The following is a 288,358-nucleotide window of genomic DNA, read 5'->3' as shown; positions in this document are numbered from 1 at the left end:
GGAGTCAGGGACAATGCATAGTGTCTAGATTGTAAATACATAAAGAAGTTCCGATCAGAAAGTTGGTATGTAAGTTTTAGTTCTGAATAGGGGAGCAGGAGGCCTCCTGGGTCAAAGATTTGTGAAGTTAAAAATAGACCTTTCTGTTTCCAGTTCAGATATTCAGCATTTGTCAGTGAGGGAGGGAATGAGGGGTTTCCCCATAGTGGGACATAAGGAGATGAGAGGTGATTTCTGAGTAATTTTTTGTTAATGGACTTCCATGCCAAATAAACATCGTGAAACATTATGTTCTGTAAGGTGGTGGGTGGGATGTCTCTTTGTTTAGAGTGAAGTAAGGCACTGGGAGCAAATGGAGAGAAGATGGCGCAATCCAATGCTAGGTCAGTGTAAGTGGAAGAATTCAATAACCAATCATTAATAACCCTGAATTGGACCGAGAGGAAGTATCTATGGAGATTGGGAGCATTCATTCCTCCTTTGGAGCGGGGAGATTGAAGTTTGTCTAGAGCAATTCTAGAGCGTTTTTGCTTCCATAAGAAGCGAGAAGTAAGACTGTCAAATTTAGAGAAGTCTGATTTGGAGAGTCCAATAGGGAGCATTTGCAGGGCATAGAAAATTTTCGGAAAAATAATACTTTTAACAATTGCTAGACGGCCAAGGAGGGAAAGGGGAAGGTTCATCCAGGACTCATATAGGGTCGATATCTTCGTTAGGATTGGGGAAAAGTTCAGTTTATATAAGGAAGAGAGGTCAGAGGGAATGTGGACACCCAGGTATTTAATACTGTCAACTTTAGTAAAATGGGATTGCTTTAAGAAAGAGGGAGGGTTGGTCAGTCGGGGACTAGATAAAGTAAGTAGTTCAGACTTGGCAATGTTAATTCTGAAGCCCGCCACACTCCCAAAAGAATGTATCAGAGACATTACGTTGGGGATTGTGGTTTCAGGTCGGGACAGAAATAGTAACATATCATCGGCGAAAAGAGCCGTCTTTAAAACAACATCACCAATTCGAACGCCTTCAATCAGTGAAGAGTTGCGGATAGAAACCACCAGGGGTTCAATTGCCAGCGCAAACAGCAAGGGAGAGAGTGGACATCCCTGCCTTGTGCCTTTATGTATGGTGAACGGAGTAGAGGAGTAACCATTACATATGAGTTGGGATTTTGGGGAGGTATATAAGGTTTTTAGTAGCAAGATAAATGAGGGAGGGTAACCAAATTTCTCTAGAGTCAAAAATAGATGAGGCCATGTTATAAGGTCAAAGGCCTTTTCTGCATCTAAAGTTAAAACTACATTGTGAGGGGAATCTCAAGTGTCAGTAACCAACAAATGTTGAATTGTAGCCAACACCCGTCTAACATTCCGGACAGAGTGACGTCCACAAATGAAACCTGTTTGATCAGGGTGTATGACATGTGGTAGAGAGAACTTCAATCTGTCGGCCAGGATTTTTGTTAAAATTTTGTAATCTAAATTTAGGAGGGAAATGGGACGGTATGATGCGGGGCTAGAAAGGTCTTTACCTTGTTTTGGGAGTACCTTGATGATGGCCGAATTAAAGTGAAGAGGAATCGTATTAGTGGCTATTATATGATTGTAGAAGGCAGTCAGATATGTGGCTATTCTTGGGGCTAGGTGTTTATAAAATTCTCCTGACAATCCGTCGGGACCAGGGGCCTTGGAGGGTTTTAATTTAGAAATCACCTGTTGAACTTCTTCACAAGTAATCGGGGACATCAAAGATGGAAAATCATCTGTTGAAAATTGTGGGAGATCTGGGAATTCCCAAGCCGAAGATAGGGATTGAGTGGCGAAAGGAGAAGAGGTTAAGGTAGGATGGGGAGAATACAGTTTTTCATAGTATACTTTCATTATATCTGATATTTGTTGAGGATCTGTGGTAAATGTTCCTTCAGCCGTCAATAGCGGGTGTACTGTCATGGGAGTGAAAGTGCCTTTTAAGAGATTCGTGAGCATTTTGCCCGTTTTATTGCCAAATTTGTGGAATTTATAGTCAATTTTAAATTTGTATTTATCGCCCATAGATGTTAATAGTTCATTAAAGTGCAATTTTTGTGTGAGATAGACGTGTTTATTAGCAGGGGATGGAGTCAGAGTATAGGACTGGTATGCATTTGTAAGGGCTTGTTGAGCAGATATATAGGACTGTGCATATTTTCTTTTAAGTGCTGAGGTATAAGAGAGAATTTCCCCACGTAACACCGCCTTAGAGGCCAACCAAAAGAGGGACGGGTCAGATTCTGCATGAGACTCATTATTATGAGAGTAATTATCCCAGGCAGCATCCAACATATCACCAAACCTGGAGGACGTCATCAAGTGAGATGGAAATCTCCATTGGGGGGGAGTTCTGTATGCAGGTCTTATGAGTAATGAGAACCAAATCAGGGCATGGTCAGAAATCGCTATTGATTCAATATCTGAGTCCGTGACATTTGGGAACAATTGGTGGGAAATAAAAGTGTAATCAATACGTGACAGAGTACCGTGTGCAGCGGAAAGGCAGGTATAATTCTTATCCGTCGGGTGCAGGGCTCTCCAAATATCTACTAAAGTTAGAGACGAACATAGGTGCGAGATACCTATTTTGGGGGGGTGAGGGGGGGCTCCAGAGGAGTATGAGCGGTCTAAATGGGGAGAAGTGATCAAGTTGAAATCCCCACACATTACTAGGTTATTATGGGCATGAGGAATGAGTTTAGAAATCAACTGTTGGAAAAATGCTTTGCTGTAAGCGTTGGGTGCGTATACATTGCAAAAGGTGTATGGGATATTATATAAAGTGAGTTCGACAAGGAGAAATCTACCATCAGGGTCTGCATCAACTCGTGTCACCTCAACTGGTATATTGCGTTTAGCAAGTATAACTACTCCACGTGCTTTGGAGGTAAATGGTGCGTCCGCAATCAGGGACCACTGAAGCATTTGAAGTTTAAGCGTTTCTATATGAGTGAGATGTGATTCTTGTAGGAAGATAATATCTATATTTTGTTTGTTCAAATAGTGAAGGATTTTACGTCTCTTCTGCGGAGAATTTATACCCCCAACATTAAGGGAGCCTATTGTGATTTCAGTCATTCAGGATATAAAACTTAGTAATAATGAGTAGTTGAGAGCAATCAGTAATCGAAGAACTAGTACATGCATATCTACATGGAATGGGGAGAGGAGGGGGAGGGACATAGGTAAAACAAAACAAGATGAAGGCAAACCAAAACAGGCAATGAATGATGTCTGTATAATACAGACCGAAATCCGGTAAACAAATTGTTAATAACATTAATCACTAGTACTGTGGAGTGTCGACATAGTGCTCCTGCCGGCAACACCACTATGTATCATTAGTTATATGCATAGAGACCAATAATTAAAGGGCCGTGGCCATAACATCGAAATTATAAAAGAACATTTATGTCAGGCTTGTGTGTATAAACATAAAGCAGCAGCCAACTATAATAGGGGCAAAATGCAGGTATGTTATATTATCATTAAGGCAGACAGATTCCTTCTAGATATAGTCCTGCAATACAAAAAAGAAAAAAAGGAAAAATGTGACAATAGAACTGCGTCGTGGGCAACTAGCGCTTGCCACATCGCAGTGGAAAATCTGTCCTGCAGTGAGTCGTGCAAGTGGGAAATCTCAAATCGACCATCTATCATGAACTTCGTCAGGGAAAGTAGATTTATGTAGAAGAAGTTAGGGGAGGAGTGTCTGAGATGTCCTCTTGAATTCCTGAGGCTTCATCATGAAGATAGGCCATGGCATCATCAGGAGAGGTAAAATCCATTGGTTTATCTCCCCCATAAATTCTGAGCTTTGCAGGGTACATCAAAGAAAATTTACGTTTGTCCTGAACTAATTTAGAGCACACTGGATTAAAGGCTTTTCTAGCCCTGGTCAGCTCAGCAGAGAAATCCTGGAATATAAACAAACGAGAGTTTTCCCACATCACCGACCTCTGCTTACGGGAGGCTGTCCAGAAAGCAGTCTTGTGCAGATAATTAAGACAGCGAAATAGCGTGACCCGCGGACGGCTGTCAGGGGTGCGTGGGGGGGGGCCCACTCTGTGTACCCTCTCAATTACGAGATCCTTGCAGGTGTCAGAGATATCTAAAAGGGACGGCAGGGTGGTCTGTACAAATGTAGCTAGATCAGCACCTTTAATAGACTCAGGCAGGCCCACTAATCTAATATTGTTCCGCCGCGAGCGATTTTCTGCGTCCTCTAGACGGTTCCATAATTGGTGGTTCTCTTTCTGTAAGCGAAGAATGGAGCACTGAGCTGATGCCATATCATGGCTTAAAACTCCAATCTGATTATCGTGTACAGACACCTTGTGAGTGAGGTGCTGCAGCTGCTGTGTGATGTCAGCAACAGCTTTAGACAGCAAGGGGCCTATCGCGTTTGTAATTGCTGTGACCAGATCAGAATGTGTGATAGGGGCGTCTGGTGGGCGACTGACCTGATGAGGGTCCTTCTGAAATAATTCAGTGGCCGTCTTCTTAGCCGCGGGAGATGCCGGCGGGGTGCTGTTACTCGGCGCCATATTGGGATTGGCGCGCTTCTTCTCCTGTCTGGGCGGCTGCGGGAGGCCAGAGGACTTCGGCGCGGCTCCGGGAGCTAAGTATTTCTCCATATTATAGTGCCCGCTGGTGACACAGTGTGGGGGTCTCTGTTTGGAAGCCGTAAAAACGGCTTTTAAAAGCTATGTAGTGTCCCGCTGCACGGAGCGATGCTGAGAGCGCTCCTCACAGCATCAAGCCGGAACCGGAAGCCTTTTTTTCTTTTTTTGAATTTTTTCATACTTAACGATCCACGTGGACCACGATTGGAACGGTACATGCCCGAAGCATGGCGAGCGAAGCGAGCCATGCGAGGGGACGCGGTGCACTAATTTGGGATCCCGGTCACTCTACGAAGAAAACGACACAAAAAATAAATAAAAATCCTCATGTCGACCTTTAGACCTGTCGACCTAGCACATGTCGACCTAGAAACCCTGTCGACCTTCCATCCATGTCGACCTAGTGACTGTCGACCTATAGTGGTCGACCTAAACATTGTCGACCTAGACACTGTCGATTTGATGAACCACACCCGTTCTCACAGCCCTCTTCTCTTGCACTACAATTACCATAACTCCCAACTGTCCCGATTTTGGCGGGACAGTCCCGTTTTTTACGGTCTGTCCCGCTGTCCCACCCGCGGGTTGCAGTGTCCCGCGGTGGTTGGGGCAGTTGGGAGATCCCCCTGTCACTATCTGAGCAGAGCAGTGGCGAATAGATGCTGTGGGAGGTATGCAATTACAGCTCTCTCCTATTCAATGACCATTTATACCCGCATAACCATTCATTTCTTCCAACAGATGGCCACCCCTAGTAGTATTGTGTACTGAGAACCATGGTGCTAATTGTTACCTGTGCTCTGTTTTAGTTTTTTAGTTACTATAATGTTAAGCTCTGTGTACTCTGTATTGTTCTAATATCTGCCGTATGTACGGGGCTGCAACCCACTTGTGGCGCCATATAAATAAAATGTAATAATAATAATAATAATAATAATAATAAAGTCAATGGGACTGGGGGTCAAAAGGTGAAGGGCAAACTGGCAGAGGACGGGGGAGGGGGCGATCGGAGGCGCATGCATGGCCGGCCGGTGTGAGAGTACACACAGCGCTTAAGACCATGGTTAAAAAGCCTATCGCCGTAAATTCAAAATTGCTCCTGTGCAAATCCAGGGCGGGTCGCTAGTCCTTTATAAGTACACTGCATATAACACATGCCTTGTTCTGCCATTTTTCAGTCATATGTAGTCCTGACCCCTGTCCCCTTTCCACATCCTGGCCTATGTCAGTGGTTGAACTGAGCATTGTAACAAGCTATTTGTGGGGTTGTGACAAAATGGTGTAGCCACTGCCAGGCATATAGAGAAGGATGGGTATGCCTGGTTTCTACCTGTCAAAGAGCTTCAGGAGGAGGTGCACTCTGCTGGAGTGTATCTAACAAATGGTTAAACCTAGGATGGCGCTATATTTGCCGAATAGAATATCTTGATCTGTGTTACCTATTTAACTGCGACATATAAAAAATTCACCAAGATGAATTTATCTATTAAAGGTTTAATGAGGATAAAACCTATTTTATGTGGGACACCAATAGCTCCCATTTATCAGGACTAGATTTCCTGGGCAAACTTGGAACTCTCAATCTAACATTCCAGAGAGACAAATGATGCAATTTATGTTGTGTGGGAATAATTTGCCCACTCAGTAAAGTGTGGATGTGATTAGAGGCTGGATAAACAGCTAAGCTTAGAACACCATGCAGCTTATGTATCATCGGCTCCTAGAGCTGATAATCTAATGTTTTATTGTGGCAATAAGAAATTAAGGGCCTAATTCAAGGTTGATATCAAAATCTTCCTCTAATGGGCAAAACCATGTGCACTGCAGGGGAGGCAGATATAACATTTGCAGAAAGAGTTAGATTTGGGTGGGTTATTTTGTTTCTGTGCAGGGTAAATACTGGCTGCTTTATTTTTCCACTGCAATTTAGATTTCAGTTTTAACATACCCCACCCAAATCTAACTCTCTCTGCACATGTTACATCTGCCCCCCCCCCCTGCAGTGCAACATGGTTTTGCCCATTAGAGGAACATTTTGCTTTTGTGATCACCTTGAATTAGGCCCTATGTATCTATTACTTGAGAAATAGGCACCCATGTTAGATGCTCTGTGTCACCACATCTCTTCTGGTTGAACCTGTGCAAAAAAAATTCAGTATTTTCCAAAGGACTTGTGATAAAGGAGAGACAGGGTTACATTAACTGAAAGGAATGTTTAAAAGTCAGCAAGTTTATCTTATGGTATATTTAAAGTTATGCAAATGTAGGAACATCTTCATGTATATTTATGGAAGGATTTCATAGCATTGAATGTTACAAAAAACCTACTGACAGAAATTGGCAAACCTACAGAATGTATATAGCACATACTCAACTGACTGATACTGTACATTAAAGTAGTTTCAATTTGGAGATTCACCTTTGGAAATATATATATATTATATATACTGTATCATAAACCTCAGAATAAACACATAAAACTCAACAAAGAGCACCTGACAAAGCAGAGAAAGCCCTTCATCTTCCAGAAAATGCAGCTATTAAATAGTATTAAGAATAGTGTGATGGTTGGGTGTTTACATTCTCTTGTTGCAGATTCCACCTACAAGACACAGTAATTCCCTTTTGAAGTCCATAACAAAGGGATATCTGGCATAGACAGTGTACTTGACAGTGTTTGTACAATTATATACATAGCTAAACATGCAGAGATTACTATAATTGCATAAACAACGCTTCCATCTATGTATTATGTAATTGACTATACTGTATATGTATAATAATAAGTGCTTTACTCCATACTGAGTAGTGAAAGCAGCTGACTGTAAGACTCATTGGGGGTTATTCCGACCCGTTCGCACGCAGCTGTTCTTTGCTGCGGCGCGAACGGGTCGGAACAGCGTATGCGCGGCGGGCGCAATGCGCACGTGGGCCGCCGCTGGGCAACGACCAGAAGAAAGTGATCGCTAGCGCGATCGCAAGAAGATTGGCAGCAGAGAGGCGTTCTGTGGCGTCTACTCACCGTTTTCTGGGTGTGGAGATCCGAACGCAGGCGTGTCCAGGCGTTTGGAGGGCGGATGTCTGACGTCAATCCCGGGACCTTCGTCGCTGGATCCGTTGCACAGGGTAAGTCTCACCCTAGTCTTGTTTTGCAGGAAACTTTTTTTTAGCAAAGTAGGGCTGCACAAGCGATCGCAGCCCTGCTATGCTAAAATACACTCCCCCATAGGCTGCGTCAGGTTGCTACGTGCAATCAACTTGGAATGACCACCCTTGATGGATTCTTTGGAACATCCTCTTTACCTATTTTCAAGTTTTCAGTTTTACTAATAAAATTACTGGTCGAGCCTCTTTCATGTCTTGGCTGGGTACACATTATTTGACCGGGGGATTGTGGCTGACATCACAACTGGCAGGATGAGATGTCGGTCGGCCGCACACAGTGATATACGATTGTGCACTACATCGTTCATGGCCGAAGTCAGCAGCATGAAGTCAGACACCAGGTTGACATAAACAAAAAAGGTTCTGTATGCCTGTTTGCAGAGCGCAATTTGCATATTTTCGCACTACGCATGTGCCGGATGTGATCAGACGCAAGTGCGGGAAATTCAAGTCCTAAGCATCTACGTTTATAGGGGGTAATTCTGAGTTGATCGCAGCCTCAAGTTTGTTAGCAATTGGGCAAAACCATGTGCACTGCAGGGGAGGCAGATATAACGTGCAGAGAGAGTTAGATTTGTGTGGGTTATTTTGTTTCTGTGCAGGGTAAATACTGGCTGCTTTATTTTTACACTGCAATTTAGATTTCAGTTTGAATACACCCCACCCAAATCTAACTCTCTCTGCACATGTTATATCTGCCCCACCTGCAGTGCACATGGTTTTGCTCAACTGATAACAAATTTGCTGCTGCGATCAACTCAGAATTAGGCCCATAGAGGCTAACTGGCCTGTAACATGGTGGTCTCATGTAGGCTTAAGTCATTACCAAGCAGATCGGGGATGTGCACACCGCTAAATGTGTACAGCTCTGAGTGTGGGCAAATATACACGTTTATTTCAATGCATTCCATACGAGACCACATACAGTATGCTCGATTTCCGCCCAGCTCTGCATCATTCCCAAGGCTTATAATCTTATATATTTGTGTTCAAGACATTTATTGAAAAGCAATTACAGATATCCACCTGAGTTAATGGATCTCGTCACCTGTGTAGCTACAGTATTTCCTTCAGGAACTGTTGCAATGACATGAAGGGGGAGGGAAAATCCAGTGGAAAAAATACTGTTACCCCCAAAGGAGCTCCAATTTCTGCCCCAGACTGCATCCTATCTGAAATAATGTATGTATAGAAAACTGATGCTCATTTTGCCCTGATGCACAGGGTCTCAATAGGGGAAATATATTTGTATCTAATCCAGCTGTTGACCCCTTAGCTGCTGGGCCTGATTTGCCACTTTTTTGGCTGGTCACATTTTAACATCAATATCAGTAATAATGTATGCAACACCCACACACATTTTGAATTGGTTTTTAGTTATTTCTTTTTCAGAAGGTATATTTCTCCTCATACAGCAAAACAAATCTACCAGAAATGGCCAAGAAGAACAAAAAGCAAATGTGCATATTGTTTTATTCTACCCACCGCCATGCAAATATTTGTGGTTGCATTAATCCCCCCTTCCAAGACAGCAATAAAATCAATAAAATATTAATAATGCATTGTTAATGCATAAAGGGTTCTTTCATGTGAGTTTCTACCTCCATGTGAACTCCTGCAGTGCTAAGGATGAGTCTCACTTGTCCTTAGGAGCCCAAGTGGTTAAAAGATAGGCTTGTTACTGGCTGAGCACCGAATGTACACCATATAAAATGGGACTTTGGCTCGTGCCGTAGAGTACACAAATCCAAAACAAACGCACATGGTCATTACAACGGAAGAACATCTTTATTGTCTTGAATCCGAAACCTTGTAATCCAGAAATTTCCAAAACCCAGAATGGAAAATGGTAAATATTTGCTGCTGTTCATTATAATTTCGTACACACACAATTATCTGACTGTGTGGCCCTACAGTTGCTATAAGGAGCTGGTTTATTGCTGGGCAGTATATGATGATGATTATTGGGAATAACTTGATCAGTATTGCTGTGGAATATTATGCTGGTCATTACTGCGGGAATAGATGATTGCTATAGCTGGAAAACCTTATGCTGGTTACTGCTGAGGATACTATGCCAGTCAATGCTGTATATGATATGCTAGTTATTGCTTGGCATACTATAATGCTTAATAAAGGGGAATGATATGCTGGTCATTATTCATATAATGTTGTAAAATTGGTATCCTGGACATTATTTGATCTTAATCTACTGATCCTTGCTGAACTTACTGGTCCTTGTAAGTGGTAAAATGATGGGCATGAGTTAATGCAATACTGTCACATTCATAAACAACTTTCAAAAGGAGATCATTTAACATGTATTATCCATTAACCTACGTTTGAGAGATTATTTGTTCAACCGCTGTCACTTTATGGCAAGCAAGTACTCTGAAATTTTTATTGTTGGTTGTAATGTTTCATTTAACGGCAAATAGCTTCATTTGTAAATAGGGGATCAGTACGAAATCCCGCAGGACGGGATCCCGGCGGTCGGAATACCGATACCGGGATCCCGACTGGCACAATCCCGACATGGGGGCGAGTGCAACGCAGCCCCTTGTGGGCTCGCCACGCTGCGGGCACGGTGCCTCGCTGCGCTCGGCACACTAATTTATTCTCCCTCTATGGGTGTCGTGGACACCCACAGCGGGAGAATATGTCGGGATTGTGCCGGTCGGAATCCCGGTGTCAGCTGCATCTGACAACTGCACGGTGCATGCACAAGTTCGGAAGGGAGAGCATGGTGATACACATACAGAGGAGGCGGCATGGTGATGCGATCATACAGAATATACGTTTTGTTTCTGCGTTTTCTTTAATAAACTAAAGTGCCGGCTGTATGGCTGCCTGCACAGGCAGCTGCGAGGGAGGAGCAGGCGGCAGCAGACCACCCAAAGAGCTGCACTGTTATCTGCACATGGTGTGGAGCAGGAGCAGTGAGCGCTGACTCAGGTAGACAGGATGGGTTCTGGCAGTGATGGCTTGCCGTAGCCCTCGCTCATCTTTCCCCCAACACATCAGGATGCTGAACAACGGAGAAAGAAGGGGAGGTGAGTTTATGGTGCAAAAGGATGCGCCTCCCACTCAGGGATCCACAGAGCTGACCGCATTCTGGACTATGGTGAGCCTGATAATGGTATCTGTTGCCCTCCCGACCCCAGTGTGTGTGTGTGTGTGTGTGTGTGTGTGTGTGTGTGTGTGTGTGTGTGTGTGTGTGTGTGTGTGTGTCACTATGTCCCCCCCTCCCCAGAACTCACTGTGTGTGTGTGTGCGTGTGTGTGTGTGTGTGTGTGTGTGTGTGTGTGTGTGTGTGTGTCACTATGTCCCCCCCTCCCCAGAACTCACTGTGTGTGTGTGTGTGCGTGTGTGTGTGTGTGTGTGTGTCACCATGCCCCCCCCCCCCCCCATCTGTATGTATATCACCATGCCCTCCCTCCCCCCCAGGACCCAGAGTGTGTGTGTGTGTGTGTGTGTGTCACCATGCCCCCCCCCCCCCCCCCCATCTGTATGTATATCACCATGCCCTCCCTCCCCCCCAGGACCCAGAGTGTGTGTGTGTGTGTGTGTGTGTGTGTGTGTGTGTGTGTGTGTGTGTGTGTGTGTGTGTCACAAAGTATATTTTTGCACCTGACCTGGGCCAACCACTTGCTAGTTCACTGTGTGACATCATGTAACTCCACAAAGTTCTAGCTACGCCCCAGGTAGTAACCTATAACATTCCTAGGTAGTGTTTCTGGCAAAGAACACAACTTGCTGCATAGTGACTGCGTATGACTGACCCTGATTCAGATTTGTAAGTAAAGCAAAAAAGCAAGTAACTTTGTGTCTGGAACAGACGATGTTGCCATGCAAGGGGAGCAAAGATACATTCTGTGCAGGGTAAATACTGGCTGTTTTTACATGTAGCCCACAAATGTCAGATCGCTTTATATTTACACTGCAGTTTAGATTTCAGATTGAACACGCCCCACCCAAATCTAAATCTCTCTGCACATGTTACAGTTGCAGTGCAGCATGGTTTTGCCCAGTTGCTTACTTTTTTGCTTTCTGATTTTGCAAATTAGAGTCTGGCCCTTTGCCATGCATCACACCGCAGAGTACCTGCTGTGCATTCACTATTTGCCAAGTAAATAATGTCAGAAACATCAAGTCAAGAAGATTCTTTATTTACATCTTACATATTTACACCATGAGCGTGATAGCAGCCTACGCCTACCTGCCCTGACTCATAGATAAAGTAATGCAATCACATGAATGTTACGTAGGTATCCCTAGGACAAGTATAGCACAGGTGTAACAATGAAAATGACATAAAATGTTTAAAAGATTGACATAATGGGGGTAATTCAAAGTTGATTGCAGCAGGATTTTTGTTAGCAATTGGGCAAAAGCATGTGCACTGCAGGTGGGGAAAATATTACATGTGCAGAGAGAGTTAGATTTGGGTGGGGTGTGTTCAATCTGCAATCTAATTTACAGTGTAAAAATAAAGCAGCCAGTATTTACCCTGCACAGAAATAAAATAACCCACCCAAATCTAACCCTTTCTGCACATGTTATATCTGCCTCCCCTGCAGTGCACATGGTTTTGCCCAATTGCTATCAAAAATCCTGCTGCGATCAACTTGGAATTACCCCCTATATAAGCAAATTTGCTTATTAAACTATCATGAGACCTACAAAGTCAATATGAGGTTTGAAAATGTGTCTCCGGTTTGCTGGCACAGTTTACCCGGGGTTATTTATTTATTTATTTATTTATTAACAGTTTCTTATATAGCGCAGCATCAGAATCAGCTTTATTGGCCAGGTATACTTGCGTATACTAGGAATTTGTCTTCGGTTTGCTATACAACAGCCAAGTAGGTAACAGGTAAGCAGGTGTGTGTGTGTGTGTGGGGGGGAGGCAAGTAAAGTTACACAGATAGGTATACCGTAGGGACACAAGTTAGTTACATGTACGTCTAGTCAGTCAATGTTCAGGAGTTCAGCAGGCGGACAGCTTGGGGAAAGAAACTTTTTAGGCTTCTGGTGGATCTGGCGGGGACAGCCCTGTAACGCCTGCCTGAAGGAAGCAAGTTAAACATGCTGTGGCCGGGGTGTAGCTGGTCTTTTACTATCTTCATTGCCCGCTTTTTAGCTCTGGACAAGTACAGGTCCTGGACTGAGGGAAGGTCGGCCCCGATGATCTTCTCTGCGGTTCTGACCACCTTTTGGAGCCTGCATCTGTCCCTCGTGCTGGCGGAGCTGTACCATACGAGTATCGAGGAGCACAGTACCGACTCCACAATCGCGGAGTAGAAGAGGAGCAGAAGCTTCTGTGGGATGTTGAACTTCCTTAGTTGCCTGAGGAAGAACAACCTCTGCTGCGCTTTCCCAACAGTGGCGTCAGCGTTGGACCCCCATTTAAGGTCCCTGGAGATTGTGGTCCCTAGAAACTTGAAGGAGTCCACTAGCGATACCACACTGTCAGCAATCGTTAGCGGAGGTGCACTAGATGACTTCTTCCTGAAGTCCACTATCATCTCGACAGTTTTGAGGGGGTTGAGCTCAAGGTTGTTGTGGATGCACCACTGGGCCAGCCGGTCTACTTCCCGTCTATAGGCCGATTCGTCCCCATCCTTGATGAGGCCGATGACGGTGGTGTCATCGGCGAATTTGATGATCCTTACTGATTGCGCCTCTGAGATACAGTCATTTGTGTACAGGGAGAAGAGCAGGGGTGAGAGGACACAGCCCTGAGGGGCCCCTGTACTAATGGACCGCGCTTGAGAGGTGAATATTCCGTTGCGCTTTACAATTAGAACAACAGTAATAGAACAAAACTGGGTAAAAACAAACATATAGAGGTAGGAAGGCCCTGCTCGCAAGCTTACAATCTATAGGGAAATAGGCATAGATACACAAGGATTGATGCTACCTATTGCATAATGGTCCACCAGATTGCTAGGTTCTTAATGGGTTGTATGATGATACCCCACAAAGTTGGCCAAGTGTCAGGAGGGTGTGAGACTAAAGAAAGACAAGATATGTGATGTTATGAATACTCTACAGAGGATGTAATTAGATAGGGAAGCACTGAAGGTTATGTGGGTGGGTCTGGAATTTGATAGGCTTGTCTGAAGAGGTGAGTTTTCAGGGAACATTTAAAGGTTTGGAGACTAGAGGCGAGTCTTACTGTGGGTGAAGCCCGGATAAAGTCCTGTAATTTTGAGTGTGAACAAGTAATGCGTGTGGATGAGAGACGTAGATCTTGTGCAGAGCGGAGAGGTCGGGTAGGGAGATATTTTGAGATGAGTGAAGAGATGTATGTTGGTGCAGTTTGGTTAATAGCCTTGTATGTGAGTAAAAGTATTTTATATTTAATACGGTAGAATACCGGTAACCAATGGAGGGACTGACAGAGCGGATCTGCAGACGATGAACGTCTGGCAAGGAAGATTAGCCTCGCAGCTGCATTCAAAATGGATTGTAGTGGTGAGAGCCGGTTCATTCCTAAAAAGAACTTTACTATGGGTTTTGCCAGGTATAACTTTGTAAATGATTTTCTTTCGGTCATTTTTCTTGGCTCTCCACAAAATTAATAAGTAAGCTTCGTTTTTGCTTTTAACAGACTTCATAAAGAATAGAGAACTTGAAGTAACATAGATTCCACAAGAATTTTAAATCTTCACTGGTTTACAATAGGAAAAAAAAAACATTTTTTAGAAGTTTTACCATTTCAATATGGGTCTGATTCTGAGTCGGATTCAGCCGCGTCTTTTGCCGGAGTCGCAATTGCTAATGCCACTACAAAGTTGTTCCCTACTGGGTAGCCGGGCTTCCGAATGTGTAATGGCCGCTGGCAGAGTCTGTAGACACTGAAATACCGCTTGGCAAACTTGATAATCATCGGAATATAGCATTATATGTGAACAATTCTGCGTCTCTGCATGCAACCATTATCAGCGCACGGCCCAAAACGATTCCAAAACCCTCTCATAAAATGGTCCCTAAACATGCGTCTGCTTGCCCGGGATTGCCCACTGCATTTTCCAGACATTTCTGAGACTGAGGGCTAGATGCATCATCACTTGGAGAATGATAAAATGGGGACAGAAAGAGTACCAGCCAATCAGCTCCTAACTGCCATGTCACAGGCCCTGTTTGAAAAATGACAGTTAGGAGCTGGTTGACTGGTAATTTATCACTTTCTATTTTATCACTCTACAAATGATGATGCATCTAGCCTTGAGTCTTGTTCAGATCTGGACGCACGTGTGCAGACTGTCATGCAATCGCATCCCGGAATATGCGATTGCATCATGATTGACAGCGGAGGATGTCGAGGGGGCGGCATTTGGCGGAAGGTGTGTCCAGACCGTTTTCAGGGTGAATGCATGACATCATACACAGCCGCTCCAAGAAAAAATATGGTGCCGGACCACCTGACAGTGCAGCCAGGATGCGCAGGCAGGGGTCGCTCTCTAATCGATGCATTCGCAATTACAGTAAATTGCAAATGCATCGAGGGTGGCGCAACACACATGCTGGGTGGTCTTGTCCTGTGCTGGGCGGCCCCCAGCATGTGAGTAGATGGACGCAGATCTTGCTGCGGAGGCAAGATCTGCATTCATCTCTGAATAGCCCCCACTGTGCGTCTCCCATTCACCTCCATCGCAACTGCGACTCTGTACACACAGACTCTAGACGCAGAAGGGGAAAAAAAACGCCCCACTGCGTCCCGACATTGGCAGTGGGTCAAACTCAGAATTAGCCCCTCTGTGTCTTGTGCTTATTCCTTCATAAATGAGCGATTTGGTAGACATGCATCAGGACACATCCATAAGTACCATGTGTGTTGCCTGAGGACCAGCCTCGACCATCTGCCAGCTCGCAGGTTCTTTAAAACCACCTCTGATAAGAGATACCAGTGTCCTTAGTATCTACAGAAAAGGACAGATTGGTGTAATATGCATAACAAAGCCTGATCCTTCTTTAGGAGAATTGCTCTTCTTAAAAGAAATCCTAATTTATCGCTTTACACAAACACAATATTTTAACAATAAAAAAAAAAGTCAATACCTTAAAATGACTTGAATGAAATCAGGTCACAAATGTATAAAAAAAAAAAAATTATCAAGCGGCAAAGTGAACTACAGCAAGCAATCAGGCACTTCTTTTCACATGTCTAATTTGCACTAAACAGATAAAAGGTGATTAAAAATCGTAACAGATATGTCTTAAAATGTATCAAGGACTAATGCAATGTGACCAGTATCACAAAAAGTCACAAACCACCACATCATTGTTCACAGTATCACAAAACCTCACACACTGGGGTAAATTTACTACGGTGGGAGTTTTTTAGAACTGGTGATGTTGCTCATAGCAACCAATGAGATTCTACTTAACATTTATCTAGCTGCTTCTAGAAGACAATAGAATCTGATTGGTTGATATGGGTAACATTACCAGTTCTAAAAAATGCCCACCTTAGTAATGTCAAAGTCAGAAAAATGTTTCTATGCACGTTGCCATATTTGCACCGCACACTGGTCCGCGCTGCGCATGCGTACGCTCTCCCGTGAAGGCGCATACCCGCGATAGCGTGCACTCGCAGGCGCGGTATGCGTATTTACGGTAGAGTTTATGTAGTCGTAGCGTGCGACTCATTCGTTACATATTTTCACAATTAATGTAGTTTATAGATCATGATCCCTTTAATGATTTCTGAAAGTTTGGTTAATATAGAATGTCCCTGAGCTGAGGAATCCCTCTTTGTATTGTACGAAGGGTCTGACAGGAATCATACAGCAGTGTTTGGTACCCATCGGAAGAGTATTTAATTAGCAATATTCCGGTGTTGGTTTGGAGCGTATTAATCGCTCGTGCGAATAGTTATGGACATAAGAAGTTTATGTCCATTTCTATTATTTACTCATACTCAGGTATGCGGCGGGAAACCTAGTTCCCCACCCACCTGAGCTGTTTGAAATCGTCACAGCCCACCTGTATGAATCAACCTATGACCTTTTGTTATGATGCAGGGCCGAATTCCGACGTCCAATGGACAATGGGATTGTAGGGACTGTAGGATTGCATTGTGTGTGGGGCATAAATAGGCAGGCCGACCACATCCAGCTCTCACTCTCTCATCAACGGTTATCTGCTGATAGCCGGGAGCTGGATATCGAGGCGCAGGCGATCATACCCTTTGTGCGTAAGTTTCTCTCCGTAATCATTGTCTTTCTGTGAGCCAATTTCTCTCATCTCTCTCTCTCTCTCTCTCTCTCTGTTCTATTCTCTCATATCTCCCCTAGACTAGGCTAGTATTGTATTGTATTAGATAGTATTGTATTGTATTGCATTTAGGTCAGTGTAGTATTGTCTTTTTGTATTTATTGTTTAGTTCTGTGGTTAGGAAGTCTCTGTTATATTGTAGTGTATCATTTGTACTGTTATCCCCTTTTACAAATATTAGATATAATACAGTTAATAGGCTTTGGAACCTAAACCAGTATCTGTGTATTTTCTATAGTATTAAGTGTTCACTTGAGCGTCGGTGACGCTCAAGCAGCCTTGTAGTTAGTCAGGTTACACAAGGTTGCACTTACACCCTGTATTCACATTAAGGTATTCTGTGTATTTCATTGGTATAAGGTTTATACATAAAGGTATAGCGTTGTGAGCGTCAGCGCCGCTGGTGACCTCCTCGTGGTCTCGAGCGTATGCTACGCCATAGCGAATCATTACTCTAGTCATAACCAATAACGTGTCCTGTGATCACTGGGCCGTGAGCAAACGTGACGCTTGAGCGTCTCGCCTACGGCGGAGCGATTGTTACGCAAATAGCGTACCCTTACGGTACTTCTTAAGCAAACAGCGTACAGTGTTCTTAGACTTCATAAAGGGTTGTTTATACGACAAAGGAATTTAGAATTGTCAATTGGGGACTCGTCCTATCCTTCTCATATCTGCACTAGGTAGATCAGCAGACATTATCCCCCAGCAAAGGGTGGGAGGTTGTCTCCCAGTGCTGACGGGATAAGCGTCTGCTTCGCTTAGATAAAGAGTGCTGAAGGAATCCGGGAACCGGAAGTAAGAACAAAACGCTTGTGTCTTTTAAAAAACTGTTTTATTTCTCTTCTGTCTTGCGTATACACGCACGCATACATTTATCTGCATTTCTTTTTCAATTTCGTATATCACTATTCCTGTTTGCCAATTTTTATAGTTGATAGAAAGTGCTAAAAAGAGATTTGCTGTTATTTCATAGTAAAGGTAATAGTTAAAGTATAGAACAACACACGATTTGTCTAGGAGACAAGGCAGTCAGTGTGGATTGCGGTAGATGATCAGGGATCATTTACATTGATAAAAGTATATATTGTGTTACGGTGGATCTTTGCATTGCGTACACGTGTCGCTAACAAAGACTAGCGTACGCAATCCAAAAGGCAGACGCACGCAGCGTACATTACGCAACGTAGCGTCCGGTTACGCTCACGTAGCTCGTCACGAAAAGTTGAATTAGCGCAAAGGCGATAAGTAACGCACAGCGGTAGATAACGCGAAGCGGTAAATAACGCAAATCTATTTTTGGAAAAAAAAAAATCTGAAATTTAGTTTAACAGATCCTGCTCCTAATTGGTAACACTGTTGGACTGAAGACAATTTCTGCGCAGAAATAGATATAGAAACAAAGTGTACATGTGTTGAGTGAGTGTGGTTTTGTATACATAAGTTTATACAACTTTAAGGTGGAACCAAAAGGAAAGCCGGGTACTCGTCAAGGGACATACGTGTAAGTGACATATACGGTGGCTAGGGAGGCATCCCTGGTTAAATAATATTTGAGCATTAGAGTATAGCGGACCATAAGGTAACAAGACCAGGAGGTCATAAGGTAACAAGACCAGGAGGTCGTAAGGTAAAAGGTCCGCTATAAAAGTCCAGTGGCACAACGCCTGGGGTGTTGGTGCAGAACCCATATAGGCCATACAAGCTCTTGCTGAAGGAATCGCGGCCGGAAACATCGATTCCATTGATCTTTCAGTACATAACAAGTAGTGCTTGTGTACTGAACGATTGGACCGCACATAATTGTGTGCAGTAGTTAGTAATCTGACCTAATACCATTAGAGTAAAGTGGTCACAAACGCTATTTGTACATTCTGACGTGATTTGTGTAATTTTTTATTTTTGGAAGGGAAGTTCGCTGGTCACTCAGGAACTATCTAACAACCCCAACTTTACTGGAAAGAGTAAGTGTCCTGCGGGTAACCCTCATATGTTCCAGTAAACTGAAGGTTCCATAGGGGCCCTGTATCGAGTACGCCAGCACCACGTCGGTGTGATCAGGTCGTATTGGTCGAGGTGGGCGAGTGAGTGGGGTACTCGGTAAACCGCCACCGCCGGCCTACTGTGGAGTAATTTGGTTGTCTGTAAAGGCTTGCTGAAAACCTTGATACAGAGATCCAAGGAGGACTAAGCAACACCTGCAGACTATGGGGGCCAGTTGCTCAGGTAGGGGGCGATCAACCCTGGTTCAGGTTGATTCTGTGAACCGACCAGTTGGGTCGGCACGATATGTAATGTGTGAAAAATATGGAAGTCACACCGAATCTTTATGTGATGAATGGGAGAGAATGACTGTACAAGACAGGGACAAATTCCCAAGAATAGGTAGCTTTAGTCCAGAAGTGTTACAAAATTTAAGGAGGAGGATATGTCTCGTAAAATCAGCAAAGAGACGAATTCAGCATCATGATTATTTACAGTTATGGCACCAGGAAGGTGAGATACAGAGAGGTTTGGCTCTGGCGGCAGGATCTGGGGCAGTCAGGAAGCTGATAGCCACAGCTCCTCCTCCACCATACATTGCAGGAGAGAAGTTGATTGCGGAGAGAAACGCACTGGGTTATAAAACAAAAACTCTTAGTAACCTTGTAAATGTTAATGATGTTAACCAAATAACTCATGCAAGTATTAACCCGTGCAAGATGTACCCTGTTTTGAACCTTCCTCAGGAGTGTGATCAAGAAGACGATTCAGCAACAATTTCAGCTCTCTCTCTTGCAGCCACCATAGCAGAGACCACAGTAGGCACAGCGACACCCACGAGATTAGTGAAAGCCCCTAGCGGAGGGATAGGTGAGGTCGTGTCAACGGGTAAGTACGGCACCATGCACTACACTGAAACAATTGTACCACAACAAGCAGTAGAATCTACACAGGAAGAGGCTGTTAGAATTGCTCCTGTAAGGGTAATAGCAGTTCCCAATGGAAAAACAGATGTGTCTGGAGCCACTCCCATAAGGAACATTGCCATGTACACTCCATTTTCCAGAATGGAATTAAGAACAATAGTGTCCGAATTTCCTGACCCCAGGAAGGATTTAGTTGCTAGCCAAAAATACATCAGGGATCTAGGTAACACTGTAGAACCCAACAACAAGGATTGGCAGATACTGCTAAGAGCTTGTTTACCTTCCAATGTTGACGCAACTCAATTTTTAGCTGACTGTGCATTGGATAAAGATGTACCGCTTACAGACGTGTACAACAAGGATAATGTAAAAAGGATACATTTACAGCTAAAGGAGTATTTCCCTGCCGTTGTTAAATGGAATAAAATATTTTCCATTAAGCAAAAGGAGTCCGAAACGGCAACAGAATATTTTCACCGGGCACTATTAGAAATGGCAAAGTACACTGGTATAGAAGACATTAAGACCAACCCAAACCATCGAGAAGTAGCAGTATCTGTACTGATGGATGGTTTGAAAGAAACATTAAAAGCTAGGGTACAGACCACGCAGCCATGTTGGCGAGGTCTGTCAGTGTCCACATTGAGAGAGGCTGCTATTGATCACGACAGAAACATCACTAGGCACAGGGAATCGCAAAGTGATAAGTTGATGTCCGTAAGTATACAGGCGCTGACCACAAGGCAGCCTGCGTATGTACCACCGAATCCTGTGGGTAAGGCAAGTGTAATAACATGTTTTTCTTGTAACAGACCGGGACACTTTGCACGAGAATGTAGAACAAAGAATGTACAAAGATCCTATCAACCCCCTAGACAACAACACAACACACGACATTGGGAGCAGGGTCCACAGAGGCGGAGTTTTGAGCCACATACAGGGGAAACAAAAAGATATCCCCCGAACAGAGATTGGCATGCCTCTGGTAGTTCCCAGCTAACCCCCTCACAAGTAGTTGCTGCCAACGGGATTCAGGGAGGTCAGCATACCCAATAGGGGTGTGGCCATACCTGTAATCTGCACCCAGTTAAGTTGATTGCTAGTCTTGGAAGCGAACCAGAAATTGCAATCAATGTAGCTGGTAAAACTTTAAACTTTCTTGTAGACACAGGGGCGGCCAAGTCAGTGATAAATTCGACAGTGGGCATGAGAACCACTGGTAGGACAATTCCAGCCATGGGAGTAACAGGAGTAGTCCAGCACTACCCTGTTAGCAAACCAGCCGAGATTACAATAGGGCCTTTGCATACCAAGCATTCCTTTTTGCTGGCTGCATCGGCACCAACTAATCTCCTGGGAAGAGACTTACTATGTAAAATGGGTTGCGTCATTTATTGTACTCCTGAAGGTGTATTCTTGGACATCCCTGAGAATCACGCTCAGGAAGTACGAGACATGTTAGACTCCCCATCAAAATTAATGTCACATTCCATTATGACAAATAGGAATCCATCCCAAGTAGAAGAGATGACATCTCAGATACCAGAGTCACTTTGGACAAAAGATGGACAGGACACTGGATTAATGGCAAATGTAGCTCCAGTAGTTGTACAAGTAAAAGATGGTAGGATAGCTCCAAAAATCCCACAGTATCCTCTGAAGCCAGAGGTGGAGTTAGGAGTTTTTCCCGTAATAGAGCGCTTGCTACAACAGGGCATTCTAGTAAGAACGTCCAGCACAGCAAATAGTCCCATCTTCCCTGTTAAAAAGAGTGGGGGGAGGGGTTACAGGCTAGTGCAAGATCTAAGGGGGATTAACAAAATAGTTGAGAGTCAGTTCCCCGTAGTGCCTAATCCAGCTGTCATCCTAATGCAAATTCCTCCCACTGCCAAATTTTTCACTGTTATTGACCTCTGCTCCGCATTCTTTTCGGTACCTCTGCACCCTGACAGCCAATATTTGTTTGCATTCACATACAGAGGAGTCCAATACACGTGGACTCGGTTACCCCAAGGTTTCATAGATAGTCCAAGTATATTTTCTCAGGCTTTGCATGATTGTTTACAGTCTTTCCAACCGGAAAGTGGATCAGTGTTGATACAGTACGTGGATGATCTACTACTGTGTTCTGATTCATTGGAAGCTTCCCTGAAGGATACGAAACAGCTCCTGTTTCATCTTTCAGACACAGGTCACAAGGTTTCCAAAGACAAGTTGCAATTATGCCAAGCTAAGGTAAAATATTTGGGACACTGTCTAACACAAGGACTGAGACACCTGACCGCTGATAGAATCCAAGCCATTAGAGACATGACACTGCCACAAACCCAACAACAGATCAGGACGTTTCTAGGAATGTGTGGGTATTGCCGTAATTGGATCCCAGGGTTTTCCATATTGGCGCTACCTTTGCAGGAAATGGTCTCCTCAAACAAACCTGATCGGATTTCGCATACAGACGAATCCGAAACAGCATTTGAGAGACTCAAACAGTGTCTAACGCAGGCACCAGCACTAGGTATGCCAGACTATGGGAAACCCTTTGAACTATACGGAACAGAAAGTGCTGGGTGCGCAGCAGGTGTACTAACACAAAAACACGGTGATGCCAGCAGGCCAGTTGCATATTACAGCGCTCAGCTAGATACGGTAGCGCGATCCCTCCCCACATGCTTGCGTAGCGTTGCGGCGATAGCATTGCTAGTGACAAAAAGCGAAGATGTCGTGCTAGGCCACAACCTCACAATCCATACACCGCATGCGGTATCTGCCTTATTGAATTCTGCCCAAACCAGACACGTCTCATCAGCAAGGTTTACGAGATGGGAATTGGCGTTAATGGCCCCAGTAAACATCACCATAAGGAGATGCAGTGCATTAAACCCTGCAACATTTCTCCCAGGTGTGCCTGGTCAGACACAAAGGGTGGAAGGTGAGAGTGATGGGGAAGGAGGATTTAATGCAAAGGAAGATACACATGATTGTATGGAATATTTGACCCAAAATTTTACCGCAAGGCCTGACATCAGTGACAATCCACTGGAAGATGCAGAACTCACGTTCTACACGGACGGTAGTTGTCACAGACAGTCAGACTCGGGAGACTTGTGTACTGGATACGCAGTCGTAGATGACCAAGACACCATAGAAGCGGAACCGCTAGGCCCACCTCACTCAGCCCAGGTTGCTGAACTGGTCGCCCTAACCAGAGCATGTGAATTGGCTAAGGGTAAGTCTGCCAATATCTACACCGATTCCAGATACGCCTTCGGGGTAGTACATGATTTCGGAGCGCTATGGCGGCTCAGAAATTTCATGACGGCGGCTGGTACACCGATAGCGCATGCAGCTTATATAAAAAGGCTTCTAACAGCGATACAGGAACCCGACAGAGTGGCTGTTATCAAATGTAAAGCACATACATATAGTCAAGACCCAGTGTCACTTGGTAACAGCCGAGCAGACGAAGCCGCAAAGCTTGCAGCTGCTACCCCCATACAGACAGACACCACACAACTGATGGTATTTAATACCATCAACACACAAAAGTTGTGTGAGATGCAGAATTTGTGTTCCACACAGGAGAGAGCAGTCTGGAAGGCAAAGGGATATGGCCAGGAGTCCTCAGGGCTCTGGACGGATGGACATGGTAAACCGGTGGCCCCCAGGGCATACCTTCAATGTCTGGCTGAAGCAGCTCACGGGCTGACTCATCTAGGCAAGGAGGGGATGTGCAAATTGGTAAGAGCATACTGGTGCGCCCCAGGATTCTCCTCTCATGCGAGTAAAAGAGCAATGTCATGCCTTACCTGTCTGAGAAAGAATATTGGAAAAGCAATACCTACAGAACCATCCCATATCCCACCTGCCGGCGGCCCTTTCCAGGTAATACAAATTGACTTCATTCAATTACCCCCATGTCGAAATTTGAAATATGTACTTGTTTGTATAGATGTTTTCTCAAATTGGGTCGAAGCTTTTCCAGCAGCTACAAATACCGCTATGTTTACAGCTAAGAAAATTGTGCAGGAATTTGTATGTAGATATGGTATCCCTAGAATCATTGAAAGTGATAGGGGTACCCATTTTACAGGTGATGTCTTTCAAGGAATGTGTAAGTTGATGGGAATTGATAGTAAGCTGCACACTCCGTACCGTCCACAGGCGAGTGCGAAGGTCGAAAGAGTGAACAGCACTATTAAAAATAAATTGAGTAAAGTAATGACAGAGACAGGATTGACGTGGCCAGAAGCTTTACCCATTGTTTTGTATAGCATCAGAACCACTCCCAGGCCCCCCCTTAATCTGTCTCCTTTTGAAATCTTGTTTGGTCGACAACCGCATGTCATGATTAACCCTCAGGATGATTTGAAATGTAACAATGAAGTAACTGTAAAATACTTAATTAACATGAGTAAACAGTTGAGGAATCAAAATGATAATCTGAAGTTGGTGATTCCTGATTTACCAGATAGTAATTGTCATGACATTGAACCTGGGAATTATGTAATGATACGAAATTTTCTACGCTCAGGTTGTCTTATTGATAGATGGGAAGGACCATACCAGGTCTTATTGACTAGCACCACAGCATTGAAGGTTGCTGAGAGAGAGACTTGGGTCCATTCATCCCACTGCAAAAAGGTTGCTGATCCAGAGAAGTCCCGTGATAAGGAACAGACGGTAGAGGTTGTATCACTAGAGTGTCTGTTCCAGGAGAACTGAGGCGGCACCTGAGCCTTGAAGACCGGAAGCAGTTGTCGACTCCCCTCTCCCTTTTATTGTTTTTCTCCACTTCCCAGCCCCTCTCCCTTAAAAATTTCTTTTTCCCCCTTCTCATTCTTCTCTATTTCCTCCTCAAAGATGGACTTGCCCCAAGAGACTGTGATCCGGATTTTGATGTTAACCATGATGTTGACCAGAGCAGTCTGTTCCGGCGAGAGTACCATAGAGGTCGAGAGAGGTTCTGGAATGGGTTCCGATTATGATGATGGAGGCGTAGTTTTCCAAGATCAACCAAACCAACAAGCAAAGGCGAGTATCAGAAAACGATCCGATAGAAGAAATTGTGATGGATTGTTAGCTGAAGAAAATTGTATCTGTAGGCTCTGTGATAATCTGGTTGAAGATGGGTGCATAAAGAAATGCCAATCCAGTTTTAATATCCATATGGACCGGCATCCATTGAGTGACTATCACTCCTTAGTGGGTAACGTGTTAAACCAAACAGATTGTTGGGTATGCTCTCAAGTACCTCAGGGTCACAGCAAATCAGGGCTAGTACCATTTCCTTTAACGTTAGGGGAGGTACTTGAGCTAAGTGGTGGGAGACCGGTGGATCGGAGGTTTAACATCTCCAGCCCTCCTAGTTTGAAGCTCCACCAATACCATGTGGATAGGTCCCTCATATGTTTTAACATCTCCAATCCCAGAAAACCGGGAAATTGGGAAGTGTCATGGAGCAACTTTACCATGACCTTTTCACACAGAGCAGATAGAATGCCTACAGATACAGAGCTCGTACGCCATATAGCCAGTAGAGGAAAATCTTTTCGGTATCGATATACCTTAGGAAATAGGATTACTAGAGTTGGAGAGGTATCACCAGGATACTGTGCACATATCGTACAAACTGATACGTGCATTAAGCAGATGGAAGAATTAGGGTCAGGAGATTTCACCTGGAAGGTTTGTAACATGGTCATGTCCTTCTCCGTCCCTTATGTTCTCCCCGATGACGCATATTTCATATGCGGGAGAAAGGCGTACAAGTGGCTTGCCCCAAACTCTGAAGGATTGTGTTATATTGGAAAAGTATTGCCTGAAGTGATGACTGTTACACATGACAAAATGAAGGACATACACCGTGGTGCCCAAGCTCCTTATACTCACACTCATTACGAGCACCGAGTTAAAAGACAACTGTCAGAAAGGTTAGAGCATCCGGCCTCTGATCTTATCCATGAATCCACCGGGATTCAGGTTCTGGTAGCGTTAGATTTCACTCGCACCGCTCGAGGTGTGATGAATTATAGATACATTTCCGCACTCGCCAATTTGTTAGATAATATCACTGAAATGTATGATGACACGTTTAGATACACTGGAAGAGAACTTCAAGCTTACAAAACAGAACTAGTTCAGCATAGGATGGTTCTTAATTATCTTACAGCAGTAACAGGCGGATATTGTGTTACATTGGCAACACAGTACGGCATAAAGTGTTGCACGTATATCACAAATAGCACCGAGGACCCGGTAGAGGTCATAGACCAAAAGATGGACGATATTCTCCAATTGAAGTGGGAATTTCGTCGAAAACACAATCTCACCCTTGCTGCTGTAGGTAATGAGCTGACTGGTTGGGTGTCATGGTTGAACCCGCGAAATTGGTTCTCCGGTTTAGGAGACTGGGCTCAAGGAGTCATAATGGATGTTGGAAAGTTTCTACTATGTATCTTGGGTGTCGTTATATCGATTGGATTGATATTTAGATGCGGGCAGGCTTTAATGAGGTGCAAACAAAGTACAAAAGTGATGAGCTTGAGGAGTGAGGAAACCGTAATTAACCTGGATTTGATTTATGACCCAATGATAGAAACCAGAATGTGATGAAAATGCGATTATACGGTCCGTTTCTTTCACCTGTTTTTCTGCTTTTCTCCAAGATACAAAGACCCCCTTGGACGAGGAAGTTGACGAGACGCTATACAGACAACAGACAAGCACCAAAGAAGAAGATTTGACAACTTTAAATATGGACACTTGATGAACTTTGCCATGGATCCCCAGTTTCCCTAGTATTTTTAAACTCACGCTAGCCCAACATTTTTGTAAATCTGATGGCACTGACAAAGCTTGTTGCTCATGCCTAAGGAGCAAAACAGCGCAAAGAAGACGACTCTCAACAGATACCGAACACAACTTCAACAACAGATGTACATTTCCCTGACATAGAATATCATTGCATTTTTCGTAAGTGTTCTTTATCTTCATCTCTACAACCCTCAGGTAACGACACACATAGACGATAGGGAATACAGGCACAGATATCAGCAACCACATACCTCCCCCATTCATGTATCATCAACTAAAATGTGCATCCCCATTTTGTTACAACCACAGCCGAAATGAGCTCGGTAGAGTTTGACAGCCCATCCACAGACCTGTACCACAGGATAAGAAGGAATTCAAATGTATACTTCGCAATACCTCGAAGCTTGATTTACCACACGTACGGCACGATGATACATGACCCTCCAAACATGGACTCATACACACATGCTTCTGCTTTCTCACTAGGTCATACCCTCTTCACACCTACTCCACTCTTCTCCCCTACCCAACCATGGAAATCAATTAACCCCTGACTTACATTTTTCTCCTTAAATATTTTAGAAGGTGGCAGTTATTATTGACTGCCAAAGGGTGGACTGTCAAAGTCAGAAAAATGTCTCTATGCACGTTGCCATATTTGCACCGCACACTGGTCCGCGCTGCGCATGCGTACGCTCTCCCGTGAAGGCGCATACCCGCGATAGCGTGCACTCGCAGGCGCGGTATGCGTATTTATGGTAGAGTTTATGTAGTCGTAGCGTGCGACTCATTCGTTACATATTTTCACAATTAATGTAGTTTATAGATCATGATCCCTTTAATGATTTCTGAAAGTTTGGTTAATATAGAATGTCCCTGAGCTGAGGAATCCCTCTTTGTATTGTACGAAGGGTCTGACAGGAATCATACAGCAGTGTTTGGTACCCATCGGAAGAGTATTTAATTAGCAATATTCCGGTGTTGGTTTGGAGCGTATTAATCGCTTGTGCGAATAGTTATGGACATAAGAAGTTTATGTCCATTTCTATTATTTACTCATACTCAGGTATGCGGCGGGAAACCTAGTTCCCCACCCACCTGAGCTGTTTGAAATCGTCACAGCCCACCTGTATGAATCAACCTATGACCTTTTGTTATGATGCAGGGCCGAATTCCGACGTCCAATGGACAATGGGATTGTAGGGACTGTAGGATTGCATTGTGTGTGGGGCATAAATAGGCAGGCCGACCACATCCAGCTCTCACTCTCTCATCAACGGTTATCTGCTGATAGCCGGGAGCTGGATATCGAGGCGCAGGCGATCATACCCTTTGTGCGTAAGTTTCTCTCCGTAATCATTGTCTTTCTGTGAGCCAATTTCTCATCTCTCTCTCTCTCTCTCTCTGTTCTATTCTCTCATATCTCCCCTAGACTAGGCTAGTATTGTATTGTATTAGATAGTATTGTATTGTATTGCATTTAGGTCAGTGTAGTATTGTCTTTTTGTATTTATTGTTTAGTTCTGTGGTTAGGAAGTCTCTGTTATATTGTAGTGTATCATTTGTACTGTTATCCCTTTTTACAAATATTAGATATAATACAGTTAATAGGCTTTGGAACCTAAACCAGTATCTGTGTATTTTCTATAGTATTAAGTGTTCACTTGAGCGTCGGTGACGCTCAAGCAGCCTTGTAGTTAGTCAGGTTACACAAGGTTGCACTTACACCCTGTATTCACATTAAGGTATTCTGTGTATTTCATTGGTATAAGGTTTATATATAAAGGTATAGCGTTGTGAGCGTCAGCGCCGCTGGTGACCTCCTCGTGGTCTCGAGCGTATGCTACGCCATAGCGAATCATTACTCTAGTCATAACCAATAACGTGTCCTGTGATCACTGGGCCGTGAGCAAACGTGACGCTTGAGCGTCTCGCCTACGGCGGAGCGATTGTTACGCAAATAGCGTACCCTTACGGTACTTCTTAAGCAAACAGCGTACAGTGTTCTTAGACTTCATAAAGGGTTGTTTATACGACAAAGGAATTTAGAATTGTCAGTAAATTTACCCTGCTGTTTCTTCCAAAACAAACATTTATCTAAAAAATTAATAAAGTTAATTAATAAAATGTATGCTCATTTTATAAATATCTTTATTGCACTACAGTGTCTGTAGTAAATGAGCAATACCAATTCAATACCAGCTACACCGCGGCCACAGCATGTTTAACTTGCTTCCTTCAGGCAGGCGTTACGGATGTGGTATTGAAGGTCGACAGTAACTAGGTCGACAATGTCTAGGTCGACCACTATTGATCGACAGTAACTAGGTCGACAGGGTGTCTAGGTCGACAGGGTCTTTAGGTCGACATGTTCTAGGTCGACAGGTCAAAAGGTCGACATGAGTTTTTTAGGTTTTTTTGGTGTAGTTTTCTTCGTAGCGTGACCGGGAACCCCAATTAGTGCACCGTGTCACCTCGCATGGCTTGCTTCGCTCGCCATGCTTCGGGCAAGGTGCCTCGCTCTGCTACCGCTGTGCTCGGCACAGATTACCGTTCCAATTGTAGTCCATGTGGATCGTTAAGTATGAAAAGGTTAAAAAAAAGAAAAAAAATGTGAAAAACTCATGTCGACCTTTTGACCTGTCGACTTAGAGACCGAATCCCGGCGTTACAGAGCCGCCCCCGCCAGGTCCACCAGAAGCCTCAAAAGTTTCTTTCCCCAAGCGGTCTACCTGCTGAACTCCTGAACATTGACTGACTAGACGTACATGTAACTCACTTGTGTCCCTACGGTATACCTATCTGTATGACTTCACTCCTCCACCCCAACCTACTGCTTATCTGTTACCTAATTGGCTGTTGTATAGCAAACCAAAGACAAATTACTAGTATACGCAAATATACCTGGCCAATAAAGCTGATTCTGATTCAAGATAACACACTTGAATGTACTGGACCCACCCCTTAACAGAGTGTTATGAACCATTACTCAGGCTAAAAATACACTAGGAGCTAGTGACATTACTCAGGAACGTGTCACTGACTAGTTTGTAACATACTAGTTGGAGTGTGTCATGCCTCAGAGATGTCTCCAGTCCCTGGTGAATACACAGCCTTAATGGCCTCACCCAAAATGGCTGCCTAAATGATGGATACTTGCCAACAGACCCTAAAGGGGGGTATTCACGGAGCGATATTCTAAGCAATCTGACCAGATTGCTTAGAATTTGAGCATTATCGCTCCGTGTGTACCCCCTACAGCGATAGCGATGCGCAACCCCGCACATCGCTATCGCTGGTGCTAGATTGGTCTGCATGCAGGCCAATCTAGCGGGTCGCTCACTTCACCCGCTGGGGGAAATGAGCGCCCCCCGTCCCCCGTCTCCCCCCGCACGCTCAGCACAGATCGCGCTGTGCTGACGGCGGGAGAGATGTGTGCTGAGCGAACATCTCTCCCGCATCGGCCCGTCTATATGGGCCTTAAGACACACAGAAATTTGGAACTGGTTGTCATGGTCACTTTTATATAACAGAGACATTTCAAGGGCCACAAATTTACAAAGTGCACTGTACAGTTTCTAAATTGGTTTTCACTTTTTTTTTCCATGAGCCTAATGAGTTCATATTTATGGAGCGCTATGTATATATATTTCTCTTCTAATACATGTTGGAGGAGGATTGTGGTAAAAAAAGAAGGAACCAGGTCAGCACTAGTAATTTAAAGACATTACATTTGATTGGTTACACATAGCGGCACTTTCTTTTAATCTGGTCATGCACAAGGGAATTCCCTAGCAAACTGGAGACCATTAGCTCATCCTGTTCATCACATGGCACTCACTATGATTATGTGAGTATATTCACTTGTCACACATTATTAAAAACTGTTATGAAATCTACACTATAGTATAAATGACTTTGATGCAGCTTAGAGATAAAGTACCAACCAATCAGCTCCTACCTGTCATGTTACATCTGTTTTTGAAAAGTGACAGGAGCTGATTGATTGGTATTTTATCTCTCTCCACTTTATCTCTCTCCAATTTTTGATAAATCTGCCCCTTTGTTTTGTTTATTATGCCATATGCTCCACTGTTTTGTTTTTTATCCTATTGGCTATATCTGTGACATAATTATATTGTATTTTGTATTCCGCCTCCAGTTTTGTAATGGCTCTAACAATCCTTCCGACCATTTATTGGGCTAGATGCATCATCGCTTGGAGAGTGATAAAATGGAGAGAGAAAAAGTACCAGCCAATGGAGAAGTTGCCCATGACAACCAATAAGCTGCTCTGTATGCTTTTATAGTATGCAACTTATAAATGTTACGTCAGTGCTGATTGGTTGTCATGGGCAACTTCTCCACTGGCTCACTTCTCCAGTTTCATCACTGCTTAGTACATGTCATCCCCAGGCTTGCCACATCTCTGTACCAATGAGTAAGGCTCTGGAGATTGTGAATAACAGAAGTTCAGTAAATGAGGCTCTGGAATAAATGAATAACACAATACTCCAGTTACTGAGGGTTTTGAAGCTTGTAAATAATACAATACTCCAGTTACTGAGCGTTTGAGGCTTGTGAATAACACAGTACTGCAGTTATTGTGGGTTTGAGGGTTGTGAATAACACAGTACTGCAGTTATTGTGAGTTTGAGGGTTGTGAATAACACAGTACTGCAGTTATTGTGAGTTTGGAGGTTTTGAATAGCACAGTACTGCTGTTATTGTGAGTTTAAAGCTGATGAGAATAACTAGAGATGAGCGGGTTCGGTTCCTCGGAATCCGAACCCCCCCGAACTTCAGCCTTTTTACACGGGTCTGAGGCAGACTCGGATCTTCCCGCCTTGCTCGGTTAACCCGAGCGCGCCCGAACGTCATCATCCCGCTGTCGGATTCTCGCGAGGCTCGTATTCTATCGCGAGACCGGATTCTATATAAGGAGCCGCGCGTCGCCGCCATTTTCACACGTGCATTGAGATTGATAGGGAGAGGACGTGGCTGGCGTCCTCTCCGTTAGAATAGATAGAGACACTTGAGTTGATTTACTACTAACTTAGTAATTTTGGGGAGCATTAGGAGTACTCAGAGTGCAGAGTTTTGCTGATAGCTACTAGTGACCACCACCAGTTTTATTTATTATTTAATATAATCCGTTCTCTGCCTGAAAAAAAACGATACACAGTCACATACCATATCTGTGCTCAGCCTCAGTGTGCTGCATGATAATATCATCTACCGTATTTGCCGGCGTATAAGACGACTGGGCGTATAAGACGACCCCCCAACATTTCCACTCAAAATATAGAGTTTGTTATGTACTCGCCATATAAGACTACCCCCTCTTCCGCACACCTTCCACACACCAAATAAAACGTAAAAGAACATTTGATTTGATTTCTCAGGAACACAGGCAGGCAGCCCACAACCCAGAGGAACTCTGGCAACACACTGTAGAAGACTATAAGAAAAACAGCGGGCGCCACCTCCTCGTGTATAACCTTTTAATAGATCCGTAAAACAGAGAAATCTCTTATACTGTAAGAGACATGTCAGTGCTGCCGCTGTCCGCTGTCCTCCCTGCCTAACCGCCTGTCACTGCTGAATGTCGGCTCCTGCTCAGTGACATGAGCCGGGTGCTGCACTGTAACAATACTGTCCCTGTGTAGGAGCCGGACTTCACACAGCTTCACCCACCGGCAGCGCCGTACACTCACCGTACAGATAGAGGCACTTCACGGGGGAAGTGGGGTGGGCAGCCAACATCATCTTCTTAACCCCCTGGATTGCTGAAAACGGCGGTCCGACCGCGAGGCCACGCCCCCTTATGCTAGGCCACGCCCCTGTTTCGCGACTTCCCACAGCGCGACTTCCCGCCCGGCGTATAAGACGACCCCCGGCGTATAAGACGACCCCCCGCTTGGAGGCATGTTTTTCAGGGGGAAAAAGTCGTCTTATACGCCGGCAAATACGGTATGTATATCTGACTGTGCTGAGTGCTCACTGCTCACACAGCTGAATTGTGGGGGAGACTGGGGTGCAGTTATAGCAGGAGTACAGTGCACACTTTTGCTGCCAGTGTGACTGACCAGTGACCACCAGTATATTGTCTGCCTGAAAAAGTTAAACACTCCTGTGGTGTTTTTTTTTTTTATTCTATAAACGCATTCTGCTGACAGTGTCCAGCAGGTCCGTCATTCATTATATTATATAAATATTTACCTGCAGTAGTGTTATATTTTTTTTGTTCATCTCTATCATCTTTATCATCTCTATATTAGCAGACGCAGTACGGTAGTCCACGGCTGTGGCTACCTCTGTGTCGTCAGTGCTCGTCCATAATTGTATACCTACCTGTGGTGGGGTTTTTTTTTCTATCTTCTTCATACTAGTAGTTTAGGAGTCTGCTGACAGTGTCCAGCAGGTCCGTCATTATATTATATATACCTGCAGTAGTGATATATATATATATTTTATATCATTATCATCTCTATACTAGCAGACGCAGTACGGTAGTCCACGGCTGTAGCTACCTCTGTGTCGTCAGTGCTCGTCCATAATTGTATACCTACCTGTGGTGGGGTTTTTTTTTCTATCTTCTTCATACTAGTAGTTTAGGAGTCTGCTGACAGTGTCCAGCAGGTCCGTCATTATATTATATATACCTGCAGTAGTGATATATATATATTTTTTATATCATTATCATCTCTATACTAGCAGACGCAGTACGGTAGTCCACGGCTGTAGCTACCTTTGTGTCGTCAGTGCTCGTCCATAATTGTATACCTACCTGTGGTGGGTTTTTTTTTTCTATCTTCTTCATACTAGTAGTTTAGGAGTCTGCTGACAGTGTCCAGCAGGTCCGTCATTATATTATATATACCTGCAGTAGTGATATATTTATATTTTTTATATCATTATCATCTCTATACTAGCAGACGCAGTACGGTAGTCCACGGCTGTAGCTACCTCTGTGTCATCAGTGCTCGTCCATAATTGTATACCTACCTGTGGTGGGGTTTTTTTTTTCTATCTTCTTCATACTAGTAGTTTAGGAGTCTGCTGACAGTGTCCAGCAGGTCCGTCATTATATTATATATACCTGCAGTAGTGATATATATATATTTTTTATATCATTATCATCTCTATACTAGCAGACGCAGTACGGTAGTCCACGGCTGTAGCTACCTCTGTGTCGTCAGTGCTCGTCCATAATTGTATACCTACCTGTGGTGGGTTTTTTTTTTCTATCTTCTTCATACTAGTAGTTTAGGAGTCTGCTGACAGTGTCCAGCAGGTCCGTCATTATATTATATATACCTGCAGTAGTGATATATATATATTTTTTATATCATTGTCATCTCTATACTAGCAGACGCAGTACGGTAGTCCACGGCTGTAGCTACCTCTGTGTCGTCAGTCACTCGTCATCCATAAGTATACTAGTATCCATCCATCTCCATTGTTTACCTGAGGTGCCTTTTAGTTGTGCCTATTAAAATATGGAGAACAAAAATGTTGAGGTTCCAAAAATAGGGAAAGATCAAGATCCACTTCCACCTCGTGCTGAAGCTGCTGCCACTAGTCATGGCCGAGACGATGAAATTCCATCAACGTCGTCTGCTAAGGCCGATGCCCAATGTCATAGTACAGAGCATGTAAAATCCAAAACACAAAATATCAGTAAAAAAAGGACTCAAAAATCTAAAATAAAATCGTCGGAGGAGAAGCGTAAACTTGCCAATATGCCATTTACCACACGGAGTGGCAAGGAACGGCTGAGGCCCTGGCCTATGTTCAAGGCTAGTGGTTCAGCTTCACATGAGGATGGAAGCACTCAGCCTCTCGCTAGAAAAATGAAAAGACTTAAGCTGGCAAAAGCACAGCAAAGAACTGTGCGTTCTTCGAAATCACAAATCCACAAGGAGAGTCCAATTGTGTCGGTTGCGATGCCTGACCTTCCCAACACTGGACGTGAAGAGCATGCGCCTTCCACCATTTGCACGCCCCCTGCAAGTGCTGGAAGGAGCACCCGCAGTCCAGTTCCTGATAGTCAGATTGAAGATGTCAGTGTTGAAGTACACCAGGATGAGGAGGATATGGGTGTTGCTGGCGCTGGGGAGGAAATTGACAAGGAGGATTCTGATGGTGAGGTGGTTTGTTTAAGTCAGGCACCCGGGGAGACACCTGTTGTCCGTGGGAGGAATATGGCCATTGACATGCCTGGTGAAAATACCAAAAAAATCAGCTCTTCGGTGTGGAAGTATTTCAACAGAAATGCGGACAACAGGTGTCAAGCCGTGTGTTGCCTTTGTCAAGCTGTAATAAGTAGGGGTAAGGACATTAACCACCTCGGAACATCCTTCCTTATACGTCACCTGCAGCGCATTCATCATAAGTCAGTGACAAGTTCAAAAACTTTGGGCGACAGCGGAAGCAGTCCACTTACCAGTAAATCCCTTCCTCTTGTAACCAAGCTCACGCAAACCACCCCACCAACTCCCTCAGTGTCAATTTCCTCCTTCCCCAGGAATGCCAATAGTCCTGCAGGCCATGTCACTGGCAATTCTGACGAGTCCTCTCCTGCCTGGGATTCCTCCGATGCATCCTTGAGTGTAACGCCTACTGCTGCTGGCGCTGCTGTTGTTGCTGCTGGGAGTCGATGGTCATCCCAGAGGGGAAGTCGTAAGACCACTTTTACTACTTCCACCAAGCAATTGACTGTCCAACAGACCTTTGCAAGGAAGATGAAATATCACAGCAGTCATCCTGCTGCAAAGCGGATAACTGAGGCCTTGGCATCCTGGGCGGTGAGAAACGTGGTTCCGGTATCCATCATTACTGCAGAGCCAACTATAGACTTGTTTGAGGTACTGTGTCCCCGGTATCAAATACCATCTAGGTTCCATTTCTCTAGGCAGGCGATACCGAAAATGTACACAGACCTCAGAAAAAGACTCACCAGTGTCCTAAAAAATGCAGTTGTACCCAATGTCCACTTAACCACGGACATGTGGACAAGTGGAGCAGGGCAGACTCAGGACTATATGACTGTGACAGCCCACTGGGTAGATGTATTGACTCCCGCCGCAAGAACAGCAGCGGCGGCACCAGTAGCAGCATCTCGCAAACGCCAACTCTTTCCTAGGCAGGCTACGCTTTGTATCACCGCTTTCCAGAATACGCACACAGCTGAAAACCTCTTACGGCAACTGAGGAAGATCATCGCAGAATGGCTTACCCCAATTGGACTCTCCTGTGGATTTGTGGCATCGGACAACGCCAGCAATATTGTGTGTGCATTAAATCTGGGCAAATTCCAGCACGTCCCATGTTTTGCACATACCTTGAATTTGGTGGTGCAGAATTATTTAAAAAACGACAGGGGCGTGCAAGAGATGCTGTCGGTGGCCAGAAGAATTGCGGGACACTTTCGGCGTACAGGCACCACGTACAGAAGACTGGAGCAACACCAAAAACGCCTGAACCTGCCCTGCCATCATCTGAAGCAAGAAGTGGTAACGAGGTGGAATTCAACCCTCTATATGCTTCAGAGGTTGGAGGAGCAGCAAAAGGCCATTTAAGCCTATACAACTGACCACGATATAGGAGGTGGAATGCACCTGTCTCAAGCGCAGTGGAGAATGATTTCAACGTTGTGCAAGGTTCTGCAACCTTTTGAACTTGCCACACGTGAAGTCAGTTCAGACACTGCCAGCCTGAGTCAGGTCATTCCCCTCATCAGGCTTTTGCAGAAGAAGCTGGAGACATTGAAGGAGGAGCTAACACTGAGCGATTCCGCTAGGCATGTGGGACTTGTGGATGGAGCCCTTAATTCGCTTAACAAGGATTCACGGGTGGTCAATCTGTTGAAATCAGAGCACTACATTTTGGCCACCGTGCTCGATCCTAGATTTAAAACCTACGTTGTATCTCTCTTTCCGGCAGACACAAGTCTGCAGGGGTTCAAAGAACTGCTGGTGAGAAAATTGTCAAGTCAAGCGGAACGCGACCTGTCAACATCTCCTCCTTCACATTCTCCCGCAACTGGGGGTGCGAGGAAAAGGCTCAGAATTCCGAGCCCACCCGCTGGCGGTGATGCAGGGCAGTCTGGAGCGACTGCTGATGCTGACATCTGGTCCGGACTGAAGGACCTGCCAACGATTACGGACATGTCGTCTACTGTCACTGCATATGATTCTCTCACCATTGAAAGAATGGTGGAGGATTATATGAGTGACCGCATCCAAGTAGGCACGTCAGACAGTCCGTACGTATACTGGCAGGAAAAAGAGGCAATTTGGAGGCCCGTGCACAAACTGGCTTTATTCTACCTAAGTTGCCCTCCCACAAGTGTGTACTCCGAAAGAGTGTTTAGTGCCGCCGCTCACCTTGTCAGCAATCGGCGTACGAGGTTACTTCCAGAAAATGTGGAGAAGATGATGTTCATTAAAATGAATTATAATCAATTCCTCCATGGAGACATTCACCAGCAGCAATTGCCTCCACAAAGTACACAGGGAGCTGTGATGGTGGATTCCAGTGGGGACGAATTGATAATCTGTGAGGAGGGGGATGTACACGGTGATGAATCGGAGGATGATGATGAGGTGGACATCTTGCCTCTGTAGAGCCAGTTTGTGCAAGGAGAGATTAATTGCTTCTTTTTTGGTGGGGGTCCAAACCAACCCGTCATTTCAGTCACAGTCGTGTGGCAGACCCTGTCACTGAAATGATGGGTTGGTTAAAGTGTGCATGTCCTGTTTATACAACATAAGGGTGGGTGGGAGGGCCCAAGGACAATTCCATCTTGCACCTCTTTTTTCTTTCATTTTTCTTTGCGTCATGTGCTGTTTGGGGAGTGTTTTTTGGAAGGGCCATCCTGCGTGACACTGCAGTGCCACTCCTAGATGGGCCAGGTGTTTGTGTCGGCCACTAGGGTCGCTTATCTTAGTCACACAGCTACCTCATTGCGCCTCTTTTTTTTCTTCTTTGCGTCATGTGCTGTTTGGGGAGTATTTTTTGGAAGGGCCATCCTGCGTGACACTGCAGTGCCACTCCTAGATGGGCCAGGTGTTTGTGTCGGCCACTAGGGTCACTTATCTTAGTCACACAGCTACCTCATTGCGCCTCTTTTTTTTCTTCTTTGCGTCATGTGCTGTTTGGGAAGTATTTTTTGGAAGGGCCATCCGGCCTGACACTGCAGTGCCACTCCTAGATGGGCCAGGTGTTTGTGTCGGCCACTAGGGTCGCTTAGTTTACTCACACAGCTACCTCATTGCGCCTCTTTTTTTCTTTGCGTCATGTGCTGTTTGGGGAGTGTTTTTTGGAAGGGCCATCCTGCGTGACACTGCAGTGCCACTCCTAGATGGGCCAGGTGTTTGTGTCGGCCACTTGGGTCGCTGAGCTTAGTCACACAGCTACCTCATTGCGCCTCTTTTTTTCTTTGCGTCATGTGCTGTTTGGGGAGTGTTTTTTGGAAGGGCCATCCTGCGTGACACTGCAGTGCCACTCCTAGATGGGCCAGGTGTTTGTGTCGGCCACTTGGGTCGCTGAGCTTAGTCATCCAGCGACCTCGGTGCAAATTTTAGGACTAAAAATAATATTGTGAGGTGTGAGGTGTTCAGAATAGACTGAAAATGAGTGGAAATTATGGTTATTGAGGTTAATAATACTTTGAGATCAAAATGACACCCAAATTCTATGATTTAAGCTGTTTTTTAGGGTTTTTTGAAAAAAACACCTGAATCCAAAACACACCCGAATCCGACAAAAAAAATTCGGTGAGGTTTTGCCAAAACGCGTTCGAACCCAAAACACGGCCACGGAACCGAACCCAAAACCAAAACACAAAACCCGAAAAATTTCCGGTGCACATCTCTATGAATAACACATTATTCCAGTTACTATGCGTCTGAAGCTTGTGAATAACACAGTGCCCCAGATAGTAAGGCTCTGGAGCTCTAAAATAACACAGTAGTCAAATTTGTGAGACGCTGGAGCGTCTGAATAACACAATAGTCCCAAAAGTGAGGCAAAATAGCTTTTGAATACCACACTACTTCAGTTAGGAAGGAACTGGAGCTTACAAATTACAGTATATAGAAGTCAACTATCATGGTTCTTTAGCTTAAGAGTAACACAGATTTCTGGAGCTTGTGACTAATGAGTAGTCCAATTATGAAGTCTCTGGAGCTTGTGAATAACATTACTCCAGTTATCAAAGGTGTAGAAGAGAGTACTCTGTTTGTGAGTCTCTGTATCTCCTGAATAACACTCAGTTAGCGAGGTTCTGGAATATGTGAATAACACAGATCACCAGTTACTGGGCTATGGAGTTACTAAATAACACGATAGTCCAGATAAGAAAGCTCTGGAGCATGTGAATAACATTACCTCAGTTACTGAGAAATTGGAGCTTGTATTTAACAACGTAATCCAGGTAGCAAGACTCTGGAGCTTATAAATAATAGTTTGGTTAGAGAGGCTCAAAAGGGGAGTATTCCAGTTAGGGAGACTTTCTTTTGAAATATACAGTACTCCTGTTACAGAGGCTCTTTAGCTGACTGTATAATATAGTATAACACAGTGAACGGCTCTGCAGTCCAAATAGTCTCTGGAGCTTGTGAATAACACAAACTTATGAAAAACACTGTACGTGGGGTGTGCAATAAGTTTCTGGATGTGCAGTGAATAGGTAGAGAGACACAATCTGACTACAAAAAGACAAATTTATCTCTGGTTCATAAGTGCGCCCAAACAAAAAAACAGATAAGACACAAGTGATAAATAGATGTACTCCCCTGGTTTCATGTGTTTTCTAATAGCTCCACTTGTCAGTCTTCTAGAGACGATGTTTTGACATAAAAAAGAGAACAAAACACAGGGATCCTCGTGTAATACTGTTAGGTATAATTGCAGGTATCAAATGAAATTAAACCACTTTATTGATATTGGTTCAATGGCTTAAATCGGGGTTTTAACCCCTAAATCCAACCACTCACATCGAGAGATGGAGGAAAATGCTTAATAATTATCTTTCATCAATAAAAGCACAGAAGCCAAAAAATATTTTCAGGGGATGCCCCCTACTGCAGTGAACTCACAAATAAAAGCTTGCATGTAGGCATATAGAATAATTCTATCTTATAATTCCATCAAATCAAAGGATAAATCAGGGGATGCCCCCTTCAATGGTAAACTCACAAGATATTACTTGCATATAGGCATGAATAATTCTATCTCATTACTCCAAAGAGAAAGAAATCAGGGGATACCCCCTTCAACGAGACACTCACACACTGGATCTTGTATAAAATGCAGGGTAGGTGGGTCTTTTACTCTTCTTTAGAAATCCACATTCACCTCTTAGAATGAATCCTCGAAGCAAAGTGAAATAATACCGGTTTTGGATAGTATAAAACACTTTATTTTTAAAAATCACAATTTCTTTAAAATTTTAGGGAGCATACCCAGGTTGGAGATTGTCCAGGGAATTGTTGATAAATGCACAAACCGGGGCCTCGTTTGAGCAATCCCAGAGTCCTCTCCTCTCCAGATGATGTCCCTTTCGTGGCACAGGTTCCCCCACCTACGCGATTCAATCCTCTGGGGATCTTTGTCAAGGTGTATGGGCAGGACCGTCTTAACAGCAGTGTGGGCCCCTGGGCACAGCAATGCACTGGGGCCCCTACCCATCCTCCAGGGGGGTGCTATCAGCAGCAGCTTAGATGTCCCGCGGGCGGTAGGGGGCATACTAACTTCCGCTCAGCATATAGGACCTGGAGCAGTAATTTCTGCTAATTACTCCTTTACTGCACAGATGGGGTGGGAGGGAGAACACTAAACTGTAGAAGGTAGCATTGGGCTGACTGAAGGGGCCCCGGTACATGACTTCCAGGGTGGTATGGGGTGTTTAATATGTAAGGGAGGGGTCGATAGTGGAGTGGGCTTAATATTCATCATTTTCTGGTGAGAGAGCAGCTTGCTTGACTGCAGATATCTCCAGTTCCTGGAAAAAGATTTCTTAGCTTTGAATGAGATAAAAAATTAGAGTGTCTCACCTGTCAGGAGGTACAGGGGACTTGGGATTCAGAGTTCAAGAGCCAGAGCAATCCACCAACGAATATATAAAACTGCATATTAGGTGTGGGGAGCTTGAGCAGGGACCAGCTGCTTGAAGGCTGATATCTCTGGTTCTGGGCATAGTATAGACAAGCTGCCAGTGTCCACAGAAAGTGGAGAGTCACAGATTTTGATATGTACCCTCAGAAAAACTCTAAGTCATACAGAGCCCGAGATATCTGGCTGGGAAGAGCAATTAACAGGCTTGGATGGGGACTACTGCTTTGAAGTCGGATATCTCTAGTTCCCTAGGGCCGATTTTCAAAAATCTGGTACCTCTGGAAAGAGGGGACCCTCAGCTATCAGACTAGGGCCCTTATACTCCTGGGGCCCTTGGGCAAGAGCCCATTGAGCCCATACGAAAAGACGGCCCTGTGTATGGGGTGACCTGTGGTTCGTGCAATTTATACCCAGTATAATAGGTAATGTAATACAGGTGTGTATAATTAACAATCCTACCTTATCCTCTGTATATCTAAAACATTCCTTCCTTTGACTGCCGAAGTTTATAACTAAAACATGGTCCTGGTTAAAAATCCATCAGATTCCCCTCCCAATATGGCCGCCGACTCACTTCCATCCGTTTCTGAGTATTGCACCTGCCCCACTTCCGGCGGGGATTTTGTGCGAGATCTCTTTCCTGTGAACTGCTCCATTATCAAGTCTTTCTCCTCCCGATATGGCCGACTGCTCACTTCCGTCCAATTCCAACATGGCGCCCGCCCCACTTCCGCCGGGGATGTATCGCACGGAGCTCCAATTTAGATCTTAAGATGACATCCTTCCTACTTCCGCCGGAAGTGTGTCCCTTGATCTGCCCTCTCCTTTAACTTGGTCCTTCAACAAGGGTTCCAGTCGATAAGAGATGTTCCTATATCCATTTCTTCTCACGGGGACTGCCTGTTTGTGTGTCGCCATAGTAACCTCCATATCGGATATATGGATAATATCTTAAATAAATTCTTAAAAAGAAAAAGGTGCAGTTAAGTGCCTTTATTTACTAATAGATTATATTACAAGCACCACATAATAGATGACCTTTTTAGAAAAGTAAAAATAAAAGAAATAACTATCTCATATTGAATAACATGGACAAAAATAATAATGAAAAATATGAAGATGATTTTTAATAAAATAAATCACACCTTTCTACAAGAACCATTGCAACTCGAAGTCGCTGTTGAGACCCGAAGGTAGCAAAGTTTTAAATTTATAAATATAGGTCATTTCCATTTTAGCCAAAATGCTCAAAACATCTTTTGATCTCTCTGTTGTTTTCACCAACTTCAAGCCATAAAAATTCTTCACCTCACGTAGAGAACATTTATGTTTATCTTTAAAGTGACTCGATAACGCATGGGTATCGAGACCTTTTTTGATGTTTCTGCAAGGTTCAGCTATTCGTACTTTTAGTGGTCTCGTTGTACGGCCAATGTAAAAATTTTCACATGTGCATTCTACTGCATAAATCACATTGGCCGTATTACAAGTGATAAATTCTTCCACTTTGTGTTCGAATCCATTGATATTGATTTTATCTACTTTAGAAGTGGTTAATCCATTGATGTTCCGGCACCCAATACAAGAGCTGCACCTATAGAATCCCTTAGACCTATTGTAGCTAACTCGTTCTTCTTTTTTTGGGTGCATACTCCTTACTAACTGGTTTTTTATTTTCTTTGCTTTTCTATATATGTGTACCGGTCTATCTGGAAGTAACTTTCCTATTACCGGATCCCTTTGTAGGATAAACCAGTTTTTTCTAAAGGCTTTCTCTATATCCTTATGTTGTGAATTGAAGTTGGTGATGAATGCCCATTGATATTTATCATCTTTATTTTTGGTCCCTACATTCTGTAATAAATCCTTTCTATCCATCTTTTGTGCTCTCATAAGGTTATCCTCTACTTTCTCCTGATTATATCGACAGGCTAAGAAGGACTCTTTCATGATCTGCGCTTGTTCTTCAAAAACTGGGTCATTTGTACAATTCCGTCTCAGGCGTTTAAATTGCCCTCCCGGGATAGAATCGAGCCAGTTTTTATGATGACAGCTATCCATATGGATATATGTAGCTGAATCAGTGGGTTTGTGATATGTTTTTGTTTCTAATTTACCTTCCTTGATGTATATAGTAATATCCAAAAAATGTAAACAAGAATCACTAATTTCAAAGGTAAGTTTGATATTTTGAGTATTACTGTTTAAGTAAGAACAGAAAGTCTCCAGACTTTCCCTATTTCCCCTCCAGATAAACAAAATGTCGTCTATGTATCGTGACCATGATACCAGGTTCGCCCCCAGACTCTCATTCTGCCAAACAAAGTTCTCTTCCCAGAGTCCCATAAAAATGTTTGCATAACTGGGGGCGAACCTGGTACCCATGGCCGTGCCTGTACTTTGGATATAAAAATCCCCCTTAAATAGGAAATAATTATGTTCTAAAATGAACATTATCGCTTCAATAAGGAATTCCTGCAAGGTTTGATCCATTCCGGATCTGGATAAAAAAGTCTAAATTGCCTCAATCCCATGAATGTGTGAGATGATAGTATATAGTGAGCTAACATCTGCACTCACCATGAAATAGCCTTCTTCCCATGTAGTGGAACTTAATAAATTTAGAATGTCTCTTGTGTCCTTCAGATGGGACTTATTAGTGAGCACTAGGGGTTGAAGATGATAATCTATTAATTGAGACAAGTTCGCAGTGATGGAATTCACTCCGGACACTATTGGTCTTCCGGGGGGACATATAGGGTCCTTGTGGATTTTTGGTAAAACATATATTACCGGAATCTGTGGTTTTTCTATCATAATAAATTTGGCCTCCTTTTCACTAATAGTTCCATTTGAACAATACATATCTATAATTGTTCTAAGTTGTAATTGGAAGGTATCTGTGGGATCCTTTTTTAATTTTCTATATACTAGAGTGTCATTTAACTGCCTCATTACTTCTTGCTCATATTTCTCCACATCCATGAGTACCACGCCCCCTCCCTTGTCCGTTGGTTTTATGATAATAGTATCATTCTTTTTTAATTCTTTTAGTGCTGTTCTCTCCTTAGAGGTTAAATTGAATTTTATTTTTTGCTTACTGATTTCTTTGATATCTTCTAAGATCTGAGCTGAAAAGGTTTCTAAAAAACTTCCTTTAACATGTGCGGGGGGAAAAAGTGACTTTGGTTTGAATGGGGTGGTAGGCACCTCCTCCACTGTAACACAATCTGACTGTCTGGTTGAAGGGCCGTTTCTAGACAATATGGCTTCCAGTAAAAATTACCCCTTACACATTATTCCACACACCATAATGCCACACATCATAATGCCCATTATACATTATACCCAGGGCCGGCGCCACCATTAGGCAGCTTTAGGCAGCTGCCTATGGGCGTCGACACTTGGAGGGCGGTGCTGTGTTAAGCAAAAAATAATAATAATTATGTGACAGGATGTGCACTGGTGGGATGTGAGGCGCCTGTTCATCCGGTGTAGTTTTTTTTTTTTTTGTATGTGAACTCTGGAGGAGCTCAGGCTGCAGTGTACAACAGCTGTGTAATATTGCAGCTACAGGCAATGAGGATGTAGGTGTACCGATGTAGCGGGGAAGGGTGGGGAGGACCAAGCCTGGCCCGGCCTGTTCTAACCAGCTCCCACCCAAAGGACTGTGCAGTGCCGTGATTCGCAGTGATTTAGGGGGCGGAGCCTAATACCGTGAAGTGCCCGCCCCCATCAGATGATCAGAGCAGAGACCTGTGCTGCTGTAGGAGGATGTAGGTGTACCGATGTAGCGGGGGAGGGTGAGGAGGACCAAGCCTGGCCCGGCCTATTCTAACTAGCTCCCACCCAAAGGACTGTGCAGTGCCGTGATTCGCAGTGATTTAGGGGGAGGAGCCTAATACCGTGAAGTGCCCGCCCCATCAGATGATCAGAGCAGAGACCTGTGCTGCTCTAGGATGATGTAGGTGTACCGATGTAGCGGGGGAGGGTGGGGAGGACCAAGCCTGGCCCGGCCTGTCCTAACCAGCTCCCACCCAAAGGACAGTGCAGTGCCGTGATTTGCTGTGATTTAGGGGGCGGAGCCTAATGCCGTGAAGTGCCCGCCCCCATCAGATGTTGAGAGCAGAGACATGTGCTGCTGTAGTAATCGGGTAGTGTAATTCTCTCAGTCTCTCTCTCTTTCTCTCACACTCTATCTCTCCCTGACACTCTCTCTCCCTCACTCTCTCTCTCTGACACTCTCTCTCTCCCTGACATTCTCCCTCACTCTCTTCCTGACACTCTCTCTCCCTCACTCTCTGCCTGGAACTCTCTCTCCCTCACTCTTTTCCTGACACTCTCCCTCACGCTCTTCCTGACACTCTCTCCCTCACTCTCTTTGACACACACACATTCTCTCTCTCTCTCTCCCTGACACTCTCTCTCCCTCACTCTCTTCCTGACTCTCTCTCCCTCGCTCTCGCTTCCTGGCTCTTTCTCTCCCTCACTCTCTCTTCCTGGCATTCTCTCTCTTCCTGACACTCTCTCCCTGACATTCTCTCTCCCTCACTCTTTTCCTGGCACTGTCTCTCCCTCACTCTTTTCCTGACACTGTCTCTCCCTCACTCTCTTCCTGGCACTGTCTTTCCCTCACTCCCTTCCTGGCACTGTCCCTCATTCTCTTCCGGGCACTCTCTCTCCCTCACTCTCTTCCTGGCACTCTCTCCCTCACTCTGGGTGGGATGTACTAAAGGGAAAATGCGGTAAAACCCCCGTTTTTGGGGGTTTTACCGCATTTTCATATGTACTAAGGCCCCACCGCTTGGTTTACGCTGCCGGGGGTATCGCCATCTTTTGATAGCAATACCCCATAGAAGCCTATGGGCTTCTTACCGCCGCCGCATTCCGCCACCGACCTGTGCAGCTCACGACGATCTCTCGACCCCTGGACCCCCTCCTCCTCCCCCGCAGCACAGCCTTGTCTCCTTCGGGCTGCAGTGGGGAGAAGGAGGATCACGGGGACTCCCTGCACGTCACCTCTCGGGGCTGGGAGGTGACGGAAGCCGCCACAAACCTTGTCCTGTGGAACATCACTGATCGCAGGACACCCCTGGCATCGCTCTGTGATACTAATCGCATATGTTAGTACATATGCGATTAGCATCATTGCGTAGACCAGCGATGACCCGCGATCAGTGACAGTACATCCCGCCCTCTCTTCCTGGCACTCTCTCTTCATGGCACTCTCTCTCTCTCTGACTCACTATGTCTGGGGCCTTCCCCTGCATCCCCCTCATGCATCGTTCGCTTCCCTGCCCTGATGACCAAGATTTGTTTCCTCCGCCGGCTCTTGGGCATAGCTGGATGCCATAATTTACCCAGTGCTGCAAGTATGGCGGTACGGTATACCTGTAAGAAAATCCCAGCAGGTATGCCGTACTGCTGGGCTACCACTTTGCAGACACCGGGTCTTGGAGAGAGGAGAGCGCAGCATGCGCCTCTCCTCTCCTGCCTGCGAGTCCCGAGTCCGGCGGCGGCGTGCACTGAGCCGGTTCGTGAGCCAACCAGAGCTCGCGGACTGGCAGCCAATCAGGAGCCGCTGCTGCCGGACCGTGAGCCGGACCGGCGCCAGTTCAGCAGACCGGACTGAGGGTAGGAGAGGGACAGGAGGATCGCGTGCTGCGCTCTCCTCTCCCCAGCAGAAGATAGTGCCAGCCCCAGGCAGCAGCAACAACGGTAAGTTGCACTGCTGGGGCATATCTGGCACTATGGGGACATATCTGGCACTGTGAGGGCATATCTGGCACTGTGTGGGCATGTATATCTGGCACTGTGGGGGCATATGTGTATCTGGCACTATGGGGGCATATCTGGCACTGTGGGGGCATGTATATCTGGCACTGTGGGGGCATATGTGTATCTGGCACAGTAAGGGCATAATACCCTAACCCTAATATCCTACCCTATCCCTAATATCCTAACCCAGACTGGATGGCCCTATTCGGTTCTTATCTGCCGTCAGATTCTATGTGTAGAAAATTTATTTTGGTTTAGCACACACATTTATCAAGTGAGTTGGGGAAGGGGGGTGCTGAAGATTTGCCTAGGGTGCTGAGAAACCTTGCACCGGCCCTGATTATACCACACACCGTAATGCCCCTTGCACATTATGTCACACACCGTAATGCCCATTACACATTATGCATCACATCCTAATACCCATTACACATTATAACACACACCATAATGCTCATTACACATTATACCACTCACCATAATGCCCATTACAAATTATTCCACACACCATAATGCCCATTACTAATTATACAACACTGTAATGTCCCTTACCCAATATGCACCACACAGTAATGCCCCTTACACATTATGCATCACACCGTAATGTAATGTGATGCATATTATGCCACACATTATAATGCCCCTTACACATTATGCCACACACGCCAGGGACGTGCAGAGAGGTAAATGGCTGGGGAGGCACTGGCTAGTACCAGAGCCAGATTAACACAGAGGGACATCTGATGACAGCACTATTTACTGTGGTTATCACCTAATAGCGACTGCACGACGCCGGACGCCAGCGATACTCCATCAGCGGCTTGATTTGGGACTGCAGCGGCATCATACACGCGGGGGGCCGGAGACGTCCGAAGCCTCCCAGCCGCACCTGACCGGCAGCGCAGTACTTCTCCAGCTGGATCCGTCTATGAACTAAGATGGAGGGTGAGACTTTTTACCACATAGTTAGCATGATTAGGCAATCAGGAAGTGTTAATATTATCTACACAAAGGAATCGCTTGAGACTTTGTAACAACGAGCGGTTAGTCTAATGATACAAGGAGTTGTTTGAGACTTTGTAACAACAAGCGGTGATCACTATATTTGAGTATTTGGTCTCTCTACAAACAGTGAGGGGACAATCTGAGGATACTTTTAGTATACCAAATAACAACTATATCCCCTGTTTCACATATTGTGGACATTGTCTATACATGAGAGCTGATCCATATTTTCATATGATTTTATGTGCATACAGAAAGCCGGCTACTGAAAATAGGAGGTAATTAGATTTATTAATCTGTATATTCGTATGATAGTTTTTTTTATAAAATTTTATGTGGTGAGAATATATAATTCTATCTATGTGATTAATTTAATCTGGAATAAAAGTGTGTTTTTTATGTATACATGTGAATTCACTTTACTTGGAGTCTTGAAAGATTTTTAATAGCGCAGAGTGTTCTTCTTTTTTCTCCACAATATATGAGCCAAAGGACATTATACAGAGGTGCAGCAGTACATACTGGTTCATTTTGATCACAGATGTGTAGAAAAGATAGGCACTGCCTCACCTGCCATAGACTTTTTACTCCAGAGTTTTGACTATAAAAATGATTAGAATAATACAAAGAAGATATTTCTAATATATTTTTGTATTTTTCATATACTTTATAGTCAAAACTCTGGTGTATACGTTAGTATGACAGGAGAGGCTTTGCCTCACCTCACCGCATGTCTCTGCAAACACCATAATGCTCCTTAAATATTATGGCAGACAATGTAATGCCCCTTTATCATGGAATGAGGATGTTTGTGATCCATCTTGGGGTTCTTGGGCTCAGCTGAAGTGGACTTATGAGTGAAGCTGGAAGGTCTTATAATAGGTCTGCTCATGGAGAGAAAAGATGGAGTGTAATAGGTACTTGAAAGTCAGAGGCAATCCTAGCAATACTGAACAACAACCAAGCAAAGAATCAATACTAGGATACCAAACTGGAATCTTAGCAGATTATACCCTAACTTGGAAGGTGTTGTGTAGGCTGCTTGAAAAACTCAGAATGGCATAGTATCGAATCTGGACTCTGTCTCCTAGTACTACTACTGAGTAAGGAATAGGATTTGCAGAACGAGTAGCTAAGGATTAAATCCTGGGATCTAAACCTACCATGCCAGCAGCGGACAGAAATGGAGTTAGAGACTCAAGGTAGCTAGAGGCACACAGCTCATGGATACCCAGCCCCGCAGCTAGGGGGAACCTAAGAATTGGAGACCCCTGCAACCCTGGAATCAATATCAGAGATGCATGAACAGCCCTTAGCAAGTATCCTCAGCAGGGGAGTCACCCGAAGCACTGGTCTGTGGGAAAAACAGAGACAGCACAGCAGAGTAATAACAGTGCCATATACATTATCTCAGTAGCAGGAATCCTTAATAGATGGTATGCAGGTTCAGCACGGGACTGTCAGGTGGGATATGCTGAGAGCAGGGTGATAATAGTATACAGCAGTATAGACAATGTAGTAACTCGTCTAGTAACTGGTGAACCGATGCCATTTTATGATTGGCTGGCACTTTATCTCTCTCCAAGGTTTGATACATACATACCCCTCATTATAGTGTCAGATTTGGTGATCTGTGGCAATATTTGATAACACCTTTGCCAACATAATCTCTCAGGCTACACGATGTATAAATAATTTTCACAGAACAACAAAGCTCTATGCTCCAAGTCACACAAATTCAGTAAGTGTGAGGAAAAGCTGTCAGTTCAGACTGTTCAACTATTTGTTACAAGTGGTCTGTGTTTTGAGAGAATGTGATATAAAGAAGGGCACAGGAACTGTAGCACGCTCTGTGCTTTATAACAGATGTGGGAAATGTAGCATTGTTTTGCTTCTATTACATGATGTTCCTAATAAAATCAATGGACCTCAGATGCTTGCTTCAGTCTTGACACGGCACAATGTCACCTGACCTCTGCACCAGCTTTCACACCTTGCCATCGTCATTTCTGCATTACTCAGAATCCAACTGGAAGCCAGCCAAACCCAACTTTAATGCTCCTTTCAACAACCAAGTTTCAATTGCAAGAATACTACTTGGATGTTATACTACTAAGAAATTTCCCATATGAAAAATGATGGTAAAATACACAGTTCAGTGTTACTGTGACATTCTGCTACAGCACTGTTGACAAATAAAGTATCACTTCCACAACCCAATTAAAGACAGCTAAAATGCCAACATCTTTATGTCAGTGCATCAAGGGCGTAGCTACCATACATGCAGGGAGTGAGGCTGCTATAGGGCCCAGAGCTGAGAGGGGCCCCCCTTCCCTGTCAAAGATACATGTGTTATATACATTTTTCACCATTGTGAGGCACATAAAGGCCTTTACAAATATATCTTGTTATGCCCGTGTACCTGCTCATTGTAATGTGGTATATAAATGAACAGAAGGGCATCATAATGTTACATATTGTAAAATGAACTGGGGCACTGTAATGTTGTATATAAATGAACAGAAGGGCATTATAATGTTACATACTTTAATATGAACTGGGGCACTGTAATGTGGCACAATATGAAATGGAGGCACTTTAGTATTACATAATATGAACTGGGGCACTGTAATGTGGCACAATATGAAATGGAGGCACTTTAGTATTACATAATATGAACTGGGGCACTGTAATGTGGCACAATATGAAATGGAGGCACTTTAGTATTACATAATATGAACTGGGTGCACTGTAATATGACATCATATAAACTGGGGACACTGTCATAATGTAAATTGGGGTACTCTGTTGCATAATGTGTTCTAGCAGCCCTACAATGTGACATAACGTGAACTAGGGCACTGTTATGATTCATAAAATAAACTAGGGCACTATTATGGGGCCTAACATTAACAACTGATGCAGAGTGGTGTCTCTCTAGAAGCACTGGGACAGGGGTCCTTCAAATGTTGCTATGGGGCCCACAAAGTTCTGGCTATGCCCCTGCAGTGCATCATAGGATCTGATACAGGCTAAAATGCACAGAAAGGAATTTAATTTACTGTGATTTCATAATACTTGCAGGGGGATGTGGCCACTCCACCCAAGTTGTTCAAAGCTGCAATTCACAGTAGTGTACAGTGGGAGACGGGGCCTAATCTAACCCCGACCTCTTCACTTGAAAAGTGGGTGACATGCGGAGTCTGACCCACTCTCTTAGGCATACCCTCCAACCATCCCGCATTGGCGGGAAAGTCTTGATTTTCGGCGGTCGCAGAGAGGATTTATTCACAAAGTGATTGACAGTCAGGGTGGTTACAGGGGGTCGCGGCAATAACGCAGAAGTGTTACAACTGTTTTTGAGGTATGTCTCTGCCTGCTATTCCTTGCGCAGTAACAGTGCTTCTGGTGTCTCACTTCCTGCGGCCATGCTGCACGGCTATACAGCTACTCTGAGCTTCAATAATCAACTGATCTGCAAGCGACACTGCTTCTTTGTATGCATATGCGGGGACTTGCAAAAGCCGTCGGTTGGCATCTCACTGCAAATCCAGGAGGCTGCAACATTTGCAGATTTTTGCACAGTGGGGGTCATTCTGACCTGATCGCACGCTGCAGTTTATCGCAGCAATTCGATCGGGTCAGAACTGCGCATGCGCCGTCGGGCCGGTACGATCGCAAAGGCGGTCACTGGGCCGGGGGGGGGGCAGAATGGCGACATTTGGCCGCCTTTTCGTGGGCGCTGTCCGGCCAAAGCAGGCGTGGCTGGACCGAACGGGGGGCAGGCCACAGTGCAGCCGCTGCAGGTCGGGGAGTGATGAGTAGCTCCCGGCCAGCACGCTAAAGCTGCGCTGGTTGGGAGCTACTCTTGAAGTGCAAAGGCATCGCTGCTGTGCGATGCCTTTGCACTTCTGCAGGGGGGCGGCACTGACATGCGGGGCGGGATAGCCCTGTGCTAGGCGTCCCCCCGCATGTCAGTGTGAAGGATCGTAGCTGTGCTAAATTTAGCACAGCTGCGATCATCTCGGAATGACCCCCAGTATCTGTGTACACATTTGCATACCCTATAGTCACGAATCAACTAAAACAAATTCAGTTGTTTTATCTCTACGCGTTTTTATGTTCTCCCTATTTTTAATAAGGCGTCGTTCAGATGAGTGACTGTCTATACAGTTTAAGAAGGTGATAACGCACCAGCCAATCATCTCCTAACTGTCATTTTTAAAATCCGTAATGATTGGCTGGTGCGTTATCACCTTGCGCTTATCACTGCTTTATCCCTTCTCCAGGCTTAATACTTCTGCCCCATTGATCCAAGTGTTTGTTTGCACCTTGTTCCCTGGGTACATCTTTATTGTGCATGCGCAAATCGCTGGGAAAATGGCCACTGCGCCATTTTCCTGGTGTTTTCTGTCTGCAGCGCCGATTGCAGTGGGACTCCAGAGGGGTAAGTACAAATTTATGGGTGCAGGGTGTGCAGTGTAGGCCCCCCTGAATCCCTGTGAACTAAGAAGTGGGCAGGATGTGGGAGCAGTGGCCACTCTTCCGGGGATGCGGGGGACTACATGAAAAATCAGGAGTTTCCCACAGGATCCAGGAGAGTAGATAAGTATGAAGTAACGTGTCCCCCGGCCGGATCATACCGTGTTGCAATGCAAGGGGTGCAAACACATTTATTTATTTATTTTTGCAAGTAGGGTAAATACTGGCCATACTTGCAGACAATCTGGCTGCTCCCTCTGTGAGGGAGCAACCAGGTCAGCTCACCAGGAGGTGGGGCTGGAAAAAAGGGGGCAGTCAGGGGGCGTGGAGATGCAAATGTATCATTTCAGCCCCGCCCCCTACTATGGAACATCCATATCACTGCCACTGCAAAGTGGGGGACGGGTTACAATGACACAATTTGCAGCTAATCGCATCATAGCCCCACCCATTTATCCTCTCGCTGAGGGCGGGGTAGCTGGGGGTTTCCATCAAGTTGCGGGAGACTTGCCCCCTTTTCCTGGTGGCCGGGAGTGCCATCCGATTTTTGGGAGCCTCCCGGCCATTCCAGGAGAGTAGGCAAGTATGATCCTGGCTAATTCTGCAAACAGTCCACCAATGCTGGACAGCTTTATCTGTACACTGCAATTTAGATGTGAGTTTGAACACCCCCCTCTCACATCTACTGTAAATCTCCCTGCATATTTTACATTTGCCCCACCTGCAGTGCAGCATGGTTTTACCAACATGCCAAGTTACTTGCTCTTTTTGGCTGTGCTCCCAGCACAGAATTAGCCCCATCATCTTTAAAGCATAAAAATGTCGAGGGTGATTTAAATTTGTTTTGCATCTTTTATATAAATAAAATATTAATTTCCTCACAGTAAAGGCCTATATGCCAAAGATGATTATATAAAATGAATAATATTGAACTGCTATGGGTATCTACGTCTCTCAGATGTCTGATTCCTCAACACTTTTCAGGAAACGCCGTATCTGTCAGAACAGTCACCCCTCTTATCTGTCAGGTGCACACTCTGCGGTCTTCTAGTTCACATAGAACAGAAGTCATCCTCTCTTGCTTTCACTTCCTAGGAGGTGCTGACAGCATTCTGAGAGATAATGCTGGTTGTCCAACGTGGCTATCCCAGAATTCCCTATTGTATTTCTCGCCTGACATTGGGAAAGCTCTTTCATGAGAGGTGTTTGCATGGAAACAAAGCACATTTACAACCTAAACAGGCTAGACTCGTCGAATCCCTTTAGATGCATTCTTAATTAGTAGCAATGGAATAGTTTCCTTACTTATACAGAACAAGTTGTGACATGTCCAAGGTAACTCCTGTGTTGTTACACAGGTTTAACAAACGTATAACTATTGTGTGTGCAAATCTGCTCCGATCCAAATGTTTGTTTCTGTTTGTAACTTTGAAACGCCTGCATATTTTCTGAATTTTGTGCAAATTTTTGTTATTTGCGCATTAAAAATTACAATATCATATCTCCTATCTGTCCTTCAAACTCCCAGTGTCATCTGCTCTAATGAAATAATTTATGGACTGTATTTTACCAGATATTTATAAATAAATGTTTATGTGAACTTCTCAAAATGTAGTTTTGTTTTTTCCCAATTTCATCCCAATGCATAAATCTTGATGCTGCTGCAACTATATTTTTGTTCCATGCAGTGAAATAATAGGTTTTAACGAGAGTAAGATTCAGGAAAGGGTGGTAACGTTTAATATTTCACTTTAAAAAAATGTGTTATTGCTTTGAAGAAGCTGGTCTATTAAGTACAAGGTTCAAAAGTTATTGACTAACTAACAATGAAGTAAATAATTAATAGATGGGACATGACAAGAAAAAAAAATTCAAAATGTATTTATGTTAAAAATATGGTCATTATCTACATTGCTCTAAAGAATGATTAAGAAATTAGTATTGTGTAGATAAAAAAAAGTCACAGGAAGATTGACTAAATATCAGTATTACAGTAATATGGTACTAGTGTGATGCTGTTAGGTTCTCCTGCCCTGTGCTGCCACGTCGTCATGGCAACCGGGAGACAAGTGCTAGCGGAGTAACCCGAGCGCAGCTGATACTCCGGTTCGGGTCTTTTGCTGTGCAGTGGTTACAGGCTTTGTGCACGGCAGGGGATCCGGTGCTGGTTTTTGTGCTCACAGTCTGTGAGGTCTGAGTGGGGCGTGGACAGCACCTGCTATATAAACCCTCTTCTCAGGTTAAGCAGATGCTGCTGAATCTTTGTTGGTTAGTCAGTTCCTGAAAGTTAGCCAGTACTGTGTAGCTTTGTATTTGTTTGTTGCTTACTGCAAATAGGCCTTGGGATTTGGTACTACACTCTGCCAATCCAGACCTAGCAGTAAGACTGGAGTCAGTCGTTTAACTTGCTGGGGTTCTTTTGCTACTCTGTGAACTTAGCAAGTTTGCGGCTGTATTCTCAGACTTGCCTGCCAAAATCCTTTCTCACTGTGCAAGGTGTTCAGGTGTCAGTTTAGTGGCAGTAAGCTGAACCAGTGCACTGCAAGTGAGGACTAGGATTGTGGAGACTCTCCTTGTGTCTATTATTCCATCTCTGACCAAGGAGTTTACTGCCACACCCGTTGGTAACCCTTTAGGGTTTTGCTGTTGCCCTTAGCAACGGCATTTCGGGTTCTCTACGTATTAAAACACAACATCTCGCTTCTTTCCATCTGAGCATTCCTAATACTAGGGAGACACCCAGTTTCTTAGCCTCTGGGCTTCTCTGTTTACTTTGTGTTGATTTTGTTACCCTATCACCTTCTGTGTACGTAATGTCATATTCCCCAGTCTGTCTGTGAGTTCATTTGTTTTGCATCCCTCTCCGTTCAGACACCAGTACATTCCTGCAGGCACTGGTGTGCATAACATATTCAGCAGCCCAATACTCCTGTTGAAATTTTGTGGGAATATGGAGCATACCCCTCAAAATACTTTGCAACAGGTGGTCGATCTGGTGCAGGTCTTGACTCGACAATTTAATGATTTGTCCATTAAAATGCACACCTCCCAGGCCGCTGGCGGAGCTCCCGCAGCAGCAGCACCTTCAGGGGTTAAGGAGCCGAAAGTAAATCTCCCGGATCGTTTTTCTGGAGATCGCTCGCAGTTCTTTTGTTTCAAGGAGAGCTGCAAGCTATATTTCCAGCTTAGGCCTCAGTCTTCTGGGTCGGAGATTCAGCGGGTGGGCATAGTGATTTCCTTGCTACAAGGAGACCCACAGGTCTGGGCATATGGGTTGCAGCCTGACTGTCCGTCGCTTAAAAGTGTTGATGCTTTTTTTACGGCACTGGGCATGTTGTATGATGACCCTGACAAGACGGCCTCAGCCGAGGCTCAGATTTCGATCCTTAAGCAAGGGCGAAGGCCAGTTGAGGTTTACTGTACAGAGTTTCGGAGGTTGGCCCATGATACCCAGTGGAATGACCCAGCCCTGAGACACCAGTACCGAAGAGGTCTTTCTAACCAGATAAAAGACCAACTGGTACAATATCCCTTGCCTGATAGCTTGGATCAGCTCATGCAGTTATCCATCCGGGTGGATAGATGGCTGAGAGAGCGTAGGCTTGAAAGGGAGACCGAGGTTTCCTTCTTTCCCAAGGGAACCTCAGACTCTAAGGAATTTTCCGAGGAGCCTATGCAGATTGGGGCTACCCGCCTCTCCTCGCGTGAGAAGACGCGGAGGAGACAGCAGGGGTTGTGTTTGTACTGTGGGAACAAAGGTCATGTGGTAGTATCATGCCCAGAAAAGCCGGAAAACTTCAGGGCCTGAGGGTGATGGGAAATATCCTGTCAGGCCAGAAGTCAGAATTTCCCAAGAAGACTTTTATCATTCCGGTGACCTTGAATATCCTCGGTCAAACTGTCAAGACTGAGGCCTTTGTGGACAGTGGGGCCGACGGGGTTTTTATGGACCGCCAATTCGCCCTGAAACACTCTGTTCCCTTAGTACCCTTGGCATCGGAAATTGAGATCTGTGGGTTAAACGGGGAACCATTATCCCAGGGTAAAATTACCTCTTGCACTAGCCAGATTTCTTTGTTTATTGGAGCCACACACTCTGAAAAATTGTCCTTTTATGTGACTGTCTGTACTTTTGCCCCATTGGTGTTGGGGTTACCCTGGTTAAAGGCCCACAATCCTCAATTTGACTGGGTCTCTGGGGAGATTCTTAGTTGGGGTACTGATTGTTTCAGGAGTTGCTTAAGCCTTCCAGTCAGGCTTTCGCAGCTAAGTTTGCCAGGATTGCCAGGATGTTATGCAGATTTTGCGGACGTGTTCTCCAAAAAAGTTGCAGAGGTACTACCTCCCCAGCGCCCCTATGACTGTGCCATTGATTTGTTGCCGAATGCTAAGCTTCCCAAGAGCAGGTTGTACTCCCTGTCACGTCCTGAGACTCAGGCTATGGCAGAGTACATTCAGGAGAACTTGGCTAAGGGATTTATCAGACCTTCACAGTCTCCAGTTGGGTCGGGGTTCTTCTTCGTGGGTAAAAAGGACGGTTCGTTGCGACCCTGCATCGACTTCAGGGAATTGAACCGTATCACGATTAAAAACTCATACCCACTGCCTCTCATTTCGGTCTTGTTTGACCAGCTTCGTACTGCCACCATTTTTTCTAAGATTGACCTACGCGGTGCGTACAATCTAATCCGAATAAGAGAGGGGGATGAATGGAAGACTGCCTTTAATACCCACTCAGGGCATTATGAATATTTGGTGATGCCTTTTGGGCTCTGTAATGCCCCGGCAGTCTTCCAGGATTTCATGAACGATGTGCTCAGGGAATATTTGGATAGATTCTTAGTTGTATACTTAGATGACATCCTAATCTTCTCCCATTCCCTGGAGGAACATCGAAAGCATGTACGCTTAGTCCTCCAGAAACTCAGAGACCACCGGCTTGGGGCGAAGCTGGAGAAGTGCGAATTTGAAGTTCAGCAAATCGCATTTCTAGGATATATTATCTCCCCAGAAGGTTTCCAAATGGAGGGTTCCAAGGTACAGGCAGTCCTGGATTGGGTGCAGCCCACTAGTTTGAAGGCGCTTCAGCGTTTCCTGGGCTTTGCGAATTTTTATAGACGATTTATCGCTGGATTTTCGTCTATAGTGGCGCCCTTGGTGGCACTCACTAAGAAAGGGGCGGATGTTGCTCACTGGTCTTGTGAGGCCAAAGCGGCTTTTGCCCGTCTCAAAAGGGCATTTGTCTCGGCCAAGGTGCTGCGACACCCAGATCCAGAGCGTCCTTTTGTGGTGGAGGTGGATGCCTCTGAGATGGGTATTGGGGCAGTGCTCTCTCAGATGGGAGTGTCTGATAATCGCCTTCATCCCTGTGCTTACTTTTCCCGTAAATTTTCGCCTGCCGAGATGAATTATGACGTGGGTAACCGGGAATTGTTGGCTATTAAGGATGCACTCAAGGAGTGGAGACACTGGCTTGAGGGGGCTAAGTTTGTGGTCTCAATTCTCACCGACCATAAGAATTTGGCATATTTAGAGTCAGCGAAGCGTCTCAATGCCAGGCAGGCACGATGGGCTTTGTTTTTTGCTCGCTTTAATTTTTTGATAACATATCGCCCTGGGTCAAAAAATATCAAGGCTGAGTTTTGCTCCAATCCAGGAGACCACCGAGGAGCCATTGCCCATTGTGTCCCCATCATGTATTAAAGTGGGCATTACCCAGGACCTCTTGTCATTAGTCCTTAGAGCACAGGAGCAGGCTCCTCCAGACCTTCCGGTAGGTCTTTTGTTTGTGCCTCCTAGGTTAAGACAGCGAGTGTTCCTGGAATTCCATGCCAAGAAGTCGGCAGGTCACCCGGGTATTGCCAGAACTCGGGAGTTGCTATCTAGGGCGGTGTGGTGGCCCTCGGTGGCTAAGGATGTGGATCAGTGGGTTCGGGCATGTGACATCTGTGCCCGAAATAAGACTCCTAGAGGGGTTCCTGTTGGCCCATTACATCCACTCTCTATTCCATCTAAGCCATGGACCCACATTTCAATGGATTTTGTGGTGGACTTGCCCAAATCCTCGGGGATGACAGCCATCTGGGTTGTCGTTGACAGGTTTTCGAAGATGGCGCACTTCGTTCCACTGGTTGGGCTGCCATCGGCCAGATGCCTGTCTGAATTATTTATGCTGCATGTTGTGCACCTCCACGGGTTGCCACTTGATGTGGTCTCTGACCGCGGATCCCAGTTTGTGGCCAAATTCTGGAGGGCATTTTGTTCCGATCTCCAGATTTCTGTCAGCTTGTCGTCAGGCTACCATCCGCAGTCTAATGGGCAGACTGAAAGGGTGAACCAGTTCTTGGAGCAGTTCCTCAAGTGTTATGTCTCCAAGTGTCAGACTGACTGGGTTGCTCATCTGTCCATGGCGGAGTTTGCCTAGAACAACGCGGCTCACTCTGCTACAGGGATCTCTCCCTTCCTTTGTGTGTATGGGCATCATCCTAAGGCCAATTCTTTTGACCCCCTGGACTCCACGCCTGGTGGTTCCTCTGTGGTTTCGGTCCTTAGGGGTATTTGGAGGAAAGTGAAGAAAGCCCTTGTGTCTGTGTCATTAGTGACCAAAAGGGTTTTTGATAAGCAGAAAAGACCCTGCAGCTTCAAATTAGGAGACTTCGTCTGGTTGTCTACCAAGAATTTGAAGTTGAGACAGCCATCTCATAAGTTAGGCCCCCGGTTCATCGGCCCTTATAAGATCACTAGGGTTATCAATCCGGTGGCATTTCAGTTAGATCTGCCCCGTTCTTTGGGTATCAATAAAACATTTCATTGTTCCCTTTTAAAACGGGCGATTAGTAATCCTTCTTCCAGTGGAAGACCTTCTCCTCTTCTGATACGTGGCCAGAGGGAGTTTGTTGTTGAAAGGATTCTTGACTCCAAGATGGTTCGGGGTCGGCTGTCATTTTTGGTGCACTGGAAGGGGTATGGCCCGGAGGAGCGGTCGTGGGTGCGCAGTTGTGATCTTCATGCCCCCAGACTGATACGCTCTTTCTTCTCGCAGTTCCCCGATAAACCCGGTGGTAGGGGTTCTTTGACCCTTCATCAGAGGGGGGGTACTGTTAGGGTCTCCTGCCCTGTGCTGCCACGTCGTCATGGCAACCGGGAGACAAGTGCTAGCGGAGTAACCTGAGCTCAGCTGATACTCCGGTTCGGGTCTTTTGCTGTGCAGTGGTTACAGGCTTTGTGCACGGCAGGGGATCCGGTGCTGGTTTTTGTGCTCACAGTCTGTGAGGTCTGAGTGGGGCGTGGACAGCACCTGCTATATAAACCCTCTTCTCAGGTTAAGCAGATGAATCTTTGTTGGTTAGTCAGTTCCTGAAAGTTAGCCAGTACTGTGTAGCTTTGTATTTGTTTGTTGCTTACTGCAAATAGGCCTTGGGATTTGGTACTACACTCTGCCAATCCAGACCTAGCAGTAAGACTGGAGTCAGTCGTTTAACTTGCTGGGGTTCTTTTGCTACTCTGTGAACTTAGCAAGTTTGCGGCTGTATTCTCAGACTTGCCTGCCAAAATCCTTTCTCACTGTGCAAGGTGTTCAGGTGTCAGTTTAGTGGCAGTAAGCTGAACCAGTGCACTGCAAGTGAGGACTAGGATTGTGGAGACTCTCCTTGTGTCTATTATTCCATCTCTGACCAAGGAGTTTACTGCCACACCCGTTGGTAACCCTTTAGGGTTTTGCTGTTGCCCTTAGCAACGGCATTTCGGGTTCTCTACGTATTAAAACACAACATCTCGCTTCTTTCCATCTGAGCATTCCTAATACTAGGGAGACACCCAGTTTCTTAGCCTCTGGGCTTCTCTGTTTACTTTGTGTTGATTTTGTTACCCTATCACCTTCTGTGTACGTAATGTCATATTCCCCAGTCTGTCTGTGAGTTCATTTGTTTTGCATCCCTCTCTGTTCAGACACCAGTACATTCCTGCAGGCACTGGTGTGCATAACAGATGCCTTGGTCCAGGTGGGTTTTGCTGGCCCAGGGGGTCCAACGCTCTGGACTTTAACCTGATGAGGTCACCTGGTCATGGTAGGTGGGCCCATATTTTTGGCCAAAATCATGCTAAGTACCTCCATGTTAAATTGCAGAGTTTATTTAACTGCAGTGTTAGCAGTGTTCTTAGTATTTACTGTGTGCACCTGCATTTTCTCATTTTTTCTGTGTAGCACTACAAGTCTCAGTATGGTAGTATCTCTTGTTATGTTTGGAATTAGGGTGTGTAATCCAGTCCCCCTCCCCATATTTACTGTAATATGGCCCTGATTCAGAAATTGATGCTAATGCATTTGCAGCAGTTAATAAAGAGCTTCCCTTAATACAGTGCACCTGGTTAGCACAAACGCGTTTCACTGAAAGGACAATGACTGATTTCCATCATCTCCAGGGAGAAAAATATATTTATAAATATATATTTTATACAACTTAAGTCTCATTTAAGTATACAAAAATCTTATTTTGCTTGTTGGCACATAGCTACGCATTTCATGTGTCTTGGCCATTCCAAGAATTGAATACCCTGATTTGAATGGCTGAAAGTTGTACCCCTAACAAGACACTGGTATATTGAAAATCTAAGCATGTTGCATGTAAATCCAGTGCAGTTGCACAAAAACAAGTGTAACTGGTCTTTGGCTAGTAAGATGGCACAATTTAGCAATTTCGTTATTGATTCTTAATTAATTAATTAATTAATTAATTAATCAACTTCAAATCTCATAGCCCACATACATTACTCATTTGATACAAGTTACAGTTATCAAATTGCTGGTGAAACATAATACAGGTTGTGTATCCCTTATCCAAAATGCTTGGGACCAGAGGTATTTTGGATATCGGATTTTTCCGTATTTTGGAATAATTGCATACCATAATGAGATATCATGGTGATGGGACCTAAATATAAGCACAGAATGCATTTATGTTACATATACACCTTATACACACAGCCTGAAGGTCATTTTAGACAATATTTTTTATAACTTTGTGCATTAAACAAAGCGTGTGTACATTCATACAATTCATTTATGTTTCATATACACCTTATACACACAGCCTGGGGGTCATTTAATACAATATTTATAATAACTTTGTGTATTAAACAAAGTTTGTGTACATTGAGCCATCAAAAAACAAAGGTTTCACTATCTCACTCTCACTCAAAAAAGTCCGTATTTCGGAATATTCCGAATTTCGGAATATTTGGATATGGGATACTCAACCTGTATTCTAATGCCCAAATAATTATGACAAATTGTTGACTACTTGGCATGACATAGCAAAAAATATCACCATTAGCTAAAATTTGTATGTAGGGTGTAGAGCATAACTAGAATAAATATTAGGGTTGCAATGCATACCTCCCTTCTGTGATCAGGACTCTAGAAAGAGGCGTGGCCTCATGGAGTGGCACTTGGTCTCGCAGCACACCCTTACTTCATCACTCCCGGGGATTTTGGGCTGGCCCAGAGGCTCTCCTCCAATGTGTACCGTGTGTGCTCCACCCAAACCCCCCCCCCCCCTCCAGCCACCACCACCACCACCGGACACTGGAGCCCATGGGTAGGATGGTGGGACAGTCCCAGAGAAGCGGGACAGCTGGTAGGTATGGGGTTGTGACAAGTAAAGGCCTAACCTGACATTTCTGGAGAAAAGCAAAAATGTAAAATCGCTCTGAAATGTGCACATTTTACCAGCAGACGTGTTCTCAGTAATGCCAAACTGCTCCACATAGCAAACTCTGTTGACCCAGAGCATTAACTAGGGGAGGTCCACAGGGTGCAAGATATGACGGCCCCATCCCTATCCAGTGGCACCTGTATTTGGCATGCAGGGTGTCTGGAATGGGAAGAGCGCTACATACAATTCCCAATCACCCATAGATGCATATCCCTGGTTACAGAGTAGGCTGCTCAGATGTAAAAATCGCAAGATCAGTCCGCACACGCAAACAGTATAACAAACAGGCAGGGCATCTTGTATCCAGTAAAAACAATCAGACAAAAGCAGCGCACTGTTTTAAAAATATCTGTACGGCCCCTTTAAAGGTGTTGTGTGGATATGCGATTCTTATCTTAGCCTTCCTGACACACAACCACAACATTACCTAATGTCTAATCTGTGTCACATTACACCCCTTCTCTACCAGAAGGCCGGAGAAGCTGCATATAGATTAGATATTTGCTCAGGTCTGTGCAGTCATGAGGAAAAAATCCCATGTCTCAGCAAGTCTTTCCAAGTAGCACTTTCTCCCATTACTGTGGACTATACCCTCCCATAGCTGTAGGCATCTTGCAAAACAGAAAGCATGCACACGCCATAAATAGCAAGCGGAACCACAACAGAGAATCCTGGAAAATAATAGGAAGAACACTGTTTTGCAAACGGCTTGCCTGTGTTTTAAGTTTTAACCATTTCCTTACTGTAATGCCTCCAAGAAGGTTGCGCCACTTCAAGTCAGCCCATGGGTATGCCAGGCATGTACACAGATAGCTTATGAAGCGTTGTGTCTACCACATATCTATCCCTCAAAATACTCTCCGGAAGCACACCTGCCTTGCAAAGGGTTGAATGAGGAGAAACAATAATTCTACCAAATACAAAAGTTTTAGGTGGTCATTCCGAGTTGATCGCTCGCTAGCTAGTTTCAGCAGCCGTGCAAACGCTATGCCGCCGCCCACTGGGAGTGTATTTTAGCTTAGCAGAAGTGCGAACGCATGTGCAGCCGAGCTCTACAAAAACAGTTTGTGCAGTTTCTGAGTAGCTCTGAACCTACTCAGCACTTGCGATCACTTCAGCCTATTCGAATGCCCAGCCACGCCTGCGTTTTTTCAGACATGCTTGCATTTTTACAAACACTCCCTGAAAAGGGTTCACTACGATATGCCGGCGGTCGGGCTCCCGGCAACCAGCATACCGGCGCCGTGAGCCCGACCGCCGGCTTACCGACAGTGTGGCGAGCGCAAATGAGCCCCTTGCGGGCTCGCTGCGCTCTCCACGCTACGGGCACGGTGGCGTGCCACACTATTTTATTCTCCCTCCAGGGGGGTCGTGGACCCCCACGAGGGAAAATAAGTGTCGGTATGCCGGCTGTCGGGATCCCGGCGCCGGTATACTGTGCGCCGGGATCCCGTCAGACGGCATACAGAAGACCACCCCCTGAAAATGGTCAGTTGACACCCTGTCAATCTTCTTGCGGCTGCCAGTGCGAAGGAAAACTTTGCTAGAACCTGAGCACAACCACGAAGAGTTTTGTACCCGTGCATCGCGCGTGCGCATTACGGGGCATATGCATGCGCAGAAATGCCGATTTTTCACCTGATCGCTGCGATGTGGTCAGAATCCCGGCAGTCAAAATCCCGCCACCGGAATTCTGATGCTGAGAATTATTATTATTATTAATAAGTTTCTTTTATAGCGAGGCATATTCTGTTGTACTTTACAATTGGAAACAACCGTGTTAGAGCAAAACTGGTTAATAACAGACAGAGATGTAGGAAAGTCCTGCTTCCAAGCTTACAATCTATAGGGAAGTAGGCATTGATACACAAGGATAGGTGCTATCTGGGATTCGGTCTTTTGGTCGGCAGTAAGTAGGTCGACACTGTCTAGATCGACCACTATTGATCGACAGTAAGTAGGTTGACATGGTTTCTAGGTTGACAGGGACTCTAGATCGACATGTTCTAGGTCGAAATGACAAGAGGTCGACATGAGTTTTTCACATTTTATTTTTTAAATTTATCATACTTTACGATCCACATGGACTACAATTGGGAACGATAACCTGTGCTGAGCGCAGCAGTAGCAGAGCGAGGCACCTTGCCCGAAGCATGGCGAGCGAAGTGAGGGGACACGGTGCACTAATTGGGGTTCCCGTCACTGTACGGAGAAAACAACACCAAAAAAAGTTAAAAAGTCATGTCGTCCTAGAGTCCCTGTTGACTTAGAAACCATGTCGACCTACTTACTGTCGACCAATAGTTGCCGACCTAGACACTGACGACCTAAGTCTAATCTACCTAACATACCCCGCCCGTGCTATCTATTGTGTAATCGTCCTGACAGATTGCAAAGGGCTGTATGATATGGTCACACAGCAATGTTGGTCAGGGGTCAGGAGGATGTGAAGTGAATACAGACAAAATATGTGATGCCATGTGTGGACTGTATAGAGAGGATGTAATTGGATACGAAAGATTATGAAGGTTACGTGAGCGGTTCCAGAATTTGATACGCTTCCCTGAAGAAGTGAACGCTTGAAGGTTTGGAGACTAGAGGAGAGTCTAATTATGAGTGGGAGGGCATTCCACAGAGTGGGTGCAACCCGAAGAAAGTTCTGCAATTGTGAATGGGAGAGTGCTGACAGATCCCCATGGTGAGTATCAGGGTTAGGCACTAGGGGGAGGTTAGGCTGCGGTAGTGGGGAAGGTTAGGCAGAAGGGAGTATTAGGGTGAGGCTGCAAGAGGGGACATTTAGGGCAGGGCTGTGGCAGGGGACGATTATGGTTAGGGGTAAAATACTTACCCGGAAGCTGTTGGCAATTTCAGTATTTCAGTTGGGATTCCGACCATCTGGATCCAAACCGCAGAGATTTCATATCCAACCATCTAATTTCAGCTTCCTATTACTCAAGAAAGAGGGTCTCCAACATTGGAACTATTATACCTTTAGGGACATCAAGGACTTGCCAGACAGGAGGATTGTGTGTTAGTGTGTTCCTCCTGGCTGCCACTGCTGATCTATAATTCTACAGTATTATGTGATTACAATGTCAAACTGTCACATAGCAGCAGATGATGCACTGAGTAGGGAGGCTTTGGAATATCCCTTCTAACCCCTTTGCTACCACTGTACCACATAACATGCTGAGACCCCAGGAGTAGATTTACTAACGCTTCTAATAGAGGATAGTGGTGATGTTGCCCATAGCAGCCAATTAGAGTATATCTATCATTTTCTGGGATGCAATAGGGAAATATCTAGAATCTGATTGGTTGCTATGGGTAACACCATCATTTTTAATTTTTAGGGGCTTTAGTAAATCTACCCCTGATTCACTGTGTGTGTTATTGGCACCCACGGCTGTCTGCCTTTCAGAAAGATTTTGAAAAGGAGAGAATTCTTTGCAGGAGGAGTGCCAAAAAAAACAAATGCATGTGAAAAAAAGTGTTTTTACTTGTTATTTATAAGAAATAAAATCTGATATCTAAGATTCCTGCTTTAATTTAAATTTCTATTCAGTTCTCTGCAAAGTAGTCATCACAACAACTGCTTATACAGGTTGAATCTCCCATATCTGACAATCCAATCAATATCTGATATATTCTGAAACCTAAAAGTTTTTGAGCGCAATTGAGATAGTGATTTTGCTTCATGCACAAAATGATTTAAAATATTGTGTAAAATTACCTTCAGGCTGTGTGTATAAGGTGTATATCAGTGATTTTCAACCTTTTTTTACTCGCGGCACACCAAACAATATTTTAAAATTGCCAAGGCGCACCATCAGTTCCCCACAGAAAAAAACAAAAAACACACGTTGGTCCTCACAGTAAAAAAAACAGCACACATACATTGGCCAACACAGAAAAAACAATCACATGATTGCACCCCACATAAATCATGTTGCTGCCTTCATAAATCCTGTTGCTCCCCACATAAATAAATCACATTGCTCCCCACATAAATCATGTTCCTCACACATAAATCAATCAAATTTCTCCCCACATAAATCCTATTGTTCCCCACAGGAGAAATAAATAACAAATATTAGCCCCTACCGATCAGCTGTCCTCCTCCCTGTCTATCAGTGGCGGGGGTTGTTCATAGTGGAGTGCTGCGAATACTGAGCAGCGGGCAGTCGGGCAGGTGTAAATGTGGGTGGGCAAGGAAAGCTGTGTATGCAGGCAGGAACTGAAAGATATGTATGCAGGTGGGTGGGCTGGCTGGGTGGTGAGACGCAGCGTCCGTGACCTATGATATCACACCGGAGCGTCTTCAAGGCATAGGTCACGGTCGGAGCACGACTGATCCTCTAAGAGGAGCCCGGGCCAACAGTTCACTCTGAAGGTGGAGGAAGCTGCTCTGGCTCCGTGGCACACCTTGCAACTGGTCGCGGCACACTAGTCTGCCATGGCACACTGGTTGAAAAAGCCTGGTGTATATGAAACATAAATGCATTCTGTGTTTAGATTTGGGTCGCATCCGCAAAATATCTTCTGATTTTGGATACGGGACTTGTACAACATTTTAAAACTTTTTGTTATGCATTGAATCTATTACTGTGATAAAGCATTAAAGGGAAAGTATGCCTCTTTGCAGATGATACAAATGTATGCAACAGGGTAGACACACCAGGAGGGGTAAAACAAATGATTGAGGATCTAGGTAGACTAGAGGAATGGTCAAGAGTGTGGCAATTACAGTTTAATGACCAAAAATGCAAAATCATGCACTTGGGTCTCAAAAATCCAAAGGCTAAATATAGTATTAATGGCACTATACTGGAAACTACTGAGGAGGAAAGGGATCTAGGAGTCACTATTTCATATGACTTAAAGGCAGGTGAGCAATGTAACAAAGCAATGAGGAAGGCTAGTCCGATGCTTGGCTGCATTGGGAGAGGAATCAGCAGCAGAAAGAAGTAATAATGCCACTGTATAGGTCAGAGGTTCCCAAACTGTGTGCCGTGGCTCCCTGGGGTGCCTCGGGACACTTACAGGGGTGCCCTGGGTTGGTGGTCCAGGACCAATTCAAATTATTCATGGTCAATATAATAGGCAAAACCAGAGCTGGTGGCTGCCAGTCATAAAATATGTGGCCAAACAGAAGCAAATCTTGTCCCTCACCACACAACTGATCCTAAGGATGACATAAAAAGTTTACGCTATCTACTTAATGTAATATTTCTTTCTAAATTTCTCAATAAGAAATGTTTGGCCTAGGGGTGCCGTGAAAAAAAATCTGATATTCTAGGGTGCCGTGATTCAAAAAAGTTTGGAAATCACTGGTATAGGTCATTGGTACGGCCTCATCTAGAATACTGTGTTCAGTTCTGGAGGCCATATCTTTAAAAGGATATTAATACATTAGAGACTGTACAAAGAAGGGCAACTAAAATGGTGCATGGCCTACATCAAAGAGGGGACATGATAGAAACTTTCAAATATATCAACGGTTTTAACAAGGTCCAGGAGGGAAACATTCTCCAAATGAAGAGAAGCAATAGAACGAGGACATGCACTGAGACTGGAGGGGGGGAGGTTCAGGGGAAATTTGAGGAAAAATTACTTCACAGAAAGGGTAGTGGACAAGTGGAACAGCCTTCCATCAGAGGTGGTAGAGGCTAAGACTGTAGAGCAATTTAAACATGCATGGGATAGGCATAAGGATATCCTCACAAAGAAATAAGGATCAAATAAGGTTTGAGATAAAAAAAAATATGGTAAAAAAAAGGGGCAGACTAGATGGGCCAAGTGGTTCTTATCTGCCGTCAAAATCTAAAGCTGCCTGTATGGAACATGGGGACTTATTTATCAAATAGAATAACTACTAGTATGCGCAGTATATGTGGACCTGCAGCAGATATCTATGATACGTGCTATGGCGCTTGCTTTCATTTGCAAAAGCAGCCGCCATGGGTTTCTATAGGGGCTGTTAAATGGTCAAATTTATCAAGCTCTGAAATGCACTTTGCCTGGTCCAAACTAAAGTGATATCAGTAGCCGTCACTGTGATTCTAGCCTTTCGCCAGGATAGGGCTTCCTTAGTAAGTTTGTCCTATCAAATAAAGGATTATAATTGTAAGCGCCAATTTACATTACCGCATTGCAATTATGGGCGATATTTTCACATCTCAGCGGGATGTGATAAATATACCCCATAGGGTCACAATGGAGTTTAAAAAATAAATGTTTTGACTGGAGTATTTACAATGTTTAACCAGATAACGATGGATTAGCGTTATAAAATCAAGATGACAAAAGAACAAGGTCACTTGGACTGACATGCTGTAATGTGATATTTTAGTGCAAGGACCAAAACATATTGTTTAATCTGGATTTAACCCACTAAACGCCAGAAGTTTAACCAATGTCATCACTGAATTTGCTTACAGACTACAAAATGAGCTTATGTATATGTTAGATAGAAAATAAATGGCAAGGCATGCATAGGTGAAAGCATATTACCCAGCACAGTATTATACCAGTATGAGCTTACTATAGTATAGTAGCAAATTAAATGTGAACATGAAATCATTACTTTCTGGAAATGTATACATTTTTATTAAAAGGAAGTCTGTATAGGATACTGTGCATTATGGCAATAGTGTCATTGCAGCTAGAGACACAAAGCCAGGGCATGTCCTTCTGCAGGGAGGTAAAGGGTTACTGGTGACAGCTCTGCCTGCGTTTTCCCACGGCTGATCCTCCGGCCCCGCCTACCCCTGCATTGTGACGTCACACAGCTCCAGCAATACAGCAACCCACAGCCTGGCCGGTCTGGCCGCGGAGAGCTATCTGCTATTAGAGCGCCTGCGCAGAGCTATCTCCTCTGCAGCAACTGCGTGCTGAGCCCACGTCACTTGGTCAGACGATGTAGTCCTGCAGAGACTGTGAGCTGCTGCTGCTGAACACGTGAGCCTTCTGCTCTGCAGCAGTGTGCCCATGCAGCCATGTAATGTCACATACTATTGCTGTATCCCATGGGACTAGGCTGCTGCTACAGAGCTGTCATGTATGCTCTACAGCAGGGATGGGGAACCTTTGGCCCTCCAGCTGTTGCTGAACTACACATACCAGCATGCTCTGATACAGTTTTGCTACTTGGCCATGCTAAAACTGCTGCAAGGCATGCTGGGATGTGTAGTTCAACAACAGCTGGAGGGCCAAAGGTTCCCCATCCCTGCTCTACAGCAATGCAGCCATGTAATGCCATGGGATGTAGTTATGTGATCGACAGTCTGGAGACCGACCGTCACATATCCTCCCCCTGCATCCTGAACACACACAATACAGTCGGCATGCCGACTAGTAGGGACTACTCCCGTCCGGGAGTGTCGCTCGCCACCGAGCCTGCAGCGAGGTGAGCGCAGTGAGTCTGCAAGGGGCTGTGTTGCGCTCGCACCACGCTGGCATTCTGCGGCCGGGATCCTTGCGTCGTGATGCTGACTCCCGGGATCCTTGCAGCCGGTAACACGGCCCCAACCCAATGCCACATACTATTGCTGTATCCCATGGGAATAGGCTGCTGCTACAGAGCTGTCTTATGTTCTCTGAAGCAGTACGCCCATGCAGCCATGTAATATCACATACTATTGTTGTATCCCATGGGAATAGGCTGCTGCTACAGAGCTGTCATAGGTTCTCTGAAGCAGTATGCCCATGCAGCCATGTAATATCACATACTATTGTTGTATCCCATGGGAATAGGCTGCTGCTACAGAGCTGTCATAGGTTCTCTGAAGCAGTACGCCCATGCAGCCATGTAATATCACATACTATTGTTGTATCCCATGGGAATAGGCTGCTGCTACAGAGCTGTCTTATGTTCTCTGAAGCAGTACGCCCATGCAGCCATGTAATATCACATACTATTGTTGTATCCCATGGGAATAGGCTGCTGCTACAGAGCTGTCTTATGTTCTCTGAAGCAGTACGCCTATGCAGCCATGTAATATCACATACTATTGTTGTATCCCGTGGAATAGGTGGTGCTGTCCTGTTGTATAGGCAGAGACCCCAGTCAGGTTTGCAATGAGATATTTAGTACTATATGCCTCAGTCAGACAATACTAGCGTCAGGCTATGCTTGTATAATGTTATGTACTAGTCGTGTGGGTTTATGGGTCACTCTGTGTTCTATGATATTGGCATCCATCAATTGCAGGGTTACTATAATTGGGTTCCGGTCAGCATACCGGCGTTCGTAATGTACCAGTCGCAATACCGACACTGGCTGGAATGCCGATGTCAAGATCCTGGCATGGATCAAATGTCGGTTCTGGAATCCCGAATGTAAGTATGCCGGAGCTCCTTAGGGTCAGACCACTGGGGGAGATGTTAGGTTTAGGCTGCGGGATGAGGTGGGGGAGGAGGTTAGGTTTATGCTGTGAGGACGGGAGTTAGGGATAGGCACAAAGAGGGGGGGGGGGTTTAGGCTGTGGGTAGGGGATGTTAGTGTTAGGCACCACCAGGGAGGGTTAGGGTCAGGATGCGGGTAAGGAGGGTTAGGGGGTAGAAGAGGGGGGTTAGCATATTTACCTTCCAGGTGTCGGGATCCTGAAGGTAGGGATGCCGCTGTCGGGATTCTGACCGCCAGCATCCCAATCGTCGGGATCCCGATACCATCCCATTTAAATGGGTAGCCAGTGTCTGTATTGTGAAATTATCCTGGCACCCCAGTAATGACAGTGTTACATTATGCAGTGTTTCTAGTGCGGCATTCACTTGGTATTGTAACATTGTAGCACTATTGGTGAACTGCACATATCCAGTGCCTGCAGTGTGACATTACCTAGACAATATCTGGGAATGAGGTGATAATATAAGTTGATCATGTCAGTATTATATTATCAAGGCAACCAGTGCCTGCAGGGCAGTACGGATGGTCTAATGGTTAGCATTACTGCCTCACAGCACTGAGGTCATGGGTTTGATTCTCACCATGGCCCAACTGTGTGGAGTTTGTATATTCTCCCCGTACTTACGTGGGTTTCCTCCGGGTACTCCGGTTTCCTCCCACAATCCAAAAATATACTGGTAGGTTAATTTGATCCCAACAAAAATTACCTTAGCGTGAATGTGTGTGCATGTACATGTCGTAGGGAATATAGATTGTAAGCTCCACTGGGGCAGGGACTGATGTGAATGGCCAAATATTTTCTGGAAAGCGCTGCGGAATATGTGTGCGCTATATAAATAACTGGTAATAAATAATAATAAATAAATAAATTACCCTGGAACCCAGGAATATCAGTGTTATATTACCAATACACCCAGTGTTTGTACTACCCTCGCACCCAGTAATGTCAGTACTATAATGTCCATGCACCTAGTGTTTGCAGTGTGGAATACATATAGCACTGTAATACTGGAGCAGTGTGATATTACTATGGCACCCAGTGATGTCAGTGTTACGTTATCCAGTCACCCAGTGTTTGCAGTGTGGAATACATATAGCACTGTGATATTGGGGCAGTGTGATATTACTATGGCACCCAGTGATGTCAGTGTTATGTTATCCAGTCACCCAGTGTTTGCAGTGTGGAATACATATAGCACTGTGATATTGGGGCAGTGTGATATTACTATGGCACCCAGTAATGCCAATGTTATGTTATCCAGGCACCCAGTGTCTGCAGTGTGGAAAACATATAGCGCTGTAATATTGGAGCAGTGTGATATTATCCTAGCACGCAGTAAAGGCAGAATACTATTATCCATTCCTGGCACCCATGCTTCCAGTGTGGAATACATGTGGCACTGTAACATTGTGCAGTGTGATATTGTCCTGGCACCCAGTAATGCCAGTATTATATCATCCAGTGCTTGCAGTGTGTATCATGCAGTGTGTATCATCCAGTGCTTGCACTCTGTCACTGTAATACTGTAGCTGTATTATGTGAAATGTGGCATGTACACAGCACTTGTGGAAAACATGTCATTGTGTAACACTGCAGCCATGTGACGTGCACACATACAGTGAGGTCAGACGCATGGCACACGACTGTGATTGCAATTAGAGTACATTTCTTCCCTTGTGGGTTATGCAAAATACAACATGGAGGAATATAGGTCACAGGCAGCTCCTGTGCTGCAAGCCGGGGAAGGTGCCACCTGTCTCTGCCTGTGCATCCTACAGATCATTTTGCAGGCTGTCGGGGTCTTTTGCATAAGGAAAGCGTAAAAAATGCAAATGAATGTCCTGTGCCAGGCAGCCTGGGAGAGATAAGCCCACCATTGTCTGTGGTGATGACTCATCACCATCCTTACATGTCATAGGCACTAAGCTGGGCACACACATTGCTGTGCATGCACACCCCACCAGCTCTTTGTGTCCACACCACAGCCCCCACTGCAGGTGCCCCCTCGCTGTGGCACTGGCAACACCCTTCATCCTCCATCTGCATTTGCCTAAAATAAAAATATACTGTAACCTAATACACTGCCACCCCCCCCTCCCAGCGCCTCTAACCCTATCTCTGCTGCACAGCTCTCCAGGCAGCACCCATAAAGGGTTAAGTGACACCACCACCACCTCTACTTTACATGTCCAGGATGTCCCTGCTGCCAGGGGTGAAGAGGATGGTCAGGTGGTGGATGGGGCATGAATATTAATCAGCAGGCACCGTGACGTCGCAGTGACGTGGCTTCCGGGGTATTTAATGTGTTGCTGCAGTCACTGAGCCGGCATAAGGAGGAGAGGAGGGGGGTGAGAGAGGACATAGGGCAACAAGGGACCCAACAAGGACTGAGGCACCCTCAGAGCAGCTGCACAAGTCCCTCCACTCACCCCACACAGAGGACAGTAACACCACAAGTGCCACAGACCCTCCTCACAGCACACTGGCCAAGGAAGGTGCTCTATGTGGTGACTTTGTAACACTTTGTACAGAGAGAAGAGAAGAGAGACTATAGAACCCTCCTCATTGTAACCATATAGCAGGGAGCCGGCAGCAGCCTCCAGCCTGTACATAGTATATACCTGTATATATAGATCCATATAACATAGCCTCTATTGCATAGTAATATATTATCGCCCAGCAGCAGCATCAGAGTTCTGATCCCTGAGGGTGTCAATGGGGGATTACGGGTTCGGGCTGCTGCAGACGGCCGGGAGCGGTGCCGGCAGCGGGGGAGGCAGCGGCTTGTTCGGCGGGGGGGCAGCGTTCAGGGCCAGCAGCAACCAGTTCACCTCGTCCGCGGGCAGCGCCCTCTTCCTGCCCGGCTACCAGCAGGTGGTGCAGGACGAGCTGCTGCTGGGCATGAGCTGCGCCCCGGGGAAGCTCGGCAAGAACGGAGGAGGAGGAGGGGGGCACCACCACCACCACCACCAGGTCTCCCCGCTGCTGCTGCTGCCGCCCGGGCACAAGAGGAAGGACTTCTGCAGCAGCAGCTGCCCCCAGGAGAGCGCGGCGTTCAGGGAGGAGCTGAAGAAGCCGCCGGGGGAGGCTAGTCACGGCAGCAGTCAGGGATCGCCCAGAGCGGAGGATCTGGGTGTGGAGGGTCCGGACAAGCTGCTGCCAGCCTCCCCGTCCTCCTCCTCCTCGTCCTCCTCCTCCTGCTGCAGTGCTGGCTCGGCCGTGGTGGAGGTGGCTACAGCTAGGGAGGCTCATGCCACGGGCTCCCCTCCTCCTTCTCTGGGTCACCAGCTGCCAGTCAGGACCAAGATGCAGATGGAGGCACAGGGTGGGCACCTGCTGAGCGGGGGCAGCCCCTTCCCCGGATCCCCGGAGCTGCCCAGCAGCAGCAGCCAGAGCCCCGGGGCGCCCGGCTCCTCTCCCTCGCTGCCAGGCTTCGGCACCCCCTGGTCCGTGCAGACTTCTTCCCCTCCGCCGCCTCCCCCCCAGCAGCAGCCGGCTGCGCCCCACCCTGCCGGCCCCAACCTCAACTCCCTGCAGAGCCAGGAGCCTGACAGCTACTACCCCGGCATCCCCTCCTCCATCAACCCGGCCTTCTTCCACAGCTACTCCCAGGTCTCTGCCAACCCGTGCCCTGGGATGAACGTCCCCGGATTCAGCAGCCCTTTCTCGGCTCAGATCAGCATCACCCAGCAGCAACAGCAGCAGCAGAGCCGGAGGTCCCCGGTCAGCCCCCAGCTGAACCCCCAGCACCACCAGGCTGCAGCCTTCCTCCAGCAGAGGAACAACTACAACCACCATCAGGTAATGCAGAGCTCACACTGCCCTATGCCCAGCTGGCACATGCCATTAACCCTGTGGTGCCTACTGCCAAGTATAACAGCCCATTGTGTGTCTGGTCCACTGCATAGTAATGGGTCTGCCAGGCTCTGCATCCTGCTGGTGACACCTACATAGGCTGACATTGCCAAATGTGCTGCTTGTTTCTCATCTGAAAATAAGATATTGATAAATGCACCTACTGCAATGTGTATATGCATTTTGACCTGTATATATCTGTGTATGTAAATTATAGATATGTGTATGTAATATATATAGCAGAAACTCATTGTCACTTTCTACTGTCACATCCCCTGTGAGCCTATCAATTACCACAGTGTCTTATCTGGACAATGGACTCCAGTTTGTTCCAGCAACAGCAATTTCCAAGGATCTTATCACACCATTGGAAATTATGGTGTTGGGATGGCTGTTCTGTGAAATGTATGGTTCTTATCTTAAAAAAAAAAAAAAAAAAAAAGTGTTATGTTTCAGACAGGGGCATTTGAGGGCACATGATCCCATGCTCTTGTATTTCTCTATTCAGCCTATTCATTTTGGCCACGCTTAAGCAAAATGGGGTTTAGAACTGTCATGTACTGTAAGGTGGATCTCTCCAGCAGCTGCTTTGATGTGGAGCGATGCTAGGCCTTAATTACAATGCAGTGGGCTGCAATGGATGAAAATGACTGTTATTCAGTGTAGGAGAATTCCGCCCTGTCATACATTTATGGTAATAAATTCCATCTTTGACAGGCTTTCTTTGTAAGAAGCAAAGCTATTTAAGCACAAGATGGCGTAACAATGGTTCTGTACGAAATTGGATTTCCTGCAGTGCATTTGTACGCTCTTGTGTTCCATTTGTTTCATTAAAAATACATTCTCCAGTTTGTGGGTTTTTAATGGTGCAGGAAGCTTTCATTATAATGCATGAAACACATTTTTATCTGCCCACCTCGGGCATTGCTGATTTTCGGCCTTTGGCACTGCCATTTTGTGTATGCTCGGCGTATGCAACCTTTGTCGCAGGATTACAGGAGCAAAATGTAGCCTGTATTTTGCCTATAGAAGTGCAGCCTCTACTAAATTGCTTGTTCGGCTTCTACAGAATGCGGTGTTGGCTTAATAAATGCAAAATAGAGTATGTGTTTGAATTATGGTTTTTGCGTCATAATTATTTCATGTAAACATGTTGCTAGATATAGCACAACAGCATGCATAATGAGCATGTGACTCTGAATAAGTTAATTAACATGTGTACTGGAGGCTTGCTGCAGTGGAATAATTGACTTTCGGTATAATAAGTAGTGTGTGGTGTTTTTTTTTTCTTCCTGTTACTGAATGCTCAAAATGTTTAGGTCTTTGTAATTACTAATGGGTAGGTTCTGTAAGCTGCTGTCTTCATGCTGCACATAGTATCTCTGCTAAAGCAGCTAGCTTCACCACCAGATCTTTGTTCATGTCCAATAATGGACTGTCATATCGTATAACTATATGATTTCTGTGCAGCCTCTTGGTGGCCATGAGTGTGAACCCTCTTCCATGTGTTGTGACAAATGACACTAACCTAATGAAGTAAAAAGCATAACAAAACAAATTTGCGTGTTTGCCTCCTCTCCCATCTCGGAACCTTGTTTTGTGACCTTTATAATGACACAGTTTTAGTACATACCATACCAAATTAAGTTGAACCTAGCCCTTTGTCTGATGTCTTCTTTAATTTTATTATATATGCACTGAACATGTTACTGGAAATTAAAATATATATATATTTTTTAGTTCTTTATGAATAGATCTGTTCAGCTTGAGCATGCTATTGATATGAGGGGCTTTTTCCGTACGTTGCATTGCAGAGTTTGAAGTCCTCTCCGTCAGCAGAGGGATTAAATGGCATCGAGAGTCCGAAATGGAACAAGGGAGCATAAAGCCCTTAATACCCCAATTGTTTTCTTTTTGCTATGTTTTGCTGAGGTATATTTTACATGGTGGAAATTGACGTCATGATCTGGTGTACTCTCTGAATAGTAATTATTGCTTGTGTGTGATATTGTGTCTTTTCCAGCATGTTGGGAAATATTAAATTACCATACTGTCATAGGATTGAAACATTTTTAAAGGCACAGTAACGCCCCCTTTTTTTTTTTTTTTTTTTTACTCGTTCACCCTATGATGTATAAAATGGGCTTATCAAGATATTGTATAAAATTATGAATATTCAGTGACCGTCCTTACGATAAATAGTATGAGTTCTTGTTGCATTTCAAAATAAGACCTTCCCTTATGTGTGCGCTAAATATTACCATCTCCCCTTGGCTCTATATGCACCACTACCCTTCCATACTGCAGGTAAACGTGCTTTACTTTCTTATCAGGCATTTGTTTAGCAGGGAGGGTGATGGGGAAGAAAGAGGTTGGGGGAGCAGTAGGGGACTTTGAGGACCACTCATGGATGCCTGCTGTATGCCCACAAACTTGGAATCTGACCTTTTTTTTTTTTTTTTTTAACGTTCGCTTTCTTGTGTGCCCCCTAATAAATAAATAGCGTCTAAGAAACAAGTGTACCTTTTTGTGTCTAAAGCACATTTCATCATCATGCAATCACTTATGGTTTGGGAACTATGTATTTGTGATGCACAGGCCCAAAATGGACTCCGTTGGTTACATTATTATCAGCCCACTGTCCTTACACATTATGGTCTTTGTCTTCTTATTGTTACCCTCCGTCTACAAACAAAATGAAAGGGCCTTCTTGTGAAAACTGGGTGATGAGATATATACTGGGTGATGTCTCTGCTTACAGTAGCCATTGAATGACTGGGTACCGCTGGCAACACTCTGTACTAACCAGCCGGTGGTAGTTTTTTTATAAATAGGGGAGAACCCTATATATCTGGTCGTCTTTTTTTTTTTTTTTCCTCTCTCTATAGGAAGGTCTTTTCTTATCTTTAAAAAAATGTAAATCCAAAAACAAATTATATTGCATTTTAAACTTTCAGATTGTGTCCTCTGAACTTTGTTGGATTGCTTACAGTCAATACTTGTTAAATGGTCAACAAAAAAATAAGTATCGATCGGTTTCTTTTTGTCAGAATAAAAGAGCATTTGTGTCATTCTGCTGTCTGTTCTGTTATCTTAAATCTAGATGTTAGTCACTTTGCTTTTAGTGGTTCTCCTTTTTAATGTCTTATCTATAATTCAGGTATATGTTGCACGTCTGAATAATTTTGGATCTATACCAAAAACGGGAGGCGAGACTAGAGTCATTCATGGATTGTAATCCCTTTTGAGTTTAACGCTTATCATAGGTCAAGAATAGAAATACATAAAGGTACATGACCGCTGTGGTCTTAGAAGGGTTTTAAAAAATATGCCTTGCTGTATATGGTGAGTTGGCCCTAAAGAGAGATTCTGCATGTAGTTTCTTTCCCAGTTGATCAATTATGCATATGACAACGCAGCCTGTACCATGGTCCTACAAATACATCATACAACACATGTCATTTTCCCCATCATGCTAAAGGGGTGTTTGTGAACGCTGGCTATGAATGCACTAAGGATCACAGTGCCGTCTTTGGATGTTTGTCTGTGTGAAGATCTTCCTGCATTATGCATGCTGCTGACAGTGTCTGTCATATGATGTGCTGAGAGTTATGTTTTTATCCTCTAGCTCTTGAGTCATCCATATAAAGATCACTACAGTGCAAAGAACAATCTTCTGTCTTTGGTTTTTGTCGGTACAGCAATTAACTTTCAGTGCAGCAGAGTTTCAGCATTGCTTTTCCACCCTGCATGAGTAAACCCTGCTACAGTACCTCTAGGTTTCTTTCAATCAATAGAAACCTACAATTATCTGCCATCTTTATATGTAGCAAAGTGCATTGTGGAATTTATCGATTCATCATAGTTACCATTAGGTATGCATGTCAAGAGAATGTGTCCAGTTTGAACAGATTAACTGTACATACACACAGCCGTTGTTGGTGTTTTATACTGTGTATATACATTGACAACATACATCATTTATAGTACAAGAGCCAACCATCCCATACATGAATCTGATCTCTCTCTGGAGAGAAAACAAGTATGGCTGCATGTCATGTGATGGTGGATAGCAGTGAGAGGATGTCACAGTGCAGTTAGAGCTCAGAGGGGTGTTCCAAAGCATCGCTTCTAATATTATGTACCGTGAGACTGTTCTTGTCATGGTAGTTCATGGCACCCTGTGTGGTTATGTCGTCAATAGCAGCCTGAAATAACAAACCAAGGAGAAATGGTAATCGCAAAATCTTATTATAGCCTGCCAGTCTATACCAGTCTATACCAGTTTAAAATTATAAATTAATTTTGAGGTTTTATTCACTTGTAACTTCCTTTGCAAAATCTATACTGTCATCCCAATTATGTATCATGTACTTTATGTTTTTGGTAGGGGGGGGAATAGGCTGTCCTCCAGATTGGAAGGTGTCTGTCCCTTTGGTGAACCTTTTTAATTGTGTAGCACTGTGTATAACTATGAAGATATGTCAGGAGTATATTTGCTTTGGAAGTAAATCAAATTAGTAAACCATAAACCATAATTGCTTTCAGATTAACCCACAACTAATAAAGTTACTTGTGTTACTTGTGTTAACTTTTAATGGCCTTATTTATTATACTTAATATACAAAGCTTCCCTTGCTGTAGTAGATTGTAAGCTTGCAAGCAGGGCCTTCCTACCTCTGTGACGGTTTGTTATTACCCAGTTTTGTTCCATCATTGTTTCCAATTGTAAAGCGCAACGGAATTTGCTGCGCTATATAAGAAACTGTTAATATGAAAAAAGTATAATTTATTAAGTCCTTTTACGTGTTTCTTTATCGTCTGACTACGGACCTTTAATGTATACCTGCATTAGTAAAGTAGCAGCAGCCATTTTGTGGAGGATACCAATATTCACATACCTACTTTGAATGCCTCGGTGTGTTACCAATACTGGATCATCTCACACCTATGCTTTGCTACAGGAGCCGCACAATTGAGGGGCACATTTTTTTTTCCTGAGAGTCTGTGTCGTATATGTTAGAGATTACCCTGTGAGTGGCTGCTGTCAATAGACCTTCTAGCTTCAAGTTTTTAATATATCCATTTGGCCGTGCTACAGCTCCACAGCCAGCTAAAAAAAAAAAAAAAAATCCCTGATGATCCTTTAATCCTCCACATTAATTTTAGTTACTGTTGCAAACTAATTGCCCCTCCCCGTCCATGTCAGACATTTGTACACAGAATTCGCTTGGGCTAGGTTTCAAATATTTCTTATGCCGAGCCAGAGAGGGTTTTAGTTTTCGTTAAGTCTTTATTCTTTGGCAGCCCACACAAGCTTGATAATGGTCTGTTATCAATGGGTGACGTTTAGCAGTACAGCCGCAGCATTTTATTTTAGGATAAGGAACCATTTTTTAGTCTCTGGGGTGTGACGTGCTGACATGAATTCAGTCCTTCTTCACTGCAGAATGAGAGATACCTTATATGTCTGTATGATGTTGCTGTGGATTTAATAGAGACTTTCTCGGGTCTGTAACATCGGAGTATAATGTTTCACTTAAGCTTGAGCAGAAAAGTATGTATGCCAGTGCAGGGATTGAAGTGCTTGAAAGCTGTGCCTTGTTTTGTCTGCAGGTTAAATGGAGCTCCCCGGCGTCCAGTTTCCCTTGAGCAGGGGTGAAACAACATTTAGTTTGTTCCAAGTGCTCTTTTGGGAGGTCATACTCCTTTGGGGGAAGATGTGTTAAAGGAGAATTGCGGGAAGTCTTGGGTAAACCTGCATTTTTCTGAGGATTTCAGCATTTGTATATTAGCCCTCGTTTGCATATACAGGGATTAGCAGCAGGTATTGGTGGTATCTGCTGCGGTTCCTCTAGTTTCTGTCAGCAGAGCAGTCCTTACAGGTTTCTGTGGGGACTGCGATCTGGTTAACTCTGCTAATGCCGTCATTTCATGGTGTTTACCATTGTTGCCTAATGGCTACCATTGCAAGTGTTTCTGCAAAGTGGTCATTTCGATCTCTTTAAGATAATGGCCTCGTGCATACATGCAGCCCGATGGCTACAGCATGTGCATTACATAGATCTGCTCTGAAACCTGGAAGTATAATATCTTTGCTGTCTTCTATATCTTATTAATACAAGGGTAGTTCAATAAGTAACAAGACCTCTCACGTGTGTAATGTTTTCTATTTCATTCTTATTTCCTGCCAGGCCAGAGCAGGTAGACCACTGCTTCCCCTCATGCCATTAGACTGCGTATCATGTCAGTCATACTGTTCTAACCTCAGCTGTAAGATGGCGGAGCTGGTGGAAACATGGTCAGACATTGAGGTGTGTAGTGTGATCAGATTTCTGCGTCTAAAGGGCGACTCAGCGGCTGAAGCTCATCGCCAACTTGTTGAGTTGTACAGTGATAACGTCCTGTCACGGGAACAGGTTTAGGTTTGTGCACTGCCTTTGATATTGGCAGGACAGACGTTCAAGGTGAGCAGGGATCCGGCTGGCCACAGGCAGTGCATCAAACCAAACCCTGTTTCCATGGCGATGTTATTACCATAAACCTCTGCAGCATACAAAAGGAGAGATGTAGTAAGAAGTGGAGAAGTTGCCCATAGCAACCAATCCACTTTAAGGTAGCATATGCCAAGTACATTCTATAAAATGATAAGTAGAATCTGATTGGCTGTTAAGAGCAAATTCTCTATTTGTCTGCTTTTTCACTGTTTACACTGCTTGATATTTTCCCCGCATAGTTTGTCACAGTACTTATGTAGTGGTAAAAATTACCATACATTCACATTGTGCTGTACAAGGGTCAGGTTTAAGTTTTATAAGCGTGTCACTTTTTGCCCATTCTGTATTTTTCCAGAGTGACCTTTTCTCTGTTACAGAGGTCTCCCAATGTGCTTTCTAAATGTTCTCTGTACCTGAAGGAATCTTGGTGTAAATTATGTATGGATTTTGGATAAAATGTAAATTTGGCATAACTTTATGGAGCTAGAGCTGTGTAATGTAAGCTCATTAGGCATGGATGTCCATGCTCGCTCTCATTTATGGATTATGGGAGTAAAATGTTCACCTACCAGAAACCTCAGATCATTGTATGCCTCAGCAATCATTCTAGATCTTTCCTAGTACATTGATGGCATACACTGTAATGAATATTGTATAATCTCCCAAAATGGCTGTCTATATGCAGGTCCACTTTAACGACCAAAAGTGATCACACCATAATAAACTAGGGAGATACCAACTCTAGAAAGTACAGCTGTGGATTGTGGTTCCAGCAGCCATACTGCATGCTGTTCACAATACGTATAATCGTTGTGCATTTGAGCTCAGTGGGTTTATGTGTTTAGTATCAATTTAATCTCTGATGCCTACTTTGGGGGCTGTTTAATGGGTGCCCGCTGGCAGCAATTCAGTTGTGTCGCTGTGTGAGCAGAAATGTGCGAAAAGTGGGTGCCCAAGCGGGACTTTTGGCGTAGCGGGCAGCACTTTATTCTGTTTTGCATGGCTAAACTCAGCACTTCTGGGCGCCATTAAACAATGGAGACCAAACAATTTATATACCACCCCGTCTAAGGTGATGGGGAAATGGGTAAATGAAATTATGGGAGTCCATTAAACAAGAGAATCACCCCAAATGTGTCTTATGTATGTCTTAATTCTAGGCTTTCATGATTTCTTGCCATACCCTCTGGCTTCTTAGAAAGATCTTCCCATGTATAAAAGAACATGTTTATGTAGGTGTGTATGTTTGTGCATATGTACATACATGTCTTGGACATGTAATTTGCTGGGAAGCTTGCTGTTCCTTTCTTCCCCACCTTCCCATTTCTCTACCTCTATCCCTCCCGTCTCCCCCTATTCTTCTAACTACTGTCTCTACACTTTTCTTACCTCATTATTGGTTTTCTTGTCTCCTAAGTCTTTTCTGTTCCCCGTCTCTCCTTTTTTCTCAGTGGGCAGTGAACCTGTGCCATGGCATTGCTGGCTATTGTGGCTGCAGGATGAATGATAGGTCGAAGCTGGTTGTGATAGACAACTTCTCTACTTTATCTCTATTGAAGGTTTGATACATCTCCCCGGCTGTCTGTATAGGGGGAATTAAGTTGGTGGCATAGGGTACAAATTGCCGTTGCCACAGTGTTTAAATGCCAGCAACGGCAACCTGTCCTTCGCCTGGCCGATTCGCTCCTCTGGGGTAGCGAACAGTTATGTGCGACATCCCACTGCTGCACATATTCTGCCAGGTGAACAATTCACCAGCAATTGAATTCCCTCTATGTGCGGGCTGTATCAAGTATCGCACCCTGTCCTATTCACATCCGTAACAAGATTTTGTAACTCTTGTTCCAACAATACTTATCTTCCTATATAGAGCTGTACAGGCAAATAATTGAGTTTTGGGTTTATGGCCCAGGAGTCTCAATGCACATGTTGTGGGGAACAAAGATGGTATAAGCTCTAGAAATGTACACTTTCTGGAGCTTGCTGCCTATACCCACATTGCAATCCCAGAAATCCAATGGGGCTTGCTGTGCTACAGGTTCTCAGCAGATATCACCAGTTATCTGCTAGGTACCGTTATAATACATATGGGAATCCATATATATTTATTTATTAACCGTTTCCTGTATAGCTTAGCATATTCTGTTGCGCTTTACAATTGATATTGCAGTAAACCTCAAAGTGTGCATTATTCTGAGGTTTTACAGCATTATACATTTTGATACAACCCTGCCTTCTCTATGGATGTACCAAAGAAGATTCTGTAGTAAATCCTTTAAAAACTGCACTCTCCGTGGTTTTACCGCAGTACATACAGATCCTCATATTGATTTAAAAGTCCCACGGCAGAGCAAGCCACCTAGGATTTTATGGAGCTGCAATGTGTCCGAATGCATCAAGCTCCCAATATAATGTGTAATATTGTATATCTTATTATTTTTATATATAATGTAAACCCTATGTAGCCATTTTATTTGTTCTCTCAAAAAGAGGTGGGGCCATATCTCAAAGCAGCTACATTGCAGATAAGGAGCATATCATCTTGCTTATACAGAAGCCATGAAAAGAATATAGTGCTTTTTAAACCTAATGACTTCTGTATTAAGTCCCATCCCGTCTGAAGTCTATTAAATACTTTGCGCATTGGCTGTGTATATTCTCTTACGCTGTATAACATGGCAGAGGCAAAGCTTTTCATTTGCAAGGTCTTACAGATGCAATCATCCATGTTATTTTGGACAGGTCCGTTTCATAGGGTCACATTCTGCTGACCCTAACATTGGTATTTGTTCCCGCAGATACTTTCCCAGTATGTAAAGGCCCCCTGCAGCAGAATTGGATTTCCTATTAGTATTCATAGAGAGTGTGAAGGTGACCATTGAGGAGCAAGGTTATATGGATGTAAATACGTTGTGTGTAACAATGGAATCTGCGCTCAGCCAGCTGTGACCTTTTGCCCTATGAACTGCAGTATGTTTCATGTAATAAGATAAATGTGATTAGACTGACAAATCACCGCACGCCGACCCATATTATGTAATATATCTATATGTGATGTAGAATTGTCAGGAGGCATATGTGGCTTCTGTCTATTAATGAATGTGCTAATGTACATTGAAGGCCATTTTCACCAATCTGTAGTCTTTTAGTAAATCACCTGTCCAGTCTGATTGTAATTTTCTTTTACACACAGCAGCCCTGTTCTTACTGTAGTCTTACGCCTGCCCTACTAATACCCCTTTCACACCGCACAAATAACCCGGTATCGACCCGGCATATTGCTGGGTCGACGCAGGTCGGCGTGCGGTGTGAAAGGGGCATATCCGAAATCCCGGGTCGCCTGACCCGGCAATTCAACCCGGGTATAAAGCAGTGTTATACCCGGGTTGAATACCGGGTCAGTGGCTGCGTAAACGGGCTCCCGGGTCGATGCAACCCGGGACCCGTTTACTAGATAGGGAGAGGTGGCGCGGAGATGATCTCATCTCCCAGAGCCACCTCCGCCCCCGGCACCGGCTCCGCCCCCGCTGCTATGGCAACCCACCCGGCATATTGCCGGGTCGGGAAAGCCTGCAGCAGCTGCCAATGTCGGATCCCACCCGGGAAGGACCCGCTTCCAATTCCCGGTTGGGATCCGGCATTGGCAGTGTGAAAGGGGTATAATAGAAGCATACATTCCTAGGGATCAATCCAAATAGGTGCGAGTTGGGTCCTGCGAACCGCTCTCATGGTGAACTCGCTCTGTGAATTACATTTGCAATCCAATTCCAAACTTGCGTTGATTTTTCTAGATCTAATTCACGTGTTTTAGTTTTTAATTTTGTACACATCCCCCTGAGTAAGGGAAAAGGAAGGGAAAATCATTATTTTAAAATAAAAATATCTGGGCACAGTGCAGTACCTGTGGTTACGTCCATCTTAATGAACAATCACGTGTTTGGAGAGAATTAATTAGCATAATTTGGCCAATAAAGACTTGTCTGTTTCCAGATGAATTTCTCTCAGAAGCTCAATAATGGGTTAAATGATGTGGCCACATGGAAGTGCTGTACTGATAGGAGAGGGGTATTTGAACTTGGCAGATGAGGTAAGTGTGTATTCTAACGATCTACAAAAAAAGAAAAAAAAATACTATACATATACTTTTCTGTACCCCAACGTGCTGTCTATACTTTAATTTCATGACAAACGCTTGCTTTCATTTTTCAACCATTAATAAAAGTACAGAAATCAGCCATTTGACACTTTTTGAAAACCTCCAGTACAGTACTACCTTGTGGCCACTAACAGCCACCTATGGGTGTGAATCATAGGGTCGTCATGGTCATTAGGTCTGCATGGAAAAAAGTCGACCTGAGTTGTTGTTTTTTTTTTCTTAATTTTTTTTGGGTGTCGTTTTCTTCGTAAAGTGACCGTGAACCCCAATTAGTGCACTGTCCCCTCACATGGCTCGCTTCGTTTGCCATGCTATCGGCAGGTTGCTATTCCCAATCGTAGTCCACGTGGATCGTAAAGTATGAAAAAGTTCAAAAAATTAGATTTTTTTTTTGTTGAAAAACTAATGTCGACCTTTTTTTCATGTGGACCTTGTACACATCGACCTATAGACCATGTCAACCAATAGTGGGTGACCTAATGAGTGTCGACCTAAAGACCAGATCCCCCCATCTATATGGTCCTGCTAACTCAGTTGTCACTTTTTTTGGTCGCGAAAACCCTGCTGCAACTACAGCAAATTGACATTTATTATTGAACTCTCATTTCTCGGGGGTGCACATTCGTGTGTTGTGAGTTTCACAAAACAAACTCACTCCTAATTGGATTAACCCCCATAGTGTGCTAGCCATTTAAAGGCCTCATTTCCTATAGGTTCGTGTCTTTCTTATGAGTCTTATAGAGTCTTGGAGCAATGATGTATGCCTTAGCCAGCCTACTCAGGCTTTAATAGGAAAAGATCTAAAATGGAAGTAAGGCATTGTGTTGCTCAGACCTCCTACATCCTATGGGCTTACTTTCCTATAATGCAATAAAAATAGATATGTATGAGTTCTGGCGCAATGAAGTTAGCAGCCCAATCCTAACCTTCCTATGATCCGCCCAAATCCAGATCACACAAGAAACAAGTGAAAAACAATAAATGGAAGGAAGATCAAAGGCGCTACTTTACAAAGAACTAATATGTCAAAAAGAAAAATATAATATACATCACATGCAATCTTCGTAGTCCTTCATTAATTTATTTCTATTGTTCCAATGATTACCGGATGTTTACATACAAAAAAACAAAATTGAACAACAAAATGTGTAGTAATGTTTGTAATAAGGTCAATTTCTGTGAGTTCTCCAGCGAAACAGAACCCTATGTTGTGAAGATTTCTTGATAGTAGGTAAGGATAGTTTCTCACCACCACTTCATGAACATAGGTAAACGTACCAAGACTCACTTAGAATTATATATCACCATACACGTAAAGGTTTCTTTTACACTTCTGATCATAGCATATGAAGCAAGCTCTGTTCAATAAAACGTACCACACTCACTTTTCAGCAGATGGAATTCCACACGTAGCGGTTTCTTTAAACAGACGAATCACTCTTCTCTCCAAAAAATGATTTATTTGTACATATTAAAATTGTAATGAACAATCGAATAAAATCTCCTTATTCAATTCCCAAAAATTATTTCCAGGATAAAACAAATGTGTGTCAAGATGGAATTAAGACAATCACAAGTAAATTCCGGACTTATACTTGTGAACACAAATGCTAAATTACCTTGGAATGGTATGAATGGAGAAGAATTGAAAAAAACACTGTCTGGTATCACCAACGCCGTTTCAACACCAACGCCGTTTCGACACACACCTTGATAAAGACCTTTGTGTCGAAACGGCGTTGGTGATACCAGACAGTGTTTTTTTAAATTCTTCTCCATTCATACCATTCCAAGGTAATTTAGCATTTGTGTTCACAAGTATAAGTCCGGAATTTACTTGTGATTGTCTTAATTCCATCTTGACACACATTTGTTTTATCCTGGAAATAATTTTTGGTAATTGAATAAGGAGATTTTATTCGATTGTTCATTACAATTTTAATATGTACAAATAAATCATTTTTTTGGAGAGAAGAGTGATTCGTCTGTTTAAAGAAACCGCTACGTGTGGAATTCCATCTGCTGAAAAGTGAGTGTGGTACGTTTTATTGAACAGAGCTTGCTTCATATGCTATGATCAGAAGTGTAAAAGAAACCTTTACGTGTATGGTGATATATAATTCCAAGTGAGTCTTGGTACGTTTACCTATGTTCATGAAGTGGTGGTGAGAAACTATCCTTACCTACTATCAAGAAATCTTCACAACATAGGGTTCTGTTTCGCTGGAGAACTCACAGAAATTGACCTTATTACAAACATTACTACACATTTTGTTGTTCAATTTTGTTTTTTTGCATGTAAACATCCGGTAATCATTGGAACAATAGAAAGAAATTAATGAAGGACTACGAAGATTGCATGTGATGTATATTATATTTTTCTTTTTGACATATTAGTTCTTTGTAAAGTAGCGCCTTTGATCTTCCTTCCATTTATTGTTTTTTACTTTCCTATAATGTCCAGGAGATTCATACATTTCTGTGACTTTCCCATATTCCTGGGAGAGTAGGCCACCTTCTGTTTCCAAGGTCTTCTAGAGGGTAGCAGCAAATAGGAAGGACGTGTGTTCTACAAATAGGGCCTCATTTAGAGTTAGGCGCAAGCGCCATTTACATAGCATTTGGACATTCAGTGGTGTGATGGATACTGGCGGCTTTGCATCTAGCACCGAGATACTGAGAAGCTTTAGATTTACACTGCGATTTAGAGTTGACTTTGAAGCTCCCCATTCTCCACTTTAAATTTGCCCATCACTGCCTCTTCTTGTTTTGCTCCTAATAAGTGGGAGCCATAGAGGGCGATTCAATTGGTTTTGCGCACCCAATCTCCCGTCTAAAGTGACGGGAGATTGGAGAGTCGCAATACATTTTTTTGTTGTTGTGCTGATCGCACTCATATAGACGGGCTTAGTCGCGAATAGTGGTTAAACCCATTTAAGGTTCTGGTTAGGGGGCCCAAACTCCTGTTTGGGTGCCTAAACCAAGGACTTTGCACACATTTCTTCTCGCACCTCAGGAGGCTACAAGAAGATATGTTGCTCCCACGGCTACCCGGCATCTAAATGGAGCAACAATTGAATTGCTCAGTTTTGCACCCCCCTAGTTGTAGCCGCAGGGCGAAACAATTGAATTGCCCACACAGTATTTCCCTATGTAGCATTGAGGTGGCAATTGCTTCTCCACCATTTGGTTAAGATCAAGTTACTGACATATCGCTAATAACGGCGCATATCGGGCAGTGTGTATGCCCGATCGATGTGTGTGCCCGCAGTCGCTAGCGATGTCAGGTTTTACGATTATCGCTAGTGTCCTGCAGTATTGTAATGAAGGACGGAACATGATCATTCCATCCTTCATTAACATCGTTCAGTGTGTACCCAGGTTACAATATTTCAGCTCATCAGGGTACACATCGCGTGTGTTTTATGTGATGAGAGCTATTGTGTATGTACAGTCGCCGTTGAGAGAAAATGTAAAGTACATTGTTGGCTGCAAGGCAAACACAACTCTGTACACTGACAGGACACCTAGATACCGAGTAAGGATCAGAATCCTGTTCTGTACAATGTGACACACAGTGTATGTAATTCCTGCTATTCTGGACTTGTGTGTTCCACCCAGCCATCTAAAACAAAACATTTTATTGACAGCCCTATTATTGCTAATGAGTGTTTATAGCTTGTTGCCTCTGTGACTGAAATAGTTCTGCCTGTCTTCATTATGACTATACATTGTCGTTAGCCCGTCCCATTTGGTTTAGCTGGTTCAGTAACATTGTTGTCGTTTTCTGTTTTCGCCCTCTTCTGCTTTAGTCAAAGGGCGTTTTAGTCCGTAGCCGGTTGTTTGGTGCTACGTCCCTGCAATGAGGAATTCTAAGCTGCTGACTAATGATAAACATTACAGGTACTTCCTAGTTTGCACAACAGATGGTTGCACCCCAGCTATATTTGTGTTATATGCTGTAGTGTAGCCATGAAATATTGTGAGGAAAGGTAAAGCTGTTGAGGTGGTGATAGGCCTACATAGATGTGCAGTAACCCATAACAACATCCTCGAGCCATGCGTGTTTGGCACTTGCAGCCCCTTATGGCTGGGAAGGGAAGGAGTCTGCATACGTAGGCCTGGTATAGTAAAAGCGCGTTCACGCCACTGTTTCTTGTGCCGCCCGGCATTAATGCACATGTACGTCTATTAGGAGAGGGGCATCTTGTGGACCTGCAGCAGGGTAGGTGTAAGTAAGCGCTGAGGATGATTTGATGTAAATCGGGTACATAAGCTGCCTATACTCTATAATTGCCTGCGCTTTTAATTTTTTTTTAAATTTGTGCCCGTTTTGCAAACAACGCTACGTCATCTCCTTCATCTCTATTGTCTTCTATTAATTAGTTTGGCTGACACAAGTATTTGGATCGTGGACCAGTATAATAAAATGTTATTATAACTAAGATCCTTTTAGACATTGACGCCTTTGTTTGTCTTCTAGTTAGTGCATGTACACTTTGGTATTGGTTAGATGGCGTATTATACAGCCCCATTGATTATGGTCAGTAGCAATTACAGGGAGAAAATGTCAGCCGGCGTTTTAGTACATAGATGCTTTACAAAGTATAGGGTGTAAAAATAACTATTACGTTTGAATATTTATGACTGTTGGTGTACCCCTGTTCTGACCCCATTTCTCGTTGTTTATTTTTTCATATTAAGTTCCCCTTTACCCCTATGGCATTAATGCAATTACAGGTTGAGTCTCCCTTATCCAAAATGCTTGGGACCAGAGGTATTTTGGATATGGGATTTTTCCGTATTTTGGAATAACTGCATACCATAATGAGATATTATGGCGATGGGACCTAAATCTAAGCACAGAATGCATTTATGTTACATATACACCTTATACACACAGCCTGAAGGTCATTTCAACCAATATTTTTTATAACTTTGTACATTAAACAAAGTGTGTCTACATTCACACAATTCATTTATGTTTCATATACACCTTATACACACAGCCTGAAGGTCATTTAATACAATATGTTTAATAATTCTGTGTATTAAACAAAGTTTGTGTACATTGAGCCGTCAAAAAACAAAGGTTTCACTATCTCACTCTCACTCAAAAAAGTCCGTATTTCGGAATATTCCGTATTTCGGAATATTTGGATATGGGATACTCAACCTGTACATGGGATATTGTTTACATTGGGTTAAGAAGAGGGGGGTTCTTGCCATTAAGCCTGCATGGTTTGGTGGTAGCCTATGGCAGTGACTAGCATAGGGTGGGTTTTTTTCATCTTGGGATAAAATTCAACATTTCCTACATCCTAGGAATCCTTGTGTATCATTAAACCAATGGTTTTTGGTAATTCCTGGAACCTGTATGTTGGCTCGCCATTCTTGGTGTACGTCTGTAGATGACCACACAGGACGTACAGTTACAACTGCATCTCTGTCACTGGTAGCCCATATTTAAATGTCCTTGTTTCACTTCCTCCTCTAATCATAAGTCATGTCAATGGAGTCCTGTCTCTCCTGTGTTTTTTTTTTTTTTTTTTTTTTTCTTCTTCCTTTTCCCCCCCCTCCCACTAAACATCTTGCAAATATGCATACATATGTGAGCAGTGCTGGTTCCTGTAAATTATGTGCTCATGAATAGTGAATGAGCCCACAGAATAGACTTCTACATTGTGCATAGGGAACAGGTGCACTTTCAATTGGTGGAGAATTGTAAAGTTTCCCCCCAGGTTACAGTGCAGTTATAAAGGCAAATTCTGCAGGTTTTCACCTATCAAGCGCATTCAGATTAGTAAGGAATTGGATTCTAGAAAGACTACTAAAACCGAAGCCCTGACATTTATAGAAGATTAGTTATGCTGCAGTGTATCTTGTAAACGTAATTGTTACTATGTAACACATGTAACCTCCCTGAGACTTTCCTGCGCTTATCAGTAAATGTCATCTTCATTTGTCTTGCAGCCTCTGGTCAAGCAGTCTCCATGGACCAGCCACCAAGGAAGCGGCTGGAGCACAGGCAGCATGTCCTGGGCCGGGATGCATGGCCGAGATCGCCGCACTGCAAACATGGGGATACCTGGTACCATGAACCAAATTTCCCCCCTAAAGAAGCCCTTTTCTGGGAATGTCATCGCCCCGCCCAAGTTCACACGCTCCACGCCATCACTCACTCCCAAATCCTGGATTGATGACAACGTTTTCAGAACAGACAACAACAGCAATTCTCTCTTACCCTTACAGGTAAGAATGGTATGTAATGGCGCTCTTACCTTCGTGCATATTTTACACTGAGTTTATATATCTTATTACATACAGATAGTCACATCCTACCTGCATGGTTTTTCTAGTATGCAAACATATACCTTACATAACTCCTCTTTTTTTTTTTTTTTTTATGCTAAGAATGTGTACAGTTTTGGTTTTGCCCTGCCATCCGCTCTGTACTACCTAACCACCACCTCCTGCCTGTATGCTGTGCAAACGTAGTTTCATTGTCCTTTTTCTCTGCATTAAAGCTTATTGAAGTAGGTATGTATGTATCTGTATATGTATATGTACATGACTTCCACCTACATAAGTTTATTTAATGGGCTTCACTGTTTCCACCCATTGTTTGTTTACACCATAAAGATAAATCTATGATCCGTAAGAAACCCTGATAGCATATATGACTGGAGGTTTCAGATCAGGGCTTATCGGTGATTGCACACAACATAGAGGTACAGGATCCGGCAGCTGGAAGGCTGACATCCAGATGTGTCCTCATACAGTATTGCCATGTCCTGATGCCAAGCGTCTTTTTTGAGTCTGGCTGCTAATGAGTTTTAGTTGCAATGTGATTCATCAAAAAACGCTTTACATTTTGTGGGTTTAAGGGGACCCCTCCTTTTATTTTTATTTTTTCCAAAACAATTTTTATTGAAGAAGGGTAAAGATAGGTGTACATAAATCATTGTCTGGGTTCAGAGTGGAAAAGTACAGAAAAAATAGAAACATGAGGTAGTTCGGGGTCATACAATAATAGCCCGGCATGTGAAGGAAAGGTAACAAATGATAACCATAGGTTATATTTCACCTCTACCAACCAGGAATAGCATTTAGCATAGTGATATGCCAGATCTGGTATTAAAGGAACATGAAAGTATCTAATAATAGTAAAGATTCGTTATAAACCTCTATATCTGACCACATGTCCACCTAGTATCTGAGAGTCCACTACAGACAAAGAAAAAGAAACAAAAAATGTAGAAATAAAAACCCTTCTTCAAATCAATTTTCTAGTTTATAAAGAAGAATGGTTGGGTGAAAATTTGGAATCGTATAAATCGTAGAGGAAAGAGAAATGGGAGGAGAAAGAAAGAAAGGGGGAAAGAGGGTAATAGGGAAGAGGGGGGGGGGGGGGTGAACAAGACATAACCAGGACAACATACATCATCATTCTCTATAGGAGGAATTATTCTATAAGGTTGGCAGGTTGCATATATGTCCTGTCGACGGCGTTAAGTAGGCAGCACCTACAGCGCTAACATAATTCCAGCAAAGCAAATTTAATAGCATCAAACAATCTGTCTATACATATACCAAGTAGTGGGTTCGAAGATTTTTTGGATTCTGAGCTGAGTGGCGTCATCAAAGCTTTGTATAACAGTTTCCCATTTCCTATAGAATCTAGGGGCCCCCGACTCTGTCAGGCACTAGAGCCTGCTGCTCGTAAAATATGTTGTTCAGCAGAGAGGATCTCAATTCAGCAATAGATGGAGAATGTCTATGTAACCAATGAGTAAGGATTAGTTTTTTGGCAATAGTAAGGATAACTGTCAGAGCAGGTATAATCCTCTGTTTATGCAATCCCAGGTCCCAATCTGAAAAGCAGTAAAATAGGCATGCGGTAGGGAGCTTGCTAATGCAAATTGAAAAGATATCATTAACATGGTTTATCAGTTTGTCCCAGAAAGTTCTTATTTCTCTGACGTCCTAAGTGGATGCTGGGACTCCGTAAGGACCATGGGGAATAGCGGCTCCGCAGGAGACTGGGCACAACTAAAAGAAAGCTTTTGGTCTAACTGGTGTGCACTGGCTCCTCCCACTATGACCCTCCTCCAGACTTCAGTTAGAATCTTGTGCCCGGCTGAGCTGGATGCACACTAGGGGCTCTCCTGAGCTCCTAGAAAAGAAAGTATATGTTAGGTTTTTTATTTTCTCTATCGTCCTAGTGGATGCTGGGGTTCCTGAAAGGACCATGGGGAATAGCGGCTCCGCAGGAGACAGGGCACAAAAGTTAAGCTTTAGGATCAGGTGGTGTGCACTGGCTCCTCCCCCTATGACCCTCCTCCAAGCCTCAGTTAGGTTTTTGTGCCCGGCCGAGAAGGGTGCAATCTAGGTGGCTCTCCTAAAGAGCTGCTTAGAAAAGTTTAGTTTTAGGTTTTTTATTTTACAGTGAGTCCTGCTGGCAACAGGATCACTGCATCGAGGGACTTAGGGGAGAAGAAGTGAACTCACCTGCGTGCAGGATGGATTGGCTTCTTAGGCTACTGGACATTAGCTCCAGAGGGACGATCACAGGTACAGCCTGGATGGGTCACCGGAGCCGCGCCGCCGGCCCCCTTGCAGATGCCGAAAAGAGAAGAGGTCCAGAAATCGGCGGCAGAAGACTCTTCAGTCTTCTTAAGGTAGCGCACAGCACTGCAGCTGTGCGCCATTGCTCTCAGCACACTTCACACGGCAGTCACTGAGGGTGCAGGGCGCTGGGGGGGGGCGCCCTGGGCAGCAATGGAAACCTGTTATTTGGCAAAAAATACCTCACATATAGCCTCCGGGGGCTATATGGAGATATTCAACCCCTGCCAGAATCCGTTGAAGAGCGGGAGACGAGCCCGCCGAAAAGGGGGCGGGGCCTATCTCCTCAGCACACAGCGCCATTTTCCCTCACAGAAAGGCTGGAGGGAAGGCTCCCAGGCTCTCCCCTGTACTGCACTACAGAAACAGGGTTAAAACAGAGAGGGGGGGCACTAATTTGGCGTTAGACATATATATAAAGATGCTATAAGGGAAAACACTTATATAAGGTTGTCCCTATATAATTATAGCGTTTTTGGTGTGTGCTGGCAAACTCTCCCTCTGTCTCTCCAAAGGGCTAGTGGGTCCTGTCCTCTATCAGAGCATTCCCTGTGTGTGTGCTGTGTGTCGGTACGTGTGTGTCGACATGTATGAGGACGATGTTGGTGAGGAGGCGGAGCAATTGCCTGTAATGGTGATGTCACTCTCTAGGGAGTCGACACCGGAATGGATGGCTTATTTAGGGAATTACGTGATAATGTCAACACGCTGCAAGGTCGGTTGGCGACATGAGACGGCCGACAAACAATTAGTACCGGTCCAGACGTCTCAAAAACACCGTCAGGGGTTTTAAAACGCCCGTTTACCTTAGTCGGTCGACACAGACACGGACACTGAATCCAGTGTCGACGGTGAATAAACAAACGTATTCCTCATTAGGGCCACACGTTAAGGGCAATGAAGGAGGTGTTACATATTTCTGATACTACAAGTACCACAAAGATGGGTATTATGTGGCAGTGAAAAAACTACCGTAGTTTTTCCTGAATCAGATAAAATAAAATGAAGTGTGTGATGAGGCGTGGGTTTACCCCGATAGCAAATATTGGCGTTATACCTTTTCCCGCCAGAAGTTAGGGCGCGTTGGGAAACACCCCTTAGGGTGGATAAGGCGCTCACACGCTTATCATGTGGCGTTACCGTCTCCAGATACGGCCGCCCTCAAGGAGCCAGCTGATATGAAGCTGGAGTAATATCCTAAAAAGAAGTATATACACACATACGGTGGTTATACTGCGACCAGCGATCGCCTCAGCCTGGAAATGCAGTGCTGGGTTGGCTTGGTCGGATTCCCTGACTGAAAATATTTTAGTGATATAGAGCATTTAATAGGATGCAGTCTATATATATATATATATATATATATATATATATATATATATATATATATATATATATATATATATATATATACGAGATGCACAGAGGGATATTTGCACTCTGGCATCAAGATAAGTGCGTTGTCCATATCTGCCAGAAGATGTTATGGACACGACAGTGGTCAGGTGATGCAGATCCCATACGGCACATGAAAGTATGGTCGTATAAAGGAGAGTAGGTACTTGGGGTCGGTCCATCGGACCTGGGGGCCACGGCAACAGCTGGGAAATCCAACCTTTTTACCCCAAGTCACATCTCAGCAGAAAAAGACACTGTCTTTTCAGCCTCAATCCTTCCGTTCCCATAAGGGCATGCGGGCAAAAGGCCAGTCATATCTGCCCAGACATAGAGGAAAGGGAAGTAGACTGCAGAAGGCAGCCCCTTTCCAGGAACAGAAGCCCTCCACCGAGTCTGCCAAGTCCTCAGCAGGACGCTGGGGCCGTGCAAGCTGACTCAGGTGAGGTGGGGGGTCGTCTCAAGAGTCTCAGCGTGCAGTGGGATCACTCGCAAGTTGACCCCTAGATCGTACAAAGTATTATCCCAGGGGTACAGTTTGGAGATTCGAGACATCTTTTCCTCGCAGGTTCCTGAAGTCTGCTTTACCAAAGGCTCCCTCCGACAGGGAGGCAGTATTGAAAAAAATAAAATAAAAATTCACAAGCTGTATTTCCAGCAGGTGATAATCAAAGTACCCCTCCTACAATCAAGGAAAAGGGTATTAGTCTTCCACACTATATTGTGGTACTGAAGCCAGACGGCTTGGTGAGACATATTCTAAATCTGAAATTTTTGAACACTTACATACAAAGGTTCAAATCAAGATGGAGTCACTCAGACAGTGATAGCGAACCGGAAAAAAGGGGACTATATGGTGTCCCTGGACATCAAGGATTACCTCCATGTCCAAATTTGCCCTTCTCAACAAGGGTACCTATGGTTCGTGGTACAGAACTGTCAATATCCGTTTCTGACGCTGCCGTTGAATTATCCACGGCACCCCGGGCCTTTACCAAGGTAATGGCCGAAAAGATGATTCTCTTCAAAGAAAAGGGCATCTTAATTATCCCTTACTTGGACGATATCCTGAAAAGGGAAAGGTCCAGAGAACAGTTGGAGGTCGGAATAGCACTATCTAAAGTAGTTCTATGACAGCACGAGTGGATTCTAAATATTCCAAAAATCGCAGCGTTTTTCCGACGATACGTCTGCTGTTCCTAGGAATGATTCTGGGCATAGTCCAGAAAAAGGTGTTTCTCCTGGAGGAGAAAGCCAGGGAGCTATCCGAACTAGTCAGAAACCTCCTAAAACCAGGCCAAGTATCAGTGCATCAATGCACAGGAGTCCTGGGAAAAATGGTGGCTTCTTACGAAGCAATTCCATTCGGCAGATCTCACGCAAAAAATTTTCAGGGGGATTTGCTGGACGAATGGTCCGGATCGCATCTTCAGATGCATCAGCAGATAATCCTGTCTCCAAGGACAAGGGTGTCTCTTCTGTGGGGGCTGCAGAGTGCTCATCTTCTAGAGGACAGCACATTCAGCATTCAGGACTGTGTTCTGGTGACCACGGACGCCAGCCTGAGAGGCTGGGAAGCAGTCACACAGGGAAGAAATTTCCAAGGAATGTGGTCAAGTCTGGAGACTTTTCTCCACATGAATATACTGGAGCTAAGAGCAATTTCCAATGCTCTGAGCCTAGGAAGACCTCTGCTTCAAAGTCAGTCGGTGCTGATCTGGTCGGACATCATCATGGCAGTCGCCCACGTAAACAGACGGGGCGGCACAAGAAGCAGGAGGGCAATGACAGCAAGAACTTTTCGCTGAGCAAAAAATCAAAGACCAAAGGTGGTCATAAGATGGCGTCCCACCTGAAGCGCCAGGTCAAGAGACCCTCAGGCAATAGCTGGGTCGCTCTGGTAACACCGTGGGTGTACCAGTCGGGTATGTGTTCCCTCCTCTGCCTCTCATACCCAGGGTATTGAGAATTATAGGAAGGAGAGGAGTAAGAATTATACTCGTGGCTCCGGTTTGGCCAAGAAGTACTTGGTAACCGGAACTTCAAGAGATAAGAAGGGTCTTGATTCAGCAAGAATCATGTCTGTTCCAAGACTTACCGCAGCTGCGTTGACGCAGGGGCGGGTGAACGCCGGATCCTAAGGGAAAAAGGCATTCCGGAAGAGGTCATCCCTACCCTGGTCAGAGCCAGGAAGGAGGTGACCGCACAACATTATCACAGTTTAGGTGAAAATATGTTCCATGGTGTGAGGCCAGGAAGGCTCCACGGAAGAATTTCAACTAGGTTAATTCCTATATTTCCTGCAAACAGGAGTGTCTATGGACCTCAAATTGGGGTCCATTAAGGTTCAAATTTCGGCCTGTCGATTTTCTTCCAGAAAGAATTGGCTTCAGTTCCTGAAGTCCAGAAGTTTGTCAAGGGAGTACTGCATATACAACCCCTTTTGATGTCTCCAGTGGCACTGGGGGATCTCAACGTAGTTTTGGGGATTCCAAAAATCACATTGGTTTAAACCACTCAAATCTGTGGATTTGATATATCTCACATGGAAAGTGAACATGCGGTTGGTCCTGGCCTCGGCCAGGCGAGTGTCAAAATTGGCGGCTTTGTCTCACAAAGCCATATCTGATTGTCCATTCGGACAGAGCAAAGCTGCGGACTCGTCCCCAGTTTATCCCTAAGGTGGTGTCAGCGTTTTACCTGAACCAGCTTATTGTGGTACCTGCGGCTACTAGGGACTTGGAGGACTCCAAGTTGCTGGATGTTGTCAGGGCCCTGAAAATATAGTTTTCCAGGTCGGCTGGAGTCAGGAAATCTGACTTGCTGTTTTATCCTGTATGCACCCAACAAGCTGGGTGCCCCTGCTTCTAAGCAGACTATTGCTCGTTGGATTTGTAGTACAATTCAGCTTGCACATTCTGTGGCAGGCTTGCCACAGCCAAAAATAGGTAAATGCCCATTCCACAAGGAAGGTGGGCTCATCTTGGGCGGTTGCCCGAGGGGTCTCGGCTTTACAACTTTGCCGAGCGGCTACGTGGTCGGGGGAGAACACGTTTGTAAAATCCTACAAATTTGATACCCTGGCTAAGGAGGACCTGGAGTTCTCTCATTCGGTGCTGCAGAGTCATCCGCACTCTCCCGCCCGTTTGGGAGCTTTGGTATAATCCCCATGGTCCTTTCAGGAACCCCAGCATCCACTAGGACGATAGAGAAAATAAGAATTTACTTACCGATAATTCTATTTCTCGGAGTCCGTAGTGGATGCTGGGCGCCCATCCCAAGTGCGGATTATCTGCAATACTTGTACATAGTTATTGTTAACTAAATCGGGTTATTGTTGTAGTGAGCCATCTTTCAGAGGCTCCTCTGTTCTCATACTGTTAACTGGGTTCAGATCACAGGTTGTACAGTGTGATTGGTGTGGCTGGTATGAGTCTTACCCGGGATTCAAAATCCTTCCTTATTATGTACGCTCGTCCGGGCACAGTATCCTAACTGAGGCTTGGAGGAGGGTCATAGGGGGAGGAGCCAGTGCACACCACCTGATCCTAAAGCTTAACTTTTGTGCCCTGTCTCCTGCGGAGCCGCTATTCCCCATGGTCCTTTCAGGAACCCCAGCATCCACTACGGACTCCGAGAAATAGAATTATCGGTAAGTAAATTCTTATTTTCAGTGAGATCTGCTGGCAACGGACTCACTGCTACGAGGGACTAAGGGGAGAAGAAGCGAACCTACCTGACTGGAGATAGTTTGGGCTTCTTAGGCTACTGGACACCATTAGCTCCAGAGGGATCGAACACAGGACCCGACCTCGATCGTTCGGTCCCGGAGCCGCGCCGCCGTCCCCCTTACAGAGCCAGAAGCATGAAGATGGTACTGGAAATCGGCGGCAGAAGACTTCGGTCTTCAACAAGGTAGCGCACAGCACTGCAGCTGTGCGCCATTGCTCCTCATGCACACCTCACACTCCGGTCACTGATGGGTGCAGGGCGCTGGGGGGGGGGGCGCCCTGAGCAGCAATATTAACACCTTGGCTGGCAAAACATCACAATATATAGTCCCAGAGGCTATATATGTGATAAATACCCATGTCAGAATCCATGAAAAAAGCGGGAGAAAAGTCAGCCGAAAAAGGGGCGGGGCTATCTCCCTCAGCACACTGGCGCCATTTTCCCTCACAGCTCCGCTGGAAGGATCGCTCCCTGGCTCTCCCCTGCAGTTTCAACAAAAGGGTAAAAAAGAGAGGGGGGGCACTAAATTTAGGCGCAGCAAATATATAATATAAGCAGCTATAAGGGAAAACACTCAATATAGTGTAAATCCCTGTGTTATATAGCGCTCTGGTGTGTGCTGGCATACTCTCTCTCTGTCTCCCCAAAGGGCTTTGTGGGGCCTTGTCCTCTGTCAGAGCATTCCCTGTGTGTGTGCGGTGTGTCGGTACGGCTGTCGACATGTTTGATGAGGAGGCTTATGTGGAGGCGGAGCAGATGCCGATAAATGTGATGTCACCCCCTGCGGGGTCGACACCTGAGTGGATGGTTTTGTGGAAGGAATTACGCGACAGTGTCGACTCCTTGCATAAAAGGTTTGACGACATACCAAATATGGGACAGCCGGCTTCTCAGCCTGTACCTGCCCAGGCGTCTCAAAAGCCATCAGGGGCTCTAAAACGCCCGCTACCTCAGATGGCAGACACAGATGTCGGCACGGATACTGACTCCAGTGTCGACGACGATGAGACTAATGTAACTTCCAATAGGGCCACACGTTATATGATTGAGGCAATGAAAAATGTGTTGCATATTTCTGATGTTACCCCAGGTACCACAAAAAAGGGTATTATGTTTGGAGAGAAAAAACTACCAGTAGTTTTTCCTCCATCTGAGGAATTAAATGAAGTGTGTGAAGAAGCGTGGGCTTCCCCCGATAAGAAACTGGTAATTTCTAAAAGGTTACTAATGGCGTACCCTTTCCCGCCAGAGGATAGGTCACGTTGGGAAACATCCCCTAGGGTGGATAAAGCGCTCACACGCTTGTCAAAGAAGGTGGCACTACCGTCTCCGGATACGGCCGCCCTAAAGGAACCTGCTGATAGAAAGCAGGAGGCTATCCTGAAGTCTGTATATACACACACAGGTATTATACTGAGACCAGCTATTGCTTCAGCATGGATGTGCAGTGCTGCAGCTGCGTGGTCAGATTCCCTGTCGGAAAATATTGATACCCTAGACAGGGACACTATATTGCTAACCGTAGAGCTTTTTAAAGACGCAGTCTTATACATGAGAGATGCACAGAGGGATATTTGCCGGCTGGCATCTAAAATAAGTGCAATGTCCATTTCTGCCAGGAGAGGGTTATGGACTCGGCAGTGGACAGGTGATGCAGATTCTAAAAGGCACATGGAAGTTTTGCCTTATAAGGGTGAGGAGTTGTTCGGGGATGGTCTCTCGGACCTCGTTTCCACAGCAACAGCTGGGAAGTCTACATTTTTACCCCATGTTCCCTCACAGCCAAAGAAAGCACCGTATTATCAGGTACAGTCCTTTCGGCCCAATAAGGGCAAGCGGGTTAAAGGCGCGTCCTTTCTGCCCAGAGGCAGAGGTAGAGGGAAAAAGCTGCAGCATACAGCCAGTTCCCAGGAGCAAAAGTCCTCCCCCGCTTCCTCTAAGTCCACCGCATGACGCTGGGGCTCCACAGGCGGAGCCAGGTACGGTGGGGGCACGTCTCAAAAACTTCAGCAATCAGTGGGCTCGCTCACGGGTGGATCCCTGGATTCTTCAATAGTATCTCAGGGGTACAAGCTGGAATTCGAGACGTCTCCCCCCCGCCGTTTCCTCAAATCTGCCTTACCAACAACTCCCTCCGGCAGGGAGGCAGTGTTAGAGGCTATTCACAAGCTGTATTCCCAGCAGGTGATAGTCAAAGTGCCCCTACTTCAACAAGGACGGGGTTACTATTCCACAATGTTTGTGGTACCGAAACCGGACGGTTCGGTGAGACCCATTTTAAATTTGAAATCCTTGAACACATATATAAAAAAATTCAAGTTCAAGATGGAATCGCTCAGGGCGGTTATTGCAAGCCTGGACGAGGGGGATTACATGGTATCACTGGACATCAAGGATGCTTACCTGCATGTCCCCATTTACCATCCTCACCAGGAGTACCTCAGATTTGTGGTACAGGATTGTCATTACCAATTCCAGACGCTGCCGTTTGGTCTATCCACGGCTCCGAGGGTATTTACCAAGGTAATGGCCGAAATGATGATACTCCTTCGAAAGAAGGGAGTTTTAATTATCCCGTACTTGGACGATCTCCTGATAAAGGCGAGGTCCAGGGAGCAGTTGTTGGTCAGGGTAGCACTATCTCGGGAGGTGCTACAACAGCACGGCTGGATTCTCAATATTCCAAAGTCACAGCTGGTCCCTACGACACGTCTACTGTTCCTGGGGATGGTTCTGGACACAGAACAGAAAAAAGTGTTTCTCCCGGAGGAGAAGGCCAAGGAGCTGTCATCTCTAGTTAGAGGCCTCCTAAAACCAAAACAGGTGTCGGTGCATCACTGCACGCGGATCCTGGGAAAGATGGTAGCTTCCTACGAAGCAATTCCATTCGGCAGGTTCCATGCAAGAACCTTTCAGTGGGACCTGTTGGACAAGTGGTCCGGATCGCATCTTCAGATGCATCGGCTGATAACCCTGTCTCCGAGGACCAGGGTGTCTCTGCTGTGGTGGCTGCAAAGTGCTCATCTTCAAGAGGGCCGCAGATTCGGCATACAGGACTGGGTCCTGGTGACCACGGATGCCAGCCTTCGGGGCTGGGGGGCAGTCACACAGGGAAGAAACTTCCAAGGACTATGGTCAAGTCAGGAGACTTCCCTACACATAAATATTCTGGAACTGAGGGCCATTTACAATGCCCTAAGTCAGGCAAAACCCCTGCTTCAAAAACAGCCGGTACTGATCCAGTCAGACAACATCACGGCAGTCGCCCATGTAAACCGACAGGGCGGCACAAGAAGCAGGACGGCGATGGCAGAAGCCACAAGGATTCTCCGATGGGCGGAAAATCACGTGTTAGCACTGTCAGCAGTGTTCATTCCGGGAGTGGACAACTGGGAAGCAGACTTCCTCAGCAGACACGACCTCCACCCGGGAGAGTGGGGACTTCATCCGGAAGTCTTCCAACTGATTGTAAACCGTTGGGAAAAGCCACAGGTGGACATGATGGCGTCCCGCCTAAACAAAAAGCTAGAAAGATATTGCGCCAGGTCGAGAGACCCTCAGGCGATAGCTGTGGACGCTCTAGTGACACCGTGGGTGTACCGGTCGGTTTATGTGTTCCCTCCTCTTCCTCTCATACCAAAGGTACTGAGGATAATAAGGAGAAGAGGAGTAAGAGCTATACTCATTGTTCCGGAATGGCCAAGAAGAGCTTGGTACCCGGAACTTCAAGAAATGATCTCAGAGGACCCATGGCCTCTGCCGTTCAGACAGGACCTGCTGCAGCAGGGGCCCTGTCTGTTCCAAGACTTACCGCGGCTGCGTTTGACGGCATGGCGGTTGAACACCGGATCCTGAAGGAAAAGGGCATTCCGGAGGAAGTCATTCCTACGCTGATTAAAGCTAGGAAAGAAGTTACCGCAAACCATTATCACCGCATTTGGCGAAAATATGTTGCGTGGTGTGAGGCCAGGAAGGCCCCAACGGAGGAATTTCAGCTGGGCCGTTTTCTGCACTTCCTACAGTCAGGGGTGAATATGGGCCTAAAATTGGGTTCCATTAAGGTCCAGATTTCAGCTCTATCGATTTTCTTCCAGAAAGAATTAGCTTCACTACCTGAAGTTTAGACTTTTGTTAAGGGAGTGCTGCATATTCAGCCCCCTTTTGTGCCTCCAGTGGCACCTTGGGATCTCAACGTGGTGTTGGATTTCCTAAAGTCACATTGGTTTGAGCCACTTAAAACCGTGGAATTTAAATATCTCACGTGGAAAGTGGTCATGTTGTTGGCCTTGGCTTCGGCCAGGCGTGTATCAGAATTGGCGGCTTTGTCATGTAAAAGCCCTTATCTGATTTTCCATATGGATAGGGCAGAATTGAGGACTCGTCCCCAATTTCTCCCTAAGGTGGTATCAGCTTTTCATCTGAACCAACCTATCGTGGTGCCTGCGGCTACTAAAGACTTGGAGGCTTCCAAGTTGTTGGATGTAGTCAGGGCCCTGAAAATCTATGTTTCCAGGACAGCTGGAGTCAGAAAGACTGACTCGCTATTTATCCTGTATGCGCAACAAGTTGGGTGCACCTGCTTCAAAGCAGACTATTGCTCGCTGGATCTGTAGTACGATTCAGCTTGCACATTCTGCGGCTGGACTTGCCGCATCCTAAATCAGTGAAAGCCCATTCCACGAGGAAAGTGGGCTCTTCTTGGGCGGCTGCCCGAGGGGTCTCGGCTCTACAACTTTGCCGAGCAGCTACTTGGTCAGGGTCAAACACATTTGCTAAATTCTACAAGTTTGACACCCTGGCTGAGGAGGACCTAGAGTTTGCCCATTCGGTGCTGCAGAGTCATCCGCACTCTCCCGCCCGTTTGGGAGCTTTGGTATAATCCCCATGGTCCTTACGGAGTCCCAGCATCCACTTAGGACGTCAGAGAAAATAAGAATTTACTCACCGGTAATTCTATTTCTCGTAGTCCGTAGTGGATGCTGGGCGCCCATCCCAAGTGCGGATTGTCTGCAATACTTGTATATAGTTATTGTTTAACTAAAGGGTTATTGTTGAGCCATCTGTTGAGAGGCTCAGTTGTTGTCATACTGTTAACTGGGTATTGTATCACGAGTTATACGGTGTGGCTGGTATGAGTCTTACCCGCGATTCAAAATCCTTCCTTATTGTGTCAGCTCTTCCGGGCACAGTATCCGGGCACAGTATCCTAACTGAAGTCTGGAGGAGGGTCATAGTGGGAGGAGCCAGTGCACACCAGTTAGACCAAAAGCTTTCTTTTAGTTGTGCCCAGTCTCCTGCGGAGCCGCTATTCCCCATGGTCCTTACGGAGTCCCAGCATCCACTACGGACTACGAGAAATAGAATTACCGGTGAGTAAATTCTTATTTTTCCTGCAGTCCCAGAAGTTATGATAGTATGTGGCCTCAGCCATCCCACATTTAAAACATCGACCCGTAGAGGCCAGGGTGAAATAGGAATGCTGTTTCGGGGAGATGTAGGCTCTATTTAAGAATTTGAGGTGCGTTTCCTGCAATGCTGCAGATTTTAAATGTTTAAATGTGGGGGGTAGTGTGGACATAAGTACCGACATGGCCGGGAAATCAGGTATGTCCCGCAGCCAGCGCGAGTGGAGAGTATGTTGCAAAGGTGTTTTCCCTGAGTCTATAAGAATAGAATATAAATTACGCAGCCTATAACCTATAATCAGATTGAAACGCAAGAGAGGGGTAAGAGGGTCAATGGTTGTGTCAAGGGTCATCCCAGGTGGTAGCGACTGTGCAAAATGACGGGATTGTGGGTACTTAAAAAATTGGGAGTTGGGTAGACCATACATATCCGACAATGCAGAGAAAGAGTAGATCACACCCCCAGGGTCAAAGATATCTCGAATGGACGAGATGCCTTTCTCTCTCCACGTCAAGTAAGCACGGCCGTCCAAACCAGGAGGAAATTGCGGATTGCCCCAAAAGGTGGTGTAAGGGGAGTTAGAGAAATTCCTGTGTAGTCGTTTATTGATAGATTTCCAGGCTTTATAAGTGTCACGAAAGAGTATGTTGGATTTTAAATGGGAAGGAATCAGTGAGGTAGGTGTATGAAGGAGAGCAGCTGGGGAAAAAGGATGAAAAAGGTGTTCCTCTATGTTAGGGAGAGTATATACAGAGCCACCAGAAAACCAATCTACCATGTACCAAAACAAAGCTGCGTTCGAAAAAGCAGAAATATCCGGCATCCCAAAACCACCTTCCGTCCTTGGCAGTCGCAAAATATAGCGAGATACCCTAGATTTCTTTTTCGCCCAAATAAATCTTGTGAACAGGGAATCAAATCGTTGGATATCTGACTTAGAGAGTTGAAGGGGAAGCATTTGAAGGACATAGGATAATTTGGGAAAAACAAAGCTCTTAACAACAACCACCACCCTACCAGATAATGATAGAGGTAAGTCTATCCAACCGTTCAATATTTTCTCCGCCGAGGAGTAAATCTGGTGGAAGTTAGCAGAGTAAAGGGCGTCTAGATTAGGGGGAATCATAATGCCTAAGTATTTAAGTGGGGAGCGGCAAATTGTAAATTGTGTCAGTGTGGGAGATAGGAGGTTTGAGGAGTGGCCAGATCCCAAAGGGAGGAGGCGCGATTTGTCATTATTCACGCGAAATCCCGACAAGGATCCAAAATGGTCTATAATATGTTTTACAGCAGGGTGGAAGATTGGGGATTAGAGATAAATAAAAGCATGTCATCGGCAAAAAGACTGAGTTTCACTTCAGTCGATCCAACGACGATACCGGTATATTCTAGAGACATGTGCAGTGCAGTGGCCAGGGGCTCTATAGCTATAGCGAATAAAAAGGGTGAAATGGGGCAGCCTTGTCTGGTCCCTCTATGAAGAGAAATGGGAGAAGAAAGATAATTGTTAGAGAGAATTTGGGAGGAAGAGTCATGATATAGAAGGCGTACTGCATGGGTGAAAGCATCCGGGAACCCAAACCTGTGCATGGTGTCAAAAAGGTGATCCCATGTGACCAGGTCAAACGCCTTCTCGGCATCAAGGGATAGAAGGGCATAGGGCTCCTGGCTTCCCGAAGTCTCCAGCCACTGCATGACAGCTATCTTACGCACATTCACCGTAGAATGACGACCCCAGATAAACCCCGTCTGGTCCTCCTGGATCAGAGAGGGCAAGATGAGTTTTACCCAGTCTGCCAAGATCTTGGTATATATCTTGTAATCCGTATTCAATAAGGATATAGGTCTATATGAACTGGGAAGCAGGGGCTTTCTCCCCGGCTTATGGAGAATTTTTAGAATCGCAGCATTGAAGTAAAGTGGAGGGGGGGTCCCGGTCAACAGTAAGTTGAAAAGCGTACAAAGGGGTTTGACCAGTTGAGGGGCCAGTATTTTATAGTATTCGTTGGTCAGACCGTCAGGCCCAGGGGTTTTGCTCGGTTTCAAACAGTGAATTGCGCGGACACCTCCTCCTCAGTAATGGGGTTTAGTAGAAGTTGGGAGGAGGCAGAAGACAGGGAGGGAAGAGTAAGGGAAGACCAGAAAGAGTGTTGTTGTTGGTGATCAATGGAGGGTTCGGAGTATAATGAGGAATAAAAAGACTGCAGAACCTCTGACACCTGGCCGCAATCATGTACCACAGTGCCATCAGCCCCAGTCAAAGCACGGATAAGCGTCGGGGGTGTTGACCTTTCAGGAGATTCGAAAGCAATCGACTGGATCGATTGCCAAATTTATGGAATCTACTTTGAGACATAAATGTTAATTTAGATTCAGTTTGAGTTAAGAGTTTGTCAAAAAGGGATTTTTGTTCATAGTAGAGTTTTTTGGTAATCGGGGTGGGGGAGCGTGTAAATGCCTGGTAGGCGTCAGTAAGTTTAGATTGCGCATCAAGGTAAAGAGCTTGCGTGTCTTTCCTATGTTTGGAAGTGAAGGAGATAATAGAGCCTCTTAGTACGGACTTAGATGCTTGCCAGAACAGGAGCGGTGACTCCATCTCTGCAGCAGCATTACAATGTTTAAAATCCGCCCATGAGGCCTCCAGCATATTTCTAAATTGAATGGAGTTGGTCAGGTAGGATGGGAAGCGCCATTGTCTGACAGGTCCTCTATTGGGGAAGGTGGCGAGAGTCATCCAGCAGACCGCGTGATCAGATAAGGACACAGGTTCAATTTCAGAAGCCTGCACCTTGGTAAACATAGAAGCCGAGATGAGCAAATAATCAATTCTCGACAATGTGCCATGAGCAGCCGATAAACATGTATATTCACGGCCGACTGGATGACAAGCTCGCCAGACATCCACAAGATGCAGCTGTGACATTAAATATGGCAAACCATATTTGGGGGTATAACGGCTAGATCTGGGTTTAGTATTCCTATCAAGAGCATTGGATACAGTAGAATTAAAATCACCTGCGAGGATCAACTGTTTATGAGAGTGCAGATGCAGTTTAGTGGCAATAGACAGAAAAAAGGGTTGGGGGTCAATATTGGGGGCATAGACATTACACAAGAGAAAACGAGAATCATCTAGAGTGGCGTCCACAATGAGAAACCTGCCTTCAGTATCTGACTGGCAGGAGTGAAGGTCTACTTGAACAGAGCGTCTAACCAAAATGAGTACCCCACGGGCCTTAGCGGTAAATGGGGCAGATGCCAACACCTTCCAGCCCAGGCAGTTAAGCTTGTCAATCTCAGGGGGGAGAAGATGAGATTCTTGGAGGAATGCCACATCCGCATGCAGTTTAGACAAATAAAGTAAGATTTTCTTCCTCTTTATGGGGGAGTGGAAGCCACCAACATTATATGTGCAGAACTTTAAACTGGCCATCTAACAGCTAAAGAAAGGTATGACTCATGGCAACATATAAAACCGATAATGTCATATCTACAGAATATATTGCTATAATGGACATATAAAACAGACAGGACAAGACACAGAGAGGAGAGAACAATGGGTAGAGAAAGTGGGGGAAAGTAGAGCAGAGGATCCAGAAAAGAATGGATCAAAAGATTAGCATCAAAAATATACTTCAGGTACAAAGAAAACATAGATTGACCTATAGTTCGCCGAATGGAGAACCAGGTAAGAACTCCAGGCTTGCCCCAGCCCTGGAACTGAAAAACAATAAGCATAGCTTATACATAGAACAAACAAAATACTAACTCAGAAAATATGTGGAGAACATTAGGGAGAAGGCGCCTTAAAGGAAAAAAGGAAAATCACCTTAAGAATGAGATTATTGGCAATATAGTACCCGACATGGCACCCATGTCAGTAAGGAAGGCGCCACCTCCCAGCAATAAATTCAAAAACTCCCAGCGATTATCAGCTATAACAAAAACAAATATAACAGAGCAGTAAAGTAATCGCCAGTGAAGGAGGAGATAACCACGCTAAGAGGTTTCATAGCCGTGGTCGGCAGTCAGGAGCCAAGTCCGTTGAGGATAGGTGCAGTGAAGAATGGCCATTCTCCTCTTCCAACAGATAGGCTTCCGCATCAGCCACGGTGGAGAAGTCCGTAAATGAGGATCCTTTGAACAGGCGCAGCCGAGCCGGGTATATGAGAGCGAATTTTCTGTTTGTTTTGGCCAGGCGGGAACAAAGTGGGGTGAATTCATGTCTTGCTCTAGCCACCTCTGCAGAATAGTCCTGGAAAATAAAAATCTGCACGTCGTTCCATTGTAAATTCCACTTGCGACGGGACGCAGACCAAATAGTGTCTTTGTGGATATAATTAAGACAGCGGAAAATAACAGCCCGGGGTCGGGTATCTTGTGTAGGCCTTGCAGGACCAATGCGGTGGGCCCTCTCTACTATCATACCCGCGCAGGAATCTTGAATATCAAGCAGATCAGGCAGCGTGTCTTGTATGAAGGAAAAGAGTGCTGGCCCTTTAAGGGCCTCGGGCAGCCCAACAACCCTCAGATTATTTCGACGTGATCTATTCTCGAGATCGTCGACCTTATTAAGAAGCTGGTAATGGGATTTCTGAAGAAAGGCGCACTGTTCCTTTAAATCAGCAACGTCATGAAATGTCTCCCCAAGGCGTTGTTCATTAGCCTGCACCCGTTTGGAAAGCTGTTTAAACTGTGATTTGATGTCATGCACTGCCTGCGTGACTTTGGCAGCATGGGATTCCATGATAGGGTTAATGGAGTCTTGAATTGCCTTTACCATATCAGAATATGTAATGGGGCCCTCAGCCTGCTGTGTAGTCTTATTATGAGACTTCTGTGTAGAGGGAACAGTATGCACAGGGAGAGCTGTGGCAGCAGAGGAGTCAGAGGATGAATGTAACTCACGGTCTGTGTGCACTTGCTGCTGCTGAGACTGTGACTGCTGCCCGGCGGCCATCTTGGAGTCCCCCTTCGTTTTTGCAGGACGCTGTTTAAGGGGCTTTGCCGCTTCTGGGGGGGGCCAGGAATCGCTCCATCAGGGGCCAGCGGTGTTCCCACAGGCAGGTGAGCGGTCCGGGAGCGGGGTGTTGCGCTATGCACAACGTGCGGGCTAGCGAGGGCTGGGGCGGCACACGGAGCTCACACTGCTGCTGCTGCACGAATCGGCGCCGTACCCGGAAGTGGGGACCCCTCCTTTTATAATATGGGGATCCTACTCCACCGTTTCTGGGTCCCCTCAGAAATTCTGCTTTTGAGCTACCCATATGCCTCCCCATATAGCATCTGGCCACCCCACATGCTCTACGCATACACTATGGAAAGTCGCACACATTTTTTCAGTTTGGATAATGCTTATAAATATATTACCTTGATCTCACATAGTCAGCAGGTGCGGTGGTAAGGGAGGGGGTGAGGGCAGGTAGTTGCTGTGACAGTGTTAGGTGTGGGGTCATGTGGCAGCTTGGCCACTGCTGGGGACAGGTAGCAGTTGGGGTAGAGGGGGACGGTGCTGACGGGCCAGGAGTGAGGGATACACTGCAGGTGGCATGGGGATTACTTGAGGAGACACTGCAGTCTGCATTTGGCTGCGGCGCTGACGCACACAGCCGGATCATAGCGCGTACTGTGTGCCACGCTCATTTTCATGTATATAAATATAAATTGGTATTTAATAAATTTAAATAAAGACCAGTGCAATGAATAGGAAGTAATTTTGTGGATTGACAGAGGTGAGATCTGGGTATCCCCTGTGAGGTATGCCTCCTCAATGGTTTGAGATGGGGGCTCCTTTTTTAGGGACAAGTGGTTTTCTTTATCTAGCAGGTGATCAGTCTTGTGGGTTTGCATGTAATATGTAATAATAAACATATACTATGTACTACTGCTTAGTTACGTTTCCAAAATGTAAACTTGACTTTTCCCATTGAGCGGAAGGTTTTGAGGTTTGTGTTGTTTAGCACTATATAAGCTCCTCCCCTCCAACGGTTCCTCAGCTTTCATTAAGTGATGAAAGGAGTAGGTCAGCACTGAAGAGCTTCCTTTCCCTGGACTGGATAGTGATTACTACAGTCTTCAGGGATGGGGGGTGGTCACGGGGAACCACCATTTTCAGGGACTATGGTCCAGAAAGGAAACAAGGCTTCCTATAAATGTGTTTGAGCGAAGAGTTGTTCTGAACACATTACAGTTGGTGGAAGATCTTCCAGGGCAACCAATAACAATTCAGTCAGAATCCTACAACAGTAACGTACTGTATATGCTACTTTTGGGAGGGAAATAAATGTCCCTTGGTTAGGAAGGTAACTCTTTAGGTTCTGTCTTGGGCAGAGAGCAGGGTCCTAGCTAGATAGGCAATTTTTGTTACAGGAGATAGAGAATTGGGAGACAGACTTTTTTTTAAGTCACCAGACTATTCTTACAAGAGAATAGTCTCTACACCCAGATGTTTTCCAGAGTTTGGTAGGGAAGTGGGGACAAACAGAGTTTTTATGGCATCTCTGTTCAACAACAAAATTGGGTGATTTTGTTGCAGAACCAGGGATCCGTTGGCCTTTTTAAATAGACTTTTTTTTTTTGCAGGGAGTTTTACATATACAGCCACCATATAGGCATCCTATAGAGCAGCGGTTCTTAAACGTGGTCCTCAGGGCACCCCAAAGGTCCAGGGTTTAGGTACTTCCATGGCTCAGCACAGATGGTTAAATCAATCTGCTTGAGGTGCTAATTAAGTTACCTGTGGTCAGGCATGAATATATTTAAAATCTGGACCATTTGGATGCCTTGAGGACCGCGTTTGAGAACCTCTGCTATAGAGCCACGTGACTTAAATCTTCTATTGACAGCTATTCAGGTACCTCCTTTTGAGCCAGTAAAGGAGGTACATCTCAAATGGATATCTTGGAAGTTGACTTTTCTTCTAGCCATTACATCAGCAAGGAGTGTGTCCGAATTGGGGGCATTATCTTGCAAATCTCTCTTTTTAGACATCCATAAGGATAGGGCAGAATTTTGTACACGACCCTCCTTTCAACTAGGTGTCGGATTTCCAATTATCAGGAAATGTTACAAAGTGTCCCACAGATGTAGTCAGAGAGAGATTTAACTGGTGAGAACCAAAAAAATTCATGGTAGGTATAAAACGGGTAGAGGAGCACTGATTAGATCATTTGCTAATGAAATGGCTTGACGGATGGAGCTAACAGAGTTTGAAAAGATCATCATAGGTTGCACAATGTCATGTTTCTAGGGCGATGCTGGACTGGTATACAGAAAATTAGGTAACCTGGATGGAATGGCCAGCTCAGAGTCCAAAGGACTAAATGGAGCGATGGGTGCGTTCTAGACCAACTCGACCTTCTTCAGTGTCGCAGTTGGTCACTGTATGTTAGGCGAAATGGCAAAACATAATACCTTCTGTTGTCAAGCACCTGGACGGTTTGCAAAGAAGGGCGTCTGCAGTAATCACTGCACGGGGTGGACCTACAAAGTTCTTGTTGGTCTATTTGCTGCCAGTGTCAAGTCACTTCGGTCTACATAATGTAGTAAAGAGACATATGCCATATGTCAGGTCTGCCAACGCTCATTTCGGTGTTGTCCACTCCTTTCAGTGCTCCACCCCCTGCTCTGCTGCTGCTCGTCTCCACCCGTACTCCACTCAGTCCCATCTAGTCCCTCTCTCCAACCTTAGTTACACGGTTTCCTGGTGGCCGGCCTGTTCCAGCTCTTCTATGTCGCTGTGTGAGCTGTTGGAGGTTTTGGGCTGACTCTCACTGCACACGCATGTTGGAGATGTCAGACTTTACAGTATTATATAGATGCCATTTTTGCCCCCCACACTTCCAATGTGTGGAAGGAGGTGTAGAATGACGGTCTTGGCCTTTTTTATTCTCTTTAATATAAAGGTGGTGATGTTGTGACATTTTTGTTAATTGCAGGGCATTCTGGGAGCTGTCATTTAGCCACCGTTTACACTCCTTTTGATCTGTCTGTGGTGTAAACAATGAGTCCGGCTGAGGTAGCCTGCACGACCAGGCTCGCAAACACATCTAGCTTGTATACCGTGTAGCAGGTGTGTTGTGTGACAACATGAGGAGCCCCGTCCTGTCTCTTTCCTGGCAGGCAGCCATACAAATGGTGCACTCCAATACCTTACAAGGCTGTTCTGCTGTGAAGGACGAGAGGGATTGTCAGCTTTGTTTTCATGTGGGCTAGAGGGATGGTTTTTCGGATAATTGCAGAGCCCTTAAACTGGGTGAAACCTGCTTGTTTTGGTTACTAGTAGATAATGCTCTTCGGGAACTTGTCATTTATTTTTTTAATGATAAAAAAAACAAAAACAAAATGAAAATAAAGATCTGTTTTTCTGATATGCAGAAACTATTCTTATTCGCCACGCAGGTTCTTTTCTTAAGTTAGAAGTAAAAATACTAATTTGCGGTTTCTTTATTTGTAGCCTCTAATGTTCTTTTTGTAGAGCAATTTACAACATGAAAGGACTTTTATGTGGGTTGCTATAGAGAACACCACCACTTTTTTTGTCTAGTCTCAGGCTAGTCTTTTCATACATGAGAGTTGATGGTGCATTTAGTGCGTAGTAGAAATCTCGAGCTACTGGAATTGGTTGCTTAAGGTGAAATTATCTGAGACGTTTTTACACACAGCGATTTAGAACTTAAGTGGGAAATACTGACCTCTACAAGATGCCAATTTACATCCGCACTCTGTTCCCCAGCTAATAGCCTAATTTTTTTTTTTTTTTATAAAGGGCTGATAATTTTATGCAGCGCTTTACAGCGAATATGAAATAATTTGATCAGTCCCTACAGCCTTAGGGGGAGATCAAACATTCTAAAGGAAGGACAAGTGGAAAGTTGCCCATAGCAACCAATTAGCTTATACCTATCGTTTTATGGAATGTACTTGATACATTCTAGTTAGAAACTGATTGGCTGCTCTTGTCAACTTCTCGACTCTTGAGAAGGTTTGATATGTTTGCACCTAATTTCTCTGACGTCCTAGTGGATGCTGGGGACTCCGTAAGGACCATGGGGAATAGCGGCTCCGCAGGAGACTGGGCACAGCTAAGAAAGATTTAGGACTACCTGGTGTGCACTGGCTCCTCCCACTATGACCCTCCTCCAGACTTCAGTTAGAATCCTGTGCCCGGCTGAGCTGGATGCACACTAGGGGCTCTCCTGAGCTCCTAGAGAGAAAGTATATTTTAGGTTTTTTATTTTACAGTGAGATCTGCTGGCAACAGACTCACTGCAGCGAGGGACTAAGGGGAGAAGAAGCGAACCTACCTAACTGGTGGTAGCTTGGGCTTCTTAGGCTACTGGACACCATTAGCTCCAGAGGGATCAACCGCATGGAACCGGCCATTGGTGTTCGGTCCCGGAGCCGCGCCGCCGGCCCCCTTACAGAGCCAGAAGCAGAAGAATCCGGAAAATCGGCGGCAGAAGACATCAGTCTTCACCAAGGTAGCGCACAGCACTGCAGCTGTGCGCCATTGCTCCTCATACACACTTCACACTCCGGTCACTGAGGGTGCAGGGCGCTGGGGGGGGGCGCCCTGAGAAGCAATAAATACACCTTGGCTGGCAAACATATCACAATATATAGCCCCAGAGGCTATATATGTGATAAATACCCCTGCCAGAATCCATAAAAAAGCGGGAGAAAAAGTCAGCCGAAAAAGGGGCGGAGCTATCTCCCTCAGCACACTGGCGCCATTTCTCCCTCACCGCTCCGCTGGAAGGAAGCTCCCTGGCTCTCCCCTGCAGTCTACACTACAGAAAAGGGTAAAAAAAAGAGGGGGGGGGGGGGGGGGCACTAAATTTAGGCGCAATATACATATAGCAGCTATAAGGGGATATAATTTAGTTAATCCCTGATTTATATAGCGCTCTGGTGTGTGCTGGCATACTCTCTCTCTCTGTCTCCCCAAAGGGCTTTGTGGGGTCCTGTCTTCTGTCGGAGCATTCCCTGTGTGTGTGCGGTGTGTCTGTACGGCTGTGTCGACATGTTTGATGAGGAGACTTATGTGGAGGAGGAGCAGGTGCCTATAAATGTGTTGTCACCCCCTGCGGACCAGACACCGGAGTGGATGGACTTGTGGAAGGAATTACGCGAAAGTGTCGACTCCTTACATAAAAAATTTGACGACATGCCAAATGCGGGGCAGCCGGCTTCTCAGCCCGTGCCTGCCCAGACGTCTCAAAAGTCATCAGGGGCTCTAAAACGCCCGCTACCTCAGATGGCAGACACAGATGTCGACACGGATACTGATACCAGTGTCGACGACGAAGAGACTAATGTAATGTCCAATAGGGCCACTCGTTATATGATTGAGGCAATGAAAAATGTTTTACACATTTCTGAGGTGACCCCAGGTACCACAAAAAAGGGTATTATGTTTGGGGAGAAAAAACTACCAGTAGTTTTTCCCCCTTCTGAAGAATTGAATGAAGTGTGTGAACTAGCGTGGGCTTCCCCCGATAAAAAATTGGTAATTTCAAAAAAATTATTAATGGCGTACCCTTTCCCGCCAGAGGATAGGTCACGTTGGGAAACACCCCCTAGGGTGGATAAATCACTTACGCGCTTATCAAAAAAGGTGGCACTGCCGTCCCAGGATACGGCCGCCCTAAAGGAACCTGCTGACAGAAAGCAGGAGGCTCTCCAGAAAGCTATATATACACACACTGGTATTATACTGAGACCAGCTATTGCCTCAGCATGGATGTGCAGTTCTGCAGCTGCATGGTCAGACTCCCTGTCAGAAAACATTGACACCCTAGACAGGGACACTATATTGCTAAACGTAGAGCATATTAAAGACGCTGTCTTTTACATAAGAGATGCACAGAGGGATATTTGCCGGCTGGCATCAAAAATAAGTGCACTGTCCATTTGTGCCAGGAGAGGGTTATGGACCCGGCAGTGGACAGGTGATGCAGATTCTAAAAGGCACATGGAAGTTTTGCCTTATAAGGGTGAGGAGTTGTTCGGGGATGGTCTTTCAGACTTAGTGTCCACAGCAACAGCTGGGAAGTCAGCATTTTTGCCACATGTCCCCTCACAACCAAAGAGAGCACCGTATTATCAGGTGCAGTCCTTTCGCCCCCAAAAGAGCAGACGGGGTAGAGGCGCGTCCTTTCTGCCCAGAGGCAGAGGTAGGGGAAAAAAGCTGCAGCATACAGCCACTTCCCAGGAACAAAAGTCCTCCCCCACTTCTTCTGCTAAGTCCGCCGCATGACGCTGGGGCTCAGCAGGCGGAGCCAGGTACGGTGGGGGGCCGTCTCAAAAACTTCAGCAATCAGTGGGCTCGCTCACAGGTAGATCCCTGGATCCTTCAAGTGGTATCTCAGGGGTACAGGCTGGAATTCGAGACATCCCCCCCCCCCCCCCCCCCCCCGCCGTTTCCTCAAATCTGCCTTACCACCGACTCCTTCAGAAAGGGAGGCTGTGTTAGAGGCAATTCACAAGCTGTATTCCCAGCAGGTGATAGTCAAGGTGCCCCTACTTCAACAAGGACGGGGTTACTATTCCACAATGTTTGTGGTACCGAAACCGGACGGTTCGGTGAGACCCATTTTAAATTTGAAATCCTTGAACACATATTTAAGAAAATTCAAGTTCAAGATGGAATCGCTCAGGGCGGTTATTGCAAGCCTGGAAGAGGGAGATTACATGGTATCTCTGGACATCAAGGATGCTTACCTGCATGTCCCCATTTACCATCCTCACCAGGAGTACCTCAGATTTGTGGTACAGGATTGTCATTACCAATTCCAGACGCTGCCGTTCGGCCTGTCCACGGCACCGAGGGTATTTACCAAGGTAATGGCCGAAATGATGATACTCCTTCGGAAAAAGGGAGTTTTAATTATCCCATACTTGGATGATCTCCTGATAAGGGCGAGGTCCAGAGAGCAGTTGTTGGTCGGCGTAGCATTATCTCAGGAGGTGCTACGCCAGCACGGTTGGATTCTGAATATTCCAAAGTCTCAGCTGGTTCCGGCGACACGTCTACTGTTCCTGGGGATGATTCTGGACACAGTCCAGAAAAAAGTGTTTCTCCCATAGGAGAAAGCCAAGGAGCTGTCGTCTCTAGTGAGAGGCCTCCTGAAACCAAAACAGGTGTCTGTGCATCATTGCACGCGAGTCCTGGGAAAGATGGTAGCTTCCTACGAAGCGATTCCATTCGGCAGGTTCCATGCCAGAACCTTTCAGTGGGACCTGTTGGACCAATGGTCCGGATCGCATCTTCAAATGCATCGGTTGATAACCCTGTCTCCAAGGACCAGGGTGTCTCTGCTGTGGTGGCTGCAGAGTGCTCATCTCAGAGAGGGCCGCAGATTCGGCATACAGGACTGGGTCCTGGTGACCACGGATGCCAGCCTTCGGGGCTGGGGTGCAGTCACACGGGGAAGAAACTTCCAAGGGCTTTGGTCAAGTCAGGAGACTTCCCTACACATAAATGTTCTGGAACTGAGGGCCATTTACAATGCCCTAAGTCAAGCAAAGCCCCTGCTTCAAAACCAGCCGGTTCTGATCCAGTCAGACAACATCACGGCAGTCGCCCATGTAAATCGACAGGGCGGCACAAGAAGCAGGACGGCGATGGCAGAAGCCACAAGGATTCTCCGATGGGCGGAAAATCACGTGTTAGCACTGTCAGCAGTGTTCATTCCGGGAGTGGACAACTGGGAAGCAGACTTCCTCAGCAGGCACGACCTCCACCCGGGAGAGTGGGGACTTCATCCAGAAGTCTTCCAACTTATTGTAAACCGTTGGGAAAAGCCACAGGTGGACATGATGGCGTCCCGCTTGAACAAAAAGCTAGAAAAATATTGCGCCAGGTCAAGAGGCCCTCAGGCGATAGCTGTGGACGCTCTAGTGACACCGTGGGTGTACCGGTCGGTTTATGTGTTCCCTCCTCTTCCTCTCATACCCAAGGTACTGAGGATAATAAAGAAAAGAGGAGTAAGAACTATTCTCATTGTTCCAGATTGGCCAAGAAGGTCTTGGTACCCGGAACTTCAAGAATTAATCTCAGAGGACCCATGGCCTCTGCCGCTCAGACAGGACCTGCTGCTGTTCCAAGACTTACCGCGGCTGTGTTTGACGGCATGGCGGTTGAACACCGGATCCTAAAAGAAAAGGGTATTCCGGAGGAAGTCATTCCTACGCTTATTAAAGCTAGAAAAGATGTAACCGTACAACATTATCACCGCATATGGCGAAAATATGTTGCGTGGTGTGAGGCCAGGAAGGCCCCAACGGAGGAATTCCAGCTAGGTCGATTTCTGCACTTCCTACAGTCAGGGGTGACTATGGGCCTAAAACTGGGTTCTATTAAGGTCCAGATTTCGGCTCTGTCGATTTTCTTCCAAAAAGAACTGGCTTCACTGCCTGAAGTTCAGACATTTGTCAAGGGAGTGCTGCATATTCAGCCTCCTTTTGTGCCTCCAGTGGCACCGTGGGACCTCAACGTGGTGTTGGGTTTCCTAAAGTCACATTGGTTTGAGCCACTCAAAACCGTGGATTTAAAATATCTCACGTGGAAAGTGGTCATGCTTTTGGCCTTGGCTTCGGCAAGGCGGGTGTCAGAATTGGCTGCTTTGTCATGTAAAAGCCCCTATTTGATTTTCCATATGGATAGGGCAGAATTGAGGACTCGTCCCCAGTTTCTTCCTAAGGTGGTATCAGCTTTTCACTTGAACCAACCTATCGTGGTGCCTGCGGCTACTAGGGACTTGGAGGACTCCAAGTTACTGGACGTAGTCAGGGCCTTGAAAATTTATGTTTCCAGGACGGCTGGAGTCAGGAAGACTGACTCGCTATTTATCCTGTATGCACTTAACAAGATGGGTGCTCCTGCAGACTATTGCAGACTATTGCTCGCTGGATTTGTAGCACAATTCAGCTTGCGCATTCTGTGGCTGGCCTGCCGCAGCCTAAATCTGTAAAAGCCCATTCCACGAGGAAAGTGGGCTCTTCTTGGGCGGCTGCCCGAGGGGTCTCGGCTTTACAACTTTGCCGAGCTGCTACTTGGTCAGGGGCAAACACGTTTGCAAAATTCTACAAATTTGATACCCTGGCTGAGGAGGACCTTGAGTTCTCTCATTCGGTGCTGCAGAGTCATCCGCACTCTCCCGCCCGTTTGGGAGCTTTGGTATAATCCCCATGGTCCTTACGGAGTCCCCAGCATCCACTAGGACGTCAGAGAAAATAAGATTTTACTCACCGGTAAATCTATTTCTCGTAGTCCGTAGTGGATGCTGGGCGCCCGTCCCAAGTGCGGACTGTCTGCAATACTTGTATATAGTTATTGTTAACTACAAGGGTTATTGTTGAGCCATCTTTTGAGAGGCTCTGTTGTGTTCATACTGTTAACTGGGTATATTATCACGAGTTATACGGTGTGATTGGTGTGGCTGGTATGAGTCTTACCCGGGATTCAAAAACCTTCCTTATTGTGTCAGCTCTTCCGGGCACAGTATCCTAACTGAGGTCTGGAGGAGGGTCATAGTGGGAGGAGCCAGTGCACACCAGGTAGTCCTAAATCTTTCTTAGCTGTGCCCAGTCTCCTGCGGAGCCGCTATTCCCCATGGTCCTTACGGAGTCCCCAGCATCCACTACGGACTACGAGAAATAGATTTACCGGTGAGTAAAATCTTATTTTTCCGAATGCATGCGCACAACTGACAGTTTCATCACGCGGTAGCAGTCAACGTATCAGTAAGTTTTTTTTGACTATGGCAGGAAACTGGAGCACCTATAGGAATCCCAAACTAGCACAGGCAAAACATACAAGCACCACAAAGATAGTGCCCTATTATGAATCAAACTCGTGACCCCAGAGCTACGAACCACCGATAAATTCTCATAATTCCACCTGGTAATTAGATAATTCATTTACATCTGTAGTCCAATACATTGTTCTCTAATTTTTGTCCATGAAGTGGTTGAAGGCTATCCTAGCTTCTGTCTGTGTATATTGTGGGAGATTACAGCATTAGCAGAGGAAATTCTGGTTGTTCACCAGTTATCCATATTGATGCACATGTGCAGAAAAATAGATGTTTCAGCTTGGGAAAGAACAGCAATATCATGTCTTACTAAGCGTACAATTTTTGATGCAATTGGCCTTTAATAACGTTCATTCTAGTACCCTGCACCTGTCAAAACTCATGCAGTTCCTCTTACCTGCCTGGGGTGTCGCTCTGCTCTGGTGCTTCTAGCACACTCAGAGCCAAGATACAGATCAGAGATTGACCATAGTATGCTAGAAGCACCAGAGCAGAGAGCATCACCCCAGTCAAAGTTGAACTGCATGGGTTGTGACAGGTACAGGGTGCTAGAATGAACACTAATTAAATCACATTGTGCATTATGTACAGTTATTCCCTTATCCTGCTAAAATGGGCGTACTTGCTAGTCACCATAACAAAATGGCAGCCCTTTGCGCACCTCTGTTCTACCAGGCATATTATTACTGATGAGCAATATTTTGCACAATTTTTAAAATTAGAATTTTTACAATCCTCGTGATGTATTTAAAAAAAAATATATATATTATTTTGAAAATCTTAAATTTAGTGATGGACATTCTTGAGGTTATAGCATCTGGCCAGCAAATCCCCTAAATTCAGTCCACACATGAGTTTAATACATATGGGGGTCATTCCGAGTTGTTCGCTCGCAAGCGGATTTTAGTAGATTTGCTCATGCTAAGCCGCCGCCTACTGGGAGTGAATCTTAGCATCTTAAAATTGCGAACAATGTATTCGCAATATTGCGATTACACACCTCGTAGCAGTTTCTGAGTAGCTCCAGACTTACTCGGCATCTGCGAACATTTCAGTGCTTGTCGTTCCTGGTTTGACGTCACAAACACACCCAGCGTTCGCCCAGACACTCCCCCGTTTCTCCGGCCACTCCTGCGTTTTTTCCGGAAACGGTAGCGTTTTTTCCCACACGCCCATAAAACGGCCTGTTTCCGCCCAGTAACACCCATTTCCTGTCAATCACATTACGATCGCCAGAACGATGAAAAAGCCGTGAGTAAAATTCCTAACTGCATAGCAAATTTACTTGGCGCAGTCGCAGTGCGGACATTGCGCATGCGCATTAAGCGGAAAATCGCTGCGATGCGAAGATTTTTACCGAGCGAACAACTCGGAATGACCCCCATGGGATGAAGGTAATAGTAATATCCAGGACCCAGGGTTATTAGTAGTGTGATGTGGCTGGGGACGCAGGCAGCATTTGGCTGATAAACATGTCCTCTGTTCTTTGTTCCATTTCCCTTACAAGGTCGGGTATTCAGAGAGAACGTTCCTTAAGAAACGGCTGCATTTTTATCTCATCCGAGACATGAAAGTACAACCTTGCTTTTCCTTATAGCTATTATATTTTTAGCTTCAGTTCTGTGTTTGCATCTCGGTCCTCCAAATATAATAGTCAAGATGAGAATGTAATAATTTTCCTCCTTCCATTTACCCCGCACTTTCTGTTTGAATAAATATTACAAATACTCTGCTTTCTGCAAATGTGAAATGGAATTTTTTTTTATATTTTTTTTAAATCCCATAAGATACTCTCTCATATCACTATTAGATCGTAAGCTCTTGAGTGCAGGCTATTTAATAAGGTCTCTTTAAATTGATTATCAGTTTACGTACAGTGCTGTGGAATGCTTATTCATCAATACCATAACAGTGCAGAAAACTGGGTGTCATGGTAAGAAATGAAATCCTGTTATTCAGCGAGCCCCCTTCCAGATTTCCAAATATGATACACCAGGGATTTTATGCAAATTTGTACAGTCAGATTCATAACTAAAAAAAATTGAAAGAGAAAAAAAATTATTACATTTGCACTAATGAACACAAATGTATTTGGATATTTTTTTTTATTATTTAAAGGCTTAGGGCTTATCATGGTTGTCTATCTTGTCCCTGTGCGTGGGAAAGGGGATGGTTATGTATTGACATGCACCATAATGATTTAATGACATGGTGATTTTGACCTCTGCGCTATTTCAGCTTAAGTGGCCGAATGAATAACCCGTTTCACTGCCTCCTGGAGCTAAAATGGGAATATCCCCAAATCTAAACTGCAGCCAGGCAGTTTCAGTTCCCCTGCTGTGAGATAAGCAGGTGCTGTGAGATTGTTGTGTACGTGTATAGTGTTGTGCCCTGTTTTGTCACTGGTGATTGACACTGCAAACAGGATAAGATAATATAAAGACCTTATTGTATCGTGTCTCTGTTTGTAAGTCTTAAGTGAGCCTGTGTTGTATTCATACAGTATGAAAATGTATGTAACCGAGTTTTCTTTTCTTTCTTTTGTCCTAAGGCTACCCGTGTTTCCACGCAAGTCGCTAATACAATATGTATTGGTGCATAGAGGCCTTACTGCAAATTTATTGCTAGTTTGCAATTTAGTATTTATGAATACTATGAAACGAAAATGTGCACAGTGCTAAAAATTGTGCTTGGCTTTGCAGTCTCTTCTGTCTCACCCTTTTACATCTACTCTTCTCTCTCTCTCTCTCTCTTTCTTTCTTTCTTTCTTTCTTTCTTTCTTTCTTTCTTTCTTTCTTTCTTTCTTTCTTTCTTTCTTTCTTTCTTTCTTTCTTTCTTTCTTTCTTTCTTTCTTACTTTCTTTCTCCTTTTTTTTTTTTACTTTCCCCTTTTTTGAGCTCCGTGTGAGGTCCCAACACGGGGAGAAGACACGGCACAACACTTCAGGACTTAGAAATATGTAGTTTTAATGTTGCAACTTTTCGGGGTTCTATACCCTGTCTTAAAGAGTAAATAATAAAGTAATAGTTTGTATATGTTTGTGTCGTTGGGGAAAAAAATGTCTGAAGAGACTGAGATGTCAGATTAAAACTGGATTAAATTTCAGTTTGATGTCTGGAGCGTTTTGGTTCTCTTTGTTCTATGCTAGAGGTTAATTCCCATTTCTCTAACGTCCTAGTGGATGCTGGGGACTCCGTAAGGACCATGGGGAATAGCGGCTCCGCAGGAGACTGGGCACAGCTAAGAAAGAATTAGGACTACCTGGTGTGCACTGGCTCCTCCCACTATGACCCTCCTCCAGACTTCAGTTAGAATCCTGTGCCCGGCCGAGCTGGATGCACTCTAGGGGCTCTCCTGAGCTCCTAGAAAGAAAGTATATGTTAGGTTTTTTATTTTACAGTGAGATCTGCTGGCAACAGACTCACTGCAGCGAGGGACTAAGGGGAGAAGAAGCGAACCTACCTAACTGGTGGTAGCTTGGGCTTCTTAGGCTACTGGACACAATTAGCTCCAGAGGGATCGACCGCATGGAACCGGCCATTGGTGTTCGGTCCCGGAGCCGCGCCGCCGGCCCCCTTACAGAGCCAGAAGCAAGAAGAAATCCGGAAAATCGGCGGCAGAAGACATCAGTCTTCACCAAGGTAGCGCACAGCACTGCAGCTGTGCGCCATTGCTCCTCATACACACTTCACACTCCGGTCACTGAGGGTGCAGGGCGCTGGGGGGGGGGGGGGGGCGCCCTGAGAAGCAATAAATACACCTTGGCTGGCAAATATATCACAATATATAGCCCCAGAGGCTATATATGTGATAAATACCCCTGCCAGAATCCATAAAAAAGCGGGAGAAAAGTCTGCGAAAAAGGGGCGGAGCTATCTCCCTCAGCACAATGGCGCCATTTTCTCTTCACAGTGCAGCTGGAAGACAGCTCCCCAGGCTCTCCCCTGTAGTTTTCAGGCTCAAAGGGTTAAAAAGAGGGGGGGCACTAAATTTAGGTGCAATATTGTTTATACAAGCAGCTATTGGGGGAAAAATCACTCAGTTATAGTGTTAATCCCTGCATTATATAGCGCTCTGGTGTGTGCTGGCATACTCTCTCTCTGTCTCCCCAAAGGACTTTGTGGGGTCCTGTCCTCAGTCAGAGCATTCCCTGTGTGTGTGCTGTGTGTCGGTACGGCTGTGTCGACATGTGGGATGAGGAAGGTTACGTGGAGGTGGAGCAGAGGCCGATAAATGGGATGTCGTCCCCTGTGGGGCCGACACCAGAGTGGATGGATAGGTGGAAGGTATTAAACGACAATATCAACTCCTTACAAGGCTGGATGACGTAAAACAGCTGTGGGACAGCCGGCTTCTCAGCCCGTGCCTGCCCAGGCGTCTCAAAGGCCATCAGGGGCTCAAAAAAGCGCCCGTTACCTCAGATGGCAGACACAGATGTCGACACGGAGTCTGACTCCAGTGTCGACGAGATTGAGACATATACACAATCCACTAGGAACATCCGTTACATGATCTCGGCAATAAAAAATGTGTTACGCATTTCTGACATGAACCCAAGTACCACATAAAAGGGGTTTTATTTTTGGGGAGAAAAAGCAACCAGTGTTTTGTTCCCCCATCAGATGAATGAATGAAGTGTGTAAAGTAGCGTGGGTTCCCCCAATAAGAAACTGGTAATTTCTAAAACGTTACTGATGGCGTACCCTTTCCCGCCAGAGGATAGGTCACGTTGGGAGATATCCCTTAGGGTGGATAAGGCGCTCACACGTTTGTCAAAAAAGGTGGCACTGCCGTCTTAGGGTACGGCCACCTTGAAGGAGCCTGCTGATAAAAAGCAGGAGACTATCCTGAAGTCTGTATATACACACTCAGGTTATATACTGAGACCTGCAATCGCCTCCGCATAAATAGTGCTGCTGCAGCGTGGTCTGATACCCTGTCAGATAATATTAATACTCTAAGACAGGGAAAATAGTTTGCTAACATAGAGCATATTAAAGACGTTGTCTTATATATAAAGGATGCACAGAGGGATATTTGCCGGCTGGCATCCAGAATTAATGCAATGTCCATTCTGCCAGGAGGGTATTAGAAACCCGGCAGTGGACAGGTGATGCTGCCTATAAAAGGCACATGGAGACAGGTGCGGTAGGGGCGCGTCTTGGGAACTTCAGGGACCAGTGGGTTTGCCCACAGGTGGATCCCTAGGTTCTGCAAATAGTATCACAGGGATACAGGCTGGAGTTCGAGGCGACTCCCCCTCGCCGTTACCTCACCTCAGCCTTGCCTGCTGCCCTCGGAGAAAGGTAGTACTGGCGGCAATTCACAAGCTGCACTTCCAGCAGGTGAAATCTAGGTACCCCTCCTTCAACAAGGCCGGGGTTACTATTCCAAAATGTTGTGGTACCGAAACCAGACGGTTCGGTGAGACCCATTCTAAAAATGAAAGCCTTGAACACTTATATACGAAGGTTCAAGTTCGAAATGGAATCGCTCACGGCGATTATTGCAAGCCTGGAGGGTATCACTGGACATCAAGGATGCTTACCTGCATGTCCCTATTTACCCTTTTCACCAGGAGTACCTCAAAATTGTGGTACAGGATTGTCATTACCAATTCCAGACGTTGCCGTTGGTCTGTCCCCGGCACCGAGGTATTTACCAAGGTAATGGCCGAAATAATTATCCCGTACTTGGACGATCTCCTTATAAAGGCGAGGTCCAGGGAGCAGTTGTTCGGCGGAGTAGCACTATCTCGGGAAGTGCTACAACAGCACGGCTGAATTCTGAATATTCCAAAGTCGCAGCTGGTTCCTACGACGCGTCTACTGTTCCTGAGTATGGTTCTGGACACAGAACAGGATAAAAAGGGTTTCTCCCGGAGGAGAAGTCCAAGGAGTTGTCGTCTCTAGACAGAGACCTCCTAATACGTATGCAGGTGTCGGTGCATCAATGCACGCGAGCCCTGGGAAGGATGGTAGCTTCTTACGAAGAAATTCCATTCGCCAGGTCCCATTCAAGGATTTTCCAGTGGGATCTGTTGGACATGTGGTCCGGGTCGCATCTTCAGATGCATTGGCGGATAACCCTGTCTCCAAGGGCCAGGGTGTCGTTGTTGTGGTGGCTGCAGAGTGCTCATCTTCTAGGGGGCCGCAGATTCGGCATACAGGACTGGGTCCTGGTGACCACGGATGCCAGCCTTCGAGGCTGGGGGGCAGTCACACAGGGAAGAAACTTCCAAGGCTATGGAAAAGTCAGGAGACTTCCCTACACATAAATATTCTGGAACTAAGGGCCATTTACAATGCCCTAAGTCAGGCTAGATCCCCTGCTTCAACACCGGCCGGTGCTGATCCAGTCAGACAACATCACGGCGGTCGCTCATGTACACGACAGGGCGGCACAAGAAGCAGGATGGCGATGGCAGAAGCCACAAGGATTCTCCGATGGGCGGAAAATCATGTGTTAGCACTGTCAGCAGTGTTCATTCCCGGAGTGGTCAACTGAGAAGCAGACTTTCTCAGAAGACACAACCTCCACCCGGGAGAGTGGGGACTTCATCCAGAAGTCTTCCAAATGATTGTACACCGTTGGGAAAGGCCACAGGTGGACATGATGGCGTCCCGCCTCAACTAAAAGTTACAAAGATATTGCGCCAGGTCAAGGACCCTCAGGCGATAGCTGTGGACGATCTGGTAACCCCGTGGGTGTACCAGTCGGTGTATGTGTTCCCTTCTCTGCCTCTCTTACCCAGGGTAATGAGAATAATAAGAAGGAGAGGAGTAAGAACTATACTCATTGTTCCGGGTTGGCCAAGAAGAGCTTGGTAACCAGAACTCCAAGAAATGATCTCAGAGGACCTATGGCCTCTGCCGCTCAGACAGGACCTGCTGCAGCAGGGGGCCTGTCTGTTTCAAGACGTACCGCGGCTGCGTTGGCGGCATGGCGGTTGAACGCCGGATCCTGAAGAAAAAGGGAATTCCGGAGGAAGTTATCCCTACGCTATTTAAAGCTAGGAAAGAAGTGAACGCTAACCATTATCACCGCATATGGCGGAAATATGTTGCGTACTGTGAGGCCAGGAAGGCCCCAACGGAGAAATTTCAGCTAGGTCGATTTCTGCACTTCCTACAGTCAGAGGTGACTATGGGCCTACAATTGGGTTCCATTAAGGTCCAGATTTCGTCTCTATTGATTTTCTTCCAAAATGGAACTGGCTTCACTGCCTGAAGTTCAGACATTGTCAAGGGAGTGCTGCATATTCAGCCTCCTTTTGTGCCTCCAGTGGCACCGTGGGACCTCAACGTGGTGTTGGGTTTCCTAAAGTCACATTGGTTTGAGCCACTCAAAAACCGTGGATTTAAAATATCTCACGTGGAAAGTGGTCATGCTTTTGGCCTTGGCTTCGGCAAGGCGGGTGGCAAAATTGGCGGCTTTGTCATGCAAAAGCCCCTATTGGATTTTCCATATGGATAGGGCAGAATTGAGGACTAGTCCCCAGTTTCTTCCTAAGGTGGTATCAGCTTTTCACTTGAACCAACCTATCGTGGTGCCTGCGGCTACTAGGGACTTGGAGGACTCCAAGTTACTGGACGTAGTCAGGGCCTTGAAAATTTATGTTTCCAGGACGGCTGGAGTCAGGAAGACTGACTTGCTGTTTATCCTGTATGCACCAAACAAGATGGGTGCTCCTGCTTCAAAGCAGACTATTGCTCGCTGGATTTGTAGCACAATTCAGCTTGCGCATTCTGTGGCTGGCCTGCCGCAGCCTAAATCTGTAAAAGCCCATTCCACAAGGAAAGTGGGCTCTTCTTGGGCGGCTGCCCGAGGGGTCTCGGCTTTACAACTTTGCCGAGCTGCTACTTGGTCAGGGGCAAACACGTTTGCAAAATTCTACAAATTTGATACCCTGGCTGAGGAGGACCTTGAGTTCTCTCATTCGGTGCTGCAGAGTCATCCGCACTCTCCCGCCCGTTTGGGAGCTTTGGTATAATCACCATGGTCCTTACGGAGTTCCCAGCATCCACTAGGACGTTAGAGAAAATAAGATTTTACTCACCGGTAAATCTATTTCTCGTAGTCCGTAGTGGATGCTGGGCGCCCGTCCCAAGTGCGGACTGTCTGCAATACTTGTATATAGTTATTGTTAACTAAAAGGGTTATGGTTGAGCCATCTGTTGAGAGGCTCTGTTATGTTCATACTGTTAACTGGGTATAATATCACGAGTTATACGGTGTGATTGGTGTGGCTGGTATGAGTCTTACCCAGGATTCAAAATCCTTTCCTTATTGTGTCAGCTCTTCCGGGCACAGTATCCTTACTGAAGTCTGGAGGAGGGTCATAGTGGGAGGAGCCAGTGCACACCAGGTAGTCCTAATTCTTTCTTAGCTGTGCCCAGTCTCCTGCGGAGCCGCTATTCCCCATGGTCCTTACGGAGTCCCCAGCATCCACTACGGACTACGAGAAATAGATTTACCGGTGAGTAAAATCTTATTTTCCATGCACTTCATCTTTGCTTAGAAGTGGCGAGCAGCACCCTTTATACAGGGATTGTGTAAAAAGTCCTTCTGCAGTGAGGACGGTGTCTGGCAGTGAGTACTGTCTATGGCTGTGGGAGACCAGAGAGGTACAAGACTCATCAGTTAATGTAGACAAGTATGTAAGAAATTCTCTTTTATTCCATGTAAGTAAAGTGAGAATGTACTTAACACACATTCTGTGTAGGGAGACTTGCTTAGCATACAGTCACTGTGGAGGGACTTTCTGAACTTCCTGTGTATGTATAGAATATATTTTGTGACAATATGGGAAGAACCACGTCCAGCATTACAGTAAAACATTGTGTTTTTTATTACCTGCAGCTTGGCAGGCCACTGCACAGCAAGTGTCAGGTTTTATATCACAGCAGGTTGCAGTACAATATGAAGCAGCCACAGCAGCAGGTGTACAACTCCGGCCCACAGCCGACATATATGGGATCATTGGACCTTCCTGACACCAGTAACTTGACGCCAACCACCACCCACAGTCTATCGCCTGGCCGACTTGTTCAGTAACCCTGATCTCTATTCCCAGCATGGGGTTAAGCCAAGCTGTTAGGTGCTGCTGATTACTTGACTGTTGTTCTAAGCACGCTGCAAAACCTGGACCAGACCTACCCTACACAATACACCCAGGTTGTCAGACGGTGTATATGTTTCAACTCCTGTGACTGAGGACAACCCTGGGCCCACTTTATATGCTTAGTTCATGTTGTGCCTCTGGGGGAATGAGCGTGGTAGTATCAAGATGAAATAAATTAAGGTATTTCAAAAATGTTTTTTAAATATGATTGAATTTTCTTTACTTAAGGATCTCTGTAAACCGCATTGGTGGTTCTCCCCAAGGTGCTAGGATCACCAGGCTACTACTGGGTGAGCTCACTTTGGAGCAGACCATGTAGAACTGCCCATGTGAGAAACAGTCCTCTCTCAAGTCAATCCCTGCTACCTTCAGCGACTCCCCCTGGCACTTGTTGGTGGTCATTGTAAAGCAGACATTTAGGGGGAACTGCAGCCTTTTGAACTCAAAGGGCAACTCTAATGGTATGAGTGGTATGTGGGTTTTGAACACAGACTTACCCCGTTCACAGCTGGTAAACACTGACCTCTGACGTTCCTGTGGAGGGACTTCACTCGCAACCTGGTGCGATTTGCCATTGGGTGGGTTTAGTTTCCGCAGCAACATCGCTGGAACCCTCACTTTGAGGAAAAGCTTGTGTGTTGGGGGCCAGGAGGGTTGAGGAACTCCACGGCGTCATCCATTTGCACCGTCAAGTCCGCAGACCTGTTCTCCATTTCTGCCCCTTCACATGATTAATCATTGTAGCCTTGTCGTTCTTGGGGGGCAGAATGGCATCCCCGAGTCTATATTTGCTCCCTTTGGGATTGATTAGGACAAAATCCTGATAAAGGTTTTTTGGTATTTGTTTGGGAAACCTTTGTGGGCCAAAACCAAGTCGATAGCTCATCAGTCCTAAGAGATATTAAGGAATCCGTAAAAATACATTTTACCCCTTTTCACCCCCTTAGGAATCAAATTTCGAAAATCCTTGCTTAGTGGGTGCTTAAGTCATGGAAGGCATATACTCCCCAAATTTCATGTTTCTAGGTCCAGGGGTTTAGGCTGGGCATTGATAAATTAGTCCGGGTATTTGTATATTGTATTGTAATAGACTACTGTCAACTATGCAGTGTGTAGCTTATCGGCTATTTTAAGGTTCACTACCTGTGTGCTTAGTAATTTGATGGACAGCTTAAATGGAAAAGGGAAGACTCACCTAGCAGCAGTCCTAAAATGAAATACCACCTTGTGAATATTAAACAGGATGGGAGAAATGGGTGTCTGGTACCAAAATAGAAACCTGTGATTGCTGCACAGCTGAAACGTTCACAGCACGGTCTAAACAACAGATTAGAATAGGAATTCTATGAAAAAACAAGTCTTGTAATTCTTCAGGCAACAAGAGCGGCCACAGACAGTCATGGGAGATGGGGTGATTGGATAAGGGAGCTGTGGAGGACAACCCCAAACATTTACTTGCACTTGAATAGTGGTTATGATACATTGGGTTCCTTTCCCATGCTGGTTTATGCGATGCTATAAGCATTATAAAGCTACTTGAGGTATGCTTTTAGCTAAGTGAGCAAGGTCCATAGAGCTGCAAGGATAGTATAAGAATAGTCGTCAACATCATCATCAAGTGCAAACTAAAGTCTGTGGTCCTGAATCACATTCATTGGAAAGCGGCCACACCTGCATGCTAGCGTCACTATCGGCACCCACATGCAGCAGCCCTATCCTAGGTGCAAGAGATCCATCTGTAATAGCAGGATGTTTGTGTGTGCTCGCCACTGAGCAGGCCACATTTCTGTCTATGCGCCCATGGCAAGCTTATGCTACGTACAAGTGTCGCATTGCCACCCATGTACGTGCATTGTGCAGCACTGAATATACCCGCATAGATGAGTGAGTACACTGCGTTCAGCCTTGTGAGCATGCACAGTGGGTAAAGTCGTAGATGCATCAGCTTTGTATTTTAGCTTACCACTTTCACTCTAAAGTGACCCTTATTCTCTGCTGTGGCATGGAAACATTGGCAATGGTACCTGATCTTGCATCCCTTGCAACCCCTTTTAGTGCCTGACATGCAGATTTGGAGCTGCAAAGAGAAATCTGCAAGTCTCCAGTACAGTAAGTGAGGCCTAGCGCAGACCTGCAATGTCTTTGTGGGGAGTAGGATTGACCCAAATCCTTACTGTGTGGATTTTCCACTCCTGCCTGTTACCGGTCTCTTTCTTGAACACAGTACTGTTTGTGGGCAATCTTGGCCTCCAATTGATCATCTTATCATGTTCAAGGACCATTTCTCAGCCCGTCAACATCTTACGGATGGTATGTAGTTAAGTTGCCAGCAGTCACGATACCGGCGGTCACGATACCGACGCCAGAATCCTGACCGCTGATAATGCCGCCAGCTGGAGTACCGGCTAGCAGGGGCTATGCCCACTCATGGGTGTCCACGGCGCACACAGTGGGAATAGAACCTGAGGTGATCCCGTAAGGGGACTCTTTGCGCTTGCCTCGCTGGCGGCCGGTTTATCCTACTGATCCCAAACGGATAGATTTTCTATAGAGGAAAATTGAAGGTGTTGCCCTTGGCAGATAGAAGATAATATCCAGACAGTTGTTGCTAGTAACGTAATTTCTACTTTTGTTAGTAAATTTACCAGTTAGTGAATTTTAAGATGTCCATAACAGCTTAGACCTACTCAGACGGGCCATGACAGCGGTTGTCCAAGGCTGCGTCTGGCATCATTTTATCACCTTTAAAATATTCTGGTAAAGTATAAGTAAATTGTGTTTAGTGATATTTGTTAGTGTTTTTAACCTGTAAACTCACAACACTTTATGAGATTCACAGAACTTTAAAAAAGAAATAATGCATAATGCATGTCTGATGTGACGTTTGTAACATACATGTGGCGCTATGTGCTAAGCATTGCGCTTGTGATGCGGTACATCACACCATTTAATGCGGACATACTTATCGCATATGCAGTTAGTATCACATAGGACAGCTACGATTGGATCTCTCAGGGGAAATCATTAAAAGAAGCCCATAGGTTTCTATTGGGTAATGCCACTCAAAGATGGTGTTATCCATCGGGTCGAAGCTCCGGAATGCATCACATTGCATCATCTTATTGAATAACCGTGCTATAGAACAAGTACGTGGGGAAGAGAGGATTGATTACTGCAGAAAATTGTTGTCCATTTGGCTCTGTTATTATAATGCTAGCTGTGCAGTGTATGTGCTTTGCTTGTGCTCCGTTTATTTAAACTGGCTGTAAACCTTTTGTTTCCAGGGGGACAGGTTTTTTTAGTTGTTTTTTATTCACGGCAGGATGAGCAGAGCTCTGTGCTGCGTCTCTTATTTGAGATTACAGCATGTCATATGTGCCGCCATCACTAGTTGCTCGTTTCTGTAGGCCGGGTTTTGTTAGGCACCAGGAGCCTCTGGAGCTTCAGTAACTAATGTGATTCTAGTGTGTGGAAATAATCTCTGAAGTGGATGGAAAAGTTTTATTCCAGCAAGAAAGGGGAAGCTGGGAGTTTCTGCCCCATTAACCTTGTGGCTGCCAGTCAGGACAGCTGGCTTTTCTGGCAAAAGTCAGGAAGGGAGCAGGTGTGCAATTAGCAGTGTGGAAACAGTTTTGGGTAAACACTGTTAAAACCTATTTACACATGATCAGCTTACAAAGGGACATCATATTGCTATAAAAGTGGGAATATCGGTGGTTGAAATAAAATAAAATCTGCACAGGACGCATCATTGTGCGTGGCTAGCTCTACAGGTTTCGACGACTTGCCCAAAAGACTACTTGCCATACAATAGAATGTACTCTTAGCAAATAGTATAAAGGGGGGTACACACGGAGAGATCCGTGCTTAAAATCTAAGCAATCTTGCTAGATTGCTTAGATTTTAAGCACGGATCTGCCGTGTGTATGCCCTCCAGCGATAGCGATGCGCGGGCTATCGCCGGTGCTAGATTGAGCCTGCATGCAGGCTCAATCTAGCGGGTCGCTCACTTCACCGTTGTGTGAAGTGAGCGGCTCCCCGTCTGCTTTCCCCCTCGCTCAGTACATCGCGCTGTGCTGAGCGGGGAGAGAGATGTGTGCTGAGCGGTCTGTGTTAAGATCGCTCAGCACACATCTCTCCCGTGAGTAGCCCCCTTAACAGTGGAAGGCAACCTATGGAACGGTCACCGTTTTAGCATGATCTAACATCAATACTGTGGCATGCTGGAGTAGAAGAATCTACCCCTGTAGTAGAATAATGGACCCTCCACTGTAAAATGTTAAGAGACTACCCAGATTTATCAAGCCTTGGAGAGTTATAAATAGCACGGTGATAAAGTACCAACCAATCAGCTCCTAACTGCCTTGTTACAGACTGTGTTTGAAAAATGACAGTCAGGAGCTGTTTGTTTTGGACCTTATCACCATGCAATTTATCACTCTCCGAAGCTTGATAAATCTGCTCCTACAGAAGTCAGAGGAGGTCTGTGGCCGAAGAAAAGCAGGAAGCCACAGACGTAGCCACCACACCTTCGAGTTGCCTTTTTTTGTTATTTGTCAGGGGTTAGAAAATCCCCAATAAAGAACAAGTTTCAGTTTGAAATAAACCAAAGTGCTTTGTGTGGTCCTCGCTTCTAGATGTGATGCTTTCACTGACCGTAACGCGTTTCCTCACAGAACTGTAACACCGGGACATTGGTAGTCACCAATTATAATGTTATATTCTACAACAGTGACATCGCCACTCGCCAAATATAAGCACGTTTTGCATGATATTTTACATATGCAGTATTTATTACTATTAAACGAGAAACCTAAAGCAGTCTATCACAAACAAAACTGGAATCATCATCGAGTAGCAACATACACCTATATGTGGAGGGGTTAATTATTTGTGCATTTGCTGGTGGCCCACACACAAATCAGAGGAAACCACACATGTAAATGGACAGAGATAGTCCGAAAGCCTCTTAAGACCTACATTTGTGCCTTGAAAGCGCTCCCATATGTTGCAGTGTTCATGCTATTTTGGGCCCTGTAAGTAAATATGGAAGGTTGTGTTACTAACGGTGACGTTCACCTTGAGCTGTCCTTCTCTGTGGTTCATTCAGCCCTTGTGGGCTCCTCCCCACTGATGTCAGACTGCAGCTTGCTATGCTCAGTCACTGCTGCTGGACAATTTATTATGTAAATGTTCTCCCTGTGACATGGAAATTAGTGCACGTGTCTGCCCAGCATTAACATAGGTAATGTTACACAGTGCAGCATTCCTATTATAGCTCTTCTGTCACCTTTACTGAAACAAAGATGTTCAGTTCTGCAAGCTAATATAAAGGGATGAAAATCATTCACATGCAGACGTCTGATTTTAAATCAGGATGCTCTTCCATGCAACCAAATAGCAGGATGAAATCTACCAGAGCCTTCCAGTACAGGTCTCGCCCCTCTCAAACGACTGGCTGTGCTTTTTAGGATTTATAAACTATGGATGCACCAAATCAAAGATTTTGTTTGAGGACTCTGGCTTTTTCATAATTCCGTTATGGTTCTGACCTGCCGTATGTGCAGGACAGAGCTGATGCTTCCTGCAGTTGAAACTATAAACTCCGAATAGATTATAAGATCATTTAGGTTGCTTCTTGAAGGACCACTGAACTCCCAAATTGGAATACTTAAATGTGAGCAAGAGAGGTAAATAAATTATTACTCCTGTATTTGGCTGACATTTCACTGTAGCGGTGCTAAAAACCAATACAATACAGAACAATACACAAATTAAGCTCCTCCCACATTGTTAGTGTCCTCAGGGCCAGTCTAATAAAAGCCTGAAAAGCTGAGACTGCAGTTATTTAAGCCACTGTGACATCGTTGTCCCCACCCCCGTGTATCAATCAACAACCCACACTCTGCATTTCTGTAACTCAAGTCTGCCTAACCGTCCATCATGGTCTGCTTGCATTTGGTAGAGAACATAATTAACGACTACAGTGGACATGGGGCATGATTCAGATATGGACGAAAATGTAAAGCCGCTTGAAAGCAGCTTTGCATTTCTGTCCTATTAGAAGGAGGGGTCATATAGGAGACCTCTCGGTAGAAGAGACACCTCCTGCATGTAGGTGCGAGACAAAATTGGGGGTCATTCCGAGTTGATCGCTCGCTGCCGTTCGCTGCGCAGCGGTCATTTAAAAAAACTGCGCATGCATATGCACCGCAATGCGCACGCGCGTCGTACGGGTACAAACAGCATCGTTGCTGTGCAATGCTTCTAGCGACGAATCCATTCGCACAGAAGATCGCAAGGAGATTGACAGGAAGAGGGCGTATATGGGTGTCAACTGACCGTTTTCTGGGAGTGGTAGGAAAAACGCAGGCGTGACCAGGCGTTTGCAGGGCGGGTATCTGGCGTCCATTCCGGGACCTCCATCCCTAGGATCATCGCACAGGATAAGTAACTTCAGGGCTGGTCTTGTTTTGCACAAAATATTTTTGTACCGCTCTGCTGCACATGCGATCTCACACCTGCAAAGCGAAAATACACTCCCCCGTGGGCGGCGACTGTGTTTGCACGGCTGCAAAAAGTAGCTAGCGAGCGATCAACTCTGATTGAGGGCCATTGCCACTCAGCTGACTGACGGAAGTGTGTGCTGCGAGGCCGGAAAGTTGCAGACCCTGGACACCCTCCTCCCCATTTCTTTGAACACAGCCTCCCCACTTTCTCAACACGCAGTGGCAGAGGGGAACTGCGGGCGACATTGAAAGGCCCGTTCTGCACATGTGCAGAACAGACCTTGCGGAGCTGCAGATTCCCAATAATTTTGTATCTGCGTGCTGCAGTGGACCTGAGCTGAACGCTGAATCAGGCCCATAATATAAATATTCATGTATATTTAGCGCAATATATATTATTGAGAAGTACTATGCATATTAAAACCAGAAGGTTAGCATTGTCTGAGCATAAAAAAAATCTTTATTTTAATATTCTAGGCATTCTTGAGGCAATTTGGACTATTCTCATTTGTTTTTTTCCAGATTCGTGCCCAGCTCATGCTCAGTGTACTTGTATTTTGAGTCTTTGAGCACATGGGCTCAACATTAGGGATCCATTGAATAGTTTACTATAGATGGTAGGAAAAAAACTGAAATCCATTGATGGCTTGAATTATTGATGTTCATCACTACTGTGGAACATGTGAATGTGGCCGTGCAATGAAATTAACATTGCTGTGGCTCCATTGGATCCCTGCCATCGGTGGTAAGCCAGTGATGGTTGCTAAAGGGGGGTACTCACGGAGCGATTTTCTAAGCAATCTGACTAGATTGCTTAGAATATCGGCAGGATCGCTCTGTGTGTAGCCCCCTCGGCGATAGCGATGCGCGGCCCCGCACATCGCTATCGCCGCTGCTAGATTGGCCTGCATGCAGGCCAATCTAGCGGGTCGCTCACTTCACCCGCTGGGTGAAGTGAGCGGCTCCCCCGTCTCCCCCCGCACGCTCAGCACAGATCGCGCTGTGCTGAGCGGCAGGAGAGATGTGTGCTGAGCGGTTCGCTCAGCACGCATCTCTCCTTGATCGGCCCGTGAGTACTGGGCTTAACTATCGATGTTCATGTTAGAGCAACCTCTGGCCAGTTCCAGCAGTGCAAGTTCCTAGAACTCTAAATAGTAAGTTGAATTGTGTAGCCTCCAGATATGGGAAGATGACTTGACTATTTTGTGAGCACGGTAGGCAAATAAAGGCTTCAAATAACCTAAAAAGATTGAAATTCTATTACAGATTCTGAATTGTAAAGAGTTCTCTTTAGTTAGTAATATGCAAATCTAGGCCCAATTTGGTAACGTGTAGAATCCATTTTCAGGATTTGGTGCACCCATGGTAATAGCAGTATAAAGTGCCCATAAAATGGTAATCCAGAAAGCTGATTTGCCTACAAATAATTCCAGGTGTGGGCTCAAAAGCAGCTGGTCATGATGAATATCTAATTGGTATTCTCCAGATGGCGGTTAGACTATTATGAGGTCATGGTGTCTCCTTGTTCCTCGTAGGATCTAGCCATTAAGCCTGATTGGACCATTGCCAGGTATGGCGGCCATTTCAGAGTCACAGACTTTAGTATCAGCCATTTGGTGCTTGCCTGTATTAGGCTGACATTGTTAATGTATTGATAGGATTGGAGCAAGTCCAAAAAGTGACATTTACAGTAGACACAAGATAGATGTTTAATTTCCAATAACCATACTGTCTAATTTCTTGACTTAACAATTCATATCAGTTCCCAAGTTGCTATTGAATGTGAATTGAGTGTAATATGCCTGTGTCTTGCAAGTACAAATAAGGTGTGTTCTCTATGTAACTTCCATGAAAATACAAACCTATTACAGTAGTAATTTTGGTTAATGTCATGGAGCCCAGTTAGTTGTTAAATGGTTTCTAATTGGATTGCTCTGTTTGGTGATTTTATGGCTCTAAGTGCACATGACACAGAACCCTAAGGATGGAGTTCTCTCAGTTTCTAATCTTCCACTACAATGCCCCTCTGTATTAATAACAGGCGCGCGGTACACAGAGCAGACTTAAAAAGGATAATCTGATTATATTTTCTTGAAATACGATTCCAGCTCAGAAATTGTGGCCTTCAAGTTTGATTTGACTTTTCCACTCAACAGCAGTTTTTAAAGTGTTTTCGGTTTCCAGTAGTGTAATAAATTGTTTTATTTCTGTTTTATATGAGTTCACCATATGTATACATAGTGCTCCGGTATGCACTTATTGCTGGGACTTGTAGTTCAAATTAGGGTGCAGTATATAATATACTGTATATACACATATATTACGGTTGTGCTTTATTTTAAGAATCTTGCATAATATGCAATCATTGGGTTCGATTCAGTTCAGCACAAATTGAACAGTGCTAGGAAGGAGCTCCCAGAGCTATTCAATTCTGTGTACTGTTATTTCAGTGGGGTGTGAGCAAAAACCTCAACTCCGGCATAACATTGCGCTGAATTAAATAACATCGGGAGCTTCTTCCCAGCATTGTTCAATTTGCGCTGAATTGAATCTACCCCCATTGCATTTACTATGTGTAATTACATTGTAAAGTGAACTCCTTATGTCAAACACATTTGACGTGCAATTTACTAAGCGTTAAAAAGCACTAAGGCAACTACAATGGAAGTCTGGCCTTAATAAACAAAATGTATTTCTTTAGATTTTATGTTCAGGTGCACAATTCATGTACAGTACCACTATAATTACATAGTATATAGCTCAGTGATTATCAACCTTTTTCAATACTTGCGCACCGAACAAGACTTTAAAATTTCCAAGGCACTCCATCAGTCTCCCATGGGAAAAAACACACACATTGGCCCCCACAGCAACTAAAGGCACTGGTCTCCCACAGAAAAAGAAAATAAAGCACACTGTCTCCTACCTGTCCGTAGGTGAGAAATGAGCTGAGTTGTCACTGTCTCTCAGCGGAGGGAGCTTCTGCAGCCTCAAATGCAGGTGTGGCTGGAGCCTGTTACTAACAGAGTGGAGCAGCACTAAGCAGGTGGGCAAGTGGGGGCAGCAGGACGGTGACGCGGCGTGCGTGCATGACCTATAATGTCCATAGGTCACGGGCCGGGCCTGGTCTAAGGCAACAGGGCCTCAAATTAGAAGTTAATTAACGGCGGCACACTTGATAACGCGTGTGCTGCAGCACAGCGGATGGAAAACGCAGTGTTAGTTTATATAAATAATTTAGTACCTCTGAATCTGCAGCCTTTTTCCACTTTGGATGTTTTTCCCCACCTTGTAATACGTGTGTAATCGTAGCTTCACATTGGTGTTTCTTTACCGTAAATAGAGCTTTCCTAACTAACTCCTAATGTATTATTCAGTTTTCTATTTGATTGGAGTTTTCCAAGCTTAGAGTGTGCAACCTGCTGGCTTTTTATCTTGCCTGTGTTCAGAGGTCTTGCGTGCATAACTACTAAGATAGGAAAATAATTTCCATGGACACTGAATTGGTCAATAGGTTCATATGTGCAGGTATGGGTTAGTGCATCTGCATAGACATGGCCTGAACATCGAGCAGAATTCTATTTGAGTAGTTATGCCCCCAGTAGATTTTCCCCTCTGTAGTTATGCCCTTAGTAGATTTTCCCCTCTGTAGATATGCCCCCTAGTAGCGCTGCCACACACACACACCTATCCACCCAAAAAAAAACACAATACTCACTAACCTCGCTCCTGCTTCCGGACAGCTGCCCTCCGCCTGGACGCCCGCTCCTCGGAACTATGGGAGAGACCTCAGTAGTGAGCTCTTGCCTCCGGCTGCCGCTGAGGGAAATGAGGCAGGCACCCGCTGGTAACACAATCTCAGCGGGCGCCCGCCATGTCCCTGGGTTAGTTGAGCCACTGGGCCGGATGAAGTGGCTGTGCGCCCCACCCTGACCTAAAGGTTTTCACTAATTGGCGTCCCTATGTGCAGTATACCACAAGTTCATAACAGTACATCACACTTAATAACTTATTTGATTGTGCATCATTGCTACATATACACCTTGTGCTTGCATGCAGACACGTACTCTCGCACATTCCCATGCGTTTTTCTCAACCCAAAAAGCCACGTAGTAACAGTTAATGCAAATTATTGCTGATTGCTTGTAAGGACTCTGTAGCAATCCCTATTACAGGTCTCTCCTTGTTCTCTTGCAGGATCGGAGCAGAATGTATGACAGTTTGAATATGCACTCATTGGAAAATTCCCTCATTGAAATAATGAGAGCTGAACACGATCCCTTAAAGGGTGAGTAAACTTTGTCATGTGTTGTTGTTTGTTGACCAAGATAGTTCCAGAAAACACTTTTCTTCTCATCTGTGCCTATAATTGGCATGCATAAGGTTGCAATGTTTTATTAATCTGTAGCTATGACAAACCCTTTGTGGATTGAGCACATGGGAAATCCTTCAGCAGTTTCTATATCTGACGGTGAGGCAGAAATCCCACATCGCGTTTATTTTTGCGTCCTCGCTAATTGCTGAGTTTAACGTTTACCTGAATATGTTTTTGCAGGGAATGTTGTAAGCTGCCAATCTGAGGTTACTTGGATACTTTCGTGTCCTGACCCAGTAAGCATGCTTTGTAATCCGTTATGCCAGGAGTTGGTAATTACCAAAACAAATACCCTGTATGTTTCTGCCCCAGGCTGTTACAGATAAATTCAGGAACGCGTTTCTGCCCTTCTGGGAGTGCGCGGCTGCATGGAGATATACATGGAGGCATATGAAATAGCCCACTCATTTGCCAGAGCTGACGCTATAGTCGCTAGAATTAAATCGACAACTGGTTGACTTTTCCTAACTGACATTTCAAATTAAAAATACCTTAGAAAAGTCCTGCAAGACAGAGGAATGTGAGCTGTATGTGTAACATACCCCACTAAATTCTAATTTCATAAAGTTGCAGATGTATTCGAGACCGACCACTAAATACTTTGGGGTATATGCAATTCCGGGAAAATTGCGGCTTTTTTTCGCCCGTTTTAAAATTCGACACAATTCGACCGTCGAATTCCGTCCGACGGGTGCCGGAATTCGACATATTCAATAAAAAACGGATTCGACAGTCCCGCTGTCGAAAAACGGACGAATTGACGGATAGTGTGCGTCCTGGATTCAACTTTTCCGACGGCGCAAAAATGGTTAAAAAACACAGAAAAAAATTGCGTGGGGTCCACCCTCCAAAGCATAACCAGCCTCGGGCTCTTTGAGCCGGTCCTGGTTGTAAAATACGGGGGGGAAATGGACAGGGGATCCCCCGTATTTTTAGAACCAGCACCGGGCTCTGCGTCCGGTCCTGGTGCAAAAAATATGGAGGACAAAAAGCGTAGGGGTCCCCCGTATTTTTTGTACCGGCACCGGGCTCCACTAGCTGGGGAGATAATGCCACAGCCGGGGGACACTGTCCACCCCCATCCAAGGGCTGCGGATGGGGGGCTGATAGCCTTGAGTAAAATGAAAGACTATTGTTTTTGCAGAAGTACTACAAGTCCCAGCAAGCCTCCCCCGCAAGCTGGTACTTGGAGAACCACAAGTACCAGCATGCGGGGGGGAAACGGGCCCGCTGGTACCTGTAGTTCTTCTGCAAAAAAAATACCCAAATAAAAACAGGACACGCACACCTTGACAAGTACAACTTTATTACACACATGCCGACACACACATACCTACCTATGTTCACACGCCGACCTCTGTCCACTTCTCCAAGTAGAATCCGGGGTACCTGAAAATAAAAGTATACTCACCTAAATCCAGTGTCCTGTTATTTGTAATCCTCGTACTTGGCAAAAAAAAAAAAAAAACCGCATACCCGAGTAACCTCACCGCTGACCGCAAAGTTCCCACCATTGAATATAATGGAGGGGCTGTGCGATGCGCTGTCTGACAGCTCAGACGCGCATAGCCAATCAGGAGAGTGCCACGACGTGGCGCTCCCTGATTGCCTGAAGGGACCCTCTGTGACAGGAGTCACGGGGGGGGGGTCACAGCATTCGGGGAAAGGGGTCCCATGTGTAAACACGGGACCCCTTTCAGTCCGTGTGGATCGGGTATGCGTTTTTTTTTTTTTTTTGCCAAGTACGAGGATTACAAATAACAGGACACTGGATTTAGGTGAGTATAATTTTATTTTCGCGGTACCCTGGATTCTACTTGGAGAAGTGGACAGAGGTCGGCGTGTGAACATAGGTAAGTATGTGTGTGTCGGCATGTGTGTAATAAAGTTGTACTTGTCAAGGTGTGCGTGTCCTGTTTTTATTTGGGTATTTTTTTTGCAGGAGAACTACAGGTACCAGCGGGCCCGTTTCCCCCCGCATGCTGGTACTTGTGGTTCTCCAAGTACCAGCTTGCGGGGGAGGCTTGCTGGGAATTGTAGTTCTGCAAAAAACAATATTCTTTCATTTTACTCAAGGCTATCAGCCCCCATCCGCAGCCCTTGGATGGGGGGGGGGGGGACAGCCTCGGGCTTCACCCCTGGCCCTTGGGTGGCTGGAGGGGGGAACCCCTTGATTTAAGGGGTCCCCACTCCTCCAGGGTACCCCGGCCTGGGGTGACTAGTTGGGGTTTTAATGCCACGGCCGCAGGGACCGGTATAAAAGTGTCCCCCGGCTGTGGCATTATCTCCCCAGCTAGTGGAGCCCGGTGCTGGTACAAAAAATACGGGGGACCCCTACGCTTTTTGTCCCCCGTATTTTTTGCACCAGGACCGGACGCAGAGCCCGGTCCTGGTTGTAAAAATACGGGGGATCCCCTGTCCGTCCCCCCCCCCCCCCCGTATTTTTACAACCAGGACCGGCTCGAAGAGCCCGAGGCTGGTTATGCTTAGGAGGGGGGACCCCACGCATTTTTTTTTCTTAATTTTAACCCATTCCCACCCCTTCCCACTAAAATACCATGCTCTCTCTATTTTAGTCATTTAAAAAATCTTTTAAAAAATATATAAATAATACTTGTGTCCCTCTAATAGACAAACCAAGTACATAATCCCTTCTAATATAAATAGATATGCTATTAGCAATAAAAAAAACACACAAAAAAACATGTTTTAAATTTTTTTTTATAGATTCCGCCAGCAAAGTGAGGCGGAAGGAAATTGACGATATTACTGTCGAAAAGCACTAAAGTCGAATCGACATTCTTCAATTGAATATACTTTTGTCGAATTGCCGCATTTTTACCACTGCAGACATGTCGAATTTTCAAAATGTCGAATCTGAAAAGTCAGGTTTTTTTTGTCGAAAAGTACTGTATTGCATTGTCGATTTTTTTTTTTTTGTGTCGAAAATGCCCCGTTTTTCGACATTTTCGGGAATTCGACCGCAATTGCATATACCCCTTTGTGTGCTTTGCGCACATCTCCCTTTGTGTACCCCCCTTTACTGTGTAATAGTGAAGGTCCGACGTGGAGAGACACGTGGCCTCACAGTGATCATTGGTCTCCATGAAGACTCACCAGTGCGGTACATGGGACTTTGCGTAAAGGAAGATAAATTTATGTTGTCTCTTTAAGGTTACCCTTCTTTACGCGAAAGTACACATTACATTGAGTTGTAGGGGTAAAAATGCAATTGTTTTCCAGAATTGTCTTTTTAAATGTGTGGAAGCAGAGATAAGTATAAATTGCCTTCGGGAAGAATATATATTGTGTATCTCTCTTAAAGGGGAACTAATATCAGTCCTGTGTGCTGCTCATTTGTTGTACCTACTAATATTTATACTAGATAGAATAATGCCACCCCTCTGTACAGGAATGATATAAAACAATCGCAGGGTGTCTCCCGCCTGTCTGCGTTCGTCTTTTCAGTGCATTCTGGAACTGGCCATGCCCCCATGGCATCATACCCTGCCTTTAATATGTTCCCCCATATCCCTTTCCACTGTGCCACACCCGTAGGCTTTTGTATTGTAAAGGGATTTTGGACCTCAGCTGATTGACAGGTAAGCTCTGGGAGAAAATGAAAAGGGTCCTGGGGAAAAGAAATTAGACAATGGTATTATACTGGCGAGTTATGCAAAGTCCCTTCTTCATGCAATAGCATCATCATAGAAACTAGAAGTCCTAGTTAAAAAAAAAAAAAAAAAAAAATTCTTTGGTCCTTACATGCTAAGGGAATAAAATGTTGGGTTGGTGTTTTTGCTACCTTTCAAAGTATGGTTATATGTTCTGTAACCAGTTTGTCTGAGACAAATGCAAGTCCGCTTAAAATCTACATAGATCACACATGGAATCTGCGTACTTTCCCGTCAGGAATGCCAGGAGATGCGGTAAAGCAGGATGTCTAGAACTACTGTAGGATTCCATGTAAATGGGAAGTATCAGGACTTACTACAGGGATGCACTGTATCACGGTGTTACTTCCACCTTCTGGAGTTTCTCTTATTTTTAGTTAAGTTAAAGGTTTTTTGTTTGTTTTTACATGTTGTAGAAAAGGAGCCGGAAAAACGGTTATTTCTTTACTTAAATGTCACAGCAAATATGCTTAAAAAAAAAAAAAAGACTCTTGTTTATCACTACCTATTGCCATATGTCTATGAAAGTCTGACCCGTAGCCCAAAGGTCAGCAACATCTGGTTTTTGTTTGAAATCCATATGCATGCAAAACATTTGGTCACAATAGTCTGTCTTAGCAGAACATTTCCATCATCGCATGCTGTACTTTGGTACAGTTAAATAAATGCTCCAACCGCTCACTGTTAGCAAGATCATTGAGACTGAGAGCGCATATATCTGATTAAAGGGTCTATTTACTAAACCTTGGATGGAGATAAAGTACCAACCAATCACTGTTTAACTGCCATGTCACAGGCAGGGTTTGAAAAATGACAGTTAGGAGCGGATTGGCTGGTACTTTATCTCCATCCACTTTATCTCCAGCCAGGGCTTCGTTAATAGACCCCTTAGGCCTTTATGTCCATGCCAGTCTCCTGCACTGTTATGAATAGTTATTTTGCACTTGATCCTGATCATCAAATGAATGCCATTTTAATGTTGGTTTATTTTCGGTTTAATGTCATTTCTAATGTCCCCATCCCTGTTCTTATGAATGACCACCTACCTCCAGCACATGCCTGCCCCTACGTTGAGGGCCGCTGCTGCCCTCCTGCCCCCGGCGCCTGACTCTGAAAGTCTTGGCTTGTTCTCAGCGGGTGAACTAATTGCCCCGGTCATTGAGTAGCCCTTCTGTCTTGGAGAGCCTTTAAGAGTGGTGGATTCATAAAGGATAACATTTGCAATGCCGTTGGCCAGCTCTGTTTAGCTGGGAATGTATGTATGTGTGTATACTCCTAAGCACATTCTTTTGGTAGAAGAAAGCCAGTCTTTGTGTTTAATAATAACTCCCCTCTAAACTGGAATAATCAAAACAAGCTAGGACAGTGCGTCTTGTGTGTGGCGTGGCGGACTGAAGAGAAAGTTATTGGAATGTGGAGCACGTGTGAGAGAGCGAGCTGCTTCCCCTCTCAACTATGACTAAGCATCTTGTGCCTCGCTTTTGCTCGGTGTATGTTTTGGCACACAGAACAAACTTTTTTTTTTTGTGTGTACGCCCTGGGCCGACTCCCCCTTCCCCTGCAGGATGTCATTGGATGTATACAGTACCCTAGACTAATTTTGCTCTGCCCAGCCTGAATTTCTTGTCAATGGATAATGCTTGTAGTAAATACTCTTCTGAAGAATGTCTTTGGTTTCCTCCATGTTTTTATAGGTGGCCTGTGGATTCTCAGTTTCTACGGTTCATATTTAGAGGGGCAGATATTGAATTGGACACAAACGGATTTGCAGACATGTCTTATGAAAAACTGGGCCTGCGCTATAGAAAGAAGTCTCCCACTGCGCATGCGCCGCCAGGCATACGCACATGCGCCGCCAGGCATACGCACATGCGCCGCCAGGCATACGCACATGCGCCGCCAGGCATACGCACATGCGCCGCCAGGCATACGCACATGCGCCGGGATTGATCCTGTAAAATAGGCGTGTCTGGGTGCCGTCCGTGCAATTTCACAAAACTTATTACATCTAGTGCTAATGTGAGCTAACTTCCATGCTGGTTTGTTTTGTGGGAGTGGAGGTGCAGCACCTGTTTCAGTCAGGAAAAACAGTGGGCGGGGCTGACCTTTCACATGCAGACCACAGATGCTCTGCATGCATTGATGAATTCTCACATAAACTAGTAAGCAGGCTGCATGAAAAAGTGAAGAGTGTATAGGGCAGGCATGTCCAAACTGTGGCCCTCAAGCTGTTGTGAAACTACATATCCCAGCATGCCCTGACACAGTTTTTCTGTCAGAATGCTAAAGTTGTGTCAGGGCATGCTGGGATGTGTAGTTTCTCAACAGCTGGAGGGCCTCAGTTTGGACATGCCTGGTATAGGGGAACCGCATGCCTTCTGTGTAAATGCTTGGACTTGGTGCCAGAATTCCGCATATTACTCCATTTTCACTTTTGGCAAAGTATTTAGGCTGCCTTGTTCAGATTTCCGGCTTCAAGATGGAATCACAGTCTGTGATTTTCGATACTGGTTTATAAGGAATAACTGACATGCTGTGCCAAACTTTTTGCTCTATAGCCGTGTGCTTCACTACCATTATAAGCATAGGCGTGCGCAGAACATTTTATTTGGGGGTGCACCGTCAGAGGGGTGTTTAGCACCACCTACTGGGCGTGTCTAGCACTGCCTATTGGCACTCAATGCAATAAAAATCACATATAACAAGAGGCGTGACCACTGCAAATGGTAGGGGGGGGGGGTGACTGGGGAGACAGGGGTGACGGGGAGACAGTAGGTGACTGGGGAGACATGGGTGACAGGGAGACAGTAGGTGACTGGGGAGGCAGGGGTAACAGGGAGACAGTAGGTGACTGGGGAGGCAGGGGTAACAGGGAGACAGTAGGTGACTGGGGAGGCAGTGGTGACAGGTAGACAGTAGGTGACTGGGAAGGCAGGGGTGACAGGGAGATAGTAGGTGACTGGGAGGCAGGGTGACAGTAGGTGACTGGGAGGCAGGGTGACAGTAGGTGACTGGGAGGCAGGGTGACAGTAGGTGACTGGGAGGCAGGGTGACAGTAGGTCACTGGGGAGGCAGGGTGACAGTAGGTGACTGGGGAGGCAGGGGTAACAGGGAGATGGTGGGTGACTGGGGAGGCAGTGGTGACAGGGAGACAGTAGGTGACTGGAGAGACAGGGGTGACAGGGAGAGAGTATGTGACTGGGGAGGCAGGGGTAATAGGGAGATAGTGGGTGACTGGGGAGGCAGTGGTAATAGGGAGATAGTGGGTGACTGGGGAGGCAGTGGTCACAGGGAGACAGTAGGTGACTGGGGAGGCAGGGGTGACAGGGAGACAGTATGTGACTGGGGAGGCAGGGGTGACAGGGAGACAGTATGTGACTGGGGAGGCAGGGGTGACAGGGAGACAGTAGGTGACTGGGGAGGCATGGGTGACAGGGAGACAGTAGGTGACTGGGGAGGCAGGGGTAACAGGTAGACAGTAGGTGACTGGGGAGGCAGTGGTGACAGGTAGACAGTAGGTGACTGGGGAGGCAGGGGTGACAGGGAGATAGTAGGCGACTGGGAGGCAGGGTGACAGTAGGTGACTGGGAGGCAGGGTGACAGTAGGTGACTGGGGAGGCAGGGTGACAGTAGGTGACTGGGGAGGCAGGGTGACAGTAGGTGACTGGGGAGGCAGGGGTAACAGGGAGATGGTGGGTGACTGGGGAGGCAGTGGTGACAGGGAGACAGTAGGTGACTGGGGAGGCAGGGGTGACAGGGAGACAGTAGGTGACTGGGGAGGCAGGGGTGACAGACAGTAGGTGACTGGGGAGACAGGGGTGACAGGGAGAGAGTATGTGACTGGGGAGGCAGTGGTGACAGGGAGACAGTAGGTGACTGGGGAGGCAGGGGTGACAGGGAGACAGTAGGTGACTGGGGAGGCAGGGGTGACAGACAGTAGGTGACTGGGGAGACAGGGGTGACAGGGAGAGAGTATGTGACTGGGGAGGCAGGGGTAACAGGGATATAGTGGGTGACTGGGGAGGCAGTGGTCACAGGGAGACAGTAGGTGACTGGGGAGGCAGGGGTGACAGGGAGACAGTAGGTGACTGGGGAGGCAGGGGTGACAGAGACAGTAGGTGACTGGGGAGACAGGGAGACAGTAGGTGACCCCCCCTAGCAGTCCCTGCTGTTCACATTCAAACTCATCTTCCTAGGAAGAGGCAGCGCTACATGATTACAGTGATGCTGACCTCAGTACAGTAGATTGCAGCCACAGGCTTAGGAGCAGGGTCCTGGAGGAGTTCACTCTGCAGCTCTGTTGGGTCCACACACCAGCAGTTGAGGGCCATGCTCTGGATGTGATAGACTCAGTCTCTCTGCATAGCTCCACACAACAGGAGTCTTCTTAGCACAGAGGGTGTAAGAATGGGGTTTGGTCTTCAGGGAGGGCGTAGTGCCAGCACAAGGACCCTGGTGTCTGTCTCTGTGGAGAGCAGAAGCACAGCTCCGTCAGTTCAGGGCCCCCAGGAATCTTCTTCCTCTGTCACTGACTCCTCTGAATCCAAAGTACGTCTGACAGCAAGGAGCACTGGTTGGTGTCAGTGCAGGGCTGCAGACAGTCACAGGCAGGTGTCAGTGCAGTGGGCAGCACTCACCTGCTTTCCTGCAGCACATCGCATGCCCCCCATCCTGGCTGCGGAACATGCTGAAGTTGTGTCCGGCATGCTCACCCTGGTGGAAGCACTCCGAGTCCGCACACAGGTGCATTAAGGGGGAAATGCCGCACATTTAGCAGCGGTAAACCATGCACAGGGTGGCGTTGTTATTGGAGCGCACACCATGGCAAAAGTCCTCAAAGCTGTTCCCCCTTGGCCACTAGTTCAGGGCCTCCCCCGCCGGCCACTGCGCGCTCAGCACCAACCTGCACTGCTGGGTTTTACTGGTCTCCACACACGGGGCTGGGTTCTCACACGAGATGGGGGGGCAGCGGGTTAGCGTTTAAATCCCCTTCTTCTAGAGGACCCCTCCGGGAGTACAGGAATCGGCAGGAGGAGAGGAGGACAGGTATCGGCAGGGAGGGGTGGGGAGGACAGGTATCGGCACGGATCACTGCAGCTGCAGGCGTGATGCGTGTGTGAGGTGGTGCCGGACATTAGGGGGTGCCTGTGCGCACCAGGCACCCCCCGTGCGCACGCCTATGATTATAAGGCTGCGTAATGTGGGATTTTTGGTTTGGGAAATATTTCATAGCACATTAAATGTTACTACATTAGCACTGGGAAATCAAGATAAGGCTGAAAATCAAAGCTTTAGACTTTGGGATTTAGGTGTACTTTTTGTGTGCAATAGAAAAAGAGTGGCTCTCGCTACTAATCCATATTGAACACACATACTTATGGTAAAACTGATATGAAGCATGACTTTCTGAAGCTTGGCCCGGTAGCCCAATGTTAATCTTTAACCGTGATGTTTCCAGAGTTCTGACTCCCGGTTGCACATCAGTTAACAGAAATGTGATCCCATAGCGGTTACGCTGCATTTGGCATGTAGTTGACAACCCTTGTCTTCTGTTTTCAAAAACGTTAGTGTCATGAACTGGCTGTTATTGGATAAACTCTATGCATTGGCTTATTGTAAATCTGGCTATTTCAGTTGGTGGCACTTCATTGTAATAATTACAATAGCAGAATGTAAAAATAAAGCCTGCCACCTCCCAATTGGGCAGATGTACTAAGACTTCAAGAGAGATAAAATCCCAGCCAATCAGCTCCTTTCATTTTTCATACACTGCGCAGGATGCGTCAATTATCACATTTTGCTTGCGATGCATCGTGACACTCTTTTGCAAGCATAATGGTGTTTATTAAGGCCGTATGCTTGAAGAAAATCTCTGAGGACGATTCTTGCGGTAAGAGCTGTCCTTTGCGTTGAAGGACTTTGAGGTTATTGACCGGGCGTCCTATCTGCGCATATGTGGGCAGGTGCTCGGCGCGCTGTGTGCTTGGAAGGATTTGATTGGATTCCTTTCAATGGGGTAATGTGATAGAAGCCCATAGGCTACTATAGGGCAATGCCATGTAAAGATGGTGGTGCCCACCGCATCCAAGACCCGGACTCTATCGCATTCCAGTGCTTGGTGTAAATGCGGTAAGTGGCCAAACCTGGATTTTATATCCACCCTCTATCCTAGACAGAATCCCGATCGGATACTGGATGTGCTTATATCAGGAAACACATCTAGTACTTGCTGCTATAGTTGGCATCACACGTGTATGAGTTTGTCACGGGTCCTATTCACCCAAGTGGGCGTTTCCTCACAGAAAGGCCTAGTAGTCTGTCCGGCCTATGAAATAGGTGCAGAACTGCGCTATGCTATAACCCATAGCCATACCTCCCAACATCAGCACGTAACTTGGTCCACCTAGTGCATGGTAGGCAAGTGAAAGGAAATTGGTTTCCAATGGTTTGCTGTAGGTTACTACTGTGTGTTGGATGGATGTGGTTAATTGGCACTATATTCCAAGGGAACTTGATTATTTACTGTGGTGCCTTTTTTGCAAGGGGCCTGAGAGGTTAAAATGGTGTAGAACCATTAGATAAGCAAATGTCTGACCATGTCTCTGTTGTTAGACTGAGGGGAAGGTTTATCAAAGCCTGGAAAGAGATAAAAGGGGAGATTTACTAAGCCTTGGAGAGTGATAAAGTGGACAAAGAAAGTACCAGCCAATCAGCTCCTAATAGCCATTTTTCAGTCACAGCCTGTAACATGGCAATTAGGAGCTGATTGTCTAGTACGTTATCTCTTTTCACTTTATCTCTCTCCAGGCTCTGATAAATCTCCCCCTTGGTGAGATCAGTTATTCATAGTGAGTTTTGGTTCAGCCCACAGAATGGCTGCCTCCATTGTAAGTAAGAGACTGGTATATACACCAAAGTCTATTTATAACTTGACCGGTTTGCATCTGCCCCCCCTCTTGCATCACCTCCATCCCCGCTGCGCTGACACAAGACTCCCTTTTGTGCCATGTGCCGCTGTTCCCACTACACTAGGATTCAGGAGACTGGACAAACCTAATAAAATGATAGCGTGTTAGGTCCCTTGTATGTATGCCATCCTCCGATTAATATGACAAGCCTGAAAGATGTGCTAATATTGGGTATTTATTTATGGTGCACAACTAGACCTACTTCCCAGTGCAATATAAAATCATTGCATGCAAGACGTCACCAACATGTTCAGGGCGGTAATACACAGAACAGTGTTCAGGGGAAATGTTTTCTCAGTAAAACTTGTGTGGATTATGTTTCTGCCTGCTGGTTTCTTGGCAGCATCAGAAAGGTTCCTGCTGTTCGGAGTATATAGAGGGTATAGAGTCTCTGGAAGTCTCAGGGAGATCCCAGAGGTCAGCACATTTCTGGAGAGTATGTGGCCAGAAACAAAGCACTTATCCTATTGGGCTAGCAGGGGACGTAACAAGCTGCGTGAGAGGGGCAACTGCCAGAAGGTGCTGCACGGATCTTTCCTTAACTCTTCAACCTAAATACTCTAGATGCTAGAAACCTGCAGTGTATTCATCTGGGGTCTTCACAGCACACATTATTAACCTAAAATGTCTTATTTATATATTTTAGGTCGTTTGAACTACCCACATCCAGGAAGTGACAGTCTTCTGATGTTAAATGGTAAGTCCGTATTTTTTTTTAATACTTACATATACTAACATGACATCACACCCTGCTTATATCCACAATGATGGTGCTGGTCACACGTTGCCTGTAACAGTATATGGGTACTGCAGCCCCTGTGATAATAAGTCATGAGGATATTAATACGTCAAGTTGCACAACACTATAAAGCCACCAAGTCAGTCTTAAGTATATGTGTATGTGTGTGTGTATATATGCAAGTGTGTGTGTATATATATTTATGTATATACATATATATATACATACATATATATATATATATATATATAATATATATATATATATAATATATGTGAAAATAAATAAATATATAAATATATTTTTCAGTGAGATATAATCCTTTGTTAGACGACAGCAAAAATTTAGATAAAGAGCATTTGTGGTCTACCTCAAGCAGCAGCAGCCATTTTGGGGGCAGATCCGATATTTATAAGCCAGCAGCTTATATATTCACTGAAAGCCAGTGAAGTCGCTGAGGGGCTTCACAATTAAAAATGGCTGCCTCCACAACACTTTATAACTTAGACCCACATTGGAGGCCTGCAGAGATGTTTCTATGGAATGCCTTGGGGTGCAGAGGTGTGGGAGAACAGGTTGCATTCTGGTAAAATAAAAGGAAATAAAGTAACTTGTTATGTTTACATATGTAATGGCAGAATTGTTTCACATGCCGGGCTCGCTGTCTGTCGTCAGCAGTTGGCTTTTACTTTAAGCACCAAATCATCCTGGTTGTTAAGGTTGACCTTTGGCACTAGGGGTTAATGAACAAAGTCAAAGGAAGCGGTGACCTTTTGTCTCGGTGCATAATTGTTGATCCAGTGACTGATTTCATAGTGCACTAGAATTAATCTTTCTGCTCCAAATTCCCCTCAGCAGCAATTTCTTTGGTGATTAAACCAAATCACAAGGGCTGTTCAAATGATTTTGTCATTTGGAGCGGCCATAAAAAATGGTTTATGGTGACAGTCTAATCAGGTGTCATGTGCCCTGAGAAATATGGTGCTTTATGATTGCGAAATGAATAATTGATACTAACACAAGTAATGCATATGTCCATGCATTCTCCAGTTTTACACTTACATAGGGTGGAGCAAAATAATACAGAATGTGTGAGCCGTCCGTCCAGTGTAGAAATAACCGGTCTTTTCTAAGAGAGCCAAGGAAAAAGGTGCCTCCACAGCAGTAGTTTTACAATTGGTTTTCCTCTAAAGATGCAGTAGCTACCTTGGGGCTTACAGTCTGTGCAGCCCTGCAAAATTGTAGGCGTTTCCCTAGCTATAGGATGTGAAGGCATTTCATGTTTTTATTCCAACACTTAGGGGGAGATGTACTAAGCAGTGATAAAAGTGGAGAAGTTGCCCATGGCAACCAATCAGCATTGACGTAACATTTATAATTTACATTCTATAAAAATATACAGAGCAGCTGATTGGTTGCCATGGGCAACTTCTCTACTAGCTCACTTTTCCACTTTTATCACTGCTTAGTACATGTCCCCCTTAGTTCTTTGGTATCCATGGTCCCTTAAACTTCTTTTCAACTGCTGCAATAGCCTGAGTCGCGGCTCAATGGAAAAGGGTCGCAGAAAAAATAGCCATTGTCCAGTGCCTCTAGACTCCAACCTACAGTATGTACCAATCAAGGTTGGATCAGGGAAGGACTCGGATAATGCTGCATTGTAACCGGGTGACCCGGGTCCTATTACGAACATAAGGAAATCTGCATTACTGGCATTTGAAGATGTCATGTCTTAGCGCCAGCAGAGGGAAGAAGACTGCACACGGGTGCAGTATAAGTGGCACCGACCTGAGAATAACCCGGGTAAAAGGATTTAGTGTAAACAGGGCCTGACCTGAGTCAGAAAACCTGGGGCAGACCTGGGATTTAGGTGTAATTGGGGTATTACTGTAAGGGCAGTGTTGCAGGTGTGCTCTTTGCATTGACCATGCTAATAAAGAGCCTATGTGGATGCTAAATAAACTCCTGTGTGTCTTTATTTTAACACACAACAGGACTTATGTAGTGTTGAACATACACCTTTATGAGGAGCATAACTTGCGTGAAATGGGAATATGCAAGTAAAGTCTTCTGCATTTCGATTTCATCTGCATTTATGACCAAAGAGGCGCTAGTGGATTGTAACGGGCCGTACTCATATAGGCAAGGTTCAGCAAGGCTCTACTGAGCTGATGTAGGAGAAATACACCTGATTGGACGTGTATAGGGTAGGTGTAAATCCAAACTGATGATGACTACTATTAGCATATTATATGTACACGCTGATCTGGTTGCATCTCTCCATGGCAACAGCTTTGCTTTTGGGAAGAAATGCACTTTTTTCCTATGCACTGTACTTATAAACAAAGTATGCCCTATTTATTTCTAATCCACTGTGTCCAAACATGAAAATACTGTCTTCCTGTTTTTTTGACACTCTGGGGAACTGTAAAAAGAAGGGAAAAAAATCAAATAAAAAGCTCCTGTACTTTAATGAAGGCATAACGAAACTGCTGCCAGCAAAACGGAAAAAAACATCCGTGTAGACGAACCAACGGCAACTGTGACTCTTGTGACACTGGCGCTTTCAGTGTAAACCCTGCATGAGCGCTTGTAACAATGTATATATTTACACTTTCTGATATTTTGTTAACAGAATGATTGCGTTTTAGAGAGTCACATTCTCCTGTCCCTACGCTGAATTAATCACATCAGTAGGGGCTCCAGCACAGGATGAATTGACAGAAAAGGGATGTTGGTTTATTTCTGTTCTCTAAAAGACTTTCTCAGATCCAGCATGAAATCTCCAATTAGACTCCAGTTGCTTAACAGACTCTGTGAGCTAACAGGCCTCCGGGGTGAAGTGGGATTAAAAAACCCTTCCTCACTTCTCTATGTACCAATCCTGACAGAATTTTTCACCTAACGGGGGATGTGGCTACTGTTTTGAAAGGGAACAGAGTTATGTAATAGAGGGCAGAATTGGAGTCCAGGCAATTTTCATGCAAATCGACGGACTGCTGTTCTGCCTACAGCGGTGCTAGAGCTTAATGGGGATAGTTCAACATTGTGGGTCAATACAGCGATTTCTTTCCAGCAGTCTATCGACAGCAGTGTTTGTAGATAAAGACCCCTCTGATTTAAGCTGCATTTATGTGGACGTAAAATAAATAAATAGGCAAAGACATTTACATTTGAATGATTAATTGTTTCACACGCACGGTGTACAGAGACGTGAGCTGTATGAGGTTTTAGTGACTCGGTCGTTTTCTTCTTTGTAGAGAATGGGTGCTGGAAATCTGTCCATTTAAGAATTCCATAGAACTCTACCATCCCCTCTTTCTTCCTATGTTACATTTATTTTTATTAGACTTTTATCCCCAAGCAGATATAGAAGTGTTCAGGGCAGGTAGTTGTGCAGCTGTACAGGTATCACACACTAGCGCTAGGATTGTGTACACTGATAGTCTGTTTACAGTATACTTGCTGCATAGATGTTAGCTTTGTTGCAATGGTTTTTTTTGAGTGGGGTAACGTGGCATATTGTCACAGGGCTTCTTGTGTCATCGCACATTTGGAGTCACTATTCCAGGCTGGATGAAAACAGAAACTTTGAGTAAAATGATTTGAAGGTTTTAAATCTAATGACATGTGGACTATATTTTGATTTCAAATTGTGACCTTGGATCAAGTGTACTTTTTGTGAATATCCAATTGTGTTGAAAATGTTTCATCCATAGTAGTAATATATACTAGAGAATTTGGATGCGCTTATGTGGGCACTAAGCCATTACCTTTCCAGGGATTAATGGCTTATAGCTTTTTATTTGATTCTTTTTAAACACTGTCTGCATTCGCCAGGGATGCCTACTCAGTCCCCGGCACCCCCTCTTCCCATAGAAGTATTCTCGGTGAGGTGTTTCTGCTTAAAGCAAGCCTACATATTGGTCACATCACTGGTACCTGGGGTTTTTATTTACACCCTACATCAGCAGAATATTGTAAAACATGCAGATTTAGAGCAAATTCCACCACTCCCGGATGTTCCTGTTTGGCTACAGGTGTGAACCGGTGGGGTTATCTTGACTTGTGAACAGCTACTATTTGTTTGGCTGCAATGTTAAAACAAGACAAAGAATTCTACGTTTTCTTTAGTTGGGCTTAAGGCCCGTACACACTGGTCGATATATCGGCCGTTCTCTTGAACGGCCGATATATCGCGGGACCGTCGGCCAGTGTGTATGGCTGATACGTCTGTGAACTCCGTCGTTCACAGACGTATCGCGTCGGCCGCGCAGCACAGCCGACGGCCAATATATCTACCGATATATTGGCGCGTCGCTGTGTGTGTACGGCGGTCGGCTGACCGCCCGTACACATGCTGCGGCGACCGGTGGTGATTGACAGCTGAACTGGGCGGGCATGTGTACACGCCCGCCCAGTTCATGACGTCAGTCCCCGACGGATCGGGCAGTGTGTATGCTCAACACACTGCCCAATCCATCCATAGATATATCTGCAGATCAATTGATATGCAGATATATCTATTAGTGTGTACCCATCTTTAGAGATATATTTACTGTGTGGTGAAGAGTTCTAAATCTGGCCAAAAACAAAATTCCAGAGTCCCAGGCCTGTGATGCAGATATAATTGGGGATAGTTTTTGCTGGCTCCCTCTGGCAAGTAGCTTATTTAACAAGGAGAGTGACAATAGCGGGGAGGCAGAAAAGAAAGCATGATGTTGGGCTGTGCCGTTTTCTTGTAGAATTGCAGCGGGATGCTGTAATTAGCGGTGATAGAAAATCTTCATGGCCTGCGCCATATGCCCAGAATTCTTTGTGCACTTGTACTCTAGGCTTGCATTAAAACACATTACATACATAATTCCTATTTATACACTGCCATACTAGATCACCCTCAGTGAAAGGAATAACCAGGGCTGTTATACCCCCCCATGGGTCCACGCTCACATGACTGTATTACCATTGGGACCTTTTGTAATCACTGAAGTTCCTGTGCAACAATCCTCCATCGCTATACAATAATCACTTTACACACAGTCCCTAAAGATGGAGGAGAAATCCTATTAGTCAGAGGGGGTAATGAAAATGCTATTTACAGGAATCGTTTTTGAATTGTGGCGTGTGAACCATTTTAGTTAGAAGCTGTAGTCCGGTCTGCTACTGCTAGTCATGAAATGTTTGTGAAATAATGTCGTTGAAAGTACAGTAGCTGACTGGACAGGTAACCCTGGCCAGCCAACAGGCCTTATCCCAGTATGAAGCTCTTTGCAGGCTTGCCAAATTATAAATACAGGGGTTTAGCAGGATTAAGGTTTGTGGGGGCTCCAGGGCAATTTGTGGGGGCACCTACAAATAAAATTGTCTTTAATATATGCTGGTGATGTTATTAAAAAGTTTGTGCAAATACTCCCAGCAGTCTTAAATGCTGTAGTGCCCTCCATTTACATTATATTACACAGGAACCCTAGTACACAAAACTGCACCGTACCTCACACACTAGGAGCACAGGGGCGACCACACTGACCGCCCTGTTAATCCGGCTCTGGACGTTAGCCCTGTCCAAGAATATGGTCTGGGGAATTATTTGATTATATACCAAGAGCAAAGTCTGAATGTTTTGGCTTTACCTGGTGTCCCACTATAAACTGGCATTTCAGTTATTTTGCCTTGTACCTGCAGATATGTAAACTAGCTAGTCTGCATTTTCTCTAACGTCCTAGTGGATGCTGGGAACTCCGTAAGGACCATGGGGAATAGCGGGCTCCGAAGGAGGCTGGGCACTCTAGAAAGATTTATGACTACCTGGTGTGCACTGGCTCCTCCCACTATGACCCTCCTCCAAGCCTCAGTTAGATTTCGTGCCCGGCCGAGGTTGGATGCACACTAGGGGCTCTCCTGAGCCCTTAGAAAGAAAGTATAGTTTTAGGTTTTTTATTTTCAGTGAGACCTGCTGGCAACAGGCTCACTGCAGCGAGGGACTAAGGGGAGAAGAAGCGAACTCGCCTGCTTGCAGCCGGATTGGGCTTCTTAGGCTACTGGACACCATTAGCTCCAGAGGGATCGACCGCAGGCCCAGTCCTTGGTGTTCGGTCCCGGAGCCGCGCCGCCGTCCCCCTTACAGAGCCAGAAGCAAGAAGAGGTCCGGAAAAACGGCGGCAGAAGACATCAGTCTTCACCAAGGTAGCGCACAGCACTGCAGCTGTGCGCCATTGCTCCTCATGCACACTTCACACTCCGGTCACTGAGGGTGCAGGGCGCTTGGGGGGGGGGGGCGCCCTGAGCAGCAATAAAAACACCTTGGCTGGCAAAAATACCACATTATATAGCCCCAGAGGCTATATATGTGGTAAATACCCCTGCCAGAATCCAGAAAAAAGCGGGAGAATAGGCCGCGGAAAAGGGGCGGAGCTATCTCCCTCAGACACACTGGCGCCATTTCTCCTTCACAGATCCGCTGGAAGGAAGCTCCCTGGCTCTCCCCTGCAGTCTACACTACAGAACAGGGTAAAAAGGGTCCTGTCCTCATTCGGAGCATTCCTTGTGTGTGTGCGGTGTGTCGGTACGGCTGTGTCGACATGTTTGATGAGGATAATGAGGAGGCGGAGCAGATGCCTTTAGAAGGGATGTCACCCCCTGCGGGGCAGACACCTGAGTGGATGGGCTTATGGAAAGTAATGAGTGCACGTATAGACTCCTTATATAAGAACGACATGCCAAATGTGGGACAGCCGACTTCTCAGCTCGTGCCTGCCCAGGCGTCGCATGGGTCGTCAGGGGCTCTAAAACGCCCGCTACCTCAAGCAGACCCAGATGTCGACACTGATACTGACACCAGTGTCGACGACGATGAGTCAAACCTGATGCCCACTAAGGCCATTCACTGTATGATTGAGGCAATGAAAGAGGTGTTAAACATTTCTGATATAACTACTGGTACCACTAAAAAGGGTATTATGTTTGGAGAGAAAAAACTACCCGTAGTTTTTCCCCCATCAGATGAATTAAATGAAGTGTGTGAAGAAGTGTGGGCTTTCCCTGATAAAAAATTGGTAATTCCTAAGAAGGTACTAATGGCGTTCCCTTTCCCGCCAGAGGATAGGTCACGTTGGGAAACACCCCCTAGAGTGGATAAAGCGCTCACACGTTTGTCTAAAAAGGTGGCACTACCGTCTCCGGATACGGCCGCCCTCAAGGAACCTGCTGATAGAAAGCAGGAGGCGATCCTGAAGTCTGTATATACACACACAGGCATTATACTTAGGCCAGCTATTGCGTCAGCTTGGATGTGCAGTGCTGCCGCTGCATGGTCAGATAAACTGTCAGAAAATATTGACACATTAGACAGAGACACGATCCTGTTAACCATAGACCATATAAAAGACTCAGTCTTATATATGAGAGATGCACAGAGGGAAATCTGCCGACTGGCATCTAAAGTAAGTGCATTGTCCATTTCTGCTAGGAGAGGCTTATGGACTCGCCAGTGGACAGGAGATGCAGATTCAAAAAAGCACATGGAAGTGTTACCATATAAGGGTGAGGAATTATTTGGGGATGGTCTCTCGGACCTAGTTTCCACAGCAACGTCTGGGAAGTCAGCATTTTTACCCCATGTCCCCTCACAGCCTAAGAAGGCGCCGTTTTATCAGGTTCAGTCCTTTCGGACCCAGAAAAACAGGCGTGGAAAAGGCGGGTCCTTTCTGTCCAGAGGCAGAGGTAGGGAAAAAAGGCTGCAACAAACAGCAGGTTCCCAGGAGCAAAAGTCCTCCCCCGCTTCTTCTTCCAAGTCCGCCGCATGACGGTGGGGCTCCACAGGCGGAGCCAGGTACGGTGGGGGGTCGCCTCAAAAATTTCAGCGATCAGTGGGTTCGCTCACAGGTGGATCCCTGGATCCTGCAAATAGTATCTCAGGGGTACAAGCTGGAATCCGAGGCGTCCCCACCCCACCGGTTCCTAAAATCTGCCTTGCCGATTGCTCCCTCAGACGGGGAGGCGGTGCTAACGGCAATTCACAAGCTGTATTCCCAGCAGGTGATAATCAAAGTACCCCTACTTCAACAAGGCCGGGGTTATTATTCCACACTATTTGTGGTACCGAAACCGGACGGTTCGGTGAGACCCATTCTAAATTTGAAATCCTTGAACACATACATAAAGAAATTCAAGTTCAAGATGGAATCGCTCAGGGCGGTTATTGCAAGCCTGGACGAGGGGGATTACATGGTATCCCTGGACATCAAGGATGCTTACTTGCATGTCCCCATTTACCATCCTCACCAGGAGTACCTCAGATTTGTGGTACAGGATTGCCATTACCAATTCCAGACGCTGCCGTTTGGACTGTCCACGGCACCGAGGGTATTTACCAAGGTTATGGCGGAAATGATGATACTCCTTCGAAGAAAGGGAGTTTTAATTATCCCGTACTTGGACGATCTCCTAATAAAAGCGAGGTCCAAGGAACAGTTGTTGGTGGGAGTAGCACTATCCCAGGAAGTGCTGCACCAGCACGGCTGGATTCTGAATATCCCAAAGTCACAGCTGGTTCCGACGACACGGCTACTGTTCCTGGGTATGATTCTGGATACAGTCCAGAGAAAAGTGTTTCTCCCGGAGGAGAAAGCCAGGGAGTTGTCATCTCTAGTCAGAGACCTCCTGAAACCAAAACAGGTATCAGTGCATCGCTGCACGCGGGTCCTGGGAAAGATGGTGGCTTCTTACGAAGCAATTCCCTTCGGCAGGTTCCATGCCAGAATCTTTCAGTGGGACCTGTTGGACCAGTGGTCCGGATCGCATCTTCAGATGCATTGCTTAATAACCCTGTCTCCAAGAACCAGGGTGTCTCTACTGTGGTGGCTGCAGAGTGCCCATCTTCTGGAGGGCCGCAGGTTCGGCATACAGGACTGGGTCCTGGTGACCACGGATGCCAGCCTTCGAGGCTGGGGGGCAGTCACACAGGGAAGAAACTTCCAAGGACTATGGTCGAGTCAGGAGACTTCCCTTCACATAAATATTCTGGAACTAAGGGCCATCTACAATGCCCTAAGTCAAGCAAAATCCCTGCTCCTACACCAGCCGGTGCTGATCCAGTCAGACAACATCACGGCAGTCGCCCATGTAAATCGACAGGGCGGCACAAGAAGCAGGATGGCGATGGCAGAAGCCACAAAAATTCTCCGATGGGCGGAGAATCATGTACTAGCACTGTCAGCAGTGTTCATTCCGGGAGTGGACAACTGGGAAGCAGACTTCCTCAGCAGACACGACCTCCACCCGGGGGAGTGGGGACTTCACCCAGAAGTCTTCCAGATGCTGGTAAACCGTTGGGAAAAACAACAGGTGGACATGATGGCGTCCCGTCTCAACAAAAAGTTTAAAAAATATTGCGCCAGGTCAAGGGACCCTCAGGCGATAGCTGTGGACGCTCTAGTGACACCGTGGGTGTACCAGTCGGTTTATGTGTTCCCTCCTCTGCCTCTCATTCCAAAGGTATTGAGAATAATAAGAAAGCGAGGAGTAAACACAATTCTCGTGGTTCCGGATTGGCCAAGACGAGCGTGGTACCCGGAACTTCAAGAGATGCTCTGAGGACCCGTGGCCTCTACCGCTCAGACAGGACCTGATACAGCAGGGGCCCTGTCTGTTCCAAGACTTACCGCGGCTGCGTTTGACGTCATGGCGGTTGAACACCGGATCCTAAAGGAAAAGGGTATTCCGGAAGAAGTCGTTCCTACGCTTATTAAGGCCAGGAAAGATGTTACGGCAACGCATTATCACCGCATATGGCGAAAATATGTTGCATGGTGCGAGGCCAATAAGGATCCAACAGAGGAATTTCAACTAGGTCGATTTCTGCATTTCCTGCAAGCAGGAGTGGATATGGGCCTAAAACTAGGCTCCATTAAAGTACAGATCTCGGCTCTGTCGATTTTCTTTCAAAAAGAACTAGCTTCAGTACCTGAAGTTCAGACTTTTGTAAAAGGAGTGCTGCATATTCAGCCCCCGTTTGTGCCTCCAGTGGCACCTTGGGATCTCAACGTGATGTTGAGTTTCTTAAAATCACATTGGTTTGAGCCACTAAAAACCGTGGATCTGAAATATCTCACGTGGAAAGTGGTCATGTTATTAGCCTTGGCTTCAGCCAGGCGAGTGTCAGAATTGGCGGCTTTATCATGTAAAAGCCCTTATCTGATTTTCCATATGGATAGGGCAGAGTTGAGGACTCGTCCCCAATTTCTCCCTAAGGTGGTGTCAGCGTTTCACCTGAACCAGCCTATTGTGGTGCCGGCGGCTACTAGTGAATTGGAGGACTCCAAGTTGCTAGACGTTGTCAGGGCCCTGAAAATATATGTTTCCAGGACGGCTGGAGTCAGAAAATCTGACTCGCTATTTATCCTGTATGCACCCAACAAGCTGGGTGCTCCTGCTTCTAAGCAGTCTATTGCTCGCTGGATTTGTAGTACAATTCAGCTTGCACATTCTGTGGCAGGCATACCACAGCCAAAATCTGTAAAGGCCCATTCCACAAGGAAGGTGGGCTCATCTTGGGCGGCTGCCCGAGGGGTCTCGGCTTTACAACTTTGCCGAGCAGCTACTTGGTCAGGGGCAAATACGTTTGCAAAATTCTACAAATTTGATACCCTGGCTGAGGAGGACCTGGAGTTCTCTCATTCGGTGCTACAGAGTCATCCGCACTCTCCCGCCCGTTTGGGAGCTTTGGTATAATCCCCATGGTCCTTACGGAGTTCCCAGCATCCACTAGGACGTTAGAGAAAATAAGAATTTACTCACCGGTAATTCTATTTCTCGTAGTCCGTAGTGGATGCTGGGCGCCCATCCCAAGTGCGGATTGTCTGCAATACTTGTAAATAGTTATTGTTAACTAAAGGGTTATTGTTGAGCCATCTGTTGAGAGGCTCAGTTGTTTTCATACTGTCAAACTGGATATAGTATCACGAGTTGTACGGTGTGATTGGTGTGGCTGGTAAGAGTCTTACCCGGGATTCTAAATCCTTCCTTATTATGTCTGCTCGTCCGGGCACCGTGTCCTAACTGAGGCTTGGAGGAGGGTCATAGTGGGAGGAGCCAGTGCACACCAGGTAGTCATAAATCTTTCTAGAGTGCCCAGCCTCCTTCGGAGCCCGCTATTCCCCATGGTCCTTACGGAGTTCCCAGCATCCACTACGGACTACGAGAAATAGAATTACCGGTGAGTAAATTCTTATTTTTTGTTGCCCCACGCACATTGCAATCTGATTTGACCGATTCCTTGTACAGATCTGAACAGTTTACAGTTATGAATACTGAATACAATTTAAATAGGGTTGCTTATGAACCACAGATAGTTTAGAGTTGACCAAAAACCTTACCCACGGATAGATCTTATCCACCAGCACAGGTTTCCATTATATCAGAGTTTGGTAATGCAGAATGGGGTTACTGAAAGATAATACTGTCCTGACAATGCCATCCAAGCCGCGCCTCTTTCTGATGCTGAAAGATGATACTGTCCTGGGAGTAATGTGTGGATGTTTTGCTGGTTTGAAATTTTATATGTCCTGTCCAGGATAAGTGACCTGTTGCATCCTTCAGAATATACAAATGGTAGAAGCATGCAAATGCTTAGGGGTAGATTTATTAAAGTTTCTAAAAATTAAAAGTCCGGTGTTGGTCATAGCAGTCCGATTCTCTATTGTGTTCTAGAAAATGATAGACAGAATCTGGTTATTTGCAACACTTCCATTTGTCTGTTATAGATGTTTAAGTAAATATTTCCCCATAGATAGGTCTTGAAGTGTTTTCAGAAATAAATATCAGTCTATCAACAGTTTACACTTCAGATAGGGCTTAATCCATCTAATCTTCTATTCCCACATATCTTGCCCAGAACTGTATCTCACCATTATCAGAATTATCCCATTTATAAAATAACTTTTTATAACCTTTTCTTTTAGACCATAGCTATTTCTGAAAGCTTATTTCTAAGCTCCATAACTCTACCCCACCTCTGTGTATAGATGTATATTTTGGCAAATTTTGCCATTCATCTTCAATAATAGAACTAAAAATTCTATTTAGCCTCCGAAAGAGAGCCCGGTCTGTCCAGACTGTGTAGGCATGGCCCATGTTGTGGTACCCACTTTCTCGGAATTTGTTTAGATGAGGGAGAGACATTTCAGTCAGATGAAAGGCCAAGCGCTTTTAGGGTGGGCTGCTTTGGCGTGCGTTAGTCCTGCTTTGCAATGATGCGTTTCCATCCTGCCCGGACCACCTGACCTAGGTAGACTGCAGACTGATTTAAATTGTCTTTTGGAGCAATGTATCTGTGGTTGAGGCACACGCTGAGACTATATATGCATTCTTCTAATCTAGCGTCTTGTGATTTCCTCCTGCTTCACTGCCTGTGCAGGAAATAGTATTGCAGATATTTTTAGAATGTGATGGTAAAAGAAGCTTCACGTGAGTTGATGTGTGCTGTAGATGACTAGCATGTGATCGCAAGTGTGCCATATCCCAGTTGGTTCTAAGAATGGAACGCAGCGGAGGCTGAAATAGCTGCCGTCCCCGCAGCATTGCAGGAATGAGCTAATCCATGTTATGTACAGTGCAACGGGCGATTCTTTCCGATACACTTGTGCATAGGTCCCCCTAGAACAAGCCTCATGTTGGATTGGTTGCATAAACAAGGCTTATTCTCCCTTTTATTCTCTTCAGCACAATGGAAATTCTTCTGTTTTAGATGAAGATTTGTTTATTACCACAATGAGGGCTTTTGTTGAGTCGACAAAGGGGGAAACAAGTCTTTATGCAGTTTTCCTGGCAGACAGCAGATGAGGGTCAAACATCACAACCCTCATATTGTATGTTGCAAATGTACAAAATGTTCCTCGAGGCATGTGATTTTTGTTTGTGTAACTGGACTTTAATTTCTTTAGCTTTCTTTTTCTGAAGGATGAGGGTCACGTGTGCTTTTGTGCGCGGTTTACCAAAAGTTTATATAATGAAAGAGAGTTAATCAGTGTTGAATTGTAACGTGTACACTTAGTGGCCGGCTAGTTGTTATGGTAAATGCTACAGTCACTTGTCAATAGATTCACTTCCTTTGGTGGCCTCTCCTACACACAGTCTATCCCACCTTACCTCTCTGAAATTGTACTTTTAGGCTGTTCTTTACAAGTAGATCACTTTCTCTAGAACCTAGAACATGAAGGGAGCGATTCCGTTCCATGTGATATTACTTTGCATCTACGATGTTCACATTGCAATATTCAGTGTTTTTGACAGATTCACATCCATATAAAATCCATACAGAGCAGTGACTAAATAAAACTGACATGAGAAATATCAGAGTGCATAAATTATTATGTAGAATGTAACCCATTTACAAACCGTTTGATATTCTTTATTAAGCCTTGTGAGCATAGGCTATTATGTTGGTTTATATATTAGTTTATCTTAAAATAGACATAAGGTTTGAAGTTCTGTATAAATTAACAGCAATGAAACACTCCACCTAGAGCAGGTCTGGCCAACCTATGATAGACCAGCTGTCATTCTGCACTTCCCAGCATGCCCTGACACTGCATAGCGTTCCCCACGTAGTTTCACAACAGCTGGAGAGCCGAAGTTTGTCAAGGTCTGCCCTATAGGGTAATTTATTATATCATCTCAGAAATAGCAACCCCGTTTTAGTGGGTATACGGTCTCTAGGTCGACAGTAACTAGGTCGGCCACTATTTGTCGACAGTAACTAGTTCGACAGGGTTTCTAGGTCAACAGGGGTTCTAGGTCTACATTTTTTATTTCTTTTTTGAACTTTTTCATACTTAACGATCCACGCGGACTACGATTGGGAATAGTAACCTGTGCCGAGCAGTAGCGGAGCAAGGCACCTTGCCCGAAGCATGGCGAGCGAAGCAAGGGGACACGGTGCACTAATTGGGGTTCCCGGTCACTGTACGGAGAGAACGGCACCAAAAAACCCCATAAACAGAACTCATGTCAACCTTTTGACCTGTCTACCTACAGACCCTGTTGACCTAGTTACTGTCGACCAATAGTGGTCGACCTAGACACTGTCGACCCTCCATACCTCACTCGTTTTAATGGGTAGGTAAAGGTGCTGTAAGAACTGTCTCTTTATTTTGTAGTGTGGTTCAAGTTAATTGTTGTCTTCCCATGGGTTTTGGAATTGTTGGGAGTTGTGTGTGTATAATATATATATATATATATATATATATATATATATGTGTGTGTGTAATATACAAAAAAACTTTTTTTGGTGAAGTAGTGTGAGTGGATGCAGTTATTTATTTTTTATTAACAGTTTCTTATATAGCGCAGCATAAAGTTGGCCAAGTGTCAGTAGGGTGTGAGACTAAAGAAAGACAAGATATGTGATGTCAGTTATCTGTTCACCAGTTTTCATAAATATCCCTTCATTTGTAAGCACATTTCTAGTGTTCTCACAATAGCTGTAAATAAATAGCAGGTCTTTCTAAACCGTGCGATACTGTATATGTGCAGTGTTAAGTCGTTTATCGCGTGTTTCCAGTGACGCATCATGTGCTGGAAGTTGGGATGTTTGGTGCCAGTTTATAGTAACGAAAGTGATTCTGTGCTAAATTCTTAATCTTGTCCTTTGTTTACATGCAGCAAGGAGTTATGGGAGAAGACGAGGTAATTTTATTTATCTATTTATTACTAAAGTTGAATTAACAATTGTTCTGCCTGATCTATTCTGATTTGCCATTCATCTTTTCTCAATCAGAATTTCTAGAAACTATTTGTTTATATAAGCTATACTATTATTAATATGCATACTATTAACTAATAAGAACGATTTAAAGATCCAGTGCCTTTGTATTTATGATTACGGTTACCATGACACTTAGTGATGCTGCCAGGTGACGCAGTCCGGTTATTGCAGGGAATTTAAAATTCATATATTCCCCACCACCACCTGAAAATGCAGTGTGTGGCCTGTTTATGGGACCAAGAACCCAGAAAGATTGCACATTATCCACTACTACTTTACCATTGTTTAAATATGCAATATTTAATGGATTTCTCCATTGCTATGCCACTAATAGACTGGCACATCATTTATTCTGCTGTAACCTTGTAAAACTGGTGGTGTGAACGACTACTTCAGTTTAATGAGATTTATTTCCTAAGACTGAAGATGGCCACATAGCCCAGTCTCCTCCCTTTCAGACTTCCCCTGTCATATGTTCTGTACTCTGCTGGATGTAATCGTGTTACCGGCGGTCGGTATACTGATGCCGGAATCCCGACTACTAGAAATTCCGACAGTCGGCATGCCGACTGTCCACAACACCCATAGAGTGGGAACAGAACCTGTGGCCAGCGCAGCACTGCAACCGTGGAAGTCAGTTGCGCATCTGTGTGTGGAATGCATTCACCGGTCTCTCAACTGGCACTGTAGCAGTTACAGACTTTTCCTGTTCTGTCTCCCATGAGGTTCTACTATCTGACTTCCATATCTGGGTTTGGCCATTTGGGGCCAAATTCTATTGTCTGCGAATTTGTGGTAAATTACAGCTATTGCTGTTTTTGTAGCTTTCGTATACACGCTCCTGCGATTCGCTTTTCTGAACCAAATCCTGACACTCAACATAAAATAGGGATTTTTCCCAACTTTTCATCTGCTCAGCAGTGGTGACCGCTCCCTCTCTGTAATTGTTAGGCGGTTGTCGGAAGCAGCTTCTGTCCAGTGTCTCCGTGGCGGTCAATCACTTCTGATGAAACAGCCCCGGGATTGAGGCTGAGAAATGCGTCAAGCACCCCGCCTGGCAATTTCCCGTCATCCTGCTGACCACTTGCATATACACGGCTCACATCCAGCAGTACGGCCCGGACGGTTTTTAACTGCAAATTCACCACCCAGCACTCTGCACGGCACATTGCTGACCGCCACGGAGACACTAGACACAAGCTGCTTCCGACAACCGCCTAACAATTACAGAGAGGGAGCGGTCGGTTTTATCCACACTATGGAGTAAAGTCTTTTCAGTCATCCACAGCTCCGGTTAGATCGTTCTCGGCTTCAGTGCCATCAAGTGGGTAGCCGGCGCCCACAAATTACTACACAATCAATTACACCGTCTGAGGCTGGGGTAAGCATAATTAACAGACTGCCAAATAGCGTTCTTGCTTAAAACTGTTATTGTGCCACATACAACAAATATACAAAATAAATTACCCCCTGCTAAGCATCTTAAGTTGTGTTAAACATTACCGGAGCATTGGAGGAGTGGAATTATTAACCGTGAACTTTGCAAATTTCCTCATTATTGATGGACTTTCACGTACACTTTTAGAAGCATCTCATGAACCCTTCTGTCCAGTGAATACACGTGTGGAGTTTTATACAAAATAAATTGGTCTATTGCAGAGTGTCACATTATGTCATTCTAAACATTAATGGACACATTGTTATTAGGAGCATTTTGCTAGTGAGTTACAGTAAATTGTTACAGTGTTTTGTGCATGTTACTAAGAAGGTTTACATGTTTTTAGTCACAGGATGTTTAATAATACGTTTTTGAATTTTTAAATAAATAATTATATCGATAATGATAGCGCTTCATTTTGTTTGAAAACCAGCCACTATGTCAGTCTGCATATGAGTACTAAATCTGCCTTGAATAGATGCAGTCCAATCAGCTCTTAGATTCGACCTGATGGATTTTTCCATCCTGCGCTTTGAGCTCCAGTGGCTGTGTTGAAATACATTGTGAGGTCTGATTCCTAGCCTCGGTTATAGAGGGGTCCATAGTGTTGTAGACCAGCAGTGGACAACCCCTTCCGTGTATTGTGTTACATTGCCTAGATGAGGTGCGATGGGTTACGCGCTGCTGAGACTGTAGGTCTTTTTTGATAGGTTATTTTACGATATGTGATATTAAGCGTATTATAGCAATTTAGAGGTAGATGTACCAAGCCTTGGAGAGAGATCTATGCCCTTATTTATCAATGAGTGATAAATTTCACTGTGAGTGATAACTTGCACCAGCCAATCAGCTCCTAACGTCCATGTCACAGGCTGTGTTTGAAAAATGAGTTTAGTATTATTATTATTCCATTTTATTTATAAGGCGCCACGTGTTTCTCAGCGCCGTACAAAGGACAGTACAGTGAGACAAAACATAGCATTACAGTAAATAAATAACAGAAATAGAGTACAGGTAATATAGAGCACCACACATTCTCAAGACATAATACAGCTAAGATGTAAGTATTGAGGGAGTGATCATCGTACTACTAGAGGCTGGTGGCCATAGATGGAGATGAGCCTTTACTAGCAGGGTAAAGATGGTCGTTGAGTAGGGGAGAGCTGTGAGTGAAATGTGTTGAGACGAGGGCTTAGATAACAAAAGGAAAGAGGGCCCTGCTCTGAAGAGCTAACAATCTAGTGGGGAGGGACGACAGACAGATGACAAGAGGTGCAGGCAAGCGGGAGGTAACCTGATGGCAGTATGCAAGCAAAGCTGAGATGTTCACGGCATGAGGCAGAGGGGGGGGGGGGGGGGGAGACGCGGCCTCAGGGCTGGGGTTATGCCATCGTGAAGGTATACTTTTATGAATAGATGGGTTTTTAGTGGCCGTTTGAAGCTTTGCAAGGTCGTGGAGAGTCTAATGGAGCGGGGGAGAGCGTTCCACTGAAGGGGTGCAGCACGGGCATAGTCTTGAACACGAGCATGGGAAGCAGTGACCAGGGCCGTGGAGAGGCAACGGTCATTGGTCGACCGTAGGGGGCAGGTGGGAGTATGAAGGGAGAGGAGATTGAAGATGTAGGGAGCAGTGGAATTATAGATGGCCTTGTATGTGAGGGTGAGGAGTTTGGAGAGGATTCTGTAGGGGAATGGGAGCCAGTGTAGATTTTGTCGAAGGGGAGTGGCAGTTGTGGTGCTGCGGGAGAGTTAGGTGCTGATTGGCTGGTGCAATTTATCACTCACAGTGAAATTTATCACTCATTGATAAATAAGGGCACTAGTACCAACCAATCAGCTCGTGCCATTTTTCAAACACAGCTTGTAAAATGACACTTAGAAGCTGATTGGTAGGTACTTTATCTACTGCCACTTTATTTTTCTCCGGCTCTTGATACATATTCCCCCTTAATATTTTAACGCCATGCCTTGAAAAACTCCCAAAGACCACTTCAAAGTTTGATGTAATCTTACTGATCTAGCATTAATACGGGTCCACATTATCCCATTCCTGACATTAATCACTATACATACACATGCGGATTGAAAATGTAAAGTGACATAGCAGCGTTTGATTAAATGCATTAAACCACAGCATGGAATTGTGCAGTTATCCAGGGAATGCAAACAGTGAGTTCTGTGTTGAAATACTTTTGACACTAATAAGTGCAGTGACCTTTGGAAAGGAGCTTGCACAATAAGCATTCAGTGATAATTACAGTCTTTGCTGTAGGCCCATGGTCAGGATGCACACTTAAGGCTGTGTGATGTTGTGGAGAGGTCACATGATTAATATGAACTATTTAAATTCTATTGTGAATCTGAGCATATATTGCTTGTGGCATCCGCGTCATAACCTTGCAGGGTGAGGCACAAGCCTTCGCTAAATCATTCACTGGCAGGGACATTATGTTTTCCAAGAAGTCTTAACTAAAAAGTAACTTTTGCTAATAAAGTAAAGACTAGTTTAGTCTATATTTCATTATTGAATGCTGCTCTGATTCAATCACAAAAAAAGTTGAAGTGACCATTGTAAATATTAGCATATAGGTATATAATTATGCATGAGGTCTACAGAGACATCCATTCTGAAATACCTTTTTATAGTGCCATTTCCAGGAAGTAGTAGGGTCATTCCATGTGACTTGCGTTACAGTTCATGTTACATGCACCACACACACAAATTAAGCTGAAATTCATCATTTTAAAAATGACTAATATATGGGGTCTGTAGTAACTTAATGCTTAAAAGCAAAAAAAAAAAAAAAAAAATGTACACTCTTAGTTACATTTTATTATTTATATACGTGACTCCTGTTACATCAAAATGGACATAGGAACTAAGGGGACATATATATTTAATTTGCTCTCCCAATTTTTACAATAGGATAGTTGTACGACCCTAAACTTATGATTGAGACACAACCAAAAAAACTGACTTAACTACAGTATACTTAAAAACAATTCTGACATGTGACTCATGTTACATATGAATGTGACTGATGTTACATGTCTGTCCCCAGTCAACGTGCTCTGATACAAATTATTCAGACCTGTAGAATCCACGTAAAGTAATCCGTGTTGGCCTGTTTTATCTTCCTTACTAACTGTGAAGCTGTATAAAATATTCACAAAGCTTAAGATTGGTCAAGAAAATTCTGTGATGCGAGTCACGTGTAACGCAAGTGACATGTCTCTCATTACAGTATATTGTTTAGGTTTTTCCTAAATTATGCCTTTATACTTTCATCAATCAATCAATTTCAGCAGTATAATAGTACTTGTAACACAATATACTACAATCTTTTAGCAGCATAAAAATACTCAAATGTTAACGGTTATGTGAAATACAGGTTGAGTATCCCATATCCATATATTCCGAAATACGGAATATTCCGAAATACGGACTTTTTTGAGTGAGAGTGAGATAGTGAAACCTTTGTTTTTTTGATGTCTCAATGTACACAAACTTTGTTTAATACACAAAGTAATTAAAAATATTGTATTAAATGACCTTCAGGCTGTGTTTATAAGGTGTATATGAAACATAATTGAATTGTGTGAATGTAGACACACTTTGCTTAATGCACAAAGTTATAAAAAATATTGGCTAAAATGACCTTCAGGCTGTGTGTATAAGGTGTATATGTAACATAAATGCATTCTGTGCTTAGATTTAGGTCCCATCACCATGATATCTCACTATGGTATGCAATTATTCCAAAATACGGAAAAATCCCATATCCAAAGTACCTCTGGTCCCAAGCATTTTGGATAAGGGAGACTCAACCTGTATAGTTTTCATGTATTGTCTAATATTTCCTGGAAAGACCCAGTATCACCCCTTTAGTATACAGGAAAACCGCACATCAGTATACGGACGTCCGGCATCCCGACCGCCGGTATTTCATACTTAAGCCGAAAAGGCTTATATTGTCCTGTCCTTGGATCCTACACCCACGTGGTCCTTCATGATAAAAGATGACTTGCAGGAACAAATTATGCTCTAGTGGCTTCAGGCTTGTGTGTTAAAGCCTCTGAAACCGTATAAATGAAATCCTAGCTCTGTCAGAGTGCTAATAAATTGCTAACACTCCTATCAGCAGGCATTCAGCATAAATGCACATGCAGATCTTTTACAATTTATGTGGAACCAGCATTAAAGACCTTCCTGACCTCCACCCTGGTCATGCTCCCTTAGTAAGTGGGAGGCCCTGAATGAGCCTGTCCCATCCCTGACCCTCCGCTTTAAACAGGAGTTTTCTGATTGATCAGGTGAGTTCAGTTACCTGAGAATTTGTGCTAAGTCAGCATTAAGGAAATCCTGAACCGGATTGTTTGCTGGAGTTTGTGGGAAGGAGTATATTGGCACAGCGTTCACTCTGAATCCTCCACTCCATTGTCCCTATCACTGTGTAGCACAATGCATACTTACCAAACCTATGTCAAATGCCTGGGGCTTTTCATCTCACACCAGTTACTGTAGGTGTAAAGGCTGCACAGTGTGCTTGGACCAAAATATCTGCAGTAACTTAAACTTGTCACAGTGCACTTAAGACATTAATTTTAATGTGTGTAAATGGAAGTCTGTATAAGATATTCTGATTACAGAATTGTACCTAGTTTCTGTGATGGCTCTAGTGAGTTGGAATGCAGAGCTCATCACTCCTACTGCCCCATTCTCCCATAATCCTCTAGCTGTCTTCTGTCTCCTGACACAATAGGACGGGGTCATGGCCTAGTAGCAAAAGGCTGTGACATCACTGAGGGCATGTCTGGGCTCAAAGGACAAAAAGTACAACATAAGGCAGGCAAAGAGGTCTTGTCCTTATCTCCAGTACAGAGCAGAGTGGCATAACATGATTCCTAGTATATACAGTCACTAGTCTCAGGCTTAATTAACAACTGCACTGACCGTTTTTCCACCACAAAACTGCTCAGAAATTGTTTTCTCTAACGTCCTAAGTGGATGCTGGGACTCCGTAAGGACCATGGGGAATAGCGGCTCCGCAGGAGACTGGGCACAACTAAGAAAGCTTTAGGACTAACTGGTGTGCACTGGCTCCTCCCACTATGACCCTCCTCCAGACCTCAGTTAGATTTCTGTGCCCGGCCGAGCTGGATGCACACTAGGGGCTCTCCTGAGCTCCTAGAGAGAAAGTATATTTTAGGTTTTTTATTTTACAGTGAGATCTGCTGGCAACAGACTCACTGCAGCGAGGGACTAAGGGGAGAAGAAGCGAACCTACCTAACTGGTGGTAGCTTGGGCTTCTTAGGCTACTGGACACCATTAGCTCCAGAGGGATCGACCGCATGGAACCGGCCATTGATGTTCGGTCCCGGAGCCGCGCCGCCGGCCCCCTTACAGAGCCAGAAGCAAGAAGAGTCCGGAAAATCGGCGGCAGAAGACATCAGTCTTCACCAAGGTAGCGCACAGCACTGCAGCTGTGCGCCATTGCTCCTCATACACACTTCACACTCCGGTCACTGAGGGTGCAGGGTGCTGGGAGGGGGGGGGGGGGCGCCCTGAGCAGCAATAAAAACACCTTGGCTGGCAAATATATCACAATATATAGCCCCAGAGGCTATATATGTGATAAATACCCCTGCCAGAATTCATTAAAAAGCGGGAGAAAAGTCAGCCGAAAAAGGGGCGGAGCTATCTCCCTCAGCACACTGGCGCCATTTCTCCCTCACAGCTCCGCTTGAAAGAAGCTCCCTGGCTCTCCCCTGCAGTCTACACTACAGAAAGGGTAAAAAAGAGAGGGGGGGCACTAAATTTAGGCGCAATATACATATAGCAGCTATAAGGGGATATAATTTAGTTAATCCCTGTATTATATATCGCTCTGGTGTGTGCTGGCATACTCTCTCTCTCTCTCTCTGTCTCCCCAAAGGGCTTTGTGGGGTCCTGTCTCCTGTCAGAGCATTCCCTGTGTGTGTGCGGTGTGTCGGTACGGCTGTGTCGACATGTTTGATGAGGAGACTTATGTGGAGGCGGAGCAAATGCCTGTAAATGTGTTGTCACCCCCTGCGGGGCAGACACCTGAGTGGATGGACTTGTGGAAGGAATTACGTGAAAGTGTCGACTCCTTACATAAAAAATTTGATGACATGCCAAATGTGGGACAGCCGGCTTCTCAGCTCGTGCCTGCCCAGACGTCTCAAAGGCCATCAGGGGCTCTAAAACGCCCGCTACCTCAGATGGCAGACACAGATGTCGACACGGATACTGATACCAGTGTCGACGACGAAGAGACTAATGTTATGTCCAGTAGGGCCACTCGTTACATGATTGAGGCAATGAAAAATGTTTTACACATTTCTGATGTGACCCCAGGTACCACAAAAAAGGGTATTATGTTTGGAGATAAAAAACTCCCAGTAGTTTTTCCCCCTTCTGAAGAATTAAATGAAGTGTGTGAAGTAGCGTGGGCTTGCCCAGATAAAAAATTGGTAATTTCTAAAAAGTTACTAATGGCGTACCCTTTCCCGCCAGAGGATAGGTCACGTTGGGAAACACCCCCTAAGGTGGATAAAGCGCTTACACGCTTATCAAAAAAGGTGGCACTACCGTCTCCGGATACGGCCGCCCTGAAGGAGCCTGCTGATAGAAAGCAGGAGACACTCTCCTGAAGGCTATATATATACACACTGGTATTATACTGAGACCAGCTATTGCTTCAGCATGGATGTGCAGTGCTGCTGCTGCATGGTCAGATTCCCTGTCAGAAAACATTGACACCCTAGACAGGGACACTATATTGCTGAACGTAGAGCATATTAAAGACGCTGTCTTATACATGAGAGATGCACAGAGGGATATTTGCCGTCTGGCATCTAAAATAAGTGCACTGTCCATTTCTGCCAGGAGAGGGTTATGGACTCGCCAGTGGACAGGTGATGCAGATTCTAAAAGGCACATGGAAGTTTTGCCTTATAAGGGTGAGGAGTTGTTCGGGGATGGTCTTTCAGACCTAGTGTCCACAGCAACGGCTGGGAAGTCAGCATTTTTACCACATGTCCCCTCACAACCAAAGAAAGTACCGTATTATCAGGTACAGTCCTTTCGTCCCCAAAAGAGCAGGCGGGGTAGAGGCGCGTCCTTTCTGCCCAGAGGTAGGGGGAAAAAGCTGCAGCACACAGCCAGTTCCCAGGAACAAAAGTCCTCCCCCGCTTCTTCTAAGTCCGCCGCATGACGCTGGGGCTCAACAGGCGGAGCCAGGTACGGTGGGGGCCCGTCTCAAAAACTTCAGCAATCAGTGGGCTCGCTCACAAGTAGATCCCTGGATCCTTCAAGTGGTATCTCAGGGGTACAGGCTGGAATTTGAGACATTTCCCCCCCGCCGTTTCCTCAAATCTGCCTTGCCAACAACTCCCTCAGGCAGGGAGGCTGTGATAGAGGCAATTCACAAGCTGTATTCCCAGCAGGTGATAGTCATGGTGCCCCTACTTCAACAAGGACGGGGTTACTATTCCACAATGTTTGTGGTACCGAAACCGGACGGTTCGGTGAGACCCATTTTAAATTTGAAATCCTTGAACACATATATAAAAAAATTCAAGTTCAAGATGGAATCGCTCAGGGCGGTTATTGCAAGCCTGGAAGAGGGGGATTACATGGTATCACTGGACATCAAGGATGCTTACCTGCATGTCCCCATTTACCATCCTCACCAGGAGTACCTCAGATTTGTGGTACAGGATTGTCATTACCAATTCCAGACGCTGCCGTACGGCCTGTCGACTGCACCGAGGGTATTTACCAAGGTAATGGCCGAAATGATGATACTCCTTCGAAAAAAGGGAGTTTTAATTATCCCATACTTGGACGATCTCCTGATAAAGGCGAGGTCCAGAGAGCAGTTGTTGGTCGGGGTAGCACTATCTCGGGAAGTGCTACAACAGCACGGCTGGATTCTAAACATTCCAAAGTCACAGCTGGTTCCTGCGACACGTATACTGTTCCTGGGGATGATTCTGGACACAGTCCAGAAAAAAGTGTTTCTCCCAGAGGAAAAAGCCAAGGAGCTGTCATCTCTAGTCAGAGGCCTCCTGACTGCACGCGAGTCCTGGGAAAGATGGTAGCTTCCTACGAAGCAATTCCATTCGGCAGGTTCCATGCCAGAACTTTTCAGTGGGACCTGTTGGACCAATGGTCCGGATCGCATCTTCAAATGCATCGGCTGATAACCCTGTCTCCAAGGACCAGGGTGTCTCTGCTGTGGTGGCTGCAGAGTGCTCATCTCAGAGAGGGCCGCAGATTCGGCATACAGGACTGGGTCCTGGTGACCACGGATGCCAGCCTTCGAGGCTGGGGAGCAGTCACACAGGGAAGAAACTTCCAAGGACTATGGTCGAGTCAGGAGACTTCCCTACACATAAATGTTCTGGAACTAAGGGCCATTTACAATGCCCTAAGTCAGGCAAAACCCCTGCTTCAAAACCAGCCGGTACTGATCCAGTCAGACAACATCACGGCGGTCGCCCATGTAAACCGACAGGGCGGCACGAGAAGCAGGACTGCGATGGCAGAAGCCACAAGGATTCTCCGATGGGCGGAAAATCACGTGTTAGCACTGTCAGCAGTGTTCATTCCGGGAGTGGACAACTGGGAAGCAGACTTCCTCAGCAGGCACGACCTCCACCCGGGAGAGTGGGGACGTCATCCAGAAGTCTTCCAAATGATTGTAAACCGTTGGGAAAGGCCACAGGTGGACATGATGGCGTCCCGCCTAAACAAAAAGCTAGAAAAGTATTGCGCCAGGTCAAGAGACCCGCAGGCGATAGCTGTGGACGCTCTAGTGACACCGTGGGTGTACCGGTCGGTTTGTGTTCCCTCCTCTTCCTCTCATACCAAAGGTACTGAGGATAATAAGGAGAAGAGGAGTAAGAACCATACTCATTGTTCCGGATTGGCCAATAAGGACTTGGTACCCGGAACTTCAACAAATGATCTCAGAGGACCCATGGCCTCTGCCGCTCAGACAGGACCTGCTACAGCAGGGGCACTGTCTGTTCCAAGACTTACTGCGGCTGCGTTTGACGGCATGGCGGTTGAACACCGGATCCTGAAGGAAAAGGGCATTCCGGAGGAAGTCATTCCTACGCTGATTAAAGCTAGGAAAGAAGTAACTGCAAACCATTATCACCGCATATGGCGGAAATATGTTGCGTGGTGTGAGGCCAGGAAGGCCCCAACGGAAGAATTTCAGCTGGGTCGTTTCCTGCACTTTCTACAGTCAGGGGTGACTATGGGCCTAAAATTGGGTTCCATTAAGGTCCAGATTTCGGCTCTGTCGATTTTCTTCCAGAGAGAACTGGCTTCCCTACCTGAAGTTCAAACGTTTGTTAAGGGAGTGCTGCATATCCAGCCCCCTTTTGTGCCTCCAGTGGCACCTTGGGATCTCAACGTGGTGTTGAATTTCCTAAAGTCACATTGGTTTGAGCCACTTAAGACCGTGGATTTGAAATATCTCACGTGGAAAGTGGTCATGTTGTTGGCCTTGGCTTCGGCCAGGCGTGTATCAGAATTGGCGGCTTTGTCATGTAAAAGCCCTTATCTGATTTTCCATATGGATAGGGCAGAATTGAGGACTCGCGCCCAGTTTCTCCCTAAGGTGGTATCAGCTTTTCACTTGAACCAACCTATTGTTGTGCCTGCGGCTACTAGGGACTTGGAGGACTCCAAGTTACTGGACGTAGTCAGGGCCTTGAAAATTTATGTTTCCAGGACGGCTGGAGTCAGGAAAACTGACTCGCTATTTATCCTGTATGCACCCAACAAACTGGGTGCTCCTGCTTCGAAGCAGACTATTGCTCGCTGGATTTGTAGCTCAATTCAGCTTGCGCATTCTGCGGCTGGAATGCCGCAGCCTAAATCTGTAAAAGCCCATTCCACGAGGACGGTGGGCTCTTCTTGGGCGGCTGCCCGAGGGGTCTCGGCTTTACAACTTTGCCGAGCAGCTACTTGGTCAGGGGCAAACACGTTTGCAAAATTCTACAAATTTGATACCCTGGCTGAGGAGGACTTTGAGTTCTCTCATTCGGTGCTGCAGAGTCATCCGCACTCTCCCGCCCGTTTGGGAGCTTTGGTATAATCCCCATGGTCCTTACGGAGTCCCAGCATCCACTTAGGACGTTAGAGAAAATAAGATTTTACTCACCGGTAAATCTATTTCTCGTAGTCCGTAGTGGAAGCTGGGCGCCCGTCCCAAGTGCGGACTGTCTGCAATGCTTGTATATAGTTATTGTTAACTAAAGGGTTATTGTTGAGCCATCTGTTGAGAGGCTCTGTTATGTTCATACTGTTAACTGGGTATAATATCACGAGTTATACGGTGTGATTGGTGTGGCTGGTATGAGTCTTACCCGGGATTCAAAATCCTTCCTTATTGTGGCAGCTCTTCCGGGCACAGTATCCTAACTGAGGTCTGGAGGAGGGTCATAGTGGGAGGAGCCAGTGCTCACCAGTTAGTCCTAAAGCTTTCTAAGTTGTGCCCAGTCTCCTGCGGAGCCGCTATTCCCCATGGTCCTTACGGAGTCCCAGCATCCACTACGGACTACGAGAAATAGATTTACCAGTGAGTAAAATCTTATTTTTCTTTTTATAACTTATTAAAGTTTCAAATGTATTTTTACCATTTTGTACTAGGTGTGAATATTATAACCGTACGATTGTGCATGTACTGGAAAGGTCTGTTCTGTCAGATCATGATTGTAATGCGTGCCTCTAAATACAAACCATTGACTTGGAATGTGTGCCTCACTTGTATATTGATGTGGAAAATATCAATATACAATTATGTGTATAATCAGTGTTGCATGCGTTGCCACCTTTTAATCATTGCCCTTAGCTCTGGTTTACAAGTCCAGTTTGGTATACATGCAGACTAATCAACCATTAACATTTTTTATTTTATTTTTAGGCCAAGGACTTTATAATAATAATAATAATAATAATTATTATTATTATTACTATTATCACTATTACTATTACAGGTTGAGTGTCCCATATCCAAATATTCTGAAATACGGAATATTCCGAAATACGGACTTTTTTGAGTGAGAGGGAGATAGTGAAACCTTTGTTTTCTGATGGCTTAATGTACACAAACTTTGTTTAATACACAAAGTTATTAAAAATATTGTATTAAATGTCCTTCAGGCTGTGTGTATAAGGTGTATATGAAACATAAATGAATTGTGTGAATGTACACACACTTTGTTTAATGCATAAAGTTATAAAAAATATTGGCTAAAATGACCTTCAGGCTGTGTGTATATGGTGTATATGAAACATAAATGCATTCTGTGCTTAGATTTATGTCCCATCACCATGATATCTCATTATGTTATGCAATTATTCCAAAATACGGAAAAATCCCATATCCAAAATACCCCTGGTCCCAAGCATTTTGGATAAGGGAGACTCAACCTGTATTATCATTACTATTATTACTATTTTAACTTCACAACTACCATTTATAATTGGGGTGGGGGGAGAGCTAGACTGCACAACCTACTTAAATGTAATGAGAGGTACTAACCTGCTGAGACTTTTAGTGCCACGCACTACTCTCCAAACAGTATTCATCAGAATTGTAATACATTTTTGAATTAAACACGAGGTACTTTGCATAATTTTGCCCAACAGTATGGGCTTACCCCCCACGTCCAGGTAACCTCATCATTGAATAAGTCCCTAACATTCAAGGTTCAAGTCTAGGGCGTGGGACATCCCCAAGCCAGCTCAACCCAACCACCCCGAGCCATCACACTAATGAGGGAAAGCAAGTATATTACAAGGGTGAGAGATAATAAGTGTGAAATGTGTTACATTGTTAAAATAAAACAGATGCTATAAAGTGCTGAAATAAGTGTTACATTGTGATGACCTGAGGCAGCCTAGCCAAACCAATCCCCACGCCCCAAAACTCTCCCCATAATGGACATACTATATAAACGTATTCATTGTACGCTTGCGAGCAGGGCCTTCCTACCTCTGACTGTTTATCACCCGGTTTTATTTTATCATTGTTTCTAATTGTAACGTGCAACGGAATTTGTTGCGCTATATATGAAACCGATAAATAAATAAATAATAGTGCCTTGTCCAATGTATAGTCGGCAAATACAAGGGTCCTACTTAAAAACAATCAGGAGCAGGTGGGAGGGGCGCCAATCCAGGCTGAAGGAGTCTCCATCGTCACATGTACATACATACGCACAATATAGACTATAAAGGGGGGAGGGGGGGGGGGGGCTTCACTGCACATATTTGCTAAATGTTATGAGAGGTGCTACCATGCTGAGACTTTTAGTGTCACACACAGAGAGAGAAAGTGTACAGGTGTACTCTCCAAACATTTTTTAATCAGAATTGTAATACATTTTTCAATTAAACAAGTTTAATCTACTAATTTATAAGTCATTTGTAGAAAAGGGATGTTGAGTTTTTTTGTGTGGTTTTTTGTTTTTTTGTGCTGCTTTCTAGTGCATTAACAAATTTTTATTAAAGACTATTTTTTAACCTATCTACAGATGAACTTGACATTTCAGACAGTGCAGATGTATCAATCCTTGGAGTGAGATAAAGTAACAACAAATCCACTTCTACTGTAACTACCATCAGAACGAATGCCCGTCAACCCAGATTGCCAGTACACACTGCAGCGATGTTAATAAAGGTCAGAACGATCATGTTCCGTCCTTCATTAGCACAAACGAGGATGTTAGCGATATTGTTAGGTTTGATGTGCAATGCGTCTTACCTCGCAATCGTCGCTAGCGACAGCAGAGTTACGATAAGGCAAATCTGCCCAACGTCGCTCCAGTGTGTACCCAGCTTAACTAGTTAAAAACATCCCAACATACAGATAGCTTATACTTATTCTCATTTACATGGGAACATGGATAAATGTGTTATGTCTATTGATCTGTGTATTTTACAATGTCCTTCTATTGGTTTTGAGGGGTCTGTGATCCCAGTCACTAGCTTTCAGGCCACGGGCATTAATTACATCTAGACTTGGTACAGCAAATGTGTTGCCACTATTTGTGTTCAGTGTTTGCAGCAGCTGTCGAGTGTTACTGCCAACTTCATACATTAAGTACTTGGCAAATTAAACATAATTGCTGTGGAGCAGCTAATGTAAATGACAATTTGTCTTTTTACATAGATTGGAGAACTGAATATTTGATCCTGATGCATGTTTAATTTATTTTTTTTCTTTTAAAATGTCTTGAGGTTTCTTCACATAGTAAACAATTGGATCAAGTGGGTTATTGTAACAAAACCATACAAAAAGAAACTAAACATTTTGTGTAATCCTACCCAGTAGCATGCAATTTATGTGGTTTTTCGTTGAATGGTGTCCAGGATTTCAAGCCCGCTGGGATAAATACTAAAAGGAATGTTTGAGCACCACCTGTACATCTCATTGGCCCCTAGTAAGCTGCCAGGCACAATCCTTAATACTGGGCAAGTGGGCTGTTTGGGTCGAAGGAGCATATCCAATTAGCACCTGCGTTTACTCCGTGGCTAATGGTCAGCCCAGACCTATTCAATTAGGTCTTGCATTTTTGCTTGCAGCCTCTATGGTTGTGATGCAGGGCAGATGGGAGAGATGTATCAAACCACCTGAAGAGGACAGGTGGAGAAGTTGCCCATAGCAACCAGTGTCTAGCTATCATTTAATAGAAAGTTATAGATAAATGATAGGTAGACGTTGGTTGCTATGATATTTGTACATATGTATCATTGGAATTTTCCGTGTGCTATGCTATGGATGCTTCATAGCCATGTAACTAAAAAGAATAATGATTATACTAGAAACTGGCAGTCTCTCAAGCAATGTGTTATTATTAATCCATTGAGAATTGCATTATAAAAGCATTTCTCTCGGAACACGACCATGAACATATCACTTGGTTGCTACATGCGCTCCCTGCATAGTATGATCTGGATATCCTTGCTATGTGTTATCACAGTCCCTACAGTACCAGTTCATGGGAGGGGCCACTGCATAATTCCCCAGACCACGGAATGCCTTACATTCTGGGGTGGCCATTCCAGTCTTAGTTTTTTCAAACCTCCTTTGTTATACATTTAGCAGAACATGCTTTTCTGGAATTGCACATTTGCTAAGGAAGGCATTCTTATCCTGCAGCATCCATTGCAGCTGGTAACTCGCTCACCATCAGAATGTGCATGTTTAGGGTCAGAGCTCTGAAACCTAAGCCCCATCTGCTTCTGTTAAAGCCTCCAGACAAATGGCTGTATATAAACTTCTTTTAGGCTAAGAGGTGTGCAGTGCTTCAGATTCCTCTGTGAACTCATGTGACTGATAAGTCCGCTTGAAAACCGCTCAGATGTTTTGGGAAACACTCCCTGCGCCTGTTGCTTACATCACAGGTTAAAATGTTTCTGACACTTTGTGGAGGTGAAAGATGTGTCCTGACCATAGTGACTAGTCACATTGTAACATAGTATCTAAGGTTGAAAAAAAGACAATTTGTCCATCGAGATCAGCGTATTGGTGGTCTCCTATGTAGTTTTCTGTTAGGACTAATTTTGCCTCATGGTGATGTCAGCTGTTTTGTTTTAATGACAGCCATTGTGTTTTAGTAACTATAGTGCGTGACCAGGCACCATAACCCTGAATATCCTTATCCATTAGGAATTTATCTAACCCATTCTTAAAGGTGTTGACTGAGTCTGCCGTTACTACTTCCTCAGACAGGGAATTCCAAACATGTATTGTCCTCACTGTGTGTATTGTCCCCTTATATATTTGTAGATGTTGATCATGTCCCCTCTTAGTCTCCTCTTTTTCCAGTGTAAACATGCCTAACCCTACATGCCTTTCCTTGTATTCCAGTGTCTCCATTCCCTTAATTATTTTGGTCCCCCGCCTCTGAACCTTTTCAAGCTCCAAGATATCCTTTTTGTAGTATGGTGCCCAAAATTGTACACAGTATTCTAGATGTGGCCTCATTAGTGATTTATATAATGGTAGTATAACACTCTTGTCCCTTGCATCAATTCCCCATTTTATGCATGCTAATATCTTATTAGCCTTCTTTGCTGCAATCCTACTTTGGGTACTGCTATCTATATGAACACCCAAGTCTTTTTCCAGTACAGAATCCCCTAATATTATCCCATTTAGTATGTAGGTGATGATCTTGTTGTTTCTACCATAATACATTACCTTACACTTGTCGGTATTGAATCTCATTCTCCATTTAGCTGCCCATGCGTCTAGTTTCACTAAGTCGTTCTGAAGAGACACTGCATCCCCCTCCGTATTTATAACCTTACACAATTTTGTATAGTCTGCAAAGATTGACACCATGCTCTCTAGACCTACTGTTAGGTCGTTATTGAAAATGTTAAACAATAGTGGTCCAAGTACAGACCCTTGTGGCACACCACTTAGCACTTCAGCCCAATTTGAAAATGATCCATTAACCACAACACGCTGGTCCCTATTATCTAACCAATTTCTGACCCAAGTGTATATTGTGCTTCCTAGCCCTATTTCTTGTAGCTTATAGATAAATCGCATGTGCGGTACTGTGTTGAAAGCTTTGGCAAAGTCCTAAAAAGATTATATCCACCTTCTTACCCTGATCAAGGGTTCGCACTTACTGTTTCATAAAAGCCAATTAAGATTTTGACATGATCTATCCTTAACAAATCCATGTTGGTTCCTTTTAATGACCTTATTGACATCAAGGAACTTCTGAATACTATCCCTTAGAATACCTTCCAATACTTTCCCCACTATAGATGTAAGACTAACTGGTCTATAATTACCCGGTTCGGCTTTACTTCCCTTTTTCAATATTGGCACCACCTCTGCTATACGCCAGTCCTTGAGAACCATACCTGATATAACTGAATCTTTGAAAATCAAAAAAAGTGGTCTTGCTAGTTCAGAATGAAGCTCCATAAGAACCCTTGGGTGAATTCCATCGGAACCAGGTGACTTATTAATCTTTAAAAAATTTTAATCTGTCACAGACTACCTCCTCACTTAAATAAGCATTTAGCAGTGGGACATTATTTTTGTTGAGATTGTGTGTTAGACCCTGCATTTGGTCTTCTCCTTTGAAAAAAACTCATTTAGTTTGTTCGCTATGTCATTATCATTTTTGATTAAGACTCCCAACTTGTCTTTTGTACTGCAACTATTATTTTCCTCAAAGTTTTCTGTGTCTCTAGTACACAATACTGTCTCTTTATTGAGCGTTTCCAATACTACTTATATGGTGATCTACATTGCATTGCAGTTATCAGTATTAATATCCAAGTGAAATCCAGCATAGAGGAAGGGTCTTCATCGTTGTCATGATGCCTGTGTTGCATTGGGTGTGTTCCTCTGTGTACCGTTTTGCCCGGTATCATTCTAAACATCTATTTACCTTCCACCCCTGATCTTCTCACCCACTTAGTATTACGCTTTCTGTCATACCCTCTTAATATGATAGGAGCATAGCCCTCCTCTCAAGAAACTGCTATCACCAGCATGCATGCAGTATGTCCTCCAACTTCTCCCTGGGCTTTTAGCCTTTGGCCTCCATACCTCCCCTGACTCCTAACCTCCATCGCGCTCTTCCGGTTTGCTCCTCCCAAGCTCCTGGGCACATGCTGATTTGCGGTATCCGTTCACATGGTCGACCATGTTATGGTCGACAGTCATTAGGTCGACCACTATTGGTCGACACTGACATGGTCGACATGGACACATGGTCGACACGTGAAAATGGTCGACACATGAAAAGGTCGACGTGAGTTTTTTTACTTTTCTCTGACGTCCTAAGTGGATGCTGGGGACTCCGTCAGGACCATGGGGAATAGCGGCTCCGCAGGAGACAGGGCACAAAACTAAAGCTTTAGGATCAGGTGGTGTGTACTGGCTCCTCCCCCTATGACCCTCCTCCAAGCCTCAGTTAGGTTTTTGTGCCCGTCCGAGCAGGGTGCAATCTAGGTGGCTCTCTTAAGGAGCTGCTTAGAAAAAGTTTTTAGGTTTTTTATTTTCAGTGAGTCCTGCTGGCAACAGGCTCACTGCATCGAGGGACTTAGGGGAGAGAAGTTCAACTCACCTGCGTGCAGGATGGATTGGCTTCTTAGGCTACTGGACACCATTAGCTCCAGAGGGAGTCGGAACACAGGTCTCACCCTGGGGTTCGTCCCGGAGCCGCGCCGCCGACCCCCCTTGCAGATGCTGAAGATTGAAGGTCCAGAAACCGGCGGCAGAAGGCTCTTCAGTCTTCTTGAAGGTAGCGCACAGCACTGCAGCTGTGCGCCATTGTTTGTCACACACTTCTCACCAACGGTCACGGAGGGTGCAGGGCGCTGCTGGGGGCGCCCTGGGCAGCAATGTAAATACCTTTTATGGCTAAAAAATACATCACATATAGCCTTGAGGCTATATGGATGTATTTAACCCCTGCCAGATATTACAAACTACGAGAGAAAAGCCCGCCGGAATAGGGGGCGGGGCTTATTCTCCTCAGCACACAGCGCCATTTTCCTGCTCAGCTCCGCTGTGAGGAAGGCTCCCAGGACTCTCCCCTGCACTGCACTACAGAAACAGGGTAAAACAGAGAGGGGGGGCACTTTTTTTGGCGATATTTTATATATTTAAGCTGCTATAAGGATACAACACTTATATAAGGTTGTTCCCATATATATTATAGCGCTTGGGTGTGTGCTGGCAAACTCTCCCTCTGTCTCCCCAAAGGGCTAGTGGGGTCCTGTCTTCGATAAGAGCATTCCCTGTGTGTCTGCTGTGTGTCGGTACGTGTGTGTCGACATGTATGAGGACGATGTTGGTGTGGAGGCAGAGCAATTGCCGGTAATGGTGATGTCACCCCCCAGGGAGTCGACACCGGAATGGATGGCTTTGTTTATGGAATTACGTGATAATGTCAGCACATTACAAAAATCAGTTGACGACATGAGACGGCCGGAAAACCAGTTGGTACCTGCCCAGGCGTCTCAGACACCGTCAGGGGCTGTAAAACGCCCTTTACCTCAGTCGGTCGACACAGACCCAGACACGGACACTGAATCTAGTGTCGACGGTGAAGAAACAAACGTATTTTCAAGTAGAGCCACACGTTATATGATCACGGCAATGAAGGAGGCTTTGCATATCTCTGATACTGCAAGTACCACAAAAAGGGGTATTATGTGGGGGGTGAAAAAACTACCTGTAGTTTTTCCTGAATCAGAGGAATTGAATGATGTATGTGATGAAGCGTGGGTTAACCCAGATAGAAAAGTGCTAATTTCAAAAAAGTTATTGGCATTATACCCTTTCCCGCCAGAGGTTAGGGCGCGCTGGGAAACACCCCCTAGGGTGGATAAGGCGCTCACACGCTTATCAAAACAAGTGGCGTTACCGTCTCCTGATACGGCCGCCCTCAAGGATCCAGCTGATAGGAGGCTGGAAACTACCCTAAAGAGTATATACACACATACTGGTGTTATACTGCGACCAGCCATCGCCTCAGCCTGGATGTGCAGTGCTGGGGTGGTCTGGTCGGATTCCCTGACTGAAAATATTGATACCCTGGATAGGGACAGTATTTTATTGACTATAGAGCAATTAAAGGATGCTTTTCTTTATATGCGAGATGCTCAGAGGGATATTTGCACTCTGGCATCGAGAGTAAGTGCGATGTCCATATCTGCCAGAAGAAGTTTATGGACGCGACAGTGGTCAGGTGATGCGGATTCCAAACGACATATGGAAGTATTGCCGTATAAAGGGGAGGAATTATTTGGCGTAGGTCTATCGGATCTGGTGGCCACGGCAACTGCCGGAAAATCCACCTTTTTACCTCAGACCCCCTCCCAACAGAAAAAGACACCGTCTTTTCAGCCGCAGTCCTTTCGGTCCTATAAGAACAAGAGGGCAAAAGGACAGTCATATCTGCCCCGGGGCAGAGGAAGGGGTAAGAGAGGGCAGCAAGCAGCCCCTGCCCAGGAACAGAAGCCCTCCCAGGGTTCTGCAAAGCCCTCAGCATGACGCTGGGGCTGTACAAGCGGACTCAGGAGCGGTGGGGGGTCGACTCAGGAATTTCAGCGCACAGTGGGCTTGCTCACAGGTGGACCCTTGGATCCTGCAGGTAGTATCTCAGGGTTACAGGTTGGAATTCGAGAAGTCTCCCCCTCGCCGGTTCCTAAAGTCTGCTTTGCCAACGTCTCCCTCAGACAGGGCGACGGTATTGGAAGCCATTCACAAGCTGTTTTCTCAGCAGGTGATAGTCAAGGTACCCCTCCTACAACAGGGAAAGGGGTATTACTCCACGCTATTTGTGGTACCGAAGCCGGACGGCTCGGTAAGACCTATTCTAAATCTGAAATCTTTGAACCTGTACATACAAAAATTCAAGTTCAAGATGGAATCACTCAGAGCAGTGATAGCGAATCTGGAAGAAGGGGACTTTATGGTGTCCCTGGACATAAAGGATGCTTACCTGCATGTCCCAATTTGCCCTTCACATCAAGGGTACCTCAGGTTCGTGGTGCAAAACTGTCATTATTAGTTTCAGACGCTGCCGTTTGGATTGTCCACGGCACCTCGGGTCTTTACCAAGGTAATGGCCGAAATGATGATTCTTCTGCGAAGAAGAGGCGTATTAATTATCCCTTACTTGGACGATCTCCTGATAAGGGCAAGGTCCAGAGAACAGCTGGAGGACGGAGTAGCACTAACCCAAGTAGTGCTGCAACAACACGGGTGGATTCTGAATTTTACAAAATCTCAGTTGACCCCGACAACACGTCTGCTGTTCCTGGGAATGATTCTGGACACGGTTCAGAAAAAGGTGTTTCTTCCGGAGGAGAAAGCCAAGGAGTTATCCGAACTTGTCAGGAACCTCCTAAAACCAGGAAAAGTGTCTGTGCATCAATGCACAAGAGTCCTGGGAAAGATGGTGGCTTCTTACGAAGCAATTCCATTCGGCAGATTCCACGCACGAACTTTTCAGTGGGATCTGTTGGACAAATGGTCCGGATCGCATCTGCAGATGCATCAGCGGATAACCTTATCGCCACGGACAAGGGTGTCTCTTCTGTGGTGGTTGCAGAGTGCTCATCTGTTAAGAGGGCCGCAGATTCGGCATACAGGACTGGGTCCTGGTGACCACGGATGCCAGTCTGAGAGGCTGGGGAGCGGTCACACAGGGAAGAAACTTCCAGGGAGTATGGTCAAGCCTGGAGATGTCTCTTCATATAAATATACTGGAGCTAAGAGAAATTTACAATGCTCTAAGCCTGGCAAAACCCCTGCTTCAGGGTCAGCCGGTGTTGATCCAGTCGGACAACATCACGGCAGTCGCCCACGTAAACAGACAGGGCGGCACAAGAAGCAGGAGAGCAATGGCAGAAGCTGCAAGGATTCTTCGCTGGGCGGAAGATCATGTGATGGCACTGTCAGCAGTGTTCATTCCGGGAGTAGACAACTGGGAAGCAGACTTCCTCAGCAGACACGATCTACACCCGGGAGAGTGGGGACTTCATCCAGAAGTCTTCCACATGATTGTGAACCGTTGGGAAAAACCAAAGGTGGATATGATGGCGTCTCGCCTCAACAAAAAACTGGACAGGTATTGCGCCAGGTCAAGAGACCCTCAGGCAATAGCTGTGGACGCTCTGGTAACACCGTGGGTGTACCAGTCAGTGTATGTATTTCCTCCTCTGCCTCTCATACCCAAAGTACTGAGAATTATACGGCAAAGGGGAGTAAGAACGATACTCGTGGCTCCGGATTGGCCAAGAAGAACTTGGTACCCGGAACTTCAGGAGATGCTCACGGAAAATCCGTGGCCTCTACCTCTAAGACGGGACCTGATTCAGCAGGGACCGTGTCTATTCCAAGACTTACCGCGGCTGCGTTTGACGGCGTGGCGGTTGAACGCCGAATTCTAAAGGAAAAAGGCATTCCAGAAGAGGTCATTCCTACACTGGTTAAAGCCAGGAAGGAGGTGACTGCACAACATTATCACCGCATTTGGAGAAAATATGTTGCGTGGTGTGAGGCCAGGAAGGCCCCGACGGAGGAATTTCAACTGGGTCGATTCCTACATTTCCTGCAAACAGGATTGTCTATGGGCCTCAAATTGGGGTCCATTAAGGTTCAAATTTCGGCCCTGTCGATTTTCTTCCAGAAAGAATTGGCTTCAGTTCCTGAAGTCCAGACTTTTGTAAAAGGAGTACTACACAGCCCCCGGTTGTGCCCCCAGTGGCTCCGTGGGACCTGAATGTAGTTTTGGATTTTCTCAAATCCCATTGGTTTGAGCCACTCAAATCGGTGGATTTGAAATATCTTACATGGAAAGTAACCATGCTACTGGCCCTGGCTTCAGCCAGGAGAGTATCAGAATTGGCGGCTTTATCGTATAAGAGCCCATATCTGATTTTCCATTCGGACAGGGCAGAACTGCGGACGCGTCCTCAGTTTCTGCCTAAGGTGGTGTCAGCGTTTCACCTGAACCAGCCTATTGTGGTGCCTGCGGCTACTAGCGATTTGGAAGATTCCAAGTTGCTGGACGTTGTCAGGGCATTGAAAATATACATTTCAAGGACGGCTGGAGTCAGAAAATCTGACTCGCTGTTTATACTGTATGCACCCAACAAGCTGGGTGCTCCTGCTTCTAAGCAGACGATTGCTCGTTGGATTTGTAGCACAATTCAACTTGCACATTCTGTGGCAGGCCTGCCACAGCCTAAATCTGTCAAGGCCCATTCCACAAGGAAGGTGGGCTCATCCTGGGCGGCTGCCCGAGGGGTCTCGGCATTACAACTCTGCCGAGCAGCTACGTGGTCGGGGGAGAACACGTTTGTAAAATTCTACAAATTTGATACCCTGGCTAAAGAGGACCTGGAGTTCTCTCATTCGGTGCTGCAGAGTCATCCGCACTCTCCCGCCCGTTTGGGAGCTTTGGTATAATCCCCATGGTCCTGACGGAGTCCCCAGCATCCACTTAGGACGTCAGAGAAAATAAGATTTTACTTACCGATAAATCTATTTCTCGTAGTCCGTAGTGGATGCTGGGCGCCCATCCCAAGTGCGGATTGTCTGCAATACTTGTACATAGTTATTGTTACAAAAAAATCGGGTTGTTATTTGTTGTGAGCCGTCTGTTCAGAGGCTCCTACGTTTGTCATACTGTTAACTGGGTTTAGATCACAAGTTATACGGTGTGATTGGTGTGGCTGGTATGAGTCTTACCCGGGATTCAATATCCTTCCTTATTGTGTACGCTCGTCCGGGCACAGTATCCTAACTGAGGCTTGGAGGAGGGTCATAGGGGGAGGAGCCAGTACACACCACCTGATCCTAAAGCTTTAGTTTTGTGCCCTGTCTCCTGCGGAGCCGCTATTCCCCATGGTCCTGACGGAGTCCCCAGCATCCACTACGGACTACGAGAAATAGATTTATCGGTAAGTAAAATCTTATTTTTTTTCTTTTGGGGAACTTTTCCATACTTTACGATCCACATGGACTACGATTGGAACGGTAATCTGTGCCGAGCGAAGCGGTAGCGGAGCAAAGGCACCATGCCCGAATCATGGCGAGCGAAGCGAGCCATGCGAGGGGACGCGGTGCACTAATTGGGGTTCCCAGTCACTTTACGCAAAAAACGACACCCAAAAAAGTAAAAAAACTCATGTCGACCTTTTCATGTGTCGACCATTTTCACGTGTCGACCATGTGTCCATGTCGACCATGTCAATGTCGACCAATAGTGGTCGACCTAATGACTGTCGACCATAACATGGTCGACGATTCGTACCGGAACCCTGATTTGCTGCCTGTTCCTGTCCTCACTACTCTTGCTGTTCTCTTTATAATTACAATGAGATGGTCCAGTACACCTTGTACTGCGTTACTGATTATACGGCAGGAAGTACATGTATATTATTGTGCAACCTCTTATTCAATTGGTGTCGAAAAGACTGCAGTTTTCGATTTTTTAAGGTCAAAATGTGATTTGACCTATTCAATGCTTTTCGACAAGTCGAGGCATTCGACTTGTCGAAAAGCACGTGGATTGGCGGAATAGCTGCCGATCCACATGCTTGTGTCGGTTTTGGCCCCCATTTCGACCATCGCCCCCTTTTCAACCATCTCAGTCCGACATCAAAAGATGTTGAACTGAGATGCGGACCCAGAGGGGGAGAGCCGCAGGGAGACAGCCTGCGGGCATATAGGGGAGATCACCGCTACAGTAGCGCTGCAGCAGGACCTCACGGCAGCTTCCACCCGGCTCAAGGAGCGCTGATCTCCCTTGTATGCCCGCCGGCTGTCCCCCGCTGGTCTCCCCTGCGTCCCTTATCTTAATTCGACTTGAAAAAGTCGAATTAAGATGAGATTGAATAGGGTTTGTCGGATCCATTCCGACAAATACATGTCGGAATGGATCCAACTTTAATTGAATATACCCCTTAGTGTCCTTCAGTGAACTGTTTAGCTGTATTCTCTTTTTCACAGCATTGCAGAACCTTAGTGGTGCCCTAGTAATAGTAATCATTTCAGGGTAAAGGGCCCTATACACTACAACGATATGTCTGAGGCTGAAGTCGGAGGCGATTTCCCTTGAACTCTCCCGGGAGCGGTTCCATACGATTCCATATGATTTGGTACATTTTGCATGTGATATATCTTACTCGATCCCAGCCATGCCTGCGGGAACCAACATATCACGAGTGCAGCACTAACGATATAGGGGAGCCGATCCGACCCTCACGGGAACACGCATCGGATCGGAAACGCATCCAAAATGCCCAATTTCACCCGATATATCGGCCCGAAATTGGATGAAATCAGGCATTATCGTTCTAGTGTATGGGGCCCTTAACAGATCAAGACACACCCCAATCAGAAATACCTGACAATCTTCAGCAGCAGTGCCAGGGGTTGAGCATGATCTGCATTTGTGAACCCATACAGGCATATTGTATGGAGTCAATGCATACTCACCCCAGCTCTTGCCCCATGTTGTCTACAATTGTCCAATTCTACATCATCGTGATGGTGTGTCATATTCCATAACGTGGCTGGAATGCATAATACAATCCCTGGTTTAAAGGGCATGATGGAATTTGTTCCATTTTAAAGTCTACTTTCACATACATACAGTGAGCCATTTCTCCACCTATTAATGGACTAGTACCTTGTGAGATCACTAGATGCTACTGGCAGCCTCCTTGTATTGGTTGAGTACACAAAATGGCTGCCTTTTTCTCTGTGCAGTCATTGGGTACTCACTGTAAATGACCTGTCTCTGCAAGGCTTTCTTTGTGAGTAGGTTATGTGATATGTCCATTATGATATTTATCAAAATGTAATTTCTCTCTGTCAGGGAATTCAAATCGGCATTCAAGCATCTCATTGTGTTTAATGTCTTGTTAAAATGAAATCTTTGCGTTTATTGTAATGCTGACTGCTTCAGCTCTGCATCATTTTGAAGCTTTGATTTACGACCTCCATTTCTATTAAAAGTGTCCCTCCTGATGTAGTATAATGGAGCTTTCAGGTGAAATGTAATTGAAAGCTGTAAAACTGGGTTCTGCAGTTGCGTTTTCATCAGTGCTTCGTTAACCTTTTCATGGAGCAGCCTGTGGCATATTGCTAATCCCAGCATGAACTGAACCCTTTCCTTACTGGTTTTATCATCTACCACTCTACAGATGTGCTGTGAAATAGAGTATTTTTTTTAACCCCTAAATATATTAAATTCTGTAGGTTTTTTTTTTCCAATTTTGTATCACAAATCTCTTTAAAGTAGAGGTGAATGAACCATTAGCTGTTAGTGGAGATTAGCTTTTGTAAAGTACATTTGTTCTGGGATCTGGGTGCCATGCTGTTAGTCAGCTCCTGCTCTTTGTGTACCCCCTGCTTTGTGGTGGGTGGGAATAATGCCTTCGCCTACCAATCTGATCATCCTAGCGACAGTAGCAGTAAGGGCGAGGTAATAATGTGAGGAAGGGAACAGAGGGTCAAGGTCAGACAAAGATTGAGCATTATAATGGAAGGAGCAGTGTTCCCCCCCAACGCATACTTCCCAACATGACCCCCTCCAGGAGGGACACAATGCTCTGCTCCTGGCCTTCCCTCTAAATTTGCCAGCACCTGTGCTGAAACACCTTTCTCATCCGTTAACCTGTTCAACACAGGTGTCGGCAATCATAGATTAAGAGGAAAGTCCAGGAGCAGAGCATTCTGTCCCTCCTGGAGAGGGTATTGTTGGGAGGTATGCCAACGGCATCAAATAGGAATGTGAGACTTCTATTCGACTTTAAAAATAAAATTTCCTTAAATACTTCATGTTTAATTTGCTTTTATGTTCCATGTATATAAGCATGTTCCGGCCGGGTTTTCTCGTTAAAATAGTAAGATATCTCCTTGTTCATTGCAGGTCGCTCCTCTCTGTTCCCAATAGATGATGGATTGCTGGACGATGGACATAATGACCAAGTTGGCATCTTGAATTCTCCCAATTGCTATTCTGGACATCAGAATGGCGAGAGAATTGAGCGCTTTTCAAGGAAGGTGTTTGTTGGGGGTCTACCACCTGATATAGATGAAGGTGAGACAACGCAACGCAACCACATGCTATTGATTAGCTCTACATGGTTGGGGAGGTTTACCAGTAGAACAATTACCATTAATTATGAGGTGAATATTGGATAGGAAGGTAAAGAACTACAGGTCCCAAGATATACCACTGGAGAACAGTGACTGGCCAAAAGGAAGAGTAAAGTGTTGCAAATAGATTGTCACAATATATATTTTAATATAGGTCTAGTTAAGTTCGGAGCACACAGTATGTTTTTTTTTGTTTTTTTTTTCAGGAGCAATTTACAAAGACATCAGCAGAAAATAAAGCTTGCCTGTAATAATACCCCTTTCACACCGCCAATGCCGGATCCCGCCCGGAAATTGGAAACGGGTCCTTCCCGGATGGGATCCGGCATTGGACGCTGCTGCTGGCTTCCCTGACCCGGCAATATGCCGGGCGAGTTGCCATAGCGGCAGAGACGGCGCTGGGAGATGAGCTCATCTCTATGCCGCCTCTCCCTATTGCAGTGAACAGGTCCCAGGTCGCATAAACCTGGGAGCCAGTTTACGCTGCCATTGACCCGCTATTCAACCCGGTTATAACACTGCTTTATTCCCGAGTTGAATTGCCGGGTCAGGCGACCCGGGATTTCTGCTATGGCGCTTTCACACCGCACGCTGACCTGTGTCGACCCGGCAATATGCCAGGTCGATACCAGGTTATTTGTGCAGGGTGAAAGGGGTATTATAGTGGCATCCACCCACCGGCAGCTTTCCTTTAATGTATGCATGCTCTGCTGAAGCTCTCATTACATAACTTGGTACATTGCTGTCTTTGCAACTTATTTTTGTGGCTCCTTTTTAACAGGTAGAATTGGTTACACTGCATTGTAAACCACTTTATGGGAATGCCTTTAGTGATAGTGGAAGGATGGCATGCACAAGACACATGGGGAGATTTCACAAACCTAAAGTGACAGCCATGTTTGCCCATAGCAACCAATCGAATCTAGTCCTCCTTTCTTCTAGTACATTCTATAAAATGGTAGGCAGGATTTGGTTGGTTGCTATGGACACCTCTGTGTCCTATTTAAAAGGTTTGATAAATCTCCCCCCTATACAGTTACTAATGATAATACTTGTTGAAAGATTTTTGTCCATATTAGCTGCAACTGTTTCTATATTGAAACCTTTGTTACATTCTGTGTTAAATGTCAGCCTTAAATATCTTAAGCTATATCGTTCCTGTTCATTCAGATGAGATCACTGCCAGTTTCCGTCGGTTTGGCCCCCTGGTGGTAGATTGGCCGCACAAGGCAGAAAGCAAATCCTACTTTCCTCCAAAAGGTGAGTCACGTTTTCCGGTTTCTTCTAAGCCCCCCCCCCCACACCACCACCACCACCACCACCAATTTTAAATGCCTGGAACTGGTCCTAAACACTGAAATGTATAGCTGCAAGGAGGTGGGTGCTGTAACCATGACAGCCAGTTGGATGCTTGCTTTCATTGTGTTGCTCTAAGAAACCATTGTGTGCTTAATATGCATTTGTAAACGGGAGTTCCTTTGACCAGAACACCTCACTGTGTTGCTTCTAGTACTCAGAAGTATGTGAAACTGTCACCACTAAGGGGTATATGTACTAAGCCTTGGAGAGAGATAAAGTGCAGCCAATCGGCTCCTAACTGCCATGTTACAGGCTGTGCTTGAAAAATTACAGGAACTGGTTGGCTGGCGCTTTATCTTTCTCCAAGGCTTGGTACATAGGCCTCTGAGTGTATAGACTTTGATAGGTTTGTATTATAAAAAGACACCCATCTACACACAGTGGAGCACCCGGAGGAATCCCACACAGGGACAGGGAGACTATACAAACTCCACACAGTTAGGGCCAAGGTGGGAATTGAACCCATGATCTCAGTGCTGTAAGGCAGTAATGCTAGCCAGTACACCACCCAAACTGCAGTATTACTGCCGCACGTTAATGCTCCTTTCAGGATCCCCTGTGTCCAGTACATGTCCTATGTAATTATCAGACATGGTTCCAACCATTCCCTCCCTCTGTTTTTGCATTATTTGGAAAATTAACTACAGTACATGTCAGGGAAAAGTCGCACTTGCAATAAATGTTCCACAGTATATCCAATAAACAAATGGTGTGATTTGTTCTTCATGTATCTTGACTGGGGGAAAATTCCAGTTGAATTATTCTCCCATTCATTCTGGTGTGTTACTTCTATTATCAAATAGCTACGGTTACAAAATGTGTCTTTGATATTTTAAGTTCAACTCTCAAAAAGTTTTGAATGTTTGGACAGCTTCTCGGTGAAGCCCGTCTGCTACCGGTCCTCTGAGCCGAATCATGGCTGCACATCCACGGTCTCCGGTTTCACTCTGGGAAGCAGACTTGTGCTTTGCATCCAGGGAATACCTAGTGGTGTGATTGTGTGACCGTATTTGAATAATCCCTGCAAAACTGTAGTTCACGGGCGTACTGCTTATTTTAAACTTTTACGTTTATAAATAACTGACTCTTGTGTCCCTGTAGTGGACAGCTGCATGCGCTGTAGTGGTGAAAATTTTCTTCACTGCCTACACACCAGGAAACGTTTTCATTTGCTTCACTGAGATTACAAAATACTTATTAAAGTAAACACAAATTAACAGGAGAATTGTTTCTCTGATTTCTTAGTTATTACTGTCTAAATTGATCACAATCCGTATTGATTTACTAGTTTATTCCAGAGCACTGTTGCTCTTACACCAGTATCGGCCAATTGGAACCAGAACAGACAACTTTTAAATTTTTTTTTTAACAATGGGTTGATTCAATTAGCAGCTATGTGTGGGTGCTGCTTTTGGTGTGCCGTTGTTGCAACAACCTACTTCACCCTGAATTTGCCACTAAATCATGTTTTTTAGTTCGTAACACTATAGGGATGCCTATAAAAATGTGCAAATTGAGGTAACTGTATGTACTAATTTTGTGCGCACTTTACATTGCGCCGCAATGAGAAGTATTGCATTGCTTTTAGTGGAGGTGCCGCCAATGTATTTATTTTATGTATTCAACAGAACTGACAAATAAGTAGCATACATTGACTTAAACAGAAGATAAAGATGGCTATCTTCAAATGGGGTGGCACTCGATATATCGGCTGTTGGGATCCCTCCGCTCAGCATACCGGCTCCGGGATACCGACAACTATTCTCCCTCTTGGGGTATCCACGACACCCCTGGAGGGAGAATACCCGTGCCCTCAAGGGGCTCTTTAGCGCTAGCCCCGCTGCCGGGATCCTGCCGCCGGACACTTGTAGTACACCCCTTCAAATGAGCTTACAATATAAGAGGTGTGGGGAGAATTTGATATTTCTCTGACGTCCTAGTGGATGCTGGGACTTCCGTAAGGACCATGGGGAATAGCGGCTCCGCAGGAGACTGGGCACAAAAGTAAAAGCTTTAGACTAGCTGGTGTGCACTGGCTCCTCCCCCTATGACCCTCCTCCAAGCCTCAGTTAGATTTTTGTGCCCGAACGAGAAGGGTGCATGCTAGGTGGCTCTCCTGAGCTGCTTAGAAGTAAAAGTTTAAATAGGTTTTTTATTTTCAGTGAGTACTGCTGGCAACAGGCTCACTGCATCGTGGGACTAAGGGGAGAAGAAGCGAACTCACCTGCGTGCAGAGTGGATTGGGCTTCTTGGCTACTGGACATTAGCTCCAGAGGGACGATCACAGGTTCAGCCTGGATGGGTCCCGGAGCCGCGCCGCCGGCCCCCTTACAGAGCCAGAAGAGCGAAGAGGTCCGGAGAAAGCGGCGGCAGAAGACGTTCCTGTCTTCAAATAAGGTAGCGCACAGCACTGCAGCTGTGCGCCATTGCTCTCAGCACACTTCACACTCCGGTCACTGAGGGTGCAGGGCGCTGGGGGGGAGCGCCCTGAGACGCAATAAAACACTATAAAAACCTTATATGGCTAAAGAAATGCATCACATATAGCTCCTAGGCTATATGGATGCATTTAACCCCTGCCAGTTTTCCTGAAAAAAGCGTGAGAAAAGGCCGCCGAGAAGGGGGCGGAGCCTATCTCCTCAGCACACAAGCGCCATTTTCCCTCACAGCTCCGCTGGAAGGACGGCTCCCTGACTCTCCCCTGCAGTCCTGCTACAAGAATCAGGGTAAAACAAGAGGGGGGGGGCACTATTGGCAGCTAATATATAATACAGCAGCTATAACAGGGAGTAACACTTATATAAGGTTATCCCTGCATATATATAGCGCTCTGGTGTGTGCTGGCAAACTCTCCCTCTGTCTCCCCAAAGGGCTAGTGGGGTCCTGTCCTCTATCAGAGCATTCCCTGTGTGTGTGCTGGGTGTCGGTACGATTGTGTCGACATGTATGAGGAGGAAAATGATGTGGAAGCAGAGCAATTGCCTGTGTTAGTGACTTCACCCCCCAGGGAGTCGACACCTGACTGGATGGTCGTATTTAAAGAATTACGTGACAATGTCAGCACTTTGCAAAAAACTGTTGACGACAGGAGACAGCCGGCAAATCAGTTAGTGCCTGTTCAGGCGTCTCAGACACCGTCAGGGGCGCTAAAACGCCCGTTACCTCAGATGGTCGACACACACCCAGACACTGATACTGAATCCAGTGTCGACGGTGAGGAGACAACGTAATGTCCAGTAGGGCCACACGTTACATGATCACGGCAATGAAGAGGCATTGAACATTTCTGACACTACAAGTACCACAAAAAAGGGTATTATGTGGGGTGTGAAAAAACTACCAGTAGTTTTTCCTGAATCAGAGGAATTAAATGAGGTGTGTGATAAAGCGTGGGTTTCCCCCGATAAAAAACTGCTGATTTCTAACAAATTATTGGCACTATACCCTTTCCCGCCAGAGGTTAGGGCACGTTGGGAAACACCCCCTAGGGTAGATAAGGCGCTCACACGCTTATCAAAACAAGTGGCGTTACCGTCTCCTGATACGGCCGCCCTCAAGGAACCAGCTGATAGAAGGCTGGAAAATATCCTAAAAGGTATATACACACATACTGGTGTTATACTGCGACCAGCAATCGCCTCAGCCTGGATGTGCAGCGCTGGAGTGGCTTGGTCGGATACCCTGGATAGGGACAGTATTTTATTAACTATAGAGCATTTAAAGGATGCATTACTATATATGCGTGATGCACAGAGGGATATTTGCACCCTTGCATCAAGAGTGAGTGCGATGTCCATTTCTGCCAGAAGGGCGTTATGGACGCGACAGTGGTCAGGTGATGCAGATTCCAAACGACATATGGAAGTATTGCCGTATAAAGGGGAGGAGTTATTTGGGGTCGGTCTATCAGACCTGGTGGCCACGGCAACGGCTGGAAAGTCCACCTTTTTACCCCAGGTCACCTCTCAGCAAAAGACACCGTCTTTTCAAACTCAGTCCTTTCGTTCCTATAAGAACAAGCGAGCAAAAGGCCACTCATTTCTGCCCCGGGGCAGAGGAAGAGGAAAAAGACTGCACCAGGCAGCCTCTTCCCAGGAGCAGAAGCCCTCCCCCGCTTCTGCCAAGTCTTCAGCATGACGCTGGGGCTTTACAAGCGGACTCAGGCACGGTGGGGGCCCGTCTCAAAAATTTCAACGCGCAGTGGGCTCACTCGCAAGTGGACCCCTGGATCCTGCAGGTAGTATCACAGGGGTACAAATTGGAATTCGAGACGTCTCCCCCTCGCCGATTCCTGAAGTCTGCTCTTCCAACGTCTCCCTCCGACAGGGAGGCAGTATTGGAAGCTATTCACAAGCTGTATTCCCAGCAGGTGATAATCAAGGTACCCCTCCTACAACAGGGAAAGGGGTATTATTCCACGCTGTTTGTGGTACCGAAGCCGGATGGCTCGGTGAGACCAATTTTAAATCTGAAATCCTTGAACACTTACATAAAAAGGTTCAAATTCAAGATGGAATCACTCAGAGCAGTGATAGCGAACCTGGAAGAAGGGGACTATATGGTATCTCTGGACATCAAAGATGCTTATCTCCATGTCCCAATCTTCCCTTCTCACCAGGGGTACCTCAGGTTTGTGGTTCAAAACTGTCATTATCAGTTTCAGACGCTGCCGTTTGGATTGTCCACGGCACCCCGGGTCTTTACCAAGGTAATGGCCGAAATGATGATTCTTCTTCGAAGAGAAGGCGTCTTAATTATCCCTTACTTGGACGATCTCCTGATAAGGGCAAGATCCAGGGAACAGTTAGAGTTCGGAGTAGCACTGTCTCAGGTAGTGCTACGTCAGCACGGGTGGATTCTAAATATCCCAAAATCACAGCTGATTCCAACAACACGTCTACTGTTCCTGGGGATGATTCTGGACACAGTCCAGAAAAAGGTGTTTCTCCCGGAGGAGGCGGCCAGGGAGTTATCCGAGCTAGTCAGGAACCTCCTAAAACCAGGCCAAGTGTCAGTGCATCAATGCACGAGAGTCCTGGGAAAAATGGTGGCTTCTTACGAAGCAATTCCATTCGGAAGATTCCATGCAAGAACTTTTCAGTGGGATCTGCTGGACAAATGGCCCGGATCGCATCTTCAGATGCATCAGCGGATAACCCTATCTCCAAGGACAAGGGTGTCTCTCCTGTGGTGGTTACAGAGTGCTCATCTTCTAGAGGGCCGCAGATTCGGCATTCAGGATTGGATGCTGGTGACCACGGATGCCAGTCTGAGAGGCTGGGGAGCAGTCACACAGGGAAGAAATTTCCAGGGCTTGTGGTCAAGCATGGAAACGTCTCTTCACATAAATATCCTGGAACTAAGGGCCATTTACAACTGGGAAGCAGACTTCCTCAGCAGACACGACCTCCACCCGGGGGAGTGGGGACTTTACCCAGAAGTCTTCCAAGTGATTGTAAACCGTTGGGAAAAACCAAAGGTGGACATGATGGCGTCCCGTCTCAACAAAAAACTGGACAGATATTGCGCCAGGTCAAGGGACCCTCAGGCAATAGCGGTGGACGCTCTGGTAACACCGTGGGTGTACCAGTCGGTGTATGTGTTCCCTCCTCTGCCTCTCATACCCAAAGTACTGAGAATCATAAGAAGGAGAGGAGTAAGAACTATACTCGTGGCTCCGGATTGGCCAAGAAGAACTTGGTACCCGGAACTGCAAGAGATGCTCACGGAGGACCCGTGGCCTCTACCTCTCAGAAAGGACCTGCTCCAGCAGGGACCTTGTCTGTTTCAAGACTTACCGCGGCTGCGTTTGACGGCATGGAGGTTGAACGCCGGATCCTGAAGGAAAAAGGCATTCCAGATGAAGTCATCCCTACCCTGGTCAAGGCCAGAAAGGATGTAACCGCAAAACATTATCACCGCATTTGGCGGAAATATGTTGCGTGGTGTGAGGCCAAGAAGGCCCCTACAGAGGAATTTCAACTGGGTCGTTTCCTGCATTTCCTGCAAACAGGACCATCTATGGGCCTAAAATTAGGGTCCATTAAGGTTCAAATTTCGGCCCTGTCAATCTTCTTCCAAAAAGAACTGGCTTCAGTGCCTGAAGTTCAGACGTTTGTCAAAGGGGTACTGCATATACAGCCTCCTTTTGTGCCTCCAGTGGCACCTTGGGATCTCAATGTAGTGTTGAGTCTCCTAAAATCACATTGGTTTGAACCACTCACCACTGTGGAATTGAAATATCTCACATGGAAAGTGGTCATGCTGTTAGCCCTGGCTTCAGCCAGGCGTGTCTCTAAATTGGTGGCTTTATCATATAAAAGCCCTTACCTAATTTTTCATTCAGACAGGGCAGAACTGAGGACTCGCCCTCAATTTCTCCCTAAGGTGGTTTCAGCGTTTCACATGAACCAGCCTATTGTGGTACCTGCGGCGACTAGGGACTTGGAGGACTCCAAGTTGCTGGACGTAGTCAGGGCCCTGAAAATATATGTTTCCAGGACGGCTGGAGTCAGAAAATCTGACTCGCTGTTTATCCTGTATGCACTGGGTGCTCCTGCTTCTAAGCAGACGATTGCTCGTTGGATTTGTAGTACAATTCAGCTTGCACATTCTGTGGCAGGCCCGCCACAGCCAAAATCTGTAAAAGCCCATTCCACAAGGAAAGTGGGCTCATCTTGGGCGGCTGCCCGAGGGGTCTCGGCTTTACAACTTTGCCGAGCAGCTACTTGGTCAGGGGCAAACACGTTTGCTAAATTTTACAAATTCGATACCCTGGCTGAGGAGGACCTGGAGTTCTCTCATTCGGTGCTGCAGAGTCATCCGCACTCTCCCGCCCGTTTGGGAGCTTTGGTATAATCCCCATGGTCCTTACGGAAGTCCCAGCATCCACTAGGACGTCAGAGAAAATAAGAATTTACTTACCGATAATTCTATTTCTCGTAGTCTGTAGTGGATGCTGGGCGCCCATCCCAAGTGCGGATTGTCTGCAATACTTGTATATAGTTATTGTTACAAAAAAAATCGGGTTGTTTATTGTTGTGAGCCATCTTTTCAGAGGCTCCTACGTTTATCATACTGTTAACTGGGTTCAGATCACAGGTTGTACGGTGTGATTGGTGTGGCTGGTATGAGTCTTACCCGGGATTTCAAATCCTTCCTTATTATGTACGCTCGTCCGGGCACAGTATCCTAACTGAGGCTTGGAGGAGAGTCATAGGGGGAGGAGCCAGTGCACACCAGCTAGTCTAAAGCTTTTACTTTTGTGCCCAGTCTCCTGCGGAGCCGCTATTCCCCATGGTCCTTACGGAAGTCCCAGCATCCACTACGGACTACGAGAAATAGAATTATCGGTAAGTAAATTCTTATTATAAATTAGGGCAATAACAATATTAGCTGGCAGCGGAGAGTGTGTGTCTGTAATGAAGCAGCTTTTATTATTAATTAGATGTAGGAGTAATGGGGGATCTAGTCCACACACCAACATTTGTCAGACACAAGAAAAAGTAGTGAATTGTGCTCCCCAATTAGGGTGTATATCTCAAATTGCAATGTCCGTCCAGTTGGTAAAAGATTAAATACACTGTGTCACTCTTAGGCGTCTTCTTTTATATACTTTTTCTTCAGATACCTCAAACAAAATTAGAAAGATGCGCCTTTCATAGCGTAAAACCGTTTTTTACATTTATTATAAAAACATAAAGTTCATAAAATATCATAAACTCATTTTTCCACCACCATAAGGAGTGACTGCGTACCAGAGTGGGCCCATTATTTGCACTGGGTTTGGGATGGAGGAGTTGTCTTTGTATATATAGACCCTGGGAAACCAATGTAAGTGCCTGGTCTGCAGTTAGACAGACTGATTGTGGAAACAGGCAGAGACTGACACAGCTTGGAACCTTAAAGGGCTTTACTTCTGGACCATGGAGGAGTTATACCCGGGACTAACCCTTTCATGCGAGACACAAGCCTTGTATAGGCCCACTCTGGTACGCAGTCACTCCTTATGGTGGTGGGAAAAAAATTATTTTGTGATATTTTATGAACTTTATGTTTTTATAATAAATGTAAAAAACGGTTTTACGCTATGAAAGGCGCATCTTTCTAATTTTGTTTGAGGTATCTGAAGAAAAAGGATACAAAAGAAGACACCTAAGAGTGACACAGTGTATCTAATCTTTTACCAATTGGACGGACATTGCAATTTGAGATATACACCCTAATTGGGGTGCGCAATTCACTACTTTCTCTTACGTCCTAGAGGATGCTGGGGACTCCGTAAGGACCATGGGGAATAGACGGGCTCCGCAGGAGACATGGGCACTAAAAAAGAACTTTAGGTATGGGTGTGCACTGGCTCCTCCCTCTATGCCCCTCCTCCAGACCTCAGTTTGATACTGTGCCCAGAGAAGACTGGGTGCATTACAGGGAGCTCTCCTGAGTTTCCTGAAAGAAAGAATTTTGTTAGGTTTTTTATTTTCAGGGAGCACTGCTGGCAACAGGCTCCCTGCATCGTGGGACTGAGGAGAGAGAAGCAGACCTACTTAACTGCTAGGCTCTGCTTCTTAGGCTACCGGACACCATTAGCTCCAGAGGGAGTCAGAACGCAGGTCTCCCCTTGCGGTTCGTTCCGGAGCCGCACCGCCGTCCTCCTCGCAGAGGTGGAAGATAGAAGCCGGGTGAGTATAGGAAGACAGAAGACTTCAGAGGCGGCAGAAGACTTCAGAGCTTCACCGAGGTAACGCTGCGCGCCATTGCTCCCACACAACACACACAGCGCACACTGTTGGGTGTAGGGCGCAGGGGGGCGCCCTGGGCAGCAATGTTATACCTCTAGGACTGGCTATATATGTATACACTATATTTTGTGTTATTTAAGAGAATCCCCGCCAGTTTGTTTGAAAGAGCGGGACCGAAGCCTGCCACTGAGGGGGCGGAGCTTGTCCCTCAGCACTCGCCAGCGCCATTTTCTCCACAGCACACGCTGAGAAGCTGGCTCTCCGGACTCTCCCCTGCTGATCACCGGTGACAGAGGGTTTTAAAGAAGGGGGGCACATATTTGGCGCAGTACATATATAATATAAAGAGCGCTATATCTGGGTTATTTTTTCCAGTGTTATTGGCGCGGGGTGTGTGCTGGCATACTCTCTCTCTGTCTCTCCAAAGGGCCTTGTGGGGGATCTATCTCCAGATTAGAGATTTCCCTGAGTGTGTGCAGTGTCGGTACGTGCGTGTCGGCATGTCTGAAGCGGAAGGCTCTCCTAGAGATGAGGTGGAGCGCATGAGTGTGGTGTCTCCGTCGGCAACGCCGACACATGACTGGTTGGATATGTGGAATGTTTTAAATGCAAATGTAAATTTATTGCACAAACGTTTGGACAAAGCAGAGTCCAGGGAATGTACAGGGGGTCATGCCCTGCCTTTCCATATGTCACAGGGGCTTTCTGGGTCTCAAAAACGCCCACTTTCTCCAGTAGTAGACACTGATACCGACACGGATTCTGAATCCAGTGTCGACTATGATGATGCGAGTTTGCAGCCAAAATTGGCAAAGAGTATTCATTATATGATTGCTATAAAGGATGTGCTGCATATTTCAGATGACCCCGCTGTATCTAATCCAAGGGTCCACATGTTTAAAGAAAAGAAGCCTGAGGTTACTTTTCCCCCTTCTTATGAATTAAATGAGTTATTTGAAAGTGCTTGGGAAACTCCAGACAAGAAACTGCAGATTCCCAAAAGGATTCTTATGGCGTATCCTTTCCCGATCAAGGACAGGTTACGGTGGGAATCCTCCCCAAGAGTGGACAAAGCGTTGACGCGCCTTTCCAAAAAGGTTGCGCTGCCGTCTCAGAATACCGCAACCCTCAGGGATCCTGCTGATCGCAAGCAGGAGACTACCTTGAAGTCAATTTACACACATACTGGTACATTACTCAGGCCGGCAATAGCGTCGGCTTGGGTTTGTAGCGCTGTAATAGCGTGGACCGATACCTTATCTGCTGATATTGATACGAGGGATAAGGAAACTATGTTATTGACCCTGGGCCATATTAAGGATGCGGTCCTTTATATGAGAGAGGCCCAGAGGGATGTGGGCATGCTGGGTTCCAGAGCGAACGCTATGGCGATTTCTGCCAGGCGAGCACTGTGGACCCGACAGCGGACGGGTGATGCCGACTCGAAACGGCATATGGAGGTTTTGCCTTACAAGGGTGAGGAATTGTTTGGGGAAGGTCTCGCGGACCTAGTTTCCACGGCTACTGCGGGTAAATCAACTTTTTTACCTTATGTTTCCTCAAAGGCTAAGAAAGCGCCACATTATCAGATGCAGTCCTTTCGGTCGCATAAATCCAAAAAAGAGCTCGGGGATCTTCCTTTCTTGCCAGAGGTAAGGGCAAGGGGAAAAAGCTGCCAGCTACAGCCAGTTCCCAGGAACAGATGTCCTCCCTGGCTTCTACTAAATCCACCGCATGACGCTGGGGCTCCGCTGAGGGAGTCCGCTCCGGTGGGGGCACGTCTTCGACTTTTCAGCCAAATCTGGGCTCACACTCAGGTGGATCCCTGGGCTATAGACATTGTTTCCCAGGGATACAAGCTGGAATTCGAAGAGGTGCCTCCTCGCCGGTTTTTCAAATCGGCACTGCCGGCTTCTTCCCCAGAGAGGGAGGTAGTTTTGGCAGCGATTCAAAAGTTGTGCCTTCAACAAGTGGTGGTCAAAGTTCCCCTGCTTCAACAGGGGATGGGCTATTACTCAATCCTGTTTGTGGTCCCGAAACCGGACGGTTCAGTCAGACCCATTCTGAATTTAAAATCCTTAAACCTATACTTAAACAGGTTCAGGCTCAAGATGGAATCGCTCAGAGCGGTCATCGCAAGCCTGGAAGGGAGAGATTATATGGTGTCCCTAGATATAAAGGATGCATACCTTCATGTCCCCATATATCAACCTCATCAGGCGTTCCTGAGATTTGTTGTGCAGGATTGTCATTACCAATTTCAGACGTTGCCGTTTGGGCTTTCCACGGCCCCGAGGATTTTTACCAAATTAATGGCAGAAATGATGGTGCTCCTGCGCAAGCAGGGTGTCACAATTATCCCATACTTGGACGATCTCCTGATAAAAGCGAGATCGAGAGAACAGTTGCTGGACAGCGTTTCACTCTCCCTGAGGGTGTTGCAACAGCACGGTTGGATTCTCAATCTACCAAAGTCACAGTTAGTTCCAACGACCCGATTGCCTTTCTTAGGCATGATTCTGGACACGGAACAAAAGAGGGTTTTTCTCCCGATGGAAAAGGCCCAGGAACTTCAGAGCTTGGTCAGGGACCTGTTGAAGCCAGACAGGGTGTCGGTACATCACTGCACTTGAGTTCTGGGAAAAATGGTGGCGTCTTACGAGGCCATTCCTTTCGGCAGGTTCCATGCAAGGACTTTTCAGTGGGACCTTCTGGCCAAGTGGTCCGGGTCACATCTACAGATTCATCAAATGATCCGCCTGTCCCCCAGGGCCAGGGTATCTCTCCTGTGGTGGCTGCAGAGTGCTCACCTTCTAGAGGGTCGCAGGTTCGGCATTCAGGACTGGGTTCTGGTAACCACGGACGCGAGCCTCCGAGGTTGGGGAGCAGTCACGCAGGGAAGAAACTTCCAGGGTCTGTGGTCAAGCCAGGAAGCTTGTCTGCACATCAATGTGCTGGAATTAAGGGCCATATACAACGGCCTTCGTCAAGCGGAGACCTTACTTCGAGGTCTACCGGTTCTGATTCAGGCAGACAACATTACAGCAGTGGCTCATGTAAACCGCCAAGGCGGCACAAGGAGCAGAGTGGCAATGGCAGAAGCCTCAAAGATTCTTCGATGGGCGGAGAGTCATGTAAGCGCTCTGACAGCTGTCTTCATTCCGGGAGTGGACAACTGGGAAGCAGACTTCCTAAGCAGACACGATCTGCATCCAGGCGAGTGGGGACTTCATCAGGAAGTCTTTGCAGAGATTGCAAGTCAGTGGGGACTGCCTCAAATTGACATGATGGCTTCACGCCTCAACAAGAAACTTCCGAAATATTGCGCCAGGTCAAGGGACCCTCAGGCGGTTGCAGTGGACGCACTGGTGACACCGTGGGTGTTTCAGTCGGTCTGTGTTCCCTCCTCTTCCTCTCATCTCAAAGATACTGAGAATCATAAGACGAAGAGGGGTTCAGACAATTCTCATTGTTCCAGATTGGCCTCGAAGGGCCTGGTATCTGGATCTGCAGGAAATGCTCACAGCAGATCCGTGGCCTCTTCCTCTCAGGGAAGACCTGTTACAACAAGGGCCCTGTCTGTTCCAGGACTTACCGCGACTACGTTTGACGGCATGGCAGTTGAACGCAGAATCCTAGCGGAGAAGGGCATTCCGGATGAGGTCATTCCTACTCTGATAAAGGCTAGGAAGGAGGTGACAGCGAAACATTATCACCATATCTGGAGGAATGTGTCTTGGTGCGAAGCCAGGACTGCTCCTCCGGAAGAATTCCATCTGGGCCGTTTTCTCCACTTCCTGCAAACTGGAGTGAATTTGGGTCTAAAATTAGGCTCCATTAAGGTTCAGATTTCGGCCCTATCCATTTTCTTTCAAAAGGAATTGGCTTATCTTCCAGAAGTCCAGACTTTTGTGAAAGGGGTGCTGCATATCCAGCCTCCTTTTGTGCCTCCGGTGGCACCATGGGACCTTAACGTGGTGTTACGGTTTCTTAAGTCTCACTGGTTTGAACCTCTTCAAACAGTTGAATTGAAGTATCTCACTTGGAAAGTGGTCATGTTATTGGCCTTGGCTTCGGCGCGGCGAGTGTCGGAGTTGGCGGCTTTGTCTCACAAAAGCCCTTATCTGATTTTCCATGTGGATAGAGCTGAGTTGCGGACTCGTCCTCAATGTTTGCCTAAGGTGGTTTCTTCTTTTCATATGAACCAACCTATTGTTGTGCCTGTGGCTACGAGGGACGTGGAGGATTCCGAGTCCCTGAATGTGGTCAGGGCATTGAAAATTTATGTGGCCAGAACGGCTCGGGTTAGGAAAACAGAGGCACTGTTTGTCCTGTATGCAGCCAACAAGGTTGGCACTCCTGCTTCTAAGCAGACTATTGCTCGCTGGATCTGTAACACGATTCAGCAGGAAGGTGGGCTCTTCTTGGGCGGCTGCCCGAGGTGTCTCGGCATTACAGCTTTGCCGAGCGGCGACTTGGTCGGGTTCAAACACTTTTGCAAAATTCTACAAGTTTGATACCCTGGCTGAGGAGGACCTCATGTTTGCTCATTCGGTGCTGCAGAGTCATCCGCACTCTCCCGCCCGTTTTGGAGCTTTGGTATAATCCCCATGGTCCTTACGGAGTCCCCAGCATCCTCTAGGACGTAAGAGAAAATAAGATTTTAAACCTACCGGTAAATCTTTTTCTCCTAGTCCGTAGAGGATGCTGGGCGCCGTCCCAGTGCGGACAACATCCTGCAAGACTTGTATATAGTTGTTGCTTACATAAGGGTTTTGTTTCAGTTTGGGTCAGTCTCGGACTGTTACTGTTTTGTTTCATACTGTTGACTGGTTCGTATTTTCCATGTTATACGGTGTGGCTGGTATGAATCTTGCCCTTGGATTTCCAAAATCCTTTCCTCGTACTGTACGTCTCCTCTGGGCACAGTTTCTCTAACTGAGGTCTGGAGGAGGGGCATAGAGGGAGGAGCCAGTGCACACCCATACCTAAAGTTCTTTTTTAGTGCCCATGTCTCCTGCGGAGCCCGTCTATTCCCCATGGTCCTTACGGAGTCCCCAGCATCCTCTACGGACTAGGAGAAAAAGATTTACCGGTAGGTTTAAAATCTTATTTTTCTTCTATATATGCATGTTTAAGGTTTGTGGTGACCTGGTGAATTAGCTGCACCCTTCTAGTCATAGCGCAGATAATATACTTTTTGTTTGACATGAAGAGGTGCACCAACACTGTGACTGACTGTACATAGGACAGGACAAGCGTGGCTGAATGCCATCTATACTGTTGTTTTTATGGTTATCAAAAGTATTGACATTTTATTTTATGCTGTAGGTTATGCATTTCTTCTCTTCCAAGAAGAAAGCTCTGTTCAAGCACTTATTGAAGCCTGTATTGAAGAAGACTCAAAACTTTATCTGTGTGTCTCTAGTCCTACCATCAAGGACAAGCCCGTAAGTAGCCAACATTTTCTCCAGGTACCGGATGGACTATATTAAAAAGTTTACAATAAAACCAGAAAGTGGAGGAAAGTATCAGAGTGCGCTCAGGAACAGCAGCAAGTGTGAAAGATTCTGTCTAGGAGGGTACTCTCTCCCTCCCCACACATAGATTAATACAACAAAAAGTGACAGAAAGTGAATCACAATGCGCTACACACGGTGTAAAATAAATAAAACTAGATACGTTCACCAATATCTTTCCTCCTCCACGTTAACGTAGATGGATTTGTTCCTCATGTGCATGTAAGGAAATTAAAAAAGATTTGCCATATGGTGAAGTACAGTTTAATATATTTAAAAACTTAATTTCTAGCATCAATCATTCACAGAAAGTGCAAGTGCAATGGTACAATGACAGCAATAATGGGGAATCCTCTGGAGGCTGCAAAAATGAACAATTACCGGCAGGATGCAAGGTTATTCGCATAGAATAATCCTGACAGCATAGGAGTCTATTGGATAGCCCGGGTTCCTTAGACCATATGTGCAGATGGTTCTCCCGTCGGGTCTTAGTCCAGTCAGCTGCCTCCGTCACCCCACGTCCACCAACGCGTTTCTACCCGCTCAATCGGGTCTTTTTCAAGGTGTGTGTCCAGAAAAGGATAAGTCCGTCTGTCCTGGAGCCTAATTTTAAACTAAATCTGTCCAATCGCCGGCCGGCGGGCGCAGCTGATTCCTATACATCAATCAAACTACAAGTCCCATGAATCATTGCGGCGCCCGTCCGGCCGGTTTCCTGTTTCTTCCATATGCCGATACGTCATTTCCTGTTTGGTAACTATGGTGACCTCCGTACGGCTTCTTCAGTTCGTTATATATACAAGGAGTTCCTTAACGTATATCAGTCCAAACATTTAATACCTCCGGAAGGAAGAGGATATAATGTTAGTGTTGATTCCACTTAGTTTCACTGTAATTTTAGACGGACATTTAAAATAGTCTTAAATACCAATTTTTACATAAAGTGCACATTGCATATATGAAAGTGACTGGTGCAGACATATAAAACACCCGCAATTTAAAGTGCAAAACCTAAAGTTAGAGGGTGACGACAATTACAATCATTCCAAGTGCAATCAAAGAAACCATTTTAACTCGAAATCAATATTCAGGCCTCCAGGTTGTAGAGTTTTTAGGTCAAAAATAGCTCTCATCTCAGCCTGTGCTAATTGAGTTGCTAAATCCTTCCTTCTCCAATGACCTTTTACTGCCCGGAGTCCTAAAAATCTTTTGATCTGTGTTGTACACTTATTATGGATTTTTTTAAAATGATCTGATAGTGCATGGGTGTCCAGACCCCCCCGAATGTTTCTAAGATGTTCTCCTATTCGGATTTTTAGGGGTCTGGACGTTCGGCCGATATAAAACAGTCCACACCCACACTCTATGGCGTAAATAACATTCTTCGTATTGCATGTCACGAAGTCCCTAATCTCAAATTTATGATTATTAATTGTTACCTCTGTGGTTTTATTTCTCCCATCCCCCTGAATGTTACGGCACCCTATGCAGGTCCCACACCGAAAAAAGCCTTTCGACTTAATCGTTGAAACTGATTTGGTGGGTGGCAAGGCACTTCTCACCAGTCTGTTCTTTATGTTAGGGGCCTTTCTGTATGTACATTTTGGCCTTGCTGGTAATAATTTCCCCACAATAGGATCATTAAGTAAAATCTTCCAATGCCTTTGTAAAATTCTCTCTACCTCTTTATAGTTGGAATTAAAATCTGTGATAAAAGACCATTCAAAATTGTTACTTCTCTCTTTCCTATTTTTTCTTAAAAGGGTATCTCGGGGAATATCTTTCACTTTTTTCAAATCTTTATCAATTGCGTCCTTTTGATAACCAGATGCAACAAAGTTATCCCTCATTTCTATTGCTTGTTTCTCATATATTCCCTCATCTGTGCAATTTCTTCTCAGACGTCTCAGTTGTCCCCCAGGAATATTCCTGAGCCAATCAGGATGATGACAACTTTCATTCCTTAGATAAGCATGAGAGTCAGTGGTTTTAGAGTAACCCTTTGTTAAAATCTTATTCTCCTCTATATAGATGGTCACATCCAAAAAGTTGATGGTTTGAGTATTGCTCTCAAATGAAAAATTAATGTTGACACTATTCAAATTTAAATAGACAAAAAATTCTTCTAAAAGCTCCTGACCTCCCCTCCAAATAAAAAATACGTCGTCTATATATCTCGACCAGGACACCAGGTTCGCTCCGAAAGGGTTGTTTTCCCATATATACTCATTTTCCCATGCCCCCATAAAAAGGTTGGCATAGCTAGGAGCGAACCTGGTGCCCATGGCCGTGCCGACGTTTTGGATATAAAAACTGTCTTTAAAAGCAAAATAGTTGTTAAAAAGTATAAACTCTACACCCTCCAATATTAATGTTTGTGTAGTCTCCTTTATGTCACTATGCTGTAAAGATCCTTCAATAGCCTTTATGCCAATTTCGTGTTTAATCACTGTGTACAGCGATTTTACATCTGCTGTCACCATAATCCAAGTATTTTCCCACTGTACTTCATTAATTTTATTCAAAAAATCAAGCGTATCTTTCAAGTGGGAACGGTTTTTGAGTACAAGAGGCTGCAAAAAATAATCAATGTACTCAGAAAGGTTTGCAGTCACTGAGTTCACTCCTGATACAATTGGTCTTCCCGGTGGCCTCAATGGATCTTTGTGGATTTTTGGTAATACATAGACCACCGGGACGACTGGTTCTTCATTCATCAGAAATTTATATTCTCTCTCATCTATAGTGTTTACCTCTTTATGTGGTTCCAACATAACTTTTAATTTTTCTACAATTTTGTTCGTTGGGTCTGTTTTAAGTTTGGTGTAAGTTACTTCATCCTCCAACTGTCTATAAATCTCGGCTTCATAGGATGTTTTATCCATCAGGACGATACCTCCGCCTTTATCCGCCGGTTTTACAATCAAATCGGCGTTCTCCTGCAATGTCTTTAAGGCTTTCCTCTCCTTGAACGTCAGATTATTTTTGGTATTTTTTGATGGTAATTTCTTAATATCCTCATAAACCATTTCATAAAAGGTATCTAAATAATTTTCACCATAGTTACCAAACAGGAAATGACGTATCGGCATATGGAAGAAACAGGAAACCGGCCGGACGGGCGCCGCAATGATTCATGGGACTTGTAGTTTGATTGATGTATAGGAATCAGCTGCGCCCGCCGGCCGGCGATTGGACAGATTTAGTTTAAAATTAGGCTCCAGGACAGACGGACTTATCCTTTTCTGGACACACACCTTGAAAAAGACCCGATTGAGCGGGTAGAAACGCGTTGGTGGACGTGGGGTGACGGAGGCAGCTGACTGGACTAAGACCCGACGGGAGAACCATCTGCACATATGGTCTAAGGAACCCGGGCTATCCAATAGACTCCTATGCTGTCAGGATTATTCTATGCGAATAACCTTGCATCCTGCCGGTAATTGTTCATTTTTGCAGCCTCCAGAGGATTCCCCATTATTGCTGTCATTGTACCATTGCACTTGCACTTTCTGTGAATGATTGATGCTAGAAATTAAGTTTTTAAATATATTAAACTGTACTTCACCATATGGCAAATCTTTTTTAATTTCCTTACATGCACATGAGGAACAAATCCATCTACGTTAACGTGGAGGAGGAAAGATACTGGTGAACGTATCTAGTTTTATTTATTTTACACCGTGTGTAGCGCATTGTGATTCACTTTCTGTCACTTTTTGTTATATTAAAAAGTTGCAGAAAAAACCCCATAAAACTATATTCACCCAGGGAGAGGGAGATGATTTAAATCCCCCAGAAGGCCTAGCGTTCAGTATTGATTGTATTTATTTTTGCCATCTGCTGCCTTGCATTATTGATTGCAGCCTTTTTTTGTTTGTCTGTTTGAGTAACACAAGTGGTTGTCAGGGGGAAGGGGAATTTAGCAGCTTCAACCAGAAGTACAAGTTGGGCGGATAATGATGCAGGAATTTCAATGTGCTAAAAAAGTGTTCACTATGTACCCTCTGAATAAATCTGTTTGGATATGCGTCTTTTTCTGAGTCCAGCTTTCACCATGCCTGAGGTCCATCCTAATCTATATCCTGGAAGCACTACAGCTGGTGACAATGTAGGACTGGAAAGAAATGTTATAGGCTGTGTGTCAAAATGCCAGGAGCTGGGGTTTTTTGGTACTTTATCGGTCTCCATTTTATCTCTCTCGTTGGAGTGCAAAAAAAAAGTGGATGGAGGTAAAGTACCAGCCAACCAGCTCCTGTTTTTCAAAGACGGCCTGTAACATGACAGTTAGAAGCTGATTGGCTGGTACTTTATCTCTGTCCACTTTATCTCTCTCCAAGGCTTAGTACATAGGGGGTCATTCAGACCTGATCGCTCGCTAGTGTTTTTTGCAGCGCTGCGACCAGGTCAGAACTGCGCATGCACTGCAATGCGCAGGCGTGTCTCACGGGTACATAGCGGATCGTTGCTGTGCGATGGGTTTTACGAAGAATCCATTCGCACAGCCGATCGCAAAGAGATTGACAGGAAGAAGGCGTTTGTGGGTGGCAACTGACCGTTTTCAGGGAGTGGTTGGAAAAACACAGGCGTGTCCAAGCGTTTGCAGGGCGGGTGTCTGACGTCAATTCCGGCCCCGGACAGGCTGAAGCGATCGCAGCGGCTGAGTAAGTTCTGGGCAACTAAGAAATAGCACAAAGTTGTTTTTCTCTAACGTCCTAGTGGATGCTGGGAACTCCGTAAGGACCATGGGGAATAGCGGGCTCCGAAGGAGGCTGGGCACTCTAGAAAGATCTTAGACTACCTGGTGTGCACTGGCTCCTCCCACTATGACCCTCCTCCAAGCCCCAGTTAGATTTCGTGCCCGGCCGAGGTTGGATGCACACTAGGGGCTCTCCTGAGCTCTTAGAAAGTTATAGTCTTTGAATTTGTTCTTTTCAGTGAGACCTGCTGGCAACAGGCTCACTGCAGCGAGGGACTAAGGGGAGAAGAAGCGAACTCGCCTGCTTGCAGCCGGATTGGGCTTCTTAGGCTACTGGACACCATTAGCTCCAGAGGGATCGACCGCAGGCCCAGCCTTGATGTTCGGTCCCGGAGCCGCGCCGCCGTCCCCCTTACAGAGCCAGAAGCAAGAAGATGGTCCGGAAAATCGGCGGCATGAAGACTCAGTCTTCACCAAGGTAGCGCACAGCACTGCAGCTGTGCGCCATTGCTCCTCTCACACACTTCATACTCCGGTCACTGAGGGTGCAGGGCGCTGGGGGGGGGGCGCCCTGAGGCAGCAATAAAAACACCTTGGCTGGCAAAAATACCTCAATATATAGCCCCAGGGGCTATATATGAGGTAAATACCCCTGCCAGAAGTCCATAAAAAACGGGAGAATAGGCCGCGAAAAAGGGGCGGAGCCTATCTCCTCAGCACACTGGCGCCATTTTCCCTCACAGCTCCGTTGGAGGGAAGCTCCCTGGCTCTCCCCTGCAGTCTACAAGGGTTAAAAAAAGAGAGAGGGGGCACTAAATTTAGGCGCAGTATACATTATATATATATATAGATATAAAGCTATAGGGGACATAACTCAGTTAGTCCCTGCAGTATATAGCGCTCTGGTGTGTGCTGGCATACTCTCACTCTGTCCCCCCAAAGGGCTTTTGTGGGTCCTGTCCTCGTTTAGAGCATTCCCTGTGTGTCTGCGGTGTGTCGGTACGGCTGTGTCGACATGTTGAATGAGGAGGCTTATATGGTGACGGAACAGAGGCCGATATATGTGATGTCGCCCCCTGTGGGGCTGACACCAGAGTGGATAGAGAGGTAAAAGGTATTAACCGACAGTGTCAACTCCTTACATAAAAGGGTGGATGACGTAACAGCTGTGGGACAGCCGGCTTCGCAGCCCGCGCCTGCCCAGGCGTCTCAAAGGCCATCAGGGGCTCAAAAACGCCCGCTCTCTCAGATGGCAGACACAGATGTCGACACGGAGTCTGACTCCAGTGTCGACAAGGTGGAGACATATACACAATCCAATCCGTGACTTGATCCCGGCAATAAAAAATGTGTTATACATTTCTGACTTTAACCTCTATAAATGGGTTTTAGGTTTGGGGAGAAAAAACAGGCAGTGTTTTGTTCCCCCATCAGATGAATAAATGAAGTGTGTGAAAAGCGTGGGTTCCCCCGTTAAGAAACTGGTAATTTATAAAAAGTTACTGATGGCGTACCCTTTCCCGCCAGGAGGATAAGTTACGCTGGGAGATATCCCCTAGGGTGGATAAGGCGCTCACACGTTTGTCAAAAAAGGTGGCACTGCCGTCTTAGGATACGGCCACTTTAATAGGTACCTGTTGATAAAAAAAACAGGAGGCTATCCTGAAGTCTGTATTTACACACTCAGGTACTAGACTGAGACCTGCAGCGTGGTTGGTGACCCTGTCAAACAGGGATAATAGTTGGCAAACATAAAAACATATTAAAGACGTTGTCTTATATATGGGGGATGCACAGAGGGATATTTTGCCGGCTGGCATCCAAATAAAATGTAATGTCCATTCTGTCAGGAGGGTATTAGAGACCTGTCACTGGACAGGTGATGCTGACTTAAAAAGCGCAAAGAGAGCCTTATAAGGGTGAGGAATTATTTGGGGATGGTCTCTGGGACCTCGTATCCACAGCAACTGCTGGGAAGAAATAATTTTACCTCTGGTTTCCTCACAGAAAAAGGTACAGTCCTTTCGGCTTCAGAAAAGCAAGCGGGTCAAATGGCGCTTCCTTTCTGTACAGAGACAAGGGTAGAGGGAAAAAGCTGCACCAGTCAGCCTGTTCCCAGAATCAAGATTCTTCCCCCGCCTCCTGTGAGTACACACCATGACGCGGGTGCTCCACAGGTGTAGCCAGGTACGGTGGGGGGCCGCCTCAAAAATTTCAGCAATTAGTGGGCTCGCTCACAGGTGGATCCCTGTTTCTTCCAAGTAGTATTTCAGGGGTACAAGCTGGAATTAGAGATGTCTCCCCCCAGCCATTTCCTAAAATATGCCTTGCTGACAACTCCCTCAAGCAGGGAGGCTGTGCTAGAGGCAATTAATAAGCGGTATTCCCAGCAGGTAATACTCAAGGTGCCCCTACTTCAACAAGGACGGGGTTACTATTCCACACGGGTTGGGGTACCGAAACCGCATGGTTCGGTGTGACCCATTTTATATTTAAAATCCTTGAACATAAAAAAATTCAAGTTCAAGATGGAATCGCTCAGGGCGGTTATTGCAAGCCTGGACGAGGGGGATTACATGGTATCCCGGGACATCAAGGATGCTTTCCTGCATGTCCCCATTTACCATCCTCGCCAGGAGTACCTCAGATTTGTGGTACAGGATTACCATTACCAAGTCCAGACACTGCCGTTTGGACTGTACATGGCACCGAGGGTGTTTTATCAAGGTAATGGCTGAAATGATGATACTCCTTCAAAAAAAAAAAAAAAAAAAGGGAGTTGTAATTATCCCGTAATTGGACAATCTCGTTATAAGGGCGAGGTCCAAGGAGCAGTTGGTAGTCGGGGTAGCACTATTTTGGAAAGTGCTACAACAGCATAGGTGGATTCTAAACAGTCCAAAGTCACAGCTGGTTCCTATGACACGTCTACTGTTCCTGGGGATGGTTCTGGACATAAACCAGAAATAGTGTTTCTCCCGGAGGAGAAAGCCAAGGAGTTGTCATCTCTAGTCAGAGACCTCCTGAAACCAAAATAGGTAGCGGTGCATCATTGCACGCGAGTCCTGGGAAAAATGGTAGCTTCTTACGAAGCAATCCCATTAGGCAGGTTCCATACAAGAACTTTTCAGAGGGACCTGTTGGACAAGTGGTCCGGATCGCATCTTCCGATGCATAGGCTGATAACCCTGTCTCCAAGGACCAGGGTATCTCTACTGTGGTGGCTGCAGAGTGCCCATCTTCAAGAGGGACGCAGGTTCGGCATACAGGACTAGGTCCTAGTGACCATGGATTCCAGCCTTTGAGGCTGGGGGGCAGTCACATAGGGAAGAAACTTCCAGGGACTTTGGTCAAGTCAGGTTATTTCCCTACACATAAATATTCTGGATCTGAGGGCCATTTACAATGCCCTGAGGCCAGCAAGGCCTCTGCTTCAAAACCAGCCGGTACTGATCCAATCAGACAACATCACGGCAGTCGCCCATGTAATCAACAGGGCGGCACAAAAAGCAGGATGGCGATGGCAGAAGCCACAAGGATTCTCCGATAGGCGGAAAATCATGTGTTAGCACTGTCAGCAGTGTTCATTCCCGGAGTGGACAACTGGGAAGCAGATCTTCTCAACAGACACGACCTCCACCCGGGAGAATGGGGACTTCCTCCAGAAGTCTTCCAATAGGATTGTACACCATTGGGAAAGGCCACAGGTGGACATGATGGCGTCCCGCCTTAACAAAAAGCTATAAAAGATATTGCTCCAGGTCAAGGGACCCTCAGGCGATAGCTATGGACGCTCTGGTAACACCGTGGGTGTACCAGTCGGTTTAGGTGTTCTCCCCTCTGCCTCTCATACCAAAGGTACTGAGAATAATAAGAAGGCGAGGAGTAAGAACGATACTCGTGGATGGCCAAGAAGAGCTTGGTACCCAGAACTTTAAGAATTTATATCAGAGGACCCATGGCCTCTGCCACTCAGTCAGGACCTGCGGCAGCAGGGGCCCTGTCTGTTCCAAGACTTACCGCGGCTGCGTTTGACGGCATGGCGGTTGAACGCCGGATCCTGAAGGAAAAGGGTATTCCGGAGGAAGTAATTCCTACGCTTACTAAAGCCAGGAAAGAGGTTACAGCAACTCATTATCACCGCATATGGCGAAAATATGGTGCATGGTGTGAGGCCGAAAGGGCCCCAACAGAGGAATTTCAACTAGGTCGATTTCTGCATTTCCTGCAAGCAGGAGTGACTATGGGCCTTAAATTGGGTTCCATTAAGGTACAGATCTCGGCTCTGTCGATTTTCTTTCAAAAAAAGAACTAGCTTCAGTACCTGAAGTTCAGACATTTATAAAAGGAGTGCTGCATAGTCAGCCCCCGTTTGTGCCTCCTGTGGCACCTTGGGATCTCAACGTGGTGTTGAGTTTTCTTAAAATCACTTTGGTTTGAACCACTAAAAACCGTGGATCTGAAATATCTCACATGGAAGGTGGTTATGTTATTGGCCTTGGCTTCTGCCAGGCGAGTATCAGAATTGGCGGCTTTGTCTTGTAAAAGCCCTTATTTGATTTTCCATATGGATAGGGCAGAATTGAGGACTCGTCCCCAGTTTCTCCCTAAGGTGGTGTCAGCGTTTCACCTGAACCAGCCTATTGTGCCTGCGGCTACTAAGGATTTGGAGGACTCCAAGTTGCTAGACGTTGTCAGGGCCCTGAAAATATATGTTTCCAGGACGGCTGGAGTCAGAAAATCTGACTCGCTGTTTATCCTATATGCACCCAACAAGCTGGGTGCTCCTGCTTCTAAGCAGACTATTGCTCGTTGGATTTGTAGTACAATTCAGCTTGCACATACTGTGGCAGGCCTGCCACAGCCAAAATCTGTCAATGCCCATTCCACAAGGAAGGTGGGCTCATCTTGGGCGGCTGCCCGAGGGGTCTCGGCTTTACAACTTTGCCGAGCAGCTACTTGGTCAGGGGCAAACACGTTTGCAAAATTCTACAAATTTGATACCCTGGCTGAGGAGGACCTGGAGTTCTCTCATTCGGTGCTGCAGAGTCATCCGCACTCTCCCGCCCGTTTGGGAGCTTTGGTATAATCCCCATGGTCCTTACGGAGTTCCCAGCATCCACTAGGACGTTAGAGAAAATAAGAATTTACTCACCGGTAATTCTATTTCTCGTAGTCCGTAGTGGATGCTGGGCGCCCATCCCAAGTGCGGTTTATCTGCATTACTTGTACATAGTTATTGTTAACTAAATCGGGTTATTGTTGAGCCATCTGTTGAGAGGCTCTATTGTTTCATACTGTTAACTGTGTTTCATATCACGAGTTGTACGGTGTGATTGGTGTGGCTGGTATGAGTCTTACCCGGGATTCAAAATCCTTCCTTATTGTGTACGCTCGTCCGGGCACAGTACCTAACTGAGGCTTGGAGGAGGGTCATAGTGGGAGGAGCCAGTGCACACCAGGTAGTCTAAGATCTTTCTAGAGTGCCCAGCCTCCTTCGGAGCCCGCTATTCCCCATGGTCCTTACGGAGTTCCCAGCATCCACTACGGACTACGAGAAATAGAATTACCGGTGAGTAAATTCTTATTTTTTTTTTGTTTTTTACCGCTCGGCTGCACATGCGATCGCACACTTGCACAGCTAAAATACACTCCCCGGTGGGTGGCGACTTTGCGAACGCAGGTCTGCAAAAACCAGCGAGCGATCAGATCTGAATCACCCCCATAGACCCCTGCTTTTATTAGCAAGGATCATTTTGTATTCGAGTGCGTTCTTCCCAACTGTCCCGATTTTAATAGCAGGATAGCCACAGTTCTGGGGCTCTGTCGTGTCCCAGTTGGGACAGCTATGTTTATCATGAGAAAGTTGGGCGGTTTCTTTTGTTCAGAGTTGATCTGCATAGCAAGGTAACAGTGAGCTGCAATGAATGAGTATTTTGCTAAGAGTACAGTGCAGCTATGTGCCCGATCACGACATGGCTAATCCTCACCGTAATACGGCAGCAACTCCCTTTCCCAATTTGTGCAGATGACACGCTGGGGGGTATGTTCAAAATCTGTGCTGCTTAACTTTACCATACAATCCTCCAAGCATGCCAGAGATGCAGTTTTGCTGGCTCGCTGCTCATAATCCAGCCTGTGTGGAGGGTTGTACATGGGCAGATGGGTCCAGATCTGTGGGTTGTACATGGGCACCTGGGTCCAGATCTGTGGGCTTCTGTGTCTCCTGTGCGGTGCTGCATGTATGGTCAAATGTGAGCGTGTTCCAGCTGTCACCTTCCTATTTATGGCAGCTGCTCCGTGCATGTTGTTTTTTTCTTTTTCTTAAATCTACTATAGGAAGCACATTTGTACTAATTACTGGTTCACCTAAAGCCGGGTACACACTGAGCGATAGGTCGTCTGATCCGTCAGGTCGTACCGACATACCGCTCACATCAACGTATAGTGGGCAGTGTGTAGGTCCGATATGTGCGTGCCCGTGGTCGATAGCGACTTCGTCGGGTTTTATCGGCTCCAGTGTGTACCCATTGTAAGGCATCCATACAGGTGACTCACATTATTAATTTATTTCTTACTTTGTAGCGTGGACAAAAATTGTACATCACAAGTTTATTATGTAACAAAGAAAAGGCGATTGGTCAGAATTGCTAAGTCACCTAGAATGATGACACGGTGGTAAACTTCCGTCATTTATCTCTGGAACAGGTTCAGATACGTCCTTGGAATTTGAGTGACAGCGACTTTGTCATGGATGGGTCACAGCCGCTTGATCCCCGAAAAACTATATTCGTGGGAGGTGTCCCCAGACCCCTGAGAGCTGGTAAGAGGTTTAGAATTATTATTTATTTATTTTTAAGAAGTTACCAGATAAAATGGCTTTCTATGTGTCTGCAAAAACGACACTATCCTTTGGCTGACTTTCGCCTTAATGTATGATATAGAAGTTCATAAGTTAAGGCCTCTGCTGTATTATTGTGAGCAGTCTGTGATTTCCATAAAATCTGTAGGGTAAATGCTGAATAATGTACAGTTCAGTCTCTTATTTTCATTATACTTCTTTAATGTGTGTGTGAGTGAAAACCCTTTTTGTCTACCATGACCAGACCTGAGTAAAGCACCCATATCTGTCATTGCTGTGCACGGCCAGTCGGTAGAATGTATTAGTGATCTGTCGGCTTCCGCCCATTCATTCTCTAAACATAGACATTATGCAGTGTCTGACTAAGAGCTGCTGTATTGATGTATTAAATATTTGTTTATACAACTCTGATAATGAATGCTCTGACATTGGGTGAAAACACCGCCAAGGAAGCAGAATGTTTGTAAGTGAGATTACCATACATCAGGTATTATTTCTGTCATACCCTTTTCAGACAGAAAAGTCTGAAAGTCCCGGCATTTCAGTGCCGGGTCGTTTTGCCGGGACCTGCCAGACCCCCCTTTCACACAGACATGCAAATGACCGGCTCGAAAATTTCGACCCGGTAATTTGCAGATCAACACGGGTATTTTGTCTGTGTGAAAGGGTCAACCCGTGTCATAATTCCTGTGTCTCCGACCCTGGTAAATTCCTGGGTCGAAGTCCCGGGAATTACAACACGGGTTGACCCTTTCACACAGAAAAAGGACCAGCGTGTTTCATGAAATTACCGGGTGGAACTGCTTCACCTGGTAATTTCACTTTCTGTCTGAAAGGGGTATCACTATTGTTATTTGACTTCTAAAGAAACATTTTTAGAACGGCAGGGCCCTATGGGGATGTTCACATCAAGGTGGACCCACAGAACCTAAACCGTTTGCAAGTTTGAACCCCGTCAAAAGTGGAGCACCTTCCATTGTATGATATTAATAAGGTTCTTGTCCTTCCTCTAGTGGAACTGGCCATGATTATGGATCGTCTCTATGGAGGGGTGTGCTATGCGGGAATTGATACCGATCCAGAATTGAAGTACCCCAAAGGTGCTGGGCGAGTTGCATTTTCTAATCAGCAGAGTTACATTGCGGCCATCAGTGCTCGGTTTGTGCAGCTCCAGCATGGTGATATTGATAAAAGAGTAAGTATCCTTTTAGCTTTGTCATTTAGTGTATAGTAGAGTACAGGTAGCCAGTGCTGGGTATGTGTGACCTACACAGTGTGTACAATATTTCATAGCTCTCTATACATTTGTGGTTGACCACACTCTTGCTCAGAATCTGTCCTTGTGGGCTCTTTGCAATTATATTGTTGCGCTCAGCGGCTAATTCATTATTGAGAGGTGTTCCATTGGAACGCTCATTGTGACCATAACATCTTTCATTTTACCTCATGTTGCCCTTGGGGTTCTCAGGAACCTGAGCAATAATCCCTCAAAGAGCCATTAATCTCCTGCAACAACCCAGTAATGTCCATTAGTAATACTATAGCATGTACAGTATGTATTACACTACATCTGTCTAACTTCATATTTGTCTAATGTCCTTTTTGGAAAGGAAATCAAGATTGACACCTGCTTGATATCTGGTGCTGAGTAGGTCTCTAAGTGGTGTATTGAACCATCTAAAAAGTGGAGAAGTTGCATATAGCAACCAGGCAGCTTGACAAATACCTTGAAGGGATTTGTTTCGTTGGGAAAATTATCCAGTTATCCAGTCCCTGACAGGCATGATGCATCCCCACATTGGTTAACTTCAATAAGTTAATCACCTATGCAAGGCATGGCCAACCTGTGGCTCTCCAGCTGGTGTCCCAGCATACCCTCTCAGCGATCAGCTGCATTCTGGGAATTTTCTCAACAGCAGGAAAGCCACAGGTTGGCCTAGCCCGACCTACACTCATCGGCCATGAGATGTAGAATATTTCATTAAAGTAGCATTTTGGGACATATTTGTTTCAACTGTCTGTTTTATATTTTAAAATGCCTCTGTAATAAACACCCTTCATCATGTCATTCATGAAAACTAACTATAATGTATAGCTGGCCTGTTATAATACAATGCGTCATGCGAGGAAAAATGATAGAAGATTCCTATTGCCAATATTCTCTGAATCCCTTTTTGGACCAGCACTCGCTACTCTTTTCTGTCCCGTTTTTTAGTTCTGTTTTTATAAGAGTATGAACTGGCAGTTTTTTTTCATAGTTGACTTTTGTAAATAAAACGCATCGTACGAGGGGTGTGCAGCAAGTTTCCGGATGCACAAAAAGTATTGTATTTACAAACAAAGTGAAGATTACATTTTTTCAAAGTATTCGCCAGAGGAGTCTATGCAAATTTGCTTGCGCTCAAACCACTTTGTGAAGCAATCTGAAGCAGGGATGTCTTCTACATGCTATATGAAGGTCTCCACTGCAGCTTTCAGTTACTCAAAACAAGTCCCACACATCTTTCGCTTGATTTGTGGGAACAGGAAGAAGTTGCAGGGGGCCAAGTACAGTGGATGACAAAGCTCCTTGATGTATTTATGCGCCAGAAAGTCCACCACTTTCCTGGACTTGTGGGCAGGTGCATTCTTCTGATGGAGAAGGTCATCACGAATGAGTGTTCTTGGACGGCACCTGGAAATGTGTTGCAGCAGTCATTGGTTGGCATACCAGTCTCCAGTGACTGCTCTTCTGCACGAGTAGTACAGTAGCTACACGACCAGTCTTGGCCACAAAAACAGCCACCATCTGCTTGGCCATGCTGCGCTCATGTCTGAACTTCTGTGGTGGTGCACCTCCAACCGGGTTTCACTAGGCCGACTGTTTGGCCTCAGCGTTTAAACTAGATCTAGGTTTCATCGCCACTGATAATCTTCCAGACAGAGGTTGAGTGACCACCATCAAACCTGGCCCACCTCCTTCTCTAAATGGGCCACGGTTACCCTAGAATCCACCTCAACTACGTCCCATATCATCAGTGTTGTCTTTTGTGATGACAGACACAGGTTGGTCACAGCGCTCCTAGTCTACCAGGAATTTCTACCCCATGCAGAAATTCTGCAAGCCACTTGAACACAGTGGTTCGGAGAGGTGCTTCCTCACCAAAAGCAGCTTGCCGTCAGTGAAAACCCTCCTGCTGTAGCAGGCCACTCTTGTAATCGTAGAAGATCATGGCTCTCCAGTGGCCTCTGTTGAGCTCCATAATGAGTCTGTGAAGGAAGTGAACAAGATGACTTCTTTGGTGTGCAGTGCTGCTCATATATGGTTCTGTGCCCTGAAATTTCACAAGAACTTTAGTCATAGATTCCAAATAACAACCAGACAGTCAGATTGTGTCTACTCTACCCATGCACTGCACATCCATAAACTTATTGCACTCCCCTCGTGTTTGAGTTTTCTTTTAATAGTTTTCGCTAGCAATCAATTAAAACTTACAAATGCCATCACTCCTCCGGTTAAGATGCAGGAACGATTACAGGCTGTCACATTTCTTCCTCTGGCTAGGGAACATGCAGCATCAGGCCCAGCTGATGGCTAGATAGGCCCCCCTACACCACAGTGCCACCAAGTGGCCATAATATTATAAAGCCAGAATACGTTTTATTAAAAGTAGCAGTATCTGCAAAACATGTTTTCAAAATAAACTTTAAAGCAAAATTATCATAGACCATTGATGTAGGTTTGTTTTCCAATATTTCCTAAAATCATTTATATGAACATGCAGAATACATTAAAGGGAGTGATTTCAGCTCAGCCAGTTAGACAGGGTGTGCTGTTCCATAACTGAATATTGCAGCCTTTGCAAACCAAAGAGGTGTGTTAGAAAACTGCACTGCAACTGGTTCTTATTTGCCTGCTCTCCTGGAAGTTGCAGAAGAGACTCACGATTTTTCGGGTTGTCTCCCACATCCCCCAGAAGTATTGCCAGATTTCCTAGTGAAGGGGGCAAGATGGCAAGATAATACCTGGAATTGTGGGGCCGGGATGTAGTTACATTGCCAGCAGTCGGGATCCCGGCAGTCAGGAAACAGACCATGCCACTAGCCGGAATCCCGGCTCACAGGGGCTATTCACACTAGTGGGTGTCCACGACACCCATAGACTTTCTAGTGATCGCCCCACTGCCGGCATACTGACAGCCGGGATGCCATTGTCTGTACACTGACAGCCGGCATCACGACAGTCTGTAATACATACTGATCCCATTGGGCCATATGGAGACGGTGAGGTGAAATTTAAATGAGAGCCCGGCCCTTCCTGTCCCCAAAATGGCAAGCAACGTCTTCTCTCCGAGCTTCCCCCAGAGAGGAGTACCAAAAAGTAGGCAAGTGTGAACTGGCTACGCGTGCAGCCGAACATTGCATCACATCATATTGCCAGTAACTGAATTCCTCCTGTATAGTTTGATAGGCAGCCGTATTATAATGTGTATAACCTAGTCTACCTCACTCAGATAGTGAGGCATAAAAAGGATTAATAACAAGCAGAGTGTGACCCTCTAGCCTTATATTTGGTCGATCTTTCTCTTATCTGTCACCAGGAAACCGTTTGGTTTGGGGTTTGTTTTGTCACCGCAGTTTATTGGGACCTTGGTTATACTGGCTTGCTGAGTCACGCACTGCATAACTGTTCAAATTCTGTCTGTTCTCTGATTACAGGTAGAGGTGAAACCATACGTGCTGGATGACCAGATGTGCGACGAATGCCAGGGAGCCCGCTGCAGTGGAAAATTTGCTCCGTTCTTCTGTGCCAACGTCACTTGCCTGCAGTATTACTGCGAGTTCTGCTGGGCGAACATCCACTCTCGCGCCGGTCGAGAGTTCCACAAGCCACTGGTGAAGGAAGGAGCAGACCGGCCTCGTCAGATCCACTTCCGCTGGAACTAAGAATTGCTTATCTACCACTCACTGAGAGATGGGTGCATGCGGCTTACTGTGTTTAAAAATACTGACATGCAGAAGAAATAAGTGCATTCTTCTGCTTTTCACCCCAGCCCTCTATCCGTGCATCTGTATCAGCAGCCAAAACACTAAAAGCCTCGTGTTTTCACCAAAACCCCACATCTCAGGCTTATTGATTATTTTGTTATATTTTTCATGTTAAAATATTTTTTTTATATATATATATTTTTTCCCAAGTTCTTTTTTTTTTTTAAATTTTATATATGTAATGCTGAAATTAGATATGGGAATGTTCTGCATAGGGGCAACACAGTCTGCTGCTATATATATAGATCTATAAGGATGAAGTGTGCACTTATTTCTAGACATGAATTTTTAAATTAAAGATCAGCCCCAGTTATTTACCAAAGGTAGCAATTAATAGTGAAAATGGAAAATGTCTGCTACTAAAAAGATTATTTTTATTGTTGCTATTTTAAGTGTGTATGTAAATTAAAAATAAATATAGGGTTGATTTTTTTTTTTTGCTCTCCATTTTGACTTGCAAGAAATAATACCTCAAGATAATCTGATTTTTATTAGCTATTTTTAAACATTTTTAATCATAAGCTGTATTAGCTTTGCTGCTATATAGGTGTTGTGTGTAATGCCACCTATTTATACAGGATTAAAAAGTTTTCAAAATCTGCATTGCAGAATAATGCAGGCAGCACAATATGGCCGGAACTGCCATAGTTTTAGAATGTGAAATATGCATGTTTACCTACCTGTCTACACCATATGCATGCACTAGAACTATTAACTAACCACAGATACGGTATTGCAAGGTACAGTAGCATGAGCTAAATTTACAAATTTTGTAGCAAAAAAATAAATAACAAACATATTTGCATGAATTGTGACTCAAGTAAAACAAATGTCCTTTAATGTGTACAATATGAAAATTTGTTTTAGATTAGTAAGTGCAGCCATTTTGTGTCCTGGTTAGTCGTGGACTTCAATTTACAAGGATTGGATGTGATACTGTAATCCCCGTGCAATAGTTGTGATGTGTGGTTCTGACTCTTGTGATGTGAAGTAGCATAGAAAAAAAAATATTAAATTGTATTAAAAGTTTTTGCGTAGCTTCCCCTGCCCAATTTAAAATGTCATGGTTTAAAACTTTCTATAAAAACCAAAGATGGCCAGCACATTTAATCAGTCACCAAATGTATAACTCAAATGCTATTTAGGTGTGCAAATTAGTAAGAAATAATATTACTATTAATAATAAAATGCTTAATGCTTTAGAGTAAAATTAAAGTCAAAATGGAGATGGTATAATGCAGGCGGCTAGTTGCATAACAATTCCCCGCTACCTTCAAGACAACAGTGATACGTGGCTAAAACTTTATTTTGAAATTGGTTTCCTCTGCACACTTTTTTTTTAACGTTTATTTTTTTATATAATTTGATTAAGGCTGCTAAATGACCGCACATTTTTTATTATATATTTATTTTAAGAAGCCAACAGTAAAGAATAAAAGTTTTGGCTAGGAAAAATATATTAAACATCTATAAAAAAAATATTTCAATACCAGTAAGCCATGAGGTTATGCAACTAGCCCACAACAAATATTTCAGTATAATTTTTTTTTAAAAATTGGAATATTTTCACTCCACAAGTATACCAATTTAATGCAGAAAGAATCAAGACAAAAATGGGTTTTTTCGGTACAACCCATGGGACAATCTTCTGTGTATGAAAATTGCGTTCTTACCGGTTGTCAACAGCGTGCTTTTTTTGTACTGTACGATATGTGACTTGTCTCACCTTGATGTTTCAATGTGGTTGTAGTTCACGTTTTAAATGTTTGAAATTGTTACTGTTCTAAAGAGTGCTTCTTTCTAATTTATTTATGTACCCTTACCTGTTCCTTAAACAGACCTGTCATGTTCCCTTGGTCTTCATATTATTAATAGTATTTTATCGACCGTAACCCTCCCCTCCTAACTCCAAAACAATTCTGACTTTGTTATGCACTATATTTTTTTATCTCTAAGAGAAATCTTTGACAGTCAGCTGTTTTGAAATGCGCTTGTTTTAATTAACATCTCTTTTTGCAATACCTCAATTTTTGGGATTTCTAAGAAGAAGAAAAAAAATAATCTCGCCATTAATCTTATTAAACTAATAAATTGGAGAGGCGCATCTGCTCAAGTGAGACAACAAAATTCAATTTAAAATTGTTGGGAAAATATCCCTTTCTACCAAATATTTAGAGAAAATATTTGGAATATGAAATGGAAAATATTCTAAATGGGGATTGGCAGAAAGTCATTTTATTGTCATTTCACTTCTGTGTGGAGCAGTTAATGCTGCTTCAAGTTCTAATCCTGCTTTTTGTGTGTGTACTTGTGTGTAGTAAATTCTTATTTTCTAATTGTTGAACACTGTATTGGATTTTTTATAAATCATATTTATTTTACTATTTTTGTAGAAGATTGCTAGTTGATTTTGATTGTATTTTTATATTTTTAAAGCTTCACTTTTGCTCCCCCAATGTGCATATTGCTGCCCAAGTATATGACTATGGAGGAAAAAAAAATTAAAATCCACACTTTTTGTTAAGAAGGAAACATTTAGCATTTATATATTTGTGTATGGACAACACTTGATATTGTATCCCTGACGCATCTGGCTGCACAATGCCTCTCCTCAAAGATGCTAGAAAACTTGAATATAACACATTTTGGAAGGCTGATTAACCTCGATTCTGTGTTGTGATGTGCAATACTGTTTCTAATATTTGTATAAAAAAAAACAGTGTAAACCTTTTTAATGCAAATTTATTTTTTTCATTGCATATTTTGCAGATTTTATCCACAGTGTCATTTTTTACTGTCAGAAAAGATACCCCTTTTGTCATTGCAACTATTTTTTAAAATCCAGAAATCTTTGTACTGATGTAAATGATTGTAGTTATTTTGGATAGTGTTTTGCTAACAAAAGGAGAGACTTTTTTCATGCATATTTCTATTTTGTTGGTTTTTTGTGTTTTTTTTTTTCGTTTTTGTTTTTTAGAAGTAATATTCTTGTCATTAATATCATTTTGTATTTTTATGTGGGAAAAATATAATTTTATGACGCTAATTGCTAAAGTTTTATTTTATTTTGAATTATTTTTGGAGCTGAGATCTTTATACTATTAAAGCAACTAGTTTCTAATTCAGAGTTTCTGTATAGAATGGCACAAGTGGCTTACGGAGTGTTTGGATTGTAATTATTAAAGGTTCTTTGATATGCAAATTTAGTTGATTTATATTTTTTGGGTATTCTGTATAATTAAGAGCCCACGCTTAAGGACACTAGGTGATTGCCTTCAGCTTGAACTTTTTATTTTTTTGAGATAGTTTAGTTAAAATTTTACTGTTATCTTCCAGGTGTCTAAATCTCCAGTCTGTCTGTTGTACTGGTAATTTAACTCTGTAATGAAATAGTTTGCTGCCAACTATTTATATTAAGTAATTTTTAAATATTTGTAATATTGTTGACTGACTAATAAACTTAAGTTATTGGCATGTCTTCTTTTATTGACTCGTTAATGTTTATTATGTATGCAGAGAATCCAACATTCTCCTATTTGTTACCAACATTGCACACCATTTGCTTCTGAAAACTTTGGACGCACCAATTATTTTTATAGGGAGTACCCAACTTAACCAGACCTCCAACATTGAGCTGTTTTGCCAGGTCCTATATTCTCAACTCCTGAAATTAACTCAAAAATGCTCTTCTCATCAATGAATTAGTCAAATACAGGTAACAGCAACTGTAAACCAATTGGGAAGCTCAAGAGCAGATCATTTTGTACCTGTGGAGGGGGTCATGTTGGAGGATCTTCTTAACATGTTTTAGTGTAGAGTATGGTGGCCAATCCCGGGATTGGGATCAGCGGGATCTCGGGATTCAATAAATCCCAGGGATTTCGGGATTAGCCAGTCCACTTTTTTTTTTTTTTTTCAGTGCCGGGTATCGTTGAACCTCTTCAGCAGGCACAAATGCTGCCTGGCTCCCTCCTCACGGCTCTCCCTGCCCCCGGCTGTGCGTACTGTGCAGCATGACATGTCAGAGGTCACGCTGTGCAGTCTGGTGCCAGCCACCCACGCCGCTTGGACCGCACATCGCCGCCTGCAGCCAGTGAACCCTCCTGTCTAGGATTGTGAGTATTGGTGTGGGCTGGACGGGTCCGGGGAAATCACTGAAGATATCAATTTTAGAATCTTCAACCCAATCCCGGGTATCCTAGGAATCCCGATATTGACCATTTTTCAATCCCGATACCAGGGATTGAAAAAAGGGACTGGGGTTGGCCTCCCTAGCGTAGAGTTTTCCAAACTCTGCCATTACAGTCTGAGTTTTAAGGATATCCATGCTTGAGCACAGGTCAATTTTGTACCTTAGTCCATTTTGAATTAACCGTCTGGACTGAAGCATGGATATTCTTAAAACCTGTACTGTAATGGTGGACTTTGGGAAATTTAGTGTGTAGAAGCCTACCAAGAAGAACATGCAGATTCTTTTTCAAATGTTTTTACTAGCAAAATCAACATATGTAATATACAAATAACATACCATTACTAGTAAATGATTGTAATAAATTACAGTTTAATGTAAATAATTTGTTAACCATTAATAAAATATGTATGTTTCGTAAGATGAAGAAGTGCCAATTGACAGCATCACTAATCTATCGGATCAGTCAAGCAAATTATTTTTCTTTTGTAGCCAACATTGATAAGTGGTTGGGGGGAAAGGGGACATCGGTTTTCTTCAGGGAAGGTGTGCTTGGTGCATATTATCAGTTACTTGTTAGGCGCCACAAGGTGTATGCAGTGCTCTACAAGGGTTAACATGAGAAAACATAGTACATTGCACAACAGTGATCATCACAGACTGGGAGTTACAGGTGCAGAGTAAAAGTTAGGATGACTCTCTAGCTAAAGTCAGCAGACAGTGGGAAAGTTGTACGGGCGGCAGAACAGCTCTCGGATCCGTTATCCATCATATGGGCTAGCAGACAATGGGGCACATTTACTAAAGGTTGATTTTAATCTATTTTAAATCTGTCTTAATTGATGTTGTGTTTCGGGGGTTAACTTATCTCCGATCCCATGTGTTTTCACGCGACCGCGGGACCAAAATTGGCCGTTCAAAATGGCCTCTAATCGAATATTGCAATAATGACCATTGGTCATTAATCGCGATATCTGCCTGTTTTCATATGCTTAAATGGCATCAGGGGTAATTGGATCCCCACCATTGGAGTATAAAAATGGTTTTATTGACAGTAAAGGTTGGCTAATGCAAGCTGAAACAAATGGTCATAAGGCCCTGGTAATCTAGCTTCAGCCATGCTTAGCACATTACTATTAAACCTTCATTATTAATGGTCAAAATATGCAGAATCTATTACTGACGCTGTTAACATGATTTATAGTATCAAGTTTTACGCAAATGCTCATGGTCTTTATTGTTTTTAATCCCAAGGAGCACCATCTGATATCCATACAGAGTCTCATTTAAATCCTAATCAGAACACCCTTTTAGATGATAACAAAAATTAGTTATACCTTTCTTCTTCATCTTCTTCTTCATGTGTTAGGCAAAATTAGCATAAATAAAACAGACATACACGATAGTAAAAATATATGCAGACTAGAAAAATTATAGGTATATACATCTGCAAAAACATTTATTTTAAATCATAGACCTATAATAAAACCTTCAAAGCTAAATAGGGGTATTTATTTGCCTAAAGCAGTTAAATGAATGTGTAAAGCAGTAGTTGTGCATTATAGCGCTGCAGGGAGACACCTCCCCCTACTTCCCCTCTCAGCTCTCACTGGCTGCCTGTTAGACACAGCTTCACAATTTTCCCCCAGCCAAGCTCCCTCGCTCTTTTCAATGGGGAGGGGGATAGAAAGGAGGGAGGGAGGGAGAAGATGGGCCGAGCTGAGAGAGACCTAGGAAGGGAGGGAGCAAGCAAGCAAGCAAGCCTGAAGCTGTAGAGAACATTGATGGATGATGGGACTTGAAGGTCACACAGGATAAGACTATATGGTGGTCATATTAATTAGCAACATGGTGAATGATGTGTCAAATTACATCACTGGTTGCTAATCACTTTAGCAGGATTATTTTTTTCATTAATCTAAAAATCTGGTCAAATAAATAATGGAGCTTTTTTTATGTATTATGTGCTGTGCGTACTTTATTATAATAATAACTTTATTTATATAGCGCCCTTTCTCCAATAGGACTCAAAGCGCTTATACTATATACACGTGTATTGTATACAGTAGGGTTTTTTTTCACAGTGCAATTAACAATTGTTAATTGTTACAACTAGTTTTTTAAACATGGAGAAATCATGGAAATAATAAAAAAATGAATAAAATTAGCATTTGAAGATTTGTCCAGAGTGTGGAAGCTGTGACAAATCTTGTATCACCTTCTACCTGGAGGCAAGTACACGCACAACTTTCCATGGGAAAAAGTGCTGACACAACGCTGTACAAACAATATGTCTTCTTATACATTGGAGTCTGTATTTATTACCACACATATACTACCTAGTCAGAATCCAATCCATAAACCAAGATGCAGCAATACTGACCACTGTGCTGTATTGCTTATGTGGAGTAAGGAATCACACACTTTTACAAATGTCATCGCCAGATAGGAAGCTAAAGTTCTGTGGCGTTATTGCCTTCTCAGATTATTATATAAAGATGATTAGAGTTGGGAAAGTGAGTGAGGGTGGGGGTATTACAGGGAAGATGGATATACTATATGGAAGCATGTGACTGATGCTGGAATCACGTACACCTCAGGACATTGGCACAGAATCACCAGCAGCCGACATCCCAAAGGTTAGGTTGAGGATTAGGGGGGGTGTTGGAATTACTTGCCCCTTTCGGTGTCGGGATCTTCGATGTCTGGATGCTGCGGTCAGTCATGTGCCGACATACCAGCCGCCGGTATGTAGGATGTATTCCAAAAATAATACATGATTAGTTTGCATAGTAGCACATCATCACCAGAGTGGGAATTGTCTGGTCCTATGACAAGTGTGTGAGATCCCCACAGCAATACGTGAAGTGATACGTCACTAGCGTAAGCACATCTTATACAGAATACCCATTGTACATAACCTGCTCAGTCAGCTGCCATCTTAAGATTCCTGCTGCTTTGTATACTGCACAAAATGACTTTATTTCTCTGGGTGCAATTCACATCTTCGTTTTATCCGTAAATTGCGTTCAGCTCTGCATCAGTCCTGATGTCCATTATTGTATGTTGTGTATGTCATTAAGCGGAGCCTAATTGTCCGTTAAGGAGTAACGTGACAATGTTCTAAGATGATGTACTCCTGTATGGGATCAGCATGCACATGTATATTTCTGCCTGTCTTAAGTCCTTTGGGCTTATTTAAAAAGGCAAGAGGAAAGCAAAGTGCAAAAATGTCCGCACTGGTTCTTTACAGCTGGTGCAGTTCACAAAGATTTTTAGGGCCTATATACCAAGCATTTTTTGTTGGTTTTTTTTTCTCCATAAAATGATGTAAAAACTGCAGTTTCTGCATATTTTTATGAATTGTTCCTGTGTACTACAGGGACGTGCGGTGAGGTAAATGGTTCAGGAGGCACTGGCTAGCACCAGAGCCAGATTTACATGCAATATATGAGCCAAAGCGTACATCTGGGCTACACATGTGCAGCAACATAGACTCCTGGAAATTTGGTGAGTTTTTATCAGAGATGTGTGGAAAAGATAGGTAGGTGAGGCACTGCTTCACCTGCCGTATATTTTTAACTCCAACGTTTTGGCTATAAAAATGAATAGGCTGATGCAAAGAAGATATTTCAAACAAATTCTTTGTATTTTTCATATTCTTTATACAGTCAAAACTCTGGCACAAATGTTACTATGACAAGAAAGGCTCTTCCTCACCTCATGTCACTGCCTAATAGCCTAATGTTGGAGATATCAGAAATGTCCTGAGAGGCTATTTAGTGCTACGGACTGCAATCCCCTTTTGTATCAATGGGCACTAGGGCCTGACCCCTATGTACCAATCTCCAAAAAGCAAAGCCTTTCAAAATATGGCCCTGATAGTTTACACCATCTTCAGATGACATAAACCGGTTTAACCCCCCAACTCCTGCAGCCTAACTGTAAACGTCAAATGCCCTCTCCCCTCCTTGTAACCTAACTCACCCCCTTGTGCCTAACCCCAACCCCTGTACTTACCTCTGGGATGTGTCAGGAGCCCGCTGTTTGTCTTCTGACCACATCCTCCCTTAGGAACGTCATCAATTTGATAATTCTCCCCAGCACTTACAGTATATTGGGTTAGAGAATAATGCTTGTTCGACCTGAGTGTTTCCTCTGTAATATTTTGAGCTCTTGTTTTGAATTGACCATAATGTTAGTGATGCCGAGAAGAACTAAGGATCAAATAGAAATAGGGTTGATGTTACCTAAAGGTAAAAGTGCAGACTAGATGGGCCCAGTAATTCTTATCTGCTGTCAGATTCTATGGGTGTAATTCAGACCTGATCGCTAGGCTGCGTTTTCTCACTGCCTGCGATCAGGTCCGAACTGTGCATGCGTGTGCACCGCAAATGCGCAGTAGCAATGTACCGCAGCAACGAGGATCAATGCATAGCAACGGGATGGTGCGAAAAAAGCGATCACGCGGGCGTTCGCAAGGTGACTGACAGGAAGAAGGCGTTTGTGGGTGGCGACTGACCGTTTTCAGGGAGTGTCTGGAAAAACGGAGGTGTGTCCAAGCGTTGGAAGGGAGGGTGTCTGACGTCAGTTCCGGTCCTGGACAGGTTGAAGTGATCGCAGCAGCTGAGTAAGTCCTGGGCTGCGCAGAGACTGCACAAAATCAGTTTGTGCAGCTCTGCTACACATGCGATCGCACACTTGCACAGCTAAATTACACTCCCCCAGTAGGCGGCGACTATCCGATCGCAGGGCTGCAAAAATCGCTGCCCAGCGATCAGGTCTGATTTAGGCCCTATATTTTATCTGAGACATTTGACTAATGAAACTAAAATCTGTTTGGTGCTGTAGGTATTCCTCCGCCTGTCCTATTTCATGAAATAAACCTCAGAAAAAAAAAATTCCTTTCAAAATACTGTAGTTATTATGCCGACATAATAACTACCGACATTACGGTGTTGACAGCATGAATATCATCATTTTTATTGTCAACATTTTTACTACATCCCGTTAAGAATGTGCTGTTCTATTTTGCATTCTGTATGGCTTGTAAGGAAACCTGACCACACTTACCTCCAGTCATATGCTTATTAGAATAAATAAATTGTGTACAATCCTGAGAGTTATTCTCCTCCATTCTGATGGGAAAAGCAGGAGACTATTATGTGTGTCAGCGAGAGGGAAAAATGTACTTATATTTTTATTTAAAATAACATCTTTGTGAAAACAGAATGAACAGCATAGAAAACGGATCCATATTGATGATCACAAATGTGGATTTCAGGATAATTACTGCTACTTATCACAGTCAAAATGACTCTCTGCCATCTGTTTCACGGTCTTAATGGAAGGAATATTAACTTTTCATTGTGTGGAATTCATAGCAACTAGCTTTATTAAATGGATACGCTTCACTTAGGGCACTGTGCTAAGATGACAGTATCTAATCTAAATGTATTATACTTTGACACATTCAGTACAGCTCCCCGCAATCATTTTAACACTTTAGGATCTAAAATACAACAATAAATCTTAATAGCTGTCGGAATTCCACAGACCAGCAAAATAAGCATTGATTGTTTTTATCTTGGACAAATGCCACGACTATTACATCTCATAAGAGTTTATGTTTTATCTCTTTTGTATATGCTACAATCCTACTAATACCCCTTGTACACCGCCGCTAAAAACCTGGGTTTATTGCTGTGATAACAGGGAGCGGTGTGGTGTAAAAGGGTTTACCTGGGATTCATACACTGTTAGCTTGTAGGGTTGGTCCCGGGAAGGAACCCGTGTCGCGATGCAGTGTAAACGGAGTAAATCCGGAGCAGAATGACTCTCAGGCATATAGACAGGTTATTTATCCTAATAAGCATATGACTACCAGTGGTGTAACTACAAATTTTTCTCACCCAAGCCGAAAAATTCTCTCCACCCCCCCCCCCCCCATAATTAGCACTATAAAAGTGATGAATTTGCGTGTGCCACAAAAAGGGGTATGTCCTCTGTAGAATGGGTGTGGCTTCACTGAAAGGGGCGGGGCATCGCAGGAAAAGACTACCTTATACCCCAGTTTTGCAACCTGCACGCCCAGACATTGGCCAGCACAGGGAAAAAATAGTCCTGATTCATGCCCCTTACGTTATTTGTCATTTTTCCTCCTTATAGCAATGTCCCTTACACATTATGCCACACATTGCAATGGCCCTTAGACATTATGCCACACACCATAATGCCCATTACACAATATGCCACACACCATAATGCCCATTACACAATATGCCACACACCATAATGCCCCTGACACATTATGTCACACACTGCAATGCCTGTTATAAATTATGCCACACACTTTAATGCCCCTGAGACATTATACCACACACAATAATGCCTGTGACACATTATGACACACACAGTAATGCATGTGACACATTATGCCACACATCACAATGTCCATTATACATTATGCTACACACTGCAATGCTCCTGAGACATTATGCCACATACAATGCCCCTGATACAGTATACCACACAACGTCATACCTGTGACACATTATGCCACACACTGCAATGTCCGTTATACATTATGCCACACACTGCAATGCTCCTGAGACATTATACCACAATGTCCGTGATACATTATGCCACACACTGCAATGCTCCTGAGACATTATACTACATACCACAATGTTCGTGATACATTAGGCCACACACCGCAATGCCAGGGATACATTATGCCACACATCGCAATGGCCGTTATACATTATGCCACACACCGCAATGTCCGTGATACATTATGCCCCACACCACAATGTCCGTGATACATTATACCACACACCGCAATGTACGTGATACATTATGCCACACATCGCAATACCAGTGATACATTATGTCACACATCGCAATGGCCGTTATACATTATGCCACACACCGCAATGCCCGTTAGAAATTATGCCACACACTGCAATGCCCCTGAGACATTATACCACACACAGTAATGCCTGTGACACATTATGACACACACAGTAATGTCTGTGACATATTATGCCACCCATCACAATGCCCGTTATACATTATGCTACACACTGCAATGCCCCTGAGACATCATACCACATACAATGCCCCTGATACAGTATATCACACAACGTCATGCCTGTGACACATTATGACACACAATGCAATGCCCGTTATACATTATGCCACACACTGCAATGCTCCTGAGACATTATACTACATACCACAATGTCCGTGATACATTATGCCACACACCACAATGCCAGTGATACATTATGCCACACATCGCAATGGCCGTTACACATTATGTCAACACCGCAGTGTCCATGATACATTATGCCACACACTGCAATGTCCGTGATACATTATACCACACACTGCAATGTACGTGATACATTATGCCACACACCGCAATGCCAGTGATACATTATGCCACACATCGCAATGGCCATTATACGTTATGCCACACACCGCAATGTCTATGATACATTATGCCACACACCGCAATGGCCGTGATACATTATACCACACAATGCAAAATCCGTGAAACATTATGCCACACACCGCAATGCCCATTACACATTAAGCCCTACAGTAAGGCTTCTAATTACTTTTAAATTACCTGCTCATTGCTAGGGATTTCATGCTCTTGGTACCATGCACAGTGCCAGGGGTTTTCAGAGTGTCATGCTCATTGCCAGGGGTTTCAAGCGATGGGTGTTGTGCTCATTGCCAGGTGTTTCATGCGCTGGATGTCAAGCTCGTTGCCAGGGGGTAATGCTTGTTGCCAGGCGTTTCATGCACTGGGTGTCATGCTCATTGCTAGTGGGTAATTCCTGTTGCCAGGGATTTCATGAGCTGGATGTCATGCGTGTTTCCAGGGGTAATGCTCATTGCCAAGGGGTTTTCATGCTCGCTACCAGGGGTGCCGCTGGCAGCACTGTGTGCTCCCACGGGTCCCTACACTTCCTAGGCACTAGAGGTCAAGTATGACCTCTAGCATGTCTCCTCCATGGCGGCGGGATCAATGTTTCCATACTGGCAGGGTAGTGTGGGCGTAGCGGGGGGCGTGAGTGCCGCTCCTCCTACACCACACCCCCTGTATGGAGATGTTAATCGCTCTTCAGGCTCCACAGGTGACCCGCCCCTGCTTCCTCAAACCCCCCCCTGCCCTCCCCTGGACACTGACAGCTGTGCGGGTACTGCAGCTGTTGGGCTCATGCTGCAGGTTTCACTGCAGGTAATGTATCCCTGACATCGGAGCAATGGAGGAGGTGCCCCTTTAGGGCTGGTGCCCGGCGGCAGCTGACTCCATTGGTACTTCCGCCACTGTATCAAGCTGAGCAATGTCAGAAAGGCTATCATCTTAGCTGTCACGTGATCAGCCTACTGAGATAATACATTTCATCTTGCCTGCATTTGATCACTGCCATCTATAAATCGATCAATCTACAGTATAAAATCTATCTACAGTATCTATCTATCTATCTATCTATCTATCTATCTATCTATCTATCTATCTATCTATCTATCTATCTGTCTGTCTGTCTATCCATCTAATATTATTTTCAATTAACATTTAAGTTGAAATAGGCTTTTTATATGCAGTGATATGTCATATCAGCAGATACAGCTAATGTATTGGTTGTTCTATAATGGGTGCAATGCGGGCGGTGCACACGGGCCCCAGGGGGCCCCATACCGCACATGCTGCACCCATGGTTTATTAACTTTCCGGAGTCCCACATCGGCGCTGCAGCCGTGGCATAAATCAATGCCGTGCATGAGCAGTAGTGATTAGTCTCCGGAACATGACAGACGCCATATTTCTAGAGACCTGCACATGTGCAGTAGACTATGGCACAGTGCCAGAGCCTACTGCGCCGTGGAGAGGAGGAGGTACAACCAGAGTCTGTACACAGGCACCTTCCTTTGTTAAAACGCCCCATGACTGTCAAGTGTATACCAAGCAATTACATACCAAACCTCAGTGATATAACAAAGGCTGTCAATGTTTTTAGTCACGTGGTCAGCCTACTGAGGTGATATATTTCAACATGTATTCATTTGATCAGTGCTATCAATATATCTATCAATCTACAGTATAAATCTGTCATTATTTTCTAACATTTATGTTAAATTAAGCTGAACATGCACAGCAATATGCAGACACAGCTAAGAACTGAGAGTTCTGTACCAAGCAGTGACATACCAAACCTCAGTGACATCACAAAGGCTGTCTATAATGTTAGCCAGTCACATGATCAGCCTATTGAAATTATAGTCAACGTGCCTGAATCACCACTGCTACCTGTCTATCTACCAAACTGCAGTGTAAATGCAACTTACCTGAATTTCACCACTGCTATCTCCAATCTATCAATCTGCAGTATAAATGTATCTAGCCATCATATATGTTTAACATATACAGTACACAGGGCTGGCCCGAGGCCAAATTATTTGGTAAGCGAATAAATACTTTGGCACCCACCTAGGCACTTTTCGGCACACGCCTGAAAAAATTAAGGAGGCGTGGTTTCATTGTAAAAGCCCAGTTGTAGTGCCCCTTACACATTTGCCCACTGTATAATTGCCCTTTACACATTTGGCCACTATATAAGGGCCCCTTACACATATGCACACTATATAAGTGCCCCTTACACTTTTGCCCACTGTATAAGTGCCCCTTACACATTTGCCCACTATATAAGTGCCCCTGACACATTTGCCCACTGTTGAAGTTCCACTTTAATACTTCCTCTTACATATTAATCTAATCAAAGTTCTGTATTACCTGATATGGCCCCTGTGCCTGGAGACTCTCATAGCAGTCAGTGGTGTTGGCGCTTCCACCATACCCGGCACTGCACTATAGTACTAGAAGAAGAAGAATCTCAAAATAAACTACCGCTCTAGTAGCCGGACAGCAAGGGCTTCTGGGAGCGGTTGTTTATTTTGCATGTACAGTAATGTGAAGAATCTCAAAATAAACTACCGCTCCCAGTAGCCCTGGCTGTCTCGAAGCAAGGGATTCTTGGAGTAGTAGTTTGTTTTATTTTTCTTCACATTATTGTAGTACTAGTGGGGTGCGCTGCCGGACATAGCGCTGCGGCGCCAACATCGCTGCCTGCTCGGTGAGTCTCCGGGCAGGCGCTACATATCAGGGCGTATCAGGAATGGCCAGTGTTACACATATCGCTGGCGCAGCTGAGTAGGGCGCCCTCCTCTATGCTGCGCCTTACTCAGCTGCATAACCAGCGTATGCGTAAAACTGATGCGTATGCGTAAAACCTGACAGTACATATAAATAAACTAACCTTACTGTGGTATGTGATATCTGCTGATATTGTACAGATAATTACTGACCGTTTTAATCAAACCAGTGATATAACAAGCTGAGTGACATCGCAAAGGCTGTCTATGATATTAGCCAGTCACATGATCAGTTTATTGAGACAATATATTTCAACTTGCCAGCATTTAATCACTGCTGTCTATCAATCTATCTATTGATCTACAATATAAATCTAGGTATCTATCTGTCTATCTATCTATACAGCAATCTATTGTTATATTTTTTCAGCATTTAAATTAAATTTAGCTTACCATAAATGTAATATGAATGTCATATCTTCAGACACAGCTAATAACTAAAGGGCCCCATACACTAGAATGATAATGCCCGATTTCATCCGATTTCGACCTTTCGGGCCGATAAATCGGATGAAAAGTGGCAAATCGGATGTATTTTACATCCGATCCGATGCGCGTTCCCGTGAGCATCGGATCGGAGCCCCTAGGTCGTCAGTGCTGCACTCGTGATATGTCGGATCCTGCAGGCATGGCTGGGATCGCATATGATAAATCGTATGCAAAAGGACCGCATACGATGTATCGTATGTGATCCTGCCGCCCGGAAAGCTGCTGGGCAGTTCAAAGGAGGGAAATCGCCTCTGACTTCAGCCTTAGACATATCGTTGTAGTGTATGGGGCCCTTAATCAGTGACATACCAAGCCATACCTCCCAACATTTCAGAATCCCAGAGCAGGACTCCTGTGCTTATGTGACAGAAAAGGGGGCGTGGTTTATAGTAATGGGGTGTGGTCTCGTGACAGTGCCGCTATTGTGAGCCACTCCCCCATTTTCTGTCACTGAGGGGGCATGCCCAGCGCTGTGTGAGCAGCTGGCATGCCCCCAGTCCCTCTGTCTCCATTGAATAGACGCTATGCGCATGCACACAGCGTCTATTCACTACAGAGCAGCAAGTGACAGGAGCCTCCCAACTGCCCAACACGGGACACTCTCACCCGCTGGTGCCCAAAAAGTGGGACTGTCCCGTGAAAATTGGGACAGATGGGAGGTATGACCAAGCCCCAGTGACATCACAGATGCTGTCTATGATGTTAGTCAATCACATGAGTTGAGACTGCCTATGTGATGTTATGTTTCCATTTACAGACTAATCATTGCAACCAAGCAATTATATAACAATTGCTTTCATTAGCAAATACAACTATACATTTATGCCTCACAGCACTGGGGTCATGAGTTCAATTCCCATAAAGGGATGTGGTGTGGAGTTTGTATGCTCCCCCATTGTTTGTGTAGGTTCCCACCTCTAAAAAAAATACTGTTTGGTCAAATGGATTCTGCCAAAATGAACTCTAGTTTGTTTGTTGCTAGTGTGCTAGGCAATTTAGACTGTAAGCTCCAATGGGAGTGAATGACAAATATTTTCTGTGCATCACTGCATAAAGTGGTGCCACCACTGGCGTGCGGTGAGTTGAGGCAGGTGAGGCAGAGCCTTTCTTATCATACGAACGTATACACAAGAGTTTTGACCAGAGCCGGCGCAAGCCGCTCAGCAAAGGGATGCAGTGCAGGAAGGCGCCAGGAATGGAGAGGCGCTCTCCCTGCTCTGCATTCCTGTACTGAGCTGATGTCCCCCTGCTGCTGCTGCGCTTGTCACACTCTATGACAGGCAGCAGGGCCAGTGCCAGCAGCATGAAGCCTCCTCTCCCCCACCCCTGTGTCAGTGCAGTGTGCTGACCTAAAAGGGGGCGGAGCTACACGGGACCAGGCTGAACAGCAGGATGATCTACTCCAGCCTTCCAGACTTCCCTAGGTAAGAGGATTGAAAGAGAGTAAGTGAGTGAAAGTGTGTGTGTGTGTGTGTGTGTGTGTGTGTGTGTGTATGTATGTGTATGTGTAATATATGTTTGACTGTGTATGTGTGTAATGTATGTACAGTATGTGTGTGTGTGACTGTGCAGCATATTGTGGGCGTTACGTGTGCAAGCATCACTGCTACAGGGGGTGTGTAGGCATTATGTCATTGGTAAAGTGGGCGTTACGTGTGCAAGCATCACTGCTACAGGGGGTGTTGCATGTGTAAGCATCACTGGTACAGGGTGGCATTACGTGTGTAGACATAACATCATTGGTAAAGTGGGCGTTACGTGTACAAGCATCACTGGTACAGGGGTGTTATGTGTTTAAGCATCACTGGTACAGGGGGCTCTACGTGTGTAAGCGTCACTGGTACAGGGGGCTCTACGTGTGTAAGCGTCACTGGTACAGGGGGCGTTATGTGTTTAAGCGTCACTGGTACAGGGGGCGTTACATGTTTAAGCGTCAGTGGTACAGCGGTGTTACGTGTGTAAGCATCACTGGTACAGGGGTGTTACGTGTTTAAGCATCACTGGTACAGGGGTCGCTACGTGTGTAAGCATCACTGGTACAGGGGGCGCTACATGTGTAAGCGTCACTGGTACAGGGGGCTCTACGTGTGTAAGCGTCACTGGTACAGGGGGCGTTACGTGTGTAAGCGTCACTGGTACAGGGGGCTCTACGTGTGTAAGCGTCACTGGTACAGGGGGCGTTACATGTTTAAGCGTCACTGGTACAGGGGGCGTTACGTGTGTAAGCATCACTGTTACAGGGGGCGCTACGTGTGTAAGCGTCACTGGTACAGGGGGCTCTACGTGTGTAAGCGTCACTGGACAGGGGGCGTTACGTGTGTAAGCGTCACTGGTACAGGGGCGTTACATGTTTAAGCGTCACTGGTACAGGGGGCGTTACGTGTGTAAGCGGCACTGCTACAGGGAGCATTATGTGTATACGTGTCACTGCTACAGGGGGCATTATCTGCGCTGTCCCTTTGTAAAGTATGGGAGGGCGCAAATTTATAGTTTGCAGGAGGGCGCCGAACACCCTAGCACCGGCCCTGGTTTTACAAAAAAATGTGTTATAAATGTCTTCTTTGTATCATTCTATTCATTTTTATAGTCAAAACTCTGGAGTACAAAGTCTATGGCAGGTGAGGCAGTGCCGCCCATACCTACCTTATCCGCACATCTCTGATCAAAACTCACCAAATGTCCACCAGTATTTACTGCTGCTGCTGCACCTTTGTATAATGCCTACATGTACCCTTTGGCTCATATATAGGGTGGGATGAAATGTCACCCGGGTTCGGCGGCCATGCGGGATGCTGGACGAACTCTTGCCCTTTATAAAAAATGTCCAAGTTTGCCGGCATCCCGCAGGGCCACCGAACTTGGGCGGCATTACACCCCACCCACTATGGAAATTTGACTCTGGTACTAGCCAGTGCCTCCTAAGCAGGGCCGGTGCAAGGTCTCTCTGCACCCCAGGCAAAGCTTCAACCTGGTGCCCCCTAACCTGCAACTCTCCTGCAGGAGGTGCGCCAGGGCTATGAGGAGCCACCACGGGGGCGCCCCTCGGGAGCCATAATTACATCCGCCTCCTATGTGCCTTCACATGATTTGATGTTACACGTGTCAGCATGGAGGAAACGCTGAGGCACTATGTGGTACAGCCTGATAGTGGTGGCTGCACCTGATTAGACCCGCAGCAGCAGGTATCACAGTGTAAAAAGAGAAGGCCGCATACAGAGATATCCTTCGGTTTTTTGCTAGATGAATTCAGTGGCGCCCTCCAGGGGCTGACGCCCCTAGGCAACCGCCTAAAGCTGCCTAATGGTAGAGCCGGCCCTGCTCCTAAGCCATTTACCTCACCGCACGTCCCTGGTTGTCTCTATATGAATAACCATATAATTGGAATAATAATAATGATGTCAAAATGAAATACAATTGAATGGCATTTGTAGGTATCACACAAGCATTAATGGACTAGAAGAAATGTTTGGCATCCTGCTAATTAGTGTGTAGGCTCTGTCTCCAGGCAAGGCTGAGAAATCGCTTGACACATTTGTGTGGAATGTTCCTTTGCCAAGAATGTAATTGTGTGCTGGGTAATAAACTAACTGCTGCAGTAATTGCTTAGAGCAAACATGTTACTTACAATGTACTGTTAGGACTACTGTTATTGCCACACTAGTGAATGGAAAAGTCCTATTTATCAGAGTTATTTATCTAGGCACCCACTCAAAAATGAAATGGCAATAAGATCTGACAGAAAAAATAGCAAATTAATTACTTGTAATAGATTTCAAATTGTGTTTACATTATCTTCATTGTACATGTTTGCTGCTGGCTGACTATACTAATTATGGGAGTCATTCTGAGTTGATCGTAGCTGTGCTAAATTTAGCACAGCTACGATCATCTTCCCTGACAAGCGGGGGGGGGGGGGACGCCCAGCACAGGGCTAATCCGCCCCGCATGTCAATGCCCCCCCCCCCCCCCCCCCCCGCAGAAGTGCAAAGGCATCGCACAGCAGTGATGCCTTTGCACTTCAAGAGTAGCTCCCGACCAGCGCAGCTTTAGCTTTAGCGTGCTGGCCGGGAGCTACTCCACGCTTCCCGGCCCACAGCGGCTGCGTGTGACGTCACGCAGCCGCTGCGGCCCGCCCCCCGTTCGGTCCGGCCACGCCTGCATTGGCCGCACCGCACCTATGAAACGACGGCCAAACAGCGCCGTTCCGCCCCCTCCCGCCCAGCGACCGCCTCTGCCTGTCAATCAGGCAGAGGTGATCTCAGCCCTGCAATGGCCTTCGGACGTCTGGCATGCGCAGTAGAGACCCGTTCACCCGGCTGCGAAAAACAGCAGCGAGCGAACGGGTCAGAATGACCTCCTATGTCATGATGATTACATGTAGTACATGCTATTTTGCACAAACACAGCAATAAACTGCAAAAAATGTTAGATGATAGAAATAGAGCTCAATACTAATAGCATACTGTACAAAGCAGCGGTACAGTCCTTGCCTTCCCTATGTACATGAGGCAGTGCCCCCCATTTATCAAACTTTGGAGAGTGATAAATAGCACGGTGATAACGTACCAACCAACCAGCTCCTATCTGTCATGTCACAGGCTGTGTTTGAAAAATGACAGTTAGGAGCTGGTTGGCTGGTACTTTATCACCTAATGCTAATTATCACTCTCCAAGGCTTGATAAATCTGGGCCAGTGCCTCTTTAAGGAAAACCTGACACCTGATATGTCAGGGTTATGGCTAGAACCAAGTTGGGGAAAGGACCTCTGAGGTCAGCAGGGGGAGCAGCAAGCTCCGAACAGGGTACCCGAAATGTACCTTCGCGGGTTCGCTTTCTTGTGGTGCTTCGGGCCCAGGGGCTCGCTCCACTCGCCAGCAGGTTACTGGAGGGAGTAGTTGGTGGCGTGGATAGTGAGAGTACAATCCTGTCAGCCTAGCTCCTCCCCCTGATGTCAGAGGTCCTGTAGCCCACTTGATTCGGGCATCTACCGATAGGTCAGAGCCAGTACAGATGTTATTTACCTTATCATTTTATGTACTGCAGACCTTCTTTATCAGCTTATGTACTGCAGGTATTGGGGCAGCAGGCTAATAAACTTTACATGCCCTTTATGGAAATGTCCACCGAAACGTTTTTTTGCAACAAGGTATCTGTTATCCATGGTTCTTGGTTTTCGTGGATCAGTCCCCTGGCACTCTGGGGGTGGGAAAGATTAATATTATCTCATTTAATTCCTTTAACCAGGCCAGAGGTTTCCACTTCTTCAGAGCCAAGCCACTTTTTCACTTTGTCATTTTCGTCAGAAACACATTTTTTTGTTTAGTAAGATAAATAGAGTAGTTTTTCTTGGAAAAGATTATTTTGTAACTTTGACAATATTAGTGGAAATCTTGACCAAACAGGACTTCTGTGTATAGTAATACCAGAATAGGGCCCTCATTCAGGTTGGATCGCTATTTTGCGGACACTTTTCATTTATCTGCGCATGCGCGAAGTACGCAGTGTGCGTGTGCAGACTTCTGCATTGTATTCGCATCCCTTTAGGATGCGATCGCAATTTGATTGACAGCGGTGGCTGTCGGGGGGGGGGGGCGTTGACGCGGCATTGCGGGGGTGTAGCCCGGACAACAAAGACGTGTTCGGACCGGCCGGGTGACATCATACTCAGCCGCTGCGACCTGAAAAATGGAGGCGTACCATCTGGATACGCAGCCTAGCTGCATATGCAGGGGGTCATCCTTAATTCCTGCCTCAGTGATGCCATTGCAGTTGCTGGTCGCCATTTAGCATGTTGGGCGTTCTTGCCCTGCGCTGGGCGCCCCTGGCATGCTATAGAAGCAATTACAGATTCTGCTTTTCAGCAGAATCTGCAACTCATACTGAATTGGGGCCAATGTGAACATTTTCACAAGTTGTAATAGGAGTAGAAATACAAGAGGGAGAGTTGGTTGCAAAATAAGTGCAAATTACTAAAAATAAAATAAAAAATAGTGCAAAATCTCAGCACATATGCGCATAACCAGTGCTGTTTGGTCATGAAGTAGTTACAGTCCGTTCCACTACACTTATACCCCTTTTCCACCTGTAGCACGGGTCGCAGCCGGAAGCCTGACACGGCTGCGACCCGTGCTACAGCCCCCTTTCCCACAGCGCTCACCAACCTGGCATATTGCCGGGTTGGTGACGCTGCTAGTGACGCAGCAGGGGCGGCGCTGTGAGATCACATGATCTCCCAGCACCGCCCTTCCATTCACTGTGAACGGGAGCCGTGTCGCCTCGACACGGCTTCCGTTCACACTACACAGCTTACAAGGTTGAACACGTGTTCAACCAGGCAAGCTACCCGGGTAGGATTCCCGGATCACTTGATCCGGGAATTTTGCAGGGGGGGCCGTTTCCACTATGAAAAAACACGGGTAAATGCGCGTCCCTGCGCATTTACCCTTGTTTTTAAAGCTAAAAAAGTGGAAAAGGGGTATAATCTAGCACCAGAGCAACCTATTGAAGGTGATCTCTTATCTCTCGTTCTGCATTTTGTTCTGGAGTTTTGTCACAGAACACAATGGGACTGTACTTGTAACAACAATCACATGCGATTCTAATGTCACAAGTGCTAGGTAGTTAATCTTAATTCATGCAGACTTGGGGGGAAAATTACTAAAAGTCGATTTCGGGTTTACAATCGGTTTTGCGCACAATTTACTAAATGAAAATCAACGGCTATAAATGACCAAAAACCCAACTTTAGAACAGTTCAGAACATCAGACCAACTCATACTTACCTACTCTCCAGGATCCTGCAGGATACACCCAATTTTTCGGGTAGTCCCCCGCAGCCCCGGAAGTGTATGCACCCCTCCCACATGTCACAAGTGGACAGAATGGAGAGAATAATATTTCTACGGCAATCACATAATTCTGGCCCTGCCCTCTATGTGAATATTTGCTAATCGCATCATTTATATTTGAGGGGGTGGGGCCTAATGATACAATTGTCCCAGATCCGTCCCCATTGCCGCATCAAAGTAGGCAAGTATGGACCAACTATCAGTGTTTTTACATGGGATCCACCCAGGATCCCAGCATTCAGGATCCTGGAAGTTGTGATACCAATGTCGGAATCTCGATCAGAATACCGACACCGGGATCCCGTCATGGATCACAGTGCCGGTGCTGGGATCCCGAATGTAAGTATGGGAGACTGCTGAGCGGGGATGAGGGGTGTTACGTTTAGGCTGTGGGGAGAGGGTTACGGTTAGGCACCACCAGGGAGGGTTAGGTTTAGGTTTTATAATTACAATAGTTTGCCTATTATGCCCCTAATTCCGCGGTTGGGCGATTCACCTTTACTTCTTGATGAGGCTGGGATTCAATGAAAAGGGATTGCGCAGATCAGTTAGGTTGGATATTAACAGTGTTATTCAATTTGTCCATTGTAAACTGTGTGTTCCCAAAGTGTCTTAAGACTACCACTATTGTTCTCATCCCAAAGAAAGGTATTCCAAAATGTCTTAAAGAATATCGTCCCATAGCCCTGACATCATTAGTAATTAAATGCTTTGAGCGTCTAGCAGGCTTGGACTGGCCCACAGGGGTACAGGGGAAACCACCGGTGGGCCCCACTGCCTGGGGGCCCACCTCCTGCTCTAAGGATCAGGTTCCAGAATGTGCACTTGAATTATACATCATACATATGTTACCTTATACTGTACTATGTAGAGATGTGCGGGTTCGGTTTTACTCGGATTTACGTTCATCTCTAGTACTATGGTGTATTTTCTCCAGTGCATTGCTGTTATTAATCTGTTATTAATCTGGTACATTATCATGCATGCAGCAGCTGAATTTACTGTATATATTTATGAAGTGGCCCAGACGTTGCACTCTCTAATGGTTAGTCACACCAATGATGTGGCAGGTCACACCCCCTCTGCGGACTGGTCAAACCCCTAACCACAGTCCCCTACCACTGCATTACCCCGGTGGGCCCTACGTGCCCCAGTCCGACACTGGCTTCCAGTGATGAGACACATTCAGTCTTTTTTCTTTGCTGAGTTTGATTCCTTCCAGTTTGCTTTCAGAGGAAACTGCTGTACAGATGATGCTCACTGTTTTGCATTCTGCACTAACTCATCTGGATCAGAGGTTGTTCAATGTTAGGATCCTTTTGTAGATTTTAGCTCCGCCTTTAATACTATTATTCCAATCTCTTTAATAACTAAGCTTTTCAACCTAGGATTTAGTGGATTTACCTACAAGTGGGTTTTAGATAGGGTGACCAATCCCGGGCCATTTTTCAATCCTCGCCCCGCCCACACACATAACTCACCATATATCGCGGGCGGGAAACATCTTCTTCTCTCTCCCAGTGGCGGGTGACGGGTCAGTTCTAAATATCATATGAAATATCAATGGTGCTGAGAATAATTAAAATATGAAAACATTAATTAACACAAGCATACAGGAAATACATTTCTAAATGGGATAATGACAATATTATCCAGATGTTAGCATTATGAAGACATACTGGCATACTGAATAAAAAAACAGAGTGTCTGAGGTAGAAACTGAATAAGTAACAGTGTTGGGGTTGAGTGCAGCAGAGTTGAGCCAAAGGGGTATACTGGATCTGGCCAGGCCTCCCTGAGCACACTCTCTTCTTAGTCCGACGTCTGGTCCTAGATCTGACCTGCTGCAGTGCTGCTTCCCGGCCAGTCCAAATGCCACGGATCCTCGTGGCACAGCAGTGCACTGTGGGAATGGGTTGCAGGGTCTGGGAGAGATGTCATGACGTCTATCCCGGGAGATGCTGCAGAAGACAGGGTAGCTGGGTGGGACAGAGCAGACGCTGCCCACTGTAATGTATGTGGCGGCGCTGCACCACCGATAGATATATTACAACGGACAGCACTACAACTGGCGGTGGTGAGCAGATGCAGTCATGGGTGCCGAGTAGATACGGGTGTGGCTGCCGGCCGGTTCTCCGCCCACAGGGGCTTTCAGCACCACCCTAGTTATGGCCTTGATGTCCACTGCAATGGCATGATGATGGTAAAGAGTACCATACAATGTTAGGCTACTGTATGTGTAGGAGATGTGTGCACTTTACATCCCTTTTTCTCATACGTCCTAGAGCAGGCCTGGCCAACCTGTGGCTCTCCAGCTGTTGTAAAAATACAATTCCCATCATGCTTTGCTACAGTTTTGCTATTAGGAAATGCTAGAATGGTGGATGGGCATGCTGGGATGTGCAGTTTCACAACATCTGGAGAGCTACAGGTTGGCCAGGCCTGTCCTAGAGGATGCTGGGGACGACATCAAGACCATGGGGTATAGACGGGATCCGCAGGAGACATGGGCACTCTAAAGACTTTTCATTGGGTGTTAACTGGCTCCTCCCTCTATGCCCCTCCTCCAGACCTCAGTTTTAGAAATGTGCCCAGGTCGACTGGATGCACTCTGAGGAGCTCTACTGAGTTTCTCTGAAAAGACTTATGTTAGGTTTTTTATTTTCAGGGAGATCTGCTGGCATCAGACTCCCTGCTTCGTGGGACTGAGGGGGCGGAAGCAGAACCAACTTCCTCAGAGTTTCATGGCTCTGTTTCTGGCTGACAGGACACCATTAGCTCCTGAAGGGAACTGAACGCTAGCCGTGTCTAGATGCTCATTCCCACAGCACGCCGTCACCCCCCTCACAGAGCCAGAAGTCAGAAGACAGGTGAGTATGAGAAGAATGATCTTCAATCAAGTAAGTGACGGCTGAGGTGCGGCGCGGCTGGCGGGAGCGCAGCGCGCCATTGCTGCCCACACACACAGGCACTGCAGGGTGCAGGGCGCGGGGGGGGGGGCGCCCTGGGCAGCAAGAAAAATACCTCAAACTGGCTAAAAGGGGCATAAGATGCCGCTGGCACAGCCCTACCCCCGCCAGTATAAATATTGTCATGGATACTGAGGGGCGGAGCTTCTTCCTCAGGCAGCCAGCACACTACTCAGCACCATTTTCTCTCTCTCCTCAGAGCTGCAGAGAACACGCTGGTCCTCTCCTCCACTTCTGACAAGTACAGGGTGCTATAAAGGGGGGGCACAAAGCGATTGTGGTGAATTTGATAGTGTATATTACTATTTAAAAGCGCTTTTGGGCTGTGGACATACTGTGTTCACAGGCAATACTGGCGCTGGGTTTGTGAACTGGCTGCTCCTATCCTGTGTCCCTCTGACAGATTTTACTGTGGGTCTGTCCCCAAAATAAGTCCCAGTGTGTCTGTGAGTGTGGTGTACACGTGTGAGGCATGTCTGAGGCAGGGAGTTCCTCCCCAGAGGAAGCCATTTTAGGGACACAGAGTTGTATTGTGGTGGCCTGCATGGGTGAAAGAGCTACGTGACAGTATGCATCTGATTAACTGTAGATTAGATAAGTCTGAATCTAAGGCTGCATGCTGGAGAAAATCTGTGGAAGATGCGATTTTTCAGGATGCTGTTATTCCTTATGCGGGCGACCCCTCTGGGTCACATAAGAGACCATTTGCAAATGTTGTAAACACTGATACCGACACGGATTCTGAATCTTGTGTCGACAATAGTGAATCCAGAGAGATAGATCATAAATTGGCAAAAAGTATACAATATATGATTGTGGTTATAAGGGACATGTTGGAGGTTACAGAAAGCACTCCTGTACCTCAGGAGAAAACTTATTTATGTAAGGAAAAGAAATCCAAAGTCACGTTCCCTCCTTCACACAAACTAAATGCTCTGTTTGAAGGGATGTGGGTGAATCCTGATAAAAAATTTCGTATTCCCAAAAGGATTCACATAGCTTATCCTTTCCCGGTTGAAGACAGGAAAAATTGGGAGTCACCCCCTGTGTTAGACAGTGCACTTTCCAGATTGACAAAGAAGGTAATTCTCCCTGCTCCTGGTACGGCTTCTCTTAAAGAGCCGGCAGACCGCAAAATGGAAATGACATTGAAATCCATTTATGTTACCAATGGTACACTGCTCAGGCCCACTATTACCTGCGCATGGGTGAGTCGCGCTATTGAAAAATGGTCAGAAAGCGTGTCATCAGAAATTGACACGATTGATAAAGATGAGATACTCCTTAAGTTAGGGAATATCAAGGACGCTGCCGCCTACATGCTGGAAGCAATGAAGGATATTGGACTCTTGAGTTCACAAGCCGCTACCATGGCAGTATCGGCTAGGCGGGCGTTATGGATTCGCCAGTGGAACGCTGATGCAGATTCCAAAAGAAACATGGAGGCTCTCCCATATAAAGGTGAGGCCTTATTTGGTGATGGCCTGGATGCCTTAGTCTCGGCGGCTACCGCAGGTAAGTCAACATTTTTGCCCTCTGCGCCTGCACCGGCAAAAAAGACCTATCACCCGCAAATGCAGTCCTTTCGGCCCAATAAATACAAAAAGGCGAGAGGTTCCCCCTTCTATGCAGGTAGGGGAAGGAGAAAGAAGCCCACACCGGCTTCAGGTTCCCAAGAGCAGAAGGCTACCCCTAATTCTGCCAAATCCCCAGCATGTCGCTGGAACTCCCTTGTGGGAGGCCGCTCGGGTGGGGGCACGTCTCAAACTCTTCAGCCAGGATTGGATTCTATCTGGCCTGGATCCCTGGGTGTTGCAAATAGTATCCCAGGGATACAAACTAGAGTTTCAAGACGTTCCCCCATGCCGATTTTTCAAATCGACCTTGCAAGCTTCTCCGCCAGAGAGAGAAGCAGTAACAGCGGCAATCCAAAAATTATGTCAAGACCAGGTTATAATTGTCACCGTTGTCACAACAAAGGCGGGGTTTTTATTGAAGCCTCTTGGTTGTTCCGAAGCCGGACGGCCCGGTCAGACCGATCCTAAATCTAAAAGATCTGAATTTCTTCCTGAAAAGGGTCAAGTTCAAGATGGAATCACTTCGGGCGGTGATTGCCAGTCTGGAGGAGGGGGACTACTTAGTGTTGGTGGACATAAAGGATGCTTACCTGCATGTTCCCATTTATCCTCCTCACCTGGCTATCTGAGATTCGCGATTCAGGATTGCCATTACCAATTCCAGACGTTACCTTTCGGTCTCTCCACGGCGCCGAGGGTATTCACCAAGGTGATGGCGGAGATGATGGTCCTCCTTCGTCAGAAAGGGTCAATATAATCCCTTATCTGGACGACCTCCTGATAAAGGCGAGATCCAGGGAGCAGTTATTACAAAACATATCCCTCTCCCTGTCAATACTCCGACAACACGGGTGGATCATAAATTACCCAAAGTCACAGTTGGAACCGACGACAAGGTTGTCTTTCCTCGGGATGATTCTGTTGCTGCAATTAGTTCATGCCTGTTGGCGTGTGTTATGTTGAATGCCATGTGTGCGGCATGGTTGAGGGTGTGAGTTGGTAGATATCTCACCACTAGTTAAGTAATTCCTTTCCTCGAAATGTCAGTCTTCCTGGGCACAGTTCCTACAACTGAGGTCTGGAGGAGGGGCATAGAGGGAGGAGCCAGTTCACACCCAATGAAAAGTTTTTAGAGTGTCCATGTCTCCTGCGGATCCCGTCTATACCCCATGGTCTTGATGTCGTCCCCAGCATCCTCTACGGACTAGGAGAAAAGGAGTTACCGGTAGGTTATCAAAATCCTATTATTTATTACCAGTTATTTATATAGTGTACACATATTCTGTAGCACAATACAGAGAATATTTGACCACAGTCCCTGCCTCAGTGGAGTTTACAATCTATATTCCCTACCACAGATACATTCACGCTAGGGTTATTTTTTGTTGGGAGCCTCCCCCTGGGCCCAAATTGGGCAGCAGCTACTGGGCTGCAGCCCCCTCACTGCTGCTTCGTGCGCTGCTCGGGCTCTCCCAGCTCCCTGGGATTGGCCGGCACTGCTCTTTGTTAGTGACAAAGGGAGGCACTTTGCAGGGAGTAAAGTGGAGCAGTGGCCAGGATGGTCTGTTCCAGCCAGGAGCGGATTGGGATGGAAAACCAGCCTGGGAAATTTCTGGAAGCAGCCCTAATGGAGGTAGAGTCTGTTGTGGACTTCCTTGCATCTTTTGCTGCAGTTGTGTCTGCGACTTTATGCTAATGATGCTACAGTTCCCTTACCTGGTGTACAGCCATACGTCCAAATATGCAAGGCTAGCCAAACCCCTGTAACCACACAGAAATGCCCAATACATTTCTAATACAGTTCTTAGTGTGTGTGTGTGTGTGTGTGTGTGTGTGTGTGTGTGTCTGACTTACCATTGCACAAGACAAAAATAAAACACATTGGCCACCCACAAGAAAAAAACACACACATTGCCCCCCACAGAAAACAATAAAACAAATTGGTCCCCACAGGTGAAAATAAAACGTATAATATAGCTTTCGGTGTTACAATTTGTTTCAAATTTCCACTACTGTTTGAAAGGTCCAGTGACACCAAGAGGAGTTATAATTCTTGGTTGTAACATCTCTATACTCATTTATGTTTCAATGTCAGGCATGGGCGGATTGGGAACTGAGGGGCAGATTTATTAAGCCTGGAGAAGTGATAAAGTGGAAGGTGATAACGCCCCAGCCAGTCAGCTCCTAGCTGTAATTTTTCAAACCCAGCCTGTAACATGGAAGTTAGAAGTTGATTGGCTAGTGCGTTATCACCTTCCACTGCCATGGTTGACTCTTTCTTGCAGCCACCAGGGACATGCACCCCTGCTTTTCTAAAAGACACAGGTGATATTTTAAGGAAGTTAGAGAAGGTCACATGGGATAAGGAGTGCACTCTAGTTAGTGCCAATGTCAGCACCCTTTATACCATCATAGATTGGGATAAAGGGAGAGTGGCCGTCGAATACTTTTTGAATAAAAGTGAATATAATGAGGAAACAAAGAGGTTTCTATTAGAATCAATTGATTTCATTTTAACGAACAATTATTTTTACTTCAATTGTTCCTACTATCTGCAAATTAAGGGCACGGCCATGGGCACCAGGTTTGCTCCCAGTTATGCAAATCTCTACATAGCTTATTGGGAAGCACAGTCCGTGGATAACCTGAGAGAACTGGGAGTGAACCTGGTGTCCTGGTGGCGTTTTATTGATGACGTCTTTTTTATCTGGCGAGGAGAGGCCAATACATTGAATGATTTTCTTAAACTACTTAACATCAATGATTTAAAAAAATGTTTATGTTTACTGATAGTAAAGAGGAACTAGTGTGCTTAGATCTCAAAGTTTATATTGGGAATGAGAGAATACTTACACAAACCCATCGAAAACCTACTGATTCCAATGCCTACCTCAGTACAAATAGTGAGCACCATGAGAAATGGTTGGAGAACATACCGATAGGCCAGTTTAAACATTTAAAAAGAAACTGCATGGACACTACTGTCCTAGAGACACAATTAGAGGAAATGGCGGGAAGATTTCGGGAAAAGGGGTATGATGAATCTACATTCAGAACTGCGAAAGAGAAAGTACACCTTCTTGATAGAAAATAACTTTTAGTTGAAAAGGAAAAGCTGGAATCTAAAGATAACCCATATGAATGGGCATTCATTACCCAGTATGGTGCATATCACAAAAGGGTGGAAAGAGTATTCAGAGATAATTGGCGAATACTGCAGGACGACCCTATTTTGTGTAATCACTTACCGTCCAAACCAGTATTTATATATAAAAAAGCCAAATCATTGAAGGATAAATTAGTCAAAAGTAGTTTACAAGAAAACAATGTAGGAAGAACATGCAATAAGGGTTTCCATAGATGCGGATCTTGTCTTATGTGCCCTACCATGACAAAAAAGGATATAGCACGAAAGACCACGGAATTTGTAGTGAATGGTAAGAAATATCCAATAAGAGACTTTGTGACTTGCCATTCTAGGAACGTAATCTATTTATTGGAATGTAAGTGTGGTCAGATCTACATAGGAAAAACTTCAAGGCCCCTAAAAACAAGAGCGGTGGAGCATATATACAATATTCGCAAAGGCCTTGAAACTCATCCACTTTCCTTGCATTTTAGCAAAAAACATAATAAATGTGAGGGTCATATCTAAAGATTTCTGGGGTTACAACAGTTGAAACCCACTTGGCGGAATAAAAATTTGGAGAAGCGCATCGCTCAAAGTGAAATGAAATGGATTTATGACCTTGATACACTAAAACCCAAGGGACACAATGTTGACTTTGAGTTGAGGTGGTGCTTGGATTAGTTTTTAAGATTTTAGTAATTTTATATTGATCTCATTTTACATTTTATGTTTACTAATCACTCATGTATCCTCTTTTTTCTTGTATATCCAAAATTCAGGGGAACCCACGTACAAATCATGAGACATGCAGGACCCCAACTGGGTTATAGGGATGGACAGGAATGGAATACAAAGTACCACCTAGTTTGGGCAGGTGTGGGTGTCCCTGCATTGTCGTCTGTATGGGGAAAGAATGCTGGATTCCTAAATTGAAATGGACAACGTAATGAACAGCCACTACTGAAAAAAGCTTATGGTTTATGTGCAAGGAGAGTGGGATCCCTAAAGTAAAATGGCTGACGGACCACTGTGATAATTTGTGAGCAGGATGGCCCGTGTCAGAGATATTCATATTGAAGGAGGCTAATAATATTTAGAAGAGCACAACAATACATGTGATGTATACTCGATTAATACGTTTTTGAAATACAAGGTAACAGCGGTATTAACAAACAGAAGAGAGGAAGTTGTCACTGGAACGCATAGCGGTGACTTCCGGGATGAGAATACGGAAGTGCGGCGCTGTCCGACATCTCTGGAACGCAAGCAAGAGGAAGCAGCGTCACAGAGAGGACAGGAAGTGGCCGCTGGAACGCACTCACGTGACTTCCGGTATGAGAACACGGAAGTACGGCATCAACAATTATTCAATCATTTAGTTGAATAGAATGATTACGGAGAGTATAAAAGGATCATTTTAAGGACAGCTCTCCATCCATTCTTGAAAAAGGTCAATACAAAGACCGAAACGCATTGTCTAGACGGAGGAGCTGCACATGCAAAGACCAGGGTGACTGTCTGCTGATCAAACCCGTCGCGGTGGTGCCAGGCTAATTAGCCTTGGACCACATTTGCTAACCTACCAGCTAGCCCACCGCACGGTTAGATCTTACTGCGCATAGGATCTATTGAACACCAGCTTGATGTAATTTTTATTGTGATGTTTTAATAAAATATATTCTCTTTTACCATTTGATTGGCATATGTATTTGTAATGGATATCCTCTAACCCATGTAATTAAGGGTTATCTGTAAGAATTTTAGTGCCAGTGGCACCCTCTATCCTTTTGTTGATTTTACTAGTGTCAGAAAAGATTCTATACCAAAGGGCATTAAGAAGGGGAAGGGAGTAAGGGGAGGCATGACAGGACAAAGACAATACAATAAAGAAAATGAAACAACAAGACAAGTCTGGTATGGGTTACTACCCAGTGCAGGCACTGGAGAAGTCAAAACAGTGGCAATAAATCAGAAGTCTACATGTATTTTTAGCATTAGACAGCATACAAAATACAGTACTGTAAGCATCGAAGTAGTAATTATAGTCCAGACATATAATACTAAATGGGTAACAATTACTTAAGAAGTACGATCAATTTGTCTATACTGATATCATGATGTGGTTTCTAACAGTCTGTAAATATGCACATCCGATTCCAAGCTATCAATGTATGCCTCCCATTTTTTAACAAACCGCTGAACCCCCGATTCTATATCAGGGAGAGAGGCTCACCATTCAAAATATAGTGTCCTAAGAGTCATATGTTTAACTGCCATCAAAGAGGGGGTCAACCAGTGAGTGAGTATTTGTTTCTTAGCTATAGTCAGAATAACTGAGATCATTGGAACGATACACCTTATCTCCAGTCCAAGCGACCACTCTCTGAAATCAAGGAAGAGGCAAGCTAATGGATTTTTAACTACCTGTATTTTAAACGTATAATTAATATAAGCAACCACTTTGCACCAAAATCAAGATATTTTCCTGCAGGACCATAAATTATGATATAAAGTAGCACTACTTATATTACATTTGATACAGCACCCAGTTTCCTCTGGGACCATATGAGCTCTCTGGTTAGGCGCCATATAGGCTCTTTGAAGGGTCTTCAGATGAACCTATTGTAAGGAGGCAGAATGGAGATATCAGAATGTGAGCATAACGTTATCTAAAAGATCCAGAGAATATCCCATATTGGGAATATCTTTTGACCAAGAGGATAACGCCGTCGTCCAAAGTTGGTCTCTGGGAGAAAGTCTAAAAGTGGAGCAAAAGTATCTGAGACGGTGAGGGCAGTCCTCTGTGAGCACCATTAATGTATGGAGTGGGTCTGTGGTGGCCTCTAGTCATAGTGGGGGTGGTTGAGAGTGAACAAAATGCCTGGCTTGTAATTACATAAAAAACTCCCGGTGAGGGATTAAAAATTTTAACTGGAGGTCAGAAAAAGATAACATAGTTTTCCCCCCCGGGTCATATATATCTCTAATGACAGCAATCCCCCTTTCTCTGCAACTCAAAAAATATTTGTTGTCAAGTACAGGGGTGAAACAGGGATTGCCCCAAAATGTCGTATGAGGAGAAACATCGGGCCATCTGCCTGAATTTACATGGGAAGACTGCCATGCAAGGTATGTATGCCAGAATAAAACATTACTTTTGAGCTCAGATGGAAGCTGTTGTTTAGGCGTATATGAAGAAGTGCGGCTGGAGAGAAAGGATGAACGATAGCAAGGTCAAGTGTAAAATTCGTAAATACTGACCTGCCCTAAAGTCAATCTGTGATATAACGGAACATTGCAGCTGTGCTAAATAAGATTGGGTCAGGGATTCCCAAGCCTCCCTCTTCACATAGTAGTTGGAGTCTAGCATAGGGGACTCTATGCGACAAAGACAAATCAATGAGACAAAGTCCTCAGGGGCACCAAACTGACGCAGTGTTTCCAAAAGATGGTCCCATGTGACAAGATCAAAGGCCTTTGGGGCAAGCGAAGAGTGTATGACCACACAAGGGTGTCTGCCTTTTAACAACCGGGATAAAAGTTTCCCAGACTTGTTCCCATACAGTACCTGTAAATACCACAATCCTTGGAAAAAGAATATTTGGCTTCCATCTGAGAAAGTAAGGTATCAAACAACGTTTTTTTGTTTAAGATAATGCTCCTGGAGGAAGGGGTAGGAGAAGATTTAAATTGTTGAAAGGAATTAGTGAGGGCCGACTGGACTTCCAGGTACATTGCATTTAAATCTGAATCCCTTTTTTTGCTATAGGACATTATTGCCCTCTGATAACTGATGTAGACGCCTGCCAATACAATGTGGGGTCAGCATCCAGAGTCTCTCCATTATACGCATAAAATTCCATCCACGCAGAATCGAGAGCTGAACGGAACTGCTGAGAAGTACTTAAATGGGAGAGGAACTGCCAAGAACGAAAAGGACCTCTTTCTGAGGTAAGTATCAATCTCATCCAGCATAAGGCACAGTTATCTTCAATTTTGGAGTCAGCTACTTTCGAAAAAAGGGATTCAGATAATAAAAGGTAATCAGTTCTCGACAATGTATGATGCGCTGCTGAGAGACATATAAATTCACTCTCCAAAGGGTAGCAAGAGCGCCACACATCAACTAAGGATAATTGAGAACACATATGGCGAATACCTATACTTGGCAGTGAAGGAGGGTATCGAGGGGGTGGGGGGTTATCCATCGTAGGGGAGGACTATATATTAAAATCTCCACCTAAGACTACAGTTATCTCAGTATACCGGATCAATTTAGTAATGATATGCGAATAACACTTCTTAGAATAATAGTTGGGGGCATAAATATTACATAATAGGAATCTAGAATTGGCCAAAGTTACATCAGCAATCACATATCGACCCTGAGCGTCATCTAAAAATGCGTGAATGGAAACATGGATAGATTGCCTAACCAAAATAATTACTCCCAGCGCCTTAGAAGAAAATGAAGAAAAGGCCACCACAGACCAACCCATAGTATTTCGTTTTATCACTTCATTAGGAATGAGGTGGGATTCCTGTATAAAGACATCAACCCTCATTTTCCGAAGATATAATAAAATCTTATGTTTGACTGGAGAATTGATGCCCCCCACATTCCAGGTGCCTATTGACAGATTAGCCATCGGTTGAAATAACTAAATAAGTAATGACCCATAGCATACATGAGAAGGAACATCTAGGAAAATCAGCATTGGACTTCTGACATGGCAGCAAAAACCTAGAAGGATCATTAGGGAACACAGGACAAGTATGGAATGACACAGGAGTGAAGAAGGGGGAGGGAGAAAAGAGAAAAAGAAAACAATAACACATAGAGAACATTAGAGCAACACGAAGGAAGAAAGTCCTATGGAGGACAGGCATACCTTCATAGCAACCAATAACAACCGGTTTACACAAGCACTGATGAGTGCCAACAATAAAAATAAAATCGGCAACACATGAAAAAAATCAACAAACATAATAATAGTGATACAATAAAACAACAGAGCACACAGAGCAGGATTAAAGAAACATTAAGAAGTTTATCACCGCCAAGTGTAACAAAAGGGTGGTGGGGGGGGACACATTAGAGCAACATATAATAGTTACGTCTGATTCGATGATGTTCAAGGAAAACAAATAGCTGTGCGGGGGCGAGGTCCTGAGTAGATAGGAAAGTGTCAGCTGCAACTACCCCCGAAACAATATCCAAGGAAACAGTACTGAAACCAAAATCAAGTCCCAGAGGAATACTCATCCATCTTGATCTTGAACATCATTAGCCTGAGAGAAGTCGTCATCAGGCTCAGTAGCTTAAAAAGACATAAGCTTCCGCATCAGCCACGTTAGTAAAATCCTTAAAGTAAGAGCCCTCAAAGAGAAGAAGTCTGGCATAAAACAGCAAAGCAAATTTCTAATTCACCTTGACCAAATGAAAGCAGAGGGGAGAGAATTCACATCGAGCTCGGGAGACCTCTGAGGAGTAATCCTGGAAAATGGCCAAACGGCTGTCCTCCCATTCAAATTCCTATGTTTCCTGGATGCTGCCCAAATCGCCACCTTGTGGACATAGTTCAAGCATTTGAAAATGACCACACGTGGTTTGCTGTTAGGTGAAAAGCGCGGGGGCCGAGCCTATGAGCTCTCTCAATAACGAAGCCAGTGCATTCATCTTTTACATGTAATAAATCAAGCAGGGATGTTTGCAAGAAAGTAACCAGGTCAGGGCCTTTTAAGGATTCTGGGAGCCCCAGCACTCTGAGGTTCGATCTTCTAGATCTATTTTCAAGATCATCAATCTTGTTAATTAACTGGTAGTGGGATTTCTGTAAAACATCATATTTGTGCTTGAGGTCAGTGACATCCTGAAAAGTCTCCCCTAACCTGTGCTCATTAGTAATGACAGTCTTAGACAGTTGTTTAATCTGTGACATAAGATCTTTCACTGCTTTCTGAATTTTGGAAGCATGAGCCTCCATAATAGGCTCCATGGCATCTCTGACAGCCCTCACCACATCTGAATAGGTAATTGGAGAGTCAGGAGAACAGTCAGACCCACCTGTAGCACAATCCTGTGATAGAGAAGCCTGTGTAACACAGCCAGCTGCTTGCAGGCTTGTTTGTGGGCTGGATGTGGTGGCCATCTTGGATTTCCCAGGCCGTTTTTCAGACCGCAATCTTTGAACTTTAGGGGGCATGGAGGAGGACAGAAACTTATTCATCAAGTGTCCAACACTCTCCCACAGGTATAGTGTGCAGCTCGTGGAGAAGCACCGCGGGGAGGCAGCTCTGTGGGCTCCGGTTGCAGAGGGTGCAGGAGAGCTGTAGTGATCAGCGTCTCCTCACATTGGAGCCAGAACCGGAACTCTTTCAAATTTCATAACTCATCCTTTTAGTGTGTGCACCCAGGGCCTCAGCAGCGTGATAATCCTATCCTCCAGATCCGCTATGCAGCACTTTTCTGGGCTGGAGGCACCGTACAAGCTAGGTGCTATGGGGGAACAATGGTGCCACCCCCTTGGCTCTGCACCCTGGGCAGCAGTACCTCTCACCCACCCCTAGTTACGGCCTTTGATGAATTTGAGGATGTCTACGATGTGTGAATGAAATGTGTTGACAATAGAGAAGCGGTTATCACACTTATCACTTAATGGCTGTACTGAGTGGAACTTTGGGGGTAATTCTGAGTTGGTCAGAGCACCAAGTTTGTTAGCAATTGGGCAAAACCATGTGCACTGCAGGTGTGGCAGATATAACATATGCAGAGAGAGTTAGGTTTGGGTGGGTTATATTGTTTCTGTGCAGGGCAAATACTGGCTGCTTTATTTTAAAACTGCAATTTAGATTTCAGTTTGAATACACCCCACCCAAATCTAACTCTCTCTGCACATGTTATATCTGTCCCCCCCGCAGTGCACATGGTTTTCCCCAACTGCTAACAAATTTGCTGCTGCGATCAACTCAGAATTAGGCCCTTTGGGGGTAATTCCAAGTTGATCGCAGCAGGAAATTTTTTAGCAGTTGGGCAAAACCATGTGCACTGCAGGGGGGGCAGATATAACATGTGCAGACAGAGTTAGATTTGGGTGGGTTATTTTGTTTCTGTGCAGGGTAAATACTGGCTGCTTTATTTTTACACTGCAAATTAGATTGCAGATTGAACTCACCACACCCAAATCTAACTCTTTCTGCAAATGTTATATCTGCCTCCCCTGCAGTGCACATGGTTTTGCCCAACTGCTAAAAAAATTCCTGCTGCGATCAACTTGGAATTACCCCCTTTATTCACATCTCTGCTGGGAGAAACTTTTAACTATCTACTTTGTTTCCCAGCTGTACCGGTACAATGAGAATCTGGAGACCATAACTGATGTGCAGCAGTTGTCACTGGAGGACCTTGTATACAAATTGTCAGCAACTATTACTGTATGTCATTTGGGATTTGTGATCCTTTTCCTGTGGACAACTGTCCTACAGCACAGGGTTCCTAAAAACTGTATTTAGGGCCTAATTCAAGGTTGATCACAAAAGCAAAATCTTTCTCTAATGGGCAAAACCATCTTCACTGCAGGGGGAGCAGATATAACATGTGCAGAGAGAGTTAGATTTGGGCGGGGGGTGTTCAAACTGAAATCTAAATTGCAGTGTAAAAATAAAGCAGCCAGTATTTACCCTGCACAAAAACAAAATAACCCACCCAAATCTAACTCTCTCTGCACGTTATAACTGCCCCACCAGCAGTGCAACATGGTTTTGCCCATTAGAGGAAGATTTTGCTTTCTCTTATGTCCTAGAGTATGCTGGGGTCCATATTAGTACCATGGGGTATAGACTGGTCCACCAGGAGCCATTGGCACTTTAAGAGTTTAATAGTGTGGGCTGGAGGAGCCGGTCACAGCTAGGGGAGCTCTGCTGAGTTCTCTTAGGAAAAGTTTATTTTCTTTATTTCAGTTTATTTTTTTTACAGGGAGGCTGCTGGCGACAGCCTCCCTGCAGCGTGGGACTAAGGGCGGGGGGGGGAAGCAGTGTCCGCCCTGCAGGGTCTTGAGCCACTGCCCCCGCTGACTGGACGTTGAGCTCCAGAGGGGTCTGATCGCGCCTCGTCGCAGGGGAACGCTCTCCCCGGCAGCCAGCCGCCACCCCCTTGGGAGCTGAAGATGGCGAGTGAGTCACTGTCCCCCCTTGCAAGTGGGGGGACAGTGTGAAGCAGGCGGCTAGAGGGTAGGAGCGCGGTCTTAACTGCGCTCCTGGAAGGCTCAGCGGTACTGCGGTGCGGCGCTGGGGGAGGGGGGCACCCTGAGCCAGCTCCGTACCCTACACTGACCACAAGCAGCCTGTCGGGGTCTGTGGATCCAGGCCAGCATAAATTCCCCCGGCCAGTATAATCTTCATTGAGCGGGAAGACAGCGCCATTGAGGGGGCGGAGCTTCTCCTGAGAGCGGACCCAGCAGCGTTCAGAGCCATTTTCCAGCCTGCAGCTCACTGCCAGTGGATGCCAGGTCCCTCCTGAACGACTCCAGCTGTCTGTACGGTACCAGGGGGTTGTAGAAGGGGGGGGGGGAGACTGTGTTAAGGCTGTATCACCTATTAAGGGACACAGTCAGCGCGGGTTTAGGGGCTCCCTATATTCTAATAGCGCTGTGTGTGGGTTGGCTCCAATCTCTGTGTCTCTCTGCCATTCTAGGGGAGAAACTCTGTCTGCCCAGTACCCTGTGTGTTTGTGGGGTGTTTGAGGGTGTGTGACAACATGTCGAGGGACAATGTTTCATATGCTGCAGAGGATTTGTCTTCCCAGGAAGACTCCATTCCATGTAATCAGGATTGCATTGTTTTAGCACAGATCCCAGCTAGAGAGCCAGAATGGTTATTCTCTCTGAGGGGGACTGTTTCTCAGATTTCTGATAGAGTTGCTAGGACTGAGCATGCCACTCAGGTCCTCCAGTCCTCTATGGTTGTATGGTCTGATACTGCCTCCCCGGGGTCCCCTGCGGTACATTCTCACAAACGTGCACTTGCAATTATGCAGGATGACACAGACACCAACTCTGACACTGCAGACAGTGACGGGGATCTGTCGAGGGGAACAGCATCACTTGCTAAGGGGGTGCAGTTGATGATTGAGGCTGTTAGGGATGTTTTACACATTTCGGACACAGCTCCGGAACAGGTGGAGGTGGCCTTCTTTACAGATAATAAGAAGCCCCCCTCACCTTCCCGGCATCCAAAGAATTAAATGCTATCTTTGAAAAGGCCTGGGAAACTCCGGAAAAGAAATTCCAGATTACCAAGAGAGTCTTGGTGGCTTTTCCCTTCCCAGAGGAAGATAGGAAGAGATGGGAGTCCCCACTGGTGTTACCGGTCCCGGGATCTACCGCGTTAAAGGACCCGGCAGATCACAAGGTGGATGTTACGCTGAAATCCATTTACATAGCTTCAGGGGCTATATTGCGGCCTACTATAGCCTGTGCTTGGATTGCTAAAGCTATTGCCAGGTGGTCAATCACTCTGCAGGAGGAATCAACTACGCTGGATAAAGGTGACGTTGATTTATTTTTACGTGATATTCAGGATTCTGCAGGGTTCCTGGTGGATTCCATGAAGGACCTGGGTTCCATGGCTGCGGGGATCTCCTCCATGTCCGTCTCAGCTCGCAGGGGTCTCTGGCTGCGCAACTGGTCTGCGGACGCGGAATCCAGGAAGTCTGTGGAGGGCCTACCATACAAAGGTCAGGCTCTCTTTGGGGAGGCGCTGGATGCGTGGATTGCCACGGCTACCACAGGTAAGTCTCCTTTTCTCCCCTCAGCTGCACCGGCTACAAAGAAGCCTTTTTTTCATCAGCCACGTCACAGTGCTTTCGGCCTGCAAGGCCTAGAAAGAACAAGCCATCGAACACCTTCTTCAGAGGTGGTCGTGCCAAAGGAAAGAAACCTGCTCCCGCAGGTTCCCAGACCCAGAAGCCCGCTTCTAATGTCCCTAAGTCCTCCACATGACGGTGGACAGCTAGGCCTGGAGGAGGGTCAGGTGGGGGCAAGACTCCGGCAGTTCAGCAAAGTCTGGGTGTCGTCGGGTCTGGACCACTGGTTCCTGGATATAGTGTACAGACTGGAGTTTCAAGATCCCCCGCCTCACCGTTTCTCCAAGTCAGGCTTGCCAGCCCGGCTGGCAGACAGGACAATTCTTCTGAATGCCATCAGAAAATTGGTGATGTCAGAGGTGTCACAACTGAGGGCCTGAGCTGACGGGAGGCAGCCTCAGTTGTAGGGGCTGAGATGTAACGGAACCTGGGAGGTTGTATCAGACCCCTAGACATGTAAGTAACATGTAGAATAACTGCCCGAAGGCGTGACCACGACAACCAGGATAAAAGTCAATGATGTTTATTATGACAAACTCTGTAACACAGCAGCAGTAAAAGGAAACATAAAAGTCAACAGAGGATAAATACAATTCCTGGGTACTACAGGGTGGCAAGGGCCACAGGCACTGGTAGTGTGAGACAGTTCTTATAATCTTCTAGTTGGAAAGTCCTTACCAGGCCTGACTGTAGCAATGGAGAGAACCCAGGATCGTACCAGCTGATGTTCCAGGAAAGGCTGGGCTGCTGAAGGTAAAACGGCTGCTGTGGATACTGTCTGGAACCAGACTGTTGTTGGTACGGAGTGGATACTGGCTGGAACCAGTTAAATAATAAACGAACTTGAGAGCGATGAAATAATAATGAAGTTTGGAGTTTGAGAGCGTTGAAATAATAATACCGGTGGAGAGTGGTAAACTGCAGAAAAGGACACCGGCCCTTTAAGAGAAGCTATACACTGCTGGAAGCTGGGCTGGAAGCAGGTGATTGTTTGAGAGCGGTGAAATAATAATACCGGTGGAGAGTGGTAAACTGCAGAAAGGACACCGGCCCTTTAAGAGAAGCTGTACACTGCTGGAAGCTGGGCTGGAAGCAGGTGATTGTTGTAGCTGGAAACAGGTGAGTCCAGAATGGATCGGAGAGTCAGGCTACACCGCAGATGGAATGCTGGTGCGGGTCTCTATAGCAGAAGTCTGGAGACAGGAGCTGGAACCTGGAAGACAACCACAGGAGAGAGACAAACTGGAACTAGGTTAGACAACCAAAGCACTGACGCCTTCCTTGCTCAGGCACAGCATACTTATACCTGCAGCAAGGAAGGGGTTGGCTAGGCAATTATGCAAATCAACAATACAGACAGCAGATTGGTGGAAATAATCAGATAACAAAATCCAAGATGGCTGCGCCCATGCAGACACTTGGAGGGAAGTTTGGTTTGTAATCCATGTGAGAATTGAAACAGTAATGGCGACGCCGGCCACAGGAGACAGGAGACGCCAGACTGACAAGCGCACATTTAACCACGCGGGCACAGCGGAGGCCGCGGCTGATGAAATCACCACTCTGACATTCTGCATGTGGAAACTCAGGAACAGCGGGATCCGGTCCTGGAACGCTGAGCCAGCCTTAGGAGGCATCTGAAGGGTAAGTAATGGCGTCCAGATACCCGGATCGTGACAGCACCCCCCCCTTTAGGAGTGGCCCCAGGACACTTCTTAGGCTTTAAAGGAAACTTTGCGTGGAAATTTCGGACCAAGGCAGGAGCATGGACGTCTGAGGCATTGGTCCAAGAGCGTTCTTCAGGACCATAGCCCTTCCAGTCAATGAGGTATTGTAACTGACCGTAACGGAAACGTGAGTCCAAAATCTTGGCCACCTCGTACTCGACTCCCCGTTGAGTCTGAACTTTGGGAGCTGGAGGAAGTGCGGAATGAAACCGATTCAGGATCAGCGGTTTCAACAAAGAAACATGAAATGTCCTGGGTATTTTCAAGAAGGATGGTAACTGTAACCTGTAGGCAACAGGATTGATGACTTGTTCAATCTTGAAGGGTCCGATGTAGCGAGGTGCAAATTTCATGCTGGGAACTCTCAACCTCAAATTCTTCGTGGACAGCCACACACGATCACCCACCTTGAGAGCAGGAACCGCTCTACGCTTCCTATCGGCAAACTTCTTATACCTGAATGAGGCTTTAAGCAGGGCTGCGCGGACGTTCCTCCAGTTATTTGAAAACTGACGAAAGGTGACATCCACTGCTGGAACAGAAGTTGCGGGAAGCGGTTGGAATTCTGGGACTTTAGGGTGGAATCCATAATTAATGAAGAATGGTGTAGAAGAAGATGAGGAATGGTATTGATTGTTGTGGCTGAACTCGGCCCAAGGAAGGAGTTGAACCCAGTCATCTTGAGAGGAAGACACATATATACGGAGGAAGGCCTCCAAGTCCTGATTCACCCTCTCGGTTTGACCATTGGTCTGAGGATGGTAAGCCGTGGAAAACTTTAACTTGACTTGGAGGGCTTGACACAAACTTCGCCAAAATTTGGCTACAAATTGTACTCCACGATCCGAGATGATCTCTTCAGGAAGACCGTGAAGTTGGAAGATCTCTTGTATAAACACTTGAGCCAACTTGGAAGCTGACGGAAGACCGATGAGAGGGATGAAATGTGCCATCTTGGTGAACCGGTCAACTACCACCCAGATGGTATTAAACTTGTTGCAGATAGGTAGATCGGAAACAAAGTCCATCGACAAATGGGTCCAAGGTCGACGGGGAACAGATAATGGAACCAGTTGCCCCGCAGGCGACTGGCGGGAGACTTTGTGTTGGGCACACTTTGGGCAGGAGGCAATAAATTCCATAACGTCCTTCTTCAGAGTTGGCCACCAGTAGGACCTAGAAATAAATTCAAGGGTTTTCTGAATGCCTGTATGTCCAGCAAAACGGGAAGCATGGGCCCAATGCATGAGCTTCTTCCTTAGAACTGGCTTAACAAAACTTTTCCCTGGTGGAGGCGTAGAGTCCATCCCTACCGTGGAGAATGCCAACGGATTAATAATAGGATGCTTGTCTGCAGACTCGGACTCATTTTCTTGCTCCCATGAGCGGGAAAGGGCATCGGCCTTACGATTCTGAGAACCCGGACAGAACTGGAGTTTAAAGTCAAACCTAGAAAAGAAAAGTGCCCATCTGGCCTGACGAGGATTCAGACATTGTGCGCCATTGAGATATAAAAGATTTTTGTGGTCGGTAAGTATGGTGATTGAGTGGGAAGCTCCCTCCAACAGGTATCTCCACTCCTCCAGAGCGAGCTTGATGGCTAGCAACTCCTGATCGCCAATGGCATAGTTGCGCTCAGCTGGGGAGAACTTCCGGGAGAAGAAACTGCAAGGATGTAGATGTCCATCTTTGGCCCTCTGGGATAACACTGCTCCTACTCCAACGGAGGAGGCATCTACCTCTAAGATAAAAGGAGAGTCGGTGTCGGGCTGTTTCAGAACTGGTGCAGAGATGAACCGTTGCTTCAGAAGGTGAAAGGCCTGTGTAGCTTCCTCGGACCACTTGGACGGATTAGCACCTTTCTTGGTTAATGCAGTGATAGACGCCACGATGGTGGAAAAGTCTCGTATAAATTTTCTATAATAATTGGCGAACCCTAAGAACCTCTGGACCCCTTTGAGGCTTAAGGGTATAGGCCAATTCTGGATTGCTTGGAGTTTCTCAGGATCCATCTCTAGTCCGGAACCGGACACAATGTAACCTAGAAACGGAATGGTTTTAACTTCAAACACACACTTCTCCAATTTACAATAGAGGTGATTGACACGGAGACGGGAAAGAACCTCTTTTACCCAGAAACGATGATCTTCGAGATTATTAGCAAAGATGAGGATGTCGTCTAGATAAACCACGACATGGCGGTACAAGATGTCCCTGAAAATCTCATTCACGAAGTGCTGGAAGACTGCTGGAGCGTTGCTCAATCCGAAGGGCATGACGAGGTACTCATAATGTCCGTCACGGGTGTTAAAGGCGGTCTTCCACTCGTCACCCTCACGGATTCGGATGAGATTGTAGGCACCCCTCAAGTCCAGCTTTGTGAAAATAGTTGCACCACTAACTCTATCAAAGAGCTCGGTAATCAGGGGTAAAGGGTATCGGTTCTTGACGGTAATGTCGTTCAGACCTCTGTAGTCGATGCACGGACGCAGACCACCGTCTTTATTCTTAACGAAGAAGAAGCCTGCGCCGGCTGGAGAAGAAGATGGTCGGATGAAACCCTTCGCCAGGTTCTCTTTGATGTACTCTTCCATGGAGTGTGTCTCAGGCAGAGACAACGGATAAGTTCGGCCTCGCGGTGGAACCTTCCCTGGAATGAGGTCGATTGGGCAGTCCCATTCTCTATGAGGAGGAAGGATATCAGCAGAGGCTTTACTGAACACGTCCGTGAAGTCTTGATATGGAGGAGGCGGAACATCAGATGACCTGGGGAAGGAAGAACAAACAGGAAGAACTTTGGCTAAACAAGTCTCAGCACAGGAGGGACCCCATGCCAGTATTTGCGTAGTCGTCCAGTCAATTGATGGGTTGTGGAGACGGAGCCATGGAAGGCCTAAAACCACTGGATGTGTGGCTCTTGGAATCACTAAAAAAGAAATATACTCAGAATGAAGAACTCCCACTCTCAGACGAACTGGAAGAGTCCTTAAGGAAATGACTGCGTCAAAAATCTTGCTGCCATCCACGGCAGTCAAAGAGATGGACGAGGACAGTCTCTCGGTGGGTAGGGACCACCGTTTAACATAAGCTTCGGTTATGAAATTCCCAGCTGCTCCGGAATCAAGGAGGGCAATGACGTTCCTGTAACGTTGAGCAATTTGGAGCGACACTGGGAGGTTACAGTCATGAGGAGATGGAGAGGAGATCATTACTCCTAGCCGGCCCTCTCCTTGGCGAGCTAGGATCTGGAGTTTCCCGGACGTTTGGGACAGGCATTGATAGTGTGCGACGGAGCTGCACAGTAGAGACAGAGAGACTCAGAGAGACGTCTTCGGCGCTCAGCGGGAGATAGACGGGAACGACTAATTTGCATAGGCTCATCCTTGGATGGAGATGGTTGACGAGGAGGAGGAGCAGAAGATTTAGGAGTAGATGATCTTCCTCGCTCGGTTGCTCTCTCTCTGAAATGTAGATCAACCTTCGTGCAAAGAGAAATTAGCTCATCCAACTTAGAGGGCAAGTCTCTGGTAGCTAACTCATCCTTGATGCGTTCTGATAAGCCATGCCAGAATGCAGCATACAGGGCCTCGTCGTTCCATGCCAGTTCGGATGCCAGGATTTTAAACTGTATAAGATACTGTCCCACAATACGTGTTCCCTGGCGTAAACGGAGAATCTCAGATGAAGCAGATGTTATCCGGCCTGGCTCGTCGAAGATGCGCCTGAATGTAGCTACAAAGTCAGTATAGGAGGATAGCAGGGGATCAGACTTCTCCCATAAAGGTGATGCCCAGTCAAGGGCTGAGCCACTGAGAAGGGAGATGATATAGGCAATTTTGGTACGGTCACTGAAGAAATTGCCAGGTAGAAGCTCAAAGTGGATTTCACATTGATTGAGAAATCCCCTGCAGAACCTTGGAGATCCATCAAATTTTGCTGGCGTTGGAAGATGAAGATGTGGACTGGAAATGGGTAAGGTGGGTGGGGTTACAGCTGGTGTTACTGTAGTGGACGCACCGGACGTGCCAGGTCCACGGAGGGTCGTTTGAATCCCATCCAGCCGTGTAGAGAGATCCTGGAGACAGCGGATGATGTGGCCCTGTGCAGCCTCCTGATGTTTAAGTCGGGCTGCCAGTTCTTGCATCGGCCTGGCCGCTTGATCCTGGTCTCCGGCTGGATTCACTGGTCAGTGCTTACTGTCACAACTGAGGGCCTGAGCTGACGGGAGGCAGCCTCAGTTGTAGGGGCTGAGATGTAACGGAACCTGGGAGGTTGTATCAGACCCCTAGACATGTAAGTAACATGTAGAATAACTGCCCGAAGGCGTGACCACGACAACCAGGATAAAAGTCAATGATGTTTATTATGACAAACTCCGTAACACAGCAGCAGTAAAAGGAAACATAAAAGTCAACAGAGGATAAATACAATTCCTGGGTACTACAGGGTGGCAAGGGCCACAGGCACTGGTAGTGTGAGACAGTTCTTATAATCTTCTAGTTGGAAAGTCCTTACCAGGCCTGACTGTAGCAATGGAGAGAACCCAGGATCGTACCAGCTGATGTTCCAGGAAAGGCTGGGCTGCTGAAGGTAAAACGGCTGCTGTGGATACTGGCTGGAACCAGACTGTTGTTGGTACGGAGTGGATACTGGCTGGAACCAGTTAAATAATAAACGAACTTGAGAGCGATTAAATAATAATGAAGTTTGGAGTTTGAGAGCGGTGAAATAATAATACCGGTGGAGAGTGGTAAACTGCAGAAAAGGACACCGGCCCTTTAAGAGAAGCTATACACTGCTGAAAGCTGGGCTGGAAGCAGGTGATTGTTTGAGAGCGGTGAAATAATAATACCGGTGGAGAGTGGTAAACTGCAGAAAGGACACCGGCCCTTTAAGAGAAGCTGTACACTGCTGGAAGCTGGGCTGGAAGCAGGTGATTGTTGTAGCTGGAAACAGGTGAGTCCAGAATGGATCGGAGAGTCAGGCTACACCACAGATGGAATGCTGGTGCGGGTCTCTATAGCAGAAGTCTGGAGACAGGAGCTGGAACCTGGAAGACAACCACAGGAGAGAGACAAACTGGAACTAGGTTAGACAACCAAAGCACTGACGCCTTCCTTGCTCAGGCACAGCATACTTATACCTGCAGCAAGGAAGGGGTTGGCTAGGCAATTATGCAAATCAACAATACAGACAGCAGATTGGTGGAAATAATCAGATGACAAAATCCAAGATGGCTGCGCCCATGCAGACACTTGGAGGGAAGTTTGGTTTGTAATCCATGTGAGAATTGAAACAGTAATGGCGACGCCGGCCACAGGAGACAGGAGACGCCAGACTGACAAGCGCACATTTAACCACGCGGGCACAGCGGAGGCCGCGGCTGATGAAATCACCACTCTGACATTCTGCATGTGGAAACTCAGGAACAGCGGGATCCGGTCCTGGAACGCTGAGCCAGCCTTAGGAGGCATCTGAAGGGTAAGTAATGGCGTCCAGATACCCGGATCGTGACAAGAGGTCATTGTTCTGGTCCCACTTCAGCAGTGGAACAAGGGTTATTATTCAAACCTTTTTGTGGTACCAAAACCGGATGGTTCGGTACGGCCTATTCTAAACTTAAAGTCTTTGAATCCTTATTTCAGGGAGTTCAAATTCAAGATGGAATCTCTGAGAGCTGTCATCTCAGGACTAACGGAGGGGGGGAGTTTATGGTGTCTCTGGACATCAAGGATGCTTACCTCCACATTCCCATTTGGGCGCCGCATCAGGCATATCTCAGGTTTGCACTGATGGACGATCACTATCAGTTCCAGGCGCTACCGTTTGGCCTCTCCACTGCACCGAGGATCTTCACCAAGGTGATGGCGGAGATGATGGTTCTCCTCCGCAAACAGGGGGTGAACATAATTCCTTATCTGGTCAATCTCCTGATCAAGGCGTCGTCCAGGGAAAGGTTGTTGCGGTCCATCGCGCTCATGACACAGCTGCTCAGGAAACACGTTTGGATCCTGAACCTTCCAAAGTCTCATTTGGAGCCGACAAGGCAGCTGTCTTTCCTGGGAATGATCCTCGACACGGAAGTGCAGAGGGTATTTCTCCCGGTGGAGAAAGTGTTGCTGATTCAAACAATGGTCCAGGATGTCCTAAAGCCTACCTTGGTATCGGTTCATCAATGCATACGCCTTCTGGGGAAGATGGTTGCTGCCTACGAGGCTCTGCAGTACGGCAGGTTTCATGCTCGCCCTTTTCAGCTGGACCTCTTGGACCAATGGTCGGGCTCTCACCTACACATGCACAAGAGGATACGCCTGTCTCCGGAAGCCAGGATTTCACTCCTCTGGTGGCTGCAACTTCCGCACCTTCTGGAAGGGTGAAGGTTCGGAATTCAGGACTGGATCCTTTTAACCACATATGCAAGTCTAAGAGGTTGGGAAGCAGTCGCTCTGGGGGAAACCTTTCAGGGACGATGGTCGGATCAAGAATCACTTCTCCCAATAAACATCCTGGAACTCAGGGCCATGTACAACGCCCTTCGGCAAGCAGCACACCTTCTACAGGATCGGGCTGTTCAGGTGCAGTCGGACAATTTGACCACAGTGGCCTACATAAACCGACAAGGCGGAACGAAGAGCAGGGCTGCCATGTCAGAGGTGTCAAAAATCCTCATCTGGGCAGAAAGGCACGCGGTGGCAATGTCGGCAATCTTCATTCCGGGCGTAGACAACTGGGAAGCAGACTTCCTCAGCAGACACGATCTCCATCCAGGGGAGTGGGGCCTCCACCCGGAGGTGTTCGAGGAGGTAACCCATTGGTGGGGGGTTCCTCACATAGACATGATGGCCTCCCTCCTCAACAAGAAGCTACGAGGTACTGTTCCAGGTCAAGAGACCCACAGTCAGTGGCGGTGGACGCACTGGTAACACCGTGGGTGTTCAAGTCAGTGTATGTGTTCCCTCCACTTCCTCTGATTACAAAGGTTCTTCAGCTCGTGATAAGAACAAAGGTTCTGGCAATCCTCATTGCTCCGGACTGGCCAAGGAGGGCTTGGTGCATGGATCTGCTGAATCTTCTGTTGGAAGATCCACGGCCTTTACCTCTTCGGGAGGATCTGCTCCTGCAGGGGCTGTTCCCTTATCAAGACTTACCGCGGCTACATTTGACGGCATGGCAGTTGAACACCAGATCATAGCTCAAAAAGGTATCCTGAGTGAGGTAATTCCTACCCTGATACAGGCCAGGAAGGGGGTAACGTCTAAATATTACCATCGCATTTGGAAGAAATTTGTTTCTTGGTGTGAGGCCAAGAAGTTTCCGGCGGTGGAGTTTCAACTTGGCCGTTTTCTCCTTTTCCTGCAAGCAGGGGTGGATATGGGACTGAGATTGAGCTCCATCAAGGTCCAGATCTCTGCTTTGTCCATCTTCTTCCAAAAACAATTGGCTGTTCTTCCTGAAGTTCAGACCTTTTTGAAAGGGGTACTGCACATCCAGCCTCCCTTTGTGGCGCCTACGGCACCATGGGATCTTGATGTGGGATCTTGATGTGGTGTTGCAGTTCCTGCAATCTGCTTGGTTTGAGCCTCTACAAGAGGCTGATCTCAAGTTTCTCACGTGGAAGGCGGTCACCTTGTTGGCCTTGGCTTCTGCATGACGCGTGTCGGAATTGGGGGCTTTATCTTGTAAAAGCCCCTATCTGATCTTCCATGAAGACAGGGCAGAACTTAGGACTCGTCCACAGTTCCTGCCTAAGGTTGTGTCGGCTTTCAATATCAACCAACCTATTGTGGTGCCAGTGGCTACTGACACCTCAATTACTTCAAAGGCCTTGGATGTAGTGAGGACTTTGAAGATTTACGTGAAGAGGACGGCTCGTCATAGGAAAAGTGACTCTCTGTTTGTCCTCTATGATCCAAGAAAATAGGATGTCCTGCTTCTAAGCAGTCGATTTCACGCTGGATCAGGTTCACTATCCAGCATGCCTATTCCACGGCAGGATTGCTGTGTCCGAAATCTGTAAAGGCCCACTCTACTCATAAAGTGGGCTCTTCCTGGGCGGCTGCCCGGGGTGTCTCGGCGGTACAACTCTGCCGAGCAGCTACTTGGTTTGGGTCGAACACGTTTGCCAAGTTTTACAAGTTCGATACTTTGGCCTCTGATGACCGCAAGTTTGGTCAAGCAGTGTTGCAGGAGCCTCCGCGCTCTCCCTCCAGTACTGGAAGCTTTGGTACATCCCCATGGTACTAATATGGACCCCAGCATCCTCTAGGACGTAAGAGAAAATAGGATTTTGGTTACCTACCAGTAAATCCTTTTCTCGTAGTCCGTAGAGGATGCTGGGCGCCCGCCCAGCGCTGTGTTTTCCTGCTTTGGTTTTATAGTTCAGTTCTACCTGGTTCCTAGGTAAGTTCTGCGTTATTTATGGTTTTCAGCTGTTGCTGAGTTTTTCCGGCATGTTGGCCGGATTTGCATGTTGTGTGAGCTGGTGTGAATCTCGCCACTATCTATGTAATTCCTTCTCTCAAAGTTTGTCGTCTCCTCGGGCACAGTTTCTAGATGGAGTCTGGTAGGAGGGGCATAGAGGGAGGAGCCAGCCCACACTATTAAACTCTTAAAGTGCCAATGGCTCCTGGTGGACCCGTCTATACCCCATGGTACTATATGGACCCCAGCATCCTCTACGGACTACGAGATAAGGATTTATGGTAGGTAACCAAAATCCTATTTTTGCAATTATCCTTGAATTAGGCCCTTAGCCATAGCTGCCTACCCTCCCTCATTCTGCAGGAGACTCCCTGAAGTAGCAGCAATCTTCCTGACTCCTGGAATGGACCAGCAATCCCCCTGATTGCCCCTTACCTCCATTATGTAGCTGTTTCATTCTTGGGGGGAAAAAATAAATCAGAGATGCATATATTCAAATAGGATCATCAGTGCCATTTCCCTGCATTGGTTATAAGGCACAATGATCCCTATGGCTACATGCATTTTTTTTTAACGGTTTTTAAGGTTTCTCCTGGCCACTTACAGTATATAAAAGCTCTTGTAAAACACAATACACAAAAAACTCCTGCAAATATCAGTGTCTTTTCTTCAACAATTAGATCTTACTAATTATGGAGCTCATTTATATTTGGATGTAAGTCATTTTTATGACACGCCTCTCTGATGTAGCAGTACACGCCCGCACTGATAGGTGTTACTTTCACAATCTCCCTGAAATGTCTTTTCAAAAGTAGGCAAGTATACCCTTAGCCTGATCTATAGATAATTATACTAACTGGGATGCTGGTTAACTAAGTATCTCCTTCTGCTCTAACAAACGTATTGAACATTTACAAGTTAATTACTAATCACTGTTCATATCTCCAGCCTAATGTTGTTAATGCAGCCATATGTTTATTACCCAGTGATGATACAGGAACATAAGTGGAATTTTAATTGATGTTGCTTTGCAATAAGTTTTACATTAAATAAATCATTAAGTATTTTATTGAAACAATTTCTTGGCATTAATGTGTGAAATAGCAGAGTGCTTGGTAATTGTACCAGGGCAGTGGAAACCCTTGGATTGTTTCTAGTAAGATAGGGACGGGCACTGTATAGCATTACATTGGAAATATTGATATTCAGGGCCCTATATTAGTCCAATTTCCAATCGATACAGCCAGACCAATATATATTGGCTGGGTCGGTGTGTTCCCGTTTCCACTTGTCTGCGTTCTGTCAACAAAGAGGGTCCTCTGCGCGCATGAGCGAATTAGCGATTTGTCCCCAAAACAGATTGAGTTTTCCCAATGACATTGTACCATATTGATCCAAATGATTGATAGAGGCTCTCTGATCATCCATCGCTGCTCAGTGTGGGGAAACAAGATGCAACAGTCCAAACACTGTTGGCACACTCTTTCTCACAAAGCCCTCTATCACTCCCAGCACCAGAGCCAGAACTAGACATTTTAGTGCCCCCGGGGTTCTGAGACCTGCAGGCAACTGCTGCCATTTTATTGTATCTTCAGCAAGGCAAAGTCTTGGCTATGGAATCATGTAAATATGATGGACTGCATAGATTATTTGGGGGAGCCTGTTATGCCCAGCCCACACAAGTGTCTTGTCCAGCCACCACACTTACCTTCTTTGATGTCTTCTGGCCACCGGCTGCTGTCTTCTGGTTGCCCGTTGCCATGGCCAGTGCAGTAGAGCTACAGCGGCTAAAATGAATCTACAGCACAAAATTGTTAATTTAAATTTCGATGTCCAGCGTGCACAGATGCCCATAGGCCAATGGTTTCCAAACTTTGTTGAACATCGGCACCCTAGAGTATCAGAATCTTTCCCACTGCACCCCCAAGCCAAAAGTTTCTTATTGTGAAATTCAGTTATGATGGGAACCTACAGGCACTGGTTTTGTCTATTATATTGGCCATAAATAACTTTAAATGGTCCTGCACCACCAACCCAGGGCACCCCACAAGTGCTAGGGCACCCAGCTTTGGAACCCCTGCCCTGGCATTTGCCTACATTGTCTATGCCTAGGGCCAGCGCTGGCTCCAGACTTGCAGATTTTTGTTCACCGCTCTATATAGCTGCGTATATAAATCAGCAACTCCGGGTAGAGATCAGGCTGCGAAGGGGGTTAGTTTGGCTGCCGGCAGGGCCAGACTGCCCATCTGGCACTTCTGGTACATGCCAGAAGGGCTGATGGTCTATTGGGCCGATCCGGTCACCGAGAGAGCCAGGAAGGCCTTGCGCAGCTTCTGGCTCTCAGTTTTGCCCTCCCACCTGCCCGAAGTGCCTGTTCCAAAAGAAAGATGGGCGTGCCATGAGTCCACACCCCCTGACTCACGGCACGCCCCTGGGAGCAGAGTCCATGCGTCTTTTCATGTGCGCAGCGCACATAAGTGCCAGGGCCAAAAAGCAGCCCCAGTCCATCCCTGGCTGGCGGTGTTACTACACTGCTGCAATGGCAATTCCCCCCCCTTGCGAGTTTATGGAGTAGATCCCAAAGTGTATTGTCCTTTAAGTATTCTCATCTTTCCATCTGAACTCGGTATGCAAGCACTGCATTTCCCTGCAAAATTTTGCACATCCTGATTAGTTTATGCTAAATAAAGAACATTATATCAGGGTGAGAAAGTCTCTCCAGGTGTATTCATTAATTTTCGCTCAAGCTTGTTAAATCCCCATGGATTCCCTTGTGTTATTTCAGGTTAATTAATAGCCCCATTTTGCAGAAAAATGTCCACATTTCATTAAGTAAGAAAAATGATAGCCAGATGGAATGCAGAACGTAATTCAGAGGGTAATATTTTTTCTTTACCTGACTGATAGTGGTGCTAAATTTATTAAACCTATCAGTGGAGTTACAGCACAGTAACTGCTATAATATTCTAGTACATCAATAAATCACAACAGTTCATTTTATGGTCCCACGCTGACATTTTTGCATTAATAATGACTGGCAGTAACATTTTAGAACTTCCACTTCAAAAAAGAAACATGTCAGCAGCCCGGAAGGACGCATTTCATAACACCTATAAATACAGAAAAGTAAAAGTTTGAATACTATTTAAAAGTTGTACTTATTGGGGGTAATTCTGAGTTGATCGCAGCAGGAACTTTGTTAGCAGTTGGGCAAAACCATGTGCACTGCAGGGGAGGCAGACATAACATGTGCAGAGAGAGTTAGATTTGGGTGTGGTGAGTGATACACATGGTGGGGGGCCAGATAAACATATGACCCCAATAGTGCCAGATACACGTTGCCCCACAGTGCCAGATATACATTGCCTCACAGTGCCAGATATACAATGCCCCCTGTGCCAGATATAAAATGCCCCCACAGTGCCAGATATACATTGCCCCACAGTGCCAGATATACAATGCCCCCCTGTGCCAGATATACATGGTCCCCACAGTACCAGATATACAATGCCCCCATGTGCCAAATATACAATGCCCCCACAGGGCCAGATATACAATGCCCCCCTGTGCCAGATATACATGGTCCTCACAGTGCCAGATATACATTGCCCCACAGTGCCAGATATACAATGCCCCCATGTGCCAGATATACAATGCCCCCACAGTGCCAGATATACAATGCCCCCCTGTGCCAGATTTACATGGTCCCCACAGTACCAGATATACAATGCCCCCACAGTGCCAGATATACATTGCCCCCCTGTTCCAGATATACAATGCCCCACTGTGTCAGATATACAATGCCCCCCTGTTCCAGATATACATTGCCCCACTGTGCGCTCATTCCCCACCCCTCCACCCACCCTTACCGCTAGCTCTGTTTCTTCTGTGTGAGGGGAGGAGAGCGCAGTGCAGTGCCTCTCCTGCCCCTCAATTTTCTTTGATGCCCGGTCTCACTCTCCAGCGGCGGCGGCGGGTCAGTCTGAAATGAGGCACCGGTTCATTAGCCAATCAGAGCTCGCAGGCCGGCAGCCAATCGGGAGCCACGGCTGCCGGTCCGCGAGCTCTGATTGGCTAGCAAACCGGTGCCTTATTCAGAATGACCCCGCCGCTGCTGGAGAGTGAGACAGGGCATCAAAGAGATTTGAGGGACAGGAGAGGCGCTGTGCTCTCCTCCCCTCACCTGTGGGCGGGATGTACTAACCTCCCCCGCCGCGTTATTTGGCTTTCTCAGCGCTCTTTGAATTATCTTCGCGGCTACTGGCCACCGCTCCTTTGCCCGGCGCTAGCCGTTGCTCCCCCACACTCCCTGTCTTCATTCTCCTCTCTGCAATCCACATCATCACCGCCATGGCCACTGATTCCTCCGCTCTCCGTAGAGCTTGGTCAGCGCTGCGCTCCCCCTATCAGCTGCCTGCTAGGAAGCTGTGACAAGTGCGCATGTGCAGCTGACGGAAGGAGCGCAGCGCTGACCAAGCTCTACGGAGAGCGGAGGAATCAGTGGCCGTGGAGGTGATGATGCGGATGGCAGAGAGAATGAAAACGGGGAGCGTGGGGGAGCAAGGGCTAGCGCCGGGCAGCGGAGCGGTGACCAGTAGCCGCAAAGATAATACAAAGAAAATACAATATAACCCCCCAAATCTAACTCTGCAAATGTTATATCTGCCCCCCCCCCCCCCCTGCTGTGCACATGGTTTTGCCCAACTGCTAACTAATTTGCTGATATTGGGGGTCATTCCAAGTTGTTCGCTCGCTAGCAGATTTTAGCAGCATTGCACACGCTAGGCCGCCGCCCTCTGGGAGTGTATCTTAGCTTAGCAGAATAGCGAACGAAAGATTAGCAGAATTGCGAATAGAAAATTCTTAGCAGTTTCTGAGTAGCTCGAGACTTACTCCTACACTGCGATCAGCTCAGGCCGTTTCGTTACTGGTTTGATGTCACAAGCACGCCCTGCGTTCAGCCAGCCACTCCCCCGTTTCTCCAGACACTCCCGCGTTTTATCCTGGCACGCCTGCGTTTTTCCGCACACTCCCAGAAAACGGGCAGTTTCCGCCCAGAAACACCCACTTCCTGTCAATCACACTCCGATCACTTCAACGATGAAAATTCTTTGTTTGGACGTGAGTAAATCTACTAAGTTTTGTGCTCAAATACTTAGCACATGCGCACTGCGTACCATGTGCATGCGCATTTTTGCCTTAGTCGCTCCGTTGCGAAAATCGGCAACGAGCGATCAACTCGGAATGACAACCATAATCAGGTCTGAATTACCCCCAGTTTTTGCAGCGGGGTACACTGGCATTCCACAGGGAATAACATCGGGGTGTAGAGTAGGATCTTGATCCGAGACGCCTCCTCTATAACCCCGCCTCCGTGCACAGGAGCTCAGTTTATAAGTTGGTGCATCCAGTGCAGGCAGCTAACAGGCAGGGCTGCTCCAGCAGCCCTAAGAAGAGCTATTTTAAAGAAGATAGAAGACTTCAAGGGCTGCCTGCACCTCCCACAGTGGTGCTGCATACTCCCGCGTCCGTGGTTGCCGGGTACTTACAGTGGATGCTCCGGTTCTTCACCCAGGGCACACACACTAACCGAAGTTCCCCGGGATCGCGTGGACGCATTCAGGGAGGAGGTAAGAGGGTCCCCCAGATGGGACCCGCTGAAAATCGCGATCCGCCGCGGCCATTAGGAGGTGGGCGGCGCACGCTGGCGTGAACACTGTGGCAGTACAGGGACCACACTAGACCACCAGGGCAAGGGCACAGGTCGGATTAGGCTATAATTCATTTTATTAAGGCCCGCAGGACCCGGTGGTGAAGTCCAGCAAGGGGATAAGGCTCTGGCCTGTAGCGCCGCCCCCAGCCCTTGGGAGCCATTTAGAGTAAATGTTCCTGCCCTGGAGCTGCATCTCTATGTCTCCCTCACTCCCTGTCAGTGTTTGAGCACCATTACACACAGCTGCGCTGATTCTGGGACTGCTGGGTGATGCCTCCTCTGTAAAGCAGCCTGCATCATCAGCGCTGAGCATTTAAAGGACACTTAAGTATTCTACATGTCGTTTAGACAGTGTTACTTAAGAACAAGTGCATATTTCAGGGTTATTTAGTACAAGTACCCTGTAATATTCATCCAGTTTTTACTGTGCATTGATATATTTGTTTATATACATCGCTGTACTCAGTAATAGTATTGCTAGTCCAGTGCAGTTTAATTGTTTGTCATAATTCCTGCATTGTACATGTGACTGTGTGTGTGTGCATATAGCTGCTGGGTGATCTCTACTCCGTGTATCTCACTCCTACTGCTATCCGTATATTCTATAACCTGAGGAGGATCTGTGCGTCAGGGTTATTAGATAATATAGGTATTTCACAGGATATACGTATGTTGTATTTTTCTGTTTTTCAGTCACATTTTACCTCAAAAATCCTCTGTTTGTGCTGTCACACTGCATGGGGGGTTTGTGTTTGGTATTTTACCTGCTGATATTGTACTGTGTCGCCTGTGGTTTACGCTTTCATATCATATCAGCTACAGGGGGCGATGGGTCTGGGGCTGATTCTGCCGTGCGCAGTTATGATGTCCAAGATGCATTTGAGGATAACATGGCTGCGGAGGGTTCAGGTTTTGGGGGTTCTGTACCCCCCAGTCAGTTTGTAATAACGGGGGCACATCAGGGCCTGCCTTGGGCTGCCTTTTCTAATTTACTGACTACGCTGGTAACTAGACTCGCGCACCCTATGGGACCTCCTGTGCCTTATCAGCCTTATATGGTCCCAGCGGTTAATCCGCCATGGACATATGCTCTGTCCACTCAGTTGCAGCAATTGAATAACTCTTTGGATAAACGTATTCCTGACACTCGCCCGCCTAAGACTAAACCTAAGAAGTCCTCTTAGCGGGCTGTTAGTTCCTCTCAATCCATGCATGTTCAAGATACCTCTTCCGATGAAGATGGCGTGTATACTGACCCCACAGACTCTGATCATGACGTTTCTGATGGGGAATCTGTTTCACAGGTGGATGTTCCTGATCTATTAGAGGCTATCAGGCTCATTCTTCAGATTGATGATGATCCTGAGCCTGCTACTACATCTAAGAAACCGGACAGGTTCAAACGTCAGAAGGTCACCAAATTGGTTTTGCCTCATTCTGACCACTTGGTTGACATACGTCAGGAATCCTGAGAGAACCTAGGAAAGAAACTCACCCCGCACAAGAAGATGCTAGCCTGCTATTCCCTTGTGGCAGAATTTAGTAAAATTTGGGAAACGCCACCGCTGGTGGATTCGCAAATCGCTCGGCTGATGATGTCATCTGGTCTGCCTGTCACTACCGTCACTGTGGGGGGCTGCTTAAAAGCTATCTATACCCTTGCAGGGGCTGCGCATAGGCCCACCATTGCGGCTACTTGGGCCGCAGAACCTATTGAGGCGTGGGCTCAGGATTTAGAGGCTGAGTTTCCGTCCTATTTTTCTGAACATGCCAGACAATGTCTCTCTTATATTGTCACGGCATCTCATTACATTAAAGAAGCAGCTTCAGATGCAGGTGTTCTGGCAGCCAAGGCTGCTACGACATCCATTTTGGCTCGTATTCTCTGGTTGCGGTCCTGGTTGGTGGACTTGGCCTCTAAGAAAACCCTGGAGGTGCTCCCATTTAAAGGAAACATCCTCTTTGGTGAGGATCTCAACAAGATTGTCGCTGACTTGGCATCTGCTAAGACTGCATGTCTACCTGGTACTACTCCTTTGGCCCTGAAGGCTAAGAGTGCTTCATTTCGTTCCTTTTGCACCCCGGGAAAAGCAAAGGGTCAGGCATACCCGAAACAGTCTTGCACTTCCAAAACCACCAAGCCCAAGCCTAAACGTGCCTGAGCTGCCCGTCAGCCGGCTTCCAAATCTGACAAGCCTGCAGCATGACGGGGCGGTCCTCCCCTTGGGGGATCCCAGGGTGGGAGGCCGACTTCTACAGTTCACCCAGGTATGGTTGAAGACCACTTCAGATGCTTTGGTTCGGGAAGTCGTCACTCACGGATACGCTATATCCTTCAAGACACGTCCCCTTCCTCGCTGTTGCCTGACAGACATCTTTTTGGATCAGGTGAAGGCAGCAACTCTCCGTTTAGTGTACAATCCCTCCTGGACACCGGAGTGGTAGTGCCGGTGCCTCTGGCTCAGAGGGGCAGGGGGTACTATTCAATGCTGTTCCTAGTCCCCAAACCGAATGGTCCCGCCCGGCCCATTCTCAACCTCAAATCTTTGAACAAGTTTGTGAGGGTCTCCAAGTTTTGTATGGAGACCCGTCGCTCTATTGTCCTGGCTTTGGAACCAGAGGACTATATGGTATCCCTGGATATACAGGATGCTTACCTGTATATCCCTATTGCCATGTCACATCAGCCATACCTGCGCTTTGCTATTGGCAATCTCCATTACCAATTCCGGGCCTTACCGTTTAGTCTGACCACGGCTCCGCAAATTTTCACCAAGGTCATGGCACTCCGCCGTCGGGGTATCCGGAACCTGCCGTATCTAGACGATCTGCCGATCCTGGCCAATTCCCCAGAAGTCCTCCTCCGTCATTTGGATCTGATGGTCCAGTTTCTGCAAGCCCACGGGTGACTCATCAACTGGAAGAAATCGTCCCTGGTCCCTGCCCAGAGCATGGTGCATCTGGGAGCGTTGTTGGACACACACAACCAGAGGTTGTTTTTGTCACAGGAGAAAGTCCTGAAGTTTCAGAACAAGATATGTTGCTTCCTCTCTCGTCCACGTGTGTCGATACACTTGGCGATGCAAGTACTAGGCCTTATGGTGTCGGCTTTCGACATGGTGGAGTATGCTCAATTTTATTCCCGCCCTCTGCAGAAACTGTTACTTGCCAAGTGGGACTGCCTGCCTTATCGGATCAGGTCTCAAATGATCTCCTTGTCTCCGGAGGTCTGTCTGTCACTGACCTGGTGGCTGCAGGAGCATCGATTGAGCAGGAGTCGTCCCTTCTGGATCTCCAACTGTGTCCTTCTGATGACGGATGCCTGTCTGAGGGGTTGGGGCGCGGTGTTGGAGCAACACTTTCTTCAGGGTCAGTGGACCAGGGAGAAGTCTCTTTTCCCGATAAACATTCTGGAATTGAGGGCAGTGTTCAGTGCTTTGAAACTGGCCCGACATCTGGTACTGAACAGGCCTGTTCAAGTACATTCAGACAACGCCACCACGGTGGTGTACATAAATCATCAAGGCGGCACTCGAAGCCGCATGGCAATGTTGGAAGTGTCAAAGCTTCTTCAATGGGGGGAACGCCATCTGCCAGCCATATCGGCAGTGTTCTTTCTGGGGTCCTCAACTGGGAAGCGGACTTCCTCAGTCGTCAGGACGTACACGTTGGAGAGTGGAGCCTTCATCCAGAAGTATTTCAACTCCTGGTGGACAAGTGGGGCCTACCAGATGTAAACCTGATGGCGTCTCAACACATTAACAAGGTTCCGGTCTTCGGAGCAAGAACAAGGGACCCTCAAGCGACGTTCGTGGACGCACTGGCAATTCCATGGAACTTTCGGCTGCCGTACGTGTTCCCTCCGGTGTCACTACTGCCCAGAGTGGTGAGGAAGCTCAAGCAAGAAAGAGGAATCCTTCTTCTAATAGCTTCAGCGTGACCCAGACGGCATTGGTTCTCAGACCTGTAGGGTCTCTCGCTAGAGCGTCCTCTTCTGCTTCTGCAACGACCAGACCTCCACGTTCAGGGCCCTTGTGTTTACCAGGATTTGTCCTGACTGGCTTTGACGGCGTGGCTCTTGAAGCTTCCGTACATAGGGCAACAGGATTTTCTGAGGTGGTCATTCAAACTATGTTGAAGGCCCGTAAGTCGGCTTCTGCTCGGATTTACCACAGGGTCTGGAATTCCAAGTTTAGTATGGCCAAACTTTTGGCCTTCCTACAACAAGGCCTGGACTTGGGCTTCGGCTGGCCTCCCTCAAGGTTCATATTTCTGCCTTGTCGGTATGGTTTCAGAGAAAAATTGTGACTCTGCCTGATGTTCATACCTTCACTCAGGGTGTTTTACGGATTCAACCTCCCTATGTCCCACCTGTGGCTCCTTGGGATTTGTCGGTGGTTCTGGGGGCTTTGCAAGAGTCTCCGTTTGAACCTCTTGAATCTGCGGACCTTAAGTGGCTTTCACTCAAGGTCTTGTTTCTGCTGGCTATTGCCTCTACTAGACGGGTATCAGATTTGGGTGCCTTGTCTTGTAGGTCCCCCTATCTGATTTTTCACCGTGACCAGGTGGTTCTTCGAATGCGCCCTGGTTATCTACCTAAGGTGGTGTCTTCTTTCCACCTTAACCAGGAGATTGTTCCTGGTTAGGAAGTCTGATTCTCTCTTTGTACTGTTTGGTTTTCACAAACGTGGCTGGCCTGCTAACGAGCAGATCTTGGCCAGATGGATTAGAATGGTGATTGCACATGCTTACGTACAGGCTGGCCTTCCAGCTTCTGCTACCATCAAAGCCCATTCTACTCGGTCTGTTGGACCTTCTTGGGCACCCACCGTGGTGCGACCCTTGAGCAATTGTGCAAGGTGGCTACGTGGTCCTCAGTGAACATGTTCATAAGGTTCTATGCCTTCGATAATTCCGTCTCCCAGGATGCTTCCTTTGGACGCCAGGTTCTTGTGCCCGCTACAGTGCGTCCCCTCCCATAAGGAACTGCTTTAGGACACCCCCGATGTTATTCCCTATGGAATACCAGTGTACCCCGCTGCAGAAAAGGAGTTTTATGGTAAGAACTTACTCTTGTTAAATCTCTTTCTGCAAGGTACACTGGATTCCACAGGGCACCCACCCTGACGCACTTAGCTTCTTTGGGTTGGTATGGCATTAGCCGCTGATACCTTCGCCTGTCGTGAGAATGTGATGTACGTGGCTACTAACGGCTGTCGTCTCTTTTGCCTGATACTGCATTGAACTGGTTAACGAAACTGAGCTCCTGTGCACGGAGGTGGGGTTATAGAGGAGGCGGCGCTGAGCATCTTGGGAACAGTCAAACCTTTTAGCCTGTTGGTGCCTTGGATCAAGATCCTACTCTACACCTCCAATGTTATTCCCTGTGGAATCCAGTGTACCTCGCAGAAAGAGATTTAACATGGGTAAGTTCTTACTATAAATCTCCTTGTTCATTCAACAGAGCGATTATCAGCAGACTCACAATGAAAAATTCATGGACAAGTGACTGAAGGGAAGTGACCGTTTAGAGGTGTTAATGGGGAGTGGTTGGGGAAACGCAGTCATCTCACGGCCATTTTCGGGGTGCGTATATGCCGTCAGCTGCAAGCTCGTATGTGCAAAAACATGTCTTCTGTGCCGCTACTGATGTGTCCAGCCTGCATAGCCATAGGCCATCCCTTAGCCCTAATGTTCCCCTTTGTTGCTTATAGACTGCTAATGGCCCTCATTCCGAGTTGATCGCTCGCTAGCTGCTTTTAGCAGCAGTGCACACGCTAGGCCGCCGCACTCTGGGAGTGTATCTTAGCTTAGCAGAAGTGCGACCGAAAGGTTAGCAGAACTGCGCGTAAAAATTTTCATGCAGTTTCTGAGCAGCTCGAAACTTACTCCTGCCTTTGCGATCACCTCAGTCGGTTTAGTTCCTGCTTTGACGTCACAAACACGCCCTGCGTTCGGCCAGCCACTCCCCCATTTCCCCAGGCACGCCTGCGTTTTGACTTGACACGCCTGCGTTTTTTAGCACACTCCCGGAAAACGGTCAGTTACCACCCAGAAACACCCACTTCCCCTCAATCACTCACCGATCAACACAGCGACTGAAAAGCATCGCTCGACTTTGTGTAAAACTGCATAGTTTTGTGTGAAAGTACTTCGCGCGTGCGTACTGCAGCCCGTACGCATGCGCAGAAGTTCCGCTTTTTCAACTAATCGCCACGCTGCGAACAAAAGCAGCTAGCGATCAACTCAGAATGAGGGCCAATGTGTATGCAATTGTGAATGAGTTTGCAATATCTCCAGTGGGCGTTTCTTCATTTCAGGATGGCAGCTTTACCTGCTAAGAATTAAGCCCATTGGGGCAGATGTATTAAGCCTGGAGAAGGGATAAAGAAGTGATAAGTGGAAGGTGATAATGCACTAGCCAATCAGCTCCTGTCATTTTTCAAACCCATAATGATCGGCTAGTGCGTTATCACCTTCCACGTATCACTTCTTTTTCACTTCTCCAGGCTTAATACATCTGCCCCAGTGTTCCATTGTCTTATGTTGCGGCACAACTGTCAACTCTCCTGATGTAGGCTGAGGCGGAGGCTGAATTTCATGTGACTTTTGTGCCGTCCTGACAATCACAACCTGTGTTCTAAAGAACACAACATTGATTTTCTCATGCGCAATAGAAGTGCGGCTTAGAACTAGAGATGAGCGGGTTCGGATTTACTTGGTTCTTTATGCCAGAATTATCGCCATTTCTTATTTTCTGGAATTTTCTTATTGGCTAACCAAAACACGTGACGTCCGATAGCCAATAAGGAGATTTGGGTAAATCCAAGTAAAACCGAGTAAAACCGAACCCGCTCATCTCTACTTAGAACTGGGGACACCCCCACCACTTTATAGCTTGTATAACAACATAGTTACTATCCAAGTGCATCTCTGTTAGGTTATTCATTAAATAAAAATCTGAATATATAGTCAGTTCAGTTCCAGTGGGTACTTCACTCAGGAGGGCACAAATGCATTTATTGCAGCTGCTACTGCAAACTTACAGTATGCTCCCAAATGAGACGCCCACCGGCAGCGGCACACATCCACTGTTGTGCGTAAATAGTTGCACTATCGTGCGAACATCTATCGCATCATCGAGCGGACATCAGTCGCACCATTAGAAATTAGGGCAACCCTAAGGTTGATCAGAACGTCCAACATACATGGCTGCCCGTACTAGTGGAACTGCGTCTTCAGATGCAGACCCTGACACTGAAACACCCCAACAAGACAGCCGACAAAGTCACCCCCCAGGAATGCCTATAAGATTTGCATAGCTCTCCATGTAAGTTCAATCTGTGTCCCCAGGTGGTAACCATCGGGGTGCAATGTCTCAGACGCATGCACTGATTTTAAACATTGGGTAAGTGTGATAAATGTTTTAGATGTGTCCGAATATGATCATGCCCTGTTTCTACATCAATCTTCCTTGGTGTTAAAAAAAAAAAAAGGAAAGACTGTGGGGCATGTTTATTTACTTTTTTTTTTTAACTAAAATAATGTCAAAATGCTGTTTTTACACCCTTTTCAAATTATTTAAGTGTCACTTGAATGTATTAAAGGGCTTAGAGCAGTTTTCATGATTCACTGTTTTTTTAGTAAGCAAGATTGCTTTTCCCATATTTATAATGGGAAATGCTATCTAGATTTACTAAAAAAAAAAGTAAACAAAAAGAAAAAGTAAAAAAAATCACCTGTGGCGTAATCACAGGGCTCACTGCGGTTTGTGTACTCCTGCACAGCTTTCTCTGCCCCTAGGCAGAGAAAGTTGTGCGGGGAGAAGGTAGTGTCATTAGCTCTGCTCAAGCTGATCACTGTGTTTAGAAAATAAATAAAAATAAAGTAACACAAGCTGATCACTGTATTTAGAAACAAAAACATAAATAAAGTAATTAAAAAAAATAAAAAAAATACTCACCTTCTCAGGGTTCGGTGATAGAGGCTCCAGTGTGGGCTGCCAGTCATCTGGGCTCCCTGCTGTGACCTCCAGTGCAGTAAAGTGCTGCAAAGTGGCAGCTCCCTTGACAGCACCGGAGGTCACAGCAGCAGGGAGCCCCGATGACCGGAGCCGTCCAAGCTCCAATCAATGATCCCCGGGTGTTGGTGAGTATGATCACCGGTGGGTGACAGGGGGAGTCAAACCAGTGGCAGTAGCTGCGATGTTGGCACATGCGCAGCACATAATCGGGGTATTTTTTATCCTATATGTGTAGAAAGTACAACTACCACAAGGGTACAAATACAACCGATCCAAGTTCCGGGATACAGGAAATTTCCACGTGTAACAGTCCACAAATGTGTATCAGTACTCCTGGCAAATTGCAGTCCTTTTTTTTCCAATAATACATTTCCACTTTCAAAAAGGCGCTTTCTACAGAGGCTAAAGTGAGCCGGCACGGGGCGGACCTGCGTTCCGCCAGTTACATTTGGAGACGGAACACAGTTTCTAAATCCTCCGGCTCACCTAACCTAGGGAAATGACAGGCGCCCGCTGAGACCCCTCAGCGGCAGCCGGAAGCCGGAGCTCCCTCCTGAGCTCCGGCTTCCATCTCAGGCAGTGTGCGGCGCTATGGGAGAGATGCCATGACGTCTCTCTCATAGTTGCGAGGAGTGGGCGTCAGGCGGAGGCTGCGGTCCAGAAGCAGGAGCGGGCCTGGTGAGTATTGGGTTTTTTTTTGTTTTTTTGTGTGTGAAAGCAGCGCTTCTGTAGGGGGAACTGGGTGCATATCTACTGGGGGGCAAACAAACTGGAGGCATAACTACTGGGGGCAAACCAAATGAGGGTACCACTACTGGGGGCAAACCAAATGGGGGCATAACTACTGGGG

The 288,358-nt window shown here is 45.6% G+C and overlaps 1 protein-coding gene across 6 annotated transcripts; it reads left to right on the top strand.

Moving 5' to 3' along the window:
- The first annotated feature begins 72,640 nt into the window (after nucleotides 1-72,640).
- On the top strand, nucleotides 72,641-227,807 carry CPEB2 (cytoplasmic polyadenylation element binding protein 2). 6 transcript variants are annotated; one of them, XM_063922824.1, is made up of 11 exons: nucleotides 72,641-74,137; nucleotides 90,818-91,105; nucleotides 138,655-138,745; nucleotides 150,121-150,171; nucleotides 164,872-164,895; nucleotides 191,896-192,066; nucleotides 193,296-193,385; nucleotides 207,557-207,675; nucleotides 219,152-219,266; nucleotides 220,319-220,500; nucleotides 224,004-227,807. In XM_063922824.1, the coding sequence occupies exons 1-11, from the start codon at nucleotides 73,052-73,054 to the stop codon at nucleotides 224,229-224,231; spliced, it is 2,445 nt and encodes an 814-aa protein (XP_063778894.1). In that variant the 5' UTR covers nucleotides 72,641-73,051; the 3' UTR covers nucleotides 224,232-227,807. The 6 variants fall into 6 exon arrangements, with proteins under 6 accessions (XP_063778894.1, XP_063778902.1, XP_063778901.1 ...); XM_063922831.1 differs by having other exon boundaries at nucleotides 72,642-74,137; nucleotides 90,818-91,096; XM_063922853.1 differs by lacking the exon at nucleotides 72,641-74,137 and adding an exon at nucleotides 79,707-79,748.
- The last annotated feature ends 60,551 nt before the right edge of the window (nucleotides 227,808-288,358 follow it).

Source organism: Pseudophryne corroboree, chromosome 1 (genome assembly GCF_028390025.1).
Source record: "Pseudophryne corroboree isolate aPseCor3 chromosome 1, aPseCor3.hap2, whole genome shotgun sequence".
Classification (NCBI taxonomy): Eukaryota; Metazoa; Chordata; class Amphibia; order Anura; family Myobatrachidae; genus Pseudophryne; species Pseudophryne corroboree.
This window is presented reverse-complemented; position numbering and strand designations above follow the sequence as displayed.

Bases quoted from the DNA above. Each gene is read 5' to 3' on its own strand.
- CPEB2 (XM_063922824.1), top strand. From the start codon at position 73,052: ATGGGGGATTACGGGTTCGGGCTGCTGCAGACGGCCGGGAGCGGTGCC. The intron at 219,267-220,318 runs GTAAGAGGTTTA...TCCTTCCTCTAG, and splicing joins CCCCAGACCCCTGAGAGCTG to TGGAACTGGCCATGATTATG. The intron at 220,501-224,003 runs GTAAGTATCCTT...CTCTGATTACAG, and splicing joins ATGGTGATATTGATAAAAGA to GTAGAGGTGAAACCATACGT.